The sequence below is a fragment of the Copadichromis virginalis genome, linkage group LG8 (assembly GCF_057382275.1).
Source record: "Copadichromis virginalis isolate Kocher_CV1m ecotype Utaka linkage group LG8, C_Virginalis_male_GT1.1, whole genome shotgun sequence".
Taxonomy (NCBI): Eukaryota; Metazoa; Chordata; class Actinopteri; order Cichliformes; family Cichlidae; genus Copadichromis; species Copadichromis virginalis.
This window is the reverse complement of record NC_140625.1, coordinates 20,408,082-20,696,439: the sequence shown is the minus strand read 5'-3', so window position 1 is coordinate 20,696,439 and position 288,358 is coordinate 20,408,082. Positions and strand designations below refer to the sequence as shown.

Below are 288,358 nucleotides of genomic sequence, written 5' to 3'. Positions count from 1 at the left end.
TGAGAAGTGAAAGTGACTGGTTATCAATTTTCTGCAAAGAAATATTATGAAACTTTTCCAGCTGAATGATCAGACAGCAGTCTGCGATGAGCATTAATAAATGTCTGTGTTATTGCTGGAAGAGCACACCAAAATGTTCCAACAAACAAACCCAAAACAATTAGCTAAAAGACAGTAAAACTATTAAAGAACTGAGATAAACTGCTGGACTTTTGCTGGACAAGCATGTGGCATATCCAAAGAACATTCACTGGCTTTCCTCGTATAATTGTTTGAGGTCTTTAAATCATCAGTTAATTGAATACTTACTTTGTCCTTGATGGATGCTGAGTATGGGAAAAAACATATGGCTCTGGTATATATAATAGACCGCCTGCTTCTGATGTTTTGCTACAATAATCTGGCAGACAGTTCGCTCTGCTGTGTGACATGAAGAGACCACAGATGAGAATCACCTGTCTGTAGTAAGCCCCGAGAAGCAGAACCCATCTCCTCTCAAGGCGGTTTGTCACAGCAGCTATTAAGACTAATAGCTGGAGCCTGTGATAAGCACAGTTAGCTGAATTCATGACCCGAGTGGCCTGAGCAGCGCTATCATTTCCACTTGTGTGTTTTTCTGCTGATGCGTTTAATTTTTATCCTGTCCGGTGCTATGACACGAGGGGAAACGAGAGTAAGAGAGCGAAATAGAAATGGAGGGACGGGGCCTTGGGTGAAATATTGATCGATACAATCCGGGGTGAAGGCGTTGCAACAAGGAGGAGAGATTATTTGGGTCGTATTACTCGAACAGTACTCTGTGTGGTGTTGATTGTGTAAGATTCGAATCAGAGCAAACTGACATAAAAAGTACAGATTATATCTAAGATATTTATGAATCATCCAAAGAGTTAAACGGGTAACTTTTTTTAAAGGGTCATTCTGTCAGAAAATACAATGGAGGCAAAACTAGTTTAGGCTGTGATAGTCAGAGCATCAAAATAGATAATTCGGCCTGTTTTCAACTGATTTTTGTTTTATGAAAGTGCAAAAACAGATAGGTGCACATAGCATCTCAGGTCCCACACCCCAGTATCCCACTCTCACAGACTTTTTACCTCTGTAATAGCATCACAACCTGCAGCCACAAGAGCTTTGGGGATTGACCAGGGATTAAAAATGTAGCTATGGGTTGTAATGAGCAGCTTGCACAGATAGCCTATCGGGTTATTTTCTGCGTGGGTTGTGGTTTTATTGAACTAATCTTTTAGGGTAATATGGCTCACTCTGTGCTCTGTTCTTACCTTTTTGATGCTTTTCTTTAAACATAGCGCCCAGTAAACACCAGCCAAATATTCAACAAGCATCAGATGCCGCACCCCACAACCCCGACCCCCGCCCTGCCGCCACATGGCATGCCTGGTATTAGCCGATTTCCTGGAGATCACTGAAGGATGCTGCTGGAGCACTTGTGCTCCTCTTTCTCGCTCTCATTCGCTCTGTGTAGAGTGGCCCGCTTAATGCATTGTAATGGTTGACCATTATTTACGCTGGGGATAAACAAAGAGAAGCAAGGAATTGATGGAGTAATCCACTCTCGCAGTCATTAGGCATTGAGATGGAGGAGCTGGTGGAAGCAGCCTCCTCCTTATGCCTCTCGAGTCGAGCAGCTAATGGAAATGGGACTCATTAAGACACCTTATACTCCGACGCACCCAAGATCATGAGGAATTGCTAATTGATTGTCGTTAGCGTTCTCGCAATGAGACGCTCTGCCTGTTTTCTCATTTGTTATGAACGGCTTTGTTTTCTTCCTCCCGTCTCCTTCACTTCATTATTGATGTTGCTGTTTTTCCTTCTCTTTCTCTTAGCCCGTTTCGCCTCGAGAGGCCTTTGCAACCGAGTCATCGTAACACTGTTAGACCTGGTTAACTGCAACAATCAGAAGCCCACATGTGCAATTCTGTATCAAATCTGTAATATTTTCAATAATTGGAAGATAGCAGTGCCTTACAAAAAAAATCAATATTCAAGGACTTCTAATGGTTGGCTGTGTATTAAACATACATGCTAGTGCAAAAAGTCAGATGTAGAAAATGTGCTTTGGCCAGCACGGTCATGGTTGAACATGAAGGCAGGTCTACTTGTGATGCTTTGCTTATTGGTTCTGGAAATTCCTTCCCTTTTCCTCTGGAACCAGCAGATTGTGTTCATCTTACCCTTTAATCATTTTCCCCTCCCAATAGTAATGTGCTCTCTTTTTCCTCCCTGGATTCCTCTGTGTATATGCCCCCCCGCCCCCTCACACATTGCTTTTTCCTTATTATGAGACGGAGGAAGCAAAGATGAGGGAACGAGATGAAGAATGAGGGCTAAAAATGCAAATACAGGTTCTTTCTTGTCACACATAAGGGCTTGTCACATCCACCTCTAATTTGCTGCTGGCTAAAGGATCTCCTTCTTTTTCTCTGCCTTGCTTGTCTTTATCACATTATGAAGTCTTTCACCTCTGGTAAACCCTTCACAGGCTGGTGAAACAGTAAGAACAGCCAGGTGACCAAGGAAGAATCTATGGCTGCAGGTTTGCTTTGCAGATGAAGCAGGACAAGGTAAAGGAGGCAGGAGGGGCATTGTTTTTATGTCGCTGGTCAGACGGTGCAGCATTTCTTTGCTTTAGCACTCTGCCAGCAGTCTACAACTCCAGCTCTATCTCCCTTGTGGGAGTTGCTACCACCTTCTCACTCTGATACAGAAAGACTGGAAACAAAGGAAGAAAAACACAAGCACCCTCTTGGGCTGCTCTCGCCTTTGAAACAAGATATAGTATAGAGAGAGGAGTAGGAGGAAAAACAGTATTGAAGCCATCAATTCATGCAGGACTCATGAGCATCGTCTCACTCTTTGGAAATAGAAAAACAGTCTGTTAAAGTGACAGTCGGCTTTCATAAACGGGTCTTTTCTTGATTTGGGCACCACTTCTGATGCACTGAGTGAAATAACCATTTACAGCTTCAGTAAACACACAGTAAAGACCACATTTGATCAAACACGTGCCATTGTCTACTTTGCAACCGTTTAACTTTTCCCTGTGACCCACTTGTTCATAGTTTCTCTGTGTGAGGAGCGCTCATTGCTGAACACTTTGGAAGTGCTTTGTTTTAGTGACTGAGATTGAGACTGTTGCCTTTCCCTGATCTCAGCAGACATTTAATTGACTGAATCAAGGTTCTTAAGCGATAGACATTACAATCCCTTATAATAAACCTCTAAATTAACCTTTAAATTATTCTCATTCAATTGTTTCACTTGTTTAGGTGATCTAGCAATACAGACAATTGATGCTAGAGGGCAAACACATTGGGAAGTTATGCACAGCAGGAAGTAAATTACCTGAATTTGCATAAATAAGACACATAATTGGTAGTTGCTGTGATCCTGATCTGGTAGCACGCAGTATATATACAACTGCACCTTTTTGCACAAGGGTGTGTGTTGTGGATACGCGTGTGTGTGTGTGTGTGTGAGAGAGACAGAGAGAGAGAGAGAAAGAGAGAGGTTCCATGTAATTGCAGCAATGGTGGTTAAGTAGGCACCAGCATTTGTGTTAATCAGCAGAGAGTGAAGATCGGGGAGCTCACTGAGCAGGCGTCTCATGCCCTGTAAATGTATCATGGTAAAAACCATTATCTCTAAACCTGTAATCATCTCTACGGCATTCATTCAGTGCATCAACATGCTTCATGTTGATGGCTTTTCACCTCTAAAAAATGGTGTGACTCTTTGTGCCTTCACTCTGTATGGATGTCCTCTGAGGGAAGCATTATGTGTGTTGGGATAGTGTCCAATTAATCCTCCATTAGGCACTAAGCTACAGTGTGTACTGTATCTACAATATAACCTGTAGGATAAATTGACAGATTAAATTCATTCTTGAGAAGAGCTTTATGTTGTTTATACAGTATTTTCTAACTTACACTGAGTACAATGATTCAAAATGTATTAACTCAAAACATTTATAATTTATTAATTTACACAGAGTTCTCTGTGTAACACCTAGAACAGCCTCAGTTATATTAGCGATGAGAGATACACCAGACTGTTCCTGGTTGAAACCTGGAAGCTAATTTCTTAACATATTTGGGTGGACTGCTTTATCCATGCAAGACATTGTTTTGCTAGTTTAGGAAGGTAGCTGTTAGTTAACGATAGATGGGTAATAGCCAACTTAGAGTCAGATTTGCTCTCCAAAACGAAGCATATTTTCAACCGCATTCCCATCCCTGCAAGTATTTTGACACTTAATAATTGTCTCTGTTCTTCAGTGTGTAGTCAGGGTTCCAAAATGAAAGCTAAACCAGCATCATGAGCTTTACCTCCACGTACATTTAAGGTACTTACAGAAGATTGTCTGAACATCCTATTCAAGGACATCAAGGAACACTTTATGGACTAGAATAAAAGGAAATAAGCACAAAAGAAATCTCAATCAGGGGGAAGAAAAACAACTTTTAATGGTCAAACTCTTGATCCTAAGGTTTCAAGCTCACTTCTTTTCTTACAAAAGCAAACTGAGTTCACGCTCAAGAAGTTGCATCCTTGGGTTCATAATACTGTCATTGAGGGCAAAAATTTGATGTTAACTATGAAATAAACTGGACTGAATTTAATATAACAAAAACAAAACAGGCTATGCTAATAACAGTCTGTGTACCAGTGGCGGCTGGCCCATAGGGGGCGCTCGGGCTCCGCCCCCCCAAATGTGGAGGAGTAAAAATATATATTTTTAAAAAATTCATCAATGATAGTTTTACTATGTGTGTGCCCATATACAGCCAGGCGTATTTTAACATTTTCACCAGCTGACTCATTAAAGTTCAACCAACAAACGGTGTTTTTCTTCTTCTGGGGCGCTCGTCAAAGCGCCCTTGATATGCAGCGAAATAGCCTATCATTAAATGGTTGCCAGGGGAAAATAATAAATATTTGACCTATCAGCGTCGCTGAATTAAATGGTTTGGGGGCGCTTAAAATTGCGCCCCTGCAGAAAACGCGCGAAGATTTGCTGTTCTAGAATTTTACCTCAGTCAGTAGCCTAAGTGAGCTATAAGGTCAGAGAGAGACGATGGCAGCGGTATTGTTAACGGTTGAGGCACAGCCTCCCCCAAATTCGGTTAGATCGCTTCTAACCTACCCTTTTACACAGTTTACAGTTGTTGTTTTCAATAGTTATTTTTCATTCATTCATTCAAAAAAAAAAAAAAAATCTGTTCATGTTCATTTTTACAAATCTATACAAATGGCCAGAATATGGTTGTTCATTTTAAATTTAAATTAAAATTGTGTTGTTTGATGTACTCATTAAATGGGTCATTTTAGTCGATATCATAAAAATTGCCCCCCCTGAGATTTTTTTCAGGAGCCGCCACTGCTGTGTACCGTATGTCTCTGTCATTGAAAAAAAAAATCACAGATGCATTTAATTCTTTTATTGTAATCAGGAAACATGTCAACAATTCTGGAGAGATGACGCTAGGGTGTCAGCCATTTTTGCGGGTGCTTGGTTGGCCAGCTCGACTGGATAAAACTGGATAAACCATTAAATCTTCTGATTACTGTAACGCAGATGTTAGCTAATGCTAGTGAAAAAATCAGTAGCCACCACACATAGATGTTAATAAGCAACTTGGTTTGTTGCTAAGGTTGTAATTTGTGAAGCAGCATCAGTTTTCGTGGAGTTTGGTTTCTGTTTTCTCCGTAGTAAAAATTTGCTCACACCGAGGCTGCTGGCTTGTGTCTGGCTTTGAGCTCTGGCTAGCTTTAGCTTTAATGACTTAGCTTCTGTAAAATGGGCATTTTCCTCTGGGTGAGGGCAATTTAAGTACCAGATTAGGTTTTGCTGTTATGTTTTCATGGTGCTTCCCTTGCAAACATGGGTAAACTTTGTGTCTTCATGCACACTGAAGAGCTTCCTTGGTAATGCTATATTAGCATGTGGCTGTGAGTATGCATATGACTATTTGCCAGCAACACTGTGAGCATGTTGTTATTCATGAAGTGGACCACAAATAACTGGACATATGTGAGGCGAATAAAGCTGGAAATTGTTTCTGGTCTCTACAACTACATGTCATTAATTAGTGACCATGTGTTTTTGTTTGTTTTGGTTTTTTGTTCTAAAATCCATAAAACTGCCTTTTAAATATTACTTGAATTGTAGTATTTGCACTAAAATTTGCTATCAGATCTATTTACAGAAATAGTCATTTAAACCAATCAATTTATAATTTAATTAGTCTTCATTTGTTACCCTACTGTGGTTTATATGAAAGAATTATATTGACTTTTAACCTTAATTCCACAAAAAAATAACATAATTATGCTATCACATGACAGCTGGCAGAAACCTCAATTAATTTGTCTCTAATTACAATATTGGTGTATACGTAAACAAACTCACTGTGCTGCAAAGTGAGGCGATTGCCTCTGTGTTTCCCGTGCTTCATTTTTTATAGTTTTTATTAGCTTCGATTATGAAAATCGTTGCAAACAAGTAGTCTGTTACTGTCTGTTTCTCCTTTGACTTGAAGTGCCTTTTTTAGAAAGCTTGTGAAAAGAGGAGATGCATATCTTGATTGATCTTGCATGTCTTGACTATATCAACAACAGGAAGTGGTCTAAAGCAGGAATGGTGATTCATGTGCCAAGGTAACACTAAGTAGAAGTAAGGGAGGTGAATGGGAGTTCAAACGTTTCAAAGCCACGGGCGATCGTGGCTCAAGAGTTGGGCGTTCGCCTTGTAATCGGAAGGTTGCCGGTTCGAGCCCCGGCTTGGACAGTCTTGGTCGTTGTGTCCTTGGGCAAGACACTTCACCCGTTGCCTACTGGTGGTGGTCAGAGGGCCCGGTGGCGCCAGTGTCCGGCAGCCTCGCCTCTGTCAGTGCGCCCCAGGGTGGCTGTGGCTACAATGTAGCTTGCCATCACCAGTGTGTGAATGTGTGTGTGAATGGGTGGATGACTGGATATGTAAAGTGCTTTGGGGTCCTTAGGGACTAGTAAAGCACTATATAAATACAGGCCATTTACCATTAAGAATATAGTTGATTAAAACTGTTTTTATCTCCTTTTTAAGAATTTTAGTTTCCAGTCACTGTACATATTTGTCAGAAGGGAAGTGATTAAAAAAAGGGAAACGGGTGCTAAATATACTGTGGATTTTAAAGAAGGCTCACCCATGGCATAATTAATTACACTCAGCATATTCATCACTTTTAATGCTAAAGCAACTCTCTGTGTTTATGTTTTTGAGCTGCTTATCATTTTCACTAATTGTTTTATTAAGACCTAAAAATCTCTTTAATCCTTTTCCTCCTCCATTTGTTCGCATGCTTTCATATCCATATGCATTTAAATCCGGCTGTAGTTACGAGTTAAAATGCAAATGCAGCTCACTGGGAATAATGGCCCCGGAGAACTGGCTGGATAGACGGACACCCTATGGCTCTCGAGAGCTTTCCCCACAGTGCTGAGAGCAGAGCCAGGTGAGTGCTTCTCTCCAGGTGTCCCTCTCATGCCATTGTCGAGGCTTAGCGGGTGGCACCGAGAGCCCATTGCCCTTCTGGCTCGCCAGCGGGTTTCATGGCCATTTTGCACTGAATGACTGTTCATTGACGCAGCCAGTAAAACCCGCTGCTGACTTGGGAGGAATAAGTTTGTCCAGCTCCAGTGGCTTCAGCAACAGTGGGGATTTTGACTCCATGAGGACCCAATTAAACCTGGGAGGCCCTCTCTGAAGGAATAATAACAATGATAAATGCACCTCTGTGGCCAGCTTAAAAAGCAGCAGGGAGAAATGTTTTATTGTGCTGGCCTGTCTTGACACAATTTACTCCAGGCTTCTGGCTTTTGCAGCATCAGGACGAAAACCTCACCTTGTGATTTTTTCCCCCTTTCCCTTGGAGAAGCCTAATGTCATCCTGAAACATTGTGATGACTCGGCTTTGTGTACCATCAAACCATCCTCGTGTGCCCTTTGAAGTGACTTTACTTACTCAGTGCTGAAAGTACAAATTATTTGTTTTTAAGTTGCAAGTCGGTTCAAGGACACGTTTGGGGGTATTTGTTAGAATAAAAGCAAACATTTTTAAGTTACTGATATTAATTTGACCTCGAAAATATTCATCAACTCTGACGAAAAAATCTCTGAATTCCTCTGGATACGCCATCTCATTTGAGAATATCTTCTGTTTTTCACATTTTGAGTAATCTTATTATGCTCTTTATTCGTGTTTACCCATCTTAGAAAAGACATTTAGTCATCACGTATTTTCCTCTGTCAGGTTGTAATTTTGAGAAAAACTCCTTTAATTAGATAACAGGCTTCTGTATTTGCACTTTGCCAGCAGTTTATCAATTACTGCTTGTGGTTTCATACTGCCAGTCAGTCTTTGTCTGGGTGCTCGAGCCTCCTCCTCACCACGCTGCAGAGCCGTGTTATTGTACTTAAACAAATCAATTCTCTTGCAGTTGAGCTTTTTTTCCCTCCATCCCCTGTCATTATGAACTGTTTGCAGTGCAGAGCACATTGATTTTTCACAGCCCTGGAAAAGCTGTTGATGAATAGCACAGAGGTATCTGGGGAGAATCTGGCTTTAAAAAGGAGGCACCCAGCATCAAACCCTCCTCCTCCTCCTCTCTCCCGACCCATTGAGCCCCCAGCGCTCCTCCACTTTCTCTTTTCAGAGAGCGGCACTTCCAACAGGGGAGAAATGCCGCCTGAAAAATCTTCCAATCATAAAAATAGGATTAAAAAAGTGCGAGACACAAGGGACCACCCTCTCTCGCTGAATGCTAAAACACACTTTGTGGTTAGACAGTTTTTAGATTTTGGGTATTAGCCTTGTCCTGTCAACCAAAGCATGAGCTCACTAAAAACCTGCCTGGGAACAGAAATGGCTAGTATGCTACGTGTCACCTGATGAAAACGCCATTAAATTTGTTCTTTTCTTCTATAACTCATTCAGCTCCTTGGAATTTTATACTTCAACATTTTAAGAGTGACAAAAACTTATTTTTTCTTTGGACCTGACTGAGCCTCATCTCTCTGAACAAACTGAGAAACTACTACCTTAAGAGATGACTATTTACAAGTACTACCTTGATGTGGCCCTTCATTTAAAGCAGGGAACTTAAGTTGCACTCTGCACCCTCTCATGGCCCTCTCTCAAGATCTGAATGACAGGCTTAAACATCTACAATTTGTCTTCGCATTTGAGAGTTTGTGGGACAACAAACTGCTGAGGTCATCCGTTTGTCTGAGCACTGACATCAGTGTTTGCTGAATCCCAGTAGTTGGACACCTTATCATGATGAATTCACAAAGGGAACTAAAGCTTCTAAACTTAATTGTGCGAACAAACAAAAGACGTGATTCTGAACTGTGTGGACCCTACATGATAAGCAGTATGTTTATATATATTTTGGTTTAAAATTAGCTGCTGGTTACTTTCTTCCCTAACTGATTTATAGGTTTTGTACTTCACCAGTCACCCTTAAAGAAAATATGGTCATTTTTTTAAGGGTCTGCATATCACTGGGTATATGCAGGAGTTCTGCCTGCCAGACTGGGTGCCAAGCTATAGTAAAGGACCGTCCTAATAGGCTTATCTGTCAATTGGGAGTGAATTGTGAATGCGCCACGGCAGTGAACTTACCGTGTGGTGGATGTTTATGATGCCATGCTGGTCGTGTGAAGTGTCGGCTGCTCTTTTGATTTGTCCTTTGTGGGCACGGGAGCGTGAAGGAGCTTATCCGTGCTGGGAAGAAGTGTATCACGTTAAGCGAGGCGCAGATGGAAGCCACTCAAAGCCCATAGGAATCTGTGAGAAGTGAAATCACTGAATGAGATTGAGTTTCAGGAGAATAATGCAAATGTAATAATTCAGTGTTCGGAGATTGGTAAATAATACTGCGACGCCTGATGTATTTTCTTTCTCTGATTTTTCTCAGGGGCAGAAGAATTGAGACACTGGAGTGTTTCTCCTCCTGGTGTGTGAATGGGTGGGGGGGGTCCTTAGTGGTGAAGAGTCAAGGATTGAAAATAACACAGGTGAGTAATTTATTTTTCTGAAACATATATGGCGGAGGTTTACATAGCCAAGCTCAGATTTAAATCTGCGCCACAGCAGGAAGTGTGAGCGCTCTGCAAAGAGCTCGCTGCTGCATGTTATCATTACACAAATGCGCTCATTAAAGTTGTTCCCAGCCTTCTTTTTAGGCTGCATTTGTTTGCCACTTGAAGTTTTAAATTAACCTTCTACATCCTGATGGTGTGCTTACAGTTACCATTTAAATTGGCTAAACTGTGTGAAAGTCAAAAGAGATCGCCTGTGTTGAGCGAATCAGAGAATCCTTAATGGGGGAAGCTAACGCGGGTTAATTGCTCAGTTGCACTGTCCACATTTGTATCTATGCATTTCTGTTGATTTGTAAGCAAATAGTATATAGTCAAATATTTTGGAAAACACTGACTTTTAAACTTTGTTAGGGGCTTTATGGTTATGTAAGAGATCCCTGGAGGAGGTGCAAATCAAGCCTCAGGGGCTCACAAGTGTACTCCTAGTGCTGGTCTTAAACAGGGAGGGTTGCGTCAGGGAGGGCATCTGGTGTAAAATCCACTTCACATCCTGGGATATAAGGGAGCAGGTGAAAGCTCCCATTTTGGAAAAATGTGTTGCAAAAATGAAGCTTGCTTACACAGAGTTAACAGGCTAGCAAGGTCAGAGAATGTCAATATCTCTTTTTTGATGTGGTGTTCAGGAAACAGGAGTAAACACTGCAACAGATAGAACATAAAATAGAACATCTGGGAGAGGTGTTCTGACTGACTCGCATTATTATTGTATGATTTCATTTACTTTGTTTCCTATAAACATAGGTGATAAAAATGTACACCTCGTGAAGTTTGAAAGCCGAGCGCACAACTATATGTGTCCACATTATTTTTAAAATCCTAAAATTCAACGGTCTTTGCTGGGAACTCCCTATTTAGCTCAGATGCTGCTTTGTGTGAAAATATGTATCAAAGCAGGAATCAAACAAATCTCGTTACTGGAAACCGATATCTGCCTCCCTTGTCACTACAGTGATATAAAGACCACGGCTTTGTTTGCACTGGCATGCGCTGTCCTCCGCTGTACTCGAGGGTCTTTAGTAAACATGTGATGGCAGCAGTTTGTGTGTGGCCAACATCAGCTCTCCTCTCACAGAACATGTTGATTTCATCAGGAGCTCCTGGGAGGCTCTGTGTAACAAAGTGCTTATGTTCCATATGCAGTCCGAGCACAGGCACGCACACACACATGCAGAAGGTCACAACTATCCTCTTCATCGGCGAGCCACCAGCTCATCCTTATGCAATATGGAGCTCAGTGTACATCCCGCTGAAGGGGGAGAATTATGTTGTGGAAAGCGAATGTAATTGGTTTGTCCACTGTATTATACAATGCAGCTATGGATTAGGAATTGGGGCATCCAGGACACACACGCACACACTGAATAGATAAGAGTAGTTAATCTTGATTAGAGCAGTGTGAATGCTGAGAAATACGGTGCTGTGACAAGCATCTGCCTGCCACACAGCTGAGTGGGATAAACCAAAGTGATTATTGTGGAAATGTCAGACGAGGTAGACGGTGATAGCAAGTGAAACGAAGGGGGATGTGACATGAACGGGGACATGACACGAGTGCCTCAAAGTCAGTTCTCTCTCATTTTCAGTGACAGACTTTTCCCCTCTCACAGTGCCTTTGTGGAGCGATGGAGTGGAGGGGGGTTGATGATATGGCTACAGCCATGAGAAATAGCAACAGTCTCAAACAGAGGAGTGTAAATAGTGGCTGATAGCCACATAAATCAGCTGGGAGTAAATCTTGTTGGGTTGCAGCTAGTAGTTTTTACAACATAACTCCTTATTTACTAAATCAAAGTTGTTTTACAGCCATTTCTTTAGTCTGTAGACCATCACAAAAAAGTAAAAGCTTAAGGGGATATATTCAGATTTCTTGTCTGAAAACAGTATCAAACCAAACCTTATTCAGCGAGGAGGAGCTGGTGCTTCTGTCTGGCAATTTTTGCTGCATAAACCAGTGTAAAAATTCTTGGCTGGGTGCATTCTGTTTTACTAATTGATTAATCGACTAGGTCTTTCTCTACAAAGCAGACTAGGCACCCACTTTCATTTCACCGGGTTGATATCTAAAGGTTGCCAGGTTGGTCTTTTTCTCTGTACTGCCAGTGTAAGCTCTAATGAGTAATTGCTTTCCTCTGCGAAATCCGAAGGTGCAGACATTCTGTTAACTTCGCTAAAGGAAAAAGGGGGAGGGGAAAAAAATCTCCTTCCTGTCAGTGGTCTGACTTTCTCTCTGTTCTTGTTAGATCTGGAACTGATAAGTGAGAGGCCTCTGGTAACTGAACAGGAAGGATAGAGGGCCTGGCCTCAGAGCCCCTGCCTCTGCACACATGTCCACCTCCCCCTGCTCAGGCAAACAAAGGGAGCAGAGCCTGCCACTTAACTTCAGGTTTGAAAATATTCAAGCCTATTAGAAGGATAATCATCACTTATTCGAGTGAAGTCTTATCCTGAAGAGATTTTTGTTGACTATAACAACAGAGAGGCATTTTGATAAAACAGGCCGTGGCCAAATTAATGCTTTGCAACCATTTCACATCCAGGCCCAATCACAACTCCCTTGTTCCCCTGGCTGGTGTTAAGTCAAGTGGAAGTACTGTATTAACCAGTCACGTGGCAGAGCGGTCAGGATTTATTGTTCATCCCAAATACCCACAGGTCTGAATGAGTAGCTGTTAAACTGATTAGTGTGATGAGGCTGTTGTAGCCTATATACCCTACATGCTAAAAGCTAGCTAGTATAAAGTAGAATCTACATTTCTACTAGTGTTTGCTATGTTAAAACAAAAACAACAAAAAATACAGAGATTGTCTTTGAATGCAGGGTTATACACAACAGACTTCCCAAAGTCAGCGCGAGTTAAAATGGCCCAGAAATGAAGATCATGTGTAATCTTTTTTTGATGATAATCTTTTAGGGAAAAGCACCAAGCTTAATTAGAAAGAAAACATAGGAGTATAGTGGAAAACGTGAATAAGCGCTTGTTATAGTACAATTTAAACTGTCCGTCACTGTCTGCTTGGTTACAACAATCTAAGCTCGATGTAAACGGTGCACTACCTTGCTTTATGGGGCCATTTTGCTGTCTGTAATTGCATTTTATTCCTCTAGATAACAGAAGCAAACTTACATGATGTGACATGACAAGATATTTCCAGTGCAGTAACCATGGAGAGTGAATATTTGCCGTACTTATCTAAACCATCAGTACCAAGAGTTTAGTGCAAAACTATTTTGCTCTCTGCAGAATTCAAGAGACAGGTCCCCTTAATGAAATTCTGTTTCAACGCAAGCTTCTCTGAATAAAATCCCAGTTCTCTAAAAATCTTACTCTGCTTATTACCAGCAGTGGGATTGGAATGTCCAAAAGCAGTCGGGGGAATGCTGGATCGTATTTGACTGGTTTATAATGACACGACTTGTGTGAAAGCGGCTACAACAAACATTACTTGATCTCGCTGAGAAACCTTGTGGAATTATTTGAACAACATTTGTTGTCGGTGAACAGTTATCCAAGGATTTTGCACTTAAAGCTTTGTGTCAAGATGACTGTTGACTCAAAGGTGCATTGTTCAGATGAGTGCATAGATTATTTTCCTGTACGGTACCGGCTGAGTAACTTGGCACGACAAGATAGCACTCGAGGTTTCATTCTTGCAGTGTGCTTAAGATCTCTCTATCATCTTATCTTTTGGACTTTGAATTTGAATGCTCATTTGAATTTTTTTGTTGTATTCTTTTTTAGTTAAAATGAAGGTTGGAAATGTTGGACAAATCCCTTTTTCAGGCTGAGACTGCGGTGGGGTGGTATTCCCAGGAGAAATTGTAAGATAGCATGCCAGTGTGACAGCTGACTTATTAGCCCATTAGTCATTGGAGAGAAAAAGAGGTGGATGAGCACAGCATCCGTCAAGAAAGCATCTCTTCTTTCCAGATAGCCTCCCCCAACGGCCGCCCAGGAATCTTGTAAGTGTCTCCCACTGATGTAGGAGCTGGAGTGCTGGGGTCAGATAGTACGGCCAGATCTCTCCATCCCGGCGCTCTCTGTTGCTGCAGATGACCTAGCTGCCTGTCCTAGGAACAGACCAGCGTAACAGAGGCAGAGCTCAGTGTACTGTACTAAAAATAGATGTAGCTTCATATCCCCTTTCTCAGAGACACATGCAAATGTAGATGTGTCAGCTTATACGTGCATGTATCCTCAGAGGTGGTCACAACCACTGGTAGCATGTCAGTGACTGCCTGACCGTGTGTGATTGACAGGTCGACTGTGGCGGTACAAAGTACCTGTGTACTCGGGACAGATGTTCTCCACAGCTTGCTTGAGTCAACGTACATCAGGAGGAAGCTGTTAACCAACACTTGGCTTTGAGACGCACCTCCCCACTGCTCTGTGACCCTGCCGAATCGTCCTCTACATCTCATCTGTCTTTGTATAAGCTATCAACCCGACTCTGCTCAAACAAAGAAAAGCAGATAATATTAAACAAATGAAGTAGTGCTTGCTTCCACTGCTGCAAAATTGAAGCTGATATCCCTTTGACATGCCATCCACGGAGAACTTGTCAATTTCCTGCTCATGATGAATAGCCTGAATAAGCCACGCTTCACGAGCCAACAAATTAATTAATGACATGCTGTAATATGTTTAAGAACACTTGGCATTGATATGTTGCTGGCTTGTGAATGGTCTGCCTCGAAATAGGACCACATTAACCTTTCTATAGCCTCACGCTACTGTATTATTGAATTCCTCTTTGTTAGAAAGCTTTACTAGGGCCTCATCAAATTAGTACATTTTTGTTGTAAAATATGACCAAGACCCAACAAGCTAAAGCTCCACACAGCTTAACTGTTCCATTTATAAAGTGTCTGTGTAAAGCTAATGAAATGATTATACTGGCACCACTGCAGGGCCTTGAATTAGCACATCAGCTGATCTGACTGCCATTCAGATTACCCGTTTTAAAAATCTATTCACAGCAAGATGACAAATATGAGCCCTGAACCTATGAGCTGTAGTTAAAATTCATCAAGTTACATCAAGTGGCCGTAATTCATGCAATATTTGAAACGGTCATTGGAAAACAAAGTAATAGCGTGATAGAGGTTGTAGTGCGATCGTAGTGATGCCCCTCAGTAATTTGATAATAAGGTACGGATATATTTGTCGACTTTACAGAGCAGTTCAGAGTTTCATTGCACTGTATAGGCCCCAGTCACACAGGTCTAGAGATCAGTCTGTGCATCTGGAAATCACTGGTATCTGTGCTAAATCGACCGCTAAAGCCCTAATTGCGTGGGCCTAGAGATTGTTCAGTGCCCCGCTGATAGCAAGGGAAAAGTGTGTATTCTGTTACTAGTTGATTAGTCATTGCTGGAGGTTGCAGGCGGTCACTGGCGTAAAATTTATTGCAGAGAGGTATACGACGCTGCAATAAATACCACTTTGCAGTTGTTTTTGATTGCTAGCTGGTTGCCGCGGTCACCAGTAGTTTGCATGGGAAGATTGCGATCTGTTTGCATAACACTGGAAAACTGCTCGCCAAGCTGTAGTAGATCTGTGAAGAGTGCAATGTAAACTGGTAAAGGCGAGGATTGTACTTCAGAATTAAAGTTGCACCTTAAGCAATGTGTCAGTTGCAGTTGTAAGAAAAATCTTGTATTTTAAAGACAAAATTCTCCATTTCGAGTTCTGGTTTCTTTATAGCTCGGAGACTAAATGGTGATTGCTTGCAGACAAGTCAGTCTTTTAGGTGAACTATGGGTAACTGCAGCAATCTGCTAGCAACCGCTCACAATCACAAGCAGGTTTTGGGTGCATCATAGTCAAATAATTTCACCTGTTGACTGCGAGCTACCCCCAGTAACCACCAACCAGATAGGAAATACACATTTTTCCCAGTCCCTAATGACTATGTGACCGACACCTTAGTTGTCTGATTCACGCTCTCATTTTCACTCATTCTCACAGTTGACCTTTTGCTGTTGCAAGGAGCTGTTCACCTAAAAACAGACTGTCTTCAAATGTCTTCAAATGTCTGGATAGTCAAATAAACCGACAGAAGATGGTGAAGACCAAAAACAGAGCTAACATGGATTTTGATCTTGCACTTATCAGGTGGCCACAAACAGCTCTGAATGAATAATGATGTTGCTCCTTAACACCTGCGTTTGTACAAAAGGAAAAGTTTTTAACCTTTAAACGTAAACATAATCCATAAAAGTGCAAAAAGTGGCCAGAAAAATGAGCTACAGATTTAAAGGAATAGTGTCCTCTTGTCTGGAGAAAGACTCAATCCAGGAGACTCTCATGGATGTGTTATAGAAAGATCTAGAGGCAACTGTCTAAGCTTAGCATAACAACTGAAAAGAATGCAAAACGCCTAGCGTGCCTCTTTAGAAGTTGAAAATACATCTACTAATACCTCTAAAAAGTTAATTGTTATTTATGTGATCCAATGAAATGCTTCAGAGGTGTGGTTAGACACACATTTCTTGTTTACTACTTAGCAACTGGTTCTCTGCTGGCACTAGTCTTATGTTGGATGGGCCATAAATAGTAATGATCTAGAGCTGATATCTTAATATTTATAGATTTACAACAAACACAACTTTGTCACATTAAAGTGTGAAATGCCTTAAAGTAGCTTCATACTTGATACGTTTCATACTTCAAATGTATAATGTAGCATCTGGCATGACTGAGTGTTATACAGCGAAGTCCGATCTTTTTGACAACTTGTGAATTTACGTCTGACAGGCTGATTGTCATCAATTTCAGACTTGTTTGGTAATTTTGGGATCAAAGGCTATGATAAGGATGATGATACTGATGCTAATCCCACTAAAGGGGATGATTGAGTCATCAAGGCAAAACAGCTGTCTTATGTGCCGCCTCTCCCCCTGGCTGCTGATGACGATAGCAGAGTGTAAGTGAGTGCAATTGACAGTGGAGTTTGAGCTTCCTCAGGGAGGAGGGAGGAAAGACTGAATCTGAGCAGAGGGAAGCAGGCAGCAAGGGTGGCCATGAAACATTCATGCACCTGGGGACTCTTTGCATAAGGAGAGCAAGCTGAGCCACTAATGAAGTAAAGAGCAGAGGACTTTCAATGGCTCTGTTTGTCCTTTTATGAGATTAGCGTTAGTGTGGCTTCTTATATAAACTGCATTAAAAGCTGATATACTGACACGTTGGTACTGCCTTGTAAAAACATTATTTTTGGGAGTAATTAAATCATGGTTAGCTGCAAGATTAGTAACACCACAGGTGTGTGGCTGGTTATAGCTGAACGCCGGACAGACAACGGTGCCCCAAATGTGGACATCCACAGTTGCGCCAGTTGAACATTTGTCCCTCCTAAACTCATCCTGGTCAAAGTCTGCGAGCTCACACAGGGACAGAAAAGGCAAGAGAGGAGCAAGATGAAGAGGGGAAAAAAGAAGTAATATTTAGACAGCTGTAATGCCGTGTATCACTGTCAGTGGAAGGGGGGCAGAAGAAGTGGAGAGATATTTTGGTGTCCTCAGCAAGGCCTCAGACAAACTCCCGCTACAGTATTGATGTCACTGCGCCCTCTTGACAGCAGACTGTAAATCAAAAGTCACAGTTATCTATAGATTTACAAACACCTGCTATATCTTCACAGTATGTATCCAAACTGCATAAACTGAGAAAACCTGTTCAAACATGTTTAGATGGTAGTACACTGGCGGGACCTATCTAAGAGCTCACTGTTAGTGTTTCAGTACAGTAACAGCGGTTGTGTGAGACATCTGGTCACATGTCTGCAGTCCTGTGCTAGACTGCCTTGTGCCTTGAGGTGGTGGATGGCAGCTGACTGCTCTGATTCACTGGGAACTAGACTTGTGCGCTGTACGCCTCACAATGGCTTGACTCATAGGGAGTCGACGCTCAGTTGCGCGGAGTCCGTCTCATGGTCATTTTACTGGAAGTTTCTGTTTGACTCCTTTGTTGCTGTTGTGTTCGGATGGAGACAGCAGTCTTCTCTGTGACTGTATTTGTTTTTTTTCTGCACGGTTTTATCTTTCCTACAAGTGGGAATGGATAGTTTCCCTGCAATTCCGATCCTCAGTCGATACCTAGTCACACCCTTGTCCTTCGTGGGTTGCGAAGCGGTCATCGGCTCATTAGCAGCTTCTTTTCACCTGACATGTTCCCACATTAGCATCCCACCAGCATCACCCTTTGAACGTCTTCAACCCGTCTGGTTTCCCAACAAACCCTGCCACTGACTCTAAGGTTATGGTTAATTTTGCTTGTGCAGCTGTGATTTTAACACAACCCTAAAGTGTTTTATTCAAATTCGAGGCTTACTTGACTCACTGTAGTCTTCCCCTAAAAGATAGGTGTTGCTATTCAGAACGAAAGAAATATCCCCCTTTGATTTGCTGGAATTTGAATACAAGAAAGGAAACCAAACATTTGTAGAGATTTTTCCACATTTTTCTGTAGAACACCTTTTCCAGCTGATGTAGAAGTCTCCCTCTGTGCCATAGTAAAATCCCTCCGCTCCTGCATTCATGTATCACCTAACTGCCTTTAGAGGCCTCTTCACACACCTGGACAGAAATAGTGAATGGTGCATGATAAGCCAAAATAACACCAAAACGCACCAACCAGCGGTAGTCAAGACGTCATTTCTGTGAGAGAGGACACCCTCATTTCCAGGGTGTAAAATGCTGATGGGCATGCTAGGTATTCTACCAAGAACTGCCATGCTCACATTTTAAGCTGTCACTATTTGTTGCACTGCTTATTTCCAGAGCTTTCCAGAGTTTTTGTAACCCTGCTTCCTTTTAGAAACAGTGTTTTTATGTGCTAGCCACTTGATTTGTGCTTCATTTTGCCTGGTGACAGCGTGCAGAAACATAACATTAAATCTCTACCCGCGGTCACTCTCCTTCCCCTATCACATAATAACATGTGCAACACCCGCACAGCAGCCACTAATTGCTGCTGGATATTAAGAGCAAGGTCTCTTAAGACACTGACCTTGCTTTAGCCAATCATAACAGAGTGTGTTACCAGGTTGAGCTCTGATCAGAGTCCCCGCAGCTCGAACAGGAGGAATTATTCAGACTGGCTGCTTGCACCTTTTGCTGGACACAGCATTTAATGACATTATAATGGCATCCATGTGAGATGTTACTGCTGATGTGAGAGTATCAAAGCGGGAAGTGCACAAAAGACCAGCCAGAAAGCTCCCTGAGTGCCAACAACCAACTTTGACAGGCCGAAGGATGTAATGAATCTTCCACATCCTCTTTCAATGTTAATCTAATTTATTTGCTTCTAATGATGACATGCAGTTAATTAAGAGATAAGGTAAGAGGCTAGATACTTTGTTCAAAATACTCAAAACCCCTGAGTTTCATAACGATCCACGGCTGGGTTTCCAGTGACCTCTAACAAGACAGGGCAGGACTTAAATGACTTAAAAAATGTTTTGATGTCAGCTAGAAAAAAGAGGAAACTGTCTTTTAGCTCCAGTAACATCTTAATCATGCGCAACTCAATTTTAACTGCAAAAAAAGTCACATGGCTATTTGTTACGTTAAAGGGTGCTACGTTTCCCGCTCGTCTTACCTCTCTTTATATAAACAGATGCACTAATGTATTAATGTATCAGAGGCATGTAGCCAAAGAGAAACTGTCAAGCAGTGCAGCTCTCACAGCGCTTGTGTGTATACGCTGTAAATAGTGCTGAGCAACAGCAAGGTTACCGACTCTAAATGCATTTGCATTATGCTAATGTAATGAGAACAGGGAGCCAATGGAGGCTGACTGCACTGGATCGCTTCGGGGACGCGAACGCAAGAGTCATCACGCAAATTATCAGGGTGGCTGATCGCTCAAAAACAAAAGTTTAACGGGAGATAAGCAGCCAAACCGGACCGCTTCTTTTGGTGCGAGGCCAGATTCAGATGCCGAGTTCTGCTTTGATATTTCTCTCTAACCCAATGTTCTTATCACGGCCCTCAAGCAAACATGCAAACAATCTGGCCTGTGTGTTTCCAGTCACATGGGCCCGAAGTGCTGGAGAGTCAGCATGTCTGTCCTGGTATTTCCTGAGGCTTCGTAAACATACATACACACAAGTGTTCTCTCTCTCTCTTTTTCTCTGTCACACACAGAGACACGCTATTTAAACAGTCAACAATAATACAGTATAATGATCGTGCGTATTTGTATAGAAGGCAAAGGGCAGAAGCAAAGTAAAGTCAGTTCCCACAAAGAACGGCGATGAGAAAACAAGGAGGAACAAATTAGGAGTTAATTTGCATATTAACAAATCAATAAATCAAGTCTCTGTGCGACTCTGTAAGTTTGGAGATGTGGTTGTCGTAGGTGGAATAACTGCGAATCTGTTTCCAACTTGTGGTTACTCTAACCTTAAAATAGTCGAGAAAAACAGAAGGAAGTTCAACTTTACTTTGCACTTCTCCTTTTTAATGCTCTGACATTAATCAACAAAGAAATAAAAGCCTTAAAATTGTGCGCCTGAAAGTTTCAGCGTGGCCACTTTAATCTATATTTTTTACGCATTTAAATAACTGAAAAGTTTTGGGGGGTTTTGTTAGTGATTGCGCTATCATCGCCGAAGCCGTTAATGGATGTTGTTTGTGTGCGTGTATGATTATTGGACTGGTCGTTGCTAGAGGATGCCCATGCATTAAATCATTATTGGATTTAAACAGCTGAAATGTGCGTGTGTGTGTGTGTGTGTGTGCGTGCACACTTGTTCATCTAATTGATTTAGAGTGTTAAAGTGCAGGGTTCGGTGAATACTCTAATCAAAACTGCAGAGGCTGCTGCTAAATTGTGAAGAATGATTTAATACAGCCTGCACTTTTTTAGTCGTGGATTCTTCTGTTTGTTTGTTTTTAGCGTCACAGTCAAATGTAACTGCATGTGTTGATTTTCTTATCTAAAGCTGTCGAGTTAGAAGAGAATAGAATCAATTGAAATCATGAGCCCTCAGCCTTCATTTCAACCTTTAGATTCATGTGAGTGCTGTCAGTATCTCAAGCTACTAATCTCCCTTTTTTGCCCATTTAGTTGCCATCTAACACAATTTCATGGTGTTGATACAGAATCTAAAAATTCAATAGCTGAACATGTATGCTCGGATTATAATTTGGAGTCTCTTTGGGGGATGTAGGTCAACTGAAAGACTCTATTTCCTCAAATATTGTAATCCCCATTTGTTCTGCTTTTTCACCAGAAACACAGCTTTGAGTTCTTTGTCTGACTACAATGCACTGGGCAGGACAGTGGGTCGTAATGCTCTTGTCTTGAATTTTCCACTCGTATGCCAGTTTGCTGTTTATTGTTAATATGAAATCACTTTTTAAAGCTTTACCTGTTTTATTTTCTTTGTGCCTGACATGCTGGGAAAAAAACATCCTCGGTCTTTTACTTTCAGCTTGAACTTTTCCTCCAGGAGGCGACCAGTCGGCTCGGCTGCAGAGCAAGAACCCGAAGAAGGTCAAGTTTATGGTTTAAGTGGGGAAGAGGGTCAGCAGGATATACCCATTTAACCTTTCTGGAGACCAGCAAAGCACAGAGAAAGGAAGTCATTCATTTAGTCTCCAGTGATAAAGCCTGGATGAATAGTTAACTCTGTTTGCCTTCTCATTGATAAAAGGAAAAAAAAAATGTATTTCACCATCCCTTTTCCCAAATGGTTCCCCCCCATTCGCCGTATTAACGGCCACGCTCAGCCAAACTAATTTTGTGCCTGTTCCTCCGGGCTTGAGGAATAGTTTTGTGAAACCATGCATGAACAGGAAAAATTGATTTGTTTTTATATCATTTCAGCATAATAGCTTTCTGCAGTGATTCAGTGACAAAACCTGATCTACCTTTCAGAAGAAAAAGAGGAAAGGATTATTTCACTCGCTGGCATGTTCATATTCCATCCCTGTGTTGTCTAAACCTGATAACGAGTATGGCACAAGACAAGGCTGTCCATTGTGGAAAGAGCTTTTTCCACAAAAGTCATTATGCGGGATCAATGCTCCCAGGAGAAACGGCAGACTCGAACGCCACACACAGCCGTGGAGGATTGCGTCAAAATATCTTAACAGCCCCGAGGCCTCTTCTTGGTGGGCCAAAGTACAAATCACATACGTGCAGTTTTACTCAGCTCGCCTAATTCATCTAATGTGTGTCACGCCTTCATGAAAAATGACTGAAAAAACATCTTCCGCGATGGGTGACAAATTAAAGGAAAGCCCCATATAGCATGTCTTAGTGAGAAGCTGCTTGCCAGAAGAGTTTCATGCACCTTGGCATTTAGTTTCCACATCTCCGGAACTGTACTAGAGGGAAGAAATGCCATTCTTCCTAAAGGTATTCCCTAAATGGGCGTTTTGAATATGGTGTGGAGAGCACTAAAATCTCCCATGACTACCCAGGCCTAAGAATATGATTCACATAATTTCCATAATCACCAAACCATTCAGCGACCCCCCTCAATGCCGCCATTGTTACGCTGAAGAAATCGCTCAGGATAGAAATGTTTCATCGCAGGATAAAGGTGATCGCTCAGAACAACTTTGTATTGATTTGCAGTGACCCTTTTCTCTAAAGGAACAAGTGGACCCAAACCATCGCCAGCAAAAAGCCCCCGGAGCATAACGGAGCCACCTGATCCCCTCACACAGGGGGTCAAGGGTTCAGGTTTTTCTTGCCTGTATTTTTGCACTTGCTACTAGTAGCTATGCAGATGCTCTTGATTTTACTTGCCCAGTTTTTGAGTTCATCACGGGGAGTTGGATTTAAAATGCATGCACAAGGCATTAAAAGATTTATGTGGATAATCTACAGGCCTGTCCCTATAAGTAGATATAGGAATAATATGATAAGAGTACAATAAAAAAATTAATGGCAGCAACGTGTGCCTAGAGAATACAGCCAAACAGTCTAAAAGTTATACAAGTCCAGCTAGTCTCTTTTAAAATCTTTATAAAGTCTAGCTTTCTTTATGGTGTCTTTTTTTCTCTATATATTCTTCAGCTATTGCCTGCAATATAAAACTGTTTTCTTGATGCAACATGATATTTTTGCTCCAGTCCACCGCAATGAACTTGAAGACTTAGTAGAAGTAAAATAGCCAAGGGAAAACAGCTTACATCGATATGCATAAGCAAAATTCTCCAGGATGCATATATTAAAGCCTAAAAAATTCAAACAAAACCATCTCAGTGTGACTGTAACTCTGGAAATAAACCTCATGGTTTGTCTAAATCAGAATGCTGAAATCAGACTGGGTTCTCTCCACAGGCAGTATGGACAGGAGGAACAGTGAAGGCAAGTTATTTTAATGTATGGGTGGAGTTTAGAGATGGTTAATGTGCACCTATTCTCTAAATGAAGAAATCTATTTTTGTCATTTGCGAGAACTAACCCATCGAAAAAGGGAAGCTTTATAACACAAACCCAAGGCACGTGTAACCTAGCGTCCTCTAGTTGTTAAATCATGGCGACCTGTCTGTCTTTGTCATCCGCCTGCAGTCTGTCTGGGGCTGCGGTACATGACAGCTGCATGTGTATGTATGGACAGCTCATTTACCCTCTCAGTCTCCTCTGTCTCATGTTGACTGTTTGTACCCGCAGGTCAAACGAGGTCTCATTTAAAAGATACACTCAGAAGTATTTCCTGGTTTTGGAAGACTAGAGCTCGATCCTCTGAAAAGTCTTCGCCATGTGTATGCATGAATGCATGGTACATGGAGCTGTGTGGTGGTGGTGGTGAATCTGCTCGAGGGGGTTGGAGAGGCAGTGGGAGGGGGGTTCTGTAAATAGCCCACCCTGCATTAAGAACTGGCATGCAGGGGCTGCGCTCTGTGTAGCCTGACCTCACCAAGCAAGCCGCCACTCACATTTCCTCACAGCGCGGGAGGCTGTGGAAGCCAGCGTCGACTGTTTCTTCAGTTTATCCAGGTCAGCTCTGAACTACTCTCACTAGTAAAGCACTGGCGCTCGTGACCCCACAGGCCCCCCTCGCTGCCAGCCAGTGTCAAAATAACACAAGCAGCTCGGCGGAGGGCCTCGGCTGCTCTGCCTGCTTGTTATGAAATCACGCTGCCCTTATTTGGGTGTCTAAAAGTCTACTTGCGGTTAAAATTTCAGATCAAAACAAAGTGTCGGCTCGATTTGATTTCTGTCTTTCTCCACATTAAGCTGTTAAAAAAAGAGTTTGCCTGACAGCATATGTTCAGTGGATATGCGTGTGTGTGTGTGTGTGTGTGTGTGCTTGGAAGTAGGTCATTGATTTGGAACTTGGACACTGATTATGTGCTGTCCTAGAAATGGGCTATAATCGGTGTCTCTCATACCAAAACAGCTTTTCATAAGTGGCAGTTATTTCAAGGTCAGGAAATAGTATGCATCACATTGTTGCACATGCACACAGATTTTATTTATCTCTTTCTCGGTTTCACCAGATTGTTGTTTCTAGAGTCTGTTCAGTGTTGTGAGACTGCTCATTTTTAAAGCAAAAGAGAAGAAAGATTGCGTTTATCTTTCTTTTTAGGGATGAGAATGTGCCAAACTTTCCGGCATGCCCCGTTCTGTCCTTGATGACGACGATGATGTAGTCGCTTCGAATGCCGTTTGAGCCAATAATGTAAATATTCTTGGTCTTTGAACAAGCCAGAACACGATCTGATCTGTCTTTGACGCTAAGTCTCCGGCACACTTACACAGGGGAGTTTTTTAACATGACCGTGTTGGAGTACATCAAAGCTGGGAATTAACTGTCAGCTAGCATCATCACAACTCCCTCTATATATCTCCCCTCATAGCTTAAAGCAAGTGCTGTATTAGTTTCTGCCATGGATTTTCCTCAAGCACCCCCAGGATTAAGCCTTGATATTGTTTTGCAAATTTAACTTCAACTGAAGTTAACTGAGCTTAACAGTGGTTGTAGGAAGTGAGTAGCGCATTGGTGCTTATGGATCGAGAATAAAAAAAACGTTGCTTGTATGAATGGAAAGGCCGCATGACAAAATGTTTTACTGTGTTGTTGCATAGTTAAGCGAGCATCTTTTCATGATAATACCAGGAAGAACTCGAAAGAACAAATCTATATTTGCATGTTACCCCGGGTTTGCATGAGAGCAGCATTGCGATTGCTCCTCCTCCTCCTCCCCTCCACGTGTCCCACATGAAAGATCCTCACGTTCGCAGAATGTGCCTTTTTAAATGAGCCCTCACCGTGTTTGCATTTGTTTAGGCAGAGAGGCAGCAACCAACAAGCAGGCACAGACAAAATCCTATCAAAAAATGACATCAGCTGCAACAGCTGCAGGCTGTAGCACTTGGAGGAGAGGAGGGAGAGAGAAAGAGGAGAAAGAGGAGAACAATTGACCAGAAGCGACACGGGAAAGAGAGGTGACCTGATTGCTCAGCTGGCCAAGAGCACGGGAAGGAAGCAGCAGGAAAGGCTGGTCCCCTCAGTCTGGCCTTACTCTGTGCTGCTTCTGGTGGGTCCCTCTATGGCCTTCCTCTCCTCCCTTTTCCCCTCTGCACCCCCACCCCCTAACCTCCTTCCCGCACTGCTGCCTGTCACGGCTCACTACATCGGAACAAAATGATCAGCTCTCACCTCCTCATGAACACGGGTCATCATGGTAGCCACGCAAAGGCTGGGGCCTTTGTATTAGATAGGGATCACTGATATGTGGGAGGAGGAGCTGCTTCAGAAGACTGGAGAAGTCAATATTGTATTATTATTTTTTTGTTTGTTTTTCTTTTTTACAGCACACATATGCAAGGGTGTTTAATTTTTATTATTTTATTTATTAGCAATGGCCTTGAGGTTGCCAATTTTGTTGCGCTATTAATTTCATCTTGCCGCTCTCGAGGAATTATTAGATGTGTGCGCGTTTATGATTCCTCTCTCTACAAGGAGGCACATCAAGTACCTCTTTCACAATTCCTGTAGCTCGTAATGTAATTAATTCTAATCGCAATGATCATAATAGCTTTTCAGATCAAATACCCAGGAGCAGTCCTAACAAAATCATCCATCCCTCTGAAAAACAAACACCCAAACTCTCTCTCTGTCTCGCTCTCTCTCTCACACGCTGTCTTTCTCCCTCCCTCTGTGTTTGGCTTTGGCTCCGAGAGAAGAGCAGTCAGTTGGTTTTTGGGGGTGGTGGTGGTGGGACACACACACACACAGCAGAAAACAGAAGGACCTGCACATTTGCATACCTTTTTAGCATGTGGCTGAGGGAGCCTTTATTAAATTCAACCCCCCTGTAGGGTGGGTCCTAAACTGTGAAGGGGGGAGGGGTACAAGAGCTCACAGGGAGGGAAAAAGGAGGGGGGGGGGGGTCTCATCCTAGAGACGGGAGGCAACATCTGAGCCAGCAGACAAATAATGTTTCCAGTCACGAGAACAAGGTGGCAGCAGCGGCCAAGCATTTTCTTCCTGAATAGTGTCCTCCCCCCACTCAGTGTGGGTAAGGGTGCGATGCTCACTCATTGTCTTAAGCCCCAAATTAGCAATGCTGAAATGACTACTTAATTAATCAATTAACTAAAGAATTAATCTAAGACGAGCGTGATCATCAGTTAATTGTTACGGTCTAAGAATAAAGCTCCTTAAACTTACAAATTTGCCAAATGTTATGAAGATGTTAAACTGCTTCAGTCATTTTCAACAACTTTTTATAAGCAATTCTTTTTTTTAAAAAAAATCAAGACTTTTATCATTGCTTTTAACAGTCACTGTTATAATTGCTCATGAATAATCTAACCATGAACATGTTGCTATTAGCTACACTCATGTAGTCCTATAAGCGCGTAACAGATGTGAATAAGTGTCTTAACATGGCTTAATAACATTTACTGGGGCTTGCATATTAGCATGTGCACATTGTATAATGAGTTGAAAATCATATGCATTTTAAATCTACTATTAAACTTAAACATAATATATGTTTGTTTTTAAAAAGTAAGACAAACTGCCCCATTATAGTCTCCTACAGCAACTATTTGTGTTTATTAAAAATCCCAGGCATTGCATGGCTCCTTGTTACATCCACCTAAAGAAAAGCCCTATTAACAAGCGATAGGGCACAGAGGTTTTGTGTATACCTGTGTGCGAGTATGTAATGTATCTAAGACAAAGTGGGGCAAGCCCACAACACGCTGCAAGTATCTGTTCAAGCAAGCTGAGGCATTTTGCGGTTCTGCTTTTCCCAGAGAGGAGGCTGAGATAATGAGCCAACATAGTGGAGTAAGTGAGGTTTTCCCCCACCGTGGACAGAGGGATGAGCTGTTAGCACTCTGCGCTAGTTAGCCTGTTAGACTCCATTTATAAACAACTCAGCAATGGCATGGTGACAAAACATTGGCAGTTATCACAGATATTCGTGCACCTCTTACTTACTAGCAACAGTTGTGTTCTAGGGCAATTTTCATAATTAGCTTGTACTTAAGAGAGCAGGAGTGGGAATGACTGTACAATCTGTGGTGACGCTTTAAAATATCATTACATCATACTTTTTTCATAGAGTTTACTGAAAGTAATATAAGAATAATAATAACAGTAGAACTGGTTTACAATTCAATTCAGTTTTATTTATACACCGCCAAATTACAACAACAGTCGCCTCAAGGTGTTTTATATTGTAAGGTAAAGACACTACAATTATAAATACATTTACAGAGGTCAAAGCACAGAGGTGAAGAAGAAAAAATAATGGAAACTTGTGGAAAAGAGAAATTAACAGTACAGGGAATTATTTTTATTCATATTTGTATTTTTATTCTGTACTTCTACATAAATTCTTTTAAATCTGAGTTTTATATGTTTATGTTCTGTTTCAGGCTTGCAGGTCTAAACAATGAAGCGTAACAGACATGAAACCAATAAAGAAATATACAGCGTGTTTGGTTAATCATCTGATTCATCTTTAGAAAGTGTTTTTTTTTATTATTTCTTACAGATGAGTTAGTGCACCAACATCTACAATATTATTCAAGGTCACAAAATCAACCCAAATTCACAGTTTCTGAAATATCCAGATGTCTTACCTCCTTGCAAGTAGCTTAATACCACAGAATCAGCTAAACTACAAGGCAATCACCTAGAAATATCAAGTATATTTGCATGTTTAGTGTTTTCTGTTGGAAATCGAGCAGAGGCTTTTCAGAGCTCGCTGTTGGTGAAAAGGTAAATGCATATAATCAATAAGCTCGCCTAACCTTCTGCTGAATTTGCAAAATAGTGTAGCAATGAGCTGTAACATCATTCTCATTCGCAAAGCAGCAAGAAACCACGATGGAGATGCATAAGTTGCATGTAACTAGGGATTGCAAATAACAACATTTATATAGTTTCTTTGACTTTAATAGTAGGAATATAAAAACGTTTGATTTATTGATTTATTTTTTCAAACTCTTAAGAATTTATGATTACATGTGGCCATCAGCGCTATTCACAACACTCACCAAAAATACTACACTCACACTTTGCTGCTTTTGTAAGCCCCACCTTAACATTTGGCACACGCAAAGAGGGGGGGATGGGAGAAGGAGTATGAAGTGAAGAAATATCACAGATGTTAGTCTGCATGAACTCCTTCCCCTTTGCAGCCTTCCTGCTCAATCTGGCCTCTTTAGCCTCTCTTTTTTTCCTCGTGCTCCCTCCACCAAAGACAAATGACTTCTCCTAACCTAATTTCAGTTGCAGCATGCAAAGGTCTGCCTCGACGCCTGCAGGTCAACAGAGCTCAAGTAGACACTGTGCAGATTCGAGCAAAGAACTAACTGGGCGAATTCTCACTGATAAGTTGTTGTTTTTTAAAAAAAATTTTTTCATGTAAACGACTTAGATTTTCTCACTTTAGCTTGTATTTTTGTCTTTGTGTGCACTTGTTTATTCATGCACGAGAAAGCGCTTTTCACCACATGCTGCAGGGGCCAGTTGTCTGTTTGAAGAGTGCAATGGAAACAGCAGGGTTAGTGTTTCAACCAGTGCTACAGCCACACTGTGTGTGTGGGTTGTGACTGCGACTGGGGTCACAGTTGTGTGACATGCCAAACCCAGGCTGGTGCTGGTGGTGGCTCTAGCAACGATACTGCTGTCATTCACCCGACCACTCAGTGGGTCAACTTTCACTGCCATTCAAAGTTTAATCTTGCTTATGATAAATTTAGTTAAAGCGAGGCCCTAATCACAGCCCATTTAGATTCTTTGGGCTGATAAAGAACAGGAAGTGGTGGATTGTCTTTGATTATCTTGCCTCTCTCTATTTCCCTGGAGACATGTTGCGGCTTCAAGCCTGACAGAGTCTTTGCCATAACTAGGACAGACCTTTGATTGGTTTCTGATGTGTGGACAGCAGTTGTGTCTCGAGGGTCCAAAGCAATTTATCCAGAGGATATTAAATGACCTAATGGCCATATTATTTGCAAAGAACTAGCCCAGAGGAATATCCAGGTGTTTTTAAGGTGCTGAGAGGTCTGCCCTTTGACTAGCATGCAATTGACTGCACCGCGAAAGCTCAGATTCATGCATGCAGCTGTATATTTTCATTTTCTGTCTCAATTTCAACAAAACATACCAAAATGGTTTCTGAAGCCAACATAAAAGAGTAGATGAGCTTTGATTCTCTCTGATTTTGTCCGAGGGATGTAAGAGAAGCCTGAGAAGCATCGGCGTAAAAGCTGTGTTGCATTGATACTGGCCTTGTTCGGCTTTCTTTCTTTCTTTCTTTTCCCCGACAGGAACTGGCTAATTTCCTGAACTTGATATACCATTTGGTCAGCACAGAGAGAAACATCTGAGAGAATGGATATCAGAGAATTCTCCACGTTAAAAAGCTTAATGAGTGTTCAAATCTTTGGGTCAAGGCTTTTTAACGTTTTACAGGTGGTGAAGGAACTTGGGAGGCACCTTAAAAGGAAAAGCAAGGAGTCAGGAAATGAAAGTGGAGGAACTGTTTTTGGGGGGGGGGGTTTTCAGTTCATCAGATTCCCCATATGCTCAGCCAGACTTATTTGGGTCGTTTATGTTAGTGGAAGGCATTGGATCACCTGCAGACCCTTCAGTTTGTAGTTTTCAGTGGCTACTTCAAAGAAGCATATGCCTATCTTGACTCAATCTCCATTCATGGAGAGTGACAGTATCTGTTTCTCCAGCTTTTCTAGAACTCAGTGTCAAAGGTCACACCTTTAGCTGGAGGTCATCTCTCTGGTCAGCTGCTGATTTGCAACATGACCCTCTCTCCTGATGCCTTAAACCCCTCCCCCATCTCCTCCTCCTCCCTTTCTCTTCCAGATGACCGTACAAAGTGGCTAACACATGTAACTTCCCCAATTGATTTAGATGAACCCTTGACCACACGGTGATCTGCGTGCACCAACTGCTTCACCAGTCTCAGACTTCTGGTCATCGGCGTCCAGGGTATGGTTTCTTTAAACAGATCTAGTTACTTTTGTTTCGCTTTCAAACAGCAATGCCACTGCAATTTAAAAAAAGGAATAATTTCCAGACAAAGCAGTTGTCTGCCTCTGTACAGCTCAAGCATTAAACTTGTGCAGAGTATTACTTGAGCCTATTGATTGGAGTCCTCTGCCTTAGAGAGGGCGGTGTGCAAAATCAATGCTTTATTTTCTCTTAGGCTAGCCTTCCTCGTGCTCCTTTTTTTTGCCAGTGAAAATGAGAGGAAACCAAGGGAGAAACCATTTACCTCCACTGCATTCACTCTTTTCTGTTGACTTTTGTGACTCATCTGGACAAATTCAGCTTTGTTTCCCGTCATCTCTTCAGCCCACATTGTTTTGTACCCCTTATCTCAATCACATACACCAGCATGAATCGACCTTTTTACAGTGGTGGGTGGGTGATATCATTCTTGTTTGTGCTATGGTAGTTCTGTGAGATTGTGTGTGTGTCTCGTAATCCATCCTGGGGAATGTACAGTATAGTGTTTGCTTGTCCTAAGTTGTCTAAGGTTGTCTATTACTCTGAAGATAAGGTTTTTATTTCTGTTATTTATACAAAGAAGGTCTGTAACACAGCGATTTTCTGTAGGGATGATAAACCTGAGTGCTTGAAACTGCAGGCATCATGAGATTCCTTGATATGTCAAATGGCAAATCAAATGACACTTTCTTGTTAGAGTCTGTCTAGACTTTTTTGCCCACAAAGCAACTTCTGTGCTGAAAATTTAGTTGGAGACTAAGATGTGTTTTTCCAGTAGCCTTGAGTCTCTTGCTTCAAGGATCAGGAGTGGGCCACAGAGGTCTGTTTTTAAACTCCATACCTTGTTATTCTTCAGTGCCTCTGCTCCAGTGAGCTGGTGACATTGTTTTCCTGTGTTGTCTCTATATCCATCCACCCAATATTAACCTCATATGTCCTAAATGCATCGAGAAAATTACTTCAGATTTGTTACTAACCTGTACTTGGACCCAAGGATGAGCTGCTCATATTTTTTTCTGGCCAGAGGTCAAGGTCACTGGGACCCACCCGGAGAAAATCCGATTGCAGCACAAACATTCACTTAGAATTTAACAACAGGCCACAAAAATGAAATGCCTGATTGGTTCAAATTGTCAGCTGATGACATTTGATATCCAAAAGGTTAAAGGTCAGCCTCACTGTGAAGTCGTAGTGCTGTACAAAAACAACTTTCTGGCCATCATCTATCACGGTAACTCGTGATATGTATCCGCATCTGCACTGACATGGACTGCATGTCTGAACTGCAACTTAAGTGGCTTGGACTGGACTATAGTACCATTCAAAAGTGCTAACCCATTCAAATATGCACATGTGCACAGCAGATTATTTAATTTCGTTTTCACTCTTGTAATCTTAACCTCAATTCAAGTCGAAATATCAAATCCAAGTAAGGCTGCTGTCTGCTAGTATGCATCACTCTCAAGTCCTCAAAAAGACTAAATGCTTACTTTTAATTCTAGTTGCTATACTGTAAAACTGCTCCATTGTGCTCATCTGAGGTGCAGCTGCTGTCGGACATGAAGTCCGACAGAGGACAGAGAAACACAAAAGGTGGTCAGCGAACAGGAACATGGCTGGTGACAGGCTGCCTGCATGTGGGGTGGTTTCGCTAACGAGAAGCCATTGTGCCCTCAGTGAAGGTTAACTCTCTGATTCAGGGAGGCAGGAAGTGTTAGCTGCCTCCCCTGCACTTTTCCCATCCGCAGCCTCTGCCAAGCCTCAGCAGAACAATCCAGCCCCTGTGACTGAGAGGCAGGGAGGGAAACAGAGGGAGAGTCAAAGACAGAAAAAGGGAGGACTAAGGGGAGGGGGGGGCACTAGAGGTCCAAATCTGCAGGGTAACATCAGGCTCCTACGTTATGCAAGTGTTCCCTTTTTGTCTGCCTCACCCAGGGTTTTGATACGGATTGCACGAAGAATGATGGTAATGCCGAGCATTCACTCTGTCCCCTCTTCACCAAAACAGCCTCCATTTATGGTTACTCAGACATATTTTCCCTCACAATTGGAGCTGAAAAGTGGCCAGCTGTAGCCAGGTTCCAGTAGGTTTGCGCTCTGCCCACACACACACACACACACACACACACACACACACACACACACACACACAAACAGGCAGGCACACACATACACACGCCCATAAGCACACACACCGTGAAATGGATATAACTAAATGCACTCAGAGACAAACATTCACATAGAAAATAGATATCTCAAAACGTCCACACACAAACACACTCACTGAGAAAATAGATATCTCAAAATATGCACACAAACACACACAGACTCATAAGTCACACAACCTCATACGGAATCAACAATCGCATCTTTGTTAAATTATCCAGGAAATTGTTTGCAGTGCTTTGATAACACAGGTGTTTATATGGTAATAGCTTCTGGAGGCTGGATAAGAATGAAACAATAAAGTCATTAGGGTGTTACAAGAAGAAATGAAACCAGGTTTCTTCACACACTGCAATGCATCACCTAAACACACACGCACATAGTCTCAACAAGAAGAGGCTGAACACTTACACCCAGATTCATTAAAGAAAAAAAGCTTTTGTCAGCCACCTTAATGACCCTTGATGTGTGTGAACCTCTGCCAAGTTGTCCATGGAAGGGCCATTTATCTCTGCTGGTGTGGTTATACAAAAGAATATCGAATACACACAGGATAAAATGGATCATTCATAGTAATGACACCTGTTTATCTCACCTGATCTGTTAAAGGCTTTCATCTCAAGTGTGGTGGTCCACAATGTACGTAAGTAATCACTGATATGAGGTGATCCCCCCTCCCCGTTCAGATTTGTTATTGACATCAGGCTTTTTCCCATCTGTCAACATTTCATATCCTCAGTGATCTGTTGGAATTCGCTCCATCCTCACAGGTAGCGACCTTTGCTGACTTCTCTCTGTGTTCTGACGTTGTGTGGGATGTCATATACACATCTGTAGGCGCTTATCAGCTCTGCTGCATGTTTATGTTGTGTTGCACCCTGACATAGCGCAGCTTTCCCCTTCACCGTCAACTTTGAAGACGATGTTTCTGTTCTTTAAAGCTGCCTGAATGGAAAGCTTTACATTAACGATGAGGAAAATCACTGTTGTGCTTATTTTGCTCATAGTGACAACTCACAATTATAATTAGAATCCATTGTTTCACACAAATACATTTTATCTATGTGTTTTACCCCTCCAATAGAACAACAGATTCCAAAATTGATTTTCTAGCGTGCGATCCCCTGCCTTTTATTTTATTTAGTTAGAGTTAAGTTGCTCCCCTTCTCCGTCTCATGTTTTCTTCCTCCAGCCACATTGCAGCTGTGGTGCTCTTTGATATCATTTAGCTGTATGAGTCTCTGGTCACATGAACCAAGAGACTCCAGCACCACCATCTTGGACTGCAGCTGGCATTCCAAGATGTTCTATCCTGAACATCCATTGCAAGCTGGAGGGCCATTCAAATTAAAGGTGGAGAACAGGTCCATACGCCGCTGTCACCAGATGCCTTCAAACACCTTTACCAAGTCTTACTGTGGGAAGAGGATATAGAGGTGGTACTATCATTCTGTTATTTATTCTTTAAGCAGTTGGTTATTAAGGTCTTTGCAAAGGCTCCTTATAAAAATATTATTTCATAGTTAATTTAGGAAATCTGTATGTGCCTACTTTAGCATCCATGTGTGTGCATATATGCACAAGCACATACCCCCCACCTCTCACAATTTCAAACTAAATCTAAACAAGAAATACATGAAATAAAAGCCTTTAAGTCCTCAACAGATGAGAAGAAAATGGCAAGTAAATGAAACATATGTTACCAGACAACATATTCCCCCTCCACTGGGGATGTGCTAGCTGCCTCCCACCCAAGCTAATACGACAAGATGCGTATTTATCGCCCCACAGAACTCCCAGAAAGTAACCATATGGAGAGGCACTTAAATGTTTAGATGTGCGATCGTGCCTTTGTGGAAATTAGTAATTGTACTAGTCTGCGTAGATTTCTTCAGCTGCCACTGTTCTGGACAAGTGGAACTGTCTTTATAGCTGTGAACAATCATAGATGCGTTTTGTCTGCTGCGAAGAGCATTGCAGGGTGACAGGCAGGCAGTGTGTGAACAAAGATGTGTATCCACAAAGGTGCCCTCTCCCCATCTGATCCCGACACATTTCCCCTACAAAAAGCAAGGGGTTGTGCACAGCGTGCAGATGCTGCTAGCCTGCCTATGTTGGTAAATAATGAATAGGTCACACCTGGTGGTCTCTTAGAGGTTCAGTGCAGCCTCTGTCCCTCTCTGGTGGTGGTTTGGGAATATGTGTGCACCTCTGAGTGTATGGCGGAGGTCTAGCATTAATCAAAATTCTCCTGCAGTCTTCATATTTGTTGTGCTTTCTTTAACCTTTAGCAACACTGTGTCCTCTCGTGTCATCTCTCTAAAGTGCTTGAACAGTGCTTGTGCTTTTATCATGTGGCGGTGTGTGTATGTGTGCGAAGCAATGGCATTGAGAGCCAGTAAGAAGCATTAGCCGAGCCTCTGCGTTGGGCAGGGCCTCGTAAGGATGTGTTCAGCACTACCACAAGGTGACAAATGACTAACTTAGATCTCCACAGGGAGCTAAGAGACTGCACTTAAAAGTGTCCAGCAATCCGGTGTCCATCACAAGCATAAATGATTTCTGAAGAGTCTTTTTTTTCCTCTTCTTTTTGCCTTGGGACCACAAATGACTAAAAGCTAATTCATTATTTGCGATCACTTCAAAACATAAAGCCTCCCACATAAAAGATTTCTCAAATACCCAGTTGAGATGTAATGCATCATCAGTCATGCTAGCAATCTCGCTCTATCAAAAAGGCTTGTCTCATTAAAAATACATGCGGTGTATTGAGCTGAAGTGTACCAATCATGCAAGCTTTCCATGAAAACTCCTTGTGCTGGTTTACAATCAGCAGGTAATGAGCAGCTAGGGGCTGAAGTGGATTTTCTACATTTTTCAGCATCCGTGGTGAAAATTTGGCTGCAAGAAGGGATTGCTGTTATTATCAAGCAGTCTATTTGGGTTAATAGTTTAATGCTAGGGCCGTAAGATTTTTAAAGATAGTGCACAAGTTCCAAAACAAGAAAACGTTTTAGAAGTTATGATGATTATTAATGGATTTGTTAATTGATTTTAGCATTTTTTCCAAATGCGCTTGTCTTTGTTCAGTGTTTGAATTGCTGTCGTTGTCTGCGCTGACTATCAGCAAAGCACCTCAATACTGTTAATAGAGATTTTGTATAAGTGGCTCATTTATTCAACAAGAAACTCTTCCGGAAGTGTTCGATACGAGCGGTTCTGCCTCGCCTATCAGCAGCGCGGGTTGTGTGTGGCAGAGATAACGTACGGCCATTGCGTCACAGGGACGGCGCGATTGGAGGCGGATTCGGGAGTCAAACAGCGTCTTATCTCCTGTATATCAATCACAGTGCACTGTGGCTCCCGCACACACAGGAGTGCCAGAGCTTACTGCTTTGTTTGTTGTAGCAACAAAACTGCTCTGAAGTGGTATTGTGGTGCCCTTGTTTTGGGTTTTTTTAAATATTTTTTCATAAAGGTTACTTGCTGTGTTGTCAGGGAAGCAGGAGAACAGAGTCCCCAGACTGTAGGTTCACAAAGCTCCGCAACAGCAAGAATAGAAATCATAGGATTTCTATTGACAGCAGCACTTCCAGTCAATAGTCTTTACAGGGTTTTGTGTTAACACAAACACCACGCGAAGCACCACAGCACACTCTATGAAACGCGCTCCACTCTGCAAGATAAACTGTTGTCATCAAGGAATTAGAGTAACTATCTGCTTTGTGTGTTTTCCCTGCGAGCAAACAACACAGCAAATCAAAAGAATGTTTACAGGGGCTGCAGAGGAGAAGAAGTGGAAGTGAAGAACAACGCCATGTTTCCTGTCTAGTGATTTGTAAAACTCTTGAATTAATTTTGGCCCGGAAAGCTGGCTCAGCTTACAGGGAGTTTTCCCTATAAACAGTGGAACGGAGATTCCTGCCCCTCAAGTTCTTTCCATTCTTTCCACGCTCTCTTTGTGTGTGTGTGTGCTTGTGTGTTTGCACATGTTCACAAAACTAACACTAATTTACAAGCATGCCCGTTATTCCCGATTTGGATTTTGCGTTGTCTGAAAATTAGTTATGCTTGTTGAGTTTTTGCTACTGTTTTCAGCAGTAACATTAATGCAGGAAGTGCTTAGTTAAAGGACTATTCCTAATTATTACAACTTGGGTGTATTTCCACAGCTTTGGCCACTGTGTCTGTTGTGATGACTATGGTAACAGTATCTTCAAAAACTGTGAGAGGTTTTAAACCAGCAACGTTTCTGCAGCAAGGTCTGAAAAACCTGCTGCATCATGAAACAAGTTTAAAAAAAAATCCTAATTACTTTATTTAGAGATACGAGAAAACAGGTGTTGCATATGATGTTGTATCTTAATTAAAAATATCTGAAGAAAACGGACTTTTTTAAAGTAGTTCAGCTACGAGAGAACAATCAAGAACTGGGGATAAATTTGCTGTGTTGTGTGTTAAGAGCAACATCCCCTGCACCCACCACCTCCTTCTAATTCTAAATATCCCATTAGGGTAAAAGACCTAAATGTAGAAATCAGATGAAATAGACGCCTGGTAGCCTCTAAAAGGTCAGACCTTAATATTAAGTTTTAGGACGTCTGTATATATTAGAATGGAATATAAAATAACGAGTATAATAAGCAACACAATACCTAACATGTCTGAATAATTTAGGCCTGAAACCCAGATTTAATTCTTTCTTTTGCTCCAATTAGTTCTCCACACTCTGGCCCAGTTCAGCTATGGTTCCCCTGCTGCTCTGCCAGCAACCCGCCCAGTTCCCCCACGCAGGACGCGTGGGGAACTGGACAGGACGTCATACACTCTTCCCCACTCTGCCATGGCTCAACAGCCCATCCCTGACCTGCCCAACCCTGCACTGATTATATATATTTATCTATCAATCACATCTAGCTAGATCGGTCTCATTTTATAGCAGCCATCACACAAAATGTGTGTAAACAATACGTGTTGCTAGGCAAGCAGGCACATCAAACGTTGATGGATGTCTAAATGATTCTCTCTGTGGTTCTAGGTATAAGTGGTTATAATGTTTTGGGGGTTTTTTTCTTTTTATTCCACACACCCCAATATTCACTGTGTGCGAATTATGAATAAAACCTTTTGGGAAAAGTCATAAAAAATGAAATGAGAGGCTTTTATTTTAACAGTGTTACATGAGCACTAAAATGCCAAGGGCTCAAAATGACCCTGTTCTAGTGTTAACTAGCAATGTGCTGGTCTGCTGCCTAGCTTGAGCACTGGCGCTATTTTTTTAGCTTGTGATCTTTACCCAAACAGATAAGGAAACTTCCACACTGCTTTCTTTTTCTTCTTCTATCTTTTTATGGTGCTGAATATCAATCATACATCGCCAGATCTCTGATCGGTACAGTTGCTAGTCATGCATAGTCAGAATCTAGCGTGGTGCCTGTTTACAACTCTCAGTGCCACCTCAACTAAACAAACTGGAATGAGGCACCACCTTGTGGCACTATTTAGCAGTTGTGAATTCTCAAAATAAAGTGACAAAGTTGAGAGATCATTTAAGAAAGCTACTGTAGATGTCAGCAGGTATTGGTTTCTGGGAAATTTATGATATGATTGTTAACAGAGCTGTTGGTTAAAACATGAAAATAAGTTCCAGATTTTGTGAAACTTGAAGAATCATGTAAAAAGTTTCAAAACAGCCTAAACTGCTTAAAGTCAGCTAAAATCAACAGGGTATCAAATACCTGCGAGAGGCAATTCTTCTACTTTTCATTTGCCTGCCTCTCTAGTACTTTTTTTTTCACTTCATGTGATCAAGATACAAATTTATTTGCCTGTGGCGCTCCTCTGTTCTTTGATGTTTCTTCTTACTACGCTCGTGTCCACCGAGGCCAGAAAGAAGAACAACTTTTCCAAGTTTAGCTGTCGAACATCAAATCGTGAACATCGGTATTGACTCGCGTCCCACCAGGCCAATTTAATCTGTGATTCAGCTCGCACAGTTTAGCCAGCAGAAGAATCGCGTTATTAAGCCCCCTTAATGAAACAGTCAGGATGGACTCTCCATATCTTTGTGCACTAAAAAAAGCTCTTCTAAATGGAAAACACATTGTCTTCATTATTTGCAAGTGTACAATGAAGGCAGTTGCCATGACTACAGCCATCGGAGGCTGAAGCCTGGTTTGAGGCCAGAGGGGCTACAGGAACAAAGTGGCTCCTAATGGAGAGATTGTACAAATGACTCTCTGAAAGGGTTATATATCGCTGGCATTTTCATGTTGGCCAACACAGTCGCGGCGCAACAAATGATCGGTTTCAGATCATATCCTCGTGTCAGTGCTGGTTCTGTTTAATGAAACAAGATAAATCTCGCCAAGTTATTTGCTATTCCCACTGAACAGTCTGCTAAATATTCTTAGAAATGCATCTCTAAATGGCTGTCCTATGTTGTTTTCCAACGTAGCGGCTTTTTAAAGAGCCTTGCGGAAACTTCCAGTGTACACCAATCAAAATGCAGATTGTCTACACAGTGGGGTGTCCACCCAGGAGAATTAGAGCTGAATACTAAGCAGGAGAAAGCTCTCAGTTTTGACTGCTGTTTATGCTTTGGAGACAGGAAGAGGGAGGTAAAACGAGAGCGAGAGAAACGGCATCGCTTAATTTCTTTTCTCGTCTTGAATGTAGGTTAAATTACCTTTAAATCTCACACAGAATTGCACATTGCAGGTAAATGAGTCACTTGGCAGCTGATAAGTAGCTGCAAAGACATGCTGGGAATCAGAGACAAGGCGCCTTTTTGCTGGAAGAAAGAGACATTTTGCTAATTATAGAGGAAACGGTCGTATGGGACCTCTCTGCTCTCCGATTCATGTCAGATAATAATTGGTTTACCTGATACAATGCCCTGTGTTTGGTCGGTGATGGGGCGGCGGCGAAACAAATTACTAGGAGGTTGACCTTTTGTAGCGCCGTGCTGACCCCAGGCAGGGAGGCTGCATGACAGGAACACTAACACACCACAGTGCCACATAAACCAGTCTGGATATTACATACAGGGGTGTCGGTTTAGTTATTATACTGTCTGCGACATTTATATACCATTGTATCACCCTAGCAAATTACACTGCAAATTGCACACATATGTGTTTTATGAAATGTTAATTGCTTTAATGCATTGGCCTTTTTATTTCGGCTACATACTCTGCCTTATACGTGAGCATACATATACATCATTTCTGAATAAAATGTAGATAAAATTGTCTAAATAACATTTTTCAGCCTTAAATGGTGAGAACACATTTTACACACAGGCTATGCAAAGCTCTAACACAATCTACCAATCACAGGGCAGCGTGCATATAGCCCAAGGCTAGTTCAGTGTCCCACAGATGTGACAGATAGTGTTTATGTTGATTACCATCTTTTATTTACAGAGATAAAACAAATTTTGAGTTGTTTGGAAGTCGTTTATCCACTAGAGTACCTTACCCTATTAGCTCTGTCGCAGCACATGTAGCACAGTAGCATCTCTAAGGAAGCTGTTTCAACCAGTTTAAAAAAAAGAGAGAAAAGAAAAGCAATTGCCATCCATAAGTCAAAATTTCAGGCCAGTAATTTGAAATTCTGAGTTGCATATATCTAAATTTTTACTTAAAAGCTAACTAAGTTTTCAATTTCGCAGGAAATGCAGATATCCTCTGCAATTTTAAGGCTTTTTTAATGGCAATATATAACTTTTAACACTAAATTAAGAACAAATAATTTGGCGCGGTATAAATAGATTTAGTTATATCCTATTTATTGATATATTTAATAAATGTAATTTGCTAAATAAATTATAAAATTAAAAAAAAATAGTATTAACTTATAAATTAACATTAAATGTAATGTAATAACATATCAAAGCAGTTTATCATGTGTAGCTGTCTTGAGTGTTTCGCTGAGTTTTCTCGTGTTTTTAGTTTTGTTCCATTTTTTTCCAGTGGCAGAAACACACTTCCATACATCACAGTTAGGCAGATGGTGGTGAGGATTGTGTGTGTGTTTATTTAGATGCTAGGTTAGCTCTAACACACAGTATGTACAGTATATGTATGCATACATGTAAGTGAAACCTGCAGGCATATGGATAACAGCATTTCTATATTGACTTTGGCCCCAGAAAGTCAGTGTCAGTTGGGATCTAATAAAATTTGCCAAAAGAGCACTTTCTGCTGCCTGTAAAGCTTATTGTGTGAGCCAATTGTTAAAAAAAAAAAAGAAAAGGGAAAAAAAAGATGAGTGAATTAGCATTTTTGTCAACTCAGCCACTCGTCAATGGGATTATAACTGCAGGATAGTAAGTGATTTTACTGAGTAAATTGGACTGGAACTATAAAAGTTAAGGGCCGACAAAGAAAAAGGATCTGTCTGAATCTAAATTACGGCTGTGGTTATCGACTGCTAGGTGCCATTCAAAGGAACTTTGACTAGATGCAACATCAGATTTGTGATTGTCGACATTTAAAAAAAAAGCAATTGAGTTGCACTTTCAAGTTCCTTTTTCTTTAAGTCTCTCTTGTAAATGCACGAGGGTTCTGCACAGTGGCGGCAGCTCGCTGTGTCGTGTTTGTGCAAGGTTTATTTTACCCTTGCGAACAGGTTGTTCGCACGTTTGAAAGGAGCTCTGTTTGTGCTGTGGCTGGCCTTAAAGCTTGTTTCATGTCTTTGTTTATCTGAGAAGAGAAGAGTTCTCAACTCTCAAGACTTGTTTGTCCTTCCTGGGCTCAGACACTCAGCAGTCGTAGATCTAGTAGGACTGTTTTCTTTCGGTGTTCTCTACGGAGTTTTCATTAATGTGATGAAAGAGATCCGGGGCTTTCGAGGGCCCGGCGTGACGTCCGGAATATCCATTTTTCTGTAGATCAAGACTAGATATACTCCCAATTTAAATTCAAATCCTGGGGAATTGTCTGTGGTCTGCAAGGCACGTCACTGTCTCAAAAAAGGCGCCGCTCGATATTATAACGCAATTTGTATGTTAAAAAGGAGGCCCCTGTTGTTTAGATGTGTTTGGAAGTGCGAGTGTGTTTGTGTATGTGTGTATGCGTGCGTGAATATCGACGTGTCACTGACAGGGATGGCTTCTCCGGCCATTGTGTTAGGGAAGGGAGGCTGCTTGCTTTCAATCCATTATTGACTAATCTCATTAGCCGAGGATCCTAACGCTGAATGAGCGGCAGAAACGGACTCATTGAGATGCGACAATCACGTGCACACACACAAACACATTCGGCTGCAAGCTCACACGCACACATATTGAAGCACGCTGCCACAGAGAAAAGGAGTGACTTGTAATTATAGACAGCAGTTTGGAAAGAAGTTTTTATTGCCCGTAATTAGTCATTTTAATTAAGTGACTGCCTATCTGGGATTTCTACTGGAGCAGCTAATTATATGTTCAGCACTTTTTACTTGTGCCCGGACATATGTGCGTGTGCCCTCTGTCGCCTTTGTCCCGTGGCTGCCTGTAATGTTTGGTCTGCCACTCGTGGATCGCACTCACCTGTGCGCCTGAAAAAAACACATCTGCTTTGCATGTGAGCTCGCACCGCCAACATCGTAAACTTTGCTGTCATGGAAAAAGGAGATGCAAAGTGTGGGCGCGATTTGCACAGTCTTAATAGGAGCTGCAGCGCCACGTAGCTTCGTGTCTCCGTGTTTGTTGCTGGCCAGGTGACTGGGCCACACACCTCTGCACTATCAGCCAGCAGAGAGAGAGCAGACCACTGCAGAGGGAGATTCATGACCCAGCCAGCCTGTAATTGCTGATGGTTCAGCAGTTTTCAGGGGCTGAAACAGGAGGATACAGAATTTCTCAGCTTTTTCCATTTCTTGCAGCACTCATTTCCTCAGCCTTTCTGATCCAGTGCTTCTCTCTTTCTCCCTCCTCAATGTGCTGCCGCCTTTCAGACCTTCCCACTCTGTCTTTTTGTGCATGTTTGTCTTTAGCTATGTGCGTGTCTCTGTGTGTTTCCCGCACACTTCTGGAAATGCTACTGCAGGCAGCTTTGTTTATGTTCACCTGTCAAGCTACCTCAACTTCTCTGATGGATGATGTGGAGCTTGTTGTTTGCCAACAGCTAGAGACAAGTTGTTGCTAAATTATACCCCCAAACAACATACCTGTCTACAAAACTAAGGTGAACTGCTGCTGGGAAATTGATTAATTGACTGGACTTTCAGTCAAAACTGTATTCATTGTTGCCATAATTCCCGAATGTGATGTTTTGCTCTCAGTTCATAACAAATTCGTTTTAAATGATCAGCAGTTGCACCTGTATGTTTAAATGTGATATGGATATATTATGATATTGCCCAATCTTTATAAAGTGATATCCACATTTGAATATGCAGACAAATGTTGGCAAACTCTTCTGTTACCAGAAGCCTTTCATTTGTAGTCCTTTTGTGATACAAGTTAAGTTGATCAGTTTGTTTGAACAGTCTTTGGTTGCATGGAGGTAAACGGTCTGTGTAGAGAGCAAAACGAGGGATTCCACTTGCCAAAATGTACTCTCTGGATCACTGCTTCTCATTTAGCGTTTTATTAGCTTTTTTCAAATGTATCTGGATTCATAAACAATGACTGGAACAGGAACTCTTAGCCTGGATATCCGCCGGCTACACTGGAAGCGCCGAGAAATTGGCTGTTGTCCCCAGAGGCTAAGTCAGCAGAGAAGCTTATGGGTTTCCAGACCGACCACTGACCCTATTTATAAAGAGTTTATATGCAGGCATAAGCTTTAAGCACTTCGGTAGGTCCTCACATTTTAAAGTTTGTTAATTGGTTGCTTTTTTTTTCTTTTGTTAGGGGTGTATATGCAGATGATGTTTATGCATATAAAGTGTATATGTCCGTATGGAAGAGATTTTAAAAGCTAATTTTATGTTTTATATCCATTTAATGTCTCATAAGACTGTGATTTATTTACGAAACGGGCTCCTTTTGCATTTTTCCCTCATAAAAACGTAATTTTAAGAATTATGTATGAATAAGTAAACATTGTGTTGTATGAACAAGGGGACACTTTCACAAGTATAAGAGCTATATATGAAATATAAACATTTTACTTCAGAGGCAGTGGGAAATTCCTAATAACTTGTTTCTTTTTCACATGGGTGTGTTAAAGGATAGACTGTTATCGCTCCATATGACAGCATATTTCCATAAGCTGGAACTCTGCCACCCTCTCCTACAGTAACATTCAATATTAATTTGATACTATTTTTAGCTAGCAGTAGGATTATATAAAATGAGACCATACTGTTGTGCAAGCATCTGATCTGCATCGCTGAGACTCCTTGCATGCGATACGGTTTGCCTTTGGTGTTTTTATGCTGTAGTGACTCCCTAAAGAGGGCCGCACACAATAGGGAAATAATATACACTGAGTGAAATGATCCAAGGATGCCTGGATAAAGAAAGAAAGATGAATAAATGAATAAATGTCTTCAGTGCTTGATCGAAGACTCCACTAAGTCTTTTTCTCCCTGGAGAATCTCCTTTTTCTTCCCTGACACATTGGAATTCTTCACAGCTGCACGTGAAATGAGAGGCTTCCCGATTCATTTACACAAAGGCAATCAAAACATAACAGCCCACGATATCTGGCAAATTAGTGCAGCGCAAGCAGTGTGGTGTGGGCTCCAGAAGAGGCCGAGGAGGGGAGGCAGAGGTCTGCGTGTTGCATGGGATTCATCACATGCTCGCGTGTGTCCTCCCACGGTTCCATAAGGAAGATTTGTGACACGGATTTACTGCAGCCTGTGCTGTCTAACCTCTAAATCAGCCTCCTCCTACACGTCAGACCCATACTCCCTTTTTACATGCAGAGACACTCGGACTCACACGCATTCTGCGTGGTCACGGAGGGGGCGGGTAGGACGTCGAAGGTGCAGGGGGCGAAAGGGAAAGGAAGAGAGGTCGAACTGCCCTAGTCAAAAAGCCTCCTCTCTGCAGATCAAGCATTCGCCTGTCTGGTAATGTGTTGTCATTGACCAATTAGGAAATCCAGATCAAACGGGTGCAGGGAATGGCCTCTCACTGGCCCTCTCTAAGCACTCTGCTCTTTTTAATTGAGCACATTTGTGGAATGAGAGGCTTCTCCCCGGAGGGACCGATGGCTGTAGATACTAGCAAGCTGTTAACACGGGATCAGTCCGCCCAGCAAGGTTATCAAACAATCCGCAAATATTAAAAAAGAATATATTTCTATGAGCCATGCCAGCTAGATCACTCCAATTCACGTCTGTGGACTGGAGGAGAAAATGTTTGGGGGGGGTTTTCTGGAAAAATGGAACAAAAAAGATGAAGTAACATCTCAGATGGCTTTTAGTGTTCAAAAAACAAAACAGAAAATGGTTGTGAAGGGAATCGTTGCTTTATTGATTTGTAAGATGAAGGTTGTGGCATTCCTTCTTTCAGATGTTGACTGTATTTTTTTATTTAACTATGAAACTTTCTCTAAAAATGTAACATCTAAAATAACTGGTCACAGGGTCACAGTTGCTGTTTTCCTATGTATATTTTTTAATTCAGGTTTTGGACTTTTGATTAAATAAATCAGGATTTTTAAGACATATTCTCAAGCCGATATTCCTGCTGATGAAATTTCCAAATGGAGATGTTAGCGAGGTCATTATAAGGTCTGGCAGTTTGATGGTATGTCTTCACAGACTCCTTTGGTGAAACAGAGAAAGCTCATGTTGCCGCTGTCCATCAGTGTCTAGGCAGGTTGAGCTCATGCACTATTTAAAATCCCTCACTCTCTGTTTCTTTCTGTTTCTCTCCTCCCATTCACTCAAAGTCACAAAAGGCCAAAGGTCACTGGCACAATGGAGACAAGGAGGTCCTCCATCCCCCTGCCCACACCAACAACTCCTTCAAACACACACACGCCAGCTAACAAACACCCACAACTGCCTCTAACTTATCACAGCTACTCTCACGCAGTGTATGCTTGTAAAGCAGCGAACACACAAACACGCACACCCCTCCTGTTCTGCTCTCAGCCTTCTTTGAATTCCTTCCCATGTATCTTGCAGCTCGCCTGTCACTCCTCCCCCCAGCGCTATCAGTCTCTCTCTCCCAGACCTCATAATGGCTCCTCTTGGGTAGCGGCTGCGTCTGCAGCTCCCGCTATTTCAAAGTTTTAGCTGGCCGGATTAAGCATGGTATGTGGAAAATGAACAGCCACTCACAGGAGGGACACATGAGCTGAATGCATAATAAACCAGGAGACTGGCAGGAAAAAAAACTGAGAAAGGAAGGTGGGGGGGCTCAGAAGTTGTCTGAGGCAGTGTCGGCACCTTCGTGGCAACAATATCACTCACAGAAATGGAAATAAAATGCCTCTTTGACTTTTCCTCTATGCTCGCAATCAAAGGCAATTTTTAAGACAAAGTGTTCCAAGGGGTGGTAGTGATGGCTCTCTTTTGTGAGACTCTGAATTTACCTCATATCTCAACAATGGCTGCAGGTTTACACTTTGGCTCACTGGTTTCATCATCACCATCATCATCATCGTCACATGCCTCCGAAATTCCAGGAGGATTGTGAAGGAGAAAGGAGCTTGGCAGCGAGCAGTGAGGCTGATGGAGCACCACAGGCACAGGGAGACAGAGCGGGGCTAGCTGCCTAGCCGTTTCACCTCGCGCTGCTCTGCATTTGGTGGGGGCTCGCACAGTCATGTGGCTCATCTGTGCTGCCTCTAGCGCCACGGGGGAATTGACCCTCCCCCTTGTCTGCTATTAGTGTAAGGGTGGAAGGAAATTAAAAGAGTAGCTCTTTGGAAGAGGCAGTGCAGAGCAAACAAGAGAAGGAGAAGGAGAAACAATGATGCTACTCATGTTTGCAGGTTCTCCTCTAGTTTTTGCCAGCTCCATGAGGGAGGCAGGCTAGCGGATGGATGGTGGCTTGGCAGTGAAGAGAGACTGGCTCCCGTTTGCCTTTGTCCTTTCTCTCTCTCTCTCTCCTTTTTTTTTAATCGTAGTCAGAGATCAGCCTCTGAGACTTGGTGAAATGTTACACTTGGTTAGAGAGGAGATATTGCTAAGGCCCCTCTATGATCCCAACCCTCTGTTTTCTTCTTCTGCTTCTGCTGGTGGCCATGAAGGGTGGGTGGGGGGTGTCTCTGCCACCCCGGCCTCCTGCCTCCAATACCATGCTCCCTTTGCTTTTCTAATCATGCTGCAGATGTGCCTGATGGCTGAACAATCTCTGTGTACTGAACGTGGGGCTCCCGCAGGAATCCAGGAGGCTTGCTTATGTGAGCTGTCATGAAAAAAAAAAAAGTGAGAGGGCAAAAAGGGAGGGAGAGAGTGAATGTGGATCTGCGTGAAAGACAGAGCGGGGGAGTGGAGTGAGTTAGAGGGAGAATGGGAGATGGAGAAAGACAGAGGGAAAGAGGGAGAGATCAGTGAACAGCGACCAACACAGCAGGGCTCCTTTGGATTGAGTGTGTGCGCGCGTGTACGCACGAGAGCGAGTGGCACAAGTGCGAGCCCGCCCTCGCTCACGGTTGCCTCTGGAGCTACAGACCAAACCACATTAAATAAAAGAAATCCATTCCCAAGCCTGTTAAGGAGCCATGTGGGGAGGTGTGAGCGTGTGTGTGCACTCGAGTGGCTGCGTGTCCATATGTGTGTGTGCAGCAGAGACATGGGGGAAGGGAGGAGGAGGTGCTGGAGAAGGGCTGAGGGGAGGGGAGGTAGAGCAGGGAGGTGGGACAGGCAGGAGGCAGCTCATATTATCCTCCGTGCCAGCTCTGGATGGAGCCTGCCGGGGATTATGGCACATTCTGTGAGGCAACAATGGAAGAAGCACTGTTACGTACACATTTCCATCCTCTCTGCTTTTTCCTCCGTCGAACAAACACAGCTTTGTCCTCGCTGCCTGCCTGGCCACTTACCAGGCAGACACCTGGAGTCCTAGAGGTGCCCTCTCTAAACTGAACGCCCATCCCTCAGTGCGAAAAAAAACAAAAACGGTCTTCTCTACAATGTTGTGATAATTAAAGGAGAGCTTTCACGCCGGCCTCAGCCGACAGTCGGAAGAAAACAAGACATATCTCGGAATCAAAGCTCATTAAAATCATGAGGGTAAAGAGATGCTTCCTCCCCCTCCTCCTCCTCCTCTTCTTCCTTCTCTCCTCCTACTCCCTCATCTTTATCACCCTTAAGCAAGTGCTGCAAACAGCAGACCCCTAGTCAATGATGGTGCAGATTAGTCCTTTATTGCCTAATTCACCTACAACAGATGACTCATGGAGACTTGGATCACCTTGAGTCTTGACATGTCCCCATAAGGTATGAGAATGATGCTGATTTCTTCACTGAGGCCACCGTGTTCAGATTTAATAGTGTCAGCAGTGCTTAGCTTAGTAGCTTTCGATTAGCGAGGTGTGTGTGCGTGCATGTGTTTTGGTGTGTGTCGAGGAGAGGGGGGTGTTTCACACTGCTCTGCGGAGGTGTAACACCCTGCCTGTAGTGTTGTTGTAAAGCACATTACGAGTGACTGAGGGTGTTGTTATGGTATCATGATGCCGGCCCAGCACTCAAGGGAAGGTGAGAAGATCTGTGTGCTTGTGTGTGTGTGCGCGCGTGTGGTCGGGATGGTAGCCAGCGTGGTTTGCTGTCTTTCTACACCTGTAGCCGCACTCACTCTCTCACCTTTTCATGTCGACGAATACTTTGAGCGCCTCGGGAGATGCGCTTTAGAAAAATGTCTCCATTCAAATGTGGTACATGAGTCAGGAGGGCACGAAGGAAACGCTCTCAGGCGGTTGTATAGATTTTAAGCAAACTTCCACATGAGCTAAAATTATTACCCCGCCTGTGTGTTATCAGCATCCATCATAGTTTAGTGACTGATGTGCCAGTTCAGCTTTGATTCACTGCTCTTGCATTATATGTGCTGTTTTCTCTGTGAAGGAAAACGCTCTAATCCATATCATAGGTATGCACACTTTATTACCTTCAAATATCTTTTCTGAATTGATGGCCTGTCGACTTGTCTGACATCTTATTTCTTGCCCTATCACACTTTGTAGTTGCATTGTCACTGTGCTTCCAGATCTCAGCAATTACTTTGGAGAGCACAATATTATCACGAGCAATGGCCAAAACTACGGAAATAAGAAATGTAATAAACTGGAAATATCCTTTAACAAGACTGCTCGCTCCCAGAGTGGCCTGACTGTTTTGGTTCACAAGCCATTTATATGAATAAATTAAATCTGTTTACCACTTCCCTGCGCCTCAACAGCTCAGTTGAGCGACTGTAAAGCGGCGCAGGTTCGTGATCCATTTGTTCTGCTGTGATGGCGGGATAAAGCTAATCATTGTCTACTTTTCTCCCTCTCCGACTGTTTTTATCCTGCAGAGCGGAGACGCGCAGCTCATCTACGTTACATTAACAAGCTAGAAACTCTCTTTGAAGGTTTTTGGGTGTCTGAAATAATGTTTAGATTCCAAACTGTGCGATTGTGACAGTTCAAAAAGCAATTCCCTCTTACTTACTGCAGATAATGTTGCACTTTAGTGTCTTCATTCAACATTGTTTAGCGTCACCCTCTTCCAGCCCTTCCTGTGGCACAGTTTTGTCATCAAATTAAATCCGCAGCCCTTTTCAAGGTACGCTTACGTAACATGATCACGTAATGAGACAAACATGGACCCCGTCTGACAGGAGACGGTCCTCTCTCCGCGGGGTGCCGTGCGAAAACAAAGCTTTAAAGTAGTGTTACAGGGTGAAGAAAAACATTGTTTTACCCTAGAGGTGGGCTGATAGCACTGTGAAAAGCCCATCTGAAGAGGTAGGCCTCATCTGTCACTGGGCAATGGAGGAGGCAGCCATGCAGAAGCCCCCTGATTATAAAGAGATAATTTCATCCAATCCTCCGGTGGTGCTCCATCGCCTTGCCGCCATACTCCACTGCCTTTCATATTTGTTCCCAGCCTGCATCTCCTCACCCGTTTCGTTTTATTACAGCTCCCACTCAATACATATATTTTAGCTCCCCCTTGAATAGGAGAGGGAAGCGGGTCTCCCTGCTCTCGTCCCACTCTCCGACTCCCCCCACACCCACGAGTCTTTTGTTGTGCAGGAATCCACAGCTCAACTTGTTGTGTAACGCCTGCTGTGCAATTTGCAGTAAATTAAGCTCAAGTAAGGCACATATCTGCAGCGATTTCCCCTCACACGCTCAGAAGCGTCAGGCAGGATTGCCGGAGTTACTATCTGAATCAAGGCAAATAACATCACGTAAAGGTAGCAGCACACAGAAAATAATAAGCGATAGCATCTGTAAGATAGATGAGAGCTTGTAAATAGAGGCGGGCTCATAATTGCCACTGTTGTCATATCTCCATAGCATCATGGGTTTAATCTGTAAATTGGCTCTTGTTAGTCATCAAAGATATAACAAAGGACTAGTGTTTAATTAGAACAAGTGAATATCTGGAAATTAAATTACACCTCAACACTGCCATGCCATTTAAAAAAAAAAAGTCATTATCTTAGGAAGAAAATGCATGTAAATGTGTGCACACGTAGGCTTTACAGCGATTCCTGCACCGTGTGTTTAACCGGTTAAAAAACGGAGGAGGTGAATGGCAGCCCAACCTTTCTTTCCCCTCATTTTAACTCACTGTTGGAGGTAAGAGAGATGACAGGGGGAGAGCTCGAGTGAGAGAGCGAGAGCAAGGGGAAGGGCAGGAGGGAAGAGAAAGAGAGAGAGTCGGAGGGAGCAGGTCGACTCGCTCATCAATAACCACAAGGTCAGACAGGCAGTGCCGGGCTGAGTGGGCCCTGTTAGGAAGCAGCAGCTGAGGATTTGTAGAGCTTGTAAAGGCTTAAAGCAACACTGCTCCGCCTTCTTTGTGCCACAAGCCAGGCCTTTGAAGGGCCAGGGAGACACCTGCTGGTGGCTGAGGAGCACAGTGGTCTGGGGACACCCTTGCCAAGGATCAGCTCACTATCAGCTGGCAGAAGGAGGTGACTGGGGGGAGTATTATAGCAGCAAACACCTGATGGATGTATAAAACATGTGTCACTAAGGAAGCTGTTGTTTGACAGGAGTATCCATGACCACATGTTATAAAATGTGAACGTTATTTGATTAAGCTGTAGATATCTGAAAGTCACTTAAACCCATGCCCAATCGTTTTTTTATGCTAAATTCCTCAAATCATTATCAGAACTCAGCCACGCCCACTTCAAATGTTTCATCTGAGGATTCAGTAAGTCTGTGAGACATCAGACATGTCAACAAACAAAACACTTTCCATCTGCAAAGAGGAGTGGAAAAAATACTCGGACATCTCCCCCCCCCCCCTTTATGAGCTTTCTAATTTATGGAGAGGAATGCACTAGTGTGCCCTTCTCTCCTCTCAAGTACAGGCATGAGCAGCTCCAATAGGTAGCATAAAAGCTCTTTAGCTGTCTAGTGGAGTAGATTACTGGCCCTGCCGTTAAATCCAGCTAGAGACCCCTAAGTGAGCATTATCAGTATGGTGCAGCATGCTGCCTCCTCTCTCTCCCGCTCTCCTTTTTTTTTTTCCTCCCCTCGCTCCCTCATCTCTCAGGTACTTTGTACGGCGAAATTTCTCACTGTGTGATGGTAATGGAGAAGGATGGCGTGGAGAGGGAGGGGTCTGAAAGAGCGTTTGAGTGAGAGATGATGCACCGCAGGACGAGATGCCCCTGCAGTAGCGAGAAGGAAAGATTGAGACAGGATGAGATAAAGGGGGAGTGAGGCGGAGGAGAAGATGGAGGTTACACTTTTCACCACCCATAAACGCGCTTATTAATTCACTAAACCTTCCACTTCAAGCTGCAGGTCACTACGAGTTCTGGCCGACAGCCTTGTGTAATATTTATTTGACACTGAATGCAACATTAAATCAAACCCCCTAGAGGCGAAATTGATAACCTTTAATGTAGCCGGTGATACTTTTTAACTTGTGATAATAGTATGTAGCATGTCAGCTCACAGCCTCATTGTTTGCCTTCCATAAAATATTATTCTCTCTGCTAAAAGAAGAAGGTTTTCTATAAGCTGCTACTCCAAAATCAATAGTGCGCTGTAAGGGGTTTTGTTAGAGGAACTCTTATGTAGCTGGAGCGAGAAGGGAGGAGAAAGGGGAGTAAAATGTAGAGCAAGTCTGGGCCCAGGGTACAGATAATTGTTAACCAAAGATTACATAATGGCTAAGTAATGTAAACAGAGAACCACATGCCAAGTTAATGTTCTCACAGGCCAGGATGGAAGGGTTTCGTGCAGCTTTCTGAGGTAATGCTGACAGACTGAGGTGCTACGACTCAGTGTGTGTGTGTGTGTGTCCCTCTACCTCTGTTCATTTTCACCCCAAGGTGCTTTAAACACAGTCAGACATCCTGTCTACGTCCAGTGTGTCATTTCCAAAGGTGTATGGCACCGTTCGGGGCAACCGCCAGGGCTTGTTAAGGGTGTCACAGGAGCTGAGAGGAATGTCATCCTTTGGGCTCTCTGAGGTGCTTGTCACCTGCCAAATCAATATCTCCCTGCTCAGCTCACAGCACCCAGCACACACACACACAAACACACTATAACAGCAATATCCTGGTGGTGATGGAATTGGCAGCTTCACTTGGAAGAGGTGAGCCTTAACATTTGTCTGTGTTTGTGTTACAGAAGTCTCCAGTTTAATGGCTGGCAGGTAGAGGCCAAAGAGGGACAATCAACATGAACTCGATTCCGTCGATGGACAGACACATACAGCAGACCAATGACCGTCTGCAGTGTATCAAACAGGTGAGGAGGTGTTGAAGGTGTTGGCTCTCAGACATTAATATTATATTTCAATTAAAAAACGAAATAAATAAACTGTGATGATGACAACGACAGCGATTAGCATCATCACAAGTTGATATTTAATAACTTTTTCCAATAATTAAGCATCATTATTAATGTATTTGTTATTTTCTTAAATATAAAATGACAGATTTTAAATTATATACTGTAGGCTGTAACTTCATTAGCACATATGTGTGCTTGTGCTATATTTATTAATGGTTAGTAAATCATCCAGTCGTTTTGTAAATGTCTCAGTTCTCATTACCAGGGCCTCGATTACAACCATTTAGTCCAGCGGTTGTAAAACTCTTAATTGTCGCACTAATGAAAATCTCACCCTGCACTCACACACACACAATTTTTACTGACTGCTAACAGTAAAAAAAGGATCCAAGTTGAATGTGAGCAAAATAAAGATCAACACAATAGCATCAGCAAACTCTTGTTTGTTTACTTCTCTAAAAAAAAATCACAGCGGTGCCATGCCCCTGCAGTTTGAGAGCTTCTTATTCAGTCTGGTGTGTCAGAGACATACACATCTGTGCAATACTGTGGCCTATTCCTTGATTTTGTGACAGGGCCCCTTTTTTTCTGTCTTTTTAAATCTGGGTTAATAAAGGGAAGGGGTGCATTGGAATCCAACATTTTTACTCCGTAGACCCAAAAAACTGCTAGTGAATATGAAAGTCTATGGTGGGTGAAACAGCACACAAGCAGCAGCCTCCAGGTTCACATTCATGTGATTTACAGCACATCTGTTTATATGCTTTTAAAAACAAGTGTTATACACATCTGTGAAAACTTTATAAACACACTGCATGGTATATTATAAACATTAGCTGCGGTTTTACAGATGAATTACATAAATGGTTTACAAAAGAATTATTAGCCAATAAGTAAACCTCCTGATTATCATGTTGTGGTCTGTTAACAGTAAAGTAGCTCTTTTAATTTGCCATTTATTAACACTGATTATGAAGTTTTATAGTTCATTTAAAGCCTTCAGGCTAAAGCATGTTCAGTAAGTTAGTAAGGTACTGGACTTTTTGCTGCTACCGGTGGAAAAACACAAGCAGGGAAAAAAAACCCTCACCAGCCCTGTTCACCTTTCCAAGTACACACATGTAGTGAGTCACATCCACGGTGAGACTGCCTCTCTATCTTCCTGTTTGGCCACAGTTAAGTGACTAATCTGTTCAGCTCCTATTATCAGGACTCTGGTGTGACTCAGGTTACCGACTGGGGTCAAAGAGCAGAGGCTCCCCTCCCTCCCCCCGTCATCGCCCCGCTTTCTGCCTCCACCGCTGCTGACTCCCAGCGTGTCCTTTTGTTCTCCTCTCAGCACCATTTACTGCAGGACAAATCTTCGGCAGAATTAGGCAGGCATACTTGTGTAACCCCAGGCTACAGGGATCTTCCTTTGATCTCTTCTCTTAACTGCTGGTCCATTTTGTTTCTGGGCTCTGTGCTGCCAAAGTCCACCTCCTTGAAAAGTGCATCAGAAAGCCTTCGGGGGACAATGTATGGGGGCTTGCACTTAAATGCAAATGTGGACGTGGTAAACTGCTTTATCCCAGCTATCCAAAAATAAGGCAAGGTGAGGCGGATAGAGAGACAAGGCAAGCATTTGGGGAGTAAAAAGAGCGAAGCTTCTCTATGTGTAGAAACAGGCCTTTTGTTCTTAAGTAATAAGGTACAGAGAAAAGGAGAGGTAAACACTCTCTGCCTTCAGTCTGGTTACCTTCTTCACAGCAGGCTATTAAATAATTCAATTTCCCCTCCTTTACTTGTAAGAGGAGAGAAAATTGATTCTATTAAAGCGCTGTATTACTAATAGCAGGTGAATTGGTCTGTAAAGGAAGTTGACAGAACTTGAAAGGGAACCTGTGTTTGTCTGAGAGTAGTTTACACAATCCCAAATGCTGTGGGGTTAAATGTATTGACCCCTCAAGTCAAAAATTTAAACAAATACATCCCAATGTTAGCACCCAGGAAAGCAGCACATGGGTAAACATGCCAATTAGAGAGATCCATGGCGTACAAGGAGGCCTTCAGTCCAACTAATAAATGGTTAAGCGCTGGGTCATTTCAAACCAACCAGTAAGAGCCAGCACCCTGCTAATAGAGGCAGCTTTGTGCCGCAGACAATCAGGGTTTGGAAGGCCCGCATAATAAATACCATTTATGTCCTGCCAATTAGACTAGCAGCGAGCCCATTCAGCCAGCCGTCTATTCTCCTCCCCGCACACAAAGATGATCATCAGGGGAGATCAGAACAATTAACTCACTATCTTCTCCCCCTGCTCCCCATTGTCCAATATCCAAGCTATTAAAATAATTAAGGAAATATTGTAAACCAATCCAGCTGTTTGCTTTAATTGAAAGTGTGCACATGCTGAAATTTGGCATCTCGAAGGCAGTACCGACTTGGAGCAGGAATATAAATGAAGCCTCCTCCATTGTGTTGTTGTTTTCTGGGAGATGTGACATGTCTCTCTGAGTACTCCCAGCCAGTGCAGCGGACAGGGGAACAAATTGATTTTGTTGCTCAAATGATAAATTACTGCTGAGCGCGATGATAAAGTGGAGGAAATTGGAATCCGTCAACCTGATTGAATCACGGGTTGAAAGTTAAATCAGAAAATCATTACTGTGGTAATTTTTAAATTACTGTCTTGTTGTAAAATTGCAATAATATGATTTTTAAACAAACTCGACCAAACACTTGGGGGATTTTTTTGTTTCTTTCGTTCTTTTTTTTTTGCCACATTGCGCTAAATCTGACTTTAAAATGAGTGACTTTGTTTTGGTTTCAGGTTATGCAGTTAATGGGAAAGATAAGGGACTAATTAATAGGTTGGCAGACAGAAATTTGCTCAGCAAGACTGAATATTTGTTTTGGTTATTATTTATTAAGGAGAATTTAAGAAAACAGCTTCCAGATGTGAGAATTTGCCTGTTTCGGGTCTTGTGGTTACAAAGACAAAATGCTTGAGATGTTGGTACAGTATAACCCTAGAATATAAATATATATATCTGTATTTATTCGAAAGTGATACAGAAAAACAAATGTTCGCCTGTTTAACCTCCAAACAGACAAGTATGCTTAAAAAGTGATTTATAAAAACAGTTATCTGATTTTTTCCCCCAACACGTTTTTTCTCAGAGCCTGTTTGTTTTCCTCCTGCATCTCAGAACTGCACCATTGCGAGCACTTTGGGGAAGATGGCTTGCCTGATAATGTTGGTATCTATTTCAGAGACAGTATTTTCCTTTCACGGTGGGGAAGCCAGTTTTCTGTCAGACTCTCCTTTCGCTGATACATACAGGGGTTCGCCAGAAACTATGAACCATCCTCTCGCCGCAGGAACACTTCCTCACATTCTTAGCGGCGATATTTCAAGACAAACTGGAGGACTGTCCTCTTTGCACCGCTCCTACACTGCTTGTGCAGCTGTTTCTGTCTGCCGCTGTGTTCTTTCCAGTGTTAATTGTCTCCATTAACGTGTTTTCAGTGCTCTGGGGGTGTCGATGAATGTAGAGCAACAACAGCAGCAAACTAAGAACTGTGATTCTGAATGGAAAGAGTCTTTGCCCGATCACTTCTGATACATAAATGAAGTTATATCCAGATCCAGTTGTGTCAGAAGAAAAAAGCTATGTTCTCAGGACTCTGCAAGTGCCGTCTCTCTTTGTTTCCCTTGAACTGAACCGAGCATTAACAAGAGTGTACGTGTTGGAGGATCATTCTTACCCAGGGGACGGGGATAGGAGAGTGTGAGAGGGTCTCTTGGCCACTAGTTTAGGTTTGATTGGTGGGTTTTGGCCAGAGAAAGGGGAACATCTGTGGCGTGGTAGTGCCAAGCTCTCCGTGTGACAGCCACACTGGTGGGACCAATTGTTCTGAGTGCAAAGAACAGTAATCACTTCAAGCCCAAGTGGTGGTGTGTATTTTTTTTTCTTCCCTCTACATATTCTCCCTCCCTCCCCCTTTTCTCCCTTTTTCCATCCTTGGTGCACTGATTGCGTGTGTTGTCTAGCTTCCAGACTCATCTAAATTTAGCATCTGGGGATGTGTGTGCTTCTCCAGGAGACTTTTTATCCACCAGTAGAATTTGAATGCTCTGCTACCCCACCACATCTCCTTTTAGTCTCCCCCAACAAAGACATATCACAAGAGTGGGGAACGGTCTTGGACAGAGTATGAAATAAACAAGACTGGTTTCATCCACTGCTTGTCAAACACCAGCTTTGTAAATTGATATGAAAGCAGCCTTATCAAATCCTAACCTCTGCTGCCCCCTAAAGAGCAAGCAAGAAAAAAGCACTGCACAGCAGTGACTGTACCCCTGTCACTTCCTCTTCTTCTTCTCTCTCTGACAGTGAAATCAAAGCACGCAGACGTATTAGGAAGGCAGCCATTCACTTTAAGCTGACAAACCGCTCTATTTACCTTTGATGCCATGGAGTGGGAGTCCATTTGTTCCTGTTTTGTACAAGTGCACTACAAAAGCTTGTGTGCATAATCTTTCCAAAGGCAACAGATTACAGCAGAGTGGTGGTGGTGGTGCATCTGCTCTGCTATGTATAAAGTGATTTGTATTGTGGTTCGAAAGCTTTTAGAGGAGAAATGACCAACAGTAAGGTTGATACCGAGACCCAGAGAGGTCCTTTTTCAGTTTTCTGTGCTGCTCTACAGCAATACAGACAATGCAGGTTAGTGCTGGCTGCAGGAGGGGAACGAATGCCATAAAAGGGTGTCCGTAGGTCAAGGAGTTTGTTGTCAGATAAAGTCAGAGAACAGCCAAGGGTTGGCTACTGAAATAGGGCTTCCTCGTGGATTCATGCAGCCATACAAGGAAGATTTATTGCAACAGAAACCTGAGATAGTAGCTGAGTGGAACTGGGACATACTATCAGCCTAGAGCGGTCATATTTGAACCCATTTAAAATAATTAATCCAAAGCATCATAAGCAAAATTTCAGAACATTTGGTCATAAAAATGCTGTTCTCATTTGCTCAACTCCGAGAGCTCATAATTAAAAGTTAAATATTAAAAGCTGGTTAGATTTTTTTTTTCAGAGCAGGTGGGAAAACATGTAACTGCACACATTTTAGACGAGCAAATGCTTTTATTGAATTCTAATAAGATAATACATTTTATTAATGACTAAATGAACATAGAGGACAGCACAAATTTATTACAATTTTTTATTGTCATGCTTCTATTTCAAGCATAACATCTTATTTGTTTTATTGTTTTGTTTAATGCTTATTACTTACAGCAGTTACCTGTTATCTGTCCCATTTTCTTAAAGTATTTGAATATTACTGGAATCACATTGATTTCCATCTTTCTCCTCTTCTGCATAGCACCTACAAAATCCAGCAAATTTCCAAACAGCAGCCACAGAGCTGCTGGACTGGTGTGGTGACCCCAGAGCCTTCCAGCGCCCCTTCGAGCAAAGCCTGATGGGATGCCTAACGGTAAGTCACCAGTCGTGAGCACCTTCCATAATCTCATGTTCAGAGTTTCAAGAATGAGCCGCTTGAACAACTGCTGCACTCTTTCCATAACCTCCTCGGGGATGCAAGAATACTCATGTTTAGCCTGGTGATCATCCGTGAGGTCACTGAAAATGTAAAATGTGTTTAACCTTGTAGAAACTGCTCCCATTTAGCCACCTTTCTGTTGCTTTAGTTCCAGCCTTTGATATAAAATCCACAAGGTCAAAAACATTCTCAAACCACAAAGCAATCAGCTCTCAATCTTCTCTGTGTCTTTACCAAATGCCTATGGATTTTTGATTGATTGAATAATTACTGTCCTATGACATCTGAAATTAAGGCTTCTGGAGAAAACATTTAGCCCAAAGTAGTCAGGGTTTGTATATTTTCAACTAAATTTAATCAGACACAGCCAATATGTCAAGAGCTAAGTTCTTAACCCTGACTGAATATTGTTTATACTAGTGAGTTTAATGTTCACTTAATAAAATGCTCCACTGGGAATAATAGCTTAATCTTGAATTGGAAGTTAGCAATTAATTTTTTGAACAACTACATAGTCGTTTATTGCTATGACCCTTAGCCAGTTAGCAAGTGTAGCTCTATATGATAATGGTAAACTGACATAGTAGACTAATTTCTCTTGAAAAATTGTCCATTTAGCTATATGTGGTGTTTATTTGTTTTTGTTTTGTTTTGCATTACATATAGAATTTGAAAGATAAACTTAACACACTGCTTACACAGCCTGTTTACTTTGTAATATGCGGCACTTATCTATGCTAGCTTAGATGTGTGAGGAACAACTACCAGAGCTAACGCTATATATACATATATATATGAACCATACGAGGCAAATGCGTAGGCAGATTTGTGCTATGTGAAATTTCACTTGAAAGTTTTTGTTTTTATGACATTTTGCCACCATTAAAACCAGTATAATTATAGCTGTCCATGCCACGTTTTAACCAACATTCACCATTGACTATTACAAAAACCTTTAATGCTCAGAGCTGATGCACTGATTCCAAATTTAGCTAATCAAGTACCAAGAGAAAGAACAGCCAAAAGAACAGTGAATAGACAGTGGGTGTGTCAATCACCTGTCACAGTGGGCCTGACTGTGCTTTAACATGCTGCCTCCAGCATTACATAACAGACACACCTGTTAGGTGTAATTTGTATCCCCATCAAGCGAGCTCGGCTGCAGCAGGTGAAGAAGCCCGAGAGGTTTGTGCTTGTGGACCTCAGCGAAACTACTGTGACACGTCCTTCCATTCAAGCGATTGTGTTCCTGCTTTAATGTGCAGCAGCAGGTGCCTTCTCCTCCATTTCGCCACTTCAATTTGTTTCCCGCCGTGAAAATCTCAAAGCTTTTCCTTTTAGTTTATAGGTTGTGTAAACCTTGGTGTGAACCACACTGGGAGGAAGCACAGAGAATCTGATGTGATTGTGAAATTACCTGGTCACAGACTTTAATGGTAAACACTTTACAGTTTTGCCTGCATGCTTGCACTTAAACACTGGTGATAGCATTTGTAGAAATTTGCTGCTGTAGCAGTGAGGAAAAAACCCCCAGGAAATTACAGGACTTTTAAAAAAAATAAATAAACGACTTAATAAGGTAATACAGTATTCAAAACAGGAGATGGGTACTCAAAACTAGTCTTTTAATTCATCTCAATGTAAGAGTTAATAAGGCTTTTTATGTTTAATTATGACTGGAGCTTCTGTTGGATGTTGAATTGCTTTTTCTTGAAAAAAAACCCCAAATCAATTAAGCTATCATGTTATAACTCTAAAATCGTATTTTTAATGACAATATATAGCATTCATGTATGACGCAGTATTGATTTTTTAAGCTTGTTTCAAGTTGATTAATCTCCAAAATATTTAAGAGGGGAAAAAACAAGCAAATTTAACAAAAAGATTCATTTTATCGAGCTTGAAACTACAGAAACATGTACAGCTGAGTAGCAATTCCCTGCTTTCAAGCCTTGCAGTGCCTGCTTAGATGATTGCCTTATGGTAGACAGTTCACCACAACTCCTCTGACTGTGTACAATTAAAGTCCTGAAATTAGAACTGTAACTTCTTACACTAAAAATACCATTTAAATGTCCCTCGCAAGTTTAGATTCTAATTAGGCAGCCTGTACTCTATATTTCTTCTTCTTAATGGGGGATTCCCATAAATAAAGGCCAGATATACATAATCTGTTTTGGTGTCACATCCAGACTATACTTACAGAAGATAATGATACGGTCCCAGCAGCAGTGCTACCTCAGGGCTTGTATTGAAGTTTGGCGTGTGACAGCGGGATCGCTGCTATGAAAAGCCAGGCAGCGAGGGGAATCTAGTGGGGCCCGTTGGTCCACACAGACCTTAGTATGTCCTAAAGGTCTAAACGATTTGAGTGGCTCTTTTTGAGCTGATAATGATGACAGCAAATCAAAGCAACATGTGGGATGTAAGGGTGATTTACACGGCCTCCTGTGGCATGTTGATGCTTCCCCTTAATGTTTCCTCTCAGTCGGCATCTCTGGACTGGAGGCAGTATTTTTTTCCTCATCTTGCTGTCCACTTACTCATATGGAACTGATAAACTTGTAATGAGGTTGTCCTTTAACAGTCAGATTGTGGGAAAAGTCGTCATGTGGTGGATTTAACTACCCAGCACAGATCTGTATTGAGTAGATACGGATGCAGTCGTACAGCTTTGCGAGTGTCTGTCATTAGTTTGCAGGATTTTCAAGATTCAATTGTGGAAATTTTAGGAGAAGGAACGAAAGAACTGAGCAGATTATGATGGCGATCTGCAATATTTATCATGAAAACAAAGCTTGTTGCCATCAGCTGCTGCACTGGAGTGAGTAAAAGGAGGCGTGTGCATGAGGCCGTGATGCTCTCTCTGTATGTGGATGTCAAAGCAAATGGCGCTGCAGATGGTAAATCAAAAATGTAAACATTTTCTGTTTGGAAAATAAGCACATTAGAATGTTTGTGTGGGCTTGGAACAAGTGAGGAAATTTCTCATAGTTGCCCCCACTGTTATTCAGCTGGCCTTTTTAGGAACTCCCTGCTAGAGACAAAGGGAAATATTGAGTTTATGCAAATTTCCCAAAATCTGCTCTTAAAATGTTGTTTGTGAGCTGGAAATATAATGAAACAGCCTGCAGAAACACCTTTCTGCAGTAATGTCCCTATTCAGCACTGTATGCTGACCTCTGCTCTCTTCTGTTGACCTATATGTAGGTGTAAGCTATCATAATGCTTAGAAAGTGAAGTTTTCTGAGAAATAAAAGAGGTTTAGACTTGGTGTCGTTCAGCTTTTTCTTCAGAGAAAACATACCTCAGGCCATACTGACTCTGTGCTGCATGCTGTTGTTGTTTTCAGGTGGTTAGCCGCGTAGCAGCGCAGCAGGGCTTTGACTTGGACCTGGGCTATCGGCTCCTGGCTGTGTGCGCTGCCAACAGGGACAAGTTCACTCCAAAATCAGCAGGTAAGACCGGAGTTTTCTCAACCGCCGTCTCAGGCCATCTGGCCATGCTGGCCCGCTCAAGTTTATTTCTGCATTCTTTGCCACTTTTCCTCCACTTATTGCTTCTAGACTAGATCCCCTCACAGATGTATGGGCACTGATCTTTTTAAATTCATTCCTTTAAGTCTTGACTATTTATGACTTTTAAGATTAAACAAGACCAACAGTTCAATATTCAATATAAAGAGCAATCCAAGAAAATCCCTTCATAGTTTTAGTCCAGGTTCAACTGAACATTACCCTTTAATATCTACTTGACCTGTTTTCTTTGAACTTGTTCACAACATTGGGAACTACAACTCAATTTGTTACCTTTTCTGGGGTTTTAGATAAAGTGCGTACAGCAGAATATTCCATTTGTCACATGCGACAAGAACTACTGTATCAGTGATGACGAGTTCCTGTTTTCATACGCCTCTATCATCCCGGTCCTGTGATGGATTATTGGAGCAGATGCAGACTGCTAAATGTTGTTATCGAGCTGGCAAAAGCATGCTGAAGCACAATGAGAATGAAGACGCATAGGCTGTCAGCAGCTCAGAGGAGATAACAGAAATATTTTTGTGCTGTTTTACAGTTTGTGATTTGTGGTTTCCACCTGTCTTGGGTTACGGGGAAAGCTGGGTCGTGCATTTGCTTCTGTGTGCTCGGCCGCTACACTGAGCCCTCTTAAGTGTGCCAGGACATGAAAGTCAGAGGCACATATTGTTTGAATTTTCACTCATGTTTGCCTTTTTTCTATTATAAGAGGCTTCAAATCATGCAATGTCACTATTATGTCGGCATGGGTGGGGAATCCTTCCCTGCCTGCAGTTAACTCACATTGCCAAATGTTCTAATTCTACTTAATGCTAAATCAAATCTCAGGGCCTACTTTATGGGCTTAGATAAAATTGCCAATTGATTCTCTGTCTGAATAATTTCCTGCAACAGTAGTTATTTGGAAAGCGGCAAGTTCTCGAGTCTAGGCAGCATCCCAAAGTACATTTCATGGACAATTATGTACCTGTAAATGCATGAATATTTCCAGAGGAGAGGCCTGCAGAGAGGTAGAGAGAGCAGTGGAAACCAATGCAGAGGCATTCTCCTGCAAAGCTCCCAGGTCCTTTAGAGAGGAGGCCTGAGTCAAGGAGGGTGTTAAAGTGGAGAGAATACCCTCTCTGGCAGCCAGGGGAGATAGCTCTTAAAAGACACTCCCACGGGGCCCCAGGGAGGACCTGCTCCCCGACATCCTGCAGCGGTGTTGCTGAGCGACAAACGAAGGGAGTAAGTCACATGACGGGGGCCAGAGTGGCAACAGCGGGGTCAGCCATACAAGACCAAAGACAGACAAGTTAGTGTAGGCAGAGGAGACTTTGGGAAGCCTTGAACAGCTGAGAACAAATCTGAAAAGATTTTATGTGTTGAGAGGATATGAGGAAGAGCTGAAATGAATATAGTCTCCTGTGTTTTTGCAGAATTGTGTCCCTGGAGGTGAATGTTCATTTTGTACTGAGGGTGTTTTATAAATTCTCTGCACTGTTTTTTTTTATATATATATACAAAACAACCTGTCTACACCAAGCCCCGAGAGCTTTCAAGGAATATCCTGTAACTGCTGGCCTGCTCAGTCTCATCATGCATTTTGTAATCTGCTCTGAAATGTCTCCGTTAAAAGTGGGCGAAAAACACGATTTTTGGCGGTTACGAGCTGGGCTGTTTGCCTCAGAAAACATCAGGTCAGCGGATGAGTGCTAATAAGTAAATCAGATTTGGCATCCCATTTTAACCAGACCTAACTTGTCTTGGCTCTGACGCACGGCGCGGTCAAGCTATTACATTTCTGTTATGTCATCTAAAATTCCTCTCCTGAACATGTTCGAAAATTGAGCGGAAGGGGAGGCTGAGCTGATTTCAGCAGTAGGAAATCAATGTTCACAGTCAGCTTACAGCTGAAATAGGTTGTAGCTTTGACAAATTGATTAATCATGAAATGCCTCCAACAATTTAAGGCATTAGTTTGTTCTTTTTTTTCCATCTTAGGAAAAAAAAAAGCTTAGGAAGGCAAAGCGCTAAAGAAATAGACCTTTATCTTCATGACACCTGAGCAAAACTTAGCTATAATATCCTATTGATTTCAAAATGTAGCTGTATAAGAAGTTTAGACAATGTTTGTTAGATATTGTAAAACTATCCAGCAGACTGGAATTGGAAAACCCATCATGCAGTGTGATTTTTGTGAGTTGATCTCTGTAATGGATGGACTCAGGGGGGTTGTCCGGTTGTAGTTCTTTTCCCTTTGTGGCCCACAGTGTTGGAACAGATCTGGGGGAGGGGCGTCTGTCTGCTAGTAGTGACCTCTTTGTCAATGGGATTAGCCTGCTCTATTAATCTGTGATTACTCGGACTGTCTTACTGCAGGGCAAAGCGATGCACGTGGAGCTCTGAGGACTTCAAAGCAAAGACATCACTTGCTCAGTCTGCAAAAACTCATCAGGGCCTCACCTCTCCCTTCTCCATCCACAGGGTACATTACAAGCCCCGTTAGGCCTGTTTCATCAGCGTCACCGGCGGTTCATTCCGGTTCGAGAGCCTCTGCAAAATGCTTAATGGCGATTTTTCCTGCAAGAGAGACAGAGTGGCACATTCCCAATCGTTTGCGCTTCAGCAAACTTTGGGAATTCCTCAGCTCTAAAGAGTGAAAGGAGGTTCCAGCTGAAGTTTTTCAGCCCCTGAAGCTTTTCATTCTCTCATGTAACAAACGCCTGGTGAACTAGCTATTCAGCAGATAATTAGTTGGGCTTGTTACACTCATTTTTACACCTTTTTGCCAGGCTGTTTTTCAAGTACGATCAGTAGACATTGCTGGTTTTAGTTATTAGTGTCAGCTTGATATAGAAAAAAATATCCAAGCAATTTTTGCTTTTGTTTCATCGTGTTTAAAATCAAAAGGTGGTTTCCCAGTTTTTTAATCGGTTCAAGCATAAACAAGCAGGAGACAGTGTAGGAGGGGTGTTGGGTTTGTTTGCTAAAGACAAGGAAATGTGGCCACGTGTAGAAAAGTCAAAGCTCTGTTTACATTTTCTATCACAATTTGTAAGTCAAGTCAGTTTTATAGGAAATAATGTAAACTTGGCTTGAAAAAGCAAAAACCTTCAAGTCAAATGAGTTCAAAAGTTTGCAAGTCTTGCCCCCCAAAGCTGTGTTGCAAGAGTTAAATGAAAAGCGGAGGATAATACTGATGCAAGGAATGTAACTTATTTCAAGTGAACTTTGTTTTTTAAATGGAAATTCCCCTGAATGGGATATTCTTTTCAAAGAACAAAGATGAAGATAGACAAAGCTAAGGTTAAAATGAACATGTCTAAGACTTTTATTCTAAGTACTGACTTGGTTGAATTCCTTTGTATTCTTGGGTGCATGTGTAAATTTCCTTTAAAACTGTCGTTTCAAGTGCTGATCATTCAGCGGCTTATGCCTTCCAGTTAAGTGGTGCTTAAGATGAGGTCAGATATGTTGTTGGTGAGCTGTGGAAAGGTCTCAGTTTCTACACATAATAGAGAAGTTGAATATACACATGCCTTTCTGCAGGGCTATAATTTCTACTCTTGGAGCTTTCCACACCAAAATATTTTTTTCTGTCTCCTTTCACTCAACGGGTTTCAACATATAGTTTAGCTGTGGCTTTTCCTAAATGGAGATTAACACAGAAGGCTAAAAACATTGTTGGTGACCTTGTATGACTCAGAGGTTAATGGGTTAAATGAATCCAACCAAGCAACCAACAATCTATCCAATTAAGATCACTGGTTGGCAGCACGGTGGCACGGTGGTTAGCACTATTGCCGCACAGCAAGAAGGTCCTGAGTTCAATTCCACCACAACAGGCCGTGGTCTTTCTGTGTGGAGTTTGCATCTTCTCCCTGTGTTTGCATGGGTTCCCTCCGGGTACTCTGGCTTCCTCCCACCGTCCAAAGACATGCAGTTTGTGGGGATAGGTTAATTGATTAATCCAAATTGCACACGAATGGTTGTCTGTCCCTGTGACAGACTGGCGACCTGTCCAGGGTGTACCCCGCCTCTTGCTCTATGACAGCTGGGATAGGCTCCAGAAAAAATAGACCCTGAAAAAGGATAAGCGAATGGATGGATGGTTAATCAAACTGAGATGTCAATTCAAGAAACAATTGGTGGCTTTATTTCAGGGTCTTGGTGGAGCTAAAAAGCTGCTTAAATGAGCTTCTGCAAAAAATAAAAAATGTTTTTCATTATTACAAATATGAATAATATCTTGATAATAAATATGATTTCAAATAATTCAATTCAACTTTATTTATCTTGCGCCAAATCACAACAAAAGTCGCCTCAGGGCGCTTCATAGGTACAGAAAAAAACTCAACAATCATATGACCCCCTATGAGCAAGCACTTTGGCGACAGTGGGAAGGAAAAACTCCCTTTTAACAGGAAGAAACCTCCGGGAGAACCAGGCTCAGGGAGGGGCGGGGCCATCTGCTGCGACCGGTTGGGGTGAGAGAAGCAAAACAGGATAAAGACATGCTGTGGAAGAGAGACCGAGGTTAATAACAGATATGATTCAATGCAGAGAGGTCTATTAACACACAGTGAGTAAAAAAGGTGACTGGAAAGGAAAAACTCAATGTATCATGGGAATCCCCGGCAGCCTACGTCTATTGCAGAATAACTAAGGGAGGATTCAGGGTCACCTGGTCCAGCCCTAACTATATGCTTTAGCAAAAATGAAAGTTTTAAATAACACTTGTATACTTTAATTTTTCTTAAAAGAAATCTGATTCTGCCGTTGAAATGACAGGAGCCTGCTAATACTTGCTGAATATTTGCTTGACGATACATGCGCTGTCAGTGGCACGAGTTTTCAAACAATAACAATTGTTAGAAGCATGTTTCATGAATGAAGTTGTGCTGCGTTCTTTTTCATTTGGAAGTCAGATCTTGGCACTGGTGGTGATTTCGTACCCAGGGTAACAGTGTGCCAGTAATAGAAGTTGGAAAATGGGCTTTGTTTTTCTCTCTATCAAGGTAGAGCCATCACTACCATTACCTGAGGGACCCGTGTGCTACAAAGCTGGACTAATGGGTTAGCAAGCTATGGCGACCTTAAAGTCAGAGTTTTCTGTGCCAGAAAAGTGGCTCTTTCTCTCTCTTTTTTTTTTTATCTGGCTAACTTATGCTGAGCGCAGCCTGTCTAGGCTGGAAGAACCACATTTTTACTAATTGTATTATTTTCAGCATGTTATAAGTGCAATGGAGTCACTAGAACTATAGATTTTCTGCAGAGGGAATACATTTTAAATGCGCAACTTGATTAACCCGTACCTTAGTGAAAGTAAAGAATGATGCTCAGCACTGGAGTTTGTATGTGTTCACTTGGTGACATAGAAAATGTATAGATGTTGTTTACACTTGGTTCTAATCTGCTGCTAAGTCTACTTCACACTGCTGAAATTACAGGCACTAGAACACATATTAAATAACTAAATTTAATCAATACGTTAAATTTCACTTTGATCTGATGACAATCTAAAGAGTTCCACATCTCCTTAAGTAGCCTATGAGACAGTAACCGTTTCTAATGTTTAAATACGTGAAGAAATCTATCCAGTCGAAAGTTTCAGAGCTCTAATGTGCAGCCTTCACAGTAGAAATGAACAGCAGCACAGAGAGTGCACTCAGCGTTAAAATAACTATATTAACTGAAATTAAAATGTTTATTTTACTGCTCTGTGCACTAAATTCCATGATTAACGACTTTCTGCTGCGTTTATCTCATATTATTTGCATCAGCATTGCGTTTTACTGTTACATTTTTTAATGATTTGGAGGACACAGCACTCATAGGCATTATTCTGTGCAGAAGAAGAGTCACATGATGCATGACATACCCCTTTTTTATGTAAGCGTGCACAGATCCTGAAGCAGGTAGCACTGATAAACACTATTGTGATACCTAGTCTTAAACCCATTATTGTTATCATTCTCAAGCAAGCTAACATAAACATAAAGAAAGCCAAATACAGATTCGGGGAACCACATTAGGGGAACTTTTGGGTAAAATAAGGGAGATGGATATGAAAACAGACTTTGGCTCCAGTTATTGTGGTATTTTAAAGATGAGTTTTAAAGGCCTGGTTACAGAATCACTAAATCCACACTGTATCCACTTTGGACAATCTGTGTGGGGGGTTTTTGTACTTTGTAATCACTTAGACGTGAAAGTCTTCCAGCCAACCGTGATTGATGTGTTAACTTGCAGCAGGGGTGCTGGGCTGTAAGTCACCCGCCGTGCACTTAGCTGATAGTAAATACCAGGAGAGCAAATACAGACAGGAGAGACTAGAGATAAGAGCTGTTGAGCTTGTCTGTCCTTCCTCCTTTGTAGTTGTTGCAGTTATTATGTCTGTGGCAGCAGGAGGTGTAGCATCTTCAGCTATGCCCCATATGGCTCAGTAATTTACTGTACAAGAAAACTGGTTGTTTGCATACTAAAATTGATTTACATTGTACCTTATGTCTCTAATTAAATGCTTATTGCAATTTTTTTTTAGCAAGAGATCAGTTTCATTAATTTGACACCCGATTTGACTCGCTTGTGGTGAGTGCAAGTACTTTTATTAGCGGATGACAATGGAAGCCCCTGCGCTGCCTCAGGTGGCTTGTGTACTCACAGTTTACATGTTTTATAAGTGTGTAATTATTTATCCAAAAGCTTACCCGGGCTCATGTGTGCTGAAAGACAAATGTGGTCTAATTGGCCCCTCCCTCGCTGATACCAACCCTCTGCGCATCAGGAAGCCACAACGCCCAGCCTCCTCCCCCCCTCCTCTTCCATGCCCCTTAATTACAATGACTAGTTTGATGGATTAAGTCGACTGTATTGCAAAGAGAAGGTTCGAGGGCTGAAACCGCAGATTCGTGTACCTGCCTGAACCGTTTCTGACGGGGCCCGCAGTGTTTCTCCACTGCAACAAATGTTGCTTTAAATGAATTGATTGAGGCTTCTTTTACTCGTTGCTCTGGACTCAGGCCAAGATACAGGCTGTCTAGCACATTAGGCACCACCCCCCTTTGCAAGTTTGAAATGTGAGCTGCCTGCATTTTTTTCCCCTCTCCTCTCCTCTCCTCTCCTCTCCTCCCCTCCCTCTCTCTCTCTCTCTCTCTCTCCCTCCCTCTCTCTCTCCCTCTCCCTTCTGGCGAAGTGGCTGTGGCTGCTTCTGTGTGATGTGTGTATTGGGAGAGCAAGCAATGGATCACTAGACAGAAAAAGAAGATACATCAATAACAGCTGCATACATCCGAGGTGAGGAGATAAGCATTTGGTTCTCTCTCTCCCTCTCTGCCTGTCCTCCCACCCTCTCTCTCAAGCTCTCTGTCCCCCCCCCCCCCCCCCCACCCACCCACCACCACCACCATCACCCCTTCCCCACCCCCTTCTCAGTCTTTTAACCCTTTCCTGCAGCAGAAGCCGGTTCCTAATTTTGGTGATTTTTTTTTTTTTTTTTTTTGTCACGATGCATACCTGCATTCTCCTCTGACCACAAACGCGTGTCCTGCTCTCCTTCTTGTTGCTGTTAGTGCTGTGTGAAGTTGCTGTTTTTCTTTTTTCTTTTTTTAACAGCTTATCCCTGTTTTTCCTCTCATTGTCTCTGGGGTATTTGTTGCTTGAGTGCAAAGAAGCCGGTGGCAAGTACAGCAGGAGCCCATTAGCAGTGACTCCATCTGTGATTGGTTTTGCCTGCGAAACACAGAGAGCAGCCATGAATAATTGATGTGTATTGTGCAGTCAGTCACTGGACACGCAGGGAGAGAAGAGAGGAAAACAGAAGCTGCTGCCCTCAGACACCGAGGGAAACAAGGGGGGAAAGAAGGAGGGAAGGGGAGGAGAGGGGTTCGGAGAGAGGAAGAATGTTATAGAGAAGAGAGAAAGGTGGGAGGGATGGAGAGAAACACAGAGCAAGAGCTTTAAAATAGCCCCTCAGTAGTGCAAAGATTAGGCTGTCTTTGTTCTGCTGTTGCAGATTTGTGCTCAGAAGTGTTTCTAGACACATGAGTTCCCTTTTTTTCTGTTCAATGAAGAGTGAGAAATAAGCAGGGACATTGCTGGAGTTAGTCTGGTAGAAATGTGGGTGGCATTTTAGACATGGAGAGGAGACTGAGGAAGAGTCTTTGCCACAGCGAAGAGGACCGGGCTGCAAAGCTGTGAGCTGTCAAAAGGAGGAGACAACAGATAAAGACTGCTGTGTTTGTAGAGGATGTACTCAGTGACAAGAGGGAAGGTGGATCTGCTGCCACTGCTGTTGCTGCTGCTGCTACTCACAGGAACTTCACATTATTTCACCCCTAGGGGGCAGATAGAAGGCTGACTCCTGCATTGGTGGGTGCAAGCAGGCACCCTGCCATGTCTTAAACTAACGGAATGGGCTTTGACAGTATGACGAGTGCCTCGCAGCGCCCCACGTGATAGAGTTGCAACAGCTGACTGCTGCATTTGACCCACTTACAGCTCACACAGAGGGGGTCAAAATGGCCTTGATTATCTCTCTCTGAGTTGCTCTGACCTACTTGAGGCAGCGTTTTTCCACGAGACTCTTGGCAGTTTATCACACCCACTCCCCTCAGTGCCACACAGTGCAACCAGCCAGGCTCACTGCTGAGGCACATGAAGGAATTCACTGGGTTCAGTTCACTGTTCTGTCACGGTCCAAGAGTTTAAACGGGAGCAACAGGTTTCAGTTTAAAAATCTGACTGCAGCGACTCAAGTGAGATACCAGTAAAAGCACTATTGTGGGTATCGCAGATTTCCCATTATCCAGTATCAGGCACTGAAGGGTTCTTGGTGTTATTATTGTAGGATCATAACTTACAATATAAAGCATGAGACAGCTGTTGTGATTTAAATTAATAAAATAATACAATCTAATATAAAATTACATATCTATTAATGTGGTGATTAAGTGGTGTCCTGTACTATATTTATTTTCTGCGTCACCTGTCAAACCCAACGCCGTGTATTTAGCACAAACTGCAAAATGAAGTTTTTGTTACGATTAAGAGTCAGGTGTAATTATTTTCTCCCACTGACGCCAATCGAACACTTCGGTCTCCAGAATTTCGGTTGTTTATTGTTGGCTTTCTCTCCACTGAGAGGGTTTTTGTTTAGCAGTGCAGCAAAGTCAGTCAGTCAGTACAGCATTTGGGCAATTATTCAAGTAATTCTTTGCTAAAAATGTGTCTTTGGGACAATTACCAACATGGTAAGACAAAAACTAGGCATCCACACTTCCAACTGTTCATAACTGTTGCTTTGTCACCTTCAATGAATCTCTTGTTCTTTGTATTGAACATGTTTGGGGGGGGGGTTCACACCAAGTTGTGAAATTGCACTTTTGGACTTTTTTCTTTGAAGTTTTTCGAGTTCCAAATCAAAATAACAGCACGCTGGAGCATGCCGATTGCTGATGCCATTTGTATACTCGTGGAAAGTGCAGGGCCCTTTGTTGCTTTACTTTAATCAAAGAAAATGCACTGTAGGTAATTATAGGCTGTAGTGTGTTTACACTTCTCGTTATATTGTGAAACCTCAAATGGGACTTTGATCGCATTTGATATTGAATCTTCCAAATAACAGATGTTAAACTGTGACTGAAGACAGAATGAGGAAAAGAGTCTCAAGTTTTGTAGTGGTTTATACAGTTTGTGATATTATAAGTGCTGCTGAAGGAAAACACTGGGCCTCTTATGAAAATAATTAGACTTTTTTTGTACTGTTTTAGAAAACCAAAGCTTATTTCATGGTGTGATCCGCACCTGAAAATATAGATAATCTTAGTTTTAAATTTGCATGTAGTTGCCAGGTGTTACTGTGGGTGGATTCTCCTCCTCATGTCAAAGCGGGACACGAGGGCCTCCGCCTACTTGCTGTTCTTTATCTGACAGAACAAACAAGACCAACTGAGAGCAGACTGCAGCAGCTAATTTTATCTTAATTTTTGATTAGTTCCCCCGAGTAATCATACATTTGGTCCTTTTTTAGGGAGTTGTGCGAAGGTGGAAAGCACTTCATCTTCATGTACTGAAGAAATTAGGGAAATGTCTTATTCAGGTGGGAATGACATGACGTAACAGTAAGAAATGTCCATAATTTTGCTTATAGTAGTATTTTCAGTCATAGCTGATTCTCAGGTAGTCCGTGGCGTACAAGATATATTTTACCATCTGGTCACTGACGTGTGTTTTTGTTTGTAAAGGGGAGCAATTCACAATCAAATGTGTGTCATATAATGAATATTTTGTGAAGTAAATTGTAAAATTTGAACCCTACAGAAACCAGCTGCTGCAGGAGATGTCAGTCTGACTCAGGTACTTGCCATATATTAAAGTGGTGCACAGAAACCCATTGGCTCAGTCCAAGCAAACATACTCATGTTGTAGCTGCTGTTGTGTTGTCTGTCTGAGTTTTACAGTATGAAGCATGTCGCACATGTATTGCCATCTTGCTTGTGTCACAGTTCATGTTTATGTTCTCGGCTTTTTGTCCAAACCATAATCAGCTGTTCCTGAAGTCATTATACCTCTCCATACCCACTTTTGTAAACAAGTTAGTAAGACTTGGGTAAGCTGCACGTACCTCAGACTTATGCAATGAAACTTTATCGATCGGAAACAAGCATACTGACGTTTTATATATAGATAATAGTAAAATGGATATGAGTAGAGGATGTGAAAATAGTAATACAAAATACACTTTGTGAAATAAATGGACTGTATAGAATAGGATAGATGAAAAAAGATGATAAAATTGTTGCAGGAATCTAGTTTAAAATTCCACACTATCAGTCAATTGTACAATACTGCTCTTGAACTACCCGTCATTTCTTTATATTTTGTTTCCAAGGAGTCAGACTTTCTTGTAAGTGATTTTAAAAGGTTTTTTAAAGTAGTTTTACAGGCTTTCTGAAGGTCTTTTGATTTTTCATTTGGACTTTTTATTGTTCTGTCATTCCTTTTCAGTCCAGTCCCTGTACCTGACTATTTTCAAAGGAATGTTTTTTCTTTGGTAAAACACACCACTGGCCTAACTGTTCAAACATGAAAAAAACACCTAACTCAACGCTTGTGTCTAAAAATAACAGTCAACTAAAAAAAAAAAACGTTTTGAACTGTATTTTAAGCACTTTCTTACTATCAGCCTGTCACAGAACACGTAATTTGTTGCCATTTCTTTAGTTGAATGTAAAGAAAACTGTTTGATAGACATAAAGAAGTATTTTGGCATCAACAAGCTGATTCCTAAAGACCTATTACCCGAAAACTTGACATGGTGTGCAGTGCGTCCTTAAAAAGTTTGAGGAAACTGGATAAATGAAGGGCAAAGGAAGAAGTGGCACGGCTACAAATCTGCAGCAGGTGAACAGTATCTGAAAGTCATGTCCTTAAGAAATAGGGAAAAATCCAGCAAAGACCAGACACAGAACCTGAGAGATGCATCTGGCACTTCAGTTGATCCATCTACAGTTCACCAAAATCTCATCAGAAATAGTCTTTGTGGAAGGGTAGCTACCAAGAGGTCATTCTTAAGGAAAGGAGGCCAAATTACATAAGAACTGGACTGAAAATCAGTGGCAACAGGTTTTATGTAATAATGAATCCAGATTTGAAATTTTTGGTTCAAATTTTCCTCGATATGTACTGAGGAGGTCTAAGGAGAGGTAAAAAGTGAGTGCCTAGAGCCATATGTAAAGCATGGTAGATGCTCTGTCATGTTTGGGGCTGCATTTCAGTCAGTGGTTTTGGAGCTCTTGTCAAAACTGATGCAGAAAAGTAGCATCAAATTTTTTTATATACTATAAAATATCATATAGAAAGTGTCCAATTGGCTTCATTTTTCAGCATCACAATGATCCCACACACACTATTAATGTATTAAACCTGCGATCATCTTCTCAGAGAATGCAACAAAAGATAGTCCACATCCATAGAAGCGCTACAGGATTATCCTTCAGAAAGCCTGGAAAACTAGAACTTGACCTTGAACTTTTTTTATTGTCATTGTACAGTTGCCTGCACAGCGAAATTAGATAACAAGACCACAAAGGTGCAAAAAAAACCTCCACTATGTAGAAGTTACAGGAAACATTGTGGGGGTGTATACAAGGGCATCATAATATAATATAATAAATAAGGGTGGAAGGGCCATGGTCATTAAAGATAGGGATGGCAATTGCACATCTGCCAAGATATTGGACGGGACACAGTCAGTAGCAATAGCAGCAACATAGCCAATCAATAGCAGCGACAGAATGACTGTATGGGAGAAGCCTGCTCACACTCTTAATTAACATTAAGAGTTCTGACAGGCCACTGTCAGAACGCCAAAAATTGTCAGAAGACTTCCCAGAGAAATTATAAGGAAGCTTGCATAAGAGGCTGTGTTAAAGAATAAAGGTGGCCATACCAAGTATTGACTTACAAGCTTGTTAGAATTGCCCTGTGTACTCTATTTCCATGTATATGTAAATGTGTCGGTAAATCACAGGACCCATTTTGCATTTTGCTAGCAAAATATAAAGAAATAAGGGGTGGCTCAGGACAGCACTGTATAATATTTTAAAAAATCATCAAAGACCAAGAAGCACTCAGTGTCAGAATAATGTCGGCTTGGATCAGGTTTGAGTTTCATTGTTTCCGTTTGGCTTGAATGTTTATCACGAGGGGGCTTTTTATTCAAATCCTGATCTGTTGCACATATGGAAGTCTCTAATGAGCCTAGAGGGGTGCCAAGACCAGACCCAGGTTCCACTAGTGTCAGCTTCTACTGTATTTATAAAGAAGCTTTGACCCCAGGCCTACTGTGTAAAGGTCACAGGTGAATCAGCCACCAGCGAATGCAGTCGCGACACTGCCGGCCATGCCCAGCACCCTGAGGTGGGCACAACACATCTGCTCCATTGCTAATTAGTATCATTGTAGACAAGGGCTTAAGGCTGGGCCTTTGTTAATAGCAGCCTGTTGCTTGGGGAAACAGTCTGGCCCCTGTAAGCTGCTTCTCTGCAGGTCTGCTCAACTGATAATCTGGTTGGAGAACTCTACAGTTAGATCAACACTCTGTTGGTATATTGGCCATTTTTAGTCAGTGAAATGCGTTTCATCGAATAAAGAGGATTTCCATCATTTGCTGGGTCTTACTTGTTTTCAAATTGTAATTACTTTAACTAGAAGTAATATAAACATATTTGCTGTTTTACTTTTCTTTCTTCTGCATATTTCCTTTGATTTCCACCAATTTCGGTATAGTTAGCATGTCTTGAGACTTCAGTTTAGTTAACTTATTCACACAGCACAATACAATAGAATAAAATTACAGCATTATAACTGTGTGATAATCCAGTCCTGATTATTCGTTTCTGGCTAAGGAGCCATGCAATGCAAGTGTGACTTTAACAAAATGTTGATTTTTATAGCACAAGATTAATTTTAAAAAAATGTCCACGTTTTTAGTTGTGACAGATCTTAAGAACAGTTTTTCAAAAAAGCTATGAAACTTGACCTCAGGCACTTTTGTTGCCAGACCTTAACTCCCACATTAAGACATAAAGATGTAGGTTTGGAAGGAGTTTTGCTGCCAATCAGCTTAATGTATATTTTAACAGACTAAACACTGACGCTGGGGAGATGTTTGGCTTTAATGCATAGAGTACTAATCCTCAGCAGGGGGTGCAATGCTAGATTTCCACCTTCATGCTTAAAAGAGACACTGAATGGCGTGCCCTGTTTTAAATGGAAGAGATTTGTTGCATGTGCCAAAGGAGATTATCTTTTAAAACACTGCCCTGCTTAGGCAAGGGTTGGTTTCTGTGTTACCATGACCAAGAAATGACAGTCCCACTGATGAGATCTGCATTAATCATCTGGAGATTGTGGCATATATTGTATCTTGTTCCAGTTGGCATCCGGTTAGTCCTAAATCATAATCCTATCTGAAAATCCTTATCTGAAATCTGAGAGCACTGCTATTATTTTGAAGATACATGTTTTAAATTTCCTGCATTTTCTATATAGATAGATACATTTGCATGTCAAAGAGGTTAGCTGGATATTTTATTATAAACTTTATTTTTTTAAATGTACTACAGCACCATTGGTGCGACATTAAGGAACACAGGATGTTAAAACAGCAACCTCCTTGTCTTCCTGCCTCCACATGGCCACATAATGCTTGTGGCCTCAGTAAAACCTTTTTGGCGGGAGTCCAAGCGTCCCCCCCTCTTCACTTCGCCGGATGGACATGGCACGACATTGTGGCCATGTGGCCAGCAGGAGGCTGTATTTAAGCCAGGGCAGCTCTGAAATGGGCCATAAAACCTAGCCAGCAAGTCTGGCTCCCCGTGAGGCAACGGGCCTAAGTACTCATTGACAAGACTCCAATATTACCGAGAGGGAGAGTGGCAGAGGGAATAATGTAAAAAAAAAAAGATGAGGTACAGACAGGAGGCAGTTGTCTGGCCTACACAGACATGCTGTTTTATAGCTGTTAGCACTAATACTTTCAATCCACATCAAAGCTGATCTTGCATTGCTAACACTAACTTTCATCTTTCAATGAAAGATGCATAGCAGTCATGTGAAATCGCCCCTTAACTTTGATGCCGTGTAGCAGCCATGATACCAACATGTGCCTACTTTATACATCATCCCCACCTCATCGGGTTTATGAAAACCCTCAAATATGTTGCATAGCCACCCAAATTTAAAATCTCAAACTAATTTGACAGCCCCCATTTCGAGTTTGCCTCTAATGTCAACAGTTTAAGGGAGTGAAATGTGCACCATGTGTTTAAGGTGTTTCACCTGTGAGCTTCTACCTAATTATCCAGACATGGATGAACAAGTAGCAATCTTCTGGCCTGTCGTGGGGTGACAGGTCCGTAACCTGTTATACACTCGCCTTGCTGGTGAAAAAGCCTGCATGACGAACATGTCGCTTCCATTTCATTATCAAATTGGCATCAATGAATAATTCGTGGCATCTGTGTGAAGACAAAGAGAGACCTGATGCCTGCCAGGTTGGCATCCGTGGCTCTTTGGTTACTGTGTGCATGTCAGGCAGAGCGGGAGATGATTTACGATGCAGCTTGCAGTTTACGCAGGAGAGCTCAGCGGTGACTGGGCCTTCATAAGCGACGCCATAGCAACTACTTATTCATGTAGTTTTCCATACATATGTTGAAGAAAATCCCAGAGTTTTATAGTTCTGGGAAACCTACATGAGGCACATAAGTGAGGGATTCTTTGGCTAAAACTAAACGTGGTTGTTTTGCATGGCTTCTTAGGTGCTTTCAGTAACCAGGGATACCGGGGCTCCCTAGACTCTGTCTTCTTTTAATTGACTTTGGCCTGCAGGAGGCTTGTGTCCATTCAATCCTTTCTGGGCAGAGGAGGGAGGGTGGGCGGACTCGAATGTGAATAGAGCGCTCTCAGAAACCAAAGAGTGCAGCCCACTAGAGCTGCTCTTGTTAGTTTGCTCATGGTCTTTGTTCTCCTTTCAGCCCTTCTGGCTAAACGTCTTCAAACAAGCCATTTAGGGGTCGTGATTCTCTACGACAGGTTTACTGCGAAAATTGGACTTCACTCCTATGGCTAATAAGGGAATAAGCGAGGAAGTACTGTCGATAATGTGACTCTGACGTGATGACAGGATATGTGCTGTGCGTTTGTGGGGAAGTTAGTGACCAAACCATGTGGGACAATGCCAGGTGGGACTCCAGGGTTGACAAGGGAGCAGGTGTCTATTACATACAGAGCAGAGGGAGGGGGAGGCAGAGAACGGGTGCGGATGAGGATCATAGAAACTCTTGGCATCTGCGTTACCTGCTGCCTCCCTTGCAGTGCCCTGCCAATAATGGAAGGAAAAGGAGGGAGGTAGAAAATGAAAAGGAGTAGAGGAAACTATTCTTGAGGCAGCAGCAAGTGTAGGGGTGACCTTTGTAATAGCAGCTATTCATGTGTTTAAGGTTATATTCTCCCTTGTAGCACATGGTCCTTAATCATTATGGTGCTCAATTTTTTTATTTTTTAACAATTTCTTAAAAGCACTAATATACACTGTGTAATGACATACAGTGTTAATGTCTGTAGCATACATGAAGTCTGCATGGAAGTTTTTGCCATCCAGTAGCAACTGCAAAAAAAGATGTATTTTGTTCTTATTAATTTAATATTATTATTCATCACGGTATTTGTTTTTGCATACTTTGACTTACTTTGTAATATGAGTGACAGTTGGTAAGTTGGTACTGTCTGGCGGGCAGAAGCTTTGCGTTGGGGATGATTTTACTGGATGAATGATATTGACACAGGAACATCTGCCGAGTTTATTTCCAGATTTTGTAAATTGATTGGTCTGTGTTGTATTTATAGATGAGTCCATGGTATGTTGGGCATGGGCATCACCACTGTGGTGGCTACAGTGGGGCAGCTGTGCAAGTGGAAAGATGACGTTTCAATGTCTGAATCCTCCAGTCTGCATGTCAGTGTGTCCTTGAGTAAGCTGCTGGACTCCAAATTGCTTCTGATGCATAGAATAATGTGCTGTATACACGTGTGTGAATGGGAAAATGCCTTGTGGTGTAAAAGGACTGCACGTGCACATGTACTGTGTAAAATCAATACGGTTTACTAAACTGAGATTAGAAGGTAATGCTGGCTAGCTTGGTTAGCAGCAAGCTAACTCACTAAATAACCGACCTTTATTGGTTTAACTGTGTTAGAATATTTTGTTTAATTACCTTGTTAGTGCAGAAAGAAAGTAGACCTTAAAAATAAGCTAATGTCCCAAAAAGCAAATAACTTTACACACAACCTTACAATTGAAATTTTAATTGAGATCTCTCTAGCACTGATAGTCACATGTTAAGGTACTACAGTGCAGCCACTTGGCCTACATAACAGTATATGGTAGTCACTGTCATTTTTTTAACACATGCCTATATAGCTGCCTTGTTGCCTACAGCAAACTGATACATGAAACTCTTAGAAATGAGCAAAATTTTAAGAATCTTTTAACAGCACAAAATAAATTCTATCAACCTCCATACAGATATCTCGAAAGATGAACATCTAACTTTGCAGTCAAATGACAAAAATATTAATGTTGCAATCTGGGTTAACTGACCTTTTATTAAAAGCTCTTTGTTTTCGGGAGAGCACGGCAGAGCCCAAATCAGAGTGTTTAATCAGCACAGTTTATCTCTCTGCCTCGTGTCTGCATGGGCCATGGATGGAAGGTTGGGGGAGCATTAGGCTATCATTGGATAGAGCATTGAATAACTGTCAGGGATGCAGTCCATGTCATTTGTCATGTCTCCCTGGGGCTTTATGACAGCAAGTGAAGCTGGAAGCTGCAGACCCAATCACTGAACCACCCATCTAGTCCCAGCAGATGCGTTTACCACCCTTCGCCATGGTTGACCATCAGGCTGGGCAGCTGAGCACCAGAATATCAATACGGCTCAGACTCAGCTGGGCCCCTGGGACCATCTACGAGGCAAACAGGATAGCCTTGTCTCCTTATGGAAGGCAGAGACTCATTGCCGCCAGGGAGACCAATGTAAACATGGCAGAAGGATGCTCTCTAGCACAAAATGCCAGTTTGATTCACTCCAGAATGGTCTTTGAGATTTGGAAGTGCAACACCTGAGACAATTATCTCCAGATTTGGCTCTTCTCAGAGAGACAGATGAGTCTATTGAAGGGCCGTCTGTGGGAGGAGTGGAGAGGAGAAACAGTAATCCTTTTGTGTTCCTCATCTGCACTGTCCTGAGCCGTGTTTGGGTGTAGGACGAGTAGGAGGGAGCGACTGAAGAGAAACGAGTTGGCTGTTCCTCCTCCCGTCATCTGAAACCTGAAGTTTATCCTCTGAGTCAATGACAGGGCTTCTCCTTTAAACCGGTTGGTGCTTAGTGGAGGTGGTAATTTTGTGCAGAGATAAGCCCTTTATCTAATGATGGGGTAGAATAATTCTTTAAGTGGCAACACTTGTGATTCCTTTTCTCTCTCTCTCTTTTTTTTTTCCTGTTTCTCTCAGATAGCCGATGTATTGTCATCTTTCTGCTATGTTCCACACGGTTGTTGTTTATGTCCTGCGGCTGTTGATGTCGGCCTCGGCGTGAAACAGGGACGCTGTCTGCTTACCCAGACGGCCCCACAGTGGCACAGCTATGGGATAAATTGTGGAGACATGTTTATCAACATAGAAGAAGTGCAAGTTACCCCTTGTTGGAAGAGAATAATGGGACCTAATTGAGCTGTAACATGCTGGCTGGTCGCCAGGCCCTTGAATTGAAAACTCTCTCCATCAGAAGGGGGTCTGAGGAGAGGGAGGGTGCTGTTAAAAACACTGCAGGACGTACTAACATAGATGTGAAACCCGTAAACCTATTAGCCACACTTGGATCCGGTTTTTATCAAATTAAAAGTAACTCAGGAATCTGCGCCTTTACCTTTGAGCGTGATGCTTTTAGCAGAAAGTGCACCTGAGCGGCCTTTTCCGTCAACTAAAGCACAGCCGTGGTAAAGTCAGATCAATTCTCTGGAGGAACAGCACAGCCTGTCTCCTGGCACCTGCCTTGCCAAGAAGAGGAGGGGGAGGAGGAGGAGAGAAAAAGAGAGGGAGCGTGAGCGGGTGGGAAAGAGGAAAAACCCAGCTGCCTCTGTGCCTGAGCCCCGTGCTGCTTTTAAAGGAGTGGGAGGGAGAGGAGAGGGAGAAGCAAGGAGACTGCTGGCACCATCTGTACATGTCTTTTGTATTCCAGCCCTCATCTTTACACAGAGTGAGGCTGGTGTGCTCAGTGTTCAAATGAAAGGATAGGAGGTGCCTTTTGGGGTGCAGTGCTCTGAGAGGAGAAGGTGTGTGTTTGTGTGTCGAAGCAGAAACTCAGTTTTGTCCTCGGAAAATTCGCCACACTCAGAGGACATCTTGTGTCCTATTTATTTTACGCCTGTGTGTGTGTGTGTTATTATAAGCTCGTGCTGTTTCTTTCCTTGTCTGAGTGTGCTGGTAAGCTTGTATGGTTTGCAAGCAGCCATGTGTGGTCAGATGTCTGGGTTGCCATGTTTGTGATGGGAGTCAGAAGCTTTTGTTTGTTCCTCCTTCCTATCAGCCCCATTAGACTGATGTCTCCTCTCTCGCTGATTCATTCAGCCTTCTGTATTTTCTTTATTTTTAATCTCGGTTGTTTCTCCCTTGTGCGTCTGCATCTGTATGTGTGTGTGTGTGTGCGTGTAATATGTGGCAGCCCACCCTTGCATGTGGCAGCAGGGTGCATCTGCCTGCGAGGACAGCGCGCACACTCTGCTGTCATATTGACGTGGCTTTTTTGCGCGAACCGCAGCTGAAATCACCAAGCACTCTGATTCACCCACCCCTCCCGCTCCTTACTCAGCCTAGAAGTGCTGTGAATCATAAGAGGAGGTGGCTGCCCTGCTCTTTGATTGAATCCACATTCCCTTTCTCCTCAGACAGCCACAGAGAGAGGCTAGAAGGAGGCAGAGGAAGTGAGAGGGAGAGAAAAGGGAAAAGTGAGTCTTTTGTAGTTGGCACAGTACAAACACATGCACTGCAGATGAAAAGCATATGATTCGATCAAACGCACTCTGTGGTAGCTACCTAACCAAGTGGTAGGTAGGTGGGGAGAAGGGAAGGACTGGAATTCATTTGCAGGCCCAGAGTGAACCCTAGTGGCCATGAGCTACAGTGGCATGCAGGATTTAGGCTGATCTTTTATATTGCAGCTTAAAGGTACAGGCTTTGGGCTCTTAAAATGTTCCAACATTTCTTAGAACAAACACAATCATGATTTAGAAATTTCTGTCCACGGGTAGACTTTTCAAACTAAATTAAACTGAACAAAAAGTAACAGGATAAAAATATTTTAAATAGCAGAGCCTGTGCATGTGGGTCGCACATGGCTATTTATGCAATGACATTTAGGTGTGGTTATGTGAGTATTAGCGTAAATATAAGCACAGTTGATATAAATCAATGGCCCCAGTGTGCACTTGTGTGAGGTATGAATATAAGCTGTTTAGTGCATTTCCCCCAAACACTCCTGTTTTCCCTCACATGAAATATGCTTATTCACTAACTACAAGTGCCAGAAAATAAACCGCCCTAATTTTGAAATAAATAATTTATTTACTAAATAAATAAATCATAACAACCTGTAAACATATCACTCTTGAGCAAACATTGTTTTTCACATCTCATGAATGATAGGATGTCTTTGTGTTTAATGTTGTTGCACTGTTACATACTGTTTGCTTGTTCCATTTTGCAGGTACCTTGCACAGAATATAGCTCCACAGTTGTGCCATAGGGTACAATGCATATTTATTTTTGTGCACTTTTTTCCAGTCAGGCCATTGCTTTTTGGATTTTTAACATGAACTTTTGCTCAGAAGTGTTTTGCTTTTTTTGTTCTTAAGTGCTTGCAATAGTAGGGTGGTACCTCTGTAGTTATTTCTAACAGGTCTCCAATAGTACTTATGTACTCTGCTCTCTTTCCAGCCCTCCTCTCCTCGTGGTGTGAGGAGCTTGGACGCCTCCTCCTCCTCCGTCACCAGAAGAACAGGCAGAACGAGCCTCCAGGAAAAGTGCCCATGCAGCCCCCCATGAGTTCCATGAAGCCCAGCCTCTCACATGGGTCAGTGTTCACTGCTGTGCTTTTTGGCTTGTGTGTGAGATGTGTTTGTGTGTGTTGGGTATGCGAACAGACAGACTGGGCCCTTGGGGAAAGCCCTTCCTCTCTGTGTGAGGCCCGTTGTTCCTTATGGATCAGTGGCTAGACAAACTGCCAGACAAACTGCATTTAGCACAGTCAATAGTGGCAAACAGTAACTCAACCATTTGCCTTTCAAGAAGAAGAAGAAAAAGACGCATTCATATTTTTTTAAGCTTAACCACATAACTTGCCTTTTCCTGTCTTTCAGCAGTTGCAAACATACTTACTAGAACTATACTGTAAATACTTGTGCTGCTTGGCAAACCATTTTGTTTTGCTTAAGTGAAATGTGTTTTCTATTCCCTGCAGAGATGGGTCTTTTCCCTATGACTCAGTTCCCTGGCAGCAAAACACCAACCAGCCTCCTGGTTCAGTGTCTGTGGTGACCACTGTGTGGGGTGTGACCAACACTTCCCAGAGCCAGGTGAGATCCCCTTTTTGCTTGAGAGTAAAAATGTGCCTGTTCCAAGTCTTTATATTTAATAGCTGTAATAATACCACCTGCAGATTTGTGTATTTGGCAGTGGTATTCTGAATTGAACCTCATCTGAAATCAGTGAAACATTTACATGTGTTTTTCCCTCTATTCCTAATGTGTAACAGGTGTTGGGGAATCCCATGGCCAACAGTAACAATCCCATGAACCCTGGTGGTAACCCTATGGCCTCGGGTATGTCTGGTAACACTCCAGGTATGAACTCTCCTCAGTTCCCCGGTCCGCAGCAGCAGTTCCCCAACAAAGGCAACTCAAACCCGGCCTATATGCAGCAGGGGATGTACGGTCGACCCAACTACCCTGGAGGAGGAGGCTTTGGTGGCAAGTAAGTAACCAGTAGATGGATTGCTGATGGTCACTGGAGTGATTAAAAATGCTTAAAGAACTAATTCAGACAATTACTTTAATTAATTCTCTTCTCTAGAACTTCTTTAATATCTTTTTGCTTATTCTTATAGTTACCCTGGAGGGCCGAATCCTGGACCCGGTGGAATGGGCATCCCTCCGCACTCCCGTCCTCCCTCTGACTTCACCCAGCCTGCTGCTGCTGCCGCCGCAGCTGCAGTTGCTGCTGCTGCTGCCACCGCAACTGCCACTGCAACAGCAACTGTAGCTGCCCTGCAGGAAACCCAGAATAAGGACATGAACCAATATGGACCGGTAGGATGACGCACAAACTGATAGCATAAACTGTTGCCTTTTGTGCACGTGTGAGACTACGGTACTTAGAATTCATCAACTTTGACTTTTGGCTCTATCCCTTTAATGCTAACAATAGCAAGCTGGAGTACCACATTTATTTGCAACAGAAGCAAACAAACTGTTTCTCAGATGTTGATACCATTTTGTTTCTTTCTGGTGGAGTTTTTTTGTTTGTTTGTTTGTTATCTATAAAATCTTTTGATTCAACAGAAACTGCGTAATATTGACAGTCAAGTCTGAGGTGGTTGATCAAATTCTTTTTGTCTTTCAGATGAGTTCCTCTTTCCAGATGGGGCCAAATCAGGCATACAACAGTCAGTTCATGAACCAGCCAGGACCCCGCGGCCCTCCATCCCTTCCTGGAAACATGGGCACAGGCATGAATGCATCCAACATGAGCGGGCCTCCAATGGGAATGAACCAACCCAGGGGCCAAGGCATGGGGCCTTTTGGGGCACACGGTCAAAGAATGCCTCAGCAAGGCTATGCAGGTCCTCGGGCTCAGGGCATGGGTATGCAAGGCATAAAAAGACCGTACCCAGGGGAGGTGAGTGGATTCAACAGTGTCACCTTAAATATGTAGCTCCGTTGCTATATGCTGAATGTATGTCCCGGTCACTGATTCCACAGCCAAACTATGGTGGGCAGCAGTATGGACCAAACAACCAGTTCCCTAACCAGCAGGGCCAATATCCCACACCAAATGCCTCCAGGCCGCTGCCATCCCCCAACTACCCTGGCCCGAGGATGCCAGGACAGCAGCTGCAAGGCCAATACCCACCACCCAGTGGTGCCATAGGCCAGTACTATAAGGTGCAGTGTTAAAGCTATTCAATAAAAATGTGATGGTGTATTTCATATTGTATATGCAGTTTTATCAAAGTCTCACTGACATTTTTTTTAGCTAATAATGGTGTAAATTTGACAAATTATTTGTTTAATTAAAATCACAGCAAGAGCCACCTTTCAATGGCCAAACAAATAACTTCTCTGGGAGTGGATATCAGTACAACCAGGGAAATATGAATGGGGTAAGTCTACTTTGGTACCAGTTTATTAAAATTTAAAATTACATTATACTTGAATGTACTCTTTAGTGATTTAAGTAGTTGATTTACAACTCAATTTGTGTTTTATATAGCCTCCAAGGCCAGTGGGGAACTACCCTCACTCGCCTGTGCCAGGGAACCCTACTCCTCCAATGACACCAGGAAGTAACATCCCGCCGTACCTGTCGCCAAACCAGGATGTGAAGCCACCCTTCCCTCCTGACATTAAACCAAATATCACCGCACTCCCTCCCCCACCAGGTCAGTAATTAATCAATGAACAGTAAGTTCAAGCGTTTTAAACTTTTTTTTAAGTCTGTGATTTAAGGTTGGTTCTTATCTCCAAAAACAGCAAGCCACAACGAGGAACTGCGTCTGACGTTCCCAGTGCGGGATGGAGTAGTCCTAGAGCCCTTCAGGCTAGAACATAACCTGGCTGTCAGCAACCACGTCTTCCATTTACGGCCCTCTGTACACCAGACACTCATGTGGAGGTAACGCATATTTATGTGCTACTGCTTTTTTCCCCCATCCACTTTAACAGTTATATGGGTCTTTTAGGCTGTAAATATTCTCTTATTGATTTTCATTAGTAGCCAAGAACATTAGATTAAAAAAAAAAACAACCCTTTTCCCAGGAACGTGACAAGTAAGGATCATTAAGGCATTAATTTTCAGAATTTTCTGGAGTATTGCAATTTCCTTCATCACTATCTTAAGTAAAAGTCAATTCAAGTCAAGAGTCCTGATATGAGGATTTCTCCTGCTGCCAAGCTGAGATTATATCCTAAGTTTAGCATCCAATTAATGTTATATATTACCTCAAAAAATTTCCCTGTTAATGTGTGAGAATGAATTCCCGTTATTCTAACTCATGTATTGCATACAGTAACCCTCCATAACCGTAACCGCTTTATATTTTATCTGTGCAGGTCGGACCTGGAGCTGCAGTTTAAGTGCTACCACCACGAAGACCGTCAGATGAACACGAACTGGCCGGCATCTGTCCAAGTCAGCGTCAACGCCACGCCGCTCACAATCGAGCGGGGAGACAACAAGACCTCCCACAAACCCCTGCACTTGAAACATGTATGCCAGCCTGGAAGGAACACGATCCAGATCACAGTCACTGCCTGCTGCTGTGTGAGTACACACATTTCCAGAGCTAATGAAAAAAATAAACAGGTTCATACAAATCCACTCAAGTCAAATGCAAAATGTTTCCCATCAGATGATATTTAATGCTAAAAGAAAGAAAATAACAAAAGGGATCTGTCATGTCTCCTTTTTTTTTTCACAACTGATCAAACAGTAAAGAATGGATAAAACAGATACACCTTAGGAGAATGTCTTTGATAGTCACTTAGATGTTTTTTCCCCCCAGTCGCACTTGTTTGTGCTACAACTGGTCCATCGGCCCTCAGTTCGCTCTGTCCTCCAAGGCTTACTGAAGAAGAGGCTTCTGCCTGCAGAGCACTGCATCACCAAAGGTATTCACATTCATTTTGCACCCTTATGTCCTCATCGCTCTGTACTTGTTTACTCACTGTGTTTCTTCTCCTGCCTCACAGTAAAGAGGAACTTCAGTAGCGTGGCAGCGTCGTCGGGCAATACCACATTAAACGGGGAGGATGGCGTGGAGCAGACAGCCATCAAGGTTTCGCTCAAATGTCCAATCACCTTCCGGCGAATACAGCTTCCAGCAAGAGGGCATGACTGCAAACATGTTCAGGTAAGACTTCAAGGATACACCATCACAGTAAAAGTGACAAACAAATAGAAATATACATTCAAAAAATCTATTTTCTTGTTCTTGCAGTGTTTTGATTTGGAATCATATTTACAACTGAACTGTGAGCGGGGAACATGGCGATGTCCTGTATGCAAGTATGTCTAAGGAGTTAAAATGCTAAGGAGTACATGCACTTGCCTTATTTAGATGACTTTTTCTTAAATACTATTTCTCTTTTTTCCTCAGTAAAACTGCGTTGTTAGAAGGACTCGAGGTGGACCAGTACATGTGGGGAATCCTGAATGCTATTCAAAAGTAAGCAGAAATAGGAACATCAGTGCAATCTTATATGCATATGTATTTTTCTTTTAACTTAACTATTTGATTTCATCTACATTTTATCAGCTCTGAGTTTGAGGAAGTGACAATTGACCCGACGTGTAGTTGGCGGCCGGTGGCTATAAAATCAGAAATTCACATAAAAGAAGATCCAGATGGACCACTGGCAAAGAGGTTTAAGACGATGAGTCCCAGCCAGATGATCATGCCTAATGTGATGGAGATGATAGCTCAGCTTGGCCCCGGACCCTCACCATACCCATCGCTTCCTTCTGGGCAAGGAGGCAATAACAGCGAATACGGAAGCCAAGGTAGCTCAAACGTACAAAAAGTACAGTAGCACCCAGAATTATGCAAACAAAGCAGAGCAACAACAAAAAATTTTAAACATATTCTGTCTGTGTCTAGGCAACAGTTACCAGAGCCATGGGAACTTTGATTTCCCTCACGGGACCCCTGGTGGTACGTCAATGAATGACTTCATGCATGGTCCCCAGCTGTCTCACCCACCTGACATGCCCAACAACCTGATGGCACAAGACAAGCCACTGTCCCACAATATGCCTGACACAGTGAGTTTACCAACAATTCCTAATATACTGACTCTGTCATATTTTGTATTTTGTTACATAATGTATACTTTTTGCTTTACTTTGTATATAGACTAACTATAAAAGTGGGAAAATACTGGCAGCAACCAGTTAGCATAGCTTAGCATAAAAAACAGTTACTGGCTACAGCTAAATTAAATATGCAACTTGAGTCAGAATAACTAAACTTACCAATAATTGGCTCCACTTCCATATAACTTACATATTCATAAATTTAGCTGAGCTAGCCAAATTATAGCTTTAGCTTTATATTTAAAGTGTTTGTTGGAGGTTGTTAGCAGTCACAAAATGAAACAGGTTGAAAGACGTATATGGCTATTCTGAATTATTCCCCCTCTCTTTCTCTACAGATACCTCATTCTGTTGGCAATGACCAACCGCATGGTCCACTGCAGCAGAGTTTACACGCGTCTCCACACCCTGGGAGCCAATCAGGGCAGCAGCTACACCACAGCGGGCCTCCTCAGCCCTCACGACAAGCTCCACCTCCTCAACAACAGCAGCAACAACAGCAACAACAACAGCAGCCCGGCCCCAACAACCACCCTCACAGCGACCTGGCCTTCAACCCCTCCAGCAGTTTGGACAGCCAAGCAGGGTCAGACATGCCTGAGCCGTCCTTAGACGTAAGTCCTCTGAAACAATCAGAATCTTCACATCTGTAATCTGACATATTTAACAGTTGATGCAAGGAGATTCCTTGAATACTTACATAGCAAATTTTTGTTGTCCTTCCTTCTACCATACAGCTTCTTCCAGAGCTCGCTAACCCAGATGAACTGTTGTCCTACCTGGATCCCCCAGACCTCCCCAGCAATAGCAACGATGACCTTCTATCGCTCTTTGAAAACAACTGAGGCGATTCAGAAACATATAATCACTGACTGCTGCAGTTTCCCTGAGATCCCAAGGCGGTCACTCAGTACTTGATAAACACAAAGATGCACTCCCTTTCTCTTCTTCCTCTTGTACAACTTTCATTCGCCAGCACAGATTGACTGAAAGAGGTTACAACTCAAAGACATGGCAAGGGTTTTCCCTGCCCTCTCACCCAGAGGTGATAACTTTGAACTGTGCAGCTATACTCAGTTGATTTTCTTTTTTTTTAAATGTCACACACATGTGTATGTGTGCTTATTAGGAACGCGTTGTAGCATTTTTTTTATTCGTGTTTTGTTTCCTTTTCTGAAGAAAAAGGAATTCACTGTAAAAAAAAAACAGAAAAATAACTGAAAAAACCTGCGCTATCTGGCCAGTGCGTCTTATCTTATTCCAATCTGAGAGGCCACAGCTTCCTGGTGTCGCAGCTCCATTCCCTGACTGGTCTGGTTAGTCGCACTTTTTTGTCCACCACACATCATTTAAAAGCACAAGAGATTCTGACAACGCAAAAACACAAAAATCAGCCTTTCCAAAAAGAAACAAAAAATAAGATCAACGTGTCCATCTTTGACAAAATGTTTTTTCTAAAACAAATTTAAGCTCCTCTGCCAAGATTTTAAAAAATATTTTTGGGACTGATCGGCATCCACTTTGTCTACGATTGTGCTATTTTTTAAACACATAGATGTCCCTCCTTTTTGGTTTCGACAGCAGAAAATGAAAAAAATTGCCCCAATTACACCAAACAACATTCATAACAGAGTAGCATATCTGTCCATCTACATATTGTAAAGTTATTGTCCCCTGTACAAAGAAGGGATTTCATTGGAAACGTAAGGTACAACGTGCGAGGTTTGGGTTCCTGTGACGCTCCTGCTTTGTCGCTTCCTGCTACAACTCCTTCCATCAGCTCTGCATGAGCCATCGTGTTTCTCTTGTCAGGAGTTTTACTGAATTACATCTCTCTTCCCGGTTAAATGATGTTGTTTAAGTAATCTACAAAGTGCATGTGTGCCAAGCCCTTGTCTAGTGCTGTTCCAAGTGGTGATAACAAAAGATAGTGTGGTTTTTATCAGTTGCTGTTTCCACAGACCTTGTTTGTCTGCTTGTTTTATGATTTTCTGTCAGGTTTAGTATGATTTTATTTAACACTAACATTGAAGGGATGATGTTGATGTCAGCAGTACATTTATCATGTATTTGCTGCATATACTGTGTTATGTTTATTATGTTTTTTTTATTGTTGCTGCACAATTAAACTATACATAAACCTTTTGGGAAACTGCTCAACATCACCAAAGTTAGAGGGATGAGAATGGAAATGTTTGTGCTTGCTTGGTCCTGTAAAGACTGAAAGTGTGTGAGTGTGTGTGTGTCAGTGTGATTGGATGTAATATTGGTTTTAAAGATAAAGGAGAGGACAGTTTATCCATCACTGCTGTTCAAGAAGTGGTTTTCAAAGCAGTATTGGTGCAGATTTCTTTCTTTTTGCCACATTTGTTTTCATTTTAATGTTAAAAAAAGAGTGCTGTTCTGTATGCAAATGTATTATTTTTTAAGAAATGCTATCGTACTGTAAATATCATTGTGAATATTTTTGTATCATCTTGATAATGTTTGTCCTTCGATCATTAGTCGTCCAACTTAACCACATATGCTCCCAAACCAGCATACGGCTGTCTCGTCTCCACGCCGGGGCGTAGCCAGCCCAAGCATTTCATAAGCTATCGCAGGTCATCGTCGTTTCCCCCGAGTCGCTTTCCCACCTGTTCATGTCCTAATATTCGTTGTCCCCTTCCTTGCATCAGCTCAAAGTGCTTGTGTATCATCGTTTCAGTTTTCAGACGTTGCACTCAGTTCGAAGCAATATTTTCCCTCATGCTACGATGTATTGATTCAAAATGATCAATGTTGTCTGCTCATGAATTTATGTTGACCTTTGTCAGTGATGCTGAACAGTAATGGGTTTCGAATTATGTGGTGTCAGCTGGCTTTCAGTGTAATTAGTGAGCTATGTGAATATCATAATTGTTGCTAATTGTCAGTGGTATTTTAAAGATATATCACAACCATATTTTAAAGAAATTCATGATATTGTTTATATTTTTGTTATAGAAAAAATTTGGCTTTTTTAAAAAAGCATGAGACCATATACATTTTTATCCCCTTTGTTCTTGGTAAATTATTTTGTACTGGTTTTCTTATTAATCTGTAAGGCTAGAAATCCAATTTCTTTCAATTGTAGCATTGTGCTGAATCGACCATCCTGATTTCATGTACGCATTATTTTTAAATGTTATAAAAGGAATTTGTTTTTTCCTATTCAGAGCCCTAACTTGTTTCATATTTTAGTCACAAGGAAACATCAAATCAAAAGTCTGTGCTTTCAACAGTTCACTGGTGTGTTTTCATTCTTCGCGATCTGAATTGAAACTTTTAAACAATCCCACGGAAGTCTTTATCATTTCAGTCTTTTTCTTCTTCTTTTCAAATTGGTGAAAAAGGCAGCACCCCTAATTTGTAGTTGCACAATCACAATAAAGGGACATTTCTCTGGGGGGGGATGTTGTTTTAAAAGAAAAAACAGTTGAAAAAAGAAAACGAGTTAATAAAAAATTTAAAAATTTAAAAACAAAAAAACAAAAAGGAAGGGCACGTTCGCTAGTTTGACCTGGAAAGGATTTTAAGACCAGGTCAAACATCCCAAGGATGCCTGTATATATGTAAATTAATATAGAGACATGTGAACAGAAATGTATTCATTTTCCCTGGGAATGTGCATTGTTTCTTCAGAATAATAAAAAGCTTGCAACCCCTCTACTGGAAGTGGCTGAATATGGAAAATGAAACTTGTTAGTTAGTGTCTGTGGGTATCGCTCAGCATTTTGTTCCCACTCTGTATTATACTTTCACCTCTTTTGTTACGGGAACTGGGACAGCAATGTTTTACATGTAATATTTAGCCTAAATGTTCTAGTCTGTCACCTGCATACTCTGAGGTGCTAAAGCTAAAAACTTAAAAAACAAATACATTTAAAAAATTAAAAAATACATAAAGCAAAACAAACAATAAAAAAAAAACGGTTACAAAGAAAACTGCTCGGAGATGAGGGAGAAGCACGGTGGGAGGGACGGGTCCAGAAGATTGTAACCAATCCATAGTTTGTACAATTTTTGATATCATGAACAGTTGGAAAAATTATACAACCTAAGGTGATTCATGCAATGTGGCCATTGTCTCTCTGTTTGTACATTGTATGTACAATCATTTCATATTCTAAACTGGTGAGAAAATAAAGGAACTAATTGTGATTTTTAGTCTTGCAGAACTGTATGTAGTTAGATGATGTGACAACCTAATATTTATCTAATAAATATGTATTCAGATGATACCTGTATGTCACTGTGATTTTGTCTTTTGTGCACTTGTGATGCAGTCTGCGAGACCTGTCTGACTCGTGTGCTGTTTACAAAAGCACGAGGTGTAAATTATGGATTTTTACTCAGATTTTCATTGAGTTGGCTCAAGGTCGCCTTGCCATTGAGTGAAAAGTTGACAAACTAATAATTACTGACACATCAAAGTAAGGCTCTCATGAATTGCAATCGCCAACTGAACATTTTTTGAGAATCAGTCAACAAAGTAATGGAATTATTTTAGAAAATATCATTATTGAACACTCTGTTACAGTCCTTTTTTTAAAAGTACTGTACATTTTATTATACTTACAAGATTGAAAAAGGAAAGTGAGAAGTTCAATTTCCAGTTCTACTGTATGTTGATACCAATTAGATGCCTTGTCATAGTTCTCCAGTGTGCAACTTCAGACCATACAGGTTTCAGTTTTTCAGACACAACTATTGGTTCAGTAGCTAATGTTGATTTGAATGTTATGCAACCATGCATAGGTCGATAGAAGTCACTCCCTAAACAATTATGATTCATAAGCTGCCAAAACTGGTTTTATCTAAACATACAACCAGTGACTGAATGTTCAAGAAATATACCAGGTGGGAAAAAGACCGTTGGCGTTAATGTGTAATTCCAGTCTCTTTTTACTGTGAATGTAACTAAATAATAACATTAACACACTACAAGCTAACATTTAGCATTTAAAAACTTCATTTAAAATGAAAAAGTCTTGAGGAGTTTATGTTTTATGTTTATGTTGCGTGCATAAATGGTTATTCTGTCCTGTATGTAAACATGATAGCTCGAAAAGTTTAGAATTAATTATGTACAGAGGGTGTACACAGGGGGCAAGTCAACAATCCATTAAAATCCATTAAAAAAATTAAAGTTGACGAGAAAAAAAAAAAAACCCTTACAACCTTATAATTTTAACTAAACAATAATTCTTCTGAGGATGGTGTGTAATATCAACACAGATCAGGTATAACATCGAGACCACTAAAAAGGAGATGTGAATAACACTCATTATCTTTTCATCATGGCACCTGTCAGTAGATGGGATCTATTAAAGAACAAGTTGATGTGTTGGATGCAGGAAAAATGTGCAAGCGCAAGTATTTGAGTGAGTTTGAAAAGGTCCAGATTGTGATGAGAGGACTGGGTGAGAGCATCTCCTATAGTGCAGCTGTTTTGGGGTGTTCTTGATTTTCAGTCACGAAAGGGTCACGTACATGTGCTACCTATCTAAGCAGTGTTGCGGACAATACAAACCCTTCATGATTCCCTGACGGCTGTGGCCTCTTTCAGCAGGATAACCTGCCCTTGCCACAAAGAAAAAATAGTTCAGGAATGGTTTGAGGAACACAACAACGAGGCTGCCTCCTAGACGTCAATCCAGTTGAACATCATTGGGATGTGCTGGACAAACAAGTCCAATCCATGGAAGCCACACCTCACAACTTAGAGGACTTAAAGGATCTTGGTGCAAAGCACACCTTCAGGGGTGTAGTGGAGTACATGTCTTGACAGCTCAGGGCTGTTTTGGTAGCAAAACGGAGATCAACACAATATTAGGCAGGTGGCCATAATGTTACACCCAATCAGTGTATGTTTGTATTAGGGGGGCAACAATACTCGTATCGATATTGAACCGTTCGATACAGTGCTTTCGGTTCGGTATGCATATATATCAAACAATACATAATGTTTTATTTATTTTATCAACTTTTCTTCTGACGATGCTGTCTATGTTGAGCGCTCAGTGGATCTGCGTTCGACTACTCCGCCTAGGCTGCACTGTCGAGTGCAGATCCACTGAGCGCAGCGCAAGCTAGCAAGACAGAAGCTAAGCTCGTTGCAACATGGCAACTGCCTTAACGCTACCCGAAAATGAACCTCCCCCACCCTCATTCAGATCTGGCGTTTGGCCAGTGTTGCCAACTTAGCGAGTTTGTCACTATATTTAGCGAGTTTTCACACCCCCTTAGCGACTTTTTTTCTAAAAAGCGACTAGCGACAAATCTGGCGACTTTTTCTGGTGTTATTGGAGACTTATTTATGACGACTTTTTGACGTGAAAGCGGGTATCGCTTTTACTCTCAACAAGCAGCGGGTGCTGCCGTGGGCACCTCGCCCGTTCCAAAGCGCTCACGGGCGGAGGATAGTCCTCCCCCAGCTGCTATCAGGGCAGAAGATGTTCACACCTATTCGTCCAAACTGCAAATGAATCGCGCATGAGCGAAGCTGCTGCTCCTGCACTGATTGTAACGCAGTCAGTTCTTCTTTTACTGTTATGCTGTTTTGTGGATCACGAGGTTTAAAACTACTTATAAACACATACACACACACACAAAGTAACTCCACCAGAGTGCCTATTTCGGGTCACAAAGGAGCAGGGTTGGAATTGTGACATTTAAAAAAACAATAATTGCTAAAATAAATGTAATCTGTAGTTCTAAATAAATTCTAAATGCATTTAGGACGTTTCTCTCTCCAACAACGTAGGTTACAATTATATTAGCATGACCAATTATGCAAATGATGACGTCATTTAGCAACTTCTAGCGACTTTTAATAGCGATTTTCCTTACTGAGGAGTTGGCAACACTGTTTGGAACTATCTTGGTTTTTATGTGAAGTATGACCCTGAAGGTAAGCGCGTCATGGACAAAAGTAAAACAGTATGTTGGATGTGCCACGCAATGCTCAATTGGTGGGAACTAGTGCGCTAGCGCAGTTAGCTTGTTAACGTGTTGACGCCGTCCAGCCCCACGCACGGGGCGATCCGCGGTAACTCGTTAACGGAGATTTGCGGCGTTATGGCGTTAATGTCATTTTAACGAGATTAACGCTGACAGCACTAGCGGGAACACAACGAATATGACTGCACATTTACACCGACATCATCCTAGTGCAAAGACAAGTGGAAGCAGACAAAAACAACAAGCACGCATGCTACAAACTTTACCCGAGTCATTTAGACAGCCGTTAGCACATGATTCTTCTTATGGGGACCTGATATGTTTAATGTGCTGCTGAGAATATAGCCCAGAAGAAGCGTATAGTATAGCTTTTATTTTGGAAAGAGCCATTCCTCTGTAATAAACTCTCTTTTCCAAAGATGAGTGCTTTCTCGATCAGATATATATATATATATATATTTATTTTTATTTTTTTGTTGTTGTTTCAGCAACATTAAATTTAAAAACTGTACTTTTGAGTTAAAATATATATTTATAATTTTAATAAATGATAAATTAAAAAGGCATGCACATTTTTTTGTATCGAAAAAATATCGAACCGTGACACCAAAGTATCGAACCGAACCGTGAATTTTGTGTATCGTTGCACCCCTAGTTTGTATGTATGTATCAGTTTGCTAGTGTAATCAAGGTCAAAACAGGTACAGTTCAAACAGATATCAGGGATTTTGGAAAGCTGTATCCGTCTTTAGATTACAAACAGAATGCTGTCTTAGAGCAGCCACATACGGTCTCTAAGAGCAAGTGGATAATCGCTGGAAAACACCCACTGATCGTCTGAGAGGAGCAACTGACCAGCCAACAGGAGCAGCTACTTGTGGGGAAAATACACTTGAAGAACCACATTATGACAATTTACAACAAAATAATCTACAACATGTCTGATTTTCCATTCATTTTTTTATGTTTCATCAGTAAAAGAAATGGTGTGAGAAAACAGCAGCGTTATTAAGTGTTAAGAAAAATTCAACTGCCCACATAGTCTGTCCTTTATTAACATCGATTAGAAAACCTTGGTAAAAGTAACTTTAACAACATTATATTGCACAAGAAAGCAAACTTTAAATGCTTCTGATATTTGTGTAGCCCTAAATCTTGTGCAGTGGAATAACAGATACTTTTTTTTAGCTGTGAATGTTTAGATCTGAGTGTCTTTCTGCAGCTCAATAACACTGGGATTTTAAAGAAACAGCAGAACTGAACATTGTATTTTTGGTGGAACATTACTAGTGGAATATTCCATTCTGACAACTCCCTTGAGCAATGGCACAGTCTGACAGGCATAAAATAGTATTTTTGGCCCAATGAGGGGATTCCCAAAGAACTGTTAGCAAAAAGGTTGATGCATATCGGCATGGTGTGTAATGTGTAATTAAAATGTTTTAGGAATCTACAAAAACAGAGGACAGAATAAGAAGAAGTGCCAAGGCCTAAAAAAATATCTACAGCGGATGAATAGTATCTGAAAGACGGGTCCTTAAGAAATGGAGAGAACAAAATCAGCAGTGACCTGACACGAGACCTGAGAGATGCACATAGTCTACTGAAGAGCCATCGATCAGTCATTGCCTGATCTCTCCAAAAACCAGACTTCAATATTATTGAGAAAGAGCAGAACAAAAGGAAAAGAAGAGCCTTGGATGTCCTTCAAGAACTATTAATGAAGACCAGCTAAAGAAATTAACAGAAAGCTTGCCTAGGGTAGTTCAGGCTGTGTTGACTAAAGGTGTTCATACCAAATATTGACTCTCAAGTTCAATAGAATTGTGCAAACTATGTTTTGCTTTATGTACAGTATTTCCATGCATGTTAGCAGTTTTGACTAAATTGCTGCTCCTGCTTTCCCATTTTACTTAAAAAATATAAAGAAGTGAGGGTTTGGTTGAGACTTTTGCAAAGTACTATATAAATAACTTATATTACTAATACTGATCAATTGATATCTGAGTAGAAGCTTACTGGTAGCTGGTATTTAAGTTCCCAAACCAGGCATACAGCACCTCTCAGTAGGTCACAAGATAAGTCTGACGTAATATGAGATGAATAATGAGGAGAGTAAAACAGTTTCTTTAAGAATAATTTGTTAAATTACAGTTATTTACTTGGATCAGTGTCAGATAAGTAAGCAACAGTCCTTTTTGGGTTATACCCAGTGTTGGTCAAGTTACTTGAAAAAAGTAAAAACACGATTTAGAACCTGAATAGGTGATAAAGCGATAGATCTTTCAGCCCTACTTTTTACTTCCCTACTTTTCTACTTTTTCTGCATAATCCATCATACAAAATGTAATCAAATGGAAAAGTCTCTTTTTAAAACTTGTTTTATTAGTTTTAATCTTTTAACTTTATGCATCAAGCAAAAATTTCATTATATGCAACATTCTCTGACTGGAAGAAATTTGTTTAATATTTAAACCTATTTTCTGCACATTCCAGCACATAAAATTAAATATTTTTTTGTGTTTACACTCAGTCTTTCAAATAAATGCAAGTGAAACACAGCAGAAAATAAATAAAATCAGACTCAGTGGTCCTGTTGCTCTATTTTCACCTGTAAAGCAGGAGTGGGGTAGGCGGAGGTTTGCCCATGCTCTCTCTGCACTGATATATTATCCATTGTTGATCTGCACACAGCTGTTGCCACGAACGTCGCACTCGCTTAAATTAGTTGGTAAGCCATTGTATTGTATTTAAAAGTCACATCATGTGTATAAGCTAACTCACAATTGTGCTGAATTACTTTGACTGCTGCAAACACCAATGAGATATCCAAAAATGTCGCACAGGCTGGGTGGGCAGAAAGTCAATAACATTTTACTGAAACGCAACAAACAGGTTTTAAAGTAACTTAAAGTCTCTAATGAGCTAATGTTTAAAGTATATGTTCTGGATAATTCTAGCCATGGTCACGTGGCTTTTTGACACAGCAGCCATTTTGACACAACACAGTAAAACAGGTGTTCTAAGGGACGTTAATTAAGCCTCTCAACATCATTAGAGTAGACTATCCGGTTCTCTAAGCAAACGTCCCACTTCGTATTTGTAAGCTGGCTCTGGGTGGTTGCTGACATACTTGAAGGCAGTAGCTGCACAATATGACTTTTATTAGGATGCTGCATTTACCAAACAGGAAGAAATTCTGTTCTGTGGTGTTTACGGCCGCACGTTTGTGCAGCAGCTGCCCACCAGCTGCGTGCAAAAACCCGGTGGTTTACTTTGATATTGCTGCTTGAAGGAAATTGCCATCCCGGGTTTCCTCCGTGGCGTGAGCGATAAGCAGAGTTTTGTCCTTTCCTTCTAAGATTCCTAATTATTTAAAGTAACACTCAGGTATGCCGTTCAGCTGGGTTAGTTACAGCGCCGGGAGCAGCTTGGGAGAACAAGAAAACAGAGACTGCTTTAGGTTGCCTTCCCAATCGACTCAAAGGTTTATTTGATACACAGCAGTTTATATAGATGAAAAAAAAGGTTCGTGTGTCAGCTTTCCCAGTTCAAACCGGTACAGACCAAATAAGGAAACGTCTTCCTGCCTTGTGAGCAAAGTATCCCTTGTGTAGTTTATCAGTTCAGCTACAATTTATGATCATCCCAGCAAAATACACTCCTAGACATAAAATACAGAGTTCTTTCATTAGTGAATTCTGAAACAAACCACCTAGCCTTTAACGAGCCTTTTCCAGGAGATAAAGAAAAAAGGGAGGATGGGAGTAAGGAAGTGGTCTCATCTCTGTGGTGTTTTCGACCTTGGGGTACCAGCTTGTGAGTCCTACACATTGATTCTTGGGTCACAGAGAAAGAGAAAAACAACTAGTAGTTGGGCCTTATTGAGTAACAGTTTTCCTGTATAAAACAATATCCTGTAAATGCTACTATGGTATCAAAATACCTAACAGTTCCCCTCTTTTATTATTTTTTAAAAAATAATAACTCAAATAGAAAGGAAAAATCACAAATGTAATAACATAATATAAAAAGCAAATCATAAAATGTAATAGTTCACAACCTAATGTTCAATATACACATCAGGAACATCATTGGTGACATCTGACACATAATCTGGCAGAGAAGAATGTATAGTTATCCTTTGTATAATCTATGTGTGTGTCTGGGCCAGTTAACTTTAGTCTGCGCAGACATATCATACTAGTATTAAATGGAGAGGGATCTGTCCTAAGGGCAGTGAGGGCTTTAACCTATTCTTAGGGCGTTTCATTGGGGCGCAGGTCCCTGCGGTGTCATTAGATAACTTCAATAATTCGCCTAATGGAGTCTCAGGGTTAGTTGGTGTGTGTGTGTGTCTAAGTAAGCAGTCGAGAGGGCTCAGAGTCAACTGTAAAGCGTCTTTAAAGAGAGCATTATTTCCGCTGATTTTCTCTAGTCCCTCAGTGAGGGGGAAACCGGATGTGGGGTATCCTACTATTACCTGTTCTGGATTAGCCTTTGAACAGACATAACAGTTACTGTTTCCTAAATCACGAGCGGCTGTTCTGGCATTTTCATACCAGGCGTTAGCTCCTGTTCTAGAGGGTGCATAAAATGGTTTATTAGTGGCGTCTATGTTGCTATTTACTAATTTTAGGGAGCGTGAGGAGTGCATTAAGTAGGTGTCTTGCAAAATGGAGCATGAGGTATAGTCAGCAAAATATGACCTGCAGAAATGTGAACATGGTTGCAGTTTACAATACAAAATAGCAAAGAGAAATCCTAAAGTTAATGCGATAGATATGATAAATAACCTAAATATATAAGAAAGTATATAAGAAAAACAGTTCTTCAGTTGTCTTCTGGCCTGGTCCCAGGTTCGAGAGACATTGAATAAGCGTCGTATGATGACAATGGGCATTTCATTTTCTCCATTATCAGGATGAAATGAGTCTGGCTTTATCAGGTTAGACATCATGTGGTACTTTTGGCTTTCTGTTCCTGCTGGATGTTTGAGTACCTTGTTGTGGCTCTTTCAGACGTTGTGTGTTAATCAGTGATTGCGTGTGTGCACTGGATCCGGGCGCTGGCTCGCCTGAGATGTCATCTACCCGTGTGTGTTTATTTGCTCTAGTTCCGGGCGCTGGCTCGCCGGAGATGTCGTCTGCTTGATCCGACGCCTGAGATGGTCCGATTGGGCTGGTCTTAACCCTGCTGGCATGAATCCACTGAGGTTGTCCGTCTGTGAGGATGCTGGTTCTTCGTCACTGCCAGTACAGTCTGGGGGCTGGAACACGCGCGGCCTCCCAGAGAGTCCTTGGTTTTAGTGGCTTCTCCAACATGCATCTCCTTGTCTCCACTGGTGGAACTGTGGAGGGGAAAAGCTGAGAGAGACAAACTTTCTGATAGTTATTATTCAGTTTTTCTATCAGGTTGTGAACATCAGTGGACAATGCAATATACATCACCTTCTACTAGCGGTGCCCCTCTGGAAGCTGACCATGGTCTTGGAGATAGTCTTATTTCAAATGGAAATAATTTGGTTACTGCAGATTGAGTCATTCTAATCTCACACAGGACTTGAGGAAGTAATTTGACCCAGGTCATTAAAGTTTTAGCACACTTTTGAATTACTTCTAATGTGAATGAAGATCCTCTATCACTGTTAATCTGGTGAGGTATTCCGAATCTGGGTATTATTTCATTGCTCAACTTTTGATAGACTACTTCTGCAGTTTCTTTTGAGGTTGGATAAGCTTCTACTCATTTACTAAATTGATCCACTATTACCAGTAAGTACTTGATGCTTCCTTGTGCTGGCATATGTGTGAAATCAATTTGTAATGTATGAAATGGAAAATCTGGTTGTGGTAAATGCTGATGTTTTGCTTTTGAGCTACCTACATTAGTTCGCGCACATGTTAGACAGGTTGCTAATATGCTTTTTACTGCATGTGATGTTTTCTCAATTACAAATCTTGATTTTATTGCCCCTATTACCCCTCTTTGTCCGACATGACTCACACAGTGAAAATGTCGGGCAAGGACTGGCATCAGGGAATATGGGAGGGCAATCAAACCTTTAAGATTTTGTATAGGCCATCTCTGTCATCTAAGGTACAGTCATTATTCTCCCAATAGGTGCAATCACATGCAGAGGCTTGCTCTTGTATGAATTTTAAATCAACATTTGTGTCTAAATAGTCTGGGAGTGTAACAAGTGGCAGCTGTAGGGGCACAGATAATACTTCCTGCGGAGGTGGGAGCTGTGATGCAGCTGCAGCCTTGGCTGTCACGTCTGCTAAAGCATTACCTGTTGCTTCGTCTGTGTCAGCTGTACTGTGTCCATTCGTTTTTACAACTGCAACGGCCGATGGCAGCTGTATAGCCTGAAAAAGTCTTTGAACAAAATCACAATTTAGCAATTTATTTTACATCAGCAGATCTAAATCCTCTCTGTCTCCACAATGTGCCAAAGTCATGCACAACGCCAAATGCATAGCGGCTGTCTGTGTAAATCGTCACATGCTTATCCAAATGTAGCTCACAGGCGCGTATTAAAGCCATGAGCTCTGCTTTTTGTGCTGAGTGAAATGGTAATGAGTGAGCCTCTAGTATGATGTCAGGCACTGTTACCACTGAATAGCCACAAAGAAATGAGTTGTCACTCGGCTTTGAACAGGACCCGTCCACATAAACCGTGGCTGAGTCTGGGATAGGTGTTTGCTCTAAATCTGGACGTTGTGCTGTGGATTCCTGTATACGTGTCATGCAGTCATGATCGTCAAGCCTGTCTGAGCCATCCTGTCGGTCAGAAGAACACAGTATAGGATCAATAAATGTGCGATTTGCATATGTTGTGTAGTTATGTTTGACCTGGTGATTGGTGTGTAGAATAGTGTCATGTGAGAGTGTGAGCTTCTCGCAGTCCCTTATCATGATAGAGCAAGCTGCTACTGCCCTCAGGCAGGCCGGCATTCCTGAACAATTCAGGCAGCACCTTTGAGTGGCGGAGGTCAGCACTCCCTTTAATGCATTGAAAGAGGCAGTCATTTCTGTGGATCACAGTATTCGAGGAGGCTTGTCTTTTTTACAACAGTCACGCAGAATGTGGTCATGAAAAGAACAGTCTGGTATCCACTGTCTGCAATAGTTCACCATGCCCAGGAAGGACAACATTTCCTTCTGTGTAGTGGGACGAGGAACGGAGGTCACAGCTTTGACCCCGTCAGCAGTCATGGAACGTTTTCCGTGAGACAGTGTGAATCCCAAATATTGAACAGAAGTCTGACAGTACTGCATTTTCTTTGCATATGCTTTGTGGCCAGTCTTTTGGAGGTGCTGGAGAAGCATGTGTGTAGCAGTTTGACATAGTTTCTCACTTTCAGCACAGAGGAGGAGGTCATCCACATGTGGATCATGTTGCAGCCCTGGAGGAGTGAAGCACCATAGAGAAAGCAGCAGAGCTGTCTATCATGCCTTGGGGCAAACGAGTTCAAGTGCACCGCTTATTTCTATGTGTGAATGCAAATAACGGCTGTGTGTCTTCATGAGAAAAAGGAGCGGAGCATAAATCCACCACGGTAAAATGTGTATGCAAAGCATGTCAATATGCTGTGAACATCTGAAACGAGAGGTGGCAGAGGAATGTTGACTGCATTAATTTGCCTTAAGTCTTGTATGAAACGCCATACGCCAGGTTTGTTAGGCTTTGGCACAGGATTGACAGGAGTGTGGGCTTTATTGCTCCTGTAGTCAATAAATCTCCTATGATGACATCTAGAGCTGCGGCTTTTTCCGTGGAAAGGGGACATTGCCTGACATATACTCGCTTTTTGTTTTTTTTTTTTTAGCTGTGCGTGATAAGGTATGCAGTCAATAAATCCTATATCATTCTCACTTTTTGACCATAATGTCATATTCTGGTATTCAGCTGGCAACATAAGTGCAGAAATAGTACAGTGGATAGGGTAGGTTAGATCTATGTGACGACATATTTCGTAACCTATGTCTGAGTTATGTAACAAAATCACTGTTTGACCTTCACTTGTGTGAGCAGTTATCATGTTGTTGAACAGTGTGAGAGAAACAAAAGTGTGGCTCCCAGTCATGGGATTACCTGTTAGTGGCGTCTGTACACGTTTTTTTTGGCACAGTGTGTGACATAGAGTACCGGACAAAAAGGATGTTGAGTTCATTCTCTGCTGAGGGTCCAGCTGACACAGAGGATGTTCCTTCTCCATCATGTCGGTACATAGGGCAGAGAAAACATAAGCTGTTATCAGTGTCAGCAAACATTTCACCCTTTATGTTAAATGAAATACACAAATTCATTTTTGCTTTGGGTGTCTGCGGCTGCTGGAAAACTGAGCTAAATTTGCACCTCTAGCTTGTCCAACAGTGCATAAAGCGTTTTATGAATACTAGGATAGATTCATCAGGCTTCTGTTTACACATAGTTACTGCATTTAAGTCAATTTTGTCTCTGGACATTGTTAGCAGGAATTTCTTTAGATTCTTAAAGAAATCGGCGACTTTGTCATTATTTACCCTCCTTTTGTCCATAGCGGTAACATTTGATGCATCACGTCGCGGCATTCTATCATGTATTTTCTACAGGACTTTTTAAGCAGACTACTTTTCTTATCACAAATGATATTCAACATTTCTACTGACCTGTTTTCTGGCGATAATCGTTCGGGATAAGGCTCCGAAAAGAAATTAGAATGCATTGAACTTCTTAAGTTGTAAACAAAGTCAGTCACATAAGCACTCCCGCATGTTCTGGATACGTGATCATGGACGTCTTCACCGATTCGCGGACGTAGGTTACACGTAACCGGAAATGGGAGTTATACTGAGCCGTTATTTGAGACTTTATTTTGTATTTTATTAATTTTTGGTTTTACAGGTACTTTAGATTTTTTATCGGACCTGTCTGTGGTCTTTGAATTATTCTGACCCATGTTCAGTGATTTCCAGAGGGGTTTACACGCTAGGAGGATTTATGTTAGTATTTTCGCTGCGGCACAGCTGAGGTCACTTTAAATTTATTGCTAGCAATTTTGTTTGTGTGAGCAACTCTCACTTAGCGAGCAACTTCTCGCTTAACGAGCAACTTCTCGTAAAACAACAGGCAACTTCCTGTGTCTTTCTGCTTTTAATTTACTGCTTTTAACCCTTGTATGGTAATCGGGTCTGTGAGACCCGTTTTCAGTTTTCTTTCGTTTTTTTTTTTTTTTTAACAAAATTAAATTTAATTATTTACTAGCTTTCTGTGAGTGAGCAACTTCTCACTTCTTAACGTACGTTTCAAGATAACAGGCAACTCCCTGTGTCACTCTTTGGTGAGCAACTTCTCACTTAACGAGAAGTATTTAAGACAACAGGCAACTTTCTGTGTCACTTTTCTAAGTGAGCAACTTCTCACTTTTTAACGTACGTTTAATTAAACAATTAATTATTATTATTTTTTTAAACAAAATTAAAATATTCAAGACAACAGGCAACTTCCTGTGTCCACCAACACCACACAAGGGTTAATTTACTTTATTCGGGGACTGAGGAAGTCGTCAGTGTATCTCTCTGGATCACTAAGTGAAACTTCGTCAGCATATCCCGTTTCTTTATGGATCAATCACTGAGAGAGGTATAATATGGTCTCTATATAAATATGAAAGACACATATTTACCTTCTGTCAGGGATCCCACTTCTGACACCAAAATTGAAGGAAATTGCCATCCCGGGTTTCCTCCGTGGCGTGAGCGATAAGCAGAGTTTTGTCCTTTCCTTCTAAGATTCCTAATTATTTAAAGTAACACTCAGGTATGCCGTTCAGCTGGGTTAGTTACAGCGCCGGGAGCAGCTTGGGAGAACAAGAAAACAGAGACTGCTTTAGGTTGCCTTCCCAATCGACTCAAAGGTTTATTTGATACACAGCAGTTTATATAGATGAAAAAAAAGGTTCGTGTGTCAGCTTTCCCAGTTCAAACCGGTACAGACCAAATAAGGAAACGTCTTCCTGCCTTGTGAGCAAAGTATCCCTTGTGTAGTTTATCAGTTCAGCTACAATTTATGATCATCCCAGCAAAATACACTCCTAGACATAAAATACAGAGTTCTTTCATTAGTGAATTCTGAAACAAACCACCTAGCCTTTAACGAGCCTTTTCCAGGAGATAAAGAAAAAAGGGAGGATGGGAGTAAGGAAGTGGTCTCATCTCTGTGGTGTTTTCGACCTTGGGGTACCAGCTTGTGAGTCCTACACATTGATTCTTGGGTCACAGAGAAAGAGAAAAACAACTAGTAGTTGGGCCTTATTGAGTAACAGTTTTCCTGTATAAAACAATATCCTGTAAATGCTACTATGGTATCAAAATACCTAACACTGCTGACAACGAACCGCTTGGCAGAATTAGCTTTGAGGTGAGTAGGTTAAAAAAAACAAAAACAAACAACTTTTACTTTGAAAATATGCGTTAAATCGCTGTGAGCCGTTTTCTTTTTATTTTGCAGCTTAATGCAGACGTAGTGCCAAAAACAGCAGGTAACTACTGTTTTCATCATTTGTTTATTTGTTTTAATCACAAATCACAGCAAAATGTCAAGAAAGTGCTGTTATCAGAGCTGAGGAATGGATGAGATGTTTTGTTTTGTTGGCTTCATAATTGTTTGGTCTATAAAGCAGCTGTCACAAATCCATTCAGGAGGACCTAAACTAACAGTAACAAGTCACTGTTCAAACATGAAAAATTACCGAAAGCTTTGTGTGTGTGTGTGTGTGTGTTTCGTCACCCGTGAGAAGGAAAAAATTTACATTTAGTCTATCCTGCAGAAAACTTCCGAGCGCTCTGTACAGGAGAACATGGCTTTGGCTACAAGGGATCCGTTTTCTTCAGGGTGATCCCTCAGTTTATATGTCAGGTAGGTTTGTTTTGTTTTGGGGGTAATTAATTTTCCCCCAATGGACTGTTGTGATATTACTACAGTGATGCGTTTTGTTTTTTAGGGTGGAGATATTATTTATAACTTTGGAGGTGGTGATAAGTCTAGCTATGGAAAGAATTTTCCCGATGAGAACTTCAAGCTGAAGCACACTGGACCAGGTAATTATCCCCCTCTGTACACTGTTGCAAGTGAAAATGAAAACAATGCAGTGCTACTTATTGGTTTTCAGAAATTTCCAACTCTATAGTGCAAGTCACTTTGTCAGATTCAAATTTAACTTGGGCCATTTGTGTGCTTTTCTCACTCAAATACTTGAAAGCATATCAATATATAAGAAATGTCCATAACTTGAAGTCAAACAGATGGAGCCAACAGATTATGTGCATTTTCATTTAAATTGTAGGAATGTCCTGAGTTTCTTGCACATTTTTTTTTTTTGTAAGGATTACACGTTAGTCCTTCACTGTAACATTCACTGTCAATCTTTTTTCTTTTTTTAAACCAGTTTGCATTTTGAAAACTATTCACATAATATTGTTCCATTCTTCGTTTTTGTCTTGAGATTTCAAGGTCATGTTTATTTTTGTTTGTCATGCTTCAATTTACCTCATTGCTCAAAGTTACTGCCTAGTGAAATCTATAAAGAAGCCTTGTCTGCACAAGAAATTTTGCTCCCATCACTCTGGGAGGTCCCCACAAAGTTTGCCACCAGATGGCAACATTTTAACACTTTTTTTCTAACATTGATACTTGAGTGTGCTAAATAATATAAGCTGTTGTGTGCACCTGTGCCACAAGTGGAAATACTTAGTATATTCAAGGGTACTTATTTTAATCTAACTGGATATGAGTTTGTTAAATTTTAAGGTATCCTGTCCATGGCCAATGCCGGACCGAACACCAATGGATCCCAGTTCTTTATCTGCACCACTAAAACAGATTGGTACGTACTGACAAACGGAAACATATTTATAACAGCTGATACCAATGAAGCTGTGTATTTCATCCAAACTGGCTTTAATTCATATCACAGTGATATTCAATAATGGCTTGAAGCCATTAATTGTAAGCAGTTTCTTTTTCTTTTAGGTTGGATGGCAAGTATGTTGTCTTTGGAAAAGTAAAGGAGGGAATGGATGTGGTCAAGAAAATGGAGTCTTTTGGTTCCAAGATTGGGTACACTTCAAAGAAGATCACGATCACGGACTGTGGAGAGCTCAAGTAGATTTAATGTGGATATGGTCATTGTGTAATTTCATTTCCTGGTGAATTTCAATAAAATGACCAAAGTGAAAGAGGTTGGCCTAGAGTGCTTCCTCTTTTGCTGAGTGTAGATAAATGTCACAAGTACTGTGAAAAGATTGGGGTAAAATGTAATTTTTGCCAGTGAGAGACTACTTCCAGCTGCAAATTAAAATTTGCATGGGCATAAAACTGAATGCACCCGCAGTCCAATCAGTTTGTGAGGTGTTCAGCTGCATGGTCCTCAGTTTGAGAACAGGGTGGGATGCACATTCTGGGGGGGTTTACATCAGGAATGGGCATCTGGTGTTTAAAAAAAAAAAAAAAAGTCTGCCATATCAGATATTGGCACTATGGCATCAACTGAGAGAAGCTTTTTATCTCTCTGCCTATAAAATGACCAGCTTTATCACGCTTTTGTACTTGGTAATATTCTGGTGGCTGCTCTTTGAAATTGAGAAGAAAAAAAAAAAAGAGAGCAAGAAAGAGACTGTGTGCATCTGCCCTATTCCACAGCCCCGCATTGCTGCAGGTTGCAAAACAATCTATAAACCAAAATCTAGCTTTTACAAACTCGCTGTCCAAAGCTTTGCTGCTCCCCAGCTCTACTGCTGATATCGTCGAATATTTGCAGGTTTGCAGTTTCATGCACATGGCCAGAGGTCCGTGAATTAGCTAAAGACCTCTACTCTGACATTTGTGTGTATATTCTGCTTATAGCATGATGCATGTATAACATTTGGTTACATTACAGTGACAGCAACACACTCATTTCAAACAGTTTATTTTTTATGATTGGGGTTTTAATAATAAAATAGACTTTTTATCCTGGTGATGGGTGGGGATTGTTTATGGTAAGGCATTATACAAAAAAAATAAAATAATTGACATGCAAAACTGATTAAATACTGTCTGCTTCACTTTACGAACTGATTGTCTCCAGTTTCAAATTTTAAAGTTTCACGTGGTGTAGATGTTTTAGATTTTGAATTTTCAAAACGTTGTTTTTGATTGGGCTGTAGCAATAGCGCATCTTGAATGATTCATTTTCATTTTAGACGAACTCGATATGGTGATCAGATGAACCATACAGACTACACAAACCTTTCTTTTACGTATGACATTAATGAAATGAGCAGCACGCAGCATAACACTACTACAACAATAATAATAACAATAATAATAATTTGAGTGCATAAAAAATCTCGCGTAATCTCGCGAGAAACGTAGCAGAGCTTCCGGTTGCGTAGTCAGCTTCCTCCTCTCGCGCATGTAAGCGTGATTGTAGGTCACTGTTGGTCCACCTGCGTTGAGTTATTGCATCACAGTGAGTTTATAAAGATGTTGCTTCTGTCAAACAGGATAAAGTTTTGCTCTTTAGCGTTTACAGCCGCGCGTCTGTACAGCAGCGGCCCAGCGGCAGCGAACAAAAACCCGCTGGTGTACTTTGACATTGCCGCTGACAAAGAGCCTCTTGGCAGAGTTACCTTCGAGGTGAGTAGGTTAAAAATAAGTGTTGACACTGCTTGTATTAGTTTGCATGTTAATGTTTCAGTTCGATGTCCTCACACAGTCGCTGATTTACTCTCCCCAGATTTAACATTTTTTAAAAAATGCCTTCTGGCTGCTTTTTCTTTTGCAGCTCAACGCAGAAGTCGTGCCCAAAACTGCAGGTATCTGATGTTCTCTTCCTCCTTAAACACCAAACAAGCTGGAACGAGTATCTGATCTACTCAGACTTAAAGAAAAGATGATGGTGTACCTGAACTTGACTAAGTTTAACTTGACACACCAAATGTGTGTGTGAATCGACAGGTTGTCACTTTGATTATGTTAGAACAGTTTTTTTTTACTTTCTGCCAAAGCTTGCCTATTTGGTTTGTAAATCAGAAGAAACATTCTAAGAGAATAACAATGTGTTGTCACAACAGAAGATAAAAGATTGTTATTCACTTTTTTTATGTTAAACCTGAAAAACAGGAGATTGCCACATTTAAACTAGAACCACAAATTTAAAAGGTGAGACTCATGATCATCAAAAAGGCTGCAAATTTTATTCTGTTCTGTTGATAACTGAGCAGTTTGTGGCATTCTTACACTGTTACAGGCACACTTTTTCATCTTTTAGGAAGATTTCATCAGAAATATTTCAGGGTTGCTAATAAATATCGAAAAGTCTAAGAAAAAATAACTCTGCTGTTTAGGATTTTGCTTGTGCTTTATTCTAACGTAACTGTTCTGTCTACTGTGTGGATTCAAACATAAGAAGGCAGACACTGACATGAAGGCTCTCTTGCAGAAAACTTCCGAGCGCTGTGCACAGGAGAGCATGGCTTTGGTTATAAGGGTTCAATTTTCCACAGAGTGATCCCTCAGTTCATGTGCCAGGTAGGCTTTAATGTTTCTCTCCTTTTGTTTTCCTGTGTCCTATGAGGGTCCAATTACAGTCACACGTTTTGTGTTTTCAGGGTGGAGACTTCACGAACCACAACGGAACTGGAGGAAAATCGATCTACGGAAGGACGTTTCCCGACGAGAACTTCCAACTGAAGCACACTGGGCCAGGCAAGTATTTACATCATTTCAGTTTTTCCTTGGGAACCAAAAGGACGATGGGGTTGTACAAAACCAAATACACTCTTACAGGTTATAATACATTGCATCTAATATAATGCATACACAGCACAATGTGATATACTACACATGATGGTACAATCTCAGGCTACAGTGTTTGTGACTGGTGTTTTGCTGGTAGTAAATGGAGTAAATTGTAATTTTCCAGAGCAAAAATGAGATGGGCCATGACCAGATTAAATATGCATGCATCTCAAGTTAAATTTAGCAATTCTGTAAATATTATGGGTACTGTGATTGTTATTTTTTTATTTTTTTGTATCAATTTACTGGAAAATTACCCAATGCTGTCCTCCATTGTAATGTGGGATAGTCACATTTGTCTTCTGCCACCAGGTGGCAACATTTTAAATGGTGGATTTTCTGACGGTGATATTTGAGTGTGCTATATAATCAGTGTTGGGAAGGTTACTTTTAAAATGTATTCCAATACAGAATACATGCCCCAAAATGTATTCTGTAACGTATTCCGTTACGTTACTCAATGAGAGTAACGTATTCTGAATACTTTGGATTACTTAATATATTATCGTGCTTTTTACAACAACGTGAATGTACTATTGCTGTGTGATTTATTACTATTACTGAAGGTCCGCGACTCCGAACTGTAGTAAAGGGACCTCTGACTAATACGGCGGGGTCCCTGTCGGCTCATAGCCGAAAAATAGCTTTACTTTGTTGTGTGGGTCAATTTTTCTTGCGAGAGACAGAGAGAGGCGTTGAAAGACTGCTCCAGCGGAACTTATTGTTTTCGGAGGAAAACACGAACACGGTGTACAGTCGAGTCTTAATAGCTTACTTACAACTGGGCTCGTCAGGCACTCTTCTTGGCTGCAGTGGTTATTATTATATTTACATGTTTCCAGCTCCCGTTTTTCCTCGACGACAACTCGTACCTTTCCACTCGCCTTTTTCTCCCTCCTCGCGCTCACAGACACATAACGTGTATGGCAGTCCATTCTCCCTGCAACACGGACTACACTGCCCATGATGCTACATTCTTTAGAGCTATGCTTGTAGCATTCTGCCTGTTAGCTTAGCACAACAACAACAACGAAAAGGCGCTCTCTCACCCAGGAAACACACAGTCGCAGAAAGAGAGAGAGAGCGTCGCCCTGTAACCATGGCAACCGTAACGCTGCCGCCTGGAACAACAGAACGTAGCTGTCAAACAAAACCCAAACAGTCCTGACCCGCGACAAAATGAAACAGGAAAAAACCGCAGTGTAATCCATTTATTTCAACAAAGTAACTGTATTCTGAATACCACCTTTTTAAACGGTAACTGTAACGGAATACAGTTACTCATATTTTGTATTCTAAATACGTAACGGCGGTACATGTATTCCGTTACTCCCCAACACTGTATATAATATAATATGTTGTGTAGATGTGTGGCTTAAGTGAAAATACGTACTTTAATGAATGAATTTGTTCAATTGTAAGGTATCTTGTCTATGGCCAATGCTGGACCAAACACCAATGGATCCCAGTTCTTCATCTGCACAGCTAAAACACAATGGTACGTACTGATAAACATAAAATGTAGGAGATGAAGCTAGTGAAGTTCTTCTTCATCAGTCTGTGCCTCCACCTAATAAAATGTGAGTCGATCAGACTCCTTAGGTGCTTCATGGATCATGTCATTATCCAGGGCAGCTATATTAAAATAAGCGTCTTCTTCATTTAGGCTGGATGGCAAGCATGTTGTCTTTGGCAGCGTGAAGGAGGGAATGGATGTAGTCAAGAGAGCGGAGTCTTACGGTTCACGGACTGGGCGAACCTCCAAGAAGATCACTATCACAGACTGTGGACAGCTCGACTAGACTCCGTGTGGACGTGTCCGTAGTCTCATCTCCTGCTGTAATTTCAATAAATGCAAGAGTGAAAGAGGGTCTTTCTTCAGTCAGCGAACAGGGTGCTATCTCTGTTTGCTGACAGATCATTTCAGAACATTTTTTGTTTAGGTTTTTGTGTTTATATGCTGTATTACTCAAGTAATGGCCAACACACGTGTTTGCTTTAAATGTGAACTTGATGGATCAAAAATAATGAATGATCCTAATATGTGACAAAGCTTGTGAATTTAGCAATATAAACTTGAACTAATTTTGCAAAAAAGGGGCATACATTTGTAAAAACAAAACCCTTTTCTAAACATGTGATTTTTAACAAAGGTGTAAAAATTTAAAATTTCCTTAAAAATGAAATTTTGCACGTCAGCAAACTGGCTGAAATAAAACTTATTTCAGTAGTGCCTACATTTTATTGGAGATGTTGGGAAAATATTCTTTCTGAACTATCCTGAGGAGAAGTTCAGAAGCAGGTACAATTTGTATATATAAAAAAAAAAAAAAAAAATACAATGAGGTACAAAGAGAGGAGCTATGGTATTGTATGAAGAAAAAAAGAGTGGCAGAAAGTGTATGTGGGCAACAAAATGACTGAGATGTGATAGGAATGACATGAGTTTAACGTGAAGTTAGGATTCACTTCACTCTACATTGATCTCTTGTATATAGTGTAATGGACAGGCTGACAGATGTTCACAGAATGTGGAAATTTAGAGTTGTTAGGCAGGAGGAAAAGAGGAAGAACACACAGGCTTGGTGTGACAAAAGAGGATGCGATGGATGGATGGAGGCCGATCATTTTATTTTTTTAATTATAAGATTACCTGTGATTGTATTTGATGATACTGAAGCCATATATCAGTAAGTTATTCTCTGTAGTCCCCCCTCATGATATGATGTGCTTACATCCTTACTTGAGATGTAGAGATGAGATCAGAAACCGATCACGTTTAAATCAATTTTAATGCAAATATTTCAATAGAGAAGCATCCATCTCATGGGTTATACAAATGAAGGCACATTAAATTTAACACAGTTTACAAGTTAAAGGGTATTTCTGTTCCATACTCATTTATTAGCAAGTCCAGTGAAAAATACCCTGAAAAGCACCACTCACATGCAACCCTTCACTTATCACCGTTTGTTACATTCACTTTTTTTTACTGTCACATGTTATATACTACATTATGACCATAAGCACTTTGGCGAGTCTTTTAGCACTGGGTGCCAAAATACAGTTGCTGTAAGTTACTATTAGAAAAATTTCTACACTGCATATTTAAAACTTTGGAGCCACAAACTACCTGACGAGTGTTTTCCCCATAAACTGTAGCACGTAGTATAAAAGAACTTAATGTTAGTTGACTAATATATTCCTTCACAAAGAGTAATATTCAACAAAATAGTATGGCTTAAAACATATATTAGAAAAATGATGTACCCACCAATACTAATAATACAGAGGACAAGGCAGATATACATTATTACTGCATAACCGTCTTGGTAGACTTGCATATTTTATACAAAAACATTTAAGTTATTTCTGAAATATACACACATGTAAAAGAACCTCTATATGAAAGCTGTTCCAAGAAGTTGCTCACAAGTGAAGAAAGTAGTTTCTTAATTCACAGTTGGCTCAAAGTTCAGACTTCAAATGAATATTCACATAATGAAAACCGAGTATCTTACAAGAACCCAGCAAACACAATCTCCACTGATACTACTGAAACCAGAGTCAGAGGGTATTTCATGAAAGCGTGAGATGCATTACTGCACTATAGATGTTGTAGCTTTAGTAAATAAAATATAGCTGTCGTAGCTATGTGTGTTTCATGAAGCTTTGGAGCAGTGTGTTAGGCAAACTGAATGTGTTATTGCACTCGGCGGCAGTAGTAGCCAAGGACTTTGCATTTTTCACACAGGTGCTGCGGATGCTCTTTACTCTGGTCAGACACATCCAACCCATCCGGCTTCTCCAGAGGTCTCTGGAACAAAGAAACTGGAAATTAATGACCTGCATACACAGAAATTGCCAATTAGTCCTAGGTCCAAGAAAGACATGAGAAACAGACAAGCTATGCCATTTGTAAGCTTATATAAGGATAAGACAGAGGTATCTGCAGCTAATGTATCCAAAATTTGAACAATTCACCTTTTTAAAGTCAGTCCTGGCCTCAATGGTCAAGCTACAAAAAAGTGGATTTGATTGCATAGATTGAATACATGTAAAGATTTGATGTGCAGGACCAATGAGCTGTCCCAGTCTCCTGATGCCCTGTGTTCTGATGCATTACCTGCTTGTGAGGGTAAACGTTGATGTGGCACTTGATACATTCTTGTCCCATGTTGGCCCAGGAGTTCCCGCTCATCCACTTCCTCTTGCATTTTGGACATTTATACTCTCCAAAACACCTCTTTTTTCCCTGATAAGGGGTCAGGCCCTCGCCTTTGGGTCGAGCCTGAAAAGAAGAAAAATTATACATGTCTATCACCGCTTTTAACGGGGGAAACCTATGCAATGACCCATTTTTTCTTTGCATGGCAGCCAGTTCAAAGCTTCATGTAATTATAAAACATCCTGACAGCAGAACTGTTGGTGGTCAGGAGAATTTATCGAGAGGGTTTTTTTTTTTTCAGCAATGGGATGATTATGTTTTGTCAAATGATTTGCTTTGGTACTTTAACAATCCTAAAAGGATTGACTTATATTACAAAGTAATCTAATCAAAGGAAACTTATTTTAGAGGGATATTGTAGGAAATTACAAGACTCTTGGTTCTATGAAAGCAAACAGAAAAGTTTCAGTGGTTAATTCCAAAGATGTTAGATGATATTGTATGTTGTAATTTATTTGCTGGACACAAAAAGAGTCTCAGCTTTCCCATTAGAAATGAACTCCCTCCCTCCAGCTGTGTTCCCAGGAGACTGTAAAGGAGGCCCTAGCCTGCGGAGGGACCAATTGGAGAGGGCTTACTTCTATAGGACAAATACCTTAGGCTATCAGTCATCCCTCCCAGCTGGCCACAATCCTCCAATCAGAACACAAAGACCTTAGCAGGGAGGAAATAAAACCCAGATGAACTCTGCACTGGTGTAACATGACAAAATTCTAAGCCCATCACCGAAAAGAAAAAAGAAAATCCTCTCGACAAGACTGGTTTGAATTAAAAGCATCTTGGATGAAAAGTAGGGCAAGTCAAAATTAAGATCGAATCAGGCCTGAATCCACAACAACAGAGAAGTTCACATAATGCTTTGCTTTTATTTCACCGCAGAAACATATGTCAGGTTCAAAGCTTCTCACTGATCATTTCCAATTTTATTCATTTCCAGGCCTTAATATGTGAAAACAGGTTGTGAAGTTCCATCAGCCAAATCTCTAACTGCTAAATGCGCTGTGAATCATTTTGAAGCATGTGTTTGCCTCATTCGGCCACCAAGGGGCACTATGGGAGATCGCTTTTGATGCTTGCCCTTGTTCTCAAGCATACAGAGACAGCAGACAGATTATCGTTTTCCTGAAGAAGGAAACAGCTTTCACTCTTCAAAACAAGCAAAACAAACTCTACCTAAAGTCTGGAGCCCACAGGGCAGCGAGGGGCACTGCACACGCTGTAGTTTCCACTGCCCTGATCAAAGATGTCACACTGACAGCCAACAAATGAAAACACACTTTTGACCTGGAAGTGAATGGACACTCTCAATGGAAAGCAGGAAAGATTGACTGAATCCATCAGATCAGTGGGCCGTTTTCGCATACATATGACACTGTATATACACACATCAGGCTGAACTCTCTTAGTAAGACTTTATTCTTTCTTGTAATTTCTTTAAGTAGGCTTCAGGAATACTTCTCCAGGCTATTTGAAGGACATTCAAAGCTCTTCTTTAGATGTTGGCTGCCTTTTGCTCTGTTCTCTGTGAAGATGATTGCACACTGCTTCAAAAATGTTAAGGTCTGGGCTCTGGGGAGGCCAATCCATGACTTACACTATCCCACTGTGTTTTTTTCTATCCAGATAAGCTTTTACTTTATTGGTAGCGTGTTTGGGATCACTGTCATCCTCAAAAATGAAGCCACTGACAAACAGATGCTTTCCAGATGGTTTTGAATGGTGGATAAATCTGTGAAAATACATTTCTGCGCTCTTCATTTCATCAGTTCTGACACAATCTCTAACACCACTGACTGAAATACAGCCCAAAACCACCTCCTCCTTACATACTGATGCTGTTTTGAATCAGACATTTCAAATTTAAATTCATCACTCCACAAGACCTGTTGCAACTGATTTTCAGTCCAGTTCTTGTGTAATTTGGCATATCTCATCCTTTTCCGCCTGTTTCCCTTCCTTAAGAATGGCTTCTTGACAGCCCCCCTCCCACTGAGACCATTACTGATGAGGCTTAAGATTTTCAGTAAAAAGCCTGTACACAGTTGTGTCCATGTGTAAATAGTACGTGTAATTAAGTTATGCCTTCTTATGCCTTTCATTTCATTTAGGCAGCATTTTTACAGCAAGTTACAAGCCATTTGAAGTAATTGCCTTTGAAGCAGTTCCTGATATAGCACACAGCAGAAGCTATCTTCTCCTTCTGCTGTGTGCTATATCAAAATCTGCATTCCTGATATGTAGAAAAGTTAAGGACTGCAGCACTACTAATATCAGCTAAGGCAGCTGGGTTTGGTCTTTGTTTGCAGAGGTTACTTTACTTCCATTGCCTGTGTTTTTTAGACTTGGTGCAGTTTCTGAGAACAATTTTCATTCAATTCAATTTTCTTTGTCATACACAGAAAATAAAACACATAGAAACAAACAGCAGGCCTAAAACCCCAAAACCTTTCAGTCTGAAACCACATGTGAGAAACTCTTTTAAGATAAATAAGTTGTGAAATTCATTTATTATGTGAATTATAACATATTCAGTTTCACAGCCAATACTAATGTTGTCTTATTTAAATTAGCCCCAGACTGCATAGAGGGATGTAAAGCCAGATTTGTAGGCTGCAGCAGATAAGCTTGGCCCAGATCCTTGTAGCCTGGTGAGAGAGACCCAGGAGGTGGCTGCCTCCCTCTGCCATCATCTGGAAACCATCAGGATAAACAATGGACTACTCCAAATCCCCCCCCCCCTCCCCCGTCTCCATTCGCCAGTCCCTCATTCACTCTCCCCTACTCCCATACCCCCACGAGAGAATTCATCCTGGAGAACTCAGCACAGCTAAGCCGACTGGATACCATGTGGTCAATTACTCCACACTAACAAACCCACCACACTCTGTCCCTCGCTGGGTTTAATTTGTGTCAGACCCCCACAGCGTCCATGGAGAAGTCCAGCTGTTAAGCAAAGCAAAACAACACAATCATGTCTGGGCTGACCACCGCAGCAAAAGGTCGCCTGTGTTTTAAAGACTCTTGTGCTGATTTAAGAGATAGTTTTCATTATCTTGTGAAATCAACTCTCCAGGAGGGTTAAGAGCAACAAATGCCTCAATTCCCACGAGCCCCAAAGAGAGACTATTAAAACAGCTGCGTTTTTAAGAGGACAAATTTGATGGCAGCAGTAAACCAAAATTCAACTGGTTATGGCTTCTCAAATATGACGATGTGCTGCTTTTTAGTTTTATGTGATTATCAAACAAATATTTAGGGCTTTAGCAGCATTTGTCAAACAAAACTAATTAGAAGACATCATCTTAGGCTGGATTCTAGTTTGTTGAGCAGCTGCTTATTTTAAAAGTGATAACATTACGACGTGCCTACTTTTAAACCTGAGCAACTTTTACAAGGCTGTCTTTTTCACCATAGTGCATATTTTAAAAACTGAAACAAATGTTCCAATTCATAAATAATCAACACATCTGAGTAAGTTTGGATGCCCTAGGGGTTCACAGCTGTTATGAAGAAATAATGAAATAATAATTTAACATCTGATACATCAGCTGTAGTCCATCTAAATAAAAAAAAAAGGATAAAAACTCCATATAACAAACAAATATGCCACAGTCTTTTGCAAACCTAGTGGCGTGCCTACCACTTAAAATATAGGATGTGTCGACTTATGCACTGTTCTCTGAAGAATTGCTCTAACTTGCTTTACTTTGACTCGTTTTGAATAGATGATCCCGAGTTTAATAAAGTTTTTCTAGCAGCTTCACCACGACCGTGGGCTCAAACCACAGAGCAGTGATTCGAGGAAATAAGATATCAGTCTCTTCCTGGCCAGTAGATGCTGACTTATGTCTTACACAATGGTGTTTCCTCTTTTCCAGAGCAAATCAAGGCCAAATGTTCCACTTACGGAAACATCAAGATGTCAAAAGATTCTTTTATGCAGATACAGCCCGAAGCTGTGATCTTTCTGCAAAGCTTTTCTACAAATGTTGCACATTTGAAACACAGAGTGGATGAACTTTTCTTTAACCCTTGGATAGCCGTCAAAATTTACACCCTTTTATGGTCGTCGGGACCCAAAATGGTCCCTTTTTTGACTATGACCATCTAAGGGTTAATCCAACATGAATATGATTAGATACAAACATCTGGAGGCCAAAGAGCAGATGACTGGTTCTGTAGTGCTGTAGAGTTTTAATCAATCAGACCCAGTGTTGAAAGCACACAGAGCAAGGAGAATGATTATCACACAGACATATGGACATTTTCTATGCATCTTTCTCAAATGCAGGATGTGCAAGCAATTTGATTGGTCCAGAATCTGACTGAGCTCCACTGAACTATAGGTATTATGTTTCTCAAAAGACTGAATGACAGGAACAGATGGTGGGTTGGAACAGCAAAATATGTCCAATTTCAGTTCAATATGTGTTTGAGTAACATTTAGGAAAATATTAAAAACATGGAACCATAATAAAAGTGATCTCTACAGCATTTTTCCTATATGTGTTCCTTAGCCTTGAGCCGACGATACTCTTTATCATATGAAGGCTATCTATCCTGAATTCCAGGGTTTCCCCTATCTTTTGCATCATCCTCAGCAGATGTTTAACCAGAAGTGCCAGGCAGGATATTGTGTGTAGATAAGACAGTTATCACCAGTGAAAACAAAAGGACCACAGCAACAGTAATCAGACAGGGTTACATGAGATTGTCCAGTTCAGCGTCGTTCACTTTATCCAGCCCAAAACGAATCTGATACTCACCTAATTTCAGTCAATTAAAAACTTTGTAAATATTGAGATCATCCTCCTGTAATTTCATTTTATAGTACATTTCTCAGAAGTACCAAATACAGTTGAATACTGTTTTATGTTTAAACTTTTGGTTTTTTGGTAAATGCATCATTGCCAAGATCAGAATGCTGACTGGCCTGTATGCCTGTATGCAAACATATAGATCTACGTCTAGCTAAAAGACTTTAAACACAAGCAAACAGCTGGACTGTGTTGATCCAAAAATAAAAATAAAACATCTGCCTATCATTAGCTTGCATGATAATTATTAACACTGTGTATCTTGTCTTACATCTAAAAATAGAAAGTGCAAACACAACAAATTAACATTATGTTAAATGTTGGACATATAAGTGGCGCAGCACAGACTAAAAAGACTGAGAACTAAAAATATGTTTATGTTCAAAGGCCAATGATCAGATCAAGAAGTTTCTTTTGTAATCTCTGCAACTAATTTTCAAAGCAGACTTTTCCCCTCCATTCAAGTGTGATTAAACTGTAACAGTAAAGACCTACATGCACTTCCTATGTTACCCAGAAGTTTGCAAAAACGGATGCAGTCATCTCTGTGTAGCTAGAGTTCGTTCGCCACTGCCCTGCACTGACAGAAAGGCGAGAGAGACAGAGATGACTCCAGCCAAGCAGCACTGTGCGAACAATACAGCCTGACTTCCTGACCTTTGGTTCCACAGCCCCTCTGCAGAAACAATGCTCTCCTTATTTATCACAGGCCCTTCCCACCACGCACCCATTTACTGTCAGCACTCTGTCACTTGTGTACTTTCTTTACTGTAAGCAGGTCGAGCTACTTAACTGGGATGAGGACATTAAAATGTGACCCTAAGTTAAAGGGAAAAACCACGTAAACCCTCGATGAGTACCTGTCGTTTGCTTGGAAATGTGAATCTTAAAGACAATATAGTATGAAGGATTTTTAACTTTTTTAAAACTATTTTTCTGCAATCCTAAGACATCAAAAGCATACTAAAAGCATACTAAACTTCAGTTGGCTAAAAATGCCTCAGATTCCAACCAGCGAGAACAAAAAGCAGTTTGTTGATTAGGCACAGCTTCAGACGAACGTTCATCACAACTTCAACTAAAGAGACCTTTTGTCATGGCGACAGCTCCGTAATCATCCCTTTGGGTCTGAAATATTAGCAACACATGATAAAATCTGACATCATTTTTCTAAAGCAGAGCAAGAGTGGCAAAAAGCCAGGAGGAAAAATGGTTTCCAGATTTTGCATAATTTAAAGAGTATAGCAATAAAGCAGAATCGTAAATATCTCTGACAATTCCTTTGACGTTTCAATCGTCTCATGAAGCAAGTAACCCAACGCTCCACAGTGCTGTCAGCACGATGTTAACTATTGAAATGCCAAATGGCAGCATTAGCATTTTCTCTTATACCTAAAACTTTTTATTTTTTTTCATTACCTGCCATGTATTTGTCGTATAATTTTAGACTTGATGTTCCAGAAAATGCTTTTAAGGCTTCAGGCACAGACTTCCTGTGTGGATCCTTCTCTCATCTTACTGAGCCATGACATCCTTTGATTCCTATCCACTGCAGCTCCACAAAATGTTCCCTGTCTCCTAGCGTCAGACTCAGCCTAAAGACTTACTCACAATACACCAAGGTACAAACAGATAATCACAACTTACAGATGAAGATTGTGACGCAGCTTATCTCATAAAAATTCTAAACCTCAAGTTGTGTAAAGCACAACGGCACAATAGTTACTGCTGCTTCGTTAGAGCTCCACTCGTAGCCTGTTGTGTTAAGTTTCTACATTTACCCACTTTCACTGGTTGCTACAGCTTCGTCCACAGTCCAAACACATTCCTGATTTGTATTTGTGGATCTGATAATGTATAGTTATCTTAATTTCTGTGTTAGCCCATGCTTTAGCATAACAGGAAGTGTTGTCAATATTTCTACCAAGTGTCTGTGGCTTTAAAGTGTGTGATTAGGACCTTCTTTGATACACTTAGATGAAGATGTGATTCATGACACCAAAGAAAAATACAGAATATACACCTACTTTTCATAGCAATTGGCAGGTGTTCACAGATGTGAATGTGCGAAGAGCTATAAAGTCACTGCACATGTGCTGTCAGCATTCCTTACATTCCTATATGGGCTGTATTCTGTGCTAGAGTACACTAATCTACCATGTGTTGGCAGAGTCAAGCCTTTAGGAGAGAACGATCAAACTCGAGGGAGAAAAAAGAGATTCGTACTCATTGTTTTTGAGTGAAAGAATTGTTTGGAGAATGTGTTTGTTCCTTATATATTAAGAAATAGATAAGAAGTTTGATATCACTCTCACATTAAAACATGTAGGTCATCTGGAATGATAGCTTAATTTAGCTTAGCATAAAAAGAGCAATTGGTGTAGGGTAGAATCACTAGATTCCCTACCAGCTCCTCTAAAGCATAGTAATGCTATCTACAATGTTTGGTTTTTGCAAAAAGCATAAAACCAGTAATTATAAGCAGTTGTGTTCTTTTTGACAGAGCTAAACTGGCTCTCCCCATTTCCCGTCTTTATGCTAACACTGGCTCACAGTCTATAGTATTTCTATGCTACTAGCTTTACAGACATAAAGCTAGCAGCATTCCCATTCACAAGAAAGCAAATGGGTTTAAGCACACACCTAACAGGTATTTGTCACACAGTTTAAAAAAAAGGCTACCTTGTGTTATTAATAACATGCTTTAAATGTTTTATCTAATTAACTGTGATTTAGCATCGGTTAGCATAGTCTTGGTTCAGTGCAAAATCTCAGCCTAAAATCTTGGTAGCTGTTAAAAGGTGATCACATTGGGTTTACTATTTAATTAACTTTAACCTGCTTATAACTACTTCAAACCAACTTTTAACCCATTTTTATTTTTCCATGCTGTTTGTGCTTGAGGGTCTGCTGTTGCTCTCCTCATACTGGACTTTCCATGCACATGGAAAGGTGGGAAACTCCCAGAACGGAGCCAAATATGATTTGCTGCAAATGGAATAGCAATCTTCTTTTGACTTTTTCTGAAAGTCTCAAACTGCTATTGTTATATGTCGCCCCCAAAAAGAGATTGATATTCTTAAAAATATGTTTAACTTGGCTTTTCTGATAGATGGAACTTGACAAACACTAAAATAACTGAAACTGATCACCCAGTATTATAGTCTGTGGTATTATAAAAGGAGGTTGCTGCTTTCAGATTTTGCAAAAAAAAGCAATTTCTACTTTAAAAAAAAAAAAAAAAAGCTACCTAATCACTAGCCATGTTTGGAGAGGGATATCCTGTGTGACATGGTATTACAAGATATCTATCTATATATCGCTAGACAGAGAGTGTGTGTGTGTGTGTGATTCAGTTGGATAAGCAGAAAAAAGGATGGATGGGTGGATGGATATATAGATACATTTGATTAGTAAAAGTTGACCTGCTATTTTAAATTCAAGTTTTTGCTTCTTTGTTTCTTGGACACATCCTGTCCATCAGTCATTTTATTATTTCTATTACACCTAACAAATGTCAAGCATTTCCTTCAGAACATGATCAATGGGGAACCACAGCTGCACATAAAGCACTGGTAATATTTCTTTCATGTTTGGAGTGGAGGTCGTGCCTAGTTCCACAGAAAAACCTATCATCTTTCATTAAGGCCAGCACCGAGATCCAATCTGGCATCTGCTGCTCATTACCAACCTGTGGTGGTACACCTAATTCAAATATGTGCTGAGGACTGTATTTCACACTAAAAAAAAAAGAATAATACAAACATAATACTCTAACTTGGAATGTAGAGTTTAAATTGAGTGCAGTACAATTGTGAAAGAATACCTAGAAATGTGACAAAGAAACTGGATGTGATTTGTTGGATTTGTCATCACATTTACTTTACAAATGTATTATTCATGCAGCACGTCACATGCGTTTGATAGACAGCTCAAATGAGCCACATATTGTGCAGCTGTTTGATGTAAAGTGTCACTGTGTGTCTCACCTGAGGGCAGTCTTTGATGTAGTGTCCTTTGTTGAAACAAAGGTGGCATAGGTAGTTGGGTGGCGGCCTTTTGCTGGGCTTCCGTGTCTCAGGAGACAGGGAAAGGTCTGAGAAATGGTCTGCCAGTGAGCTCAGGCCATCCACAATATTGTTGAGAGATCCATAAGGTGAAGTCCTCTTGTAGAAATTATTGTTCAAGCTCTATCAGAGAAAAGCAACGCCCCCCACCCAAACAAATCATAATTATTTTTCCATTGATATGCGCTCTTAACTATGTCTACAAATGTCCGAAGCTCATAAGTAATGCCCAACATAACTTCCAAAAGGCCAAGGTAGTGTATTCAAATAGCTTCAAAATCAATCAAAACACAGAAATACTCAACTATCAGAGGTAAAAACTGTAAGATTTTTACTTTGGAGTTAGCAGATTTTGGCTTTTTTGTTTGACAGATGGTTGTTTAATTTTTGATTTTACTCATTTCATCAGTTTTAGCTCTACACAAGAGTGTTTGCCATATCCCCAAAACACAGAAAGTTACAGAAGGTTATTGTTGTGACTCTGCTATAAAAGAACATTTCACGGGGTCTGTCAGTCCATCACCCTGATTGATTCTCCTGTTTGTCTCCCTGACAGTAGCCAACCTTATTTGATTTCTGCAGATGTGCAGTCCTTACTGTGTGAACCAATAGTGTCCATTTCCTCATTAGAACAAAATGCCTTTGTCATGCATTCTTACAAATGGTTCTTCTGGCACGACATAATCAGCATCATTGTGCTTCTAGAGGAGATGGGTGCTATGGCACTGCAGGGCCAACCAACATGAAGAACAGCCTGCGGACACTGTTTACTCTGAAGGCATCGCACAATAACGAATTGTGGTCAGATAGTTAGAGCAGTGAGATCTTATGCAAGAGACAGCAAACCACTAGATATCTTGGCATGCGTGAAGTTAAAGCACACACGCCAGATATGTGGAAATGTCTCGTCTCAAGTAAAAACTTGTAGATTTAGATGTCAAAATTTAAAGAAAACATCACAAAGTACTCAGTTTGTTTAAAAAAAATCCTTATCTCTTTCTTCAATTAGTCAGTAGTTTATTAAGCACTGAATTAACACTGTATACCGCTCTAACCATGCAGAGGCCAAGGGGCTGGGGTGGCTAACTCTAACATTTTTGAAAGCTTGTGAGAGGTCGTTCTCAACCTACCATTCCCCCGTCTGGCTGACACCAGAACAGTCTGAACACACTCAGGCACTATATCTGGGTACAAAACGCATATTCATATGCTACCCAGTCACCGCAGGGCAACCCAAATGAAGGCATGCAGGTGAGGTTTGCAGTATGGGCAGCAAAGTAACCAAGGCTGAAATATCTGAGAAGAACATTCAGGGAGAGACTTGCAGCAAATAAATAAATAAATAAATAAAGAATAACATTAAAGATAAAGATTTAATCCAAATACGGAGATAATAACCTGCCATCGCAACTTAATGATTGAGACAGCATCACATGCGTTCTACCTCACTGCTCAGATGGAAGAAGTTGTTGAGATAGTTGGAGCTCAGATCAGCTGCGCTGCGCTTGGAGGTGCTCACGTCCAGAGGAGAGGAGTCCGACTCGACTTTGAAGCCGTCAAAAGCGCTACTCGGCGTGTCTTGTAAGGACATGTAGACCCAGCTGAGAAGCTGCGCGGGCTGGTACACACCAGTCTCTACGGCAGACATCATGGTGTCTTCTGGAGGTCTGCGCCTCTCCTCTTAAAACAGCACCGTCAGAACCGCCGGTTTCTCTGGACAACCCAACTTCTTCCAGTCATCCCCCTGCAGCGCCTGACTGGGCGTAATCTCTGCGTGTGTTCACCTGGGGGAAGCCCTGGGAGGAGGACTCCACTAACAGGAGAGAAGTCACGGGAGGGGCTCGGTGTAAGTTTGAAATGGAAAGGCTGTATGGCAGCTGGAGGACTGGAGCAGCAAACAGGCAAGGACTCTGCGTTGCGTCACAGAGAATAGGAGGGCCAACATGAGTTTGCATCTCTTTCTGATTACCTTCGCTGGCATCTGTATTAAGAAGGCTTTGTACTTGTTTAATCGTCTAAATATAACGCAAGTGATGATGATAATTTTTTTTAAAAAGCCACATTAAACTTATATGAGATTTCACATATTTACAAAAGTGCTTTATATTTCTTTTGTTTAATATCTAAACTTCATGTCGAGTTTTCAATTCCTTCATTCGTGAGAGTGTCGATAAACTTCTTCATGTTTACTATAATTAATGATTTCCAGATATAAAACGCACACAAAATTGCTTTGGTGTCAGCTCAAAGTGGATTTGAGCTGATGAAAAGCCCAGTGGATTATAATGAGGAAGTGGGCTGCTGCCATCTAGTGCTTCATACTGACTAATTCAGTAAGAAAGCTAAAATGTCGTGCTAAAACATGTAATAACCCCATGACTTGTAAAATAGTGTTGTTTTTTTATTGCCCACGCGTGTTTTTTTTTTTAAATAATGTGTTTAACCATTCATTTTGGAGGCTCAAAATAATCTAAATTACGATCCAAATGAAAGGTCTGGGGATGTCCTACCCGCTATGATTCATGCTTTTTTAAATAACAATTTGTATTATACAAGAGGTCATGTGGCCCAGAGACATGAAAATGGAAATTTAAAAAGTAAAAGTAAAAGTGTGATGTGGAAGCTTGGGGCATTTGCAGTGCATACACAGAAAACCCCTGTTTGCATAGATACACAGGTTTCATTGGGGGGTAGATTCATTATAAAACACTTTTTATTTACAAATCATCTTTTGGTTTTTGTCCCTGTATGGAAGCAACTTTAATCAATTAAAGCCAAACAATGTTCCAGTGCTCAGTGTGGAGAGAATGACACACCACAGCCCTCTGACTCAACAGTGGTCTCTATCTCCAGCGGTAACAACAAGCAAAGCAAAGGTTATTACTGCTAGCACGGAAACTAGGACCCACCCACATTCAGGCTGGTCTCTCCCTGCCTGGCTCTTCCTGGATCTGACGCCCGCATCTGCCAAGTAAGTAACTCTAATCTATAGTTTTTTCCACTGCAATATATTTAAAACAAATATTTCTTTACGTTGCAATAAACAACAGCGAGGAACTTGCAGAAATGTAGCGGCTCATTTTGGCTGTTGACTTTTTTTTGTTTCGTTTAGCTTTGCCTGATCAAACAAACAGCCGTTTAATGGTGACGTTACCAGATAGCAACTAGCAATTAACTTTCTGCTTTGGGGACGTCACAGCGGCACGCTAGCGCTTGTAAAATGTATGTAAGGAATTAAAATAAATATTTTATTAGTCGCCCAGGCCGGATGCTACATGCTAAAGCAGTAACTCGGTTTGAAAGTGTTGTGTAACGTTAACGGACGGCTGGGTCGTTTCTGCTCTTCTGCGTCAGGGCACACGGTTAAATCACTTAATGCTTCTTACCATCACGAACGGGCCAATGTTTTTATTATTATGCGTTTATCATTGAACAGTAAAATCATAGCTGGTTAGTTGAGAAAATGCAGGCCTGTGATGCTCTCACGAGTATAAGGACTTTGATTTTACTGCTTTTGACGTTAAAAGAGCTTTTCGACGTTCAAAGTCGAAACATGTACTACACATACAACAGTTAGTTGTTTTTAATTACTGTAGGAATTTATGTGAGTTCCCCCTCGCTTACGTATTTTTTCTGTTGCCTAACTGGTGGTATTTACTACGAGTGCCCGTGGCATTGTTTCAAAATACTGAGAAAATAAAACCTGAAAAGCAAGGGAGTGTCAGCAACCAAATGTTTTCCAAGAACTCATTTGTAACACACCCTTGGTCTTTCTGTTCAAACTAAAATCAGTAATTTCGAAAAATCGTCTTTTGTTTGGCTGTCGTTAACTTTTTAAGTTGTGTTTACGCACTTGTTCTTGCAAAATACATGCATTCCTTTTTAAGGAAGGAAGGTCTTTTATCGACACATTGCAAAATATGAACAGATAAAGAATAACAACGTAGTAAATAGGTACATTCATTGAAATTCAAGCATTTTTGTCTTCGTTTTAACTCATGAAAATCATATCTTTAGACATCTTTTTAAACTGTATGGACATTGCTTCAACTTCACACTCAAACTGTTTGATAGTTTCACTTCACAAACACAAACCCAAAATATTTTCCTGCTGGTATGCACAATGACAGTTTTGAAGTTACAGAAAGCATGCTTTGCATATAGCTCAGCAGCTCATTATCTTTTGCCCTGAACAAAATTTGTTCTGTTTAGAATTTCTTTGACATGCAGACTATAAGATTCAGGTATTAAACCACTCACCTTTCACTTAGCAGAATCTAATCAGCTTTGTCCAAATAACATTATTACTTATTAAGATTTGGCAACTGTTGCTTGTTCGCATTATTGAGGGTTTATATTATATTGTTTTCTGAGAATGGGGAAGCAAAAGTTGCACAGTTTCATAAACAGTGAACACATTGCAATGTCATTATCATATGACAGGGATACGGATCAGTGGAAGTGGTGAGAGACATTTAAACAATTTCCTATTGTCTTGGGGAAAATGTTTGTTTTGTTTCTGCTCTATATGAGATTTAACGAGCCCATTCAGTAAACATTCTTTAGACAAAAACATAAATTCCCTGAAAAAGTTTTACATAAAAAACAAATATTTACACAGTGATAGTCTCCAGCTTTATTTCACCTCCAGGTTTTGAAGATGAGCTACCCAGGATACCCTCCTCAGTCTGGAGGATACCCACAACAGGCGGGAGGCTACCCGCCTCAACCAGGGGCATATCCTCCCCAAGCAGGTGGCTATCCACCAGCAGCAGGTGGCTACCCTCCTGCAGCAGGTGGCTACCCCCCTGCAGCAGGTGGCTATCCACCTGCAGCAGGAGGCTTTCCCCCACAGGCAGGCGGATACCCACCCCAGGCAGGTGGTTACCCACCAGCAGCAGGGGGTTATCCACCCCAGGGGGGTGGTTACCCCGCTCCAGCTGGAGGCTTCCCTCCCCAAGCTGGTGGATACCCTGCTCAGCCTGGAGCAGGAGGTTATCCATCCATGCCTCCAGCAGGTGAGGCTCCAAGAAGAAGGCATGACAGATTACATTTGTGAGGTACTATTCTTTCTTTAAGCCAATATTTTCTTTCAGGTGGAGGCTGGGGTGCAGCACCAGGTGGCTATGGAGCGGTATGTAAATTCTTATCTCACTCTTCACCTCTTACGTGTCAGCTCGCTAATACTATATGGACTGGCTCAGGCTAAATCTCATTTGTTTAAGTTTCCTTATCTTTACCATTCCCATCTGAACCTTATTTGTTTAATATGCATTTGTCACCATGTACTTAGCTGTCCCTTCATTTGCAGCCAGGAGGAGCTCCGCAGGGATATCCAGGAGGCCCTTCCCCAGGCCAACCCACGCCAGGTTACCCAGGAGCACCTGCCACTAACCCTTCAATGCCTGGATATGGAAGTGGGGGTCCCTCCAACCCTCAGGGCCCTGCCATGCCTGTAAGATGTGGCAGGTGCATGCTGTGGTATTTAACACAAATAGAATTACCACAGCATACACACTTGTTACTGTGTTGAATTTTATCATGTCAGATATATGTATAATTTATTTATATATGTGTTTATCATTTCTTATGCTTTTTAGACAGGGTACAGGGGTTCTATTAAAGACTTTCCAGGGGCTGATCCACTGAAGGATGTTGAAGTTCTTCGAAAGGCAATGAAGGGTTTTGGTCAGTAAAATATGCATTTGAGTATGCTAAACCCATCAGATATAATATTGTTTCCCATTAGCAGTTCATTTGCTCCTTCTCCTTTTACACATCATAAATTGATTCTAACAAAATAACATCTTGACAGGCACCGATGAAAATGCCATTATTGAACTTCTGGGAAATCGTTCAAAAAAGCAGAGGGTTCCATTGATAGCAGCTTATAAAACTACTTACGGAAAGGTACTTTCATAAATAATAATGCTTTTGTGACAGTTTTATCTTAGCTGACTTTGCAGTCAGATGTTTCTGTTTTTCTGCTTAGGATTTAACCAAGGATCTGAAGTCTGAGCTAACTGGAAACTTTGAAGATCTGGTTCTTGCCATGCTGAAGACTCCAGCACAATTTGATGCATCTGAACTCAGAGAGGCTATAAAGGTTGGAAGCTCATGCGGTTGTCTCAGTAAATGGTTTCAGTTTTGGTTTTCCTGCCCAAACCACAATATCTCGCTCATCGTGCATTAGGAAAATAAGTGAATGTGAAATGGCTGGCTGCAAATGAATGTTGATCGCATTCGCTATGCTTTTCTGTAATTGTTTTAGGGTGCAGGAACTGATGAGGCTTGTCTCATTGAGATTTTGTCATCACGCTCCAATTCAGAGATTCAGGAAATTGCCAGAATCTACAAAGCTGGTGAGTTTTAATGTTGTCTTTTCTACTTTTTATTCAAATTCTTGTTGGAAGACATTATTAAGACCTGTTTTTTTTTATTTTTTATTAATATAAGGGTATATTTTGCTTTAAGCTGAGCAGGCTTATTTGATCAACAGGTAAATAATGAATTCTGAAAAAGTCAGTGTCTGAAATGTCCTATGCAAATATTATGGAAATGAATATATTTTCCTAAAAAGCCCCTCCTTCCTTCCAGAGTACGGGAAGAGCCTGGAGGATTCTATTAGCAGCGACACGTCTGGACACTTTCGCAGACTCCTGGTGTCTCTCTGTCAGGTAGCATCAGCACATTTTGCTGGACTTACAAAGAGCTTTCTCATAAAGGGAAGTTCTGACCTAACTTCTGCACTGTGCCACATAATGTTTTTCTGCTCTCAATGCTACTTCCTTCTATTCTCTCTAGGGAAATCGTGATGAAAGACCAAATGTTGACATCTCTTTGGCCAAACAGGATGCTCAGGTACTTGTTTAAAGATGGCTTCGTGTCCTCAACGCTCTCTGAAAGCAAATGCAAGCCATAATTATCCTTCTCCTTCTTTCCTCAGAAACTGTATGCAGCAGGAGAAAATAAGGTGGGAACTGATGAGTCTCAGTTTAATGCCATCCTGTGTGCTCGCAGCAAGCCTCACCTTAGGGCAGGTGTGTAGCTCAGGAAGTTTACTATTTTGTTTTCAGTGTCATAAATAGAATCGCTTTAGCACATATGCTTTTAAACCTTTAAAGAATTACATTGTAACTGTCATGCTTGTGTATCTTGTCTTTGAATAGTCTTTCAGGAGTACCAGCATATGTGCGGGAAGGACATTGAGAAGAGCATCTGCGGGGAAATGTCTGGCAATCTTGAGTCTGGCATGGTGGCTGTGGGTACGTTCTTTGGATCTCTTTTTTCCAAGCCTGGACCAAACTGAAGCGACTTTCCAAAGACATGCAAAAGCTTTAAGTATATATTAAAGCCACTGGTTGAGGTTGTTCTGCAAGACTTTCCTATAAATACTATGCAGGTGCAATACAGGCAGCTGTTTGACCTAAATACATGATTGAAAGCAAATGGTGGCAAGACAGACTGAAGACTACACATTGGTTTTTATGAGGCATTTTAAAATTAGAAACTGATTCTTCAATCTGTTAAATGTCAGCAAACACTTCTTGAGGGCTTTGTAGAATCAACTAAGTTATATTTCCAGCTGTATATTAAAGCTAGAAATATAAATGAGGTAAAGACTTAAACTGAGGAAGAGGATACGACATCCTCATTCACTGGCGACTTTCATCATAAGTGTTGAAAGTGTTTGACTGGCACCATAAGCTCGCCAAGCAAGCTCACAAGTGAAGTAAAGCGTAGTTTGTTAAATGTATATAGCAACTACAACATGCACTTACATTTCTAGGTAGGTATACGTCAGGGATCTACACCAGGTTAGACTTGACAGACCTGACACATTGCAACATTTAAACAGTGCTCGGTTGGTACTGTGGAGCCCACAGTCTGCTAAGAAAACGTCCTTCAAAGCCTTCACCAGCCTGAACCGTTTATGCAAGGCCCGATTGGTCTACACTTTTATGTTATTTACCTTAAATTCAGAACCTGCCATTTGAGTACTGCAGCAGAATCGAGACTCAGACGTGAGCCTGCGCAAACTGTAGCCTTAGTTTCCTGTTCTTAGCTGACAGGAATGGTCTTCTGCTGCTGTAGACCTGTAGATGCTGTAGATCTCATGTTGTTTGTGCTCTGCATTCATTAAAAATAACCAAGGTAGTAAAACCACAAATTGGGTCAGTTACACAACCTTATTGGCGGACACAATATAAACTAAATATGTACAGAAGTGTCTCATGTTCCATCCATTCAATTTTCACGGTCTTTTCTTTTTAAGCGTGCTATGTCTTCTTGGTTTATATGTACAACAGCATCTTCTGCTCCTTTATTTATCTTTCATTTGACTTTTTTTAGTGAAGTGCATCAAGAACACCCCCGGTTACTTTGCAGAGAGGCTCAATAAGGCCATGAAGGTACATCTGTTGTCTGTCATCCCTCGGATAATTAGTTTAGTGCTCTGATTTTGTGAAGAGAGAATGGAGAAGACATAAACGAGGTATTACATTGTGCTCACAGGGAGCAGGGACAAAGGACAGAACCCTCATCCGTATCATGGTGTCCCGCTCCGAGGTAGATATGTTGGACATCAGGCAGGAGTATCTGAAGACCTACGGAAAATCACTGTACACTGATATCTCAGTAAGTCCCACTGTTTTTGTCTTTTTGACGATCAAAGCTTAATCACCGTGTGCTTGTTATGTGATGCGTTTTCTCTGGATTTCTCAGGGTGATACCTCTGGGGATTACAAGAAGCTGCTGTTGAAGCTGTGTGGAGGTAGTGACTAAAAAGCACCAAGACCCCAAAGGAGCGTGTCTCAAAAGGACATCATATACATCCACACTGAAACAATGTTATATGACCTTATATTCCGTTTGTTGCATGCATTTAGTGCCATTTTTCTGATTATTACATCAAATCAACATATATATTTTTGATTCTCTTAAATTACATAGTTTTTGCTACTGTATTGCATTTATTCATATTTTAAAGGTGCATTAATATATTTCTTTTTACACAAAAGGTTGAGTGGTAGCCAACAAAATGTGTGTGTGCCTGAAATTAACTAAATTACTGCAATGACTATATTACACAATAATATTTAAAATGTACTTTAGTTTGTAGGAAACCTATTTTGGGGTAACAGTAGAACTTCACAAAGTAAAAAGAAAGTAAGATCTGAAAAAGAGCTAGTGTGCCATGTGACTAATTTTTGCAATCCATATAGAAAGAAATATTTAGTACAGCGCTTTGTGAATGTATTGCCAAGCATTGCAACTGTGTGTACCTACTTACAAAGGTGTATGTTATTATTGTATATGCATATGATCATATCCCAATCAATCAATCATTCTCTGAATGTAAGAAATAATATTTGCATCTCTCCTGTAATGGGTGTTTGTTTTAGTTAACTGAAATTTAACTCTTGCTTCCAAGTCTATGCAAATTAGTTTATTGCCAATCAACATTTATTTGCCTTTCACTCAGTGCTGAAACGCCAAAGCCTAAAGACAGATCATATTGTGCCGTTCGAGTAAGCCTGTGGACCTACGCAATTATTTTCTTTTGTTTTGTCTAGCAAACATTCGATAATCTTAGTTGTATGGCTACAGGAAGTTATCCATATTCTGTTTCTCAATATTTTGTTTAGTCTTTCAACAGTGTCCTTTGCTGATTTGTATGCTTTACTGCCAGCAGAGGGCTCTTAGTTCACACAAACTATGTCACCTCTGTAGAATTGATCTGCCTGAACTAACTTTTGCTGAGTATTTCCTGCACTAACTACTTTGCTTTGTAACATAATAATTGTCAAAATTCAGTGGATGCCTTAAGAAAAAAAAAAAGGAAAAACAACCACCTTTGATTTCAATAAAAAAAATTTTGGCACATTTTCTTTGTGAAATGGGATTGTGTGTTTTGCATGAAAAATGACTGCGTGTGGATTTTGTGCTCTAAGCAGATGCACAATGAACGATTTGCATGTCAAAGCCAGTCTCATTTGCACCACCTAGGTCTGTATTACAGCGAGTGGGTAAGCCCCCTCCACCTCTGAGCATCATGAGCGGCAGCCTCTTGTCAAAAGGTGTGAATAATGTGGCTTACATAAGTTCTGTTTGTACGTGCGTGTTTGCTTTATAATCTGAGAAGGGGAGAGAAATTCATTCAGGTGTGCTTTGAAGCTCAAGTGATATGGAGCGGAGCTTCATAGAGCTTTTCTCAAGGCTATAAATAGTGTCCATATTGGAGACACGGGTGTCCTAAAGTTGTCTTTCTGTTGTGTTCAGTGGCCTCGAAGTGCAGCCTCAGAGGGGATGTGTTCGTGAGACAAATAGCTTCTTTGCAAACCTTGCTTCTTGTACACTTTCTAACTTTTCATATACACCCGAAATGAAAACAGTCCACCAGCCTGAGGACAAAGAATGATAAATATTTGATGTTGGCATTTGTGTATTTTCTCTCTAGCTAAGATTTTGCACTGATATCTCGTGAAAGATATAGGTCAAAGTGAAATCAAACGGGGGAGAGAGGAGGGCTTCCATTTAGCTTGCTTTTACTTTAAGAGGAGGACAGAACACTTCCGTGATCCTGATTTCTAGACAAAGTGCTTTAATTATTAACTTGTCGATGTGATGGCATAGTGGATGATGCACTCTTTATGGAGCTTGGGACACAAAGACGTCTGTCCACGTCACTGGGCCAAGTGGAAGGTGCAATAGCTGTGAAGAGCAGCCTGAACTAGGCCTTAGCCTGAGGCTTTTTTTCTTATATTACTTGTAATGAAATTTTAAGAGCTTCTCTTAAAACTTGTAATATCACAAAACAAAGGTCTCAATAAAGGTTTATTTCAGACGCAGTAAATCTGCAGTTCATCACCAGCCTTTTAATACTATCATATAAACAATCAGTGTGAGTAAGTATTGAGCAATTTCTTTTTTTATTTGCAGTGGATTTTCTCCAGCCATCCAGTGAGGATTGTGCAGCTAAGTGACATTTGGTTGCCAGGGACCTAATCCTGCTTTAAACTTCATGAGTGCATATAAGCAAATTACAAACCCAAGGATTAGATGAACAACACATAATGAGATGTAGCAGCAGATATCACTATCCAGCATGCAGAGTGGCAGCCTGTGGGGCTTGAGGCTCTTCCTCTGATTTTTGACAGAGTGAGAAAATAAATCCTGTCCAACCATATGCTTTTATTTGTGTGTCAGGAGAAGCAATATACCAGAAGACAGCGTAGAACTCTATAAATTGCTCCCACTTAATGTTAAAAGCAAATGCAAGATTTCAGTGTTTTGAATCTGTTTGATGCTTTTAGGAATTTACATAATTCCTAAACATTGCAACTTGTTTTCTTGGTAAGCGGTGAATAGATTTCCCTGCAGGGAAAAGAAATTAGTGCTGTTGTTACATAATTGTTAAAGCTGTTTCGAATTTAAGAGGGGAAATGTATAGGCACACTGTGTACCACGTTAAGCTTTAGCAAGCTCTAGCTAAGAGTGAAAATCCTCATAAAGGGAATACGCTCTAGCTCTATGTTAAAAAGTACTAGCAATTATCATAAACAAGCTTTAAGTAGATTTCCACACATCTCCAGTTTAGCTGTGAACACATATAGATATAGACATATAATCTTACATTTAATATTGCTGTCTGATTCTAAACAATTTCGTTTTCGTAAGGATTTTATCTTTTTGTGACGTCTCCCTCCTTTGAGACCTGATGGATTATGTGGAGCAGAATAAAGCTTGCAGAGCGGGGCAGTTGTGTCAGGGGACAATCCAGATGAGAAACAGGCAACTACAATCTGGAGGTATAATCTCCTCACAAAAAAGAGAGATCAAATCATGAAATAAGAGCTGCTAGATTTCCCTTGTAATCAAATAATAGCCTATTCAGATGCCCACAATGTATGTGTGGGATTTTCTGAGCAGACTGGGTTTTAAGAAGTCAAGCAATGTCCGATTTGTAATCTAGTAATATTTACATTTAAAACTGCTTAAGTGTTAAATGTGTTTGAATTTGCATCCATAAAATTGCTACCTAATCATTAGCTGTGTTTTGGAGAGTGAATCACTGTATTACATGGTATGACTTGATGTGATAGTAGAAACATATGATAAACTCTTATAAAATGTACAACAAAGTCATAATAAGTGTCATCCACTGTATCTAATACAATGTGTGTACTGGCATATAGTTATTTTATTTTATTAAAACCTTCAGCCAGTTAGTAATTATCATTAGAATAAATAATAATAAGAAAATTCGGAGGAGAAGATCATCTGGTAATTTTGTGATTTTAGAGCAGTGCACAACCTTTCATCAGTAGGTTTTACTGTAGAGATGACCTGTGATCAGTGACTGTTTCACCAAAAGTACATTTGTCGGCCAGAAACAGTATTTCACTAGAAAAACTGAGAAGTGAAAAATGATCTTGTTCAACAGAATATATATGATTTTATTTTATCACCCTTCATATTCTTCTTGCTGCACAAGAGGGTTAAGGAACCACCAGTCACAGAAATATCTCTGACTTTTTGTCACCTATGAAGACAAATTTCATTAGACCCTGAGAACCTCATGTTATCTTTTGTAAAGGATGCTGAAAGAGTCATCAAAGCTTCCCAACTAAGGTTTTAAACAGTTTATATACTTCACTTAATACAATTACACTCTGGAAATGTTTACGGTTGATTCTGTTATTTCTAGACTTGATATACAACACTTTATGAAACCACTGGGTGGATGAGGAAATGGTTCATCTAAAGCTGGAAAAGAATAAATGCTTACCCAGCGCTCAGTTAATAATTTAATAGTAACACTTTGTCATATAATCACTGCTATATAGATCTCTATATAGCAAAAAAAATTAAGCTAAATGCCTGATATTGCAACTGTGTAGACTATAAAGGTGACTTCTTAATTTAACTATGAGGTCTCCAATATCATCAATCACATCCGAAAACACTAGGGGAAGTAATTCAGGAAGTCTCTGGTACATAATGAGCTACATAAAAGGTCAAAAACCAACAATGAATGACCCTTGAACAGCGCTGTATTCAAAACAGACTGAAAGCACGTCACTGGTTCAGAACTACTTCTCATTCTTAGCAAACGTTACGTCCACCAAGAAAAAATATCTAAACTAGATTTTTAATTGTTTACATTTTTAAATATTATGGATAAGATGTAAAAGAGTGACCAATACAAAGGTTTGTAGCAATACAAAAGCCAACATCTTCCATGGGTGTGCATTAGTGCACATGATATGAGTTACCTGCAAATCTGTGCAGGTTTTGCTGCCCTACTGGCACTGTGGTCTTTTTCAGGGAAGACCTTGGTTATTCCACTACACTGTGCATGTACTACAGAAGCATGATCAGCAGTTAAAGTCTACACCAGTCTGCTAGTATTCCAACAAACACTGAACATATTTGGCACACTGGGAAACTAGTGATACAACAAGGGAAGTACAACGCATTTTTTTCTTTAAAATAAAGCAAGAGTTTTCAAACATTTTCTTTCTTAACAAGAAATGATGCAACACAGGAGTAAAAGTCCAACACTCTCGAAAGATTTTGGCCCCAAAAAGTAAAAGCTTAAACCTAATACGTTATATTATTACACTTATTTTGCAATTAATTGTGGGGTTTATATAATTTGCATCATTTTAGCTTTTTGGGAAGGGTGTGTAAACTTTCAAAAACTGGGCATAATAATGAAAATTAAATCGTCCTCAGCTAAAAAAAAATAAAATACTTGTGAGTGAAAACAAGCCCGTCAGTATTGTTTTAGTGTGTTTTTATTGGCATTCTTGAATGCCTTCCACATAACTAACTCACACAGAAAGCGCAAAACCAGTATTACATAAGTTGTGGTAATAATTACAGCGGTAATTATAGCGGCGGGAAGCCAGGTGCGTCTAAAAAAAAGCCCCGCCCACGTTTACCTTAAATGTCCATTGCACGGAAATATGATTGGCACAGGGTTACAGCTGCTCGAACGGTGAGACATGGCGGAGTTTGTAGTCTGACTGAGAGCGCTCCTGGAGAGTTTCCACACTTTTCAACATGACTAAAGAACTTGATTTGACGCCGAGGTTGTTTCCGTAGCGCAGGCAAAGCGGGGCTTAAAGAGGCAGAGGCGTCATTTTTCCGAAAAGGATAGAGAGCGGCGGTTGGGAAAATGTGTTGTCATCTTCATGCAGTCAACAGCCTTGGGCAACAAATATGGCTACTTCTTGTGTATCCGTCAATTCGGGTTGAAAACCGTCCTGACTGGGTCGAGCGGGGTAGTTTCGCAGAGTCACGGCAGTAGCCCGAAGTTAAGTTGACTACCAGAAAGATTAAAAGGCTGGGTTTGTCCCGAGCTGGTAAACAGCGGACGAGCGAAGCGGAGAGGAGATGGAGCCCAAGCACAAAGAGTTGTTGGAGAAATGTTACCAGAACTTGGTGGAGTCAATAACAGATGCGGACAGAGTTGTGCACGCGTTGGCTCACTGCGGGACCCTAAGCCAGCCAGAGCGCTACGAGCTGGAGCACAACTGCACCTCCAACTCGGAAAAAGTGGACCTTCTGCTGAAGCTACTAATGAGTAAAGACGGGGACCATTTCGCAGAGTTTTGCACTGCTCTGGAGACAACACACCCTCACCTGCAATCTTTATTGCTGGATGGCATTGGACCAGTGGATCATACGAGTGGTGAGAAACAATTAAAGTGTTAACGACCTCCTAATTAAATTGTTATAAGAGTATAGTGTTTATGAAGAAGGGGCGACGTGTCAGAAGTTAGGGCTTTATCTAAAATACAGTGAAACGGTGTGTTTGGGCCCCTTGCTTTTGATATTGCTTATGATCCAACCTGTTTTCGATCCTCTCCTGAGCATGATCTAACAAACATTAGTGCTATTGACCTTATGACAATTTGATGAAGGGCATGACTTTTCCTTTGGGCAAGACTTTTCAGGGCACAATCATGTGACCTGATGCCTATTTACACTCTCACTACTGTGCTTGTTTCATTTAGCATGTCACCAAAAGTACAGCCTGCTAGCTTTTTTTGTGAAAGCATTTAATGGACCTAAATAGACTCAATCAATGTAGGGAGGGACTGACTGTGTGGGAATCAATAACCCACTATCATTGTCAAACGAATGAGAGCTGAATCAAATGCGTTTTAGTGCGCACTGTGCAATGAATTACTCGAGGGGGATATAAACTGGAGAATAAAGGGCATCAGTTTGATTTGTTTTTGGTGTAAAACTAACTACAGTTAAGATTATGTCAGCACCGGTAAGTAAATTACCTTTTTAAATAACTAATTGTACGGTCTTTACAATGTTGCAACTTAAAGGCATTCAGCAAACTATTGTTTTATTATAAACTTGTGAATGGATTCAAAATTGCCTTTGTCCACCTACTGTAATACTCCACAGCAGATGTATAGAAAATTAGTTTCTCTGTGGATTTGTCAGTATAGTATAGTTTTACTACTAACACGATACTGTATAGTGTAATGGTATAGTGCTTGTGGAACTAAAATTATTTCAGAAGTATGACCCCTGGCAAGGAGTTTCTGATTGATTCAGTTCGTCTGGTTTAGTGGCAGGTTTATTTAAACATTATGGATGGATTGGGACTTTTAAGTGATAAATTTTTGGATTTGATACACGTATGACACCAGATGTTGCAAGATACTGCAACATTGGATTTGGGATGCACTGTCTTGATATTCTTAAATATCTCAACCTAATTCAGATGCAGTTGTCCTTCCGAATCTGAATTAGCTGGATGATAGAGTAACTTTTAAGCATTACCAGAAACACAGGATCTCAAAACTCTTTTATTTATCAGTGATCAGATACACTTTTTAGAGAATATTCATCCTGCCTGCTCGGGATACATTAATATATGGACTGTTGGCTTGTCTTAAGAGGTGAACTAAAACTGCATCTTACACAACATTTAATGTTCCAAGGTATCGGGGGTTCCACCTTCGACCCTTATTATTTAACCCTTAAGTTTATCTAATGGTTACTAAATATATCTTGAAGTAAGGATAAGCCTCTGAGATAATATGGTCTCATAATGGCACAAATCGCAGATTAGTTTATAATAACTTTGTAATAGTTCTGTTTTCTATGTGGATAATCACCCTTTTTCTAACTAAGTGATAAATACATGCATGTGATTTTATTCACAGATAAATCCACAAACTATAGATATACTCTCTATTTTTTGTGTTCATCATAAATCTCTTATTGCATTCTTTGTATGCTGAAACAGTAATGATGTATTCTCTGGACTTTACCTGACATCTTATGCAATAGCATAATGCATGCACTCTGACATATGACCCTTACTCAGCACTTCTGTTGCACTTTGACATTTGAAAAACAAACAAACAAAAAAAGGAACATCCATCCAGTTGCTTTCTTGTTTGCTATCGCGTCATACTCAGTTAGCTACCAGGTGTTAATTATGCATTATTTTGGCATAATTCATAAGAGAACGCAAGCTGGACACTTCTGTTAGTTTTTCTGAGCCTTCTCATTTTTGCGCTGCATTTCACAATTGTGCATTGGGTCTAGAACTGAGTACTGATAGGCACTCTAGTTCCAAAGAGCTTTCTACATGAGCATGTTCTGGGCTAGTCATAGTAGTGTGCAAATCCCCGTTGGTAGTCACACAGGACACAAATGGGCTGAGCTGTCTTCTGCTACTGGGCAGACAGGTTCCTCCACTGTGTGGCCAAAAGACGGGCCTTTCCAGAGAAAAGCAACCTATGTTTTTACATAATATGCACCATCAGGAGCCAGTTGCAGTAATTGACAAGTCACCCCAAAAAAATATGAGAGCCACATGTTGGTAAACCCTGCCTGTTCAAATGCTTATAACATGAATGCTAAATATATCCTTTAATCACTGACCTACAAAAAGTTCCACATGATGTAAATATGATGCCTATAGTACCGAACAGGGTGTGTATCGCCCAGGGCTTGGTTGTTTGTTTGTTTTTTATTTTTTTGTTTTTTATTTTTTTAAATAAAGATACTTTGTAGTTTCACATAACTATAGCTCTAAGGCCTGCCAGCGGAGACCTTTCTGTTTAGATTGTTCTCATCGTTTCTTAAGGAAGAATAACACAATGGCTGCACATTATAAGGGTGTGTATCATGGGAAGTTTTGCTTTGTCACTGCAAAACAAGAGCAGGTGTTTTGCAGTTAGCGATTAACGAGTGTTATGTAGCTCGATTTCTTGGTTTCGTTCTAGATTTTATTAGGCGGAAAGAAGAGAATCTAGTTGTCTCCAGTGGTTTTGAACTGTTGACACAGAGGGTAGTTATTGCAGAATCGGTGACTCATTAACTTTATACCACAGTACATATCAGAGTGTACTTATTTATAGAAGTAGACTGTAGAAGAAAACTGATGTCTGTGTTCGGCATGCTTTTCAGTCTTGTAACATCTATCTCGCGTAGCAGACTTCTACTTTAATTAGAATAGCTTCTCCGCAGGGACATATGTCATTGTTGCAGTACCATCATAAATGCATATTGTGGTATTTCAAATAATTTCTTTCCAAGTCTTTCACATGTATCTCCAGAGATGAAGTTAAGTGGGATCAAGTAAAATTTCATCTGTTGCTTTGCTACTGACAGAAATGTCTTTTTTTTTTTTTCTTTTTTTTAAGTTGAATGCTAATTGGTTTATTTGTCCAGTTAAAAGTTTGTTTACAAAGTATTAAATCAACTGAAAGGTTGTTTGGACAGAGTGATAATAATCTGTGTTCATGTATGCAGAGGAGCGCTGAGTTTTCATGGTGAAAGTTTAATGTCTGAGTTTATTTTAGAATAGAGTGTGAACAATTTAGTTATGAGAAACTCCACTGATATGAAGGGAATTTAGATAAAGTCAAATTTTTACTTAATTAATATATTTTGTATTGTTTAAGGATGTGTTGTTGGCTCATTTGTTTACTGGTAACATTTTAAAATCAGGTCAAAGACTTGGTGGGCATACTGGGATATTGAACAAAGCAGAGTGACTACAACATTAAAACCTGTGCTTTTAGTGCTATATAACTGTACCATGACTGTGCTATGATACTGGAGTAAATAAGTAAGCCCAACTTAACCATTCTGTTGACAAAAAAAGGGCCTGAATTATATCCCTCATTAAAAGCTGTATTTTATGGTTTTCTGAAATTCAATGTTGATGGACAACACTCTGATCTATTGCTTAGAAAGTAATCTTCCCCCTTTTGTCAATTAATTACTCATTATATACAATATTTAAGTTAGAGCTTTAAGATGCAAGTAGAAAAATGCATAATTCTTTTAATGGAAAGGGGTAGCATTCAGAATATCTTTCATTTATTGTTAGTGGCACATAGTACCAGATGTGATTTAAGATCAGCACTTTACGTTTGAGCGACTGTTCTCACGTTTAAAAGAAATGTTCAAGTTGAGAGTAAACTCCTACTAAAGACAGTCTTCCCACTTTCCGTTTGTTCTTGAGAAGTGGTCTTCTTATACCATAAAATTGTGTACAGATGATCAAGTGGCTGTGACCGTAACTACGAGATCAACCTAAATGAAATGCTTAAGTGGGCAGGGTCAGACCTCAGGTCACATGACTTCCACGGAGCAGAAAAGTAAGTGAGTTATGACATTCTGCACCTTGCCTATTGAGGCACTCTCTGCTCAGAGTCATGGGAAACTTAAGCTAGAGTGAGAACAAAGAGAGCTCAAAGAGAGATCGGTCTCTCCTTTTTTTTCTTTCTTTTTTTTGTCCTTCAGTGGGAAATAGAGGGTTGAGCCATGTTAGCTGGGCTCCTCATAGTCTCAACTCATTTAGTTAGTGGGAACACGGCCAGTCAGGGGTTGATTTAGAGTAATGGGACGTGGGTAAATAGAATCGTTTGTCATGCTCTAAGTCTACACTAGACTTTACATCAGGAGTGGAAGCTGCTGATGTAACTGAACTATAAGCTGGTCACTCCACAGCAGCGCAGTAAGATCTCAGGAAAGGTGCACTGCTGGCTGTTTGATCAAGCAGTGTGCAGTCAGGCATCAATAAAATTCTAATCCTTCTTGTAGAGGATAAATAACCACGTTTGAAACAACTTGATTAACAAAATATAGTCAATGAAAAAACCTATTGCTAAACAATTCCTTGCTCTACTTTTACTGTAATTTATACAGTCAATGCCCTCTTATATTTTATCAATGTGTGCTTTGTGAGGGATATGACAATTTCTAGCTAAAGATTAATATTTATTGGCTGATTTTCATATGTTTGCATTTTAATACAGATCCCTATTACCATAGTTTTTCCATCTTTATCCAAATATACTGTCATAAACTTGAGCATTTAACATGCTAACTGAGGCCTGTAGAGTCGGAGATGTACCTCAGCATTGCACGCTCTGACCTTGGGCTGAATTTGCTGAGAAGTCCACTTCTGGGAAGAATTAAAATGTTTTCATTTTTAAAAGTGTACCAGTTCTTCATCTCACTGCTTTAGAACTGTTGGTAGTGAAAACATGATGTACTGTAGCAGATAAATATTGGCCACTCCCACTGATAAATGGCATCTTATTTGGCAATATACTGAAGGCAGTCAACACATCTTTTGTTTTTGCTTGTTTTCTTAGAAAAGGTGACAGACCAGATAGTAACTTAATGACAACATTTCTAATTGACTTGACCATTTGTGTAACCATTTGTTCCTCTGTTGTTGTAAAAAGCTAATTGTTTCTTCTGAATCTGTTGTGAAAATTGCACACTCTGGTAGATCGTGACACACACAGATTGCATCAGTTATTTCCCTTTTTAAATACTTTTCTCTTTTAAAATCTACTGAAGAATTACTTTTACATTGGTGTGTGAAATAACATCATCTTCATATTGTTCAGTGGTGTACATAAAGCTTCCTTTCTGTAACGTTAATTATGAATCACTGTAAGCTATAAAAGAGGGCCTTTCACAAGGGGGGGACTGTGTGATGTTGTCAGAGGAGATAAAAGGAGAAGCTCTAAGGCTGCAGCCTCTTTGGGGCCCTGGCTAGTATGTATTCAAGCTCCCTGCCCAACTGGTAATTAGCTACACTCTGTCAGCCCACAGGCCCGTCATCCCAAGTTGGGGAAAGTCCCACCTTATTATTCCTCCAGCTGGCTTTTTTCAGTAAAGGCTCCCGAATGTAACCCAAGCTGCACTGCCTTGATGTACCATACAATGCTGGAGATGATCATCTGACCATAAAGCAGACACGGTCGAGTACGCTTAGACCTGACTTTAATGTTTCTGTTCATGCTGCAGGGTCCACTTACAGCGTCTTGTCCACCATGCCATCGGACTCAGAAAGCAGCAGCTCTCTCAGCAGCTTAGGTGAGTGTGGTACTCATGATGACTAACGATTTAAGGTAAAGATGGGTCCAAAAAATCTTCTTTGGAAAAGGGGGGGGGGGGGAGAAAAAAACAGTTGTTCTGAGGAACCAGACGGCTTCTAATTGTTTAGACTCTAAGCACATGCAAGTGATTACACAGATGTGACAAGGATTTAAAAATACACACACGAGAGAGAGATCTGTTTCTACTCTAGAAGAGAGGATTGGTCTGTGCTGTTGAAGCTGAACCAGTGTTTATCACTACGTTTATTTTTGTGGTATATTCAAAACTGAATGAGTAGATCAATGATGACAGACAATATTTAAGTGACTTTGGCTAAACGATTATATAGATTAAATAAAATAATGGTCAAGCTCTTTACCCATAACATAATCATGAACTTGTATGTTTGTAATTTATTTCTTTAGCCAAGTTTGCAGCTCAAATGAACATAGACTACATTTTTACTGAAATATAGCTATACACTCTAGCTGACATAAATAAAACTGCACTGAACCCCGTCACTCGCATCATTTGAACTTTGCGATCGGCACAAGCCACCAGTGACATGCTGACTCACACAGGTACTCCTGCTCAAGCGTCCTCCCCTCCACCTGCCCACATGGACAGCCACCAAGTGAATGAGAAAATGGAGACCATTCTGTTAGAGTTGAGACAGGTGACGCGTGAAAGGGATGAGCTACGCAAACGTCTCGCCCTCTCTTCACCTGGAACCACCTTTGATGACTGCAGGTAGTGTTTTAGTCTCATTCTACAGCCTGTTTTCCAACACATTTGCAGAAAAGCAGAGCAATCTTGTTTCTACCTGCACTCTTTAGATAGAGGTATTTTGCATTCTTGAGCATTTAAAAGCCCTGCCAAAAAAAGCAAGAGCTATTTGACGTAAACTTGTGCTCGTTTTGTTTTAGAGTTGAGCACAAGATGTGAGGATACAGTTGAACTTTCTCTCTTTCCTTACGCTCCCAAAAGTACAAAGTTTGCATGTTTATCTCACTTATGGCTCTCACATTGTCCCATGTGGCATCTCAGAACTTGGTTTTTGATGCGTGTGTTTCCCTGTTTCCTGCTCTGTGAAATAGACCGAATGCAAAAGCAGGTCATGACTATGAGCGTCTGAAGCTGCAGTGTATGAAGGCAATGGCAGACCTGCAATCCCTGCAGAACCAGCATAGCACCACCCTGAAGAGGTGCGAGGAGGCTGTGAAGAAAGCAGACTTCTACCAGTAAGTGGAAAGCCTACTAGGGGACTTTGTAAATTTTTTAACAGCCGGTGCATTTGTGCTGTATGCATTCAAGCTCAGCCTGCAGCATTTTTAGCCAGTATTCTGTTCTTCCTCACATATTCACAGCAGATTGCGTAGAACAGATTTTATTTTTGCAAGAGTGATAGGGATGAAGCCTTTATATCAGTTCAAAATCTCAGTTAAGCTATAAAAATACCAACAGGTCTTCTTCAATTTGATTTAATCTTTGGGATTGTTTGAGGGCGGGGGGACTATTTGTATTATTTAGTAGCAGGGCAAATCATACATTTCTGGCTAAAGGTTGAGGGAAGAGACTAGAATATGCTCTATAAGTATTATCCTTTTGTAAAGAGTTCACCATAAGCATGCTCTGTAATCAGTATGTGAATCCTGTGTATGCGGCACAGCATCTTTGCCGTGAGGATAATGCTGCGAACGGAGCATTTGGTGTCTAGTGAAATAAGCTGTACTGAGTTGACATGAAGGGAAGGCTAGTCCATTTGTATGATTTTTAATGATGCCATACAGCCTCTGAAGTGTAGGGAACCAACATCTGGCCCCCAATGCAAACAGACAGATGAAGGATTATGTCCGTGTTTAAGCCTGTACTTTTGCGTCCTGTTTGCACATCAGAGAGAGTCTTTATTTATCAATGTCCTCTCTGCCTCTGTACTCAACCATTCACTCTAAGCAGCATGTTTTTGTCAATGGAAAATCACATTCATGTCTAGCAGTTTTAACATTGTACTTAAATTAGTAAGTCGCTAAACACTTAACCATTAACCCTTAGTAATTCTGAAGAATTTTAATTAGTCCTATTAGTGATTCATGTTTTAGAAAATTTCAAGTTAAAGCTTTATTACATAAGAGGTGCGGTTTTTTTTTTTTTTTTTTTTTTTTTTCCTATTAATGTTAATATAGTGACAGGAAGACCACAACAGCCCTGTGGCTTTAAATGAATGAATTAATTGTTTTTAGTGACAGCACGGTGGTGTGATGGTTAGCACTGTTGGTGCTCAGCAAGAAGGTCTTGAGTTTGACTCCACCTCCTGTCTGAAGGGCATGTTCTCCCATGTTTGCATGGGTTCTCTCCAGGTACTCCGGCTTCCTCCCACAGTACAAGAACAGGATTAGGTTAATTAGTGATTCTTAATTGCCTGTAGGTAGAACACAGTAAAACCATCTGTGAAAGTTAACACACAAAAAACAGTTTGTGAATGTGAAATTATGTCAACATGGGGTACTTCGTGTAATTTAATTTTTAGGTAGTTCTGAAATGATTAGTTTGACCACAAACTGCAGCAGTTAATCATTTCCAGTTGCAACAAAAGATTTGTATGCAAACTGTTGTGCTGGCTACTTCAAAACCTGCTTCGAGTTGGGTGTTCCAGTTAAGGAGATAAGACTGACGTGATTGTGCTGGAAAGATGACACCAGAAGAACAATATGTAATGAAATCCTGAAAGAAGAGGGCAAACAACACAAGAGGAAGTGGAAAGCACCCACAGAAATCTCATCAACATGATGTATCAATGGAAGAAGGCCAAAAAGGAGACTAAATTGCTCTTGACTAATAAAATATTTTTTTTTAAAAAGAATCATAAAAAACAAAAAGATGGTGCTTACGTCTGTGAGAATAATCTGTAGACCAGCAGTAAGGCATGGCAGAAGAAGCGTCATAGTTTGGGACTGATGTTCTGCTTCAGGGCTAATATACCTTGCAATCATTAATTTATGCAGTTTACTTTGAAACTGCACCGAGAAATTGTTCCAGGAGAATGTCAAGGCAGCAGTTTATGACCTGAAGTTTGTAAGAGTTTCGGTGATTCAGCAAAACAATGGCCTAAAGCAAATCAACAACAACAGTAAATCATGTCCCAGTGGCCAAGTTAGAGTCCTGACCACAAATCAGCAGAGCTGCAGTGACATAACTGGCTACAGCAAACATTTCAGATGTTTTTAAGAAGCTGCTTTTAGCTACTACATTCAAGTATTAACTTACTTTCTTCATCCTACACTGTGGCTAACTGGTGCGATCCAAATGACACGTGTGTGTGTGTGTGTGTGTGTGTGTGTGTGTGTCCCCAAATATTTTTTGATTTATGATTTACTAGCTGAATATATGTTGCCAGAGACACAGTAGATGGAGATGTATATATTCAGTGCTGTAAATGCTGATTTTAAAAATCGCTGGCAGCACCCATGGTTTGATTGTACCCATTCTGCTATCTCCACAGTACACTGCACAGCCGTCTGGTGAGCGAGCACACCCAGCTGAAAGAGGAGCTCGAGGTGCTGAGACAGGACAACATCCAGCTGGTCAGGGAGCACAACCATGTGAAACAGGCCTGCGAGGAGCTCAGGAGGCTGCATGATGATGATCAGAGGGAAGTAGCTGATATGAAGATGCTACACCAGCAGGTGCCTGTGTAATTTTTCAGTTCTGTCACCATTCATGCTTAAAAATGGGACACAAACAACATACAGACACAAAAATATAAATGGGTATATACTATCTAGACACTTGCAGACACCCCTTTCCATCTCTAGTTGGCCGCTGACATAAAATCAGTTGGATCTTGACATTTGAGATGGACATTAATTTGCTCTTGTCTCGGTGACCATTATGTCCAAAAGGACAATGTTGTTCAGACAAATGGGGTCAGACAAGCTCTGTCCTCTCCATGTCTCCATCCATCAAAACATTCTTTCAGATTACAAAAATGACTTGACCTGAGTCTCTCACCATTACTCAGTCTGACATTCACCGTGACTGCAGTCACAAGACCATATCATTAAATGTTAGCAATGCCTTATATAACCATGGAGAATGTGTATAACAGGGCTAGTTGATAGCAAGGATACGTTCCCCATTGTCTCTAGAAGTCATGTCATCATTGCATAAACTACTGTTCAGCCTCAGTCAAATTAGGAGTCAAATTAGTTTTAAGTGATGCCAGCCCAGAGAAGACATTTATTGTACAGTTGTTAGATTCCAATTACATACTATAATTTTTCATGTCTAAATGTGTCCTGGTTTGTCCGTTTTTGGCACTCTGTTCATGATTTGGATTAGATTCAATAGTAATTTAAACGTTACAAACAAAATATTTGTAAACATGAAGCCAGACTGAGTCCATTGGATCTCATCAGTGCTTAATTAACTAAATTAACTTAATTAACTTACTGGTAGCAAGTCAAAAAGTTTATTCAGCTGATTTGACAGCAATTCTGTCTGTCAGGTCGACTGTACTTATTGTACATTTGAGCGTCTTCATCTTTTAGCTGTGGTTGCTAATTGGTGAAACTGTGGTAACATTAATCACTGTTTCGACCACAGTCTCCTGCGATTGCTTCCTGTACAGTTCCCACAGAACTAGTAAAATTGAATGGCAATACATTTTTAATGGTAGTTAAGCTTATCCATTCATGCTAAAAGCATGTAGTATACCCCAGTTGCTGCTTGCATCAGAAGCAGACTGCCCTATAGGATGTTAAGAAGCTAGACAGAAGCTAGATACAAGTTATCATCTGGTTCACTACAGTTCAAGTGATATTTCAACAGTTTAAAGTAACATTTTGTTTAATCTCCACTGAAACGGGTAATTAAATGATTTAGGCACTTCACTTTAGATTTATATCAAACAGCACAACATTTCAGCATCTACAGAGTTGAAAAGTATTCCGGATAACTTTTTCCAAGTGACTGCATCAGCTCTTATCTTGATATAGTCCCATTATTGCCCTCTAATTCGTTAAATAACCCGACTTAATGCTATTTGCAGGTAATGAGAGAGGGCTCCTCTGATGTCCTTAACAAACTCTACGACACAGCTGTGGACAAGTTGGAGGCCGTGAAGAGTGACTATGAGACTCTGAGGAAGTGCTACAATGACAAGTTGGCCAGTCACAATGCCGATTTGAGTCGTTTGGACCAGGCTGAGGAAGAGAACCACCGGCTGCAGAAGCAACTCGACATGCTGCTGAAACAAAGAGATGCTGCCATCCACTATCAGCAGCAATACTCTTCTTCAATAAGAAGGTAAAGCTGGAATTATTAGGTCTACAAAGCCAGCAGGGCTACAAACTTCACACAAAAACTGAGCAACTGTTAAAAAACTAAAAAGCAGTTGCAGCAAATTATACTACAAACTGAGTACTTGAGTACAGAGCCAAAGTCAGATCTGCACAGTGCTTAAAATGTGCTTAATCCAAGGCAGATGAAGCTTTGCGGATGTCCTCCCATTTATAGTTTTCTTTTTAGATGCTTAAATTCCACATTTGATCAGTCTATGATCTTATTGTTCATGATTTTAATGTTTTAAGCACAAGACAGAGTAGAAATGTTTACCCTTTGGAAATTAAGAGGCATTGAATCCACTGCATTCCTTAATCCCTGCCTGATGCAGGTTTGACAACACCCACCAAGAACTATCCAAGGCCACAGCCCACAATAAGGAGCTACAGCGAGAGATGGAACGGCTGCAGTCTGAGGCGACGCGGCTCAAGACCCAGCAGCTCAAGGCGGCAAAGGACAGCGAGAAGTACAAGGAGGAGCGGGACTCTGTGATCAGTGAATATCGCTTGATCATGAGTGAGCGGGATCAGGTGATCAAAGAGGTGGACAGGCTCCAGACAGGTCTGGAGATGGCAGAGGCGAAGCTAAAGAGCACTTCGTCAGAGAGACGGGTGGCCAGTGAGGAGCTGGAGGCTCTCCGACAGGTAAAAGCTAAAATGAGGGATCATCAGTGAGAACTGAAAACGGTTAACCATTTCACAGACGGGATCAGAAAGCACTGGAGGAATAACTATTGTGATAAGAGACATTTGGAATTATACATGCACTATAAAGAAATTAATTTCTTCAGATTTACAGGGCTCCTTTTAATTTAAGTGAAACTGTTAATGAAGAATGACCATTTGCGTAACATCTGTGTCTTAAATATCTCTTGTCGTTAAACTGCTGAAGTCATTCTTTTTGGCAACAGTCAAAGGTTTAGGGTGGCTAAAAAGTAACCACGTCATGATCACTGCTATTAAAACCCACAGTTCAGGAAGAGAAATTTGGTTATGCTTTTTAACTCTTCTGTGTAAAATGAACTTGAGAAGCTCTCCAAAATAAATACATAAAAAATCCTTTTAAGAGGAGCAAAATTCTTTAGTTCTTCATCTAATAGGAAGTTTGTCTGGCAGCATATCTTTGTGCTGAGATAAGAATGTATTCCTCCCCAAGGAGGGAATTCCAGAATCACAGCGATGTAAGAAACACGTCGGCATAAAAGGAAATGTACAACAATATGCAAATCATATTAAAATATTCCAAAATTCTCAAGGTAAAAATTTAAAAAGATATAGAAATTTACTTTTTTTTTCTTTATTTTCTTTATTATTATTATTATTATTATTATTATTATTATTATTATTATTATTATTATTATTATTATTATTATTATTATTATTTTTTTATTTATTTATTTATTTTTTGATGAAGGAGCTGGCCTCAGCGCTGGTGGACAGGGACCGAGCAATCTGTGAAAAGAATGAGCTGCTGGAGAAATTCTGTCATGAGGTCAAGGACAAAGCTGAGGCCCAAAAGGAGCTGAACCAGGCCTGCAAAGACATCGAAACAGTGCGTGAGGAAAGAGATGTGGCCCGGAAGGAGAGGACAGAGGCCATCATCCAGAGGGACCAGCTGTTGCAAGAGTATTACCAGGCCAGACAGGTAGCCAGACGGACAGATGATTTATCATCACAAATGGAGGGATTGGTTTATTTCTCTGACAGTAATCCCTTCATCCCATCTCACATAGTAGTAGTTTTTTATTTTATTTTATTTTTTCTTCAATCGGCTGGCTGGTTTCTACATATTGATTTCTGTTGAGAAATGTGTACTCACCCATCATTCTGTTTGCAGTGATTGTCAGATTAATTATAAAAGTCAGGGATGCCTACATTAGGAAATTGCCAATAATTGTAGTGACAGGCCTCACCCTCACTTCCAAGTACACCAGAAATCTGCACTGCGTCAGAAATGGATTGTTAAGCAAAACTGTAGACTGAAATGGAATTAATGCAACAGTGTATCTAGTGCAAGCGCTCTAGATACACCATCAGACTGAGTTTTACATTTGTTTTATTATATCTGGTTTATATACCTAATCCAGTCTATGGCTGTTTTATACATCATAGATGGAAACTACATCTTAGTTTACAGAAATTTGTTTTTGGATGGATGGAGTCAGCTAAGTTGAAAGTTTTGTTTCTTAAAAAAAGCAACAAAATGTCTTCATAGCTTGTAATTAATACCTTGTATTTAAAAAAACCAAAAAAAACCAACAAAGCACTTTATTTAGTCTATTGATTAGTGTACAAGCAGAAAAAATAAATGATCTATTCAAACAAACCTTTCTCACACAGGGTAAACACAGGTGATACTAATCACATTAAAGCTTCACCTCAATAGAGGACAAGATTCATTATTCTAATTTGTAACATCTGTGTTTGTGCCATGTCAAGTCAAAATGACTGCTGTCAAACGGGTATTTGCATCAATGAGCTTTCAAGCTTAACTCGCACCAAAATTATGTAAAGCTGATAATTAAAAACATGTGTTGAGTATAATATTACTGCAAAGTTAGTGTACAGAGTGGGTGAAAGATGAAAATACTTTCTTATGACACACATTTAGAGGAATTTGCCACATGTTATCAAATACCATATTGGACTAAAAGCACCTTCACTTCTCCGGTGACATTTATCACCCATCAATTTGATCTACTCCTGCAGGAACAGGACTCTGCCACCATGAACATGGAACGAGCCACCAAGGAGATCGAGATGCTGAGGAAGCAGTATGAGGCCATCTCGCAGGAGCTGAAGGAGGCCTTGCAGGAGGCTGAGGTCGCCAAGTGTCGGCGGGACTGGGCCTTCCAGGAGAGGGACAAGATTGTAGCAGAAAGAGAGAGCATTCGGTAAGAATTTTTTTAAAAAAAAAAATATAGATGTAGATGCATGTCATTGCGAGGAGGCTTGGGCAAAAATAGTTTGCGTGTATTTTATGTGACACCTGATGACAATATGTGCATCACTCAGTACACTGTGTGACAACCTGAGACGAGAAAGGGATAGAGCTGTGAGTGATCTGGCAGACGCTCTGAGGAATCTGGATGACATGAGAAAGCAGAAGAACGATGCGACGCGGGAACTCAAAGAACTAAAGTGCGTTATTTCTCCCAAAAGTTGTTTTTGAGACAGATAAATGTCTTGCCTTCTATTTTAGGTAAACTTGAATATTATTCATTGATTTATATTTGTGTTAAAAGTGCTTCTCTTCCTTAATGATCTTTTGTGCCACCCAGTGGATGAATTTTATTTACACAGGACAGTTCAAATTACTTTGAAATACTTACTGAAGAGCTACATATTTCATGTTTCCTGCAGAGAAAAGTTGGAAGATGAGCTGGAAAAGGAAGCAAGATATCGTCAGCTGATGGCCCACAGTTCACATGATTCAGCCATAGACACTGACTCAATGGAGTGGGAGACAGAAGTTGTAGAATTTGAGAAGCACAGAGTAAGGATCATTTAGAGTTTTCTTTTTTGTTTTTTAAGAAATGTGATTTGCCTTTAGAGAATTGCACTTAATGAATGAACTAATTCAGAATCAAAAAATCATAATATTCCTCGTGATTTTTCATTTTTGCAGGACATGGATTTGAAAGCACTTGGATTTGATATTGCTGAAGGGGTAAATGATCCCTATTTACCAGGGGACTGTGGTGTATTTGTAACTAAGGTGGATAAAGGAAGTATTGCTGAGGGAAGATTAAGGTAACTGTCACTTTCCTCCTCAGTGTATATAAATGTTTTCATTTCCCTTTGTCATTTGACACCTGAGTTTTGGTTCTAATAATAAGCTTTATTTGGAGAATAGAAACACATTTTCATATTTTCACTTGTAAAATTTAGTATGCAGCACTCAGAAAATCAGATTTTTGATACATGTCAATTTACACAACACATCATAGTTGGCTTCTCTTTCATTATTATTATATTCTCTCTTATTTCTGTTCAGGGTAAATGACTGGTTGCTTAAAATAAATGACGTGGACCTGACCAATAAAGACAGGAAGCAGGTGATCAAAGCTGTGTTGAGTGGTGAGGGCATGATTAATATGGTGGTTCGTAGAAGAAAGTCACTAGGAGGACGGATCATCACTCCAATCCAGATAAACTTAGCTGGACACAAAGGTCAGCTTCAATTTCCAAATAAGTAATAAACTTCACCGTTATAATGTCTGCCTGACAAGCTAGTAATGACATTAAAGTGCAAAGTATTTGCGTTTAATTATCTGTATATGTGATGGTAATTGGGGTGTGTTTTTTCTAATTGTTTTTCCTCATAGACAGTGGACTAGGTTTGGAAAGTGGAGTGTTTGTTGCCACATTGGCTGCTGGCAGCCCAGCTGCTAAAGACTGCAATCTCACTATTGGTGACAGACTGTTAGCTGTAAGTATGATCACTGAAAAGTTTATCATTTGTTTGATAAAAGCCTGTTTGTTATCAAGAGATGGCTGTGGTCTCTAGTGCCCTCTACTGACCACATTCAAGTTGTTTTAAGACAAGCACAACTGCAGCATGTTCCAACTACTTGCCTTCAAAGTACAGTGTTGAAACAGAGGAAATTTGTTGTGTATATGTATACATTTCATAACTTCAATGAACATGAAGTAATGCAGCCAGTTTCACTGTTATATAGAGAGGATATAATGGAGACTGTGGGCTTCCAGTGAGGCTGACCTCCGAGATGAAGTAAAATCTGACATTACTAAAAATTCACTGGAGGTACCAAAATATCAGCTACAATACAAAGATGCTCACAGTACACTGCTGCACACTATTAACATAGTTTTGTAATTTTCATATGTCAGATAATATAAAATCTGTCAGTTAAACTAGGATTAAATGTTAGTGAAAGTAAGCTAGCACATTCCCAAACTTGCCCTTGTCACACAAACCATACATACAGGCCATAACACAATTATATAGTCTACTTATCTTTTGATTTCAGCACTCTTATGTTGGATAAAAAAAAAAAAAATTAAAAAAAAAAAAAGTCATGACTGGGAATCATTTTTGGCTTGACTATATTTAAGTTTTAGACCACCATATGTTACACTTTATTGGTCTGGAATATGCCGGTTATTCCAAACGGCTTCCATTATGATCTGAATCTGTCTTTTATATTGTAATTTGTCCTTATGCTATAATTTTATCCCTGGCAGCTTTAACACTGCCCAGGACCCAAAATTCATTAATAGAATCTTACATCATGCACTCTATCATAGCTGGCTGCTTTGATATCAGTATCAGTAACTGTACTGAATATGCGTCTAAGCTTCGTTTTTGGGAGGTCTCACAATCCTACTTAAGTCCTGAATTGTCTTGATGTCCTACCTACATGTTTGAGACAGGGAATTCAGTATGATCTCACTTTATTATTAAAAAAGGCTTGCATTATTTACAGGAATCTGATATTTTAAAAAATTAAAGTACCTCCATAATCCTAATCAAGGAATTTTTGGGACTTGATTACTTTTAAGGGCAGGTGGCCACTATTTTTGTACCCAAGTACACATCAGCCATCATTTTAATGGTTAATGTTGTGTAATGAGGATGCGCACACCTCAGATACCGGTAATCTAAATTCTAACCATAACTAGCACATTTGCAGACGCCATTTCAAGATGGAGTACGATGATGATGATGTCTAGGTAAGTAAGCTCTTATTTATGGGACTTTTTTTTTTTTTTTTCCCTCAGATCAATGGAATTGCGCTCGATAACAAGTCGCTCTCTGAATGTGAGTCTCTGCTGAGAAACTGCCGAAATTCTCTCAGCCTCTCCCTCATGAAGGTAAAAACTCAGTAACCCAAACACATACAGATTCTCACAACTGTAACATCACATACTGCTGTTTCTTCTAATAGACTCCCAATAGTCAGGCTTTATGCTAGTTGTACAATGCTTACTTCGTGCAAATGCTCATTGGGTTAATAGACAATGCAAAGTCTTCTTAAACCTTAATTGCTACCAGTATCTTTAATTTTTAAATGCTATCTCAAGTTTGTGGTTAAAAATGTCAGCGATCGTCCATTTTATCGGAAGCTATTTATTGCATTTAAACTATTTTAATGTATATTTATCAACATTTCTTCCTGCACAGTTCTTTCCCCAAAGCTGTTCTGGGCAGAGTTTATATGAAACTTTGAGAGACTCTGAAAAGAACCCGCGACTCCAGTCCTGTGAGGGCCACACGAGAAACTGCAGAAACTCTAAGCACAATTGCTCCACACAAACTGACATTTGTAGCTGTGACTTTGGCAGCAGAGGGGAGGAAGCCTGCAAGGATACCGGTGACTCCCTGAATAGCAGCAGTGGCAGCACTCACTCCCACCACAAACCCTTTTCCAATGGTTCCCCGCATTCCCGTTCCTTTTCTGCCTCACATAGTCCTTCGGAACCCCACCCAGAATTCTGCTACCGGAGGCAGGACCTCCAGCATCGGCCTTTTACCTTCACCCCTCTTCTGTCCGACTGCAGCTCACCACAGGCTGCTGTGGACCGAGTGCAGAGCTCGCCAGTCAAGCCCAGTGGAGGCACATGGCCTAAAGTCATAGTGGGAACTGTTTCAGAGTACACCCAACTGTCCATCTATAAGAAGCCCAAACAGAGGAAGTCTATTTTTGACATGAATGCTTTCAGGAGACCTGATGCAGCCCAAAAACTGGACTACATGTCCCTGTCTCACTCACCGCAGAGCTCAGTGTCTGAATCTGCTCAGACACCCCCCACCCCACCAGCAAGGAGCGACTCGTTTAGGTTCAAGCATCGGCAGCAGAACAGCTCCGCATCGGACTCCACCATTACCACCGGCACACCACCAGCATCCCCTGCCCAAGCTACGAATCCTAAGGACAAGGGAGAGGTGGGAAACCAATGCTATTTCATTGATGGCCCTCCAGGAGAGGCCAAGGGCAGCTCCAAGAAACCTGCTGAGGAGGAAGAAGAGGAGGAGAACCGGTACAGGACAGAAGTGCAAGGAAAAAAGAGATACCGGCCAAAATCAGCACCAGCACTACGTCGAAATGTGACTCCATTGCACATTCCTGTTCCTATTCAGGTAACTGAGTATTTAAAGAACATGTTGAGGAATTTACTATTTGACATTTTTATAGATGCTATGGTTTGTGTTATTTTGTGTCCCTTATTTCCTCAAAAATTAAAAGGCTTACAAGCTGTACGTTTGCTCCTTGCAGGTACAGAGTTTCTCTAACGATGAACACTCCCCAGAGCCAGTGGACTTGTTACGTTTCTCTCCTATACGAACCAATCGGTACAGCGTACAATATGCACCCAAAAGCTACAGTAGCATTGCATCACGTAAGTTATGGGAACAGCTTAATGTGTTCATTTTTTTCCATTTTTTTTTTTCACATTTCCAAACACTGCATGGATCACTAATAATAAAAATAGAAAGTTGATTTCGATTTGTTGGGGTTTTTTCTATTGAACTAATAAAGGCTTGATATTTATAGGATGGAAGTGTCACATAACTACTACTTGTTGATGTCTAATCCCACTATTTGTCCTCCAGACCCTGCACAACGAAGTTTTGCCCCTTGCCCTGCTGTGACGGCTGTCATGAGGAACCCTGTCTACACAGCCTGGAGCCATGAGGTCCAGGCCAACAACCCTCCTCCAGCTCCCAGCTCGAGCAGTCATCCTCATACACACACAAGGTGTTCTGTCAGTCTTTTCAACATGCACGAGTCCAACTCTTCTTCACGAGCCTTTTTACTGTTGTGAATCCTAAAAATAAATCTTGTCATTTTGCCATGTGAATATATGAATTAATGAGTATACTTATTTTGCATATAGTGTCAAGTAAAATTTTCTGTTTCAATCACACCTCATTCACTGCAGACATTTAATAGGAAGAAGGTAGCTGAGTCGACTAAACCACTACAATTTGTCGGTGAAACAGAACTCTCAATTCCAGGTCTTTGAATTGACTTAATAGAGTTCACCCATGATTAATTGAATTATTCGACAGGTAGAGTATCTTCAGTGCTGTTTTTGTCTGTTAGACAGATAATGCAGCAACTAGTCAAATACAACTTGGTGGAAATGTGGAGCAGGGACAAAGAAAGCCACCAGATTTTGGGACAGAACCAGGTCACGTCGTTAAGAAATTCTGAGCTAGGTCATCGGCCTCGTTGGAGAAAAGTGTTCTCCAAATGCTTTTTAAGTTTACTTTTTTCCTTGTTACGACATCTTGAAATATCTATATCTGTTAGAAAACTGATATTTTATCTCAACTGTTAGACTGTCTCTTTTGAAGCAGAGAGAGAGATTAATAATTATTCTGTATTCTTTTTTTGCTGTGATTGTATTCTGCATACTTCTGGTTTTTGGTGCATTAGTTAGAAATAAAAGACAATTTCAGATGTTGTTTTTTTTTTTTTTTTATATATATATATATATAGATTTAACAGTTTATTTTGATGCTTACTGCAAAGTAGACATTAGTTCTAGTAGTACTGTTTTTCATTTTAACCACAGATTTGCTAAATCCTGAATGGTGTATTTATAGCAGCGAAACAACTGTGTATCCTGCCCCAGATCTCATGGACAGATGGCATGTAGCAAATTATATCTTGCCCTGGGTTGAATAATTGACTGCCGGGGGACTTACGCAGGCCTTTTCTTTTTCCTCCCCCCCCTCTACTCTAGCCCCCAGCATCAAGGTCGCCTCAGTCTGGACCTCAGCCACAAGCGCACTGGAAACCCGACTGAGCGGAGCTGCAGCCAACCACCACACAGTACTAACTCCTTGCCCTGCAGCAACAGAATGAGTATGTATGGTGCCCTAGTTTTATGGTAATCACGACATGTTTAAAATGTGAATAATGTTGTTTACATTTTTCTTAATTCAGTCCGCACTTATTTAGCCCACTATTTATCACTGCTAGCAAAACACCTAACTGGCGTCGAGTTGCATTGTTAGCAAACACTGACTTCTGTGACACAAAATTATTTAACTTTAATTTTACTCTTAAACTCATTATATTTATGCAATGTCAGTTTTAAATGCAACTCTCCTGTAATGAGTTAGAAAGTCTTGTAGCAGTTTAATTGGCTCAGGAGACGATGGTGATTAACTGGCTACTTCAAACATTTGCTCTGTGGTAAATATTTAGATTAGCAGTGTCGGGGAAAGGGGCTTATCACAGTTGTTCATATATTTCCTGGGGAATTCCCATATCAACATGGTTGGATACCCTCAGTTGTGTGAGAAAATGTTTCTTGTTTTCTTTTTTTTCCATTATGGGTCAACTGACCCTTTTAATAAATTTCCTGTTTTTTTTCTTAGGCACCTCTGGTACTCAATTTAGAGCAGAACGGATTAAGATCCCTCCAATTCGTTATCCTCGCGCCACTGGATCTGACAAAGGTACTGTTCAGTCTGGGAGCAACATCTACTGGTACCAAATGTTACTTCAATTTTTTAATATCTTCTGTCACTCCAGGCTCGCTTACACATTCGGAGGGTAGCAGCCCAACACCTCCAATGTCCCCTGTCAACCTGGACACGTCGTCTTTCACTAGCAGCCAATCGCAGAGCTCCATTTCCACCCAACCTAGGATATCAGTCAGCCCTGCTTCAATTGGTGACAGGCGAAAGGAAGGGTAGGCCAACCGAATCCTCGTCATTGTCCGAATCTTTATCCCACCATGATTCAGCACCACAAGACATGTTTTCCACCATTTGTCTGTACTTTTTGTCTGGTTCATTGTGATTAAATGCTTGCAAAGCAGTAAACAAAGCCTCAAGCCTCCATCCAACACTGTCACCACAATCGATCATTTTATTATCTTCACTTTCTTCTCTGCTGCTGAGCCTTGTAACTTGAAATCTTTCTGTCTTTGTCTGTTTTTATTTTTTCCCTGTCATTCTGCTTCTCAGATTTGTCTCTTACTGCACTTCCTCTGTTAGACCTCCACTTGGAATTAAGCCCAAGTTCTTCTCTTTAAGAAGCTTGAGGTTTGTCTTGTGCTGGTAGCACATACAGTATAAGCACTGTCTGCAGGACTGTTGGAGCACAGATCTTATCATTCTGCCTACACTCTGCATATATAAATGTTACAGTCTAGACTCACTTTGCAGCAGCGGTGCTAGATTCTTTTGAATGTTTAATAATGGCAGTAATGAAATGGATGTGTATCCTTAGGTCGTCATCTTCTCTGCTCATTATTTATTCAGAATGCTGTTAAATGTTGTATGATTGCATGACATGAAGTGGGATTTGAAAATGCACGCTTGCCACATCAGCCACAACATTAAAACCTTGTTCTTGGTACAGTGTGCTACAAAAACAGCTTGGACCATTAGGTGCACAAACATAAGACCTTTGGGCGTGTCTGGTATTGTCAGGCTCAAGCATCAGATGCTTGATCAGATTGGGATTTTGAGAGGTTGGAGGCCCTGACATTGTCCAGCTGGGGACTGTCATTGCCTTCATATGGTGCTGCTGTTTTTGTGGGTGGTATCAGCCACATACCAGGATTGTGATTACTGTTATTTACTTTACCTGCAAGGGGTTTTTAATGTTGTGGCTGGTACGTGCATATTATTGTTTGAACAATACACATTTGTGTGAAAAATGTCACATGATTCGGTGATTATTTGCATACATGACATGCATGATAGCATGCAGACTCATATTGTGTAGGAAAACATTAGATTGAAGGGAAGAGCTTATTCTAATTTTTTTTTTTTTTTTTTTTTTTTTTTTTTCCTTCCCCAAAGTTGCATGCTTGCAACTTTTCTATAAGATGTCAAAACACATAAATGTTCTCTTTTTTTTTTTTTTTTCTCCTGAAGGCCGTACCTGGGGGAGCCACGAAATGTGACGGTACAGAAGGGAGCAGAACCGCTTGGTATCTCCATTGTGAGTGGAGAGAATGGCGGAGTGTTTGTGTCCAAAGTGACAGCAGGTAGCATTGCTCATCAAGCTCGATTAGAGTACGGAGATCAACTTCTTGAGGTACATTAGCTACTTTACTGCATATCCATGATTTATCTTTTTTTTTTTTTTTTTTTTTTTTTTCTGCCTCTAATGAATCCCTTCTGTTTCCAGTTTAATGGAATCAACCTTCGCAATGCCAATGAGCAGCAGGCACGGCTGGTGATCGGGCAGCAATGTGACACGGTCACCATTTTGGCTCAGTATAATCCACACATGTTTCAGCTGGGGATTCACTCTCGTTCAGGGTAAGAGGGAGACGAGAGCTTAGCAGTGCCCTTTTCTGTATAAAGCACAGTATGTGCAAAGCAAACGCATGAGTACACAATCGTAAAGACTTCATACTGTAGCACAGGAATAAGAAATGAGTTATGTAATTATGATTAACAAATATTAACACTAAAAAGGAGATGGCACGAATGTGCTATAACAGTAAACAAACCCTAAAGTGTATTCTCTAAAAAACAGTTATTTGGACTTTAGGGTAAAATATTAAATGATTAGAAAAGATTCTGACTTTGTTTCTCATCTTTTTAGTTCTCGGATGGAATCCATCAGCAACCAGCCGTCACCCCATGACAGCGGAGCCACCACACCGGACAATCACTCCACTGTAGATTTACTGAGTGAGCAGGATGAAGGCACGATTACTCCTGCATCCAAACAAACGACTCCTGCCACTAGTCCACACATCTCCTCCAGGTAGTAGCTTTATATCTGCTTTTATGTTCGCTGGGTTGATATGGTGTTTTAATACAGCCCTTTAAAATAGACTTTGAATCTACTGGTCGAACTTCTTAAAATGTATTTTTCTTTCAGGCTTCCTGGTTCAAATCCACGCAGGGTTCCAGAGTATCGGTTGGTGAGGCTGAAGAGGATCCACGTGGAGCTGGGAGTTCAGATCTGTGGAGGGAACCTTTATGGCATCTTTGTGGAGAGTTTAGATGATGACAGCCCTGCTAGGGGTCCTGATGGTTTACTGCCTGGAGATTTGATGCTGGAGGTATCTTTCATATTTGTCAATAACTGTGACGCACCAAAGTTGTCATGTGTTCAATAAAATAAGTTGCAGTAGCTGTAGTGAAAACAATACTGGACATAATTGTGTGATTTGTGTACCTGTATTATAATGCTCTGAGGCTAGAAGAAAAGCACATTAAAGCAGGTTTAGACATAGAATCTGACTGCTTTCTGTCTTATAGATGATTGTCTTTATAGTTTTAATTTATTTATTTATTTTTTAAACAGTACAATGGTGTCAGCATGAAGAACAAAACTAAAGAAGATGCTTACCTGGAATTGTTGAAACCAGCTGAAACGATCACCTTCAAGGTCCAGAACTATGCAGACAACCTTGATGCAGTAAGAGAGAGTACCGGAGATGGATTTTTCATAAGGTACCCTGAATATTTATCAGGCCACTGAAATTAAACTGCTGAGATGACATGAATATTGTGCCTCTTAATTTTATGTTAAACAAAATCCAAAATGGAACCTAACCACCGGGAAATGGGCAGTAAAGTTTGGGAACATTGAGCTAACAGAACAGACATGTTTTGGTGATTTGAGTGTCAGGTCAATAACTCGTTGAAGCTTGTAGAGTATAGCTTGTAAGACTTGTTTTTCCATTATAGTCTGCAAAGTTTTGTTTATCATGCCATTGACATCTTCCCCAACTACTTTATTCATATTTGGCAGAGCACTTTATGAGAGAGTGGCAGAAATGGAGCAGGAGCTAAGCTTTAAGAAAGATGACATCCTTTATGTTGAAGACACACTGCCAAATGGTAATTTTGGCTTCTGGATGGCCTGGCAGCTCGATGAGAGTGCACAGAAACTAGAGAAAGGACAGATTCCAAGTAAATACATGTAAGTACAGTGTAAGAATTTGTGGTTTTCTGATTTAGAAAATCTGTTGAGAAATTCTACATTCATCAAACTTTAATGTTAAAGAACATTAGTTTGATAGCATGTTGATATGGATTGAAATATTATCTCCATAAGGATGGACCAGGAATTCTACAGAAGGCACAGCATGGCTGATATGAAGGATGAAAACGGCACTAGCAGGACGCTGTCTGCTGCTGCTCGGAGGTCATTCTTTCGCCGGAGGCTAAAGCACAAACGGAGTGGATCCAAGGATGGAAAGGACATGACGGCTTTGGACGCCATTAGCACAGATTCTTTACCCATCACAGAGGGTGAGAAACTCTCTTCTAAACACAACTTTATTTAAAAATGCACAAAAGACACATAATTGTATAAGAAAGGTTGATTCTGGAATAAGCACATATTTGGATTTTCTTGAGCGCTTACTTCACCAGCATTGCATTATACGGTCGTCACATTGTTAAACTTACAAAGGACTGTTTGAAATCAAAAAGTTCACAGTGAATACAGCAGAATCTGATTATTGTATTTCACACACTCCTTCACAAGAGTTGGACGTAAAATTACCCACAAATCTGTTCAACCACAGGCAGATTTGTCAGAGGTTTGAATGTGGAGCACGCTGCAGAGGCTTGCTCACTTTCTAAGCATCCAAGATTTAATTTACTGGATATAGTCTTGACTTCAGTCAATTTATCAGACTTCACACAGCTGCATCTGGAGGTGCAACAAACATAATTACATTTCATCACAGACACCACAGTTTTACCAAATAAATTTTAGTCTTTGGTGTTTAAAATAGTTACCTTTAAGTGTTTAAAGAAAAGTTCATACATTTATTTTTTTTAATGAAAACCTTTTCCCAATTAAGCCTAATCTCTAAGACTTAATAATACTCTCAAGTTTGAAAAGTTCAGATTTTATTCTTTAGGCTTGATACTAGATAGAAACTGCTACTTTGAATGTCCCTATTAACCTTACGTGATGATTTGTGAGGCAGATCTCAGGCATGAAGATGTGTTTATATAGCTGGATTTTTCTTGAAAGAAACTGAAGCTTTCACATAACACAGAAACCACGGTTAAAATGAGCAGCAGTGTCTCTCTCCTGTTATGCCTTTGGAATAAATTGCTTTGGTTTATTCCCTGCACAGACGGCGTGAGCCTCATGTACCAGCGGGTTCAGAAGGTGGAGTACTCTTCGCCTCGTCCAGTGCTGATCTTGGGTCCATTAGTGGAGGCCTGTAAGGACATGTTGGAGAAGGAGGCTCCTACCAAGTTCTGTCGCTGTTTGCCTGGTGAGCTTCTGATTTGTGTGAATTTATACATGAAGGATGTGTGTGTCCATCAGACTTGTGTTATTGCGCAAGGGAGATTTCACTGAGAGCTACCTAACATGAAACTCAAAGATCAGAGAACTTGACGTGTATATTAAAATAAAAAATGTTGCTTTTTTTTCTTTACTTTTAGAAATTATGAAGGCATCTCAGCAGGCAATAGAGCGTGGAGTAAAGGATTGTGTGTTCATTGATTACAAACGGAGGAGTGGGCATTTTGACGTGACAACAGTCGCCTCAATAAAAGAAATCACAGAAAAGGTAAATTTAAAATAACCTTAATCTGCACTATTTATTGATTTGCTTGTCCAGAAATGACACATTTATGACCCTGCACCAATAGCAGTTGTATCTTGAAGTTTATGCACTGCTGTCTTTCCAACTTTTCTTACAATCTTCAGAGGACTTTCAGCTGAATTCCAAATAATGCAATACAGCCAAACTTCCAAACTGATTAAAATAACTTGATTGGCTACATATTTTCAAAGAACCTTTATTTTTTTTATGTTGACATTTATGTTGTTGTTGATATCCCATAAACTGCTAGAAGTCTTTAAACACACAGAGCGTGAAAATAAATATTTTCTGCAGTTTTTTTTTTTTTGAAACATCTCCCATTTCTCATGTTGTCTTCTCTCATAGGACTGTCACTGCTTACTTGACATTGCCCCTCACGCCATTGAACGTCTTCACATGGTTCACATCTACCCAATCATCATATTCATCCGCTACAAAAATGCCAAGCAGATAAAGTGAGTAATTTCATGCCTGCTTTGACTTTTAAAATATTTTTTTTATTTCTACCTGTCAGACATGTTGAGCATGCTTTGTGTTGTGGTACCAGTTTTGTTTACCCAGTTATTTGTCAAGCTCCAAACCTTGAACAACATACAGAGAGAACTCATCCAAAGCTTTTGCCTCTGGAGGCTGTTTCTGAGAAGAAAGGGGAAAATGTGGGCCATAGCATTTTCAAATAAAGCCACATTCATGAACAAAACTCATCCGTATATTCTGAACTAAAGTAATAATCTGTTTCTATTTTGCAAATAACTACTTGGGCATTAAATCAATATGTAATCTAAAAATGTCAGGTCATAAAGAATTATTTAAAGATTACTTAAAGTTCCCCCATTTTAAAGCCATTCTCACTTGAAGGACTGATTATTCCTGATTATGCTTAATTTTATCTGGCTTGAGACAGTTGCTTGGGAAATTGGCATCCGCAGAAGTCTTGCTGGTTTTATAATCACATTTGCCCTCCATCCATAACAAAACGAATTGATCAACCAAAATTTGATAAGCATCATTAGTTGCGAAGACACGACGTGCTCTCTTCCACCACCTGTTTTCATCGACTGATGGTGATGGCTCACAGATCCTCTGCTTTTTCATTTGTAATCCGTGGGAAGATTAAATCTGCTGAACCTTCGGCATGGTGCTTCATGCACATGCGCACACAAACGCATGCAAATCAGGGCAAACTCGGGTCGGGCAGGAACAGGCTTTTTCCACCACGCACGTACACACACGCGTCCATAAATCTATGAAACGGTGCAGCAGGCAAACATGGTTCAGATTGATTCCTGCTAAGCCTTCGCTGTCATCAGCTGAGTGCCAGCTGTCCTGGGAGGGGCTCACGAGGCCTGTGGCTCCGCTTCGTGGTGTGGGTGGCTAAAAACACACGATGCCCTGCCGGCCTCAGCTTCCATGTACACAAAAACACACCTCCCACTGCCTGCTGCAGCAACTGACAGGAGGTTTTTCATGGGTTTCTATCCTCTGAGAAGCATCAGCAGACCAAAATGTTGACTGCATAATGAGTGAAAGGAGAGAGACAGTGGTATTCTAGGTTAAGTCGGAGGTAAAAGATGAAGACTGGTAAACACATGAATTCTCAAGGCTTTGTGCGGTCATGGGTACTGAGTGGGATGGATGGGTTTAAAGTAGGGAGATTTCACTGAAGCTAAGCTGTTAGATTTCTTGGCAGAAATGAGAAGTTTTGCTGTAAAAACTAGTAGATATCTCCTTTAAATTGCATCTATAGTTACTTTAGTCAACATCTGAGTATTTTTTTATTTTATTTCGATAAAATGCTAATAAGGGTAGTTGATCCTTGTTAACTTTGCTGATTTATCCAAAAAGACTTTCTTGTCTATTACTGCCAGTAGAATTTCCAGGAAAATGGTTTTCATTTAAGTTAATGTTGGCAGTAGCAGCCCAGAAACATGAATAATTTATATGCAGTTGAATTGGGATAAATGTATTCACATTTTTGTATAAAAGAAATTCACTCTAAATTTGTATTTAGCAATGTTCAAGATGTATTAAAATATCCACACACTATTATTACTGTTTATAAACATGTCTGCAGATTTTTAGTAATACAAAATATGGAAATTGTGACTGTTTTGTTGACATCAAGAATCTGACACTTTGAGTGTTTGAAATGAGGTTTTGTAGCAGGCTGACAGGGCTGATGTTTCCTCAGAGAGCAGAAGGACCCTTTGTACCTGCGGGATAAACTGTCTCAGAAACATTCCAGGGAGCAGTTTGAGGCAGCGCAGAAAATAGAGCAGGACTACAGCCGCTTCTTCACAGGTTGGTGGGATAGGCTTATGTTCACTCGATGTTAATTTGTATACAGGCATTATAATTCTAATTATTGTAACCTTAACCACACCTACAGTACACAGAAATGTGTAACTGCAAACTGAATCCCAGTTTACAAAGAAAGGTGTATTTTTGTAACCATTTTTTCACCTCGGGCTTAAAAGTCAGTTCATCAATAATCAGACACAAACTGTTTAATGGCATTTATCGCTGTATGTCCAAAATTTTTGGTGATAGTCTCTGAGATTTGTTTTTAACTGTATTTATTTCATGTTATTTAGAGTTTAGTCTTAAAGAGGAGGTATTGGGAGCACTGTATGTGTGTTCTTTAAGAAGAGTTAAAGTTCTGGTAACTGGAGCAGCAGACAGTCTGACACCCAACTGTCTGCCTGATTAATGACTAGAAAAGGAGGCGACTTATACACAAGGGCTTTTGCAATGAACACATACCACAACTGATCCCATCTATTAGGGAGAGTTGGCCGGCCAACTTCTGCACACATGCCACGATTGTGATTATATTTATCAGCACTTTCATTAAAAGTATCTGTTGATAGACAGCTTATACCAGTTTGTCTTCACAGTTTACAACTGTAAGTCTTTTATTTCCACAGTCCTGTTGGTTGGTGTCAACATTAGTCTCATTACATGCTTGATATAATTGAAAATGAGTAGTGCTTGGATTATGCAAAAATAAGAAAAAATCACATTGGTCTGGGAGCTGAGTGACTGAATGGGAAAAAATGAAAGAACTTTCAATGGGATGTGTTAACCACAAAAATACCACCCTCCTCCCAACTGTATTGCAGGTATTGTCCAGGGAGGCAGCGTCTCCTACATTTGCACTCAGATCATGACCATCGTGGAGCAGGAACAGAGTAAAGTACTGTGGATTCCAGATGGAGCCCTGTAAAAGTATCTCCCCTTGTTCATGTCAACCAGAAACATTCCAGGATGTAGCGAAGATGTTCAAATCCAGCAGTTCACAGCCGACTCGATGGTTAACATCCAATACTTCTCACTTACAGCAATATCAGCACACATGATTTGCAATATTCCTACTACAGTAATTATGTAGTACAGAGACTTGTTTACACTAGTCTTCAATACTTGAATTGTGTATTCCCTCATATTCAGTAGCACTCCTTTAATCCCTTGAATTGTCAGACCACAGGGACTCTGCATCAACTCCAAACTGAAGATGGACCACTGTGTTCCCTCCTTGATATTTATGTCTTCTCTTGCCATTTAATTTATCTAATCAAGTCAAAGATGTTGGTTATGATCCTTTGTTATACAACTGTAGCTCTCTAGTGAATAATGTTCTTATTTATAGAGGAGAAATTGCTTCCTTCACATTATGTCAGTCTTTATTTGGATCATTTCACTCCTCTCATATAATATTGTGCCAAGCTAAATATATTTAATACACCACACTTATTAACACTGCAATTTTCCTTGTAAATCACGCAGCAGGTTTGCTAGTTTCTGCCAATATTCTTTGTCAGGTGGATTTTTATTTTTATTTTTTGTTTTTAAATTTAAGAAGGGATTTTATTTTATTTTTTTCATCTGTTGGCTAAACACATGTACGTGTTCCTCCTTGAATTTTCACATCAATCACGTTGAGAGCATTTCATCTGGATGTCAGATAAAACACTTTACATCAGGCTTTCTCCAAATGAAGGTTATTGTTTCTATAAAATATTAAACATTCAGTTAATGGAGTGCAAGTTGTCTGTGTTTTCTTTGCACATCTGAATGCTAACATCAGCTCACAAATAGCGGGCTGGTTATTTGTCAAGAAAAACTGGACTCAAGTTGGACCTCAATCAGTGCACAGTTTGTCCTCGAGGGGGAGTAATTTACCACTAGACGAGAGAAAACAAGATGTCCTGTTTAGTACTTTTCCTTACCATGTTTTATAACTGCCCATATAAATACTCTTATTCCAATATTTGGAAACTTTTTACATTTTGGGTTTTCTAAGCCTTTAATGCGTGGTGGCGTGGAAACAATGAAAATGTATGGTGTATTCTCTGCTGCAATGTGTTTTTTAAACCCGTATTTCCATCACTGCTGGAGAAAACGTTTTCTCGTTTAAAGGCTCCAGACATCCTTAGATTGATGTTAAAGCTCCATATAAAGATGTAGGACACCAATAAGAGAATTTCATTTTCGTCACTTTGCCCCACCTTATTATAGAAATACAGTTTGAAATGTGATTATAGTTTAGGAACATAGATCTAATGTACAAAACTAAAACGTCCGTACAAAATTAAGGGTTTAAAAGCACGGTGGCTCTAACCATAAAGTTACAACCATCAAAAATTGATGAAGCGGTCACTATAAATAACCAGACATCAAGATAAGCATCGACGTCTGCTATTGATGGCTCCTCCCCCGCTACCTGTAAATCTGCGATGCCATCTTCCAACAAATGGATGTGACAGAGGGAGTCGGAGAACGAGAATTGCGTACAAGAATAAAACGGTCATTTTTTTTTCCAACCCAAACGATATATCCGTAAAGGAAACGACAAACTGCGGCCTTTGACGCGAGGACGGCATTCAACAGTGCGCGGTGCTGAGCTCAAGTAGCGGACCTGCTGAAGGCTACGCTGTAAAAAAACAAACAAGGTGGGGGAGTGAGTGAATCGACTGGCGACGACAGCACGCCTCTTCAGTGTTATCATAACGCCGCTGCAGTTTCATCCATCGGATCTGTGAGAAAACCGTGAGTTTTGAGGAGTTTGAACAAGAAATTTGATTTTTACGCACACGTCTAACGGATGACGCGCAATCCCGGCAACGAACACGCGTCGTGAGGCGCACGACTGAGATCTTAATTTCAAAAGAAGTTTGGGGGTTTTTTTGGTTTGTTTTTTTTTTTTTTTAATTGCGAGTGTGGCTCTTGTGGACTTTAACTTTTACATCTTTGCTTAGAGTGAAGCCAGATGAGATGGAAGAGGAGCGGAAGGTGGTTGGCTGAACATGCCTGAGCCGTTGTGGCATCAGGGGGCGCTGGCTGGAGCTCCCCAAAGGCCCTGAATCCCAGTTGAGTTGATTGTTTGTTTTTAGGGGCTGGCAGGTGACCAGAAGTCGGTAATGCCGAAAAACAGGGAGAGATTCAACCCGGACCCATCCATCCACATATCCAAGATGAATGTGATCATCCCGTTCTCACCAGATGTGCCCTGTGATAACAACGGCCAGCGGATGTGGTGGGCTTTCCTCGCCTCTTCCATGGTCACTTTCTTTGGGGGTCTCTTCATAATCCTGCTGTGGAGAACTCTCAAATACCTGTGGACCGTATGCTGCCACTGTAACGCCAAAAAGAAGGTACGCCAGCTCATTTCATAACGCAGCACTCCTCCATGAAATCATCATAGAGGGGTTTTTGTGTAGCAGCCAGTTTGATTTGGGCTTGTAATTAAATCTGTAGTAGGTCCAATCAAAGTGCATGACTCTGAATAATGAACTCTGCTATTCTTGGCTTAATGTCACATACAATGCGAGCCTGTTATAATAAAACCTCTTTGATCTTGGACTGTAGGCTGTTAACGAGGAAAGTTGGTCCTCGTTAACAGCAGGTTTGCAGTTGGAGCTACAGCTGACACTTGTTGGTGCACCGCATTCAGTTTGTTCTTAGTTGATTTGAAGGTGATCCAGCGCACAAGTAGCCTACAAGTATTGTAAAAAGCTTAACTATCATACGAATCTAACATGTTGAGGAGCTTAATTCCCACACAATAAGAAAACAATTTGTGGGAATATTATGAAGATAGTTTGACATTTGTACAATGTACAACCAATGCTTGTGGTCATACATTGAAGGTTAGTGGAAGTTAAATTGTGCTGCTAAAAATAGGGGGGGCAAAACTAAAACCTGGTGTTTCCAGATATCATGTCCCGCTTAATGTGGATAATCCACCGGCCTCAAGCGCAGTACATTTTGAATTGGAGCTACATTCTGTTGAAGAATTTCTCACTGGATAATTTACAGAACAAACAGAGTAGCAGAGGCAAAATGTGCTGCTGAATCTTATTTTTACAAACAAAAATCCATCCAGCTGCATTTTATTGAGGACAAGGGATTTTTAATCTTCTGTAAACAGCAACTTAGCTTAGGTTCCCCCCTTTTGAGTTCTTGTCAACATAATCTGAAGTCGGCATCATTTTCTTTCAACTGTCCAGCTGAACATGCCGCCCAGTTTGTTTAGTGTATTTCATAAAGTCTGGAATACTCTAACCTGTTGAGGACACGTGGAGCTATCAGGGGCTGCTACATGGGTCAGATATGTTCATGCGTGTCTTTGTGTAATCTCCAGAGACAGCAGCAGCAGTAGTATTTAATTCAACTGCTACTACATTTTCGGCCTCACAGTAATGACATCATCTGCGCCAGGCCGTCTGCAGTCGTGTGTTAGAAAAATGAAAAATCTTTCTGTTGTGTTTTTCCATAAAGTCTCATTTTAGAGTTTCCGCCATTACGCATATGCTTAAGGACAAAGATGGACTAGCTGATAAAAGTGCAAGAGATGGAGCAGTTTGTCTTAATGCATGTGCATTCATTTCTCAGACAGGCAGTTAGGGTGGAAGAGAATCGCTAAAGGCTGCATGCAGGGTGGTGCTGACCTTTTGAAGGGAAACGTCTGTATCATTTCCATGGTTGGGTTGAAGCTGCTTACAATTAAGGCTGCACATAACAATTAGAGTCATGGGTTATTTAATATGTCGATGTATCTTCTTTCTTAAAATACAGAATATACATCTTCCCAGCACCCAAATATTAACTACCAAGAATTCAGCTATATTAGTTGTCATGATACAAAGGGACAACTTACAAATATTTCAGGTTTTTGCTTCATAAATGAATAAACCTGAAAGACCGACACATTTTTCCGACTAATATTTAAGAGGATCCGTTTGTTTGGTTTGGTTTTTGGCCAAGATTTATTTATAGATGTAGAAAATTGGAACAGAAATGCTTTCCTGAAAACGGATCATGCCGAGGTTTTTCGTTTCAGGGTCCACAGCTGAACACTGTTTATGTGCGCATATAAGAGAGCAGTCAGGTCTTTTTGTGTGTTTTTGTGGAGCTGCCGAGCTCCACCAACCTGTTGTGCTACTCTGTGGGAGTCAGCCAGAGACGGGTCATCCTTTCACTTCCAATCTCTCCCTCTCTGCCTTTTGCTCTCCTGGCATTCATTTCATAACTCCTGCCCTGTTTTCTTCTCACCCTCTCTTCCTCATCCAAGAAGCAACCTTCCTCCAAAGTGTCAGAAATGCAGTGTCAGGCGCATACCGTATGTGCCATATGAATCAGTACTTTTGTTGCTAAGCAACTGGCAAGCAAAGGATTTCATTAGAAGAGTAAATCTCTGTTATGCAGTGGCTGTGAGATGTGGCAGGTTGTGTTGGAGGAACACCTCCCCACCCCCTCCCAGTCTGTGCATGTCATTAGCAGCCCAAACATGGAGCGTTAAGTGCATTGTTCATAGATGGGAGTTGATAATCTGTTTCCTTCTATTCTGATTTTTTTTAAAACTTTGTTTTCCCCTCTGTGGGGCTTTCACTGCCCAACTCTGCTCTGATCTGACAGCTCTTATGTCTCTGAGCCTCCATCTCTGTGGCTCTGTTCTCCCAGACTGATGGAAATCGATGAAACACGTCATTTGCGAGGTTCTGATGAATGGCTGCTATTATCCGTCTAGGAAAGAGGAAGAAATTGCTTTCATTGTAAATGGCACTGTACTCACAATGGGAGGATGACAAGTTGTGGCAGCTCCTCCGTCATGGTGCAGACTTTGTGAAACTTGCGCACACTTCTTTATTAGCTTGCGTTGAGTTTTGAGAGACCACATCTCCACTTATCCACGAACTGACTAGTGTTCAGTGATAATGTTTCATTGGACAATAAGAATTCCTGATGCCCCAAAGTGTCCAGAAGTTTATTACGGCAGTATTTCTGCTGGTTTTGATCCAGATACAAAAAACAGCAATGGATGGATTGTGATGAAATTTTTCTGGAGACGTTCATGTTCCCCTTTGTTATGGATTTTTTCATCAAGTAAGGTCTGAAATGTCGTGCTCAGTGGAGCCTTTTTGGGACACGATGACGTAACATCTCTGCTCACTCTTCATCAGTCTTGTATCTATAGGGGCCATAAGGCCAAACAGCATTTTTTTTCTTGTTTTTTAATCATTTGACTCTTATTTGGACCAAAGAGTAAATGCAGAAGGAAGCATAGAAACTCTCTTGAATGATGTATTTCAAAATCTCTCTGGCTTATAGGTCTGTTCATTTTTGCTCTGATGAGACCAAGATGCAGTAAGGTGTTACTCCTGCATACATTTAAACCTGGTATCACAAGAACCACATTACCTCTCACAGACACACCTTCTATAACATAAATGGTGAGGGAGCAGTCTTGATATAGATTTAAAGGAGTGCTGTGAAAACTTAAATGTATTATACATCAGTAGAAAGTAGACAGGAAAGCAGGGAATGACATGTACCAAAGGGTCAGATCGCCTGCTCACCTATGAGATCTGTAGTGGTGTCAAAGTATGACATCTTTGCTAGAGATGTTACATTTGTTTTGTTATGAATCATTTTTGTTGCATCATACTTTTAGAACAGGTCCAATCACATTGGTGTTAATAACTCTAGTTTTAATTTGGCTAATTGGGCGGTTGTCTGCCAAGGTGCCTCAGTGATTATCACTGTGACCTCACAGCAAGAAGGTCCTGGCTTTAAAGCTGCAAGCTGATTGGGGCCTTTGTATGTGGGTTTTGTTTCTGTGTGGGTTTTCTCTGGGTGCTCTGGCACATTAGGTTAAAATTTGCCATAGAGAGTTTGTCTCTCTATGTTACCCCTGTGATAGACGGGTGACCTGTCCAAGATGGCCTTTGGACTTGTGACAAGTAGAATATTTTAAAATTGTTCCACGTGTCTCTTATCATTGAGCTCAAATGTTGCAATTTTGCTGTATGTTTTGCAGCTGTTGGTGACAATATTTGCGGAGTTTGTTGAGGTGGAAATGTCAAACAGCAGCCTTGGGCTTCAGGGGTTCAGTGTGATTTTAATACTTAATGCTTGCAGGCTACAGAAGGACACTGAACATCAGCATGCTGGTGCTGTCCTTGCATTAAATCTGAAGTACCTACAGCTGTTATTAAAATTTGATTACATTTAAATGCATGTTGTCTTGTTAGCAATAGTCCTTTTCAATCTTTAACGTACCTAATTTGTGATGTTTTATTGGCTAAAAAGGATTTAAAGGATTGTTGTTCTTCTTACCGCCTCTCTTACGCAGGCAGTTCAACATGACACCTTAGATGTGTCAGGCATGGAAGGGTGTGGTTGCGGGGGTGTTGAGTGGAGGACTCAGGTAAAGAGTCGTGCTCATGGTGCGTTCAAGTGCTGTCTGAAACATTGTAATTATCAGCTGAGGGCTCGTGATCAAACAGTAGCAATTACAAGTCAGTAAGTCGGAACAGCTGAGTGGCAATTTTCTGTTGTCATCTTCACACACAAAGACATAAAGACTTGCATATGCACACACAAAAAGCTAGATAGTCAGCCAGGCAATACAACACAGTATCAATATCAGGGTTCATAAATTACTTTGAAAATAATCAGTTTTTGCTCTCTGTCGCTGAATCATAACTTTGTTTTCTGCAGCAGGATTTGGTTGGTGTCCATTTCACTTTTTCCTTGGCTAAGAACTCTTGAGCACATCTCGCACATCCCAGTAATAAGAAGTAGCACCTAATGGCAGCATAATTTAACAACTAGACCCTAAATCCTCTGACAATGTCCTCTGCAATTTAGCCTGTCGGTCTCGTTTTTAACTAAAGGAAATGTATTCATTCAAATGTCTGTTTAATTGGCCGTGTAATTAGTTGGTTAAGTATAAGCTTGCTCACATTGCATAATATAAGCAGCAAGGTGGAGCTTGGCTGTCACTGCACCATCTGGGATCCAACAGGTCTCAGATGAACACTGTTGTTAAACATCTCAACTGTCCCGTAGCCTGCTGGCTTTTTTCTGTTCACAAAGACAGTAGAAGGTGTTTGGTTTCCACACATGTTATTTTTGCATATCAAATTTAAAGCTAGCATTCTGATCTTAAGTATTATCTTAATCATTTGAACTAAATGTCCTTGCTACATTTCAGTGCATCTTTATCCATTTTAAATACTGCAGTTTCTGTTAAATAACAAATGCATTCAAAGTCCTGTTTTAGCCTGTAACTCCTGGACAAATTTCCTCACACTTTGTATATACAATCATGTAGAAAATAAATACAAATTGAGTCCAAAATACTTTACACTGTGTAAAAATCTAAATAAAAACAGAATGCAATGATTTGAAATTCTCAAACTCTGTTATAACCTTGCTCAAAACCATAATGTGGAGTTGAGACTGACACCAGAGTTTTTAGAAAGATTCATTTTATTTTAAATTACAAGTTTATCTCAGTTGTAGACAATTGACACTTTAGACTCTTGCACTGCTCTGTAGGTTGGGTAGAGGTTGCAAAAAGCTGTAACACGACCCCAGTTTCCTCCAGGGGCCTTAAAATACTAAAAAATGTCAGTCAGTCGTCTTCCAGACCTGAAAGATCAATGCTGAAAGGACATGTGTGGCTGGCAACAGGAACAAGTATGTGTCTGACCAGTGCCCATCACATGCTTTCGCATAAGTAGACTTCGCTAAACATACATGTATGATCCTCTTGTAAGGGCATTCAAGTTGTCAAATTGAACGAACACACACACACACACACACACACACACACACACAGAAGAATTAGTCCACACACAAACCAAAGTAGGAACCAATAATCCCAACCAAAAGTGATCTGTTGTCTCCACAGCACAAATGGTTACATGCAACCTGTTCCTATACAACACATTACTATATCCAAAAAAGTGAGTAAAGCAAGTGTACTGGTGACCAACCACAAATGGGGAATCATGCCCATGACACAACCACCTACCACCTCAGACGCTTGAGAGACTTCCAACTGCCCTCCAAGGTGCTCAGGAACTTTTACTCGTGCACCATAGAGAGCATCCTGGCGGGAAACATCTTAACCTGGTTCGGGAACAGCACCATGCAGGACAGACGAGCTCTACAGAGGGTTGTGCGGTCAGCTGAGCGCACCATCCGCTCCGAGCTCCCTGACCTGCACTCAATCTACAGCAGGCGGTGCTGGACCAAGGCCAGGAAGATCGTGAAGGACCTCAGCCATCCCAACAACAGACTGTTCTCTCTGTTGAGGTCAGGAAAGCGATTCCGCTCCCTGAAGACCAACACAGAGAGACTGAGGAGGAGCTTCTTCCCGCAGGCGATACGGTCTCTCAATCACACCACCACACAGTACTGACCCACACATACAGTTCTTACACACACTGGACTTTCTGGACTTTGGTTTTGCACAACACTGGTCACTATATTCTTCATTTCCGGTTAATACTTGTACAGCTGCTGTTATTGTGTATATATTTATTTATATTTAGATTTCTTCATACATTCTTATATAGTTCTATATTGTGTATTGTGTATTTTGTTGTACAGTTATTTTATTTTCGACTTTAATTTATATATTTATCTTTATCTTATTCTTCCCAGTTAAATTTACCCTTCATTCTAATTTGTGTTGTACAGTTATTTCATCCAAGCATTTCACTACATATCGTACTGTGTATGACTGTGTACGTGACAAATAAATTTGAATTTGAATTTGACAATCTCAACAAATGTGGCTCAACCGGGCAGCAACATTCACAAGTGATCCACCAGAAGTGGGCCAATCTCTTTACAACACTAGAGGTCAAAGCACAAAACACTCATGTCATCATTAGGCATCCATAACCAAAGCTGAAGCTGAACACGACATGCCTGCGCAGCTAAATGCTTCCCAGTGGGCCATAACTAATAAAACTGCCTCAACCTTCTCACAAAATTTCCTACAAAAGTCAGTGTTACTGTTTTAACTTTGAGCAACTCTCAAGCAAATATACAATAATAAAACTGAAAACCCCAAACTAATTTCACCTAGCTAACCTTCAGTGGTGTACCAAGCGTAAAGGAACTTTAAACATAAAAATCATGAGCAGGCAGCAGACCAAAGATGCCATTCACTGCTGAACACTGAGGCTTAGCTCCACTCAGGACAACCATCAAACATAATAAACTAAGACAGCAAAGCAAAAATAAACACCTGCTTTAATAGAAGGGCAGTACAGCCACCTAGCTGAAACACACCTGCTAAAGAGTATTTGCTCAGTTCTAGTGAAAGTAAACCATCACTCATCTCACCAAAAACAACTAACAGAAACACACCTGTGTTTAGTCTCGCACGAAAACCCCATTTATGTTACCACCTGGCTCAAAAGCAGCAACATAGAGTGGAGACTGACAGTAGAGTCTGTAGAATTACCTAACTAGTTAGTTAGCTTAAAAAACAACCAAAAAAATGGTCGATAATTAAGCCTTGGCAACACCTACACTCTTGCCCTGCCACTGCAAGGTGGGTAGGGGTCACATAGGGGTGTAACACGATAGAACGAGAAATCAAAGGTTTAAACTGAGAAAATATACCACTTACATTTATACAATCGAAAGATTCAGAGAATCTGGATAAATGAACATTGGAAGCTCGTGATCTTTGGGATCTACGACAGCGTGGCTTTATTGCAGAAGAGTGCACTGAACTGGCCTGCCTGCACTCCAGACTTTTCAGCCACTCAAAATATTCGGAGCATCATGAAATGAAAAATGCAACAAAGAAGATCCAGGTCTGTTGATCAGGTAGAATCCTGTCAGACAAGATCGGGGGAAAAATCCATCAGCTGCTCTCCTCAGCTCCCAGAACTTTTTTGAAATCAAAACTGCCATCAAATTCAAATGCAGCTTATATTTTTTCCTATATGGTCCATTTTCTCAGTTTAAACATTTGATATGGTTTCTATGTTATATTATGAATACAATTTGGGTTTATGGAATTTGTAACTTAGTAGTTTTTATTTGGATTTAACACAGCATCCCAACATTTCCAGAACTCATTTTCTAATTGTATTCATTGTGAGGAAGAACTTTGGTCTAGACATAATCTTTCATTACCCCAACATATTTCAGGAAGGCTTTCTCTCTTGGTTCATTATTAACGTGATTTAAATGAATGTATGTCTAAATAATTTAGTCATTTTTTTGGAGAAATCGTGTCCCCCACCACATGTTCTATTCTAGTTTAATACTCTCACTTTGAGAAATGATCATGGTGCATCCTGAGAATAGGCCAGCCGTTTTGATTAATGACGTTCGGCGTCAGGAAGACTAGATTTAGGTGAGATAGTGAAACCTAAATTTGGAGGCTCTGACTACTGATCAAAGTGATAAAGAGGAGCTGTGCTCTCTGAGCTGCTGTAATGACTGCATGTGCTTTTCTGCTGCTATTAAAAATGGATCTAAGCTATTTTCGTTACATTAAAGTGAAGTCTAGTGAACGATTGTTTTCACCCTCTGGTGTTTGGATAGCCATAACGCTTAAAATATTGCACTTAGAATAGTAAACGTGGCATGGACTGTACATGTTAACGCTTGCTGTATCTGGTTTTTTTTTCATGCAGGAAGGATTTAAATGTCAAAAACACTGCGCTTTAGTTTATCATTGACGGTATCTTCCTGTGTGTGACCTTAAGATAAAGTCACTCATCTGACCCTTTTAAAGAATAATTGGACAGTCATGAATCGCAACTCCATAATCTTTGAACTCTGCTTTTAGTGTCATGACGACGTGTTTTCAGCTTACATTTTTAGATTTGGTCATTAAACTGGTGGGGAATAGCAGCGTGATGCCAATTAAACCTACTTAACGGCTATCACTTTCCCCCACTGAAGCCTGCGCCACTTTATTCATTAAAGCAGAAAAGTGCGGTGTCAGAGAAATGCATTAAACGTTCACATAACTGTGCCATTATTCCAAACGGTTCTGGAAAGAAAACAAAAGTGATGCACCGTCCATCACTATTACTCACTTTCAGTACAGACACTTTGTTCCCCCTCAAAAAATTTGTATTGTATACAATGTGCTGTATATGAAAAGCATGATTTCAATGATATCACGCTCTTCTTCTTTTGGCTGCTCCTTTAAGGGGTCGCCTGCATCTTACTCTACCTGTTGCATCGTCTGCTGTGACACCAAACCTCTGCATGTCATCCTTCACTACATCCATGAGTCTCTGTAGTCTTCCTCTTTTCCTCCTGCCTGGCATCTTCACATTCACCATCCTTTGTCCAATATATCCAGTATCCCTTCCTCTGCACATGTCCAAAGGTCTCAGGCTTTAATCTCTAACTTTGTCTCCGAACCGCATAACCTGAGCTGTCCCCCTGATGTACTCGTTTCTCTGATATACTCATTTCTAATCCTGTGACAAGCGATGAGGCAGGGTTAATCTTCTAAACCAAAATCCATGATACTTGAGTAGAGAGGTGAGTATGAAATGAGACAGGAATTCAAGACAAAAATTAAATTTCTCCTGGTGGAGAACAGAGCTCTCTGAGTGATTTTCTTGTTTTCCTTTTTCTATTTCTTTCCTTTTTTGTATATGTGCTTGTTTCAAATAAAAAAAGTTAGAAATAAGTATTTCCTTAAAATCTGAAACATTGCAGGAGATCAGGAGACAAAGTTAAGCCTTTTTGCAAAGATTGGCCAGGAAAAAATGTAAACGGATAAAATTTGTAATCATCTGTGAAACTTTACACTTCCAGTTTATAAAGCAAGCTGCATTAGCCTCGTGGTTAAATCAAGAGAAGGTCACTGAGCTGCATAGGGACATTTCTTTCCTCAGCCTTGTTGGCTCAGTTGCAAAACCATTTTTACAGGCTGAGTGTTATTCTCCATAACAATATGCCGTTTTTGTGCAAAGAATTTTTCCTTTCATATACAGTTTATGGGAACACTCTGTGTAGATGTTTTAGTTGTTTTTATAGACAAATGAACGTTTAGTCAGACTGCCGTTAGCTTTGATGATAGCTTGCATTTGCTGTGTCACATTTATTTATGTGCAGAGCTGCATTAACTTTTTTGCCAAGATGTCATATTGATGATGGGAGAGTCAGACCGTTACGTAAAGCATTAAACTGCACATCGCAGTGGTTCACAATGGGATTAAGGTCTGGACTCTGCGGTGGCCAATCCATGTGTGAAAATGGTGTCTCATACTCCCTGGAGCGCTCTTTGACAATTTGAGCCCAAAAAATCCTGGCATTGTCATCTTGTAATATGCCTGTGCCATCAGAGAAGCAAAAGGCATTGATGGGAAACCTGATCATTTAGTATGTTCAGATAGACAGCTGACCTCCGTTTTGAGCACATAACATTGCTGAACATAGAGCTGACTGATTGAAGCAACCTCAGATCATAACACTGCCTCCACACGCTCGTAGGGTAGGCATTAGGCATGGGCGCATCACTTTATCTGGCTCTCTTTTTACCCTGATACGCCCATCACTCTGGAACATAGTAAATTTGGACCACACGACTTATTTTTCATTGCTACGAGTCCAATTTTTATACTTACAATCAAGTTGAAGTGTTTCTTCTAATCCAGTTAGGCTCACTGATAAATGGTTTTCTGAAGGCTACACAGCTGTTTAGTCCACATTGCTTGTGAGATGATGGCTCACCACTATCGTTCCAGTATGTCTGCGAAGGTTCTCAGTCATCCAGGTCATCGAAGTCTAAGGAGCTTGGAAAAGAAAAGCGTCTGGACTTCTTTAAGTTTCCTTAAAGACGTTTCACCTCTCATCCAAGAGGCTTTTTCAGTTCTAAGAGCAATTGGTGGAGAGTCCCAGATTTTAAGCCCTATGGGAATGCCCCCAAGAGGGTCATGGACCCCCTATTGAGCCTCTACCTAATCACACAAGCCAAGGAACGGGTGTGGGTCATAATCAGCCAAGGTTTCAGGTAAACTCACTGAGCCCACTATCCTTCCAGGTTTTAATAATTAGCATATTGGAGAGTTCTAACCAAATTTTTAGCTTCAGAAGTCTCTTTAGTTGTTTTCTTTGCTTGATGCAGGCCAATAGTTCGACTCTTCTAAAAGGGAAGCCATTGGGTGACAGTGGGTTGTCTTCCAACATGGAATCATGCAGTGATTATCCAATGCAAAGTTCTTATCTCTTTGATTAGTTAAATCCAGGTAGTAACGTTTTTAGCCAGTAAGCATATGTTTCATATATTTACATACACTTACACTTAGATATACTTAAACATGACTGTTGCTAACTGGGAAGCTAGGATGCTGTTTTACAATATTAATGAGCTACTTGTACTATCAGTTGTTGTGGCTTGGAGGTAAAGTATCTGAAGATAAGTAAACTGTGTGGCAGACTAAAGTAATAGTTCCTTTAAATAACTACCATTTCTATAAATAATAATTCTTATTTCGCGCCACATTAAACTTTAGACTGTGATGTGACACATTGTGTTTCATACATCCTAGAGACTCATAGCTATTGTGACCCTTGGTAACCCTTGGTGCTTACAGCTTGCGTCCAATCAAAGTCAGCCTTTAACTCTGACGAAACCAATAAAATCTATACCTATTCCAGAGTTTTCATTTAAACTAATAAATCACAGGTTGCAGTCAGGGATACCTGGGTGTTTTAGCATTTCCTAGCCAAACAATTTAGACTACACCCCATTTTTCAGTTTACTGCCATGGCCTTAGATCTCCATAGCTTTGTTGCTTAACACTTTACTGTAACACTAATTGAAGAGGCTGCTGACTGACAAGTGAAACAGCTTTTTCTTTTCCCTTTCAGTCCCTTACCCAAGTCTTATCCACTCACCGTGATCTCCTTAAGGCGATTCAGAAGTGAGATTCAACTTAAATTCCCCTAAAGTCTCTGTATCAAGACCAATCTGATAAGATTTTTTTTTTAAATAAATTATGTAACCTTGGAAAGTGTTGGAAGCTTGGCTTACAATGCAAGACCCTGCTGCAGAAGCGCCTCTGTAAGAAACTGTCCACAGATAGAGCAGAATGAGACTCGGTATCTGTATGAAAACAGCTGATACCTGTTGGCTGAAATTTCTAAACTGGAGTTTCACAGAATTGGTTGCTGGCTGCATTAGCTGCTAAGTGAAGTGGACATGTTGTTGTGGCGTTATCAGGTTAGCTGCAGGGCTCTGGACAGGCTGCAGGAAGTCTAACATGGGCTGACGGCGGTTTAATGGCTGTGTACATGATCGAATTTCTTTGTTGAGCAAACTATTCAGTTACGATAAGAAGGTTGATTGAAATGTGTGGTCTGAATATAGGCAGAAATTATGTAAACTGTACACGTTAACAAAATTAATACACTGCAGATGTTTGAAGTATCAGTACTTGACTTTTTGGTTATTTTTTATGACTTAACTTGCTTGAGATTTATTTCTAGGGGCACTTGTGCTACTTATTTCTCCCTTTTCCTCAGTATCTCACAGTTACGTGGGCCCGATGACACCTCCTATACCAGGAACTATCACATAGGCTGTTTTCACTTCTTTAGTAGGTGTTCATAACAGAAAACAGTGATTTACTAATGAATTGCCATTTAAAATGAAAAAAAAAGTATATTAAATGTTTATAGTGACTGTTTTTACAAAAATAAATGCTTTGTTACTTTGATGACAGCCACAGATTTCAATGTGAAGGACAGGGCCAGTTGTAGGGCTGCACGATTTTGCATAAAATGAGAATCACGATTTTTTTGCTTAGAATTGAGATCACGATTCTCTCACGATTTTCTTTTCCAGTATAAATATTTATTGCACTTATTAACTGCACATCAACTTCGTAACAGTTGAGACTGAACATAAAAAACAATAAATAAACATAAAAACAACAAATGTCTCACGTTTTGTTGTTGCTGCAAAATGTTGTACTGCTTGAAATTCTGTCTCCACCGTTGCTCGACGCTGCGTGTATAGAGCAGGTAGTGCAACAATAGAAAAATAGTTGCGGGACCGCACTGTGTAGCGTTTGTCTAGGGTGTTGATCATTTTCCTAAATCCCTCGTTTTGCACAGTGTTGATGGGAGCCATATCTTTGGTCAGGTGATAAGTAATAGCCTCCGTAATTTCTTTGTGCCTGCGGGAGTTCGACGTGTATAGGGAAGCGCTGTATGAGGTTCCCGTTATTGATGTTTGGGTGGTTGACCGGGACGGATTTTCTCCTGTCACTTTCTCGTCATCCCTGAAGTGCTCTCCGTTGTTTTTTCCCTGCTAATTTTAGCATCACACGGCACAGCTTCTGTACCACGTGGTATAAGGCTCCGCCCTTGTCATTTGTTGAGCAGGAAGAGTGAGCGCTTGTTTTCATGCAGATTACGTCCCGGATCAAAATGCGGTACAATCGTTGTTGTTGTTGTTGTGTTTTTTTTTTTGTTTGTTTTTTTTTTTTTTTAAATCGTTGTCATTTGGAAATGAGATCGCACATAAGTATGAATCGAGATCGCGATTTTCTAACGATTAATCGTGCAGCCCTAGCCAGTTGTATCATCTCCTGCAAGAATTGCCTGCATACAGCCTGCATTTAAGCTGAAGACCTCCAATTTATTCTGTTAAAGGATAAGTCAGGGTAACTCACTCTTTTACATTTTCAATCAATCCAAACAAAAGACAAACAACAAAGCCTAAATGATTCTTGATTAATATCCTACCCTCTCTGCGACACTGACTCACGATGACTGAATTCTAAGGATGTAAATCTTTAACGAGCATAATAAAGCGCAAGTTTTTAAAAAGGCCTCAGTAATTGCAGCTGGGGTTTTATCCCCAGGCAACATTACTCAAATTGAATTTACAGAATGGCTGTTTGGGACTATTTCCAATCGTTGATTAATATACATCCGTTCTCCGCTGAGTATTTATGGCAGCAGTGCAGTGGTGATCATAACGGTGGCGGGGTGTGCACCTACTTGTCGTGCGCCTCGTTTTCTGTGTTTCTGGACCACCAGTGAAGCTTGACGTCAGGAAGGTACACAGCATACTTGTTAATGGAATGAGCTCATTGTTAGTTTTGGTCTTTACTCGGGATTTGTGGCCAATTTAAAAAATGTCAGTGGATTTTATCCCCTGAAGAGACATGCCTCATCAGTACGCTGAGCAGGGACTTTGTGGTTTATTTTTAGTCAAATGCTTGAGTCATAAGGTGTGATTTGAAAACTCTTATTAAAAAAAAGGCCCTTAATGAGGTAGTCATTTGTTGATTTGAGAAGTGTGCAGCTCTAAGCTGATACATGTAGAGTATTAATGATTGGCTTTAACCATTTAATTACTTATTTTTATCCACATACCTCAAACCTAGAGACTCTGCTGCTCATAACAATACATTTTTTGTTCTCTTTTTCTCTTTTTAAGATTATTATGTGAATCTTAAATAATAGCAGACAGTTTCCACTTAATTAGTTTTTTAACTGTAATGTCAAAATGTCGTGCCCATTTGCCCACAAGAACAATGAATAGTTAACTCTCCCCAACTCCCGTACATGCGCGGCATCAGCAAATTGTATTTGATGAGAACAGCTGAAGGGAACGGGCCTCAGAGAGTGCGATGTGTGACACCATTAAGGTGGAAGAGGAGTAGGATGTCATGAGGTAAAGAGTCTGAGCTGTGTTGGCCTCAGGGCTGTGGGGTGTTTCATCAGGGAGCATGGCTAACCTCTGCATCCTGTCTCGATTTCCTGCTCTGTGAATCATGCCAGTCCCAGCAGACAAACAGACAGATGGACAGGCAGGCAGAAAGACAGGCAGGCAGGCAGGCAGCCCACTCAGTGAAGCAGAAACACCAGGAGCTCAGTGGCTGCCATGGATACACTCCTGGAGTCTCTTTACTGCTGTCTGTGTATGTTTACTGTATGCATGTGTGCTTAGCTTTGTTCTGAAGGCCTCGCATCTTGTCCCTAGATTAGAAATGATGTATTTTACTTTTTGTAACCAAATTCTGTTAATAAATTTCAGGGCTCTGTAGGTGGTAAGAGTTAATGTTAACGTAATATCTAATGTTATCCTATTAATAATCAGTGTATATTGTAAAAACTTGCCATCACAACACACGATGCATTGGTGTGGTTTGGTTTCCATAGAGGCTTCTTCCTGTTAAAAATTAGTTTTTCCTTCCTACTGTTGCCAAGTGCTTGCTCCTGTGAGGTCATCTGATTGTTGGGGTTTTCTCTGTGCTTTTGTATTATTTATTTATTTATTTACAGATTTTACAGTTAATCTAATTAATGGCAGCAGCTAGAAATTGTATATCAAAGTTGGATGTAGCCTCCTGGTATTTTAAAGCCCAGCAGGATGTGACCCCTCTAGTTGCAAAAAGTTTGATTTTACAAGTGTAAGAAAAATAACTTCTCAGCTGATTTACTGGCTCTGTAAATCTAATCACTGGATTCTTTCTTCTCAACTCAAACAGCATAAGTTAATATGCAAATTATTGTCACAATTATTGTAAAATAAACAGCAGGGTATGCTTAAATGTGTGGCTACCTTATGAGCACGCAGTGTCCTTGGTTTTCCATTGACATATATGTGTTTTCTTTTCCTGATTGACACCCAAAAGAGTCCAAAGCTACACTTGTTATAGGTCAGAGCATTGACCTACAGGGCTCAAGGGCTCAATTACTGTATTGCAGCAATTGATAACCAATACTGGGGTTTGTTTTTGTCTTTTTATTTCTTCAGGAGGTCCATCGGATCACCACAGGCGATGGTATTAAACGCACAGACAAGGATGATGCCGCAGCCAGCGAGGTGGGCTGGATGACCTCGGTCAAAGATTGGGCCGGAGTCATGATATCTGCTCAGACGCTGACAGGAAGAGTCCTGGTAAGCTCATTCTCAGCCATCATCCTTTGTTCAGTTTTTGATTGACATCTTCAGCTACTTAGGCTTACACGTAGCAGGCCGCTGGTTAAGATGTCGGTGAGATGAAGCGTGACAGCCCATCATAATCATTCCCAGACTTACTGATGACAGCAATTCACTTGGTTGAGCTCCCTTGTAGTATTTTTGTCTTGTGAAAAACATTTGTTATTATAGGACAAGCCAGAGGAACCTGCGTCAGACCAGGCACAAACTGGGCATGTGTGAATATTCCTTGCTTTTATTTTTGCTTGTCAAACCCATAAACGCATCATTGGGTGTATCTCCTGGTAGGTTTTCTCTCAGACAGTGAGGCTTACACATCCAAACAAAGCCTGGGCAACAAAGCAGAGATTTAAGGCATGTATTATGGTCATACACCCCATAATAACCTCGGACAGCAGAGAGAAACAGATGCCAAAGAAAGGAAGGAGGGAGGGACATGTGCAGTTTTACAATAGCTTTTGGTCATGCAATGGTGCCTGGTGTGTCTGCTCACAGGGTTAGATGGAGAACACATCCCTTAAACACCTGTTATCATCTTGTGTACTGAACTATGTTGCCACACGATATCCAATCAGGGAAATTTTTGCTGTGGTGTTTTTTGTAGGTTTATTCTTATTATTTCTCAACACTGTATAATGATTTGGCTGTAAATGTTCAGCATTTAAAGTACTGCGACTGTGGTGTGATGAAACGAGATGATATGAGTGGGAGCACTGTGCCAGAGCTTGACGCAGTGCTTCGGGCTTGATCCCACTTTCAACTACCTCCTTAAATGCGATGCAGCATCTCCAGTTGGCTCGACGTGTGGAGGTTGTTAATCTTGAACGCCGGGCGAGCTGTACACTAAACTGTTATGTGGAATATTAATGATCCGCCTAGTTCATATTTGTGGGCTAAAACTAAACTGCTGATCATGTTGGAAGGCTAAGAAGATGGAATACATCTTTATTTGGACACTTATCTGAAGTTGTTCACTTATTCACAAATATTTCAGTTGATTCAGAACACTTTGTCAAGTCTTTTTGTTTTAAAGTGTGCTTCAAATGTGTCGTGCTTACAAGAAAATGTTCCTTTAAATCTAAATAAAAATATAGACCCTGGATTTGAGTTGATGTACACGCCCATCAAGTGGCAACATCTGGAAAAAGATGCCAAATCAGAAGAACCCAAGAAAAACTACTTAGAATTGAGACTTGAGGCTGGGGCCACAAGCAAGTCATTCCTATAGACTCCCATGTTTAAATATACGGCTACAGCCTTGAAATTACCTCCCTCCCTTTTACAAATCACCTGTTTATAATTGTTTAAGACATAAATGTCTGCAATATTAGTGGTGTCAAAATGGGACTTCACGAACAAGTGGATGATGTCACGGTGGCTTTATCCCTCTTTTACATACAGTCTGTGTGAGTGTGTGACAGCTGATAAAATCACGTTTTTTTGCTCCCGGCTGGAGCAACAAGGGGCACATTTTGTTCATCTTCCGTCAAACATTATGAAACTCAAATTGTCCCCAGAGTGGACTGAGTGCAGAGACTAGTGGTGGTGTATGTTGACAGCAGCATTTTGCTAACAACATCTCCCCGTTCTCTGTTTCCTTGTTTTTCACTTTAAAACACCAACGCTTCCCTCTGCTTGCTTCTTTGTGTGCGTGTGCGTGTGCGTGTGCGTGTGCGTGCACAGCTCAAGTGCTCTGTCTCAATGATGGCTTGACACAACTGTTTAGCAAGTGCTCGTCTGTAACCATGGCAACTGCAGCTTACCTAAACAGGGCAGATGTGTGTTTTCTATTTCAGCCTTTTCAGGGAGCGCATTAAAGCTTATTTCCAGGCCATCTGAGAGCAGTTTTACTGGGGAGTAAGAGCAAGGAATAGCTTAAATAAAAGTGAGTGCTTCTGTGTATTTATTTGTCGTATAAAGATCCTACATTTACATGTATCTTGAGCTGCTATTTCCAGCTGTTTTCTATTTGCAGTCTTGTTTAATAAAAGCCAGCAAAGAGTAAATCCGCCAATTTTAAACTTGAACCTCTCCAAAAAAAAAAAATAAATAAATAAATAAAAAAAAATCTATTAGTGGTTCTGCATATGAATCCAAATGAACAATCCAGTTTGCTGTTCCTAATTAAACCTGACTACATTATTAAGTGTAAATGTGGCTGAAGTTGAAGTGGATAAATTGAGACAGTTGAGGCATGGATTATGCAAAAAAGAAGGCTCAGCTGCAGGATGCCTGCAGTGTTTTGCAATTTTAATTTAACTTTCTGAATCTCAGTTTAGCAGATTGATACCCGCTGCATGAAGATTCAGTTGCTCGTGCCGTATAGCTCTCCAAAGCCTTTTTACAAAATGTACAGAAGAAGAACTAAAAGACAAATAAGCAATCCAAAAAATTAAAAACATGGACACGAAAATACACAAACATGCGGACCACAAGTTAAAAGTTAAAAGACCAAAAAATTGATCACTGAATTATATTTGATAAGCCCAAGGCCAAAAAAATAAACACATAAATCATACATTTCAGTTGAGGGCTTCTGTTCAATTAGCTCTACAGTACAAACACAGAGTATGTCAGAGCACAAAGGTTACAAAGCTGGTTAATGTTTAAAGTACATGACAAGACATTTGGTTTTCTGAGTGACTGAGTTTGATGGTTGTGGCTTTTTTCCCTCACTATCTATAATCGGGCATTTCAACTAAGGGGCCTTGACATCTGTAGCATGACACATTTTAGGTAAATGTAACAGATTACACAGAGGAGACGAGATCACTGTAGACTTAGCTGAATGTTTACCTCTGACTGTGACTGTTGAGTGACAGACAGGTGCAAGCTGCCCTGCGGAAGCTGAGGAAGCCCAGTGTTCATTTGCCCAACTGGCCTCAGCAGATTGTAAAAGATCAAACCTTGCCATTAGGGCTGTTTGATTAGCAGAGAGGACACTTCCTGGTGACCTTTAAGTCTGTAAAGTTTTTTCTGCAGGAGATCTAGTCTCTGATCTTTAAGCGCTTTAAGGTGAACTCTCTTGTTTAGTTTTCAAAATTCAGGTCAGCAAACATGTATGTAAAGCCGTGGGTTTCTTCTAGATTGGATCCCATCTGTCAGTTTATTTTTATTGGATTTTCCCTCACCATATCCATTTTTGCATCACACAAGACCACCCTCCCTATTCATGATAAATGTCATCACGTTGCTGCTTGCAAACGTCAAAACAAACGCCCCTCGGGGCCTGAACAGTTGGCTGCAGTTTATACTTATACCAAAGAAAACCCCAAAAAGGATAAAGAAGCAGGTTATGGATGTATTTCTTATTTGTATTTCCCTTGAGACTACAATTTTCAAGAAAGTTCAGATAGAAAGTATGCACCACAGCCAGGCCCAAGTTTGTGTATTCTGAAGGAAAATCTGATTTCTCTTAAATGACAGGACCCTGCTGAGTGACATTTAGCCCATGTGTGTTTGCCTCTAGAAGTCCACAGGGGGGGCTTGGATGTCACAAAGCTATTATTCTGGCCAGAGAAAGGTTTTCTATTATTGGACGCCCAAAAATGACCTCTGGTGCTTTTAAGTTTTCAATCTTTGCGCTTTAACCCCAGTCACAGGTTGAACAGAGTCGAAGGCATTTAAGTTAGACTTGAATGAATTCTCTGACTATAAAGTACTGCAGGTAAACACCAGCTGTTTTTGTTTATTTATAACTCCTTTTTTTGGAAAAGTTTCTTACATACAGTAGCTACAAGTCTCTGTTTGGCATGCCATATGTTGTTACAGTCCAATAAGCTGAGCTGCCGAGACATACCAACATTTGGCATGTGAGTACTACTGTACTTCTTGCACATTTAAAAAAAAAAACCCAAAACACACACACAGACAAACCACACTCGACTCGTGCATTTTAAAACTCTTTAAACAGTCATTATTGGAAGTCCTCTTTGAGTTTAGCATATTTTTCCTTTTCGTGAGCATGCCTGTGCTCTGTTGACAAAGGGTGGAACTTGGTGAGCTAAGAGGTGAGGGGGAGAGACCGATGGGGGTAGTAGCTATACTCAAGTGTGCTGGCATAGACTGCGCAGTATGTAAAAGATTTCCATGGCTAAAAAGGGAAGCCAGTGTGAAAACTTCTTTCTGTCACCCAGCAGGGGGCAACCCCTTCGCAAAACACATCTGGTTAAAAGACTTTTCTAATGATATAATGGGCTCAGTCACTAGTTTCAGGTTTTATTCAATACAACATATTCATTTTGTAAATTACTGCTCCTATTAGTGTCAGTTACTGTCCACATTACTAATAAACCGAAGTATGGCTTTTGGTATGATTGGCAAGTAGCTAGCATATGTATGCGCAGTATCACTGGGTTCCTCAGTCAGCTCCACCCCTCTCGGATACCTAAGTTGTGGCTGGCAAGCGGAAGTGTATGATGGCCAATTTTTCCCCATCTTAAACCTCTACAAGTTAAGCCGTGAGCAAAAGGTGCTAGCTTCAGCTAGGTCACTTCTAATTTTAACATCACCAGCTGTCAGACAAAAAGTTCTCACAATTTGGAGTCGTCTAGGTTATCTGGGGTCAGCGTGTGTGTAGAGGAAGTCATATTGGGTGACAGGGTGAAAGAGTTATTTTCTGGCTCGACCGCTAGATTTGATATCGCAACCGCAAGGGGAGAAAGCAGCACTGAACGAAATTACAGGTGGGCCAGAAGGGCATTTTCATCAGGCAGACACTTACCTCCTCCTCCTCTGAGAGGGTCGTGAGCTGCAGCAATTGAGCTGCTACATGGAAAAGCTTTTTGTCTGATGGGAGTGAAAAAGGGGAAAGAGAGAAAGACTAAACACTTTCGTGTGGACTTGCTCTTTTCTCTCATTGCCGATTATGGTGCCGCTTCAGCAGAAATATTCAGAGTGCCTTTCAGAAGTCATGGGCGCGCTTATCCTTTACATGACTGAGAATTCATTGTTAGCGCTGATTTATTGTTACACATTTTCCACGGCTCAGCACGAAAGGAGTCAGCATTCACTCTTCGTGCCCTTTTCTTGACATTCCCAGTTGACTCTCGGCTTTAGGTTAGGATGTTGGTATCGTTGTATGTAACAGATATTCTTTCAACACGCCCATGGCCTTGTAGCAAAGACAGGACGCTGTTTGCCACCTGTGGACTCTGGTGCCAACGGGATCATGTGTGACTTTCACCGCACCCAGTACAACAGAGTGAACAACGTGGCAGCGTCACTCGGCTCTCTGCCCGTCTCTAAGCCTGCCGCTATTTTCGGGTGACAGCAGCTGCCAGGCCTGTTTTGTCAGGCCCCTACAGAAGGAAACAATGCCATGTGAGACTGAAGTTATTTTGTTTCATTCCTAGTTAAAACCAAGAACATCTTGGTAAGTCATTATTGTATATAAATGAAGTCAAACTAACACGCCACACTTTGCACTAGTACCATCTTGATTCGAGTAAAATCTTCTTTTTTTTTTTTAAAGAATTTCCTAGAAATTCTGGACTAAACTCTTGCACACACAAACATAATTGGGTACACCTTGCTAGTCCTCGGTTGGACCTTTTATCGCCTTCAGAACTGCTTCTATTATTTGTGGCATACATTCAACAAGCTGCTGGAAACATTCCTCAGAGATCTTGGTCCATATTGACATGATAGCGTCACACAGATGCTGCAGATTTGTTGGCTGCACATCCATGATGTGACTCTCCTGTTCCACCACATCCCAAAGATGCTGTGTTTGATTGAGATCTGGCAACTGTGGAGGTCATTTGGTATATAAAGTTGTTCTCAAGAATACAGTTTGATATTATTTGATGTTTGTAATATGGTACATTATCCTGCTTTAAGTAGACATAAGAAGATGGATCATGTGGTCATAAAGGGTCAACAACATGGTCAACAACAATACTGTGGTAGACTTTGCCTAAGGATCTCAAAGTGTGCTAATGATCCCCTACGCCATTACACCACAACAGCTTGCCTGAACCTTTGATACAAGGCAGGATGGATCCATGCTTTCATGTTCGCACCAGATTCTGATTCGAATGGACCAGCAGAATTCAACACTCATCAGACTGGGCCATGTTTTTCCAGTCTTCTGTTATGCCGGTTGGGTTACCCTCTGCAAATTGTATCCTTAGTTTCCTGTTTCTAGCTCTCAGGTGTATTCTGCTGCTGTAGTCTATCTCATGTTTTGCATTCAGAGATGCTCTTCCACATAGGTTGGTTTGATTTACTGTTGCTTTCCTATCAGGTCGAAGCAGTCTTACAATTTTCCTCTGACCTCTGACATCAATAAGTCATGTTTACAACGACTCACTGCTCACTTGATATTTTCTGTTATTCTTTTGTTGTTTCCTTCTGGCCGTTCTCTGCTCGGAAATAGTCAGACCAACCAGTCTGAAACCAACAATCATGCCACTTTCAAAGTCCTGTAAATCACCTTTTTTCTATGTTCTCATTATCGTTTTGAACATCAGCAGGTCATCTTGACCATGTCTACATACTTAAATGCATTAAATTACTTTCATGTGTTCTCACATAGCAGAAATCAAACCCTGTCATTGCTGATATTTTTGGATTGCTTCAGATTAAAACAAACACAAAAAAGCAGTGAATCTCCTGTGTTCTGTATTCAAACACTGACTATGGAATATTAGCTACATTTATGCAGGTTACGAATTTGCTCTGGGTGGTGTTTTGAGTGTCTGTGTAGATAATAATGTCATTAATATTTGCCTTCAGTGCAGCACACAGACAGATCTGAGTGGTCCTTAGACATGCTTAGTTGAGGTCATCTTGACCTGTGGCCATCTGTGCTTGCAGAGTCTACAGATTGAGAGTTGCTTGATCCTTAACCCTCTGCGATCGTGAGGCCAAATTCTTGCAGCAATCACACCATTAGTTTTGGGCACCAGCAAGTATCAGGTGTGATAATTACCATTCCTCCAGGGGGTGGGGGTGGCGCAAGCGTTTCTAATTTGGAACCTGTCTATGTTTGGGCACCACATTTTCAGCAGGCTCTCATTAGGCACAAACAATCAGTCAAGTATAATGAGTTTAGTGAAGTGGCGTGGTATTTAAAATAGTCGAGAAGGGTTTTATGATAACATTCTTCCCCCCAATCCCTAGAATCCATTCAGCGAGCGGTTTCATGATGAGAAATTCTCAATTTGGCCGGCAGATTCCATTAAAAGTCATTAGCTACACAATGACTAAGCAGCTGCTTGTTGAGCTCACTACGTCTCCATCACTAATCACAGTCCTCTCTTTCCTGTCTCTGGAAAGCCAGGTGTAAAAGAGGCATGAAACTCTTGATTGATACTTCAAGTAGTTTTTCCCTCGGCGAGTTCAGTTTAATTTACTACCGTGGCCACTTAAAGAAAATGAGTTACCTACTGATCATACAACATGTTGGAACTTTAAATGTTCACTTTAAGATCAGCTCCTTCAACCTTTAAAACACAGGACTGCTGCAGTTATTGTATGTCCAGCCTTTCGGCTGCAGCACAGGCCATGATTTGCATTTTAACACGTGAGAGGAATTTTCTCAGTGAGGACCCCTCCTCTCTGAAGTGCTGCCTGAGAGTTGAGTCATCACTTGTGCTCAGCAGCAAGATTTTTTTCTCTTACACCCACAGCAGCAAAGACTATTTGGTTATTCTTTTTTTTTTTTTTTTCTCGTTGTCATTTTCTCACAATTTTAAAGCAACAAACTAATATTTCAGCTGAGACAGACAGCAAGAAGCTGGGAGGGGGGGAGATACATCCATCCACGCCTACCCTAAGCTCTTTACGCCTCACTGTGAGAGTGGTTGGGCTGCTTCCAAGATGGCTTAAATCATGGCTAAGCCACTGTGGGATTTGGGGTTCCACGCTGCATGTTTTGATTGTGGGCATTTAATATCTGAATAATGGTGCAAAAATCTCTTATTCATTACAGGACAGAACATGCCGTTTCTGTCTAACAGGAGCAGATCAATTTGTTGTCACATCAGAGAATCATAAAATGCAAAATAAGTGCAAATAGATGAGCAGGATGGCAGAGGGAGATGTTCCCGAGTGGCTTGACCCAAAATGCTCAAGGATGGAAGCATTGTTTTCAAAGCTCAGAAAGGACATTGTCAGTGCGCTCAGATCAGATGCACTCCCTATATACAGGGACCAGTGTCAGGCAAACAGAGGATCAGGTTTCACGCCGCTGGTAGTTACAGGGCAATGTATACAACACGAAACACAAACTGAGCACTTGTGTGTAGCTGCCAAGGGTTTAGGAGAAGATCCAGTTTCTATGTGCTTTAACCTCCATGATTATTTTAACATCTGTGCAATACAGCAGTGGGCAGAAGCCAAAAAACTGAGCTACTGCCTTATAGCTTCAAGGATGCTATGACTTATATTCTTTAATCTCTGCTGGGAAACACATGCCACTTCTAAAACTACTACTTTTGCTGTTTTACTGTAGTCTTGCCAACATCACCAATCCTGCAAACATAATACAGATTGTCTGTTTACAGATTTAGAAACAAAGTGCTTCATGAGATGGAATAAAAGTGAAATTGTGTTGAGGAAACAGCAAACAATATATTTAATTAATTAAAATTAAAATGTGATGATTAAACTAAAAAGTAAAAAAATAAATGCAATAGTAGGAGATGAGGAATAATCAGTAACCCCCAGGGCTGGAAGATTTGGCCCAAAACTGAACTTCCCCCAAAAGCTTCTTGAGATAAACTCCAGTCAGTCTCCCAGAGGCTGCTTGTTAAACTGTCCAATTTTAGAGTAAAGATGTTTTTTTGAGAATGAATTAAAAAATGTACTAATTTACCAACAACTGTGCAGTGGATGGATTTTTATATAATTCACTCATTTAATTGTATTTCGGGCTAAATGTACATATTAGTTCAATTATTACTACAGCCTGAATGATACACTACTTTTAAGCCCGATACTGATATCGGGTGTTTTTAAAAATCCGATATTCTGGAGTCCGTTCTTCGTACCTCGCTTACTACATCCAAGATCAAATCATCGCGCCAACTTTGAGCTCGCTATTCCGGTTCTCCGAACACACCTGTTGTTGACGATTAGTATAGCTGGATGAAGTAATGTGAGATCACTGGGTGGCTTAACAGGGGCTACGCATCGATAGTAGAAACATTGATCGGCAACCCTTTGATTGGTCGACGAAAATGTCGAAGGAGCGCGCTCAGTATTTTTCGGCAGCAGAGCAAGAACTCTTGATTGAGGGATTTCAGGAGTTTCAGAGTTTAATTAAAACGCAAGGGAACACTGCAAAGGCTGCAAAAGCAAGGAGAGAGGGCTGGCAGAAAGTTGCTGACAAATTAAACTCGTAAGTAATTTAATAATAATAATAATAATAATAATAATAATAATAATGATAATAATAATAATGATAATAATAATGGATTGGATTTATATAGCGCTTTTCAAGGCACCCAAAGCGCTTTACAATGCCACTATTCATTCACTCTCACATTCACACACTGGTGGAGGCAGCTACGGTTGTAGCCACAGCTGCCCTGGGACAGACTGACAGAAGCCAGGCTGCCATATCGCACCATCGGCCCCTCTGGCCAACACCAGTAGGCAGTAGGGTAAATTTATTATATTATATTACATTATATCCTCTTTCACATTAGAGCCACGACAGGACCCACTAGAACATGGGAACAAGTAAAAGTGAAATATAAGAATATTCTACAGCATGGTAATATTTATCACTTATATTGCTTTTAGTCTCTTGAAAAGAGACCCTGAAATAATCTGTTTGTTTGTTTATAACAGCAACCAAGAAAAGGGCAGAGCAACAAAAGACAGGTGGTGGTCCTGCACCCCCTCGTCAACAAGTTGGTTAAGTAAATAATATCCTCACGGGAAAATTGATATCTCTCAATGAGCACACTGTCGCGCTGAGCTAAAGGATCCTGTCTATCCCGCAATATGCTGAATTCTGAAAACTCTCCTTATCAATCTTGCACCTTCCGCAATGGGTGGCTCGCGTATACGGACAGGACATGGCTGCGACAGACTTCCCAAATCCACCTTCGCTTTTATAGCCGTGGTCTCTCATCTTGATTACACGAAGTAATTTACTATTACTACTCTAAAATATGAATTACATCTGAAATAATCAAATACATGAAATAGAATGATTAATAGTACATTTCCCTTTTTTTAGGAAATGACCTGTATGTATCTGTATGAAATCAATGAAAGGATCAAGTGCTGCATTATCTTTAGTTACATTGATAATATTTATTTATGGAATAACAGTGGAAAAATATCGCTGTTGCTTTCGTATAAATGAAGCGGACATACCTGAGTGGCCACGATCTAATCTTGTTTACATAAAGTAAGCCTGCTCCCGAGCAGGTTTACGCTTACGGATCTGTTGCTATGACAGCAAGTCCCGGATGAGCTTCGGAGAACCGAACGATCCAAGATCACGCGAAATCGTCAACAATCAAATCCAGCTAACTCACTTAGCGAGGTACGAAGAACGGACCCCTGGGGCCCGTTCTTCGTACGTCGCTTACTACATCCAAGATCAAATGAAACATCCAAGATCAAATCATCGCGCTAACCGTGAGCTCGCTAATCCGGTTCCCCGAACACACCTGCTGTTGACGATTACTACAGCTGGACGCAGTAATGTGACATCACTGGGTGTCGTAAAAGGGGCTACGCATCGATAGTAGAAACATTGATCGGCAACCCTCTGATTGGTCGGCGAAAATGTCGACGGAGCGCGCTCGGCTCGGTATTTTCCGGCAGCAGAGCAAGAACTCTTGAGTGAGGGATTTCAGGAGTTTCAGAGTTTAATCAGAACGCAAGGGAACACTGCAAAGGCTGCAAAAGCAAGGAGCGAGGGCTGGCAGGAAGTTGCTGACAAATTAAACTCGTAAGTAATTCAATAATAATAATAATAATAATAATGGAGTGGATTGATATAGCGCTTTTCAAGGCACCCAAAGCGCTTTACAATGCCACTATTCAGTCACTCTCACATTCACACACTGGTGGAGGCAGCTACAGTTGTAGCCACAGCTGCCCTGGGGCAGACTGACAGAAGCCAGGCTGCCATATCGCGCCATCGGCCCCTCTGGCCAACACCAGTAGGCGGTAGGGTAGATTTATTATATTACACTATATTATCCAATATTATATTACATTATATTATAATATGTTATATTTTATCCTCTTTCACATTAGAGCCACGACAGGACCCACTAGAACATGGGAACAAGTAAAAGTGAAATATAAGAATATTCTACAGAATGGTAATATTTATCACTTATATTGCTTGTCGTCTCTTGGAAAGAGACCCTGGAATACTCTGTTTGTTTGTTCATAACAGCAACCAAGAAAAGGGCAGAGCAAAAAAAAAGACAGGTGGTGGTCCTGCACCCCCTCGTCAACAAGTTGGTTAAGTAAATAATACCCTCACGGGAATATCGATATCTCTCTATGAGCACACTGTCGCGCTGAGCTAAAGGATCCTGTCTATCCCGCAATATACGCTGGATTCTGAGGACTCTCCTTATCAATCTTGCACCTTCCGCAATGGGTTGGTCGCGTAAACGGACAGGACATGGCTGCAACAGGCTTCCCAAATCCACCTTCGCTTTTATAGCCGTGGTCTCTCATCTTGATTACACGAAGTAATTTACAATTGCTACTCTGAAATATGAATTACATCTGTAATAATCACATACATGTAATAGAATGTTAATAGTACATTTCCCTTTTTTAGGAAATGACCTGTATGTATCTGTGTGAAATCAATAAAAGGATCAAGTGCTGCATTATCTTTAGTTACATTGATGGTATTTATTTATGGTGAAACAGTGGAAAAATATCGCTGTTGCTTTCGTATAAATGACGCGGACATACCTGCGTGGCCGCGATCTAATCCTGTTTACATAAAGTAAACCTGCTCCCGAGCAGGTTTACGCTTACGGCTCTGTTGCTATGACAGCAAGTCCCGGATGAGCTTCGGGGAACCGACTGATCCAGGATCACGCGAAATCGTCAACAATCTAATCCGGCTAACCTACTTAGCGAGGTACGAAGAACGGGCCCCTGGTCTATCAGTCGATATTTTTGTTTCACGTGAAACATAAACGGAGTACTCTAACATTTGTTATGTGTAGTGATTTATTTACTCAGATGTGGTCTGCCTGACTCTGGTCAGATCAGCTGGTTGATCTTCAAAGCACATTTGTTGATGACAGTGAAGTTGCAGAAGGTCCTCTGGTGGACAAACAATACCACCTCAACGCGTGTTTATCCGCTATTAATTTTCATTAGTCATCATAAATGCATATATATATATATATATATATATATATATATATATATATATATATATATATATATATATAAGCATAAGCAAATAGCTGATGTCGGCTCACACATAATAAATATGAGCTTGCTAACATTATGTGATAACTTTACGTTCATTTCTTGCTCCAAAAAACACAAACATGACAACGCCCATAATTCTAACTTTAAAATGACAGTGCAGAAACTAATGTCACAGTCTCCATGTTTAGATACAGTCTGTGGTGTATATATTTTAATCATTAAAAAAATAACACGCCACCTATTTATAATAAAATTACTTATTAAATGTAATAATGGCTCTTCTCCCTCTTTTCCTTCAATAACTGCTAAACGTTGCTTCTGTTTTTTTAATTAATGATTGATTAGTTTAGAACATTTTACAAGTTCTCTTAAATAACTGTAACTCTGTTACTGTTTCTGTTCGAGGCAAAATTCAATTTTTTTTCAGAAAGACAAGAAGACAAGCTTTACTATGATATTCAAAGTATAATATCCAATGTGAAGAGATTCAGAAGGTGCAAGCAAAACTGGGAAACACTAAGTTATAGCAAATGTAAAAATCTTTCTCTGTGTTACAAGAAAAACATTCACATTCAAAGCATTTAAAAATATTTTCTACTAGTTATTTATAGTAGGTCCTAGATGATTATTACAGTGTTAAATTCCAGAAGAAAATCAGGATCACATTTTGTTTATTGAAATCAGATGAGCTGCAACATTTTCTATTTCTGAGACAGATTTGAACGCGAACCTCTGAAAAAAAATTGCAGACTCTTTAGTAAATATTCTCTCTTAGAAAAATGTTACTTGAATCCTGACTGAAGGATGATTTTCGAGAGAAATAAAGCACTTAAATGCTTGGGAAAGTAACTTGGGTTGTGGCCTTCAAGTATCTTTTGTAACCTTTCATGTTGTTGGTGATTTTTTTTTTCCAGTGGGAGGCTGGAAAAATGTTTTATCAACACAGCTATTTCAACAATATTTGGTGCCATGAATTTTTCATTCAAAGAGAAAATGGTTACTTATCACAAAGTTCGCACAGTGTATGAAGAGTTTAAAGGTGATCTAAAAGATAGATTTAAAAAGATCAATTTATCCACTCATTTTAAGTGCAACACTATTTAGGCCTCCCCAGGAGAACTCTGTGATTCCCTGCTTTCATGGATTACTGCACATCTCTATACTTGCGCTGCTGCTGCTGGACATCTACATTTAGTTTTTAAAACAACCAACACATTTCACAGCACAGCAGGCATGTTCTTGACCCATTACACCTGACTGAGGAGCCTTAAAATTTCTATTTCTTAATACACTCTGATAATACACTCACAAACCATCCATATATCCATTTTCTGCTGCTTATCTGGGCATGGGTCACAGAGGGAGCAGTCTAAGTACTCCTAACTCCTCTCACCCCAGAGACCTCCAGCTTATTCGGGGGGGGGGGGGGGGGACACTGAGACATTCCTAAACCAGCCGAGAGATATAATCTCTCCACCGATTCCTGGGTCTACTGCTGGACCTACTCCTGGTAGGACATGCCCAGAATACCTAACCTAGGATGTGTCCAGGAGGCATCCTAGTCAGATGGCCAAACTACCTGTCTCCTTTTGACGTGGAGGAGCAGCAGTTTTACTCCCAGTCCCTCTCGAATAACCGAGCCCCTCACCCTGTCTCTAAGGGAGAGCCCAGCTGCTCTTCGAAGGAGCAGCTCTTTTTGCTACTTGTGTCCATAGCCTCACTCTTTTAGTCGGTACCCAAAGCTCGTGACCATATTTGGTTAGAGTAGGAACGTATATTGATCGTTAAATCGACAGCTTCACTTTTATGCTCAGCTCTAATTTCGATACAACAGTAGGGCTGCCACAAACGATTATTTTGATAGTCGACTAGTCACCGATTATTTATGCGATTAGTCGACTAATCAGATCATCATCCATTGGACGTAAAACTACAGCTTATTGCACCAGCAGCATCTGCTCTTATATAACTATCATTAGCTTACAGCTTTAAGCTTTTAAGGTGCTAACTAAAAATAAAGACAAGATGATAGTTTATTAAATTTTAATGAAATCTGCAGATTGTTTTGGTGAAGTTTAATAAACTCCTTGCTATCTAAAATATAACAGGACACCGGAGTATATTCTGGAGCATCTCACACTTCTGATAATCAGCTGCCTGCTTGACGTTTATTCAGCTGTGTAAAAACTTTAATCTCAGCCAAACCGATTTACTCAGGAACAAATAAAATACTGAAAAAAGTCAAACAATAACATTTTTAATTTATCTAAGTGACTCATATATCATGTTTAACCTCAGTAGGGAAAGACGGCAGTGGGTTTGAAAACAATTTGCCGGGAGTCCGGTGTTCTCACGGTGCTAGTGACCTAGCTCCGGCTAGCTATCGAGCTAGTGGGTAACAGACGTCTCCGAAAACGTCGGAGCGCTTTTGAAAATATGTGGTGTCTTGATAAACTGAGCAGATATTTGAGGTTTACACAGCTACATTCTCGCCTGAAAATATGTTAAACGTTTATTTTGTGACCCAGAAAGAATAATAAGAGTAATATTAAAACTAACTAGCTGCCGCCATTGTTGGAAACTGAGCAGGGCTGTGCTATGAATTCTGGGACACAGCTTCTTCTTCTTCAGGGTTTAATGGCAGCTGGCATCCTTGTACATGCAGTGCTGCCATCTTCTGTTTCAGTCCGTTATTACACTCTTAAATCCTGCTTCTTATTCTTGCGTCTTTTGGGATCTTACAAAGCTTCAAACGACGCGTCGACTATTAAATCAGTCGTCGACGATTTTGATAGTCGACGTAATCGTGACTAGTCGACTAATCGTGGCAGCCCTATACAACAGAGAGCTGAGCATAAAAGTACCACTCTCCCCTCACTCGTTAACAAGACCCCAAGACACTTGAACTCCTCCACTTGGGGCAGTAACTCGTCCCTGACCAACAGTGGGCAGTCCACCCTTTCCAGCTAGCAACCATGGTCTCGGACTTGGAGGTGCTAATTCTCATTCCCACCGCTTCACACTTGGCTGAAAGATGAAATCCTGAGACCACTAAAGCGGAGACCTTCCATCACTTGGCTACACATAAGTACTCTATCCATAAAAACTATGAACAAATGGCAGCCCTGGTAGTGTCTAACACCCACTGGAAACAAGTCTGACTTACTGCCACCAATATGCTACTTCCAGATCAACAGAAACAACCAAGTCCAACCAACAATCAAGACAATATGTTTGGATACACCAGCTTTGTCCAACATCTTTCCCTGCCACCTGATCCAGCTCAGCACCTCTTTTCACTAGTGTCCAAAACATGCGGCCGCAGATCTGATAGCATGATTACAAAATCGATCATCCGCCTACGACCAAGGGTGTCCTAGTGCCATGTGCACTTATGAACACCCTTACGCTCGAACGTGGTGTTTGTTATGGACAAACTGTGATAAGCACAAAAGCCCAATGATAGGACACCACTCGGGTTCAAATCCAGCAGGCCGTTCCTCCAAGTCCCTCCCAGCCACGTCAGCGTTGAAGTCTTCCAACAGAACAATAGAGTTCCTTGGGTGCAGCACTCTCCAGGAGCCCATGAGACTCTGAGCTGTCATTTGGCCTATAGGCACAAACGACAGTCAGGACCCGAAGGCGCAGGGAAGCAACGCTCTCGTCCACTGGGAAAACCCCCCAAAATACCGGCAGTGAACCGGTGGGATACAAGTATACCCACCCCTGCCTGGCGCCTGTCACTGAGGGCACCTACAGAGTGGAACAGCCTCTCTGTTTGTTTTCCTGTCTCTGAAAAACAAACAGAGAATCTAAAAAGTTAAGTTCACTCACAAACCATTGAACCTGGTTTTCAGCCTCTCTGTCTTTGTTTTATTCATTTTTTGGATGTTGCATGTTTTGAAGTTCACTGAGCAGCACACAGCTGTACTGATGTGTGTTGATGCTGGGTTGTGGAGTGAAACAGGAAGTGTTAGCGACTGAAGAAACACCGCAGGCTCTTCCCCAGGCAAGCTTTAATTCTCAAGAGAATATTGCTTATTGCCGACAACAACAACAAGCATTTTCCTCTCTGGTGTTCCCTGCACGATATAGTGCTGATGCTCCTTTGATTTTCTGTTTCTATACAACACAAAAAAGATCTTAATTTATTTCTGTTCCTGCAGTTGGAGTTTGTTTGCAGCATGTTGCATTAAGTGAAAGTATTATTTATAATAAGACATAAATCAGTGGGTATCAAGCTGCCACATACTGTAATTTGGACAGCAGCTGGTGCGAAGGTTCACTGGTTATTTTTGACCTGCTGTTTTCAACACCAGAGTGTTTGCTAAAATGGTGTTAATAATTATAATGCCATCATCATACACACTCTATTACTATTTGTGTACGCATGTGGTTGTATGTGTGTGGAGAATATGACACGCTATAATTGACACATGATCATAAAAAAGGCTTTTAAAATATTGTAAATGACTTCAAGTGTAAATCTAAAAATACGCGTTTCACGTCTGTGCGCTCAGATGTAACAGGTTATGACTCAGAAATGAGTACAGCTAAGACTGTAAACTGTTGTGGTTGATGGCACAGCTGCTGTATGTGAAGCGCACACACTTCCTGTGGTTCCGGTTCATGACTTGGAAAATGTTGCATTCGTTAAATCAGTGTTTGGGACACACATGTATGTATAGTTTAGTATGTTTGGGTCAGATGAAATAGTGAAGCATGTAGCAAGAATATGTTGATTCTGAGAAAACTTTTCTAATTTTCCATCCTGGCATTGTTCAGCTCCCTCTTGGGGTCTCTCGTGCTGTCATCGCCATGAGTGGCTGTTAATTTCCCTCTGCTTTGTCCCTCTGCAGTGAAGTTGCAGTGCTTTGCAGGAGCTCTTTGTTTCCCAGCAGGAATGACAACTTTTAATGAGCTACCAACGGACCAGGAACTTTGTACCAGGAATCGATGTCTTGTACCTCCCATAATTTCCAAAAACAATTTTCAAATTCTCCACACAGTGTAAAGTTGTTTATATCAACTGTGGAAACCAGAGGATGTGTCATATGTAACAACAAGATCTGCAGCTACAGATTGGATACACAGTGGCTGTAAATTAGGTACTTTTTGACTGGATAGTTGAATCTTGTTAAATAGACACAAAAACCTGTGTCTATTTAACAATTAGCTCCTGAAAATAACCACAGTGTGTATAACAGAAATTTAAATAACACATAAAGACAAAAATCCTTTGTTTTAGCATCAAAAACATTTTCTAGACCTATTCCTAAAGTTTGTAAGTTAGGTTGCTAATTTCATCTTGATGAAAACTGCATTTTTTTTGCATTTGTAATGCAGATATCTGACAAATTACTATTTGCGTTGTACATTGTACTAAAGATTCTTTCAAAAAATGCGTGATCCGCTTTTGCTTTCTTGCATTTTATTTTTGTTTCTTCTCAATCATTAACAAGGCTGTATATTAGCTCAGCGGTACCGGTCTGTGAGTCGTTTGGTACCGGGCGGCGAGAATTGAAGCTCGGGTGTGAAATTTATGGTTTTCAAGGTATGTATCAGTTTTTATCTTAATTTTTTTTATCGTTTTTATCGGTTTCCCTGGGTCTTTTCCCGTGCATTTTGAATAACTCTTCCTTTTTTTGGGTACGGTTTTATTTTGTTGTATTTATTCGCAACACCTTAAAGGCCGGTCTGTGAAAATATTGTCAGACATAAACTGGTCCGTGCCGCAAAAAAGGTTGGGGACCGCTGTATTAGCTGGCTGCTAGCTTTAGCTGGTCACTTGGGACTCCCCCTCCTTGTCCATATATGGTCATTTCTGTATCTAAAGTGAATCCACAAACTAGTCGGTGATATCCTAATGGTTATGTCTAGGGCTGGACCATATTATACCGTTCACCGTAATACCGGTACAATGTTAGGCAATGATAAGAAAATGAAATATTGCGATAGAATATGGGTAAACGCGCATGCGCAGTGCCTTTGTTTTCATACGCACATGCCGGAAAAAGCATGGCAGCGACGGAGAATGAGAAGGACAAAAGCGGATCGTTGAATGAAACGGATGAACCAGAACTGATTTGTAAAAACATGCAACTTCAGTGATGTGGAACTGGTTTGGTTTTTGTCTGACCGATAGCCACCAAAGCATTTTATTATAATTTTTTTTAGAACATACAAACGGGTCGTCGTTATTACCGTATTTTTCGGACTATAAGGCGCTCTTAAAAGCCTTTAATTTTCTCAAAAATCGACAATGCACCTTATAATCCAGTGCGCCTTATGTACGAATTCTGGTTGTGCTTACTGACCTCAAACTGATTTTACGTGGTATATGGCGCTCAAAAATCTGTCAAAAAATGTTTTAGTATGACTTAAGCGACGAAGCTGCATTACAGCTACCGTAGTCAGGAGCCTGGCGGAGTGATACGTACTGTGCTTCAACATAATATTACCGTATTGTGTGTGTATAAGGACCCCAAAATGGAACCTGTTAAGAAACATGCTTATGAAGTGGATTTTAAACTCAAGGCGTCACGCAGTAGAACAGAGCAGCTGCAAGAGAATTCAGCAACAGCTGCTTGTTAAAGTGAAAATAAATTGATGGGGTTTTTTGCACTAATAAAGTTGTGGAGTTGTAAAGTAGTTGATTATTGCACAATTTCTGTAAATCCAATAAACTTCATTTCACTTCTCAAATATCACTGTGTGCGTCTCCTATATGATATATTTAACTGACATTTTTTTTATTGTAACAACCAACTATTTATACGGGAAAATAATGACTATTAACAAGGTTGCCCAAACTTTCAAAAAATCTTTGGGCCTTTCACTTTGGATGCAATGTCTTGGATCCATAGATAAGTCAAATGAAAAGACTGTCTTAGTCTGGGGTTTATGACTTAGTAGTAAAGGTCTCTTGACAGCCAAGATATTTATTCATCAGCCCAGGAAACTCAAAAAAGCTAAAAGTAAAATATTTTGAATACAGATGTTTTGTATATGTTGTTGCATGTTTTGGATACGTTGCAAAGTAGTGCTAACCTGTAAACTCTGCTGCTTTTCAGTGTACGGGCCGGGGCACATTCGGATTTGGCAAAGATGATGTTATAATAATAATAACAGCAGGTCTATCCCTCAGGATCTGCTGTAATGTGCGTAGCGATCCCCGATGTGGAAGCAGCTGAATGCAGCACGGCAGGAAGCCTAGAGGACAAAGGAATAATCTGCTTTTATTGACAAGATGAGAGAGAAATCCCTTAAACCCTCTGGTTTTACTCATGAGTGCGAACATCGCAGGCACAAAAGAAACTGATGAAATCCTGCTCTGAATACTGTGCTGTCTGTACCTTGTACTCATACTGGGAAAGGTTTCCGAGTGATGCAGTATGAAGGATATAAAAAAAACAACAACAGCAATAGAATAATATTAAACACAAAGTGAACCCGTCTTCCTTCATTAAATAGGTTCTTTTAGATGTTAAGGAGGAATTGACTTAACCAGGCTGGCGGAGAATGAAGACAACCGGACACCTGCTGCAGATGGGGAATCAGTGAACTTTTATTGAGACAGAGACAAACTCTCAACGCAGCTCACATCAAGAGATTCCTAATATTTGCTGTAAGGATGGGTATATATTCTCTAAAACTTACAGGAGGGGGTTGTGAGGAAAGTGCTGCATTAGCAGAAAAACAACTCCATAAAAGGAAATCGGCCTTGGGTGTTCTAGTCTCTTCGCTTGCAGATATCTTCCACCTGCAGGATGAGGCGATCGCTTCTTATCGCTCTCAAGGCCAAAGTCGTGAGCACACAGTTGCACAGTAACTTTAAAGCTGTGAGCACATTTTTATTACACAGTTGCACAGTAACTTTAAAGCTGAACAATATTTAAAGCTGAATAATGTTTGATCAGATTATATTTTCTTCAAATCCCCCTTTTGACCCATCTTAAATGGGTCAACACACAAAAATAAGTAACAATCAAAGGAACACAGAGACGTGTCGAAGCCTGGCTCGAAAAACTCCTCGGGTCTTATCATTTGTCTTTATCTGTCATTGCAGATGAGGAGAAAAGAGTCCAGGCACCACCCTGCCCAGGGGTCGGCTGCAAGCAGTCTCGGTTCCCGATGAAAGCAGTAACAGCTGTTCTGCACAAAAGGATACAACGAGTCAGTGCAACCAGGGTAGTGACACAAAATTAACAGTACAGCTCCCGTAACCCAGCAACCAAAAAGCATAAGTAATGATAAAAATGTGGAGAGTACAGAGTATACTATAATAATGAGAGATATAAACGTGAAAATGTGAAATAATAAATCAACCGTAAAATAAACTCAGAACGGTAACTGCTAAGGGCATTCAAAAGTGAATATGGTAAAACGTGAGGAAGGGGTGTGGAATAAAACAATTTATATCCAGTGGTGGGAGTACACATTCGCTCAGGCTTAAGTCCGGAGACCCTGAGAACATCGCTTAACCCTCACAACCCGACCAGACACAGTTCAACCAGATATATCCTTCAAGAGGAAGTGGGTGAGGGAAACAATTAATAACAAGCCTAATATAAAACACCACAGAGAAACAACCATTCTAGAAGCATTTAAACAAGAGAAAGACGATAATTTTCGTCACCCTCACGATCAGGCCAGGAAGCAAACAAAGACGCAACATCTTTGCCTGCCTGTCATTTCAGGGGGAAAGGGCCAAGACATGTTTACTTAGCTTGGATGTCTTCTAATAGAGGATGATGGGGCAGAGAAAGGTGGTCCAGTTCCCCCCACCTCGCCAAGGGCGTGTTCTAGGAGTTAAAGAGCAACAACCTGCAATCTGTACCAAAAAATCTTCATAGTCCCACCGGAAAATCATAAGAGTAATAGACGATTCAGCTCAACAGACAAGTATCATGTTCAGGTTTCTCCAATCATTAAATCACTATTATTGCCACAATTTGCTTTATTCACCCTTTGGGCAGTGTTATTCCAAGAGAGAGAGAGAGAGAGAGAGAGAGAGAGAGAGAGAGAGAGAGAGAGAGAGAGAGAGAGAGAGAGAGAGAGAGAGAGAGAGAGCCCCTAATGGCCAGTTAGTGGGCTCTAGGTCAAACTGTCCCCAAATTTGTTATTTGTTATTATTACTTGTTTTCATGTCACTTGTCTGTTTTCTACTGCACCCCTCTCACCAAAGCAAAGCAAACATTAGCAGCACATTGACCGTAGTCAGGCATCCTCATTCCATAGGTGCTATAAAACATTTCCTGTAAAAGAATCACAGTTTTCAAGACAGGGTGTGTCTCCCCCAACACTCTCACCAGAATACAGTGTAATAGCATCCCCAACTCCTAACCCATAAACACCGTTTCTTCACACATCCGCCCAGAAATCCTGTAATAGAAAAACATTAAAACTGTAACCCTGTAGGGAAGAAAATGTAAATGGTAACGCTGCGCAGTTACCTCTGTAAGCAACACAAGACAGAAAAATGGCATTTACAGGTTCACTCATCCTCGAATATTTTGTCATCCTTCTACTCCTGTAAAAGAAACCCACATAAATTCATCCACCCTTTTATCCTATCTAGGTGGAGGTGGTTAACCTTGAGTCATGGTCAAGTCTTGTCATCTTTTACCAGTCAGTCCGTTTGTTTTTATTCCCAGTCTTTCATCCATTCATCCGTTCTTTGCTGATAGTGAAACCTGTCATCGCATCTAGTTTCCACACTCAGCAAAATGACGTCATCTCAAAAAGAAACAAGAACTTGAGTTTGGATTACCTCGCTGAATCCTTTTTTAAACAGGGACTCTCGTTTCTAATTGTCCCCACAAGTGTTTCCTCCAGAACCCATTTCAATGCGGAGAAACTCACTTACAACAATTTTCTCGCCGACGTGTAATGCTTGTAATTTCCGATGTGCAGATCTGCTTAAAGAAAAGATTCACAAACAAAAATCAGTAAACATAAAACAAAATAAAATGAAAAATAACAAAAACAAAATGCAGACGGCCGGGTCTTAGGACTTGTCACTGAATATTCTTCCCATCAATAAAAATACCAACCTAAACCTACACAGAGTCAAATCAACACCACCTCAACCTTTTCATATTCATAAACCTATATGTTTTGCGTTCGTGAAACAAAATTGAACCATTAAGTAAGTTGAGCTCTTGAAATGTTTTAATTCTCTTAATTCTGCCAGTTTATTTCAACACTTATTCAATGACTTTTATTCAACTGCTACTTGGTCACTCGACTTTTACCTGTTCAAATTGCCTAGGGTTCAACAAAGTCTAGATCCCCGTTTTCATGAAACTTGAACGGTGTACGATGATTTACTTACAGTAATTTAGAATCATCACTCAACCTAGCTCTACTACTGGCACTGCGTGACTTTTCTCACACTGGAAACCAGAATTTAGTACAGAACTTTAATGCCTCAGGCAATCGCGTTCAAGGGCTGCCCCCCCTTCTCTTCTTCTTTGTCCGTGTGTTCCTCCTTTATTAAATCTCCATCACAATGACGTGGCGCTCTGAAATAAAACTCACACTGTTAATTCCTCGTTTTCACTCTGCACCACTGCTCAGAGTGTTTTCTTTTCTTTTTAGTGTAGAGTAAACAATTAAGTCGAGGCCTTAAGCCCCAGATATCTCGCACGGGCATCATTTTCATAACCAAACCGCTCCGGACTCTGCTCCCCAGACCACACAAATGCCCTCTGGGCTTATTATCATAGCAAATTCTGTATTTGACTTTGTTGTGTGCAGCATTGAGCCTTTGTCAGTAAAGCATTCTTCATTGCAGCAGCTGGAGCATTGTGTGTCACTTCTTAGTAAATTAAATCAACATTTTGATTTTAGTGCATGGGTATGTATCAGTTTTTACTCCCTCAACAAGTGCATAAGTGTTCATGTGTGTGTTTCCCTTCATTCTAAGTAGGCGCATGCAGAAGTGTGTGTTCGTGTGTTGGTATATGTTTGTGTTCATCACCTTCCTGTTCTGTAGTTTAGGTAAACCAGCGGCCTGACGCATGGCCTAGGGTCCTCCCCTCCTCTTTGGGTCTGTTTATGTTGTCCTTACTTTGCTCCACGGCCCTCTGCAGCTCTGCTGTTCGGCTCTTCTCAGAGGTCAGCATCCTTCTGCTCACCGTCCCTTTTCCTCCGGGCTTAATGCGCGTCTCGTCACAGCTCTGTCAGCTGACGCAGCCTGGGAATTTCCCCCGTGTAGTGAAACGGGCTTTAGGTTTAGTGCTCTCCGTCTCTGCTGCATGAGATCACTCTTTTGCAGCACTGTTGACATCCTCAAGTTGTTGTTGTGAGTCCAGCTGCTGTGGCCTTCAGGGGTCAAAGGGTCAAAGATGGTCGCGGAGAGGGCAACGATGGTAGAGGGGAGGGTAGGAGTCCAGGTCAGCTTCGGCTCTCAGAAAAAACAAAAACAAAACAAAACAGGCGAACAGGAAAATGATGTTGTGTTGGCTGTGCTGTGTTGGCTGTGTTATCCCGAGAGGGGAGAAACAACGAGATCTCGTCTCCCCCCTTTTTTTGTTTTTGTTTTTTTTTTTTTTCACCATATAATCAACTCCTAACCCCTCAAGTTGACAGGACAACACAGGTACGTGTTAAAATTCTTAAGATCCTGTTTAGAAACCTAAAAAGGAATTTCCTATCATTCAGTAGTCATTTGTCTTAAACAATCAACAAAAACATGTCCCAAGTCGACCCTTTTAACCACTAAATTTGTCGTGTCCTCACTTAATCCTCAGACCAGTGTCTTTGTCTTTTGACGTTACGTTGTTGTCCTGCAACCCAAAGCGTTTAATTGTCAGTAATGTATAAACTATATCATTTAAAAACAGGTGTATGTTAAGTGTCGCTACTTTAACCTTGCATGTACGTGCACATGTATGTAAGCTGTTTCTTCATTGCATGTATGGGTGCGTCTGTATATGGGTTACTTTAACTTTTTCTCAAACGAGGCATTTCTCTAACACGCACATGTGTCTGTTCCTCACCCTTCTCATATCTTTCTCTGGTTGTGTGTGGTTTTATTTGTTTCAGTGATTTACCAGGAACATCTTTTCCTTTTCCCCATGTCTACCGCCAGAGGTTAACACTGGTGAGATTCAGGGACACAGCACCCAGAGCAGTTCAGCGAGAAAAACCCGCCTCAAACTACATTCTCTCTTTTTTGTTTTACCGGGAGGGGTGAGGACAACTCTGGTGTCCAGCCGTGAATTTTAGCCAAAGCTTGGCCTGTCTTCTGCTGCCGTACTCAGGCTTCCAGGTTAAGAAAAAACACCTGTATGAAGACACTAAACATACATTTAGTATTTGTATAAACATAACTGCCTAAATCATTGAACTCTTGAGGAGGGTGTATTTCAGAATCAGAATCAAAATCAAAAACTTTATTGTCATTGTCATGAGACCGACGACATTAAGAATGGTCCCCGATCATTGCATCATCCCTAGTAATATCAAATATAAAAAACAATAAAATTCAATCAATAAAATAGATAGAATACTTAAAATACTAAGTATTCCCACCGTCATGCTTCAGACCGTGCATAGATTAACACAAGAGTGGCATGGTGGACATTTTTGTAGTATTCAGATGTGTTATTGCAGTTGGATAACAGCTGTGTTTGAGTCTATTAGTCCTTGCTCTGATTGCCCTGTACCGTCTGCCTTAGGGCAACAGTTCGAACAGGGAGTGGCCAGGATGTGAGGTGTCTTTTATGATGTTTTGGGCCTTTTTAAAACAGCGGGCGTTGTTTGACTCTTTACTAACTTTAAAACCCCACCATAACAATTTCTCACTGACAAACTTCTATGCATCCATTTAAACATGCGAAGCCAGCACAAAATCACACACATACCCCTACAGCAAAGCTTTAACATAACCACAATGCAACTCCTCCCTTAAACGGGAGAAATCACCCTGAATCAACCAACTCTATATAAAACGTCAAACAAAGATAAACCACAAACATTTCTACACTTCTGTGTCTTCCACGCAGCACAATAGGCAGAAAAACACCGATTACTCACAGTCTACAACAAAAGAAAAACCTGCTCTTTTCACAACTCTCACAGCTAAAGTCAAAACTCTTACCCAGTGCCTCTGAAATAATAAAAAAAATCACCAAATACTCGATTACTCTTTTCACTCGCTCCCTCTCACTCCCTTCTTCCTCATACAGCATACACGCTCGCTCCCGCGGACCCGCTCGGCCCCGCGGGCTCACTCGGCCCCCACCTTTTTTCTCTCACAGAGACAGAGAGAGAGAGACCCTTTTCCTTTTTTTTTTTTTTACTTCGGTCTATCTGCACAGAGTTTACCTCATCTCTTTCCTTCTATGGGCATGCACACTTCCTGTCTCACACACACAGCCCCTCTCTCAGAGAGAGCAGAAAAGAGTTTTTCCTTTTTTTCAACACTCAGGAGAAATTCAACAGACAGTTTATACCACTATTTTACACTTTATTTACACACACCGGTAATTTATGTTCTATTTACACACGGGCCCGCATAGACATATGCCAGAAGAGGTTACCCCTAACTTTTTGACTAATTTAAAAGCATCTTTCAGCTGTTTTGCTTCTTTAGGCTGGTGTGTGGAGTTGATGACTGTCTCAACACATGTTAATTGTTCTCCCAATGTGCTAAGAATAACACCGGGACCCCAACCATCATCATTAGTTTCTCGATCTAATTCTCCATCCATTTTACTGTCAATGGAGGAGTGTTCTTTTATTGCTTTTAAAGGAGAATTTGGGCCAGCTGGGTTTCTGCCTCTGTTAGGCACTAATCAGCTGGGGCGCTGCTTTAAAGGTGAGTCAGCACTGAAATATCCCTTCAGGTGTTACCAGGCTTCTACCAAACCGGAGTCTGGCGGGTAACCTTGCCTAGAGCTTCCTGATAGGGGTGCTAGTTGGTTGTCACCTTGTTCACACGTCTCATTCACACTTCATACATTACCTGCAGTCACTCATTACCCTCCTTATGTATGTAATAAATGTGTAAAAAAATTCTATGTGTGGTGTATTATTTTAACCAAAAGAGGAACCTAGTTCCTTTAATTGTGTAATCTGTGAACAACGGAGAACCAAACTGTCCTGCCCAGTGTTCCACAGCAAGCATTCAGCGTGTATTTATGTGTGTCCAATATCAAACAGAACATCAAAACATTTAAAACACTAAAATCATCGGGGTTTTAAGAAGAGATCCGTTTTCTCCTATTGATCAAAGGGACCCGTCCTTTGGACTCCAACCAGTACTTCTCTTTTTTAAGTTTTAGAGGATCTTTTCTAATAAAGTCCTCTGGGCCTTCCTAACCCTTCTGTAGTTTAGAGAATATTACTAAAAAATATTCTCAAGGCCTTTAACCTTTTAATTTGTTTAGAAAGGCGTTACTAATAAACCCTTTCAAGGTCCCAGACCTGCTGAGGTATGTATCCGACACCGGAGAGCAAACCCGTCGGCTGCAACCGTGGTCAGACCTCAGTTCACTCTTATCTTTATTCACTTATTCACTTATTTCTTATTCACTTATCTCTTATTCACTTGTCTGATTCTCAACAAGCCTTAAGTAAGCCAGACAATTTTGGTTATGAATTACTAGGAGTTTGGACACTAAGTATTTTTATAATGTTCAATATAGCAGAAATAAAAGGTCTGCTTACCTTGTTTTTTGTGTGTACACAGCTTTTGTCCAAACTCCGTTCACTCAGACCACGGCCGATGTCCTCCCTCCCGTTCCAGTTTGACCTGGAGCGGATCCTGTTCGTGACGCCAATTGAAGGATATAAAAAAAACAACAACAGCAATAGAATAATATTAAACACAAAGTGAACCCGTCTTCCTTCATTAAATAGGTTCTTTTAGATGTTAAGGAGGAATTGACTTAACCAGGCTGGCGGAGAATGAAGACAACCGGACACCTGCTGCAGATGGGGAATCAGTGAACTTTTATTGAGACAGAGACAAACTCTCAACGCAGCTCACATCAAGAGATTCCTAATATTTGCTGTAAGGATGGGTATATATTCTCTAAAACTTACAGGAGGGGGTTGTGAGGAAAGTGCTGCATTAGCAGAAAAACAACTCCATAAAAGGAAATCGGCCTTGGGTGTTCTAGTCTCTTCGCTTGCAGATATCTTCCACCTGCAGGATGAGGCGATCGCTTCTTATCGCTCTCAAGGCCAAAGTCGTGAGCACACAGTTGCACAGTAACTTTAAAGCTGTGAGCACATTTTTATTACACAGTTGCACAGTAACTTTAAAGCTGAACAATATTTAAAGCTGAATAATGTTTGATCAGATTATATTTTCTTCAAGTACAAGTCTGAGTATTACATTCAGCCACTCCAGACACCCACTGCATCTGTAAGAGTTTCCAGGTATTCCCAGTAAATTTAAAGAGCTGTACATTGCTATTCTGTTTTTAGTGCAATGCCCCATAACATGTCAGAATTTGAAGTGTAACCAGTATACAGTTCAGTGGTTATGGCGGACTCATTTTTGGTTCTAACTTCATTAAACATATCTAGTAGAAAAATATCTGAAACAAACCATTTAGAGCACAGTTTTTCCCACAGTTTTTCCCACTGTCGGGATTGCTTGTACATGTGCGGATCTCATTATTTGCATTTTTGATCGTGTTTAATATGAGCAACTACCTCTGTAACAGTATAAATTGTTACAGTGAGAACGGATCCATGATAATCAAAAGCTCCCAGCGTAGCTGCTGCTTTAGCTTGTTTCCTGGAAGTCCCGTTCTGACCTCTGGCACAGTGTGTTCTGCAATTTCTCGAACATGTGGAGAGTGCAAACATCAATTCCTCTTTCAAACCCTCCCAGGTTGTGTGTGGGGGATCATCACTGGTGATGCGAGCAGTTTACACCATAGCTCCAGCATGCCATAGCTCAGGAACAGAAGGGACATTGTGACCATAGTTCACATTCAGATACTGAGTTGGTGACGACTGGAGAGACAGATGACAGCTCGGAAAGACGGCTCCAGGGGCAGGGTGGGCTAGCATCCCGGTCTGCAGTTTTCGCGAGAAAGCACCCAAAAAGCTATGGAAAGCCCTAAAGAAAGATACCCCCAGGAGACCCCGAGAGGGGGGGAGAATGAGGTCTCCAATCGGACGGACTTAAGGTTAACGACTAATGCAATGGAAAGGACTACGAGTAAGACATGTATCTGCGGCAAGCTGTGCAAGAACCAGCGTGGCCTAAAGGTCCATCAGGCTAGAATGAAATGTTTGGAGCGGCAGAGTGAGGTGCAACGCACAGGTCCTGAACCTGGTGAGACGCAGGAGGAGCCCGGCCAGGAGGCACCCCACAGAGCCCAGTCCCTCCATGCACAGGACTCTTCCAATCCAAGCAGTGTAGTTCCACAACAGCGGATTAAGTGGCCCCCAGCCAGCAGCCAGAGCGAGTGGCAGAAGTTTGATGAGGATGTCTCCAACATCATACAAGCTGTGGCCAAAAGAGGTGCCGACAGCAGGCTTAAAACAATGACCACCATCATAGTCAGCTACGCCTCAGAAAGGTTCGGCCTGATCGAGAAGTGTAACAACAAGACCCCTTACACCATGAACCGCAGGGCCATGAAGATTCATCAACTACGCCAGGAGCTTAGGAGCCTTAAGAAGCAGTTCAAGAACGCTGATGCGGAGGAGAAGCAAGCTTTAGAGGAGCTGCATAACATCTTGCGGAAGAAGCTGATTACCCTCCGTAGAGCAGAATGGCACAGGAGGCGAGGAAGAGAGAGAGCCAGGAAATGTGCAGCTTTCATTGCTGATCCCTTTCGATTTTCCAAACAATTGCTTGGGGTCAAGCGAAGCGGGCAGTTGGAGTGCTCAGCAGAGGAGGTGAATAACTTCCTTCATGAGACCACGAGTGACCCATTGAGGGAACAAGACTTGGGACCAAACAAAGCTCTCATCAACCCTGCCCCACCATCAGTAGAGTTCAAGTTGACGGAGCCAAGTTTGAAGGAGGTGTGTGAGGTCATCAAAGCAGCCCGCTCAGCATCCTCCCCAGGTCCCAGTGGCGTACCCTACCTTGTCTATAAGCGCTGCCCAGAGCTGCTCCGCCACCTGTGGAAGATCTTAAAGGTGATATGGCGGAGAGGGAGAGTTGCTGATCAGTGGAGGTGCGCAGAGGGAGTCTGGATTCCCAAAGAGGAGGATTCGAAAAACATAAACCAGTTTCGGAGTATCTCGCTATTGAGCGTGGAGGGGAAGGTGTTTTTTAGCGTTGTCTCCCGGAGATTGACCGAGTTTCTCCTTAGAAACAATTACATTGATCCATCAGTTCAGAAGGGGGGAATCCCAGGAGTTCCTGGTTGCCTAGAGCACACTGGTGTAGTTACACACCTTATAAGAGAAGCACATGAGAACAGAGGCGACCTAGCTGTATTGTGGCTGGACCTAACTAATGCGTATGGGTCGATCCCACACAAACTGGTTGAGCATGCTTTGCACCTCCACCACGTCCCCAGCAAGATCAAGGACCTAATCCTGGACTATTACGCCAATTTCAGGCTTAGGGTCACTTCTAGGGCAGTTACTTCAGACTGGCACCGACTCCAAAAAGGTATAATAACAGGCTGTACCATCTCAGTTACGCTCTTTGCCCTGGCAATGAACATGGTGGTAAAGGCTGCGGAGGTGGAGTGCAGAGGGCCGTTAACAAGGTCAGGTGTTCGTCAGCCCCCTATCAGAGCCTATATGGATGACCTCACCATTACAACATCATCAGTTCCCGGGTGTAGGTGGATCTTGCAAGGTCTTGAGAGACTCATCTCATGGGCAAGGATGAGTTTTAAACCTTCCAAGTCAAGATCGATGGTACTGAAGAAGGGCAAGGTGACGGACAAGTTCCGGTTCTCAATTTCAGGAACCATTATTCCATCCATAACGGAACAACCAGTTAAGAGCTTGGGGAAACTCTTTGACTCCAGCCTGAAAGACTCTACTGCTATCCAGAAGGCAAATGAGGAGCTGGGAGCGTGGCTTATTAAGGTGGATAAGTCCGGCTTGCCTGGAAGATTTAAAGCCTGGATCTACCAGCATTCCATCCTGCCCCGAATCCTGTGGCCCTTGCTTGTCTATACAGTTCCAATAACTACTGTGGAATCCCTTGAAAGAAAGATCAGTGGCTTTCTTCGTAAGTGGCTGGGACTTCCCCGCAGTCTCACCAGCGCTGCCTTGTATGGGACAAGCAACAGCGTGCAGTTACCCTTCAGTGGTCTCACAGAAGAGTTCAAGGTGGCTCGCACACGAGAAGCCCTACAGTACAGAGATTCTAAAGACTGCAAGGTGGCATCAGCAGGCATTGAGGTAAGGACAGGAAGAAAGTGGAAGGCTGAGAAGGCAGTTGAGGTGGCGGAGTCACGCCTAAGGCAGAAAACACTAATGGGGGTCTTAGCAACAGGGGGAGCAGGCTTGGGGTACATCCCAAAGGCCCAGGTCAGCAGGGCACAGGGAAAGGAGAGACACCAGCTACTCCAGGAAGAGGTCCGAGCAGGTGTGGAGGAGGAGCGAGTAAGCAGAGCTGTAGGCCTTAAGCGGCAGGGAGCATGGACAAGGTGGGAGAGCACCTTGCAGCGCAAGGTCACCTGGGCAAACATCATGCAGGCAGACTTCCACCGGATCCGATTCCTAGTGCAGGCAGTATACGACACTCTGCCAAGCCCAGCAAACCTCCATTTGTGGGGAAAGAGCGAGACACCTGCCTGTCCCCTGTGCTCTGGAAGAGGGACTCTAGAACACCTCCTTAGCAGCTGCCCAAGGGCCCTGGCCGATGGTCGGTATCGTTGGCGGCACGACCAGGTGCTCAGAGTAGTTGCTGAAAAGATTGCCTCAGCAATCAGCATCAGCAAGCATCATCATGCTCCGAGGAAGGCAATCTCTTTTATTAAGGCTGGAGAGAAACCCCAGGGGCGCCCACATTTGACAACTGGCCTTCTCAACACAGCCTCTGATTGGCAGCTACAGGCTGACCTGGGTAAACAACTAAAGTTTCCTCAGAACATTGCAGAAACATCACTCCGGCCAGACTTGATAATTATTTCTGAGGCCTCAAAACAGCTGATCATGCTGGAACTCACAGTGCCCTGGGAAGAGCGGATTGAGGAGGCTAATGAAAGGAAACGAGGAAAGTACCAGGAACTAGTGCAAGAGTGCAGGGGAAGGGGCTGGAAGACTTTCTATGAGCCCATAGAAGTGGGTTGTAGGGGCTTTGCAGGACGATCACTCTGCAAAGTTCTAGGCCGGCTGGGCGTGGCTGGGGCAGCCAAGAAGAGGGCCATCCAGGCTGTGAGTGAAGCGGCAGAGAAAGCCACAAGGTGGCTGTGGATTAAGAGGGCTGATCCGTGGGTAGCTACTGGTACGCAAGTCGGGGCCTGATCACCCCCGGCTGGGTCGCCTGGGCGAGGGTGTATGATGTTGTGAGACCCGAAACACCTGATGACCCTAGGATACATCACTGAAGATGCGTACCAGTGCATCCAGGAGATGTGTCTTTATAGTTGGGGACACTAATCTTAGAGTGCATTGTCTACAAATTGCAGGATTGGAGGGTCAATCCCCTCCACAAGAACCTCAAGTTTCTCTCGATGACAGACTGATCACTGGTGATCTAGCTGTTGCAAAAATCCCAGTTTTCAAGCCCAAAGGCAACCCGTCAGGTTCAGGACTGAGACCCGGAGCATGATTGTCATTTTGTCAACATTCATTGAGTTCTGAATTGTAAACTGCTACAGCATGTGGGACTGTCAGAGTAGACATGATTCTACTGTACCGTCCCAAGGATCTGAGGGAGATTATTCATAGGGAACAATCTGAACCGTCGCTATTATGTCAACTCAAAGCACACTGAAAACACTGACCTTTTTGGCTACTTAAACAAAATGTTCATTTACTGCTTTTGGCCTCTTACCAAATTTGACTCTCTGAAACTTTCTACAATTCCTTGAAAATAATATCAAACTGAAGGATTGCTTTTTTTTTAACACACTGGAGGAGATCCAACACAAACGGTAAGATTGCAGCTAAGGTTGGGGTCACTGTAACCACGCAACACGTTTTTTTGTATTTTACCATAAATAAAGCATTTACCTGCAAACTATGGAGAAAAAAAAATCTCACAACTATTGAAAGCCTTAAACTTATGAAGTGATTTAGTATCTTAAAGGTCAATTTCCCTGCTCTTATTCAGTGTCGTAAGTAAGGAACAGAAGGAGACACTGACACCATATTTCACATTTAGTCAGATGCTGAATTGGTGACGCTAATCTTAGATTGTCTTGTCTACAAATTGCAGGGTTGGTGGTTTAATCCCTGGCCACTCCACATGCCAAGTGTTCTTGGGCAAGACACTGAACCACAAGTTGTTCCAAGTAGCAGATAAGCGCCTTTCATGGCAGCACAGCCCCAGCTGGTATATGATGAGTGTCTTTGAATGGGTGGAGGAGAAAGTCATGCCAAGGTTCAAAGACACTGCAGTGTATACGTGCAGACCATTTAATCTGTGGCGGCTATCTAATAAATGACTATCTTTACTACATGTATTGAGTCTGGACAGGTGTGGATTTAAACTGCAACTTGTTGGCAGAGGTGTACAGTACAACAGCAAGGCGTTAAGTGTAGTCGTTCATTGCTCTGCAATGGCTAAGCAGTAAATTTACAATTTCACAGTATAAAGTGTGGAGGAATATGTGTTTGCATGTACCGGATTTGCATGCACCATCATTTTTCTTGGTGAGTTGGATTATTTTTCTTTATCCCTCTTGCTTTGTTTTTTCTAGTATTCCGTTCTTTTATACAGTTCTGTGGAAAAAGTCTTGAGCTAGCTCTCGTTTCTTCATATTTTTCTTGCTTGGTTCCACCATCATGGAGTTTGCATGTTCTCCCCGTGTCTTTGTGGGTTCTCTCCTGGTACTCCGGCTTCCTCCCACAGTCCAAAGGCATTTGGTTAAGTGGTGATTCTAAATTGCCCTTAGGTGTGAATGTGAGTGTGAATAGTTGTTTGTCTCTGCGTTGGCCCTGGGACCTGTCCAGTGTAACCTGTTTCTTGCCCTATGGCAGCTGGGATAGGCTCCAAGTGGTCTTGAGTAATAGTAATCCAGGCGTTATCCAGATGTTTTTCTTTGGCTGCTTTTTCACTAATTTCCAGTTCTTGTACCTATCTACTTTCAGGGGAAATGTTAGTTGTTTTCTTGCTAGGTACTTAACACCAGCCTATGAATCATTAAATTGTATCTTTAGGCACTTTGTTACTAGCAGCCTGTTACAAAAAAACATGATTTCTTTCAGTGAGTCTATGAAAAATTGAAAAAGATAACACAGCTTGGCAGTTTTTGCACTAACGAGGTAATTTGGAGAGAGATATTAAGAAGGATAAGAGAAAAAAAAGCATAGGGAGCATAGTGTGTCTTCTCTCTCCAACAGAATGTTGCCAAAGTTGCTAAATGTGATTTGACGTTAGATAAGCTGGACTTACAGCAACAGGAAGAAACCACCGGGGGTTGTATTTATCTCTGGATGGGAAGATGACCTACAGTAAAATTAACTTAATGTATTTAATTTTTATGCTAAAGACTAAGCAAGGTGGTTTTATGTACCATCCTTCCTGTTTTTTAGAACATTTGAAATACTCTTATGAGACAAAAACCCCATGTTTTAGTCATTTTGCTCCTACTGATCAGTCTGTCATAAGCAAGTCCAGAGGGGGGAAGAATACCTTTGGCAGAGCCACTGATCTCAGGACACTGAACCTGTCCAGCTCTGTGTCCTTGAGCCTTGCCTTAGTCATGAATCACCGGACTGACAAAGCTCAAGGCATGATCAGAATGACACATGATGAGCTAATTTCTTACCCCACACAGGCGTCTGGGGATCGTCTGTGCAGCATCCTTCTGCTGATGTCGTCAGTGGCTTTAACCCGTTATATAAATCCGATTGTTTTCTTGTCACAACCTTATGCCAAACGCAGGATTCAGGTTTTCAATTAGATGTGATGCTGCGCATATCTCGGCACATTACTGCGAATGAAGTGACCGACAGTGTTGACGCTAATGAAGGCAGCCCACTCAGGCTTCACTTTGTCTTCATTATTTCTTCAAATTGAAAACTGAATGTAATCAAGTTCTTATTATTTGAGAGAAAATCTTTAAAAAAAGGGACTGAGTAATATGAAAATTAACAACGCATTGCGCATAATGGAAGATTGTAGACTCTTATGTCGTTAATGGTTAGGATGCTGTCAAAATGTTACAGTCCAAATGTGGGTTTCCTGCTTGAGTGACACAAAACACAGGAGAGCGACTTTCTTCCACTGCTGTAATTTAACCTCCTAAGACCCAAACTCTTCCACAGCATGCATTTTTAATTCCTCTTTGATATTTGGGATGATTGGGGCCTGATGAATGTAAAAACAAAGAATTACCTGATTTTTTTTTTTTTAACTTATTTTTGTTTTTAAGAAAAATGAGAGCCACATATGAGGATATTTTTTAAAAATTTCGATAGAACAGAAGCAGTATAATGTCCTCGTAAGTGGATATCAGGCCCTTGTAGAGCAAAATTGAGTATTTTGGTCTAAATAACCCAAAATGCGATGTCCACATATGTGGACGCCAGGTCCTTGGAGGTTAAACAGTTTCATCATAAATTCAGGCAGATGGGGCAGTGGACTGTTTATGAAACACATGCTGGATAGGTTATATTAAGATCATGCTAGAGGAGGGTGCTGGGCTTCAGGAGCACTATCCAAGACCACATCAGTATGCATGTTGTGTTTTTGCCTGTCACCACAAGCATGGGGCACGTGCAGGCATAGGCAGTGAATACAAGGGCAGAGTTGTCTCTTCAAGGCCCTATCTGTGATTCTTTTATATGCATTATTTCCAGGTAGAGGTGACTTTTTCTTATTTAGGAACTATTTTGATGGGTTGATGGAAAGTATTCTATTTATGAGCAGATCATCCTTGCTGTGTACAGGCGTAAAGATTCTCTAAGTCCATGATTTGCTTCGTACCTCAATGAAGCATACCTTGGTTCATGTCTGTTAGTGGGGTTGAAGAGCATGAATGAAAAAAAAAAAGGGAAAAAATAAAACCTTTTGATCACAGGTATCGCCTATTTGATTGTGATTGGTTTTCCAACTCTCATGCTTCTGAGGTGTAGCGTGCCTTTTCCTGCATTCACATGCTCTCATGCTTCCCCTAAAAATAGCATGCTAAGTTAGGAGAAGTATTTTTATCGATGTACAGTGGTTCTAATGGTCAGTATGGAAAATGCATTTTATATGGATAAGATTAATAAGATACATGGTGTGCATCTCCAAATGAGAATTGTCCACATTTACGGAGATGGCATCACAGTGGAGGCTAAATCTACTGAGCTTTGCTGTTCATGACACACAGAGAGAGAACAGGGATCAGGAGCTTGTGGTAAATCACAGTCTAATTTTGTAAAACTAAGACAGTTGAGCTCCCATTGGTCACAGTTTAGTGGTCAATGTAGACCTCTGCGATGAATCTTTGCACAGCCTATGACTTAACCTACACCTATGTCATTGTTAATGTGTTTATTACCTTGTGGTTGTAGCCCAGTGTTTTAAAAGCAGTGCCAAATAAAAACAATACATAGAACCAATTTCACCTTTTGTATCCCCAATCTTCATTTTTTGGCAAAAAAACATATTTTTCCAGTTTTTGTAAATTTGTTTATGTCCATTGCGATCATTTCAACAGTCTGCATTCAGGAATGTGCTGAAATCTGTGAGTCCGTATGTTGAGGCTATGGTTATCGTTGCTTATATTGATGTCGTGTTTGTTATTCTCTCACTGATAAATTCCAAATAAAAAGTCAATTGACCTTTTCACAATGATTGCAGGCGGCGTTGAGGCGACATGTTTTACATATTTCCAAGGAGGTGCATGTGAGGTTGTAGCGTAGGTTACAGTGTAGGGTTTCAAAGGGGTTTGCAGTTATGGCATTCGTGCAGTGTTCATTTGACAGAGACGTACAAACGTTACTGTTGTAATAAATCATTTGTTACACAGGATCAGAAGTGCAGAGCTCCACACAGCTGTCAGACTTTCTTACATTTTTTTAATAAGGCGTTTTTGCTCTTATTAAGCATTGCTATCTGTTTTCTGAAGTCAAAAATATTTTTTAAGTTTATTATTTTTTAAAGTCAATATTTGTGGTAACAATTTGGCCTTACACTCTAAGGAGCCATGGTTCGAGACCGGGAAAAGAGATAAATTCCTGGGATGTTTGCACCTGAAAGGGCATCCTATATAAAAATCCATCTACTGTGACGACCCCATTGCTCTAAACCAAAAGAAGCTTGCTATTTGCAGTAGTGCATATTGTATTACACACGTGGGTGTTTACTTTAACTACACTTTGACTATATTGGTATTGAAATGCTTTATTTCTTTAAACAATTAAAGTTTAAATCAATATTGCCAGAATGATGAATGTGACATTAAGACTGCTGAAGTGTGTGTGTGTGTGTGTGTGTGTGTGTCCTAGAACCTAAAAAAATAAAACGGCAGTTAACAGCCTGGCAACAAAATTTAAATATATTTAATTGTGTCTGCTGATGCTCGGAAAGTTATAACTACTCATTGACAAAATTTTAATTGTAAATCACTAAAATACTAATAAAACCTTTTTATTAGTCTGTTAGTGATGAACACGTACAGCAGATTTAGGGTGATTTCGCGTATTATTCGGTTTATTATTGTTGTTGTAAGAGTTTATTTTCCCTTCCCATTTGCAGTGTCACCTCTAGACTATTCAAATGGCCATTTCAACCAGATTCAGCAATAACAAAGATGTCCTTAATAGAAGATAGAACATATCAGCTACTTGCTGTAATGAAAATACAAGATAGAACTAAAACTGCAGATGTGGCCGTGGTTTCTAAACTGTTGCTGGGTACAAACATTACTCAGAAATCATTTACAGCTACGAGTTGATCATCAATCAGGTGGCCAGTTATAACATCTCTCTAATCTTGGGTTTTCCTACTGCATGCGCTGCCCATTGAAACAGCACCGTGTCACTGCAAATGTCTAAGATGTTCATCCGTTGTCTGTGTTTGTCAAGGCTGCACTCAATCACGTTTACAGCTGTTGTTGTAAACATGCTAATTTGCTGTTATCACCTCGGGAAAAGGATGAAGCGTAGTTATTGAGAACAGTCATAAAGACTCTACAGCATTGTTCACAGACCAAGGCCGATCTCACAGATGTTTACAGCTGCTCTAAAACTACAGAAACTCTGTATTTTCCCATCTCAGACAGAAATCCCAAATCAGTTTTCAGTGAAGTAAAAAAATATAAATATATATTTATATATATGAGACTGCAGCAATTTAAATTTTGTACTTTGTCCTTTAAAAAAACAAATCTGAAGTTTAAAGTTATCTTACCTTGTGGATTACAAATACTTTTCAGCTCAATGATAGCACATCAACTTATTCAGTCTCTCTTGTGCGTTTCTGTATTTTTGTGGTATACACGAGATACCTCATGAATCAATGTAGCATTTGAGGTCAGACAGATGGGCTGGCTGGAGTTTCCCAGGGTAGTCCTTAGGTCATTTTATTTTGGAAAGCATCACCGTGTGGTGGTTGAAGCTGCTGTGGGACAGTCATCCATAAGGAACATTAGGTCACATTTCTTCCCCAACAAAAATCTTAATGAGCATTCAAAAGATCCAGATCCTTTATTTGAAAAAGGTATTTATGGGGAAAAATAAATTTATCGGATTCTCATCAAACTGCTACTGTCAGTCTTCACCTCTTTCATTTCCTTTTACCAATTTTTACAACGTTTAACTATTATTAAAATAGAAGTTTTTATGTTAGATGCTGGCTCTCGTATGTACATGATGATGGTGAGTCACACTTCAGGAAGAGTGGAGGAGAATGAGTGGGTTTTTTTGATGTTTGCAGGTTGCCTTCTGAAGGCTTGAGACCTGCTTGTGCACTCTGCAGCCCTGCACACCATACACAGCATCACTGATGATATTGGAGTCAAAAATTAAATTTGTTCTTTTCTATCTATTTATCTCTTATTGAATTGGTCAATTATTTATGCAGATTGCTTCACAGATAGTTAAGCTTTCTCTTGTGAGTTTTCTTTCAGATTAAATTCCAAGTTTTAGTATTTTTTCTTAAAAGCCTTAGACATACAAGTGATAAAATCTTAAAAGCAACCCTACTTAAAACCTTTTTCACATTTAAATCAAGAAACACTTGATAACCATTAGTCATGGGTACAGCGCAAAAGCCAAACCTTATCCAAAGACACATTTACCACAAAGGTTAATGTTTTTTAATTCACTTTTTATGCCAGGTATTCAAAAACTAAATAAGTAAGAGGTTTAAAGATTCCCACCTCTTTATCACAGTCATTACACTCTGCTGATTCAATCCAAGGTAGCTGTGGGGGCACTGGAGTCTATTCCTGCTGTCGTAGTGTGAAAGGTGGGGTACACCCTGGACAACACGTAGACTAATAACTATTCATGCCCACATTCACACCTACGGCTAATTTAGGTTGGCTAATTAGCATAACCCACCCACTTCTTTGGACTGCACCCAGAGAGAAACCACTGAAGCACGGAGAGAACGCGCAGACTTCACACAGGAAGGCTCCAGCTGGTTGTAGCCGTAACACCGTGCTGCCCGTTCATCATACCGTCTCTGACAATGTAACCATTTACAGCTGATGCGACTCAGTGACTAAATATCAACCAGTGACAGCGGTGAATGTCATCTCATTTGAAAATAGGCCGATAATAGTCACCGAGGACAATGTTTAGATAATATATCTGTGCGTCATCAAGTGCAACATGAAGACCCGACTGAAAAATCTAACACCAAGAGATCAAAAGTGCTTCCTTTCAGCTGTGTAACAAAATACTGATTTAAAAAGGATCATTTTTAAATTCAAAAGTTCTTGGATTTGCCTCCAGTGACTTGTCTCATGACTTGAAACCTGCCCGTAAAGATGCAAAGTTTTTCATCCTGGCAGTGAACAGTTGTTTAAATTTCTGGGGAAAAGATTTCTTTTAATGCAAATTTCTTCTTGACGTGCAGTCTACGCTGGCATTAAGTAAGAGTATGTTGTCAAAAAATAAATGCAAATTTGAGTTGAGTATATCTTGGCAGCTCCCTTGGTTATCATGCAGGAGTGGTCAGTCCTCTCTGTGAGCTCTGTGCCCCCTTGTGGGTGGAGCCATCTGCCAGCAAACATCCGAGGGAGGCTGAATATACAGATGCGATGCATCATTATGGGATGACAGAGATGAATGATGAACGCTGGCACTGCCTGATGTCGCTTCATTGACAAACTGAGTCATGACTGCCCAGTCATTGTAACGGCCCGAGTGTGTTATTTACTGCTGTTGCTGAGTCGTCGTCTTCTGTTGGGATTAGCATTTCTAGGGTTGCAGTAACATTGTTTCCAGTTTCTAAACTGGGACAGTCAGAGGCATAAAGAGATTTCCTGGCTTTGAAAGAAGAGGGGATGATTAAAAATGCATGCGGGTGCTTTTTGTCATTACAGAGCCATCAGTGGTTGCAGGTTGACAAGACAATTTCACATCATGGAAATGAATTAACCGGGGTTCATTCATTATGCATGCCCATTGGTTTCTTGTTCAGGATGGCCATTGTGTCATTTCTAAATAGATGAAAGCCAGGTAGGCTTGCAGATAACCTGCTAGTGTATTTCGGGATGTAGAACATTTGTTCTGCTGTCTGGCAGAAACCTTTCTGTTCTTATTTGTGTCTCTCGGGGTCGCGCCCTCGTCTACATTAGCGCTGGCTGTAAAAGGGAAAATTAGGACACTTGTTTCACAACGGTTTTAATAAGCTGCTGTGCTTTTTGACTTATAAATGTCAATTGATGATGCTGTAGCATTAACATTATGTTTAAAGGATTAAAAATCTAGGTCTTCCCCATCCCAAATGGCAGAAAACTGATTGTGCAACAGCTGCATTGCAGAATGTAAGATGTATAAACTGGTTTATCTGCTTTTTAGCCTACTTTCCTTTTTTTTTTTAAATGTGCTGTAGTTAGAGATTTTAGAGGTTTTTATCTTCTGGCCCGTATTTCTGATCATCTTCAGCTGCCTTTTTTGGTTGGACAAATACAAGGAGTACTCCCTGGTTTTCACTGTTAGTAGTTTTGTCAGGTGAGAACACGGGTAGACTGAAACGAAGGTGGATCAGCTGAATCTTGGTTTCTCCATCACTAGATATGCTGTTGATATAACTCCTGTGGGGCTGGCAGAAGTGATTAAGTTTCACCTAAGCTCATTCCGTGGCAGAGCTGGCGGCTCACCATCACTGACAGTCATATTTATTGCCCCGCAACCTGCTTCCCTCCTGGCCTGGGATTCTATTGGTCACTTCCAGACTTGGATCTATTCATCAGTGTCTTCTCCCTGCAGAAGAAGGCAACGTGAACAGAGTAAAAGCGACACCCTGGTTTTTATTATCGTGCTGCTTCACTGTCAACGTCGAAGCTTCAGGCTCAGCTGCATCTCCGAAAGCTGAAGCCACGTTCTGTCACTTCGCCCACACCTCCACTGCCAATTTACATGATGAGGCAAGCTCTTGCGTATTTATTTATGCTGTCAGATATACAGTAACACTGTAGTCTGTTTGTGACACTGTGACTCTTTCTTTTTGGTTTATATAACACAATAATAACAGGCTGGCAAGATGCATCAAGGTCTGCTGATTAATAGCCATCTAATATTTGCTATGTAAAACATTTGTTACGTACATGCTGCGTTTCAGGGTTTTCTGATGTCGTGGAATTAAACAATCGGGAGATATTTTCGGTTTGTTTTGACATGACTCTGAAACCCAGATGATGATCAGTTTATGGTGAAGCTGTGACCAAAAAAGAAACATTTGGGGATTTTTGTTTTTTCTTTGTTGGGCAAAGACAAATATCCATATGGTGTAAACTGTACAGTTTTTAAATGTATTTGATTTTTTTTAAGCTTGCTAATATGTCATCGTATTTCAACCTAATCCAGTTGTTTTTCTCATTTTCTAAAAGTTGTTAAATCAGTTAAAATAGTGAAATAAATGAAATAATTAGAGACAAATGTGGCTCGTGTCCATTTACCAATACATCTTAAAGATTAAAAAACTGCTGTCTAGTCCAGTGTGCATGTGTATATACTGTACTGTACCACTTCAACTTAAAGTAAAAATATATATTTTTTCCCATTCTCTGCAGGTGGTGCTCGTTTTTGCACTCAGCATCGGAGCCCTTGTGATATACTTCATAGATTCCTCTGAGTAAGTAATTAGCTTTAAACTTACTCTGTAATTTTTTCTTTTCCCCTGTAGCTCACAGGTTTTTGAGAGTTTAACTGATATGACTCACTTTAAGATCAGTAACCTCATAGCTAGACACAGTCTTCATGGAAATGTAACCTCATAGCAGCTCTACCAATCAGAGCATGTCTGTAGATGGATTAATGAAACTGATATCAGAAGTTTGTTCTTCAGTTTTGCTGTCCTTGGCCTCAAAACCTGTTTTCCAGTCATGAGCTCCAGGAAATTTTCAGGTCACCGTCTGAAGTCATCTTGTTGCCAGCCTCATCCTTCCTTCTGGAAGCACTCCTCGGTGTAGTGTGCAGAAGGCAGGACATGTAATGGTCACTCACCAGCTGTGAATTCACCTGAGAAATACCCGCGTCACTCGCATATGGGTACAAACTGGTGCTGTCAGACATTATGTTGACTTTGGAGCAGGTTAATGACTGTTTAACGTCTGATCCAACTAGCTAATGGTGGAAAATTTGTAGGGGAGCGCAGTGCAATTAGAAAAAGTCAGTCAGGTTTGAATTAGCTTAATTCACTTTACAAAGAACCGCAGTTTAGTTCCAGGGAAATGAATATAAAGTGTAGTAATAACGCTGCTGATGTTTCTGTTACATTACAGTCTAAATTGCTAAAATCTATTGTAGTTCTATTTGTAGTAGTGCAGACACATGAATGTGAAGTTCATGTAAGGTAGCCTTAATACCACTGAGTGCTTTGTCATGGTTATATGGCATTTAGAACACGGGCTTGCTATTTTTTGCTTGTTTGTTGTTTAATCCAATCATTTTCCAGGTAAACTGCTCCGGTCCTCCTTTGCGATCTCCGCTGACGACCAGCTAGAGCTCACAGATGAAATTTGCTTAATCTCTGTAATGAAAGGATCAGACTTTCAAAGAGGCAGGAAAGTCCAAAATTTCCTGTTCAAAACAATCGCCATCGGTAATCAGACTAGAGGAAGCGGAAGGCTCTTTAAGCTACATGTGAGGCAGTATACTGTTACTGCGGCCTTGTGGTGTTTGGACACAGTGTCATTAAGAAAGTGGGGTAAAACACGCCAGGATAAAAGCTTCTATCAAGCCCACAGTGAGTCTCCACTGGGAGTAATGTTAAAGCAGAGAAGGGAAAATGAGCTGTAAACTCATATAATCAGCCTCCTGCAGGCACACGTTCAGCTTATTTGTTATTGCATAAGAAGACGTACAGCTGAGGGCTTGGCTTGCTCTGATGTGGTTTGCAAGCATGATCTCATTTCATTATCTGGACAAGCTCAGATAGAGTTACATCCTTACCGATGCCATCTGTGGCCTCCTGTTCTCAGAACTTGCCTGTAGTGTCTCTGAGTGCCTTTTCACCTGATGGAGGATGACGTTCAACCCCTCTCTCTTTAAACTCATCATGCATAAGAAGAGACATTGTTAAATGTAGAAGGACTGATGCCCTAGCACCTGCTTGCTGACTTATATCCATATTAGTTCAATGAGGCTCTCTGCCTGAGTTTTCAGTCAGTATTATCCAGGTCTTTCTATTATTCAGACACCATTTTTTCACTACTTGGAGCCAAAGAGCAGCCAGTTAGCTGCTCTCTCGCAAGTGGCAGCAGACTGTAACAGATATAGCCTTTCCTGTAATTAGTGCAAGCCTTGCTGAGGCTGTTATATGATGGACAGGCTGACCTAACTTAAAGTGACATGGAGAGAGATGTCAACATAGCAGACCCACTTATATTCAGAGAAGAGCTGTGAGCTGCACAGAGGAGGTTTAGGTCTGTACATGGAGCTCTAATTCATAAATCTTGAGTTTTGTCTTACTGTGGACGTCATGGTTCTATGTAACTGTCATTTTTAAGTCTGGATCACCTGATCAGCTGGAGAGATGTCCCATACTAACAAACTATTACATGTTTTCATTTTATCTTCTTAGTTTTAAATAGTTTGGTTGTTTATTTCAATAATGACTTTAAACACTCAAAGATTCTAGACTTCATATACAGCTAACAAACTTAGACTGTATATAGAAGATGGGCATAGCTATCGTGCTGTCAAATCATATCCTGCTTTTCCTCCTTTTTGACTATATTTACAAAATGGACAACCTTTTTTTATTCAGTTCACACCATAAACTCACCAACAGGCTCTTTAATGATGAATTTATTAGAAAGAATGCAAATCCAAGTCCCAGTCACATAGCCCTAGAGACCAGTTGGCAACCACCTTGCAACCACTGTTCACTAGGGAAAAATGTGTGTTTCCCCAAATAAAAGTTGCCAGTGGTTACCAGTGATGAAACTGAATTGCAATCAAAGGATGCTGCACCAAAAGCCTTCTCGTGATTGTTTATGACATTGAGGTACTGACATCACACATAGTTTGCATAGAAGATGCAGACTTATCTGAAAACACTCTGCAACTAATCGCTAAGTTTTTGTAAAACCGTAAAAGTGCAACACAAACTGGAAACAGAAAAACTTTGAAAATCAAAGCTGTACTTTTTGAAACATGTTGGTTTCAGTGGTACGGCACAACTTGTAGGTTTGTGTCGCAATTTTTCAAGCTTCACTAGAGTTCGTGGATAATTAGTGAGTGTTTGCAGACAAGTGGACATCTTCCATGCAGACTATGGGAAACTATGCCAATCTGTTAGCAACCAAAGCAATCAGAAGGAGGTCTTTGATGCATCACCATCTTAGACTGATTTTAACTAGCTCGCAAACCTGTTGAGGAATACACATTTCCCTGTAGCACCCAGTGGATACTATGTGGTTGCCGGCCGGGTGACTGCGTGACTGAGGCCTGTGCACCTGAACACTGACTTGGCTTTTTTAGACCTGGAATCTACGTCCATCTTTTATATACAGTACATGTGACAAAGCAAAACGCAGAGTTACCTTTAACAGGCAGTAGCTGATTTTTTTCACCACTTGTGAAGAGAACATTAACACTGACAAAAAGAAATGATGTTGGATTTGAAACAAGTGGTTATGTATACATCCAGAATCTCCTCTTAGCTCTACTTTTGAGCCTTTTTGAGCTGGTAGAAACAATAAGTCTTAAATATTCTCAGAATTTGTATGAAAATATTCCTTTACTTTGCAAAATATATGCACATACAGTATCATCAGACAGCATTAACCCAGTTACATGCGAGCTGGTCCATCTTGATTGATCTGAGCCTGAATTGAATGAAGGTGGGAGAGACCAGATCTGCTGTGGGCAGGGACTGTTTCATGATCCATAACACTCCTAGACATCTTCCAAACCAGGCCTGCTGGAACTCAATTATTTAGCTCTGCAGATCTGCCTGTGTGTGGTCTGTCATCCTGCAATGATGGGGATTTACTGGACCGATGTGTCATTACGGTGAACGAGGGCAGAACCATCCAGCATGGGCTATTCTTAGAGATGCCATGGAGAAGATGAGTTAGGATTTTATTTTTCACCACCTTCTCTGTAAATTTTGAATACATAAAAAGAGCAATGCAGACATTAAGTACTGTATTGTTGTACACTGAGGATGTAAACCATTCTAGGTTTACTAAGTCTTATTTTAATTAGAATTACTAAATATCTTAGAGAGTCGTTGAAGGTTGTAAAAAAAAATTAAGCGTTAAAATTTAACAGAACTATAATGAAGCCTCTATATAGCTAACGTTTAGAGAATAGATCCTCGAATAGAACTGGGATGAAACCTGACGACTATCAGTCATCATCACATCAGTGATGCTAAAGCTAAAGATCAAATGGGAGTCACTGCTCTGTATCGGATTGGTTCAAAAAATAATCACTTTGTGTACTCCACAGGGAAAGTGTTTTATCACAGGGAGGCTATTAGTTGTTTTTTTTTTTTTTTTCACGTAACAAAAGCAATTTGCTTTAATCCGAGTGGTATTAAACAGCACAGGGGAGAACTGCAGCTGCTGAGCAGTGTGCATTAGCGAAGCTTGTGAATTCAAGTGTAGGGGCCCTGCAGGTAAAGAGAGCCAACAAGCTAAATCCATGAGAGATACCTGCTTGGAGCTAATGTGATTCAAAAGATCTCTACGTGCAGTCTCTGCTTGCAGGAAAAAACCCCAAAAGTTTATCAGCCAATTTTGTGGATAAAATCAAAAATAATCAAAAATCATAATAAAAAAGTTCTTTGGGCTTAGATAGACAAATATGATTTGTATGATGAATGGTCTAAAAATCAAAAGTGTTCATCTGTGTCTAAAAGCAGCAAAATTGTCGTACATGAACTTGCTCTAGATTGACTAACCGATTCATTACTACAGTGCAGATTCCCACTTTAACACAACTAACAGTCACTGTTTACATAAATGATCAGCTGTTCATTAAAACATTTATTAATCAGTTAATGCTTTAACTGCTTACTGTTTCTCAGTCTTGTTCTATTTTAAATGTGCACTAAGCCTGTGTTTTCATTTTAGGTGTTAGTAATAATAATTAAGGCTTTTTTTTTTCACTTTCAGGACATGAATATTGGTACGCAATCATACTAACCTATTACATTTACATTTACTTGGTTAATTATTTCTCTTTATTTGAATTCTTTGTGCCAGATACAAGCTTATTAAGGGTGAGACTTCACTACATTGCTAGCATTTGCTATGGCTGCTTGATTTCATTAAACAAAAAAAAGAGACATGAACCCTGCATGCATTTAACCCTTAAACTACTGCTTTGCCTCTGCATTTCCATCATGTTTGATCTAATATTTATGCGAAATGTTTGCATATGAGATGGGAAATGCAAGACTCATGGGAACGGAGCACCGTTTCAATGTGAAATATTGCTCTGGGAATTCAACATATTCTTCAGATACATTGCTTTGCAGTTATTTAAGGGTTAATCAGGTACAGCAACAAGTTACTGCTTGTGTGACAATAAATGCATGCCCTTTCTCAACAGAAAAAAACATTGGAAAACACTTACTATTGCACTTTTTTGAGCACTTATTTTTCTCTTCTTTTTGGAAATCTTAAAAATGCATTTTCAGGAAAAGAAGAATGCATCTTTTATGTTTTATTTTTCATGAAACATTTTGATTTCAAAGAAATGACCTTGTGTTTTCACACTCCATTGTCAGTACCTGCCTTTGGACATGAGCATCTTTTGTTTTTGTCTCTGTCTAACAGTCCCATCGAGTCCTGTCAGAACTTCTACAAAGACTTCACGTTGCAGATTGACATGGCATTCAACGTCTTCTTCTTGCTCTACTTTGGCCTCCGTGTAAGTAGAACTCAGAGTCCCCATCTCAGTTAACTCTTTCCCCCTTGGACGCCTACTAGATGTAGCCCTTGTTTCTCTTTTCCAAACTGAGCAGTTTGTGCCATGTTTGCTTCCAGAACAAACTGACTGTGCGTGCATCAGAAGTTAGTGAGGGTGATCTTTGCCTATACAGCTTAACTGGAGCTACCCTGGGAAAAACCCAGGAACCTATTCTAATGGTCATCAAACCACATCTTTGCTGATATATATTAAGGTGTCAAAACTTGTCAATAAGGGTAAAGAAGAAGTCGTGATTACGTCCTTATTGGGGAAAGCGTTAAGGGAAGATTTATGAATTTTCCTCTGTGATTTTTCTCTTGTGTTTTCATTTGAAAGTAGCAAATTTCTCTCTTTTTAAAATTTTTACTCTACTCTTTGTATTCGCAGTTTATTGCTGCCAATGACAAGCTGTGGTTCTGGCTGGAGGTGAACTCTGTGGTGGACTTCTTCACCGTTCCTCCAGTGTTTGTGTCAGTGTACCTGAACAGGAGCTGGCTTGGTAAGAAGGCTCTCTTTACTGGCAGTGAATCAATGAGCATTTATTTACCAGCGGCCTGCAGTGCCCCCTGGTGGATTTAACAAGTCTAACAGCTGTCGTTTGCACACCAGATAATCTCAGCACATCACTAAAGCTGCAAAGACAGACATTGGTGCGCCCCTATTGTTAGCCATATAAGTTTGATGCTTTTGTCATGAAATTAACTTCAAGCTGACACATTGCATGACGTGCATGAAGAATACGATTCTCACTATCATGATGGAATTGTGCATCATTTTCAAAAACCTCTGGTACAGCACAGCATGTAAGTTGATTAGCAATAATGACTCAAACGCTTTGTTATCTTTGTTCACTGAACTCATGCTGGCTTGCTTTAACGTAGGATCAAATGTTGTATGACTGAAAAGGTGTGCCACTTGAGTCCATGTCTTTGGCCCGGTCTTGTGCTTAGCAGGCTTTATACTGCAGTTGTCATTCACATACCCTTCACCTCTCCAGCAGAGCTCTCTACGGCACCGTTAATAACACTCAAATGAAATCACGGTGTGGCTGAAAAGTACACGAAAGGATAGAAAAAGGTAACAGGCTTTGTTGGGGGCTTGAGCGCAAGAATACAAGTCAATCTTCTAAATGTCTGAAGCTCATCACTCGGAGAGGTCTGTGAGAAATTAGGGGATTAAGTTGAGGGGTTGAAGAACAAACCTTCCATATAACCAACAGCAGCTATGCTTTCAGCAAGAAACACTCCTGCCCTCTTAAGTCAGTAGAACAGCCTGATTACTACACTTCAATAATGTGCCTGTGCATTTTCACTGAGCAGATTTATTGTGACTTGCGGTGTCAAAACAGGAAACAGTAGAATGTATTGATGCTGGTTGCTGCTGCCATCTGGTGGACACATGGGAGTATAGCTTGCATTTTAGCTGATCGGCTGTCTTTTGGATATCAGATTGTTATTTTGTTTATACATGTTGTAGACTGTCTATAGTGTTATATACATTTACATATAGTTATTGTGTTATTCATCAACTCCTTAATGGTATTTGTACTTGTACTTGATGTCTGGTCCAATTTCTGTGTTTTTGTTGGATTATTTAATCTGCAAAATTTCACAATGTGTGCAGACTGGTTGTTGCTTTGCTTTTGGCACTGAGTTAGCATTTATGGACAGTGCATCAAAAGAGAAGAATATTTCTTTAGAGATGATGTAAAAGTCATTCATCCACGTAGCAGAGCAGAATGACACCGTAGGAACACTTCTGTTCAGTTTCAGCGTTGGTTTTCCATCTATCATAGCAGTCTAAGGCTTACTAACACAACAAATATGTCTGCTTGTCGTCAAGAAACACAACAGCCATGTCACAGTGATTAAATCACTATTATCCACATAATGTTAGAGCGATATTGTGGTTCGGACACACAGTTTGTTTTATTATTAGTCGATCGCTTCTAATATCTTTATGTCTAAGAAGCTCAGATTAGCAAACGACTCAAATCATGGTCATAATATCAACATATATTTTGATACACCTCTAATAGTTTACATTATATGACAACATTTCTCTTGTCAGTACTCATATAGCCAACAGTAGCCTTCTGAGAATCTGCCTATGTACATAGGTTTGTTCGGTTAAGGCTGCATTTTCTAAATTGTCAAACAGCGTGAGCAGCACTGAGATTCGGTTATTACGGTTAGCACCCCGTTGTTCCGCTGTTACTGTTTGTGTAGGTGTTGTTGCTTTTGTTGTTCGCTCAGCCCCGCGTGACTCATTTCACTGTATTTCATACAAGCCAAAACAGAGAGCTTCCTGTCACACATCAGGTGCATGGGCAGGAGATAGAAGGCTGTCTAGAGAATGAAATTACACATGCGCAGCCTGTATGCTGGATATTAGTTTTTAATATTGTACTCGTAGGCTACTGTCGAGGGTTTAGAAAAAAAACATTCGGGCATGGTTTGCGAATTAAAAGCAGAGCTGTAAATAATAAAATTGTTGGTAATTCATACTAAATTATTCCATTTACCTGCTTTAGTTTTGAGGGTGTCATCCTGCCCATGCTGGCTCACTGGGACACTTATAGAATAGAGAGGTCTATTTAATTTTACTGATTAAAAAAATGATTTCTGCTGATCGCTCTTAACTCCAAGCATAAAAATGTATTGTTGTTTCTTTTCTTTCTTTCTTTTTCAATGGAAAGCATCTTAATCTCTTTTAGTATGGTCGGTGCAGTTGGTCATGGAGGATTTAGTGTGTGGCTAAACTGAGGTCAAACAAGTGATGAGGTCGCATCCGGCTCAGCTGCTGTCGAATTGCCTCTTCCATTCGAAAGTCCAAATTTCACTGAGTGCTTAGCTGAACTGCCAATCTGCCGGTCCTGCTGTCTGAACGCTTTGACACAAATACATCCAGTTTGCACCAATATTATCGCACATTAACAAGCTCATTGATGCATGACAGGCTTCGGGGTGCGAGCATGACACACATTTTGGATGTTACGGAGAATATGCCTTCAGATATTTCACGCAGAAACAAACTGCAGCAGCTGAAAAGATAATAGTTTTTGGTTCTGGGTTTTTATGCTTCGTATGCAGTCACTGGACAGTTTATTAGGTACACCTTACTAGCACTGGGTTCGGTCCTGTTTTGCTTTAGAACTCCCTTAATTCTTTGTGGCATAGGTTGAACAAGCTGTTGGAAAAATGCTTTAGAGATTTTGTTCCATAGTGACATGACAGCATCATGGAATTGCTGCAGATTTGTCAACTGCACATCCACAATCTCCTATACCACCACATAACAAAGGTGCTCTGTTGTTGTTTGAGATGATTTGAGCTTTGTGACATGGCATGTTATCCTGCTGGAAGCAGCCATGAGGATACGGTTACACTATGGTCATAAAGTAATGAATATCATCACCATCAATACTCAGGTGGGCCATGGCATTTAAATAATACTCAGTTGCTACTAAGGGGCCCACAGTATGTGAAGATAATATTCCCCACAAAAACAACTTAGCCGAGGAGTGGAATCTGGTGTGGTCTTCTCCTGTGGGAGCCCATCTGCTTCAGAGTTTGTCCACAGATGCTTTTCTGCATATCTTGGTCTTTTTATTACTTTGAAGCACTCTGCCATGTGATTGGCTAATCATATATTTGCATTGACAAGCAGTTGAACAGGTGTACCTAAAAAAGTGGCTGGTGAGTGTAAGTTGACATGCATCTTTGCTCATAGAAAAATGTCATATTTTGCATGTTTAGTTTACTGATCTGTGGTTCCAAGTGTTTTTGGCTTTTGGCGCCTTCACTCACGTCTCTTTGCAACACTTCGTGGACTGATATCTGAGTCATGAATTAGTAAGAACAATGAAGTCCTGAAGTAGTAAAATGAGCCCAGATTATTTTTTACAGCTGTTATTCTTTTATGTACCTTTCTAACTGCACCGATGTGCACCAGTGTAACCGAATTTAAATATTTGTGATATGTGTTAAATAAATAAAGAGGTTGAAGAGCCCAGATACATTTCAGATAATTACAGGACCTGAAAAAAACCCTCTTTTTAAAATTTCACTCTTTTCTCAGTTAGTTCTCTTCAGATTACTCTTAATATCACTTGAATATTAAAACGAGTCCTTTAATTGAACTGCCCAGTCTTCTGAAATGCACTAAAAGGATGAATGAATGAACTTCAGTTCATGTATTTTTTCTGTACGGTGATTTTTTTTTTTTTTTTTGTATAACTACAATAACAGCTATTACATCAGCTACGATTAATTTAGGGATTATTGTTGAAGCACTAAATCCATAGTAAAACACAACAGTGATTGCCAAAGCTTTTCATTTTTCCCTACACAGCTTTACTGTTCACATGACATCTTGTTTCCTGCTCTAAATGTGAGACTACAATACATTCTGTGCCTTTCCAAGATTAGAGAATGAAATTTGGTTTGTCAGCAGCAGTTGCCGTGTTATTGGGATGAGATGTAGGCTACATTGTGAAGCCAGCTGATGGACAGACTTGCTGTCTGGCCTCTTCCTTTCCCTGGATGATTCCTAAAGGAGCTTACACTCTAATATCCTGATGGGAAAAGGGTTTGCTTTAAGCTCGCCACGAGGATACTGTGAAGGTCCGAGGTAAATCAGATCAAAATACTTCTTCGAAAAAAAGACCTGTTTTTGACGCCAGCCCGTCGGGTGCAAATATGAAACATGAAAGCACCTGACTGTTTTTGTGGATTTTTTAATTTGTTTATATTCTGGAGGAGATTTAAAAAAAAATTTTCATGTGAAATATTTGGTAAGGCAGACGAAGAACAGTGAAGACGTGGATGTGAAGTAGATTTCGGACTAAAGCTGAAGACTTTCACCCAATTTCTAGACATGATTCCTACTAAGATGTTAGTGTACAGGGGGCCTGATGGAGGCACACACTCCCAGAAGGTTTCTAGTACAAGAAGACGGAAAAAATCCACCGGGGAGCTCTTCCAGAATGGCTACAGGGTGAGGATGGGCCACGGCCAGGTGATTGATAAAGAGGACCAGGACAGCATTTGCTACAGCTTCGGTGCATGCTTCCATGTAATCTCCTACTGGGGTAAGATCCTCAGGACGTGAGAGCGGAGGGGAATCTCTTTCTAAAGCCCTGTGTTGGATGCTGTGGGTCAGCTGGAGCATGTTCAAAATTTGCTCTGTGCTATGCTCTGCATCTGGCAAACACTCGCTTGGCACGGCATAACACAGTTAGTTGTTATAAAAAAGAAAAAAAAAAGATGATTTATTTTTATTTTCTCTAACTGAATGATTGCCTGTAATGTCTTTGATTTGTGTCACTTGGCATTCACACAAATCCACTCCAGCAGGAGAATTTATCATCCCAATTAATGCAGAGGGATACGGATTTAACTTGATTGCTCTCTCTTGGCTGAGGTGGCGTTTAATTTTTTATGCAGCTCAAACACTGTGAATAGTGCAGCTTTTCTTTCTCAAAATGAGTGAGTTCTATGAATCATTTAGATTTCAAGCTCAGATATGAGGCGCCCTTTAGCAGGCTGTTTGCTGCAGTGCGGCGATGAAGCGTAGCGCAAATATTTGACTTTATCAGATGTGATTTTGTGGCAGATCATCTGAGCTTATCGACAGTAACGGCATTAAACACGCGATGACACGGTCGCCATTTAACCTGAATGTGAATACAGCCAAGTGGTGATTATGAGCAGGAGCTCAGGCTGGCGTTTGTTGGTGTTCTGCTGTCCTTGGACTGTTGGCAGCGTGCACCGGCTCCATTTTTTTCTCCCAACAAATAAATACCCTCAAATTTAGGATTTGACGTCACATCTGTTTACTCATTCAATTTGGCGTGGCAGCATCCACCTGTCTTTACTCTAATCCAGGTTTTCATCTCGTCCACGTTCAGTTTTATCCACTGGGAATGACGCACGTATCAGGTAGATGCCGGTGCAGAGCGGGGCTCTTGAGATTAAAACACAGTGTTATGAGTTGATGAAGATCTGGGATGCCGAGCTTGTTTTGTGTTTTTTTATTATGCTTTATTTCCCCACAAATATTTCAAATATTTTCTTTTAATATCGTAAGTGCTTAGTACCTGTCGATCTGTTGGACTTTACTTTTTGTCAATATGAATCCAATGAAGCTTGTAAACATGGATGAAAGTATGAAAGGTATGGTTGTTAAATGACGATCAGGTATCATTCACGATGCCTGACTTGTTGCTAATCAGTGTTTTATGTTTATTTTCTCACAGGTTTGAGGTTTTTAAGGGCCTTAAGATTGATACAGTTCTCAGAAATTTTACAGTTTTTGAATATACTAAAGACAAGGTAAGTTTATTGATGCTTTTTCTTCTTTTTTGTTCATACAGCTGACAGTTTGTTTTTCATCTGCCTTTTGCTTCACGCGAAGAAAGAATGTAGTTTTATTTTGACAGCAAAATAAACACAAGGTTTCATTTGGCAAACGCTGACATCAAGTTTATTTGTGTGTTGTGCACACTGAACTATATCACCGTACCATATCATGCAGTCGTGAACAAAAGAGATTGCTGCTGTGCCCCTTCTGCTTAGAATTAAAGAGTTTTGCACAGATGTCACGTCAGAAAGAGCTTTGAGTATATCGACATGCTTTAGAATAATCCTCTCACTTGACAGAACAGACAAAGAAGTGGATAGAAGTCAAACAGGGACAGCACTGCAATAACATATACACTGCAATACTTAATAAATCCTGATTATAGTACGCATTAAAGATAACAGACTCTTTTATAATGCATTTGTTTACACTGACATTAGGCTTAACTTTCAGCTGTATATGATGAAAATATCCTGGAGCCTGCTTGGATTTTTTTTTTTTTTTTTTTTTGCAAAGCCATATGTAACAAGAATAGCATGGCTAACCACAACACAAGAAAAAGTACAAGCTATAAATTCAAGTAGGAGCTACAGTTTTAAGAGCTTAAATCTCCCATGTTGCATATTCTAATAGTTCAGGTTGAACCTTAATTCTGATTTCACTCTCAGACTTATAATGTGTTTTAAAGCATAGACTGAATTTTTGTGTGAGCTAGGGCTTCCAGTTTGGCTTCTTATCCCGGTGTAACAGCTACAGTTAATACTTCATCTTCTGTTGTCTGGCTCTTTCTAACATAGCAACTCGATTAAGCTGGTGAACCTGTGTTCAATCTTCATAAGCACATGGCTAACTGCAGCAGGGTTCATTCATTTGGTAAGTTAGGTGAAAATGTGGTGGTGCTGTGTAGCAACTGGATGCCTATTATCAGTAATTATTTACTGCTTCATCAAAGACCTGTGTGTTTCCGTGGTCGTTGTGTAAATTCTGACCTTTGTTCCAGGTGGAAAACTCAGGGGATCCTTGGGAAAACTTCCAAAATTCCCAGGCACTTTCCTACTGGGAATGTGTCTACTTACTCATGGTTACAATGTCCACTGTTGGCTATGGAGACGTGTATGCAAAAACCACCCTGGGCCGCCTGTTTATGGTCTTCTTCATCCTTGGTGGTTTGGTAAAAATCCCTCTCATTACTTATTCCCGCTTAAAATCCTCCATCACATAAATGCTGGGACTTAAGTCGAGACGCCCGCTTCACCCGTTGTTCACATTGAAGTGTATTTGTGGCTCACCACTTCACCACAGTATGTTGCATGTCATGTACTGTATGAGTTGTCCACAGTGTTGCAGCATTGATTTTGGTATAATGCTGAAGTTTTGATTTAAATGACATGTAGAATATTTGAGAATTTTTGCATCTGTTATTAACTGTAAAGGTACTACGGTTTCAGGTGGCTCCACCCTCCTGCCTTCCCTCCCTCTTTCCAACAAACACAGTGAGATAGAGTTGATTCATGACAGCCCAGCTTTATATGGATGTAGCAACATTGCTGTCCTCTTTCAGAATAGTCTGGCAGAAAATATCCCGTCGGGGATTTAACACAGACCCGAATTACCTGATAAAGAAAATAGGCAATGACGATTTAGAGGGCACAGTTAACCGGATTATAAAGTATTATTCAGCGTGGACATACAGTACTTTGATATGATCAAATACCTGGATTTAACTGAGGTAAGATTGAGGTATATTAAAGCGACTTTTCAGTCATCTAAATCTGAAATGTTTTCGTTTTGCTCAATACTATGCAAAAAAACATAATAAAGGTTAATAATAATCTACCGTTAAACTTAAAAGGCATGCTAGGGGGCTCATGTGACTATATAGCTTCTCTGGTGAAGATTTAAAAAAAAAAAAAATTTCAGTTTTCATTCACCTGCACAGTGGCCTGTAAAATCACCAGTGTGAAACAGACATCAAGCCAATTGCAGACCTTCAAAGGGTGTAATCAGGCCCACTTTTCCCTTCGATTGCATTTTGTTTTGTGCTACACGTCATTAAGAATGAGAGTGGTTATCTATACTGTTAGTTAAATTAGAGCCAGAAGTCTTAATCGACATTGTGTAGTTTGCCCACTGGAGGGCACTGTGCAGCTTTATTTCTCTATTATTGTAGGGCAATGAAAAGCAGAGGTATAAATGATGAATTGATTTGTAATTAATTTGAAGGGTCAGAACAACAAAATACAAAATATATTTTATGCTGATAGATTTTTCTAAGCTTGAAGGGGAAAGGCTGAGGTGTTTTCTTAAAAACACTGTAAAAAGAAAAACAAATTTTATACTTAGGCTAATTTCTTGGATCTGTTGTAAGCTGGCACGTCTGCCTCCTCCACGCAGGAATATTCAGGTGGTTGGGCAGTGGCGTGCAGCCATAAGTTGTTTGCCATCCATTGAGCTGTGCTACTGAAATCAACCGTCGTGTGTTTGTTGGGCGAAACATGGCACATAAGGTTTTTTCTTAATTTTTCTAATTTTTCTTTTTCTTCAACATGTCGCTCATCTGCTTTCATTTTTCTCCTTTATTCTTTCAGTATTTGAAAATATTAGCCTTTAAACTGGATTCCATTGTCATACTTTTTCTCTATTGTGAATGTAACTGTGACATAACTTCAGCTTACATTCACATGATTTTCTTCAGTCAATTTGAATAATTACACGTTTCTTTTTCTCTTTCACCGTTTTCCTGTTAACACATAAAAAAACCTACTCCAGCGCGTAGAGTAGCGCTCCTCTTTCAGACTTCACAGATTTCTCTAAAGTTAAAATAGAGGACCTGCTCTTCTTTGCTTGTCTTTTTTTTTAGTCTCTTCTTCTGTCTCCTATCTTCTCCTTAGGCCATGTTTGCAAGCTACGTCCCTGAAATCATAGAGTTAATAGGAAACCGCAAGAAATATGGTGGTTCCTATAGTGCGGTTAATGGGAGAAAGTAAGTATTCAAGGAGGCTCTACTGCCTCCGCCGCAGTAGAACCTTCTCTGCATGCCCTTTTCTTTTTCTTTTCCATGCATGTAGGCCATGTTTGCTCGCTACGTGCCAGAAATTGCTGCTCTCATCCTTAATCGGAAGAAATATGGAGGGAGTTATAACTCGACCAGAGGCAGAAAGTAAGTCAAACAAATAAATAAAATAGAAAACAAACAGACAGATAGACAAAACAGCAGATTTGTAATGGTGTGGTTTTGTGTGACTCAAGTGGCCCTCTCATAAAGAGGTGACATGATTATGATTTGAATTGTAATGATCTCAATGAGCATTAAAGTCACACTGTGACTGAAGAACTTGGCCATGATAAATGTGTATTTATTTCTGCTGCTTTTAGATGTGTACAAGCTGTCATTGCTGGAGTTTTTTTTTTATTTTGAATAAATGAATGTCTGGTTTTACGCTGGAAAAAAAAATCTCCATTTAAGCAAGTGATTGTCTGTTACGGAGTCCTAAAAGTCATTTTCATAAAATAAGTGACCTGTTTTCAGTAAGTATTTACAGTTATTGTAAAAAGAATGCCCTTTGTCAGTTCTAAGTTTTTAAATACAGGCGATAAAAAAAGGTCCTGAAACTAAGTAAATGTATTACACCATACCAAGTTGCAGAAGCAGTGTGTGAAAAACTCGGTACACTTCTACAGCTTCCATTGGAATTACAAGGTTGCTGATGATCACAAGAACTTCATTAACGGTCAAAAGTGTGAGGCAGAAGTTTTGGCAGTTTGCTGGTCTGGCCCGTTCAGGCGTGGGTAAACACAACGCCAAGAGATCAGCAATGAGAGAGAGAGGAGTTGTTGGTGCCCAACAGTCTGGGGAGGGTTATAAAGCACCTGCTAACAATTTGAAGTCCATTATTCTGCAGTGAGGATGAAGGGGAAACATCCAAGACAGCTGCCAATCTATGAAGGAGGGAACATCCCAGCAAATTCACCCCCAAGTCACACTGTGCGATGCTCAAAATACAAAAAACAAACAGAAGAGCTACTTCTCAGACTCTACAGGCCTTAGTTATCATGGCGAATGTTAAAGTGTGTGATAGTACTATTAGAAAAAGACTTGCATGGCTTCCCTTCTCTCTAAAAAGATTGTGGACGCAAGGCTTGGGTTTGCAAAGTTGCATCTGAACAAACTGCAAGTCTTCTATCGTTTGGACAGAGAGGACCAAAGTGGCCACAATGCACAGCACCACAACTCGCTCCAACTGTCCAGCAAAGGTGGTGGAGGAGTGATGATTTTAGGCATGAACCTGGACACATTGCAGCCTTTGAGTCAGCTATGAACTCCTGTATACCAAAGTTATCTAGAGTCAAATGTAAGGGTATAAATACATAATGGCATGGTGTTATATGTCACTGTGTCATCCCAGGTTGTATTGGCCTAACTTTAAAACATGTTAAGGGCTAAATATTATTTTTGTTATGCCCTGATATGTAATTCTTTAGAATTGACAGAGGGTGTACTTTCTTTTTGCCTTGACTGTATAATAAAAGGACTTTATAATAATAATGATTTGGTAAAGATTTTCCAAATTTTTTTTTTTTTTAGAAAATATGACTTTAGGAACTCAAATAACAGCCACAAATATCTTGAAAAGGCAGATATTTTTCAGTGTAATCATATCGATGTACTGTTGTCATGCTTAATAGTGGCATTTGTAGGATTCTCTCACTGTGTTATAAACTGTGATTATCCTGTTGGGAATTGTTTCATTGTAACAAAAATGGGGAGAGGCTGTGCAGACTCCATACCAATGACTCAAAAGGTCACGTAGCTTAGCGATCCCTTTTATGGATTGAAGTGTAAATTGCGTCATCGTGGTTCAATACAGTACAGCAGCAATATAACTTCAAAAAAAAGGAAAAAAAAGTAATAATGTAATGTTAATAAGTAGCAGTATCTATGTCAAACTCATCATAAAGTTCTGGTTACCCCACAACTATAGTCAGTTGAGCCATTTTAATAATATTCAAATAATATGTTTATTCAAAGTTTTAATACATACTTATGTATTTAAAGTAAAATGCAATAGTGTGATGGGTTAAGACTCCGTTATGTGTAAAGTTTATCCCCTAATTCTTGTCTGTCTTGTAGAACATCTAAACTCAAGCATCAACATTTTACATAGAAAAATTCTTAAATGCATAAAAACATTCAGATGGCCCCGCCCCTTCCTGAGCCTGGTTCTGCCGGAGGTTTCTTCCTGTTAAAAGGGAGTTTTTCCTTCCCACTGTCGCCAAAGTGCTTGCTCATAGGGGGTCATATGTGTTGTTTTTTTTCCTCTGCATGTATTATTGTAGGGTCTACCTTACAATATAAAGCGCCTTGAGGCGACTGTTGTTGTGATTTGGCGCTATATAAATAAAATTGAATTGAATTGACATTAACTTAATTTTTGCTTTTTAACTTTTAGTTTATGTAAAAGAGGAAAGAATTAATTTTAAATATTATTTTTTATGTTAAGAAGTGAAAGACTGTAATGAAAATGGTTACTACCAGTTTTTGATACCTCAAACAGTGATCTGGACGGCTGTAGCCAATCAGAAGTTCATGTTTTCCATAGCTAGGTTAAATAGTGATTAATAAATCAGCCTCAGCCTCCCTGGGAAAGTCTATGCCAAGGTGCTGGAAAGGAGAGTTCGTCCGTTAGTCGAACCTCGGATACAGGAGGAACAATGCGGTTTTCGTCCTGGTCGCGGAACACTGGACCAGCTCTTTATCCTCTCCAGGATACTTGAGGGTGCATGGGAGTTTGCCCAACCAGTCTACATGTGTTTTGTGGACTTGGAGAAGGCATTCGACCGTGTCCCTCGGGGTGTCCTGTGCGAGGTGTTGCGGGAATATGGGGTGTCTGGCCCATTGCTATGGGCCATTCGATCCCTATATAACCGTTGCAAGAGCTTGGTTCGCATTGCCGGCAATAAGTCGGACTCGTTCCCGGTGGGTGATGGGCTCTGCCAGGGCTGCCCTTTGTCTCCGGTTCTGTTCATAATTTTTATGGACAGGATTTCTAGGCGCAGCCAAGTGGCGGAGGGCTTTCGCTTTGGTGGCCTCAGAATCTCATCTCTGATTTTTGCAGATGATGTGGTTCTGTTGGCTTCATCAGGTGAGGGCCTCCAGCTCGCACTGGAACGGTTCACAGCCGAGTGTGAAGCAGCGGGAATGAGGATCAGCACCTCCAAATCTGAGGCCATGGTTCTCAGCCGGAAAAGGGTGGAGTGCCCACTCCGGGTCGGGGATGAGTTCCTGCCCCAAGTGGAGGAGTTCAAGTATCTCGGGGTCTTGTTCGCGAGTGATGGGAGAAGGGAGCCGGAGATCGACAGACGGATTGGGGCTGCAGCTGCAGTAATGCGGACGCTGCACCGGTCCGTCGTGGTGAAGAGGGAGCTGAGTGTAAAAGCGAAGCTCTCAATTTACCGGTCGATCTACGTCCCTACCCTCACCTATGGCCACGAGCTGTGGGTAGTGACCGAAAGAACGAGATCGCGGATACAAGCGGCAGAAATGAGCTTCCTCCGAAGGGTGGCTGGCCTCTCCCTTAGAGATAGGGTGAGAAGTTCGGCCATCCGGGAGGGACTCAGAGTAGAGCTGCTGCTGCTCCACATCGAAAGGAGCCAGCTGAGGTGGTTCGGGCATCTGACAAGGATGCCCCCTGGGCGCCTCCTGGGTGAGGTGTTCCAGGCATGTCCCACTGGGAGGAGGCCCCGGGGCAGACCCAGGACACGCTGGAGAGATTATATCTCTCGGCTGGCCTGGGAACGCCTTGGTATTCCCCCGGATAAGCTGGAGGAGGTGGCTGGGGAGAGGGAGGTCTGGGCCTCTTTGCTTAGGCTGCTGCCCCCGCGACCCGGCCTCGGATAAAGCGGATGAAGATGGATGGATGGAAATCACTATTTTCATCTATTTTCTAAGTTATGCTTTACTTTGAGTAATGTTGCTTAACTAGATTGATATGACTAAAGGTTTTACTGGTATTGTTATGCACAGACTCTCCTCCCCAATACAAATAGTTACTTACATTAGAGGTTGCTAGGGAACAGACTAACTAATATGGTTGCAACCCAGTTAAAAGGAACATTAAAATGTTTTTATTTCTGAACAAAACAGTGGGAACAATTTCCTTCTTTCCAGATTTCACAGTTTTGTCATGATTGATCATTTTACTGTGAGAAAATCCTGGTTATTTTTGATGTAATTAGGCTGCTTACTGTTAGTGTGTGTGCGCCAAATGTGTGTTTGTTAATCAAGTGTTTCCATTATTCTCTTTTTTTTTTACATTTTGTTCACCCATCCTCTCCTTCATCACTCAAACTCCAATTCATGTCAGACAAACAGTCTTAATAAGATAAAACGAGAAAAACAAATTACATTGGAGCTAACTTAACATAATACAGAAAGACCAATATGGATGTCAAGGACACACAGTGAGAAATAATTATGATTTTTAAAAGTTCTATCATTATATAATAACATACAGTAATAATATAATTCGGTTGAAGGACAGCCATTTAGGCATCAATGAGTAATTCTGAGAAAATCATATACTTTAGCTCACCTGCATTTTCAGCACTGAAGAAAATGCTAAAGTCATACATTTTGTCGTGTACCATTGCTTCATGCTTCATAGTGATTTTTGCTAAGATCAGTTTTTGTATGCCTGGAAACACTTTGATTGCCCTGCTCCACTTGTGATGTTTCCATGCTTTGCTATTTCAACAGTCTTGGCCTTAATCTTCAGTCTGACCTACACCCTGAAGGCGAAGTTTAAAAGATATGCTTTGGCAGTTTGGGGAATATTCTTATTAGCTTTCTTGCCTCAAGTTAAAAGGGAACTCTTACATTCATTTCTTGTCCCATGTTTTTTATTATTGGACTTTTTGCATGATTCATAGTTCAAATTCTCATTTATGTGGCATTGGTCATTGGTGCAGCTCCGCAGTTGATTTGTTAGCTAAAGTAGACTGTTTTAGCTCTATGTTCACAGCTAGAGCTTTGTGCCCAAGATGACCATATTAAAGATCTCTCAATAACTTCATGCAGAATGAAAAGTAAAAAAAAAAACACTGTGTGAAATATTTGTAATAGTCTGAAAAACTGAGCTTTTGTGTCACATATTACACATGCTGACCTTTGAAACTTTGCCCACCTTTATCATCAGCATCCAACTTTGCAACAATATGACAAATAACTAGGAAAAGCTTTATAAGTCTCCTTTAAATAAATAAAAACATACAGTGCTTTTGTTTTTTGTCTTAAATATGAAGCTACCCAGGTTGCAAGAAGTATCTGGGCCTATTCTGTGAGAGGTCAAGTAGTTTGTGGTGTGCATGAGGCACCCACTGTGTGGCACTCCAGTTTTGCTAATATGATCTGGCCTTGAGTAAGCAGTAGGGCAGCTCATTCCTTTTTCCACTTTGGCCCTGTGTGGATGAGGAAATCCTCATCCAATATAAAGGCCATACACACTTTCAGTCTTATTGCACAGTGGTGTGGAGGGTCCACCACATTAAGTGAAGTTCCAAAACAGCTAGCCTTACATGGCAGTGGGTTATAAAGCCTTCCAGCACTAAGTTTGAATTGATGCAGCTGCACCACGTTTCTTAAGCTGTAGCACCTGTTTGTGCTACAGAGAGGAAATGCCAAAAACAAAACACATTTCCTGATGGTTACTTCAGAAGGACTGCCTCAAGAATAAAGTAAACAAAATAGTTTTCATAAACAAACTAAAAAAATAAAATACATGAAAAAGGATAAATTTATACTTAATAACAATAAATGTAAATGTTCTTACATAGCCAGAAAACCAAGTTATACTTCTGAATTCATAGCCTGCACTTCTGCAGCAGTTTTTATTGTTGCGCTATTGCTTATAATACCAACAAATATGAAAAGAATGAAGACAAGTGAGAGCAACTCGGAAAATGCGTTACTGTCTGAGTGCAGTGGAGATGGAGCCGATGTGCTTTCCAGCAAGTGATACATGGAGGGCGTGGTGCAGTCCATCAGTCCATCTGACAGCAGTATAAATCAGTGCAGTTCCTGTTTCCAAAGGAGAAAGTTTCGGGCACCCCGAGGCTCACCGCTGTGTTTCTGTTCTCCTCCTAATTAAGAGAGGTCGGATTTGAACGGAGCCAAGTACCCCGTGCTTTATTGAAAACCCTGAGCTCTTGTCCTTGCCCACAAAATTCTACATTTGAGCTTGTTTTTTGTTATTTTTTATTAAAACAGAGAATGCTATTGTGTACCACTAACTAATAATACTACGTATTGAATTAAAGAACACAAAATCAAGGCGTCAATTACCAGAATTAAAAACAAATGATGTTATTGCAGCTCAAAAATACACGCAAGTACACAATGCCTTCTGAAAAAAACAAACGAACAAAAAACTACAGCCAGTGTGAATTTGTTTAATTAATTAATACATTTTTTTAAGCAGTTTGAGAGGTGCTGATTTCTTCAACTCAAACTAGAGCCAGGGCTGCTGGTTTCCCCAGCTAAGGAGAAGGCAAGCAAATTGTATGATGGCATATTTCTTTTGATATGAAAGTAAATAAGCGTATTCTCCAAAATGCCAAACTACTCCTTCAACACCTTTTTAGCCATAAGATCTAGCCTAAAGACAGGGAGATTCTGCTAGATGCCTCAGAGTTTAAAGTCGTGGTTTCTGGTAGCATGCTTTTGGTACGATTTGAAAGAAACCAGACTTGGTTTGGGAAGTTTTCTTAAACCAAGTATATGCTTCTTGTGCTTTTTTCATTTTTAATTTAAAATCGCAGTTTATAAATTGAGAAGAAAAAGTATCACATCATGCTTATTTTGCATTTATTAAAATTTTTTAAAAATATTTTTCTTATTATTGTGGTGATTTTAAAAGCTCGGTAAAATTGTCGGCATCATTGCTTTTTTTGTTTCTTACGGGAAAGTATGTGTTTTTCTTTGAGTTACTTATTGTTACTCTAGATTATTAGAAAATAAGTGATACTGATGCGTATTTTGTACTTTAAGAACCACTGCAGTATTTCCAGCTGTGACTGTTATTGCAAATCGGTGCAAAAGACAAAATAATTTACACAGAATAATTTAATTAATAAAGATATTTTAAGCACAGATGGAAAAAAAATCTGAACTGGGTTCTTTATATAAAGGGTTTATGATATGTAGGGATCGACATAGACTGTGCGCTCATTTCTAAGTAAACTGATCCTTTATAATCTGATACTGAAATCCAGAGAGCTCTCTGGATTTCATCCCTCCTCTATCGTAGTTTTTATCACAGATTCTAAATCACTGACCTAAATGTCCGTTACAGGCCCCTCGTCTCACATTTACCTTTTGATTTCAGCTCAAAGATGAAGATGGAAAAGATGAAAGATGTGTGCTTTTGTTCTGAGTTTCCTCATGGTTCTGCACTTCCTTTCTCTAGGCACATCGTGGTTTGTGGTCACATAACACTTGAAAGTGTATCCAACTTTCTAAAAGACTTCCTACACAAGGACAGGGATGATGTCAATGTAGAAATTGTTTTTCTCCATAAGTAAGTACAAAACTTTGTGCAAATGTCATTGTTTAAGAGGAAAAAACTAAACTTTAGGAGATTAGAGAGTTCTCTGATTTAAGAGTGTTTGTTTTTTGTCTCTCAGTATTTCCCCTAATCTTGAGCTGGAAGCCTTGTTCAAGCGCCACTTCACCCAGGTAGAGTTTTACCAAGGATCTGTCCTAAATCCACACGACCTGGCCAGAGTCAAGGTACCTGACTGTCAATACTTCTTCCTCTGTAATACTGTTGGTTATCGTCTGACTGAATACTTGATGTGATTGTTCATTTTTGTCTTTGCAATTTGCAATTTTGTTTTAGATTGAATCAGCTGACGCCTGCTTGATCTTAGCCAACAAATACTGCGCTGACCCCGATGCCGAGGATGCATCCAACATCATGAGGTACTGCATAACCAAATTTATGTTTATAATTTATGATTTATGTTTTCCTGCTTGCATTGTTTATTCAATTTGTTTTATGAACAATCACATTCAGCTGGATTCTGAGAGAAAAAGACATTTTCGGAGTGGATTGAGTCGTAGTTTTGGATGTGGAAACTGCACTTATTTTTATGGGTTTAAGGGATTATCAAGTGGATAATATATGAGAGTACAACATATTTTAAAAGTGATGGGAACAGTCTGTTTTAGGGCAAGGCAGATAAAATTTGGTTAATAAAATTGTATTATTAATAGCTCTGTTTGATAATGAAGTCTGAGGATTGGAGGTTTTCCACTGAAGATTAAATTGCTCAGCTATAAAAAGTCGGAGAGTCATTATGTGACATTTCTTTTCCATCTAAAAGGGTTAAGACGTTTAAAATGTGCTGCAGAAATCATCACAGCTTGATTCTAATCTAAACACTGTGTGATTAATACATAATCATTATAGTAGAGCTGTCTTGTCTGTCTGTGCATCTCTCCCATATGTTCTCCTGGACATGAAATTTATTCATTTGTCACAAATGTCCACTAGGACTCAAAGGAAATGATTTGTATTTTGTGGTCAAACAGTCAAAGGTCCCCTTCTCCTTGAACTCTATGGTGACCACTCCGTGTATTAAAATGATGTCTCGTGCCGGACCATGTTTTGGGCACGCAACATTGCTGAATGTAGACGCAACCAAGTGAAGCAACCCCAGATCATAACACTGTCCCCACAGGCGTATACGGTAGGCATACAGAAGGTGTTGGCAGAAGGACCCAAATGCAGGACTCGATGTGGCTCTTAATAAATAACAAAAATAACTTTTATTTAAGTGGAGTAAGGAAAGTCCATCAAAAATCCAGAACAGAGAATAAACGAATCCAAAAATTCACTGAAAGAATTCTACTGAAAGAAAACAGGAAGACCTAAAACATAGACTTAACAGCAAGAAACAAAAGGACACAGTGACAGTGGGATGATATGACACTTAAGGAATTAAATATAAACTATAACGAGAAACAGAAACTAGATTAAAAGGTATTAAAGATAAAACTAAACTGAGAATCTAGTCATAAAGAAAACAACCAGATATTATGTGCTACTCAAAGGAAAACAACAATGAAAAGAACTCGAAACACAATAAATATATGAATCCAAATATTAATGCAAAAGCTCCAAATTCAAAAGGCAAAAAAACCCTAGGACACTAGGCATGTTGGGATCACCCCAACACAACTTTTGCCACCTCTCTTCTTTCTCTGATGGGCTGATCATCCTGGAACATGGTAAATGACCTTTTTCCATTGCTCCAGCGTCCAACAATCATCCTCACTGATTGTTTTTTAAAGGCTACTCAGCTGTTTAGTCCCAATGTCTCTGAGAGAATTCTCTTCACTTTGCTATTTTCACTATTAAACATACTCGTGAGATTTACTGTTGTTTTCTTACCATTTGATTTCACCAGATGTTTGTTTCCCTTATCAAATTCAAGTAGATAAAGTTTTGGGTTTCTTTTGTTTTCCAACCACATTTCTTCCTTAACGATGATGGTATATTTGATAATGCACTGGACCGTTCTTAACCCACATTTAGTTAGGCTAATAATGCGGTTTAGGAAAAGAGAAACTACTCACAACTGTGGTTAAATAACTTGCTGCCAGCCAAAAACGGACTTTTTTGTGTGCTTGGGCAGAGTATGACTGCACACAAATGTCTAAGAGTGACATTTTATATCCAAAGGTTTAAAGGTCAACTTCCCTATGACTTCAAAAAAACCCCTCTTGCCATTATCCAGTGAGAGATTCTGTATGTACGTCTCATTTGGTTGAATAGTAATTTGAAATTGTTGACAATGGTACTTTTTCCAGGTTGATTTATTTATTTTTTGGTAGAAGTTGTAGGTTTGTAAATTCGGAGAACAGGCTGAACTGGTAATGGTCAAATTGACATCAGTTCTTCCCAGACAGAGAGAAAGTCAGCATTTTGTAGCTGGATCTAGGAATATGTTACTATGCAACTCTCTTGTTCTATTTTCTTGAGCCTTTAGTTTAAAATATTAAACTATAAAATAAAATGCAAACTTAAAATTGTTAAAAGCATACAGTCGACTACGATACTTAATTTCTATAAAAAGAGAGTGAATCAGATTTTTTTTTTAAAAATCTGTGTAACTTTTGAAAGCGCTGCAGATATTCTTATATTGCTTTCTTTTTGTCCTTTATCAGAGTAATATCTATCAAGAACTACCACCCAAAGATCAGGATAATCACTCAAATGTTGCAGTACCACAATAAGGTTTGTATTAATCAACTATAAAGCCTGCTGGAGTCACTTAGTTACTCCGTTATAGTTAGTTACGTTTCAGTATATGTTGAAAAGATCTCATCACTGAATCATTTGTCTGTCTTAGTTTCTAACAGCATGCACCTTGTAGCCTGACTTCCTTTTCCTCTTCCCCTCAGGCCCACCTTTTGAACATCCCAAGCTGGAACTGGAAGGAGGGAGATGACGCCATTTGCCTTGCAGAACTCAAGCTCGGATTCATCGCCCAGAGCTGCCTGGCTCAGGGCCTCTCGACCATGCTGGCCAACCTTTTCTCCATGAGGTCCTTCATCAAGGTAGCTGCAACTAACACTGATCCATCTGTGCTCACTGGATTAAGTTCAAAAATAAAGTTGGCCAAGAAACAAAGTCTGAATAGATAATAATGGTTATCCCAGATGAGGCCCGTATGCAGCATCTGGTGAGCGGGTGGTGATGATCTTAAACTTGCACCTTTTTATATTTTTGTATAACCTTCTTTATTTTGTTGTAGATTGAGGAGGATACATGGCAGAAGTATTACCTTGAAGGAGTAGCCAATGAAATGTACACAGAGTACCTGTCCAGTGCCTTTGTGGGTCTGTCCTTCCCAGTAATTTGCGAGTACGTAAAACTAAAACATTTTATTTTACCCCCTTTTTTTGGTACTTTGTCATTCCTGGATGCAAGTAATTTAGATGTTTAAACTGCAGTCATTAGAATTTAAAGATCCAAAGATAATTGTTATGTAAGTATTTATTAACCAGGCTTCTGGAGATGGTAGGTTAAATTAGTTATAGAGAGGAAGCACATGGCGTTCACATAAGGGCTCCATACTTTATAGGCTGTCAAATCCCATATTTATTCCATATTAAAATATTTGAAAGTGTAAACCTAAATCTAAGTGTAAATAATTTAGGGATAAACAGGTTCTCATCCTCTAAAAAGAAAAAAAGAAAGTGGCACCCTAAGCTAAGAAGATTTCAAACTAAAAGTACTTAGTGTGCCTCAGGTCTAATTATATTGTTATTCCCCCTTACAGACTCTGCTATGTGAAGCTAAAGCTGCTGCTGATAGCTATAGAGTACAAGTCTGATCAAGGGGAAAGCAGGTAAGTCGGGGCATTAAAATTCATGCATGCAAAAACTTTAATACGCAGGTGTCAGTATTTGCTTTCAGCTACTGTGAATCAGCTTCCCTGTTTGACTGCAAACACAAGTGCTTTACACAATGTGTCTAAATTGATGTCTAAATGGGTTTATTCACAGACATCACAGGGCTCTCCGATAACATCGTGACAAATTAGTGGGGAAGGTGGCAGTTGGTTTCTTTGAGCACAGCAGAAGCTTTGTTTTAGTAGTTTCTCTAACACGCTGATGCTCATTTATACTCTTTGAAGTGCTATCTGCTTTCATCAACTTAATTAAATAAACAGGGGCTATCCTGCCAAATGAGTTGTGAAAACTAATCCCAGACGCAGTGATTAGTGCAAAGCCTTGCAAATTCTGTGATATAACTTTCTGCTTTGACATCTTTGGTCTACAAATCCTCACAGCACCCTGATAAACCCTGGAAACCACGTGAAAATGCAAGAGGGGACCTTGGGTTTCTTTATTGCCAGCGATGCCAAAGAAGTAAAGAGGTAATGAATGAGACCTGAGATTCAATCGTTTGATTAAATTCCAGTCTTGTTTCTGCAATAGTGCCTTTGTTGGTCTGCATGTCATACGGTTTCTGTATCTTGAGCTATTACATGTAGGAAAATTGCAAACGCTTGTTTTGTTAGTATTACCTCCATGTTGCCAGAGCTTACAAATATACTCATTCACTTTATTAGGAACGCCTTTCTAGTACCAGGTTAGACCCTGTTTTGCCTTCAGAATTCTTCATGGCATAGACTCAACAGGGGACTGGAAACATTCCTCAGAGATTTTGGCCCATGTTGACATGATAGCATCACACAGTTGTTGCAGATTTCTTGGTCACACGTCCATGATGAAATCGTAAGGCAACTTGAGTAGATTGAACTCATTGTCTTGTTCAAGAAAGCAGTTTGAGATGGTTTGAGCTTCTAATGGCTGCTAGATGCACCTTTGCTGTCACCTTCCAGCTTGAAGGAGTCTGGCCACTCTGATATCGGACATCAACAAGGCATTTTCTCTCAGAGAACTGCCATACAGCTTTTTAGACCATTCTCTGTAAACCCTAGACTGTGGGAAAATCCCAGTAGGACAGTAAATCCATCCATCTGGGACCAACACCAAGATTCAAAGTCACATTCTTTCCCATTTCTTATGCTCAGTTTGAACTTTAGCAGGGCCAACCATGTCTTCAGGCCTAAATGCATGCAGTTGCTGATTAGATATTTGCATTAAGGAGAAATTGAACAGGTGCACCTAACAAATCGGCCAGTAAGTGTATATTGGCTTTTGTGTTTGCTCTTAGAAAAAATGCCATATTTTGCATGTTTAATTGACCAGACTGAAGTGATTTATCAGCAGTTCAGGGATCCTTGAGTTGCACTGCTGAGGCCAAAGAGGAATGTTGGCTGTTAGCTTGTATCTGCTCATTGCTTGGACAAAGATAACATTCAAAGACAGATTAAAGGTACATATGATCGAGGTTGGATGGTGATGTTACCTGCCAGAGGGGATCAGAAGATTTATGAGGGCACAGAATGAGACAAACTGCAGCGCCCTTATGAAATATCAAAGCTTAATTTAAAACTGGTCCTGAACTTCTCATAGAGCTGCACACTCTTTGCTCAACTTTTGGCACATTAAACATTGACAAATGCATTGGATGCTTCATTAATTTTTTGTTAATAAACTGATTGCACACAAATTAAAATGACTTGTTGCAGATGTTGTGCAGCCATAGTAAAGACAAAATATGTGTAAACAATTTATTGAGCACTCATGCTGTTCTTGATTTTCTTCCGCAGGGCACTGTTTTATTGTAAGGCCTGCCACGATGACATAACTGATCCCAAAAGGATAAAGAAATGTGGATGCAAGAAATGTAAGTGTGATTGCATGCAAACACAAGATCTAAGTTAGATTGATCCCATTATTTTTTTGCTCAGATGAAACTGAAATATAATGAGTTAGCATTCGAGTAGCTGGGTGACAGCGTATTTACATGACCTACTATACATAGCCATTTGTCCCAACCACTTATTTCTTACATTAATTATTCCTTGAAATGAAGCCTTGTAAGTTGTGCATGTAGAAAGATCAGATTTCTTTCTGCAGCCAAAACAAACTGAAGCACTCCAGTTTCCCCATGTAGAACTACATGTTTGGATCTCTGTATGAGATGAATACCTGCTCTCATTTAAGGGTCAGTTCCCCCAAATTACATGAAAAAATGCTTTCCAACTTTCTCATCATGCAAATAGTTTTGGTTTTTCCATGCTGAGGTTTCAGATATCCTTCAAAATGTATGTTTTTTGGATGGATTTGGATGAACTGATTCCTTCAGAGTGTTTCAGATTGACGTCTCTTCTAACAGACACACTCTTACATAGTGTTTATAGCATGCTATCTTTTCCATGTGATTCCCAGCTCTTATAAATACACATAGTAGACCTCTTAGTTCAGTCTAAATGTGCATTTTGTTTGTTTTCTGTATAGTAGCTGTGTTCACTGTTGATAACTTTGTGATGTTAACAGGCATTCAGAGAGACTGTTAACACCACAGGTACCTGGACGGATCACGTGTTTCTAAAACCTTATAAACATCGCGTGCTACATGTTCTTCTGCTTGGATAAACCACAGTTTGTCTCTAGTATTAAAGCTAACACCTAACATTGACATGTGATGTATTCTTTTCCTGCTGCTTGGGAACTTGGCACACATTTCTTTAAAAATCTGCTTAATAGTGATATATTGTGAGTAATGTGGATTTGTTTCCCCTTCAAAAACACAGCGTGCTAGTGTACCTCAGATTAAAGTGACCTGTTTGAATGTACTCTAAATGTTGCATGTACAATGGTTGATGCTGCCTGGATCTCTTGTTGTTGTCATGTGCACGTTGTTTTTTGTTCGTTCTTTTGATAGAATTTTATAGCTTTCAAAAGAAATTAGCAACAGTATAGATTTTGCAAAAAAAATTCCAGAGCAGAAGTAGATTTTTTTTTTTTTTGCTCACACGTAAACACTGCAGCATTCATGCCTACTTGAGTTAGTAATTCACCACATCACCACCAGATGGCCCTGCTGCCCTTTATTAAGCACAAGACCCCTGCACAAAGACCACAGTGAGAAACAGACTGGGATGAAGACTGGAAAACCTTTATCCTTATTACTCCCTACCACTTTTTTATATTATGGGAAAAAATTGGCATCCATACTAAAGTGACATAATCCGCAGAGATGTGTGCAGATCTTTTAGGAGAAATATTTCAGGAAAAAATAGCAAATCTGTCATGGAATATGGATCATCTAACTTATGTGTGCTTTTATGCACTATAAACGCTTTCAAGTGTTTTTTTTTTTCTTTTTGTCTTTTCTGAAGGCACTTGCAGGTTTTTGTAGAAGTGATACTGTTTTTGTAAAATACCAGCACCTTTAGTCTTTTGTTTAGGAGATTTCTGTCATCTCCTGTTCTTAATAAGCATTAGTAACAAATGTAAATATTTAAGAGCTGTAAAATGAAATATTATTGTCCTTATATTTCATATGACTCAGTGGCTCTAAGAGAAGAATCCAGATCCATGACACATAGCCAAGGTTTCTGCAAAAAAAAAAAGCTATAAATCATCAAATTGTGCATATATAAATGTTTTATTTATTCCAATTAAACATGCATTATGTGTCTTTAACTTCCACTTATGTTATCCTTGGGCCAAGATTGGCCTTTGTAAGACCAAATTTGCCATTTGATGTTCATGCTTGGCTCATTAGCAAGTTAATTAGTGAACATAGAAAAACATTTCATCACATAGTAAAGTGACACTAAGCCCAAACAAGCTAAATCTGTGTTAGCATTATTAGGATTTTGTTGGGTAAAAGTCTCCAAAAAGTCTGAAAAGGTTAAAGAAACCATATTTGAGGTCACGTGGTCATGTTCACGTGAGGGGAAAGGGTGTCGGTTTACAGGATGCCAATACTAGTGTAAGCGGCACAACAAAGGTTAATCTTGTACATCCCAGCAGCAGCCGTCCTCCATGCCCTGTTCTTCCTCTATCCCCTCTTCCCTCAGAATGACCCTCAACATTAACCTGCTCTTCCTCTCCTCCCATATGAACCCTTGACTGTAGCCAAGAAGCCTGCCTACAAGAAAATGAAACTGGCATGTTGTTTTGATTGCGGTCGCTCAGAGCGGGACTGCTCTTGCATGCCGGTTAATGTGCGTTGTAACATGGACTCCCCTCAACGGGACATCCCACTCTCTGCTGTCTCTGTTAATGATTGCTCAGCCACTTTACGTGCCTGTAAGTTGTCGCCATGACATGTGCTCTTCAGTGTTGTAACATGCACCGTGTGTCTTTACTTCTGTGTGCTTTCAAATTTAAGCACCCATGTTGTCACCGTCACAGATGCTTTGGTGTTTTAGCTTTCTGATTTTTGGTGCTCTTCTCTGTCTGTTGCTACGTTTTGCAGTGAAGCATGCTGGTCTATTGTTTTGCTGGTGTTTTGTCAAGAGAACGTGAATTCAAATTGAAACGTAGTTTAAAATTAGATTGACAGTCACTAATGCAAACCTTTTGCTGCGTACAGCAGTATTTGTTTCCCTCCAGTGACCTCATAAATATATTAGAAAAAAGTCAAAGCCATGAACCATGTACAGCTGTGCATCCCTGCAAAAAATCTCACAATACACAGTTACTGTGCATTTTCCCAAATAATTATTCTGATAGGACTGTCTAAATCTTACAATGATGTCACTGGAGACATAACATAACATTAAAAAAAATAATATCAAATAATATCTCACCACTGTACCCTGGAGAAATGGGTGAACAGGATAGGATTTGAGGTATTTGTAAATGTAGACGTCTCCGACGATTAATTTTTCTTTTCTTTTTTTAGTAAATAATGCTCTTGAGAGCACCTGAGGGGATATTGTGATGATGACTATTACAGTACATATTGAGGTTAACATATGGGTTTTATTAATTTATAATCAACAGCTTGAACAAGAACTGGGGGAAAAATCTGCAAAGCAGACAAAGTTATTGGTTGTTTTTGCTGATTTGTGATTAAATTGAGAACACAAAGCAGTAGAGTTGGAATATAAGAGGAATAAAAGACGGTAGAAGAGTGCTGGATCATATTGGAGTTTAACAAGCGGACTTTAACAGAATTGAACTGCATATGAATTCCTAATTCAAGTGTGATTTCCCTTTTTAAGCCAGGGGGGTATGTTAAATCGTACTGATGTGTCGCAGGAGGCACGAAGAATGTGTCTGAGGTTGCAGAGCATTGATACAATTTGCTGGAAAACATTGCAGACTGTCATAAATTTTTAGTGAATGACTCTTGATCAAAAACCATTCGTATAGCTGAACACGTCTGGGCGTTTTTACCCCTCAGTGTGTCTCCCAGGGTTGTGTGCTGTGAGCGTGGCCTGGCTAGAAAAGCTCGAGCAAGAGCTCCAGAGTTGCTGTCGACACGGTGCGGGAGATGCGTGGAGCGAGGCCTTATGCGGCCTGACGTGGAAATTATGTTTGCATTTTCATTTTTGGAGTGCTACCGGTTGTCATGAAACTCAGCCTGACAGTTTCTAACCACCAGGCAGCCGAGTGCCCCCGCCCCTCTCCTTTTCTCTCGTTGTGGGACAGATGCTAGCCTGTTAGTCCTGTGACTCTGCTCGCGCCCTCCGATTGCAGGCGACAGATGCCAGGACCAGCACAGTCCCTGTTTGAACATTGCTGTCACTGTCCTGCCTTAAGCTCAATGCGTGACCTTTAATGTAAGCAAGGGGTTGAAATAAGTTACTAATGAGCATGTGTGGGACTCACCGAACGTTACACACATCTGTGCAGGTTGTCTCAGGCATGGGTAGGCAAAAATAAGACAGTAACGCTTCTTAAGTTTTGTGCGCTGGTGAGTTTATTGTAGGTGTTTTTGATTGAACATGTCAAGCTGAAAATATATGATATATAAAAACCTGCTTCTCACTTGAGTATTCACTTAATGCTGCTAAACTTACATTTAGCCTTCACTGGAGGGTAAATATGAGCAGCTATAATAACTGATACTAAATAACTGCTAATAATAAATAATTATCAGTCACACAAACGTGGTAATATTTCAGTCTTAAATTCTTAATGGGAGTAAAGAAGCTTTTCATCGAAACTTAAAGGTAGCCAAGATATCTGGTCCTCTTTTGACTTGAAAATAGCCAAATCACTGCTTAGAGTGACACCGTAGATATTTAGCAGATGACTACAAACATAGAGCGAGCTACTCTTAAATTACTGCCCACATCTCTGAAAATCAGATTTCTAACCGACCTGTTTTACTTCTCATTGCTTTGTCCGTGTTGTCTCCACGGCCTCAATTTTTTTTAAGTGCCTTCAAGAGAAATCCCTCAGCTTTCCGTTCACAGTCGTCACTTATAATTTGCTCTCATTACGACCTGTTCTTCTCTGTAACCTCTCATCCGTCTCTGCATTTTTCTCAGCTAAAAATAGCTATAATGGATATATCAAATCAAGTAAGTTTTGATTTCCATTCTCTCTTTCTCTCGACTCACTTGTGTCTAACCCCTCCATTTGTGCATTGTCAGCTATTAATATTTGAGCTGTCCCTGACCTGCTGTATTTCACTGTCCAGTCTATCATCATCATCCATGACTGTGTGTCTTATGCATAGCATTAGGAAACAGTTTTGAGTTGATTCTTTGTGTTAGGTATGAGTTAGGGCTCAGCAGCACACTCATGGCATCTTCACCATGACTGTGGATAAACCAAGTCTGGACAAAATCACTTAAAAACATTCAAATTAAATGTATGCAAGAAAAGCATTTCAGCCTCGCATAATTGAGTAAAACATATTAAAATGCAAAAAGCCGATCTTAAACTCTCTCAGCTCTCGTCCAACGCTTACAGGAGTGTGAAACTAGTGGGTAGTCCACTTTAACAGGATCTGTGATAGGCAGCAAATCTGCCACATTGCATTGTCCTGGAGAAGTGCTGTGCATGTTTGACGTGGGGCAGATGAATAGTGGAGGTCTGGAGCAGGAAGGATAATCTGCTAGACAGCTGACTGTTGAAATAATCATCTCTCTTCTCCGGTTTTAGCTCCCAGACATTTTTGAACTAAGGAAAACACAGCTCTTCTGTCTCTTTTTATCTTTACCAGCCTCACCGCTATTATATCGCTAGTATTAAAATGTATATCGAATTCATTCCTCCCTCCTTCATCAGGCATAAACTGCATGTAGCAGCTAGTGGCTGCTGATTCACACTGTCACCTCCTTGTTCTGGTAGCATAACAATTGCTAAAACACCTGAAAGCATATTTATTAATTCATGTTTATTATAAATATCAAAGTAAACGTCAAATCCAGCTTTTCATTGGTGGCTACAGGAAGTGGTTAAGTGGTGTTAAATAAAAATGAGCTTTTTTTAAATTATTCAGCCATTAGCATTCTTGTGCCAGAAAGAATTACCCCCCTAAACCAGTGACTGTCCTTTAATTATGATAAGAGTCACAAGATGTTTTATTAACATACACACTGCTGGTCTTACGGAAGTCAGTTTAAATCAAATCCTACCTTGTGTTTAGCTTCAAGAATTAAAGGATTAGTTTGCTAAAATCATAAAGAAAGTGCCATATTCTGCTTTCTCATTTAGATAACTTTAGCTTTTTTTTCCTATCGTGGTTCTCACGGCATTAAAATAAGATTAGAAAAACGCCAGCTATGTTTCTACAGCATCCACTACGAGCTGTTTCTATTCTTCGGTATGGTATGAAGATTATCCCAGACCACGGTAATATCATTTGTCAGTTTGTTTTTCAGTGTTTCTTAGCATCACAAATGAAATTTTATTCCCTAGTTTTGCACTGTCTCTTCAAACCTTCTGCAAATACTACCCAAAGAGACAGATATCCAAAGAATTAAGAGGGGAACTGTGTTTTCTGTGATTTGAGTGAACTAACACCTGAAGAAAAAAAACATAAGTATTGTATAGCTGCTGACTTTGACTCCTCTTCATTTAGCAGTAAACAACAGTCCCTTAATCCAGCCTTATCGGTACAAGTCAGCTAAACTGAACCACACCTCAGCCAGTGAGGTCTGTAAGGGGCCCCGTAGCGGAGTTGCTGCTTTATCGGTCCGTTTGGTAAACAACCGCAAGGGAAGCCTGCTGCCCCCCGCTGAGCCCTCTGCTCTGAGACTGAGCTTCGTGGGCTCCGAGGACTCAGGCCAGGTAGGCCGCCCGCCAGGGGTGACAGAAGAGGTCAGCCGGCTCCAGCGAGCCCGTAGCCTGCCGGTGAAATACAGATACCACCCCGGTCACTCCAGTAACGCCACACTCAGTCAGAGGCAGTGTAAGGGCCACATCCCCCCACATCCCTCTTACCCTCAGCGTGTTTGGCAGGCCTGCACTCAACAACAGCACAACCAAAGCATGTGCTTGCCAGTCTGGAGTGGTTGCATGTGTAGCATTCCTTACTAATGACCCAGTGTGTGCAGCTGTCAGCTGTGAAACATTAAATATTGAACAGGCCGAGCGAGATGTGAAGGGCCAGTGTGTTGGAGCATCCCTCTCGACTGGAAAGCCCCCTCCCTTCTTCAACGTTTTCCATTATGTTGTCAGTCTTCGACATGCTAGCGGTGCTTGAAATCATGTGTTCGTCGGCGGAGGAGCAAGATCTTTGGGACTTTATTAATTTTAATGAAAGCAATTGCAGTTTCTTTGTATAAAAAAGAAAGAAAGACAGAAAAGACTAAAAAGAAAGAAACAGTTCACAGCTTGAACCATCAGTTATAAGGTACCCGAGTGTATTTTCCATGACCTGTAACAATCTTTTCCCAGTGAACAATGGCTGTTAAAGTGCTATTAGTGAAACACTTTTCTTGCTGCTTGTATTTATTTTACCAGCGACTGCCACAGAGTAGAGTTGTTTTCTGCAGCTGCGATATTAGCTTGTAAAAATATTTGCCTGATTACTTTACTCGGGGGTAAAAGTTATAACTCGTTCCCTATGAAGAGCTCAGTGCAGTTTGCTGAAGTGATAAAGACAATGTCCAAAGGGCATCTCAGCTGTACATAAATCACTCTGGCACAAGGACCAACCTAATTGTATAAGCCAAGGGCACCACTCTCAAGACGAACAAAGACCAGAAATCCAGGATTCAACACTGACTCAAAGCACCTTTGCTTGTAGTCTTAGATGCTTAATATTTATAGGTTATTACCTTAATTAAATGAGAACATGAGTGATTAGTGTGAGCAACAGTGATGCGAGTCTAGGTCTATCTGTAGTACAGTAATCTATGATTACGAAATCACAGCCCTCTTAACAGCCCTCAACTTATTTGTGGTGCTACATTATTTGAATGATAAAACTGTTGACAGGTGGATTACAGCAGTTCAATGGATTAGTGCGTATGGTAAATAAAGCTTCCCAGATTAAACTTCAGCAAATGGCATGATGGTTGATAATGGCACTACTGCATGTTTGCATCTCCATATACAACCATGCCAATGATGTGCTAATGTATCCTGTCTGCATTATGCTAACATTGGACTGTTTCCTGCTACCCACTGGTTAAATTGTCCTGTCCCACTCCATCTTGTTCACCCGACCGCTTTCCACTCTGTCCCTGTATGTATATTATCTCTTTGAATTCACTGACCTCAAATTGTGCTGTGCTGTTCTTTTGTTGTCCCTGCTGTGTGGATCTTTGCTCGACTTCTGATCATTTCCCGCCATCATGCTGTTTCTTTGGCATTTTGTTGCAGTTCAAGAGGACCAACAATCAGCACTATCACCCAAAAAAAAGCAACGTAATGGAGGCATGAGGAATTCTCCAAACTCCTCACCTAAGATTATGAGGTAGGTACCACAAGGAGCTATCTGTCTTTGGGTTTTTACACATATAAATTCCCTCACCATAAAAATACAGATAGCTTCTTTAATAGCCAAATGTTAAACGGCAACAAAACACAACAAACTGTAATCACCGCTCGGTTTAGTTTAAACACAAAAACTACTTGGTTAGGTTTAGGCTTGGTTTAAACTATGCTTTATCAATTCAATTCAATTTTATTTATATAGCGCCAAATCCCAACAAAAGTCGCCTCAAGGCGCTTTATATTGTATAGTAGATACAGAGAAAAGCCCAACCATCATATGACCCCCTATGAGCAAGCACTTTGGCGACAGTGGGGAGGAAAAACTCCCTTTTAACAGGAAGAAAGAGAGAACTTTAAGAAATTAATATAGCCACTACAGTGACCATCAAAACGATGAAAAAATATTGCCGTAAACAGTTTATTTTGCGACACCACGAAATGAAACGATAATCTAAAATGAAACGATAGACGTTTTTATATCGTAATCCGATATATATCGTTATATCGAACAGCTATATATTATATTTGTTGCTTAGTGTTGGGAGGGTAACATACAGACTAGCTTCCTGCTCATCATAAGAGTAATGAAACCAAAACAACTTGCCGGACGGTATAAAAATACTCTGCAGGGATCTCCAGTCAGGTGATAATCCTTTGTTGGTTTATAACTATAAGCATAATCAAATAATCTCTTTCACATTACACATATCAATTTAACCTCTTAGGGACATAAATATAGTCATTAATGTAGCTTTAACAAAGCTTTGATGAAGAAAGTACAGATACCTGTGCTTTAGGAAGAAAACCAGTACTTGTTGGATTAAGCAGTGCATTACAAAGAGCATCTGAAAGAACATTTTTCTACGCTCCTTTTTTCATGGAAAATATGTCAGCCTCTGAGATGAGCTCTATGCCACAAGGTTTCATGTGACACCCACAGACTACAGTTCTTAAACAGGCCTGGCACTAATGACAGCACCAGGCAGTCAGAGGGGCTCTAAAGGATAGATAGCCCAAGGCTATTCATCTATTGTCGGATCCCTCTGAGGTCTTTTCAGCACGTAAGGCCACAGATGATATGTATCATCACAATGAAAGGCGAATTCAAATGCTACCTTGCTTTTATCTTGTCTCGTGAAATTAAATCGTAGCGTATTGATCTTGACTGGAGATAACACTGTTATTCAACAAGAACCCATTAGAGGGACGATAATAATAGTAGTCACTGTCATTAAGTGCAATGTTATAAGGAAGCCAGGCAACAGGGAAGACCTGCAGCCTGATGTATACAAAGTGCAACAGCACAAATGAAATTTAATTAAACCTGACAGATGACTTTATGTTCTCACTGCTAATATGGCTGCGATCTGCTTGACATTTGGAATTCAAACCCACATATGTCTGTATTGTTTAATACCATCAGATACAGTACAGATCAGCAACATTCACTATTTCTGGAAAAAAAATATTGCTTTGTATTATAACTAAAAGTGTCAGTATGCATACATTACCATTTCCTTTGATGTCTGGTCTCTGTTTTTTCCAGGTGGGCGTTTGCCCTTTATTTATTTGGTTCAAAGTGGTTTGAAAGTTGAATTGCTCCAGGTGATTTCCAGGCTCTTGGGAAGCAAAACCAGGCTTTTCCAATGCTATCAGCAAAAAATCAACACACCAAACCAATCCATCTACTTGCCATGCTAATACTGTGCAGTACAGGTGGATGTGATATTTCGTGCAGCGTCTGCTGCCTACACGCTAGAGAGGGATTCGCCGTGGGAGCCTAAGGGATACTTCATTGCAACAAGCAGAGAAAAAAACATCTGGGTGTATACTATATCAAATGTGTTTTTACAGGACCAGCGGCCTCAAGGCCTTTGTAAATAAGTAATGATCAACAGATTGGCTGTGGGTTTTGAAGAGCAGGCCTTTGTCAGTTTTCATGATGTGCCGGGTTTTCAAAGACTTTGCCTGCTCTTAGTGCTTGTGTTAGAGAGAACTAGTGCAGTGCTGCCGAATTAGAAGATCGACATAATGTGCATGTCTGCCTTCTTCTTTATGGCTCTCTCAGCTGTCATTACGCTCCTCCAGAAAACACCTGGCCTTATGTTTCGGGGTAATGATGTGTGAAGTCTTGTCAAACGTGTCATCATAAAGCAGTGAATTATGCTGCTGATCAGTTTGAATCTTTAGAAGTACACAGAAGTGACAGTCACGGACACTTCTGCGCTGTTTAACGAAACAAACCACGCAAGAGGAAAAAAAAAAAAAAGCGATCACGTTTCCACGAGACAGTTCGCTTCTAGTTCCAGCAAACTAACATGACCCGTCTGGAACTTAGCAATGACGACCTCACTGAAATTAACACCATTTCCACGGGCTCCTTGATGGGTCATAAGACACATCTAACTGCGGGATGTCATAACGCGTTTGGTCACATCGGAGTGCCGTGACATACACGTCATGTCTGTTACAGAACTGCTGAGGCAATTGGCAGTGCAGGGTAGTGACAGGCCGTCATGGCTGACAGTGAGCGATAGCTATCCTGGCAGAGCTCTGCCTCACCAGTCATCTTCACAAGGACAAACTGAAGTGACAGCGGCTCCACTGAGTGAGTGGTGAAACATTTGACTTTTGATGGAATATTTAGCCAAGGTGTAAAACCACTAAATGCTTTCACTCTTATTAGAATTTGAATTGCACTCTCACGTGGATTTTAAGCACCATAGTTCCAGTTTTTTATGATCATTTATGATTGTCCTGGCTGTAAACCTGTAAACCTACAGTTTATCAAAGCTGCCGCCTCCGCTTCTTTTGATTACACAGAAAAAAGAAAAGCGGCGATGTCTGATTTCATGCAACCGACAGTCTAGAAGCAGCAAATGGGAGTGAGTGCCATTGTTTTTAGGACCCCCGCTTTCAATATATTGGAGTGTATTTAATTATTTTTTTATTTCACGTTTCTGTTAACATTGTACTTTAAAAAAAAACAAAAAAACATGTGCACGCTTTGACATTGAAATTTTATCGTACACGCGCTTTTCAAAGTGAAGCCGCATCGACAGAGAGGTAGAAAAGACATTTCCCTCTACTGCTACTTATATTCTTGAAAGGACATCCAGGTCTTGCCTGGGGGTATATGAGCCCAAAGGTGGGGGTTTTTTCGGCTTCAGTCTCTTGGAGCCTGAGGGATGGTAGTTTCAGCTGACACTTTCATACATACTTAACATGTTACTTAAGGTGCCCATTCTTTTGAGGTACTTGGATGGATTAAAGAGACGCTCTTGTTACGAGGGGAGGACTTGAACAATTTAAAAGGTTTTGGACAGAGACCAAAGACTGTTGTCTGGATTTTCAGAAGACAGCATCTTTAACTTTGATCTGAATCTGACAAAGTTGATTTAGGGCAAAGGGATTGTGTTGAGCAGTACTGCTAATGTGGCTGGTCACGTATATCGGTTGGCTTCGGACAATCTTTATGTGAGTTTTCTTCCGCAGATAAAAAACTTTTCGTTGGGATCAGCTTGATGAGATGTTAAATTTGGGTAACTTACAAATTTCTGTTAATCTTTTTCATACCATAGATCATGTGTTTGATTATTCTATTACATGCATCAAAACCCTTTATTTAAATTAACTGTATGACTTCATAAGATCATATCCCCCTGACCAGAACAAGTGTGATAGAAATGCAGGTACTCGTGTTGGGAGACAACTTTTAGTGGTCAGCGTTAATGTTCACCAGTGAAATTAGTTTATATAGTTCTGATGGTCTGTTTAAACATTAATACCCTTCACTTTGGAAAGCAAATACGGTTGGGCAAATTGCTGAAATATTTAAAGTCTGGTCTGTTAAAGCTTTTACCACGCAGCGCACTACGTCAAAACCCGTATGCAGTAAGGGGGCGTAATTGCATCTCCGTGCTCATGCCAGTCAACGCAGTGTGTTGCTGCCATCTTCTTCCGCCTGGCTGCCGCTGCTGATGTCACTCTGCTTGATGACATGGCAGTTTTGTTGGCATTTCTGCAGATGGCCTCTGACAGGAAAACGAAAAGAGGAAGCGGGAAAAACTAGGAAGAAAGCAACCTTTTTTTTTTCTTTTTCTTTTTTTAGTAAAAGCGACCTATTTGCAGATTGCCAAATATTCTTATGGTTAATTTATAAAATGTGTTTTTTGTTCAAATCAATGATATAATTTCACTGTCTCCCTCCCATCTTTTTGTTTGATTAGACATGACCCACTCCTCATCCTGGGAAACGAGCAGATTGAGAGCATGGACGAGAACGTAAAGAAATATGACTCCACGGGGATGTTTCACTGGTGCCCGTCCAAAGACATTGAGAAGGTCATCTTGGTGGGTCCTGCTCCTTCACTCGGTACACGTCATTTGTCCCGACACTCTTCTCCCTGGTGACAGATGTGTCATGTCACAAAGCACTATCAGAGGTTGACAGGGCACTTAAACACTCTGTAATGAGGTGTTTGACATGTCATTTGCTACAAGAGTGCCCTGCACTATGGAAAATTTCTTGTACTAATACATATGCCATTTTTCAAATTACTTTCATTGCAGTGCAGAACTGCATGATATATTTTACAGGGGGGGCAGGCTCACTGCAAAAGGAGAAAGCGCTAACATTTGTTGGAAATGCCCATTTATGCAAATTCCAGCCAGGAACATATTGATCCCTTATCCCTTTCTTTCCCTCTCAGACACGGAGTGAGGCAGCCATGACTGTTCTGAGCGGTCATGTGGTCGTGTGCATATTTGGAGACGTGAAATCGGCGCTGATCGGTGTCCGAAACTTTGTGATGCCTCTGAGAGCAAGCAACTTTCACTACCATGAGCTGAAGCATATTGTGTTTGTCGGCTCCCTTGAGTATCTGAAGCGGGAATGGGAAACTCTGCATAATTTCCCCAAAGTCTCCATTCTGCCTGTAAGTAGAGAAAAATCACTAATTTCAAATGTTTATCTAGATCACGTCAAAGTGATGCCTTTGTTTTTCTAAACTGGTGTGCATATAATGCTCATTAACAAATGTATTTTGTGGGAAACGTGATACTGTTTCATCAGTATAAAGAGCACATTGTTATTTTGCAAGCTGTCCTGCAAAATGCTCATTGTTAACAAATCTTAAAGCCATCAACAATTTGTGGTTTTCGGTAGAATATTAAATCCTGGACATTACATAATGATTAATATTTATGTGGTTATGCTAGCAAAGGATTTGGCTAGGTTTAGGGGAACATTGTGGATTTGATTATGCGAATTTCTGCCTGGACTTTATTAGGGAAGCTATGCATGACTCCCAGAATAAGGAATCCTTATTTATCTTATATTGGACTTAGTTGCATCCTGTCAGTTCATCTGCTGTGTTAAACAAGCTTCAGCGCTGTTCCTTCACCTTGTAAGCCAGATTTCTACTGATTGGCTACAAATTTCAATCAGACGGATAGCAGGTGGCTCACAGCTAAACCTCTGTACCCGAATTGATTATATGGAGGTTATTCTCTCTTTCTGACATCATACAGTGCCAGAAGGGGAAAAAAAGTCAGAAAGCTGCGCACCAAGGGACAGATTTATAAACACGTTGCATCAGCACAAACTGGGTTTAGGTGTAAAAAATAATAAAAAATTGTATTGTATTGTTAGTATTTACAAAGAGATAGCAGTGAGAAGATTATGCGTAAGAGGTGACAACTTAAAGATGTTTGCATGTATGTTTCTGAGCGGTCCTTCAATAAGATGCAAAATATGGGAGGAGAATCTCCAAAAGTTGATTCTTTTCATCTGGATGTCCACATGAACAGAATCAACTTTTGGAGATTTACTTACCTGGACGACTGAACATGCATCAAGACATGGGAGGAGAATATTTAAATCAACTGCACGAATCAACGTAGAAATTTTTGCAATAGACACTAAGGGCGATCGTGGCTCAAGAGTTGGCAGTTCGACTTGTAATCGGAAGGTTGCCGGTTCGAGCCCCAGCTTGGACAGTTTCGGTTGCTGTGTCCTTGGGCAAGACACTTCACCTACCGCCTACTGGTGATGGCCAGAGGGGCCGATGGCGCGATATGGCAGCCTCGCTTCTGTCAGTCTGCCCCAGGGGAGCTGTGGCTACAACTGTAGCTGCCTCCACCAGTGTGTGAATGTGAGAGTGAATGAATAGTGGAATTGTAAAGCGCTTTGAGGGCCCCGAAAAGCGCTATATAAATGCAATCCATTATTAATATTATTTACTGCTAATTGCGTTGATATTTAACACAGAAAAAAACATGTCTTAACTTGTGCACTTTATATGAACTGACTGTGCTTGTGTTTATAGGCACAACCATTAAACTAACCACACCCATGAGCACTATGAGGATTTCGCTCACATGCTTTTTTGTCCCATTTAGTAAATCTGGCCTGAAAAGTCTTAAGCTCGAGCTTATAGTGAATACTTGCACATTCGCTGACCTCATTATGTGAAACTTTGTTCATGTTTAATATGAGCATCCACAATTTTTTTTTGTTCCACCATTAAAAGACTTTGTGAAAGACATAATTAGCAGTAGCAGCATTTGTCAGGACTCGCCAGCAGCGAGTAGTATAATTTGGAGCATGCACACGAGGCCGACAGAAGTTTCGAGTTTGCCTGCCGTTCAAAACTTTGATTTATTTCTTGTACCTTATAGGTGAGATAACAAATTCTCTCCTTCACTGGTTCTCAAAGGGCACACCGTTGAGTAGGGCAGATCTGAGGGCTGTCAACATCAACCTCTGCGACATGTGTGTCATTCTGTCAGCCAATCAGAACAATATTGACGATGCATCACTGCAGGACAAAGAATGCATCTTGGCGTCACTCAACATCAAATCTATGCAGTTTGATGACAGCATCGGGGTCTTGCAAGCTAATTCTCAAGGTAAGGAGCGCCCTATCATAGTTCACTGCACTGCCTGGAAGGGACAGGGCCCTGGCACAGAGAATATTCCTCAGTGGGTGCTGCTTGGCTGACCTGGTGTCACTGTGTTTGACAGTAAACCCAGCTGACTATTCCTCAGGTTACTGTAACAACTGGTTTCTTCACAAACTTAATTGGTGGCAACAAGCACAGCTCTGGCACAAGAGATTTGCCTGGCTTGCACATTGTTATTTTTCAATATCTGAGACTACTTTCATAAAACTAATGTGTGCAATGTATTAAAATTGCATGTTATAGCTTTCTAAATGACACTTGAAGCACTCAGTTAGCTTCAGATGGTCTTCAGTAAGGGGCCATTATTTGGCACTGAGAGAAATCCTTTTAGAAACCTTTTGGCCTCGCGACGGGTGGAGGGTGTGGTGGTGGCAGGGTCTCCAACAATTTCATTATTCCTCTAATACATGTATGACCTCGCATGGTGCTGCTTAGTCAGCAGTAAGTGATGGATATCACAACATACCCTATGTATTATACATACAGCATCACTGATTTAATGTGCTTACTTGTCAGTCTGAGGAAAGCAAGAAATGTCAAGTCAATTTGGATTCAATCTTGCGTCACTGATTTTCTATTTCATGACTCCATATTGTACTTGCTTTTTTTTGCATATGTTTGTAAAATGTTTCTGTCTCCATGCACACACAATCAAAGGGAAACAAAATGAGCTGTTTGTCACATCTATTATATATAAATCAATACTGGTCGTTGTCAAGAATATGGTAACACTGCACTTTACACCTCACTCGTGGCTGCAAATAGATGAAATAGCCCCGACACATTAGTTCTGCTGATGTGCATTATCGTAACCTCTAAAATCAAGTACTGAACCTAGTATTAACTGATGTGCTTTGTGTGACATGTATGTCCATTAAGGCTTCACACCACCAGGAATGGATAGATCATCTCCTGAGAATAGTCCAGTCCATGGACTGGTGAGGCAGACCTCTGTCACCACTGGAGCAAATATCCCCATCATAACAGAACTAGGTATGGTTTGCTGCTACGTGTTGATTGATATGCTAGCTCTGCTGTTTTATGTTCTTTTCAGTGTAGTAGTTGTAAACAAATCTCCGAAAACACAAATTATGCAATTAGAGGCTGTCATCACTTGATTAACTGTACTAAAAGTGGAATTTGTTTATGCTTTTGTCCCTTGTTGACATGTACCAGTAACTGTTTTTCCTTAACACTTGTCTAGCGCCATTAGCAAAGCCAGGCAAAAAACTGCCTGTGATTTCATTCAGTCAGGATAAAAGCAGTGGGACCAGCATACAAATGATAACTGAGCTGGGTAAGAAGAAGTGCCTCTGTCCTGTACTGCAGTGTCGTAACTGCTGCTGCCTCCATATCAGCTTTCTTTTGATTTCTCGTGCTGCACAAGAGGCTCAGTCCATTCCCATGGCATCACTTTGAGCACATTTTACCCTTGGTTCTGGTTGAAATTGCCTGTCTTGTTTTGGCTCCCTATCTCAAAGCAAAATTTCTCCCTTTTATTTTTCTAAGAATTACAGGGTCTTTGATCCCTCAGAAGTCCTTGTGGCTGTTTTCATAGCATCTTCTGTCGGATCACGTTCTCTGTCCCGTGCCCTTCTTTCATCTCAGCCCTGTCGATATGACTGACATTTATTTCTGTCCTCACAGAAGAAGCAGTTCTCCAACTAAATTTTACATCATTACTTTCTTCCAGCTACTGCATGTGTTTTTGTGCTCAAAGACATCTTTAAAGAAGGTTCTGGGGCAATGAAATACTTTCATTTGACTTGACATGCAAGTACAAGTAATTGGAAGTTCTGTCTTGGATTTACAAGACAAACAATGGCATAATGGTGTTACTGATAGTGACCTCAGGAGGACTTCAAGTTAAGGCCTGGAACTTTGACAATATGCATGGTGTCATGAGTGTGCATGAATGGCCTGGATATGGAATGTGGCAGAGGCAAGTTGGCCACAAGGCTGGATACAAACACCAGACACATATGTCATTTTAGTTCTTTTAAAGAAACTAAAATGTGGTCCAAATTTGGAACTAAGCAAATGAGGAGAATATGCGAAACTATTCACCGATTTCTAATACAGTCCATATCTGCTGCTACTGACTGTTGTGCACAACCGCTGTATTGTTGTGTCCTCCTCTTCACGTGAATCAAGCATTTGCCATGTTGGACTCAGTGTGCAGTAAAAAAAACCCAACAAAAAACAAGCTGAACTGAAATAGCTAATAAAATGAACACGTTTACCCCATAGTGAATGACTCGAATGTTCAGTTCCTGGATCAAGATGATGACGACGACCCAGACACAGAGTTGTACCTCACACAGCCTTTTGCCTGTGGGACAGCATTTGCAGTCAGTGTGCTGGATTCCTTAATGAGTGCGGTAAGTCAAAAAATCGAATTTCTAATAACATCTGCCAATTGCAAAATAGGTCAACTAAATAGTCGCGGTATCGACTGATATTAGCTACTTACTGATAAAGCTGTATCAGCAGTCTTAAGAGCTTGAAAAGAAGAAGATTGGGCTTTTGTTTGTTTCACTTCAGTCCAAGAAGCAAAACGTGGAGAATCCCAGGTATTTAAACCCTAATAGGGCTCTGCTAAGCTCATGTGATGAAACACATGTTCATCTCCAAAGGGGAAACTCCCACTTGGGTTTAAATACCTCCATAACCTTTTGGTTATGGAACTGAAGAACCCTCTTGGATGAGATGAAATAAAAAATATAACCCTTAATAATGACACATAACAAATGCTTTTTTGTGTCGTGTGTCTAAAAGAAAAAGAATAACCGCTAATATACTGAATTCTTTACTGCCAAATATCGTATCAGTATTGTATCGGTTTTAAAAATCATATATTGGCCGAGCTTTACAACTAAATCTAAAAAAATAATACAAATAATAAAGTAGGCACATTCTGGTCCTCTGTTAAAAGAATGAATGACAAGACTGGAACTTGTACAAGGCATGATGGCTTCATTTGTCTGCCTTTCAGTTTGAGTGAGGTTAGAACAAAGCTGCCTTCAAGTGTGCTCCAGTGTAGACAAAGGTAATGCTACCTAATGGACAGCCCTCATCCATCATCTGAGTCAATAGTGCTGTCAGCAGCCAAGGGAGATGTCACCATGCTGTACAAGCAGGGGGAGACAAGCGACTGCAGTGAAAAGAAAAGGGGAGACATTTGCCCTTGTTAAAATCAGCAAAGCAATAACTGAGGAGGGATTAGAAAGATAACAATTACAGAGAGGAGTATATCTTCAGGTTTTATTGTGTGGTTTATAAAGCGGACTTTTTTTCTTTCTTATATAAAGCTAAGTAATAAATCCTTGTACAAGTGTGAACATGGACTCGCTGCTCTGATGGAAGTAGGTGTGACCTGCAGTAACTGGATTCTCCTGTCTTTTCACTCCATGTTCAGGCCAATGTGATGCGACAGAGCAGGGTTAGATAGCACCATTCAATCTGCCTGGCACGCTGAGAAGGTTCAGTTGTGACTTTGGGAGTGTTTGCTTAAGGACTCACCCCCCTCTAACTTCATTCCTTCAGACATACTTCAATGATAATATCCTCACCTTGATCCGGACGCTGGTAACGGGCGGGGCGACACCGGAGCTGGAGGGGCTGCTGGCAGAGGAGAATGCATTAAGAGGTGGCTACAGCACACCACAGACCCTGGCAAACAGGGACAGGTGTCGCGTGGCACAGCTGGCCTTGTACGATGGGCCCTTTGCCGACCTCGGGGTAAGTGATTGGTCTTGTCACCTGGGGGCTAAGGACATTTTTGTCAGCTTGCTTTGTGGGAGCTGCTGTTACTGAAGGATGCAGAGTAATAGGGATGGGATGGGGATGTAAAACTGTGTTGAGTGATTGTGACATAGCTGAAATTGTATAATGAATAGAAAATAAAGTTATATTTATCTATAGAATGAGCATCAAATAAGTATTTTGGCATTTATTTAAGATGTTAGTTTTAATAGCATATTGTTAATAGCATATTGACTGATTGTTAGCACTTACGTAGATGGATCAACTGAAGAGCCAGATGCATTTCTCAGGTCGTGTTTCAGGTCTTTGCTGGATGTTTCCTATTTCTTATGGACACAGCTTTCACACACTGGTCATCTGCTGTAGAAAGATTTTAAAGCCTGCCACTTTTTCTTTTGTCCTCTACTTGTTCAGTTTCCTCAAATTTTTTAAGGACGCACTACACACCATGAGATATACCAAGCTTCAAGCTAATATATTTTGGGAATTTACATTTGTTGGTCCAAAAATACTATGTTTGCTGGTATTTTTCATAAACCCAAATCAACTAAAGACATGGGAACAACTGATGGGTTTTGTGACAGGTTGCTAGTAATGAAGTGACTAAGATTTCAATTTAAAATCTCTTATTTTGTTTTCCTAACTCATCCCGTCTGTTAGGTCCCTTTATTTATGCTTGAATGATTCATATGATTAAAAAAAAAAATCCTCTGACAGTGGTCAGGTACAAGAACTGAACTGAAAATGACGGAAAGCAGCCAATGTCCAAAGAAAAACTAAAAGCCTTCAGAAAGCTTGGAAAGCTATTTCCGAAGACAACTTAAAATTTAGTCTGACTCTTAGGAAGCTAAATATAAACAAAGGACGGGTGGCTCAAGACTCCTGTACAGTACTATAAATGGCAGAACAAAGCTAATGAGCCAAGGAGGCTTCTTTTATTTTGTGCTATGGCTCTCTTAATATTCTCTAATATTCCATGAAATCCATCATTGCTTTACCCTGGTGACCGAATCCTCTAATTGTGGCAGTTCCACTTCAACTGGAATGAGTTAACTGTGTGCTGTAAAATGTTGTTGAATGCTTGTGTTTGTCGAGTTTGTAGAGTTATCTGCTTAATTTCCATGACTTTCTGCTTTATTATCCAGCTGTATCAGATAAAGACGTAATGCTATCACTTTTGATGCTAGAGATCTATTTGCTGATTTTATTTGAGTGTGGTCAGGAGACAATTTTGTCCTTCATTTACATAGACAACAGTAAACAAAACAAAGAGCATGCAAGGGAAAAGAAAAGACTACACTGTGTAACACAGATTCTATTTTTCTATGACGTTAATATGTATTTTTAATGTTGGTTTTACAAAATACAAATTGTGTACTCATCAGTTTTGTGTTGCTCTCTTACAGGATGGTGGTTGTTATGGTGACCTGTTTTGTAAAGCCCTAAAAACTTATAACATGTTGTGTTTTGGCATCTATCGGCTACGAGACGCACATCTAAACACACAGAGCCAGTGTACCAAACGGTATGTGTTCTTGCATTTGACTGAAATCCAAATAATAATGGATTCATGTATTACTTTATTTATAACTGGCCTCACATCTGGTCCCTTTTTCCTCTAGATATGTCATAACCAATCCACCGTATGCATTTGAGCTGGTGCCCTCAGACCTGATATTCTGCCTGATGCAGTTTGACCACAACGCTGGCCAGTCTCGAACCAGCCTCTCCCATTCTTCCCATTCATCCCATTCTTCAAGCAAAAAGAGTTCCTCCGTCCACTCTATCCCCACCACCAACCGCACCAACCGAGCCAAAAGCAGGGACTCGCGAGACAAACAAAAGTATGTGCCCCTCTAAAGCTCTGTGACTGTCTATGTCCGTGACCGGTGCCTGCCGACAGCGTTTGCCTTGTTTGTCCAGACAGACTTTCACACGTCTGAGTGTCAAAGTGTGTATGTCCGTCTGACGGTGTATGTATGTGCCACTTTTGTGTTTAACAAAGCAATTTAGTACAGATTGGGTTTCCACTTTAGCAGGATTGGCTAATATTGCAGGTCAAAGAATAACTGGAACTCCCCTGGACTGAGTTTCATTCCATCCATTAGCTGTTTTTTTCCCACATTCTTGTGCATTTGAAAGCCAAGAACAGTAGTAACATCCTGACTAGTACACTTTGAGTCAAGTGCAAATATACATCAGGGTTTCTACAACTAATTCTGTCCAGTTAACCGCTTACCAACTTTTAATTAACTACGAAAGCCTTACCTATACACACAGACTCCTCTCAACCTCCATCTAATGTGGAAGAAAAGGATATTATTATATATGTGACACTGGCAAACACATCATAGAACATGACAAAGTAATTACCCTCAGGGTAGTAAGTGACAAACATTGTACAACCTCCATCTTTCCTTTTTGTTTTGCTAATATCCAGCACCTCTGTGATTATGGCCACCGTCTCTTTCCACTTGTAGCATTCCAAGTTTTGTTTAATTTCGAATTAAAGCTGAAACTTATTGTACTAAATTGCACTTTTAAAATTACACGTCTTAAAGGTTCATGTCATGTCAATGAATTCTTGCACATCGTGTCCTCTCAATGCCTTTTGATTTGCGTTAGAAAGCTGCGCTTTTAGTTAAATGTTACTTGCCACCGTGAACTATTAGTTATGTCAAGACAATTTGCAAGCATAAAATGTTACGGTTGTTAATAAAGTTTGACCCGCACAATGTGAATGTCACATTTCAGTTTTATTCTACAATTGTTAAACTTTGTGAAGAGACATTTTCATGTATTATGATTACCACTTGTATTACCAGTAATTAGACTGGTAAACTGAATCAGAATTTCTATGCACCGCTGCAAATTGGGCCCGTAACTGCTTAAAGTCAAGGTTCAATGAAGCAGTGAGTACTACACTGTCAGCATACGGCAGCAATAGCTAGCATTTTTTTCTCTACAGAGTATTCGACCTGCAACCAAAGGAGCTGGAATCCTTATAATCTTCTTGTTGCCTTTGTCTTGATTTCACAATTTAGGTCTTACTTCAGTTTGAAGCCTTACTACACCTGTGGTCTCCACAGATGACACTATAGTTGGTGTGAATCGCTATAGGAAGGCGTTTCTGCTGTGGAAATGTACATGGCATTCTATCTAACTCTTAGCTAGAAGCAGGGATAGTTATTCAAAGTAGATTTCGTACTTCCAGATTTTATTACTTTGGCTAGACTTTCCCAATTCAACATCATGTTTGGGCTTACCAAGTCCCCGACCACATACACTTTTTTCAAGTGATTGATAAGCTGACAGCTTCAACCATAGTGTATTCAAGACACAAGCAGCTGACTGGATGATACCACTTTGATCAGTCATCAATCTTTTATAATGGTACCACGTATACCTACAAGTTTTTTTTTTACCAGATGTACAGAAGTCAGAGTTTAGATTGTGTAGATAATTCTTCACAGGTGGCCCCAGCCCATTTTTAACAAAAGCATGTCCTCAAATGTATTTGGCTTTTCTTTCTCTCGATAACTCTAAAAAGGTAAAGAATCCATTTACCTTTCAACTTGCAATTTGCAATATAGAAACATAACAGCTGTAAAGCATTACACTGTACAAGAAGACAGAGCCTCTAAGCTACACTTAGAGTTTCACGACTTATCTGTACACTATGGTTGTTCTCTATAGGCTGTACCAATGTAGTGCAAGCCTACCAGGTCCCATAATGAAATAATGCCTTTGTTAAGATAAGATAAGATAAGATAACCTGTACTTTTAGTGCAATATACCCTATTATAATTACACTGTGGTGTCTGGCAGGTGTTTGTTATAGAGTGCCTGCAAGTTGGCATAATGAATCAGGTGAATCATTTAATTAAAGACTGTAAGATCGATATATAAAAGGTTGTTGATTTCTTGGACTTTTGAAACCAGAGAGGTTGGAAACCGAAGACACTTCATCGCATTCGCCATCACAAGTCTTTAGATAATGAGCATTCCCTGTAAATCCTCCTTTATGAGTTGAATAACAGTCATAATTTCCCAAATAAACCATATTATCTGAAACTATTGATTAAAGTCACCAGTTGCATATTTACTGAGTTCACAGACTAATGAAGCTTAGAGCTATTTTACCATGTACGTCTATACAACAGGAAGTCTTATTTGGAACCAGGGAAATAATTCCCTGCTGGGCAAAGAACATTGGGGCGCTTCTGTATCGGCTCCACTTGTCAGACTCAGGACCCACATCCATCTTTTATACTGTCTATAAGTATGCCTCTGTGCTTCCGAATAACTCATTTTATGTCTTTACTAATGTATGTTGGACCATAAAGTACAGACTTGTTTGAATCACAAAAGCTTGTTTGTGCCATGTGCAGTATTTGTATTTGCATTAATTACTAAATGTTGTTAATCAGGCCTGTCCTTAAGTTCATGGGTTCGGTTCATGGGGCCGGTTATATTTATTGAATATATTCCCGGTATGGATGGGGTCTAAGATTGTTTGGTTTAATTGTCTGTCTCTGAGTATATATTGATTACAGGTATCTCAGTATTTTACTGTTATTAACACAGTGAAGGGACTTTGCAGAATTGACAGAGGTATGCATTCTACAAATAATAGCAATATCATAATATTTTCACATTCATTCAAAGGGAATGCTTATGTGTCACAGCTGCTGAATGAACACTACAGGCTTTTTATGGTTAACAATACTGCTCATGCTCAGTTAATACGATGCATTGCACTTTTTTACAGAGATCCATTTAACACACCAGTGTATTCGTTTGATTTAAAAACATCTGAAGTGCAGCTGCATGCTGGTATTTCCATCTGAAACTTGGAGATAATTTTTTAAAACTGCTTTAACAATAGGCATGGGAAGATTATGGCTGTCTGACATGCATTATTATGCTGGATGTATAATAATGGCACTTAAAGATATTTTTTACATGACCTATGTTGTTTTTCGTTATCTTTTTTTGTGATTAGTGGCAACCTACTGTTTAACCTACTCCAAATCCATACGCATTGAGATCATCTGCTGGTTTTATGCCTCCGATCTTCCTGCTCTGCCTTTTCTGTTATTAATGGTCGCATTAGTATTTTCCCACTTAGCTTACACGTAGTGTACTACTTTCTCTTTTCAAAGTGCAACAAGGATAAGTAGAGTTGGCCAAGGTATGGAAGTGAATGAATATGCATGATATTACATACTTGCACTGAACACGGTCATGTCCCTGCTGACATGTTGCCCTCTGAATGAAAGCCAAGTAGTTTAGCATTTCCAAATGACTGCTTCAGGAGAGCATGGTCGTGACCTAAGCAGCACAGTTCACAGCGGGTTTGACTGTAGAATGTGTGACTGCAACTGAATGGTTTGATGCTACATTTTACTGTTGTTTAATGTTTTGTTACTGGCAACATGTGTCTGCTGGCACATGTATTAATGCACCACAGTATAACAGCCTTAGGTCATGACCATGGATCACATTGTAGAATGTCAGGTTATCTATTTCCTTCTTAACCAGAAAAAGTTGCATCAAGCCAAAAGTTTGAAGTCTTTTATAAATAAAAGGTTAGAAAATATACGTATACATATAATAATTATGAAGGTGGAAGTCCTGCATTAACTTGTAATTTGGTAAAGAGATTTTGCTTCACTGGAACTTGCATGTCTTTAGACTCAACAAAGCTGCATGCTTCATGGCAGTATATTTTTAAAAAATGGCCATAAGATGAATGGCATTATGCTACAATCGCACTAGGAGACAAAAGTAGAGACAGCAACACAATCAAAATTATTGCAAATGTGCACGATGAACCTGAGATCTGTTGCCTCCGACCACTCGCCGTCACTTGCCCTCTCAAACTGCACCAAGAGTCTGCTCTCAGTTTGCAGTTGAATGGTAATTATGTGGGATAAATTAGTGAAAATCACAAATCTTATGCTACTCTTGTCTACATGCACAGAAACATCTTACATTCTAACCTAAAGCAGAAATTCCACAAATAGTTGCTACGGGATGGAGATTAAAGTGCAAAATTGCACAGGCACTAGGCAACCTTGCTTTCTAGATTAATAAATAGGGCGGCAGTTACTTGCAAACATTCGCCAATCTGTGTGAAAGTGATTACAGTTATTTGAAGACAGTTTGCCTCCCACCAGGCGATCTGTGCAGTGCCATTGCGTGCAACACCCTCAATCCAGAGGTGGAGGGTGTTGCAAGCTCAATCGCTGGGCAACCAGTTGGCGACCATGACTACTTGTAATAGACCCCTGACAGCAAAACAATTAAATCCAATCACTGGGCAAATGCTAATTTCTCCTAATCACAAGGAGGTTGCTGTCCTATTTTTACACTAGCGTGATTGAAATATTAGAGAGGGAGGTAAAAACACAATGAGTGATATTTTCCCACCACTAAAAACTCACCGTGGAGCTTAAAATACCTTCGTAAAGCAACAATTTAGAAAAAACATTTTTTAAAATGTTATTAGTGCATGTAAAAATGCATCATATTAATGCAAAATATTTGACCTCCATGTAGCATTAACTGTCTGATGTCCTCCCTTCTTGTCTTTTTATGATTTTGACTCTTTCTCAGAAAAGACATGGTTTACAGATGAGCAACAGAATACCCACCAGAGGACCATAAAGCTCAAGCCTGTGAATACTCTCGCCGTCAATCACATCAGTCGATATACTGTACATCCGCAAGCAGCTTGATTCCACCCATCAGAGAAGCAGAGCACAAGCGCTGAGTTCTGGACGCGTGCTGGTTATTGGACTCCTAGAAGACTCATCGTGTAGGCGTCCGTCCGGAATCTGAGATATCGCCTCATCTGCAAACGCAAATCATCATTTTTTTCATCGTATAAGGCGAACATGTACTGCTTTCGTCATTCACCTCTGCAGCAAGTTTATTTTACGTAATCTTCATTAAAGACAATCGTTGTCAAATATCACAGTCACTCAGCTATTAGTTTGCACAGCTAACCTTTAGCAGTGGCCAGACTCCATGACTTTTTTGGTTTATTTTGGGGAATGATGGTCACGTCAACAAGAAAAGCAATGTTAAAAAAACAGAATAACTACTTCTAATACTGCTAAAAGGGGTGTTTATTAGGATTAATGGATCAAGTTTTGCAATTGTAAAAGTTGCCTTCTTAGCTGTGTATGAACAACTACTACTACTTCTGCATTTACGTTAACCAATGTTGCAGAGTTAGTCTGTACAGTATGTTTAAAATGTGCATTTTACACCCAGCTGCAACCCCACCACAATGGCATTGTTAGTGACTGACTCTCAGTGATTCCTTTGCCATTTGGAGCTAATTCACAACATTTGTGACAGTTACGACGGCCAGTGTCCATATGTAAATGGCATTTGGGTCCAGCCTTATCTGAATCCATTTATGTTTGTCTTATTTTTTTTGCCTTTTTTCAGGTGTTATAAATGTTTTCACGTTGCTATTTCAAGTTGTCCAAAACCCCGGAAGTGTTAACAAGTATCTGCATCTGCAAAATTTCTTTTTGTTTTTTAATAGCCAAATATGATAGAGCTGTTTTTGTTGGGTTTTTTTAAATTTTGGTTAAATTATAAAACAACCAAAAATCCAAAAGTTTGTTCATTTTACATTTATCCATTTACTTAAGTCACTATAAACAGCTAAGCCAAATGCTATGACCATATATGATAGACTTGTAGGTAAGATGAATGTAAAAGCCACATATCGCATAAAGTGGGCATCATTTAAGTCCTCCTTTGGCTGTAAGCACTGCCTGACACAGGATTGTCTTGGAGGCCATTAAGCAACTTGTATGTTCTCCATGACCAATCTTAATGCCATAAACAGACATGATTTTTGTTGATGCACGAAGAACAGCTCTATCATAAAAAAAACAACTGAATTTTTGGCTATTTGGTTTTTTTTTGGAATACTTTGTTTTGTTTACCTCCTCAATGACTGATTACATATTTCATTTCCACTTGCTTCTAATAAAGCACCAATCATTTGTTTCTGTTTGGAAGCACAGAATAATGTGTGTGGTGTTATTAATCATGTCTTATTTTAATAATGAATCACAGCTATACTGGCACTGTTGTCACTTTACTTTAGGATCAATGAGGGGGAAGGAAAGGTAAAAAAAAAAAAAGCAAAGAAAAGCACATATTGCTCCATGAATTTCTCGATCCATATATGACACATAACAGTCCAGCCTAGGATTCATGTTGGATGTAAAATGAGAGAGGTTGTGACATTTTTACTGGCACAGAGGAAACCCAAGCTGTCCATCCCTCAGTGCCAGTAATGTGCCAGGCAGTGCTGAAGCCAATGGAGGACTCTAGGAAGACCCACTGCTGCGAAAAGAGGCTTCTAGTTTAGTGTTCTTAAAAATTCACTGGAGATAGCTACAACTGTCGCAAACAGTCTGAGAAGTCTTAAAACTTTTTTTCTTCTAAATCAATCCATCATCAAGAGCAGCGCCTGAAAGCAATTCAGTTGTATGTAAATGTGTAAAGCTTAATGTGAAGTATTTTTTTCTAGTGTGTTCCCGTTTGACAGTACCTGTGGGGTTGAGAGACATTCAACATTGCAGTCTAGTCTGTATTATTTTGTGCTTTTTTTTTTTTAGCACATCGTCAATGCCAGTGCTAAGTTGATATTTCTGACTATGTCATCATACACAATAATAAAAACTGTTTATTGTCTTGTACAAATAGCCTTGTATATAAATTGTACATGATTTCATTTTGTATTTTCACAAATTAAAAGCAGATGTATTGTGTTCTATAATATGTCTTGTCTCTTTATTTTCTCAGATTTTAAAAGGATGTTAATGATGTTTTACACACACACGCGCACCCCAAAAAGGAGAAAAATAAATTACACTATCTCTTTGATAACGCTGCACAATTTTAGATCACGTGACACAGAACACCTCGTTGTACCCTCTTGGATAATGGCTGATGTAAAAACACACTCCACATTCTCACCTGAGGGATGGAGAGAGCCCATCATCGTGCTTGTTAACGATTTTTACACACCATGGCTCTGTGGGAGACTGTCAGCATGCCAATAATATTTACAGTCTAACACCTCGCAGAGAGGCCGCTGATTTCCCTTATCCTCCTGCCAACAGCAGTGTCACCTCTTCTTAGTAAACAAACACGCCTAACTATCAAACTAAAAACAGTCTATGACTACTATATATGTGTATTATTTACAAAGCAGTGATTTACTGTGTCAAATTATAAATGAGCTGACACTTTTTTTAAAGGGTTACATTATCAGCTATTATTGCACAGAACATTAAAAAATGTTATAAAAAATATATAAATGCTAAATTTTTGGGTTAAAACTAAAAGTTTTGAGTTTTGTGCCTCTCCTAAATCACATGACATTGCTGGTTTGTGTCACAAAAAGTGAATAGTTGTTACATAGTCAAGTTTGTGACAGAGAGAGGAAAGTAACAAAATTGTACTGTAAAAGATTACATTTTTTTATGCACTATTAAAATATTTTTCTTTTCTTTTTTTTAAAAGGGCAAATATTTTGAAAAAATCCAAAATAATAATACATTCTCAGTACCAGTATAGCTGAAATTTTGGTGACTGTGTGTAAATGTCAATTAAAAAATGGTCAGTTGTCTTAAATAGTATAACAGTAATTAGAAATATCCAACATAAATAATAACAACAACAAAAACAACAATGATTATATTAAGCAGAAGAATAAGAATAAACTTTCTTTATAGGATCTTTTAAATAAAATTACAAAGGGTTTTAAAAGACAAAACAAGACACTGATAAACATTAAAGAATAGAAAAATTTTAAAGTTTTACTGAATTTTGAGGGGAAGCTAGTAGAACGAGACACTAAAGGAATAAAAATAACTTAAATAATCTCACAAAAGGAGATGATGTAAAAGTAGCTCTAGCTGGAGGCACTGAGAAAGCCCGCTTACAAAAACATGTCTTTAAGACAGATTTAAAGGACGATGATAGGAAGCTCACCAATCTGACCTCCTGGGGGAGGCTGTTTAAGAGAGGGGGTGCCCTAACAAAAAAAAATCTTGAGATTGTGGGACAGTAAAGCTACTTTTGGCAGATTTTTACACTGGATGCCCTTCCTGTGCAACTCCAAAGGGATTTGTGTCTCCACGTGGAATCGAACCAGGGATCTTGCGCTTGTTATTGGAAGGTGTAAACCATTACTGTAAAAAAAAAAAAAAAAAAAAAATCCCACTAAAATAAATGAACTACCAAAAAAGCAAATGATCACAGAGATGCAGAGATATGATGTAAAGCTATTCGCATTAAAGAAATACCTTGACTGAAACTTTGCTATGCTGTGAGTGCATAAGCCTATTCACAAACACACACTCGGCAACACAGAAATCCACTGTAGCCTCTGAGGACAACTCTTGTCCAGCTGTACGGGTGATAATAGTTTCCATGACAATGCAGCACTCCAAGTGCATCAATGCCAGCTCGGATAAACAGTGATCCTTTACCAAAACAAGGGGGTCATTACGGCAGCTTGTCAAATCAATGTTGAGAGTGTCCTGCCTGATTAAGGCGTCCCCTCTCAGTCCTGACACAGTGTCAATACTGGCTGGCCTGTGGCGGCACACTCCCATGATTGGACTGAAATGCCTATCAGTCAGGCAGCTGAGCTGGACTAATGATTCCCTGTGCTGCCTATTAGAGGGACATGACAATTTAATCCTGTGGGCCAGGCAAGGAAAAAGTGACCTTGGTGCTTTATATTGAGACTGAGGTAAATTGACAAGAGCAGATAAATCTTTACCTTGGGCTATTAACAGAATTAAAGAACAACAAAGGCAGAAGGTTCTCTCTTTTTTTGTTCTCTTTGCTCCTGACTTTCAAAACCTTCCACTCCTCTAAATTTAAAAATAATCTAGCGAAAACCAATCATGGTTCCGCAACACTTTTCAAATTTGTAGGACTATACCTTTACAATGTATTTCCACTATACAAAGGCGCAATCGAACCAAAGCTTGGAACAACAAAAAGTCAAATAAACGCCACAGTCTGAATTCTTCTATGCTTTGCTGTCAAGCTGGAACATTGAAAGTGGATATTGCTTGAAGCTCAAGGTTTTTCAGATGTTCAAAGCCATTCCAGCATGGCCCCGGGGCAAGGTATATTGCCTTGGACATCTATCTTAAGGCTATGAGAACATTGTCTACATGGTTGGAAAAAAGCCATGTGTTTACACAGATGTTTCAAGCTTTTAGCACACAGATCTTCCTGTACTGAGCCTCACCACCATCCTTTGTGCCAAGGGACATATACATTTTGCATTAGTTTACCCTTTGATACAGAAATGAAAGGGGGCAGGGGAGCTTGCAGACTTAGGCGCAGAGTCAGAAACAAAGTAAAGATTCTCTGCACTGAATTGGCTTTAAATTAAAAAGAAAAAAAAACTTTGCTGTTAACATTACAGGTGGCATTTCTTCATCTGTTCCTCGTTTTTTTAATATAGCTGCTTTGATGTGGCCTGTACACAAAGATAAAACAACATGCCTTTCCACATTTCTCCAGCAAAAATAGAAAACAAAAAGATAAGAATTTCATCCCTGTTGCGAGGATAGATCAACGGCACTGGGAGGCTATTTGCCTGCAAGGCACAGCTGTAACACTGACCCTTTATGTTTCCTCTAAAGGTCAACATTTCCTTTCTTTTGTTTCACTCCATGCATGCATAAATCAAAGCTCTTGGCTATTTTTTAAGTTTGAAGTAGGAAATATCATTGAATAAAAGCAAAATAAATCCTACATAAATATTACAGCTTTAATGAAAGATAAAGGAAAAGACCATCAGGATATTTTGTCAATAAATTACGCATTAATCAATTTTTGTTCTTTGGTTTGAGATATTGCACAAAATCCCCACGTACCAGAGTGAAACATGCATTAGAGGAAAACACTTTGTAAAGCACCTGAATGGATCTCCTGTACGCTGTAAGCATTTATTAAATCACAATGCCGACCTTCATCAGGGATGTAGGCAGCATCTCTACATACTCCATGCATGTTGCTTGATTTGCAAAATAGGAGCTTGTTGCAAATGTAATTTGTTTCCATATTAGCAATCAAAGTCTCCCATATTTACTGTGCTAAATTATACTTTTGCCCATTTAAATCACCTTCTCTTTTACTTCCATGCAAAGAAATTAGCAATAACAAACAGCAAACAGATGGCAAATCCCATAACATCACTACTCAGCTCAAGTTGTAAACATGATTTACAATTTGCACGATATTATTTACTGTGATTCATGTTTCTGTCAGTTCCACACTGGAGGTTAATAGAAATGCCAGCAAGCTTGCTGATTTACTTAGTAAAATTTTCATCTCAAGGTTCAAGTTCAGAAGATTGGAGTCAGAGAGAGTTACAGGATTCATGCATTATGCAGAAGAAGCACGACCTTCAGCCATCACAGTCTTCTCTATATATCACACTGGGCTTGACCCTCCCAAGGCCAGAAGGAGCATTTGATATATTTAACCACTACAGCCATTAAATTACTCACATTCTTTATAAGCTGAGCCCATTTTATACTGCCAGCAACATGAAGGCAGTATCATTCTGATTAAAACTGGTTTTACACTTTGTATTTGCCTTTTACCGTGGGCGATGCTTCAGCAATGAGGACGACACTGATAAGTCAAAGGCAAACGAATCAACAAATAAATCTCTTGCATGGCCCTTCTGATTTTTATACTTCACATTATGGCTTTGCCATATGTTGGCCATATGTCGAAATAAAGAAGAACTCTGCTCCTGCTATTTGATACAGAACACTTCATGAAATGATAGGAAATAAAGTGCTGTTTTAGAGTATGAGGTCCATTTTAATATAATTGGCTTTAGAATTATTTATAACATTAATTGCCACATTATCGACTTGCTGTCAGCTCCTTGGGCCCGTGGTCCATTCTTCTTCACAGAGAGCGCTAGCTCAGCCTAAAGTAGACTGACAAGCTAATTATACCATCTTTCCTCTCAATGATAAATGCCACTAATGTGAATCTGGCCTAGAAATAAGACTCCTTAGTCACCTCAGCTACAATAGTCTCTCACTATGTCCAGGATCTTTAGATAGGGATACTTCATTCCACTTCATTTCCTCCTGAATCAAGTATCTTAAAGAATGTATGCCCCAAATTGCAATATTGCCCTTGTTAGGTCATTTCTACCTAGTGCTCAAATAGACTGGAATATACACATATTTGTATTTAAGCATCATCATAAAGTTTCAGAAAGAGCTACTGTACCAGCCGTACAACTCAGATATTAGATTTCAGAAGGTGTGTGCTACAAATTTTGGTAAATTCATGGTTAAGTTATGCTAGCCAGCAGTTCAGAAGAGACACACTGTAAATTACATTAAAATACATTTTTGTAAATACAGCTAATGCCTTTTTGGGAAAAATGTTAAGAGCAAGTTACAGTACTGTTTTCTTTAGGGACTTGATTTGAACTATAAATGTTTAAGATCAATTGGAAATTTTGGTCAATTTGGTCATTTTAAGTTATTTTCTGTTTTGTCTTTATTATTGTGGATATGTGATGCGGTTTCCAGTGTTTGTGTGACAACACCATCACTACGACTACTATTGCAATTGTTAAAATGTAATTTTGCTCAGCACAATAGCATTCCTGTAACCCTGTGTAGTGTAAGGAATAGGTAAAATGGCAATGCTACATCTTTGTAATACATAATTATACAAGAAAAAGCAGATAGTTATATTTTATATTAACTATAACAATAGCAATATTAGATATTGGATGAGTCATATCAGTGCATTGGTAGGTGTTTGCAAAGGATTTTTAGCTCAACTTTTGCAGCTATTGCTAATTGCTAATGCTGTCAAAACCTAGCAAAGCAAAAACACTCATAATTTTAGCCCGCTGCTACGTGGCTACCAGTTAGAGTGATAGTGTCATATTACATCATGTATATTTCAGCTTTAGTGGATATAAATTAAATGTTACTGCCATAAAGAAAAAAAATGTAATTTTTAGTTATTAATTTTTTTGTTAATAAAATATATTAACATCTGGCAAAATTGCCACCACTTCAAACAAAGATTCTCTGTGCTGACTTGGATTGAAATTGACTGAATTTAATTAATTAATCAAAATATCAAAGGTTATCTGGGGTAAAAATCAATCAAACAATTTAGACTAAAAAAAACACAACACTGGTAACCTAACATATGCAGTTAAAAAGGGGTTTGGCTCTGTCCCCATTCATTTAGATGAGGACTATAAAGTAAGTGCCTCCATTGTCATCCAGTGGCTTCCAAGCAAGAGGCTGTGATTGTACTGCCATTCATGTTTACATAAGGTTGTCTTAGCTCCATCAGTCAAATAAGTAAATGGTTAACACACTCACAATTAGCACCATGTATTAGCAACAATATATTTTATTGTTGAAATAGTTTATAATTAATAGTATTTAAATAATTTCCCCCATCTAATCTCTAGGTGCTTAAAGAAGAACAAGGGGAAACATCAAACACATCTTCCTGTCACCTCAGTCAAACTGTTTCGTATAATTCCCTCTTTAATGATGCTGTTTACATATTCCGACTTCACATTGAATGTATCCTGACAACAATGAGAGCTGACACATACCAAACTTGGTATGTCCCAGAGCCATCTTCAATGGCTGGGATGCTGTCAGCTCCACCTACATCAGTGGCGGTGTCTCAATACTAGTGCGACACATGTCAGAAACTTTTAAATGTCTGCTCTTTTCAGCACAGTGCTTCAGCATCCGAAAGACGGCATTTCATGTGCAGTAATATGTGTATGAAATTCCAGGAGCAGTTGCTGTAATATTGACATAATGTCAAGTTTGAAGCTTCAATACATGATACATGATACTACGGCTCTCGACACATGAGCTTTTTGTCTTTGTTTTTTTATATTTGTTAAACTCCAAATAATTTATGACATAATTCCTCTCCAGCTCCATCAGGCAGCTATTAGTTAAATAAAAATTCATGCTCATGCTTGGATATTTTGATAGGAAAAGCCATCTCTTGTAATTTCACATGCCTTCTGCAGCCAGACACACATCTGAACTTTGACCTCCTTTGATCAGCAGTTTTGGCAAGGCAATCCATCATGGTGCTCTTACTGTCAGAAGAGGTGCCTGGCTGCAGCTGTGTGTCACTGGCTAAGAGGGGCTGCTTAAAGGCAATCATGTCAACCTCCACACGACTGCTCAGACTCCCAGATTGAAGGAGGACTTGACAGGGCCACAAGAGTCAGCTGAAGACACTGGAGGGCTGTGTCTGACTGCTCCATGGCCAAAAAATGATGGCTGATTTTATCCTCTGAACAACTGACTGAATAAACTGGGGGGGAAAAAGTAGGAAATTCATCCAATGAATATCCTCTCTGCTAAACTATTGATTTTACCCTGCTTTGCTTTGAGATGAAGGAAAGGTATTGCACTCTTTTTTCCTCATCTATACACAAAGAAATGCATCGCAGCGATCTAAAGCTGCTCTTTTTAATATTACACAAAAAGCGTGATATGAACGTTTTTCTGCGTCTGACCTTCAAAATATGTTTCTGCCTCAGGACAGTGTCTAGCCAGACAGATTGAGTACTCTTTAAAGGGATTACTGGCTGAACAGAGTATCACGCTGCTGAGCCATGATCTTTGCAATTAGAAGAAATATAAAATGCTTTTTTTTTTTTTTTCTGGCATCTCTCCAGCACCATTTCAGGGCGAGCTGACATTAGAAAAACAAACTAAAAACAACAAATCCAGAGGGAGTAAAATACATTTAGTTTCTCTGGAAAAACAAGCAGTTTTTGCAGTTTTTGCCCAGGGCTTGAAACTTGGCTCTCTGGTCTTTTGTGCTGATGTATACATTATAGATAATTTAGATGAAAAGCTCCTGTTAAATC

The 288,358-nt window shown here is 40.6% G+C and overlaps 7 protein-coding genes and 3 long non-coding RNA genes across 20 annotated transcripts in view; 6 read left to right on the top strand and 4 right to left on the bottom strand.

Moving 5' to 3' along the window:
• LOC146703291 (zinc finger MIZ domain-containing protein 1-like) overlaps positions 1 to 91,732 on the top strand; it is a 110,570-nt gene extending 18,838 nt beyond the window's left edge. The window contains exons 2-23 of one of the 2 annotated variants that reach the window (XM_085466456.1): positions 9,985 to 10,084; positions 52,516 to 52,635; positions 58,052 to 58,165; positions 61,584 to 61,689; positions 82,310 to 82,445; positions 82,833 to 82,947; positions 83,127 to 83,344; positions 83,478 to 83,679; positions 83,993 to 84,268; positions 84,352 to 84,534; positions 84,675 to 84,752; positions 84,863 to 85,031; positions 85,123 to 85,264; positions 85,703 to 85,913; positions 86,155 to 86,260; positions 86,342 to 86,502; positions 86,590 to 86,657; positions 86,749 to 86,817; positions 86,908 to 87,152; positions 87,250 to 87,413; positions 87,803 to 88,078; positions 88,202 to 91,732. In XM_085466456.1, coding sequence (XP_085322582.1) covers positions 52,567 to 52,635; positions 58,052 to 58,165; positions 61,584 to 61,689; positions 82,310 to 82,445; positions 82,833 to 82,947; positions 83,127 to 83,344; positions 83,478 to 83,679; positions 83,993 to 84,268; positions 84,352 to 84,534; positions 84,675 to 84,752; positions 84,863 to 85,031; positions 85,123 to 85,264; positions 85,703 to 85,913; positions 86,155 to 86,260; positions 86,342 to 86,502; positions 86,590 to 86,657; positions 86,749 to 86,817; positions 86,908 to 87,152; positions 87,250 to 87,413; positions 87,803 to 88,078; positions 88,202 to 88,309 — 3,216 coding nt within the window. In that variant the 5' untranslated portion in view covers positions 9,985 to 10,084; positions 52,516 to 52,566 and the 3' untranslated portion in view covers positions 88,310 to 91,732. Of the gene's footprint in view, positions 1 to 9,984; positions 10,085 to 52,515; positions 52,636 to 58,051; positions 58,166 to 61,583; positions 61,690 to 68,937; positions 69,046 to 82,309; positions 82,446 to 82,832; positions 82,948 to 83,126; positions 83,345 to 83,477; positions 83,680 to 83,992; positions 84,269 to 84,351; positions 84,535 to 84,674; positions 84,753 to 84,862; positions 85,032 to 85,122; positions 85,265 to 85,702; positions 85,914 to 86,154; positions 86,261 to 86,341; positions 86,503 to 86,589; positions 86,658 to 86,748; positions 86,818 to 86,907; positions 87,153 to 87,249; positions 87,414 to 87,802; positions 88,079 to 88,201 lie in introns of those variants that run through there. The other variant, XM_085466457.1, reaches the window with a different exon arrangement.
• A 5,588-nt stretch (positions 91,733 to 97,320) lies between these two features.
• LOC146703289 (peptidyl-prolyl cis-trans isomerase A-like) lies at positions 97,321 to 106,950 on the top strand. Its single transcript, XM_085466454.1, has 7 exons — positions 97,321 to 97,733; positions 104,819 to 104,856; positions 104,947 to 104,977; positions 105,266 to 105,354; positions 105,440 to 105,536; positions 106,246 to 106,321; positions 106,468 to 106,950. Exons 1-7 carry the CDS (start codon positions 97,604 to 97,606, stop codon positions 106,601 to 106,603), a joined length of 597 nt encoding a protein of 198 aa, XP_085322580.1. The 5' UTR covers positions 97,321 to 97,603; the 3' UTR covers positions 106,604 to 106,950.
• On the bottom strand, positions 97,907 to 104,116 carry LOC146703290 (uncharacterized). Its single transcript, XR_014921981.1, has 2 exons — positions 103,107 to 104,116; positions 97,907 to 99,814 (listed from the first exon to the last, which is right to left on the bottom strand). It is a non-coding gene; the product is annotated as an uncharacterized LOC146703290 (long non-coding RNA).
• A 915-nt stretch (positions 106,951 to 107,865) lies between the features above and the next one.
• On the top strand, positions 107,866 to 111,508 carry ppifb (peptidylprolyl isomerase Fb). The gene is made up of 6 exons (XM_085466453.1): positions 107,866 to 108,114; positions 108,263 to 108,293; positions 108,920 to 109,008; positions 109,089 to 109,185; positions 110,701 to 110,776; positions 110,945 to 111,508. The coding sequence occupies exons 1-6, from the start codon at positions 107,962 to 107,964 to the stop codon at positions 111,078 to 111,080; spliced, it is 582 nt and encodes a 193-aa protein (XP_085322579.1). The 5' UTR covers positions 107,866 to 107,961; the 3' UTR covers positions 111,081 to 111,508.
• A 543-nt stretch (positions 111,509 to 112,051) lies between these two features.
• On the bottom strand, positions 112,052 to 124,342 carry LOC146703287 (zinc finger CCHC domain-containing protein 24-like). Its single transcript, XM_085466452.1, has 4 exons — positions 123,835 to 124,342; positions 122,313 to 122,513; positions 113,405 to 113,569; positions 112,052 to 113,095 (listed from the first exon to the last, which is right to left on the bottom strand). Exons 1-4 carry the CDS (start codon positions 124,039 to 124,041, stop codon positions 112,982 to 112,984), a joined length of 687 nt encoding a protein of 228 aa, XP_085322578.1. The 5' UTR covers positions 124,042 to 124,342; the 3' UTR covers positions 112,052 to 112,981.
• Positions 124,343 to 125,245: 903 nt separating this feature from the next.
• On the top strand, positions 125,246 to 132,275 carry anxa11b (annexin A11b). Its single transcript, XM_085466451.1, has 15 exons — positions 125,246 to 125,361; positions 127,042 to 127,408; positions 127,487 to 127,524; positions 127,702 to 127,845; positions 127,991 to 128,078; positions 128,206 to 128,300; positions 128,383 to 128,496; positions 128,662 to 128,752; positions 128,988 to 129,067; positions 129,195 to 129,251; positions 129,337 to 129,430; positions 129,560 to 129,655; positions 130,743 to 130,801; positions 130,905 to 131,027; positions 131,115 to 132,275. The coding sequence occupies exons 2-15, from the start codon at positions 127,051 to 127,053 to the stop codon at positions 131,172 to 131,174; spliced, it is 1,497 nt and encodes a 498-aa protein (XP_085322577.1). The 5' UTR covers positions 125,246 to 125,361; positions 127,042 to 127,050; the 3' UTR covers positions 131,175 to 132,275.
• Positions 132,276 to 136,381: 4,106 nt separating this feature from the next.
• LOC146703285 (disks large homolog 5-like) lies at positions 136,382 to 166,698 on the top strand. 4 transcript variants are annotated; one of them, XM_085466448.1, is made up of 34 exons: positions 136,382 to 137,091; positions 142,713 to 142,781; positions 143,381 to 143,534; positions 143,882 to 144,025; positions 146,284 to 146,467; positions 147,832 to 148,088; positions 148,456 to 148,768; positions 149,538 to 149,768; positions 150,833 to 151,017; positions 151,139 to 151,264; positions 151,487 to 151,619; positions 151,752 to 151,876; positions 152,121 to 152,296; positions 152,452 to 152,555; positions 153,869 to 153,961; positions 154,272 to 155,228; positions 155,365 to 155,488; positions 155,703 to 155,847; positions 156,842 to 156,963; positions 157,482 to 157,562; positions 157,639 to 157,798; positions 158,076 to 158,153; positions 158,994 to 159,156; positions 159,250 to 159,383; positions 159,673 to 159,837; positions 159,955 to 160,138; positions 160,384 to 160,532; positions 160,834 to 161,004; positions 161,140 to 161,336; positions 162,179 to 162,322; positions 162,495 to 162,622; positions 163,004 to 163,113; positions 164,850 to 164,959; positions 165,781 to 166,698. In XM_085466448.1, exons 1-34 carry the CDS (start codon positions 136,794 to 136,796, stop codon positions 165,882 to 165,884), a joined length of 6,018 nt encoding a protein of 2,005 aa, XP_085322574.1. In that variant the 5' UTR covers positions 136,382 to 136,793; the 3' UTR covers positions 165,885 to 166,698. The 4 variants fall into 4 exon arrangements, with proteins under 4 accessions (XP_085322574.1, XP_085322573.1, XP_085322576.1 ...); XM_085466447.1 differs by having other exon boundaries at positions 143,366 to 143,534; XM_085466450.1 differs by having other exon boundaries at positions 143,366 to 143,534; positions 155,703 to 155,877.
• A 1,177-nt stretch (positions 166,699 to 167,875) lies between these two features.
• Positions 167,876 to 281,191, top strand: LOC146703282 (calcium-activated potassium channel subunit alpha-1a). 7 transcript variants are annotated; one of them, XM_085466440.1, is made up of 31 exons: positions 167,876 to 168,312; positions 183,723 to 183,866; positions 225,587 to 225,648; positions 230,810 to 230,903; positions 231,330 to 231,441; positions 237,202 to 237,277; positions 238,103 to 238,178; positions 238,306 to 238,476; positions 240,197 to 240,288; positions 247,769 to 247,879; positions 247,986 to 248,091; positions 248,201 to 248,283; positions 250,534 to 250,603; positions 250,771 to 250,926; positions 251,124 to 251,233; positions 251,652 to 251,720; positions 252,165 to 252,251; positions 253,554 to 253,630; positions 255,874 to 256,047; positions 258,243 to 258,275; positions 261,532 to 261,625; positions 265,875 to 265,998; positions 266,358 to 266,582; positions 268,365 to 268,557; positions 269,491 to 269,604; positions 269,816 to 269,908; positions 270,862 to 270,992; positions 272,158 to 272,352; positions 273,783 to 273,901; positions 273,999 to 274,220; positions 278,998 to 281,191. In XM_085466440.1, exons 1-31 carry the CDS (start codon positions 168,079 to 168,081, stop codon positions 279,017 to 279,019), a joined length of 3,669 nt encoding a protein of 1,222 aa, XP_085322566.1. In that variant the 5' UTR covers positions 167,876 to 168,078; the 3' UTR covers positions 279,020 to 281,191. The 7 variants fall into 7 exon arrangements, with proteins under 7 accessions (XP_085322566.1, XP_085322570.1, XP_085322567.1 ...); XM_085466444.1 differs by lacking the exon at positions 255,874 to 256,047; XM_085466441.1 differs by lacking the exon at positions 258,243 to 258,275.
• LOC146703284 (uncharacterized) lies at positions 205,693 to 211,621 on the bottom strand. The gene is made up of 2 exons (XR_014921978.1): positions 211,198 to 211,621; positions 205,693 to 211,068 (listed from the first exon to the last, which is right to left on the bottom strand). It is a non-coding gene; the product is annotated as an uncharacterized LOC146703284 (long non-coding RNA).
• LOC146703283 (uncharacterized) lies at positions 271,526 to 275,076 on the bottom strand. Its single transcript, XR_014921979.1, has 5 exons — positions 274,783 to 275,076; positions 274,645 to 274,674; positions 272,629 to 272,736; positions 272,184 to 272,380; positions 271,526 to 271,765 (listed from the first exon to the last, which is right to left on the bottom strand). It is a non-coding gene; the product is annotated as an uncharacterized LOC146703283 (long non-coding RNA).
• Positions 281,192 to 288,358: the final 7,167 nt, after the last annotated feature.

Bases quoted from the DNA above. Each gene is read 5' to 3' on its own strand.
- LOC146703285 (XM_085466450.1), top strand. From the start codon at position 136,794: ATGGAGCCCAAGCACAAAGAGTTGTTGGAGAAATGTTACCAGAACTTG. The intron at 155,878-156,841 runs GTCCAACTCTTC...CCTCTACTCTAG, and splicing joins AGTCTTTTCAACATGCACGA to CCCCCAGCATCAAGGTCGCC. The intron at 159,838-159,954 runs GTAGTAGCTTTA...TTTTTCTTTCAG, and splicing joins AGTCCACACATCTCCTCCAG to GCTTCCTGGTTCAAATCCAC.
- anxa11b (XM_085466451.1), top strand. From the start codon at position 127,051: ATGAGCTACCCAGGATACCCTCCTCAGTCTGGAGGATACCCACAACAG. The intron at 128,079-128,205 runs GTCAGTAAAATA...ACATCTTGACAG, and splicing joins AAAGGCAATGAAGGGTTTTG to GCACCGATGAAAATGCCATT. The intron at 129,656-130,742 runs GTACGTTCTTTG...GACTTTTTTTAG, and splicing joins GTCTGGCATGGTGGCTGTGG to TGAAGTGCATCAAGAACACC.
- LOC146703287 (XM_085466452.1), bottom strand. From the start codon at position 124,041: ATGATGTCTGCCGTAGAGACTGGTGTGTACCAGCCCGCGCAGCTTCTC. The intron at 122,514-123,834 runs GTAGAACGCATG...TTTCTCTGATAG, and splicing joins TCTTCCATCTGAGCAGTGAG to AGCTTGAACAATAATTTCTA. The intron at 113,096-113,404 runs GTAATGCATCAG...TCTTTGTTCCAG, and splicing joins ACGTTTACCCTCACAAGCAG to AGACCTCTGGAGAAGCCGGA.
- LOC146703282 (XM_085466440.1), top strand. From the start codon at position 168,079: ATGCCGAAAAACAGGGAGAGATTCAACCCGGACCCATCCATCCACATA. The intron at 261,626-265,874 runs GTAGGTACCACA...TTGTTTGATTAG, and splicing joins TCCTCACCTAAGATTATGAG to ACATGACCCACTCCTCATCC. The intron at 268,558-269,490 runs GTAAGGAGCGCC...ATGTCCATTAAG, and splicing joins CTTGCAAGCTAATTCTCAAG to GCTTCACACCACCAGGAATG.
- ppifb (XM_085466453.1), top strand. From the start codon at position 107,962: ATGTTGCTTCTGTCAAACAGGATAAAGTTTTGCTCTTTAGCGTTTACA. The intron at 109,186-110,700 runs GCAAGTATTTAC...TTCAATTGTAAG, and splicing joins ACTGAAGCACACTGGGCCAG to GTATCTTGTCTATGGCCAAT. The intron at 110,777-110,944 runs GTACGTACTGAT...TTCTTCATTTAG, and splicing joins TGCACAGCTAAAACACAATG to GCTGGATGGCAAGCATGTTG.
- LOC146703289 (XM_085466454.1), top strand. From the start codon at position 97,604: ATGACTTTTATTAGGATGCTGCATTTACCAAACAGGAAGAAATTCTGT. The intron at 104,857-104,946 runs GTGAGTAGGTTA...TTTATTTTGCAG, and splicing joins TTGGCAGAATTAGCTTTGAG to CTTAATGCAGACGTAGTGCC. The intron at 105,355-105,439 runs GTAGGTTTGTTT...TTTGTTTTTTAG, and splicing joins TCCCTCAGTTTATATGTCAG to GGTGGAGATATTATTTATAA.